Source organism: Drosophila miranda (assembly GCF_003369915.1).
Source record: "Drosophila miranda strain MSH22 chromosome Y unlocalized genomic scaffold, D.miranda_PacBio2.1 Contig_Y1_pilon, whole genome shotgun sequence".
Taxonomy (NCBI): Eukaryota; Metazoa; Arthropoda; class Insecta; order Diptera; family Drosophilidae; genus Drosophila; species Drosophila miranda.
This window is the reverse complement of record NW_022881603.1, coordinates 10186212-10474569: the sequence shown is the minus strand read 5'-3', so window position 1 is coordinate 10474569 and position 288358 is coordinate 10186212. Positions and strand designations below refer to the sequence as shown.

Sequence of the window (288358 nt, the reverse complement as noted above, 5' to 3'; positions counted from 1 at the left end):
GAAAGACGCGGCACGTATATACATATATGTATATATGTCCAGCCGAATGGGACCAGGTGAGGAACCACTGGAGATTGGCAGATGGGGAATCCGTACTTATCTTGGAGGTTGGGAATTGTCCGCCGGTGCTTGCTGGTGTGGACTTCTCCTTTTGTTTAGGCGAAGATCCGGCTCGAAGGACCAATGTTTGTAGGGGGGCGGACGAAGCTCAAAACTCCAACGACGATATGGATGATGAAGTGAAACCTCCTGTAGCCGTCGCAAGAAAAGAAAATGCCGTGTTGCTTTGTGGTAAATGTGTAGTATTTATTTCGGGGGTCGAGCGGTAGATCGTGCGTTTGAAACGGGGGTTGAAACGTCCCTAAACTAGGCCTTACGATCTATGCTCCATGATGGCTTGAGCGCCGGGTGGAGCGTGGGTCGTAAAATCTCCCGAGCGCCCCTCCGAGCGCGCGAGAGCGAGTTGGGACCGGAGCGCACGAAGTTGGCACAGTGCGCGGCACTCATCTGCTGCTGGCCTGAACAGAAAGTTTATAGCCGCCAGAAACATTATCTTCTATCTTGGCGGCGTCCGGGTCCTCCTCGTCATCATCTTCGCCGTAAAGATCTGTGAACAGGAATTGTAATTCTGCCAAATACTCTACGGTTCTCACATACCGGGCTCTTCATAGCCCTTGGACACTGAGCGGCCTTGTTTGTTGCCGCCATTCCACTTGTCGCCGCCGAAATCTACGTGTACTACATTAACGCGATAGCGGCGGTTCTGGCTCATGCCACTAACCATACAGTATATAGATGTGCCAGTTCATACAACGAAAGCGTCACACACTGGCTAGCGCGTTCCGTACACCAGAGTGACGTCATCATGAGAGAGAGAGCGCAGAGAGAACATCTTTGCATGTGTTAGTACACACGCAATATGTTTCGACAAAAATATGTGATTGTATTTCAGATTTTTTGAACTCTCTCAGGTCTGGTTCTGCTTTGCCACCAGCATGTTTTAGTGTATGGGTGCACATGCATTCTCACGTACTTTGCGTGTGTGTGTTTAGTATTGCTGGCCGCTAGAACTGAAATTTGAGTTTGGTTCTTGTTTTGGGTCTTTTGATGGACTGACCTACCGCCACAAAAAAAATGAAGAACGGGCAGGGGGTGGGGGTATGGTACACTAGGGCGCGGGCAATAAAATAAAAGCTGTTATTTGTTTGATTTATACCACAAAATATAAAATATTACAATAATATAATTGCACATTTATTTATTTATTTTAAACAGGTTGATTATAAATTATAAAAATTATGTAAACGCCGTCGGTTCTCGACTTTTTTGTTTATTATAACTAAAACAATGATGTATCTAAATATACAATATAAGAAAAAATATATATACATATGTATACTAAAAGTAATATGCATAAATATATATATTTCCTTCTATAAATAGAGGATATACCTTAAGCATGCTCATATGTATATGTAACTACATATATATACGTAAATACATACATACTATGTACTTAAAGTCGCCGCTCAAATTTGCTCCCGATTGAAGATCGGTACCCAGGGAACACCACGAGGAGGCCATTATATATTAAATGGGGTAAAAAATTAAACTGTCCTTTGAGTCGACTTGATATGACTTAATTTCAAGACTTTTAAGTAATTAAGTAATTTTACAAAATGAAACAAAAAATCTTACTGCCGCAAAATATTGAGCTTCTTCTCGTATGATTTTGCATTTTGATTCCCTATTATCCTATCTGTTAACCATTTACAATTTTTTCTAATCAAAATCAATACAAACTGATTGAGCAGATGATTGCGGGGTACAAAGCACGGATCGGAAAATTTAAACCAGTCTGCATATTTATCTATTTTTGACGTTAAAATTATACATTTTTGGACTATGCTTCTTTTTAAATTGAATCTGTGAGACTTTGTCTCGAAATGCCGATTAAATATATCAAAATAAATTTAAACTAATCTAAAAAAATCTTCAGAAGTAGCTTTAAGTTTCAAACTACTGCTGACATAGCCAAAATTTTTATTGAGTATTAAATACTCGGAAGAACATCGGACCTCATCGGACGATTTTAAAAGTTCAGAGCATTTATTGCAGTCATACTTTTTCAGCAGCTTATGCAATAAATACCCGGCATAATATCTTAATGCATTCTCATTAAATGCGGCTTGGATACTTAAATCTGTTGCTTCTATCGAAAGTTCTAACTCTGCATCTTCGTTAGTGGAAATCAAGATATCGTCATCAAAAGTTTTAGACTCTGATGCCGACTCACTTGACACATTATCTTTTATAATGTTAATTAACATCGTATCTTCATCGGGCGAACAGTTCCCAGATACTGTAGTGGAATTTAGAATTTTCATAGAAAGCATTTTACTAATAATTACATTGAATTCATACATAGTTGGATTATTGTTGGTAACACCGCGAGATCTGATTAAATAAAATACATTTTCTAATGGGTCTTGGTTTAATTTGGATGTAGCAATATAAAAAACTTCAGCACTTTCACTCCAAACATTTTGGGCCAATGAAAGTATGTAGTTGATTGTTCAAATCATACCCTTTATGCAGTAGACTTCCTGTGGATATTTAAATTCGTCAAAATATTTTCGCATATCCGACAGGATATGCGCATCTTGTCGCATCATTGACAAGAGTTTTGTCTTGCAGTGCACTCCTAAATGGGTTTTTATCGTAGAGGACAAGACTATTTAGACAGTCGAATAATCTATTAATTTTTTCAATAAATTTAGCCGTCGCTTCTGCATTTTCTTTGCACTTTAAGAAGCCTCCAGAACTAATCATTGTTCGAAGAGCAGCGGCCACACTATGGCTAAACACTTGAGTGGCATATTTGACCTTCATTATACCCGATACTCAAAATGAGTATTGGGGTATATTAGATTTGTGGTAAAAGTGGATGTGTGTAACGTCCAGAAGGAATCGTTTCCGACCCCATAAAGTATATATATTCTTGATCAGCATCAATAGCCGAGTCGATTGAGCCCTGTCTGTCTGTCCGTCCGTCCGTCTGTCCGTCCCCTTCAGCGCCTAGTGCTCGAAGACTATAAGAGCTAGAGCAACGTTGTTTTGGATCATGACTTCTGTGATATGTCACTGCTACACCTTTCCGGAGTGCTGGTGAGCCTCTTCTCAGGGCTCAGGCGCAGAAACACGTGGCAGGTCTGTAGCGGGTGTATTCCTGAGCAGACTCGGCAACGGTAGGTGCTTCTACCCCGTGGACGCCGGCTCTCCCCGGTGCGGATGGCGCGTGAGCGTGGGGCCATGTCTGGATACGATGAGCTAGGAGGAAGGAAAGTGGTCGAAGAAGTATTAGTAATGAAACTTGGAGCTTTGGAAGGTACATTCGCGTTATTGTTGGACGGAACTAGGGCGTTCTACTGGGAGGAGAACGACCTTTACAACAGGCCTTTTAAGGACACCGCGGGCAGTAAGGATATCTACCACATGGACTCTATCGTCAGGGCCGGGATACACGGACTGGACTCTCCCGAGCCGGTATTCATTGGAGGGCAGGTTGTCTTCTGTGACGACAACCATATCCCCAACCTGGAGGTTTGGCGTCGGCGTCTGCCACTTAGTGCGCTTGTGGAACTCTTTGAGGTATTCCTCTTTCCACCGCTGGCAAAACTGTTGGGTGAGGGCCTTTAAATGCTGCCATCGATTGATTATTGATTTAAGGTCACCCTTTATTTCGGGTTCGGCCGTAGACATCAAGGGTCCCCCGGTAAGGAAGTGCCCGGGAGTAAGGGCCAGCAACTCAGTTGGATCTTCGGACATCGGCGAGAGTGGCCTGAAATTAAGGCATGCTTCGATCTTTGCGAGAAGCGTGGAAAGCTCTTCGAAAGTGTACTTCCGAGTGGACGTGGCTTTGAAGAAGAGAGTTTTAAAACTCTTCACCCCGGCTTCCCACAGACCTCCCATGTGTGGAGCTCCTGGTGGGATAAAACGCCACGAAACCCGGTGATGGCTCTACGCATCAGTTATCGAGCCCTTGAATGCTTCTAGGAAGTCACGGGAAAGCACCTTGGCGGCACCAACGAAAGTTTTGCCATTGTCGGAGTGAATGCGCTGCGGACACCCTCGTCGTGCGACGAAACGAGCGAAGGCTGCAAGAAATTTCTCGGTCATGAGATCCGACGTGGGCTCCAAATGGATCGCCTTCGTGGAAAAACACACGAACACACACACATACCCCTTGGCTATCACGCTCTGCCTGTGTAATTCCGTATTTCGAAGGGACCCGCGTAGTCAATTCCGGAGTGCGTGAACGGTCTGGAAAAGGACGTTCGTTCCGTAGGAAGATCACCCATCATTTGGGCTTGCAACTTCTGTCTGTGGATGACGCATACCTTGCAGGAGTTTACCACCCCCTTCATGAGTTTATGAACCTTGGGAATCCAGAACTTGGATCGGATAAGTCGCACCATTAGTTGGTTCCCGCCATGAAGAGTTATCCGGTGGGTGAATTGCGCGAGAAGGCGGGATAGCCGGCAGCGGTGCGGCAGAATAATGGGATGCCGTTCGTCGTACTTCAGAAAGGTAGAAGTTGCGATATGTTGCTCTAGGAACGGGTTCAAATTCGGGATAGAACTTGACCTTGGCACTGGCCGCTTCTCGCTTAGGCAGTGATACTCTTGGGAGTATTCCCTGCGCTGAGTCTCTAGGATAAGAGTGCGCTCAGCTTCGGTAATGTCTTCGCTTGCAAGGTGGTCCTCTTGTCCGGTGACCAGCTTCCGGCAGCGTTTTGTGAAGCGAAGGACATAAGCACGGACTCGCAGGGCTCTCTCCAGATTGGAGAACCGATCGAGGAAGTCTTCGGATGGGCTCGGTGCAAAATGAACCTTCATAGCACGTTGCTCGAGGGTTATCACGGGATCGTCCCCGCCTTGGGCTGGCCATTGATGCCGCGGCCCTTGGAACCACGCTGGTCCGTGCCACCAGAGTTGGTTCTCGACGAGCTCCTGTAAGGATACGCCCCTGCTGGCGAGGTCGGCGGGATTTTGTGCGGACGGAACGTGACCCCAATTCTCGACCTCGGTGGCTTGGGAAATTCAGGTCACTCGGTTGGCCACGAAGGTAGTCCAGTGGCAAGCAGGCTTTTTCAGCCAGGACAGGACCATAGCGGAATCTGTCCAGAAGTAACAGGTTGTAGGTGCGCTTGGAATATTTGGCAGGATAGCCGTCGCCATTTCGGACAGTAGCACGGCGCCGCATAGCTCTAACCGGGGGAGCGATACAGTCTTAACGGGTGCGACTCGTGTTTTCGCGGTGAGCAACTGCACCTTGACCAGGTGGTCAGTCTCGATGCGTACGTAGATCGCCGCACCGTACGCCTTTTCGGACGCATCGTAAAATCCGTGATGCTCGACCCTTGGTTCGGAGCCAATCCACCTTGGAATGCGGATCTGGTCGAGAGCGGAGTAGCTCTGCAGAAAACTCTGCCAGCGCTGACGCATCTCGGTCGGAAGATCTTCGTCCCATCCCACTTCTTGCAACCAGATCTCTTGCATGAAGATCTTTGACCGGACAATGAAAGGAGCCAACCAGCCCGTAGGGTCGAACAACCTTGCTATCTGGGAAAGCACCGCTCGCTTGGTATAGGATGCCAGCTCTGGCGGAACGAAGAAGAAATCGTCTGTTGTCGCCTTCCAGCGAATTCCGAGAGTCTTGGCTGTGCTTTCTGCCTCAATTTCAAGGAAGTCGGTGTGAAGGAGATGGTCATTCGGAATGGTAGTCAGGATATCCTTGTGGTTGGACGTCCATTTTCTCAGTGGAAACCCGGCAGAACTCTGGGCGGCCTGTAACTCGCGGATAGCTAGTTGAGCCTCAGTGGGAGAGTCTGCACCCGCTTGGACGTCGTCGACATACATACAGGACCGAATGATGTGACTGGCTCTCGGGAATCGGGACTGGACATCGTCTGCAAGCCGTTGCAACACCCGGATGGCGAGAAAGGGAGCACAATTGACTCCAAAGGTAACAGTTTGCAACTCATAGTCGCGTATCTCGCCCTCCTTGTTGCGAAACAATATTCGCTGGAAGGGGGTGTGCTTCGGATCTACCCAAATCTGCCGATACATCTTGGTGATGTCAGCATTGAAGACGTACCGGTAGTAGCGCCACTTCAGGATCTGAAGGGTAAAGTCGGACTGGAGAACAGGGCCGGGGTGCAGAAGATCATTCAAGCTGATACCGTTAGTCGACGGGCTAGATGCGTTAAATACAACGCGGACTTTCGTGGTGGTGCTATCAGGCTTGAAGACAGCGTGGTGCGGCAGGTAGTAGGTTGAAGACCCATGAATCGGAGGAACTTCTGTCATGTGATCACGGAGTCGTATTGCGCTTGTAACGTAGAGTCTCTTTTTAAACGATTTTCGTTCCGCAGAAACTGAGTCAGGGCAATCGACCTTGAATGCCCCAGATCGGATCCGAGACGATCCGAGACGCGACAACGTACTTTCCGTTCGACGTTCTCGAAGTGGTTCGGAGGAAATTGCTTTCGCAGTAGGCATCCGACTCGCCTACGATTTTCACCGGTAGTGTCTCCACCTCCCAAAACTTGGTAAGAAGCTGGTCTAAGGGAGCCTCTAGCCCGTTCGAAACTTGCGTAGAGAAGGATGAAATACTGCTTTGTACAGTATTGGGCACTGGGCCGGAAAGTACCCACCCGAAAATGGTTTCCTGCCCGAGGAGAGAGCCACAGATGTTGGTCTGTGAGCCGCTTAACAGGATGGACGGAAGGATATCCGCTCGGGTCTGCCCATGCAAGGCCCGGCAGGTCTCGCAACGAAGTTTGCGGAATCGGATAGGATGGCAGGTGACCCGACAGTTCCGGCAGAACATAGGCCGTGGCGTTTAAGTCAAGTCCGGCCTCGTCGTGGAATGGATGGCAAAATTACAGATCTTCGTGGATTGAGCGGATACTGTCCGATTGAGGCCCGAGACTTGTGCCTGGATGAGTCGGAACGGCAACTTGATTATGTTAAAAAGACGTTCCGTGATAAACGTTGCCTCGGATCCCGGGTCGATTAGAGCGCGGGCGCGGAAATTTGTCCCCAGGTGGCAAATATTAATGATTGCTGTTCCCAGAAGGATAGCTCTTTGGCCGGAGGCGAAATAATTTTGAACGCTGGGTGGCGCGTCGGAAATACTTGGACTCGGTACGACTGGGGAAGTGGAATCACGGGCGATTGGAGTGCCACGGTGCAGCAGCGTGTGGTGTCGGTCCCCACAAGTACTGCAGTTATGGGCACTTTGGCATTCCCGGATCTGATGGCCTCTTGCGAAACAGTTGAGACAAAGCTGCTTTTGTTTGATGCAGCTGGAACGAGCATCAGCGTTCATTTGGAGAAAGTGCGGGCATAGCCGGATTGGGTGACTCTCTTTCCCGCAAAGATCACACGTTCTCCGGTTCGGATTTACGGTTGTCTCGAAGGAGTGAACCCTCCGAGGAACAGGACTCCCTTGGGAACGGAACGGGTTGCTTCGGGAAGGTGGCGGATTCGGATCACCTTTCGGACTGTGTGAAGCGGACGGGTTGCTCTCGATGGCTTCGAGCGTCAGGTATCTCTGGCTGAGGAAGGATTCCATCTCCTTCCACGAAGGCATCTCTTTCTTTGTGGTGACGGAATCTTCCCACAAAGCCCGGGTCAACTTCGGTAATTTGGAGGCACAAATAGTCACCAGCAAGCTGTCCCAGTTTTCGGTGGAGACCTTTGAGTGGGCCAGTGCGGTTAAAACCCCTTGGATGGTGCTGAGAAGCTCCTTTAGCGCACGACTGGACTCGGTACCAACGGAAGCCAATGAAAGGAGGATATTTATTTGGTTAGTCACCAGGAGCCTGTTATTTTCGTACCGGTCCCGAAGGGCATTCCAGGCAGCCTCGAAGCCGTCATTTGTGAGTGGGGACTTTTCCACTATGGCCTTCGGATCACCACTGGTCTTAGTGGTGAGGTGGTACAACTTCTCCACGGGAGACAGCCTGGGATTCTGTATGTAGATCGCAGTTAACAGGTCTCGGAACGTAGGCCAGCGTACGTAATCCCCAGCGAAAACTTCGATGTCGCATGGGGGGAGTCTGCAGCCGCCGTGGAAATCTGGCTGTGCGGCGGGACGGACTGCTGGTTGTTGGAGCTGATCAGTGAGATCAGCAAAGCACAATTCGTACACTGTAAAACAGTCATCGAACTTCGATTGAAGGTCCGCTTCAGCCTGCGCACCGTCTTCTGCCACAACCGCGAAACAATTTTTTTTTCTCTGCCTCAACCTCCGCCCACATGCTTCGGATTTGGTCACGGCGTACCGTGGCAAGAGAGGCAGATGGAGTGCGGGGATTCGGAAGGTTTATTCGCTCTCCGAAATGCATAAGTTTGCGTGAGGCTGCTTCAAATTTAGCCATTGCTGTAGTGGCGGCGGAATGAGCCATTGTGTGGGAGGGTCGAGAATGGCTTGGACTGCTTTGCGTACGCGCTGGCACCTTAAGCGTGACCGGCGACGGGAATAGGACCGATCTGGTCTTCGCACCCGCGGAGCTTGTGGTGGGCCCGGGAGTACTGGATGACTTAACTTTGCGAGTCACCGAGGTGGGTGTTTCTGGGGCGGACGAGCTGCGAGGTCTTCTGACACTTGGAGAGGTCACGTACAAAAGTTTTTTGTTCTCTTCACGCCCTGTTGGCATATTCGGAAATCACACGAAGAAAGGAGAACAAACTCCAACTCGGATGAGGAAGTGTGGGGCGAATTGCCACAACCCTGGTTGTATACGGAGATTAGGATGAAAATTGAGGATGAACAATAATATTGAGGCACGAGGTATCAATATATAGAGTCGGTTGCAAACGGCCGTCTAAAACAATATGCCCTCGAAATGCAGGGTAGCGCGTAACTTGACGCTCCGTTACGGTCAAGCGCGGCACCGAAAAATATTCTTCCACCAACAACAAAGCAAGCAAAACGGTGGAGAAGCGAAAGCGAAAGGAAAGACGAAAAGAATGCACCGCTGCTGTTGCTTGTATGTGTGTGTGTGTATGGATGTAAGTGCTAGGTACGGTGCCTTGAGTTAACGCAATTGAACAACGGGTACAAAACGGTAACCGTTTTAAATACAAGATGTGTGTATGTATGTATATAGATATGCAAGAATATTCTACTTTAAAAGGAATGCGTACTTATGTATGTATATGTAAATAAATATGTGCCGGGCGTATGAAATCGTGTATTAGGTTATGGACAATATAATTAGTTAAGAAAGGGGCGACGTAGTGACCCGTGTTGGTTTATATATGTGTGTAATTATAAAACCAAAAAACTGTGCAGAATATGTATGTGCATATGTACATACATACATATGTACGTTTGTCAGCCGCGAAACTCAGCTGGTAGCTGGGAGAGGAAGGCAGATGAGTTACCGACAGATATGCATACATATGTACATATGTGTATGAATGTAAGCGCTGGATCGGAGGCGGATAAAATTGGTCCCGCTGCAGGTGAATTCTTTTTATTTCACTGTGGCACAACTGATTGCACAGACAACGGAACTATAAGCACGACCGTTGTATTGGGTATGTAGATGTGGGTATATACGAGCACTCGAAGAAGCGGAGAGCGCCCGGAATTGCCAAGAATATGGCGCCGTCGATAGAACGGTGAAAGGAAAGACGCGGCACGTATATACATATATGTATATATGTCCAGCCGAATGGGACCAGGTGAGGAACCACTGGAGATTGGCAGATGGGGAATCCGTACTTATCTTGGAGGTTGGGAATTGTCCGCCGGTGCTTGCTGGTGTGGACTTCTCCTTTTGTTTAGGCGAAGATCCGGCTCGAAGGACCAATGTTTGTAGGGGGGCGGACGAAGCTCAAAACTCCAACGACGATATGGATGATGAAGTGAAACCTCCTGTAGCCGTCGCAAGAAAAGAAAATGCCGTGTTGCTTTGTGGTAAATGTGTAGTATTTATTTCGGGGGTCGAGCGGTAGATCGTGCGTTTGAAACGGGGGTTGAAACGTCCCTAAACTAGGCCTTACGATCTATGCTCCATGATGGCTTGAGCGCCGGGTGGAGCGTGGGTCGTAAAATCTCCCGAGCGCCCCTCCGAGCGCGCGAGAGCGAGTTGGGACCGGACTCATCTGCTGCTGGCCTGAACAGAAAGTTTATAGCCGCCAGAAACATTATCTTCTATCTTGGCGGCGTCCGGGTCCTCCTCGTCATCATCTTCGCCGTAAAGATCTGTGAACAGGAATTGTAATTCTGCCAAATACTCTACGGTTCTCACATACCGGGCTCTTCATAGCCCTTGGACACTGAGCGGCCTTGTTTGTTGCCGCCATTCCACTTGTCGCCGCCGAAATCTACGTGTACTACATTAACGCGATAGCGGCGGTTCTGGCTCATGCCACTAACCATACAGTATATAGATGTGCCAGTTCATACAACGAAAGCGTCACACACTGGCTAGCGCGTTCCGTACACCAGAGTGACGTCATCATGAGAGAGAGAGCGCAGAGAGAACATCTTTGCATGTGTTAGTACACACGCAATATGTTTCGACAAAAATATGTGATTGTATTTCAGATTTTTTGAACTCTCTCAGGTCTGGTTCTGCTTTGCCACCAGCATGTTTTAGTGTATGGGTGCACATGCATTCTCACGTACTTTGCGTGTGTGTGTTTAGTATTGCTGGCCGCTAGAACTGAAATTTGAGTTTGGTTCTTGTTTTGGGGCTTTTGATGGACTGACCTACCGCCACAAAAAAAATGAAGAAACGGGCAGGGGCTGGGGGTATGGTACACTAGGGCGCGGGAAATAAAATAAAAGCTGTTATTTGTTTGATTTATACCACAAAATATAAAATATTACAATAATATAATTGCACATTTATTTATTTATTTTAAACAGGTTGATTATAAATTATAAAAATTATGTAAACGCCGTCGGTTCTCGACTTTTTTGTTTATTATAACTAAAACAATGATGTATCTAAATATACAATATAAGAAAAAATATATATACATATGTATACTAAAAGTAATATGCATAAATATATATATTTCCTTCTATAAATAGAGGATATACCTTAAGCATGCTCATATGTATATGTAACTACATATATATACGTAAATACATACATACTATGTACTTAAAGTCGCCGCTCAAATTTGCTCCCGATTGAAGATCGGTACCCAGGGAACACCACGAGGAGGCCATTATATATTAAATGGGGTAAAAAATTAAACTGTCCTTTGAGTCGACTTGATATGACTTAATTTCAAGACTTTTAAGTAATTAAGTAATTTTACAAAATGAAACAAAAAATCTTACTGCCGCAAAATATTGAGCTTCTTCTCGTATGATTTTGCATTTTGATTCCCTATTATCCTATCTGTTAACCATTTACAATTTTTTCTAATCAAAATCAATACAAACTGATTGAGCAGATGATTGCGGTGTACAAAGCACGGATCGGAAAATTTAAACCAGTCTGCATATTTATCTATTTTTGACGTTAAAATTATACATTTTTGGACTATGCTTCTTTTTAAATTGAATCTGTGAGACTTTGTCTCGAAATGCCGATTAAATATATCAAAATAAATTTAAACTAATCTAAAAAAATCTTCAGAAGTAGCTTTAAGTTTCAAACTACTGCTGACATAGCCAACATTTTTATTGAGTATTAAATACTCGGAAGAACATCGAACCTCATCGGACGATTTTAAAAGTTCAGAGCATTTATTGCAGTCATACTTTTTCAGCAGCTTATGCAATAAATACCCGGCATAATATCTTAATGCATTCTCATTAAATGCGGCTTGGATACTTAAATCTGTTGCTTCTATCGAAAGTTCTAACTCTGCATCTTCGTTAGTGGAAATCAAGATATCGTCATCAAAAGTTTTAGACTCTGATGCCGACTCACTTGACACATTATCTTTTATAATGTTAATTAACATCGTATCTTCATCGGGCGAACAGTTCCCAGATACTGTAGTGGAATTTAGAATTTTCATAGAAAGCATTTTACTAATAATTACATTGAATTCATACATAGTTGGATTATTGTTGGTAACACCGCGAGATCTGATTAAATAAAATACATTTTCTAATGGGTCTTGGTTTAATTTGGATGTAGCAATATAAAAAACTTCAGCACTTTCACTCCAAACATTTTGGGCCAATGAAAGTATGTAGTTGATTGTTCAAATCATACCCTTTATGCAGTAGACTTCCTGTGGATATTTAAATTCGTCAAAATATTTTCGCATATCCGACAGGATATGCGCATCTTGTCGCATCATTGACAAGAGTTTTGTCTTGCAGTGCACTCCTAAATGGGTTTTTATCGTAGAGGACAAGACTATTTAGACAGTCGAATAATCTATTAATTTTTTCAATAAATTTAGCCGTCGCTTCTGCATTTTCTTTGCACTTTAAGAAGCCTCCAGAACTAATCATTGTTCGAAGAGCAGCGGCCACACTATGGCTAAACACTTGAGTGGCATATTTGACCTTCATTATACCCGATACTCAAAATGAGTATTGGGGTATATTAGATTTGTGGTAAAAGTGGATGTGTGTAACGTCCAGAAGGAATCGTTTCCGACCCCATAAAGTATATATATTCTTGATCAGCATCAATAGCCGAGTCGATTGAGCCCTGTCTGTCTGTCCGTCCGTCCGTCTGTCCGTCCCCTTCAGCGCGTAGTGCTCGACGACTATAAGAGCTAGAGCAACGTTGTTTTGGATCCAGACTTCTGTGATATGTCACTGCTACACCTTTCCGGAGTGCTGGTGAGCCTCTTCTCAGGGCTCAGGCGCAGAAACACGTGGCAGGTCTGTAGCGGGTGTATTCCTGAGCAGACTCGGCAACGGTAGGTGCTTCTACCCCGTGGACGCCGGCTCTCCCCGGTGCGGATGGCGCGTGAGCGTGGGGCCATGTCTGGATACGATGAGCTAGGAGGAAGGAAAGTGGTCGAAGAAGTATTAGTAATGAAACTTGGAGCTTTGGAAGGTACATTCGCGTTATTGTTGGACGGAACTAGGGCGTTCTACTGGGAGGAGAACGACCTTTACAACAGGCCTTTTAAGGACACCGCGGGCAGTAAGGATATCTACCACATGGACTCTATCGTCAGGGCCGGGATACACGGACTGGACTCTCCCGAGCCGGTATTCATTGGAGGGCAGGTTGTCTTCTGTGACGACAACCATATCCCCAACCTGGAGGTTTGGCGTCGGCGTCTGCCACTTAGTGCGCTTGTGGAACTCTTTGAGGTATTCCTCTTTCCACCGCTGGCAAAACTGTTGGGTGAGGGCCTTTAAATGCTGCCATCGATTGATTATTGATTTAAGGTCACCCTTTATTTCGGGTTCGGCCGTAGACATCAAGGGTCCCCCGGTAAGGAAGTGCCCGGGAGTAAGGGCCAGCAACTCAGTTGGATCTTCGGACATCGGCGAGAGTGGCCTGAAATTAAGGCATGCTTCGATCTTTGCGAGAAGCGTGGAAAGCTCTTCGAAAGTGTACTTCCGAGTGGACGTGGCTTTGAAGAAGAGAGTTTTAAAACTCTTCACCCCGGCTTCCCACAGACCTCCCATGTGTGGAGCTCCTGGTGGGATAAAACGCCACGAAACCCGGTGATGGCTCTACGCATCAGTTATCGAGCCCTTGAATGCTTCTAGGAAGTCACGGGAAAGCACCTTGGCGGCACCAACGAAAGTTTTGCCATTGTCGGAGTGAATGCGCTGCGGACACCCTCGTCGTGCGACGAAACGAGCGAAGGCTGCAAGAAATTTCTCGGTCATGAGATCCGACGTGGGCTCCAAATGGATCGCCTTCGTGGAAAAACACACGAACACACACACATACCCCTTGGCTATCACGCTCTGCCTGTGTAATTCCGTATTTCGAAGGGACCCGCGTAGTCAATTCCGGAGTGCGTGAACGGTCTGGAAAAGGACGTTCGTTCCGTAGGAAGATCACCCATCATTTGGGCTTGCAACTTCTGTCTGTGGATGACGCATACCTTGCAGGAGTTTACCACCCCCTTCATGAGTTTATGAACCTTGGGAATCCAGAACTTGGATCGGATAAGTCGCACCATTAGTTGGTTCCCGCCATGAAGAGTTATCCGGTGGGTGAATTGCGCGAGAAGGCGGGATAGCCGGCAGCGGTGCGGCAGAATAATGGGATGCCGTTCGTCGTACTTCAGAAAGGTAGAAGTTGCGATATGTTGCTCTAGGAACGGGTTCAAATTCGGGATAGAACTTGACCTTGGCACTGGCCGCTTCTCGCTTAGGCAGTGATACTCTTGGGAGTATTCCCTGCGCTGAGTCTCTAGGATAAGAGTGCGCTCAGCTTCGGTAATGTCTTCGCTTGCAAGGTGGTCCTCTTGTCCGGTGACCAGCTTCCGGCAGCGTTTTGTGAAGCGAAGGACATAAGCACGGACTCGCAGGGCTCTCTCCAGATTGGAGAACCGATCGAGGAAGTCTTCGGATGGGCTCGGTGCAAAATGAACCTTCATAGCACGTTGCTCGAGGGTTATCACGGGATCGTCCCCGCCTTGGGCTGGCCATTGATGCCGCGGCCCTTGCAACCACGCTGGTCCGTGCCACCAGAGTTGGTTCTCGACGAGCGCCTGTAAGGATACGCCCCTGCTGGCGAGGTCGGCGGGATTTTGTGCGGACGGAACGTGACCCCAATTCTCGACCTCGGTGGCTTGGGAAATTCAGGTCACTCGGTTGGCCACGAAGGTAGTCCAGTGGCAAGCAGGCTTTTTCAGCCAGGACAGGACCATAGCGGAATCTGTCCAGAAGTAACAGGTTGTAGGTGCGCTTGGAATATTTGGCAGGATAGCCGTCGCCATTTCGGACAGTAGCACGGCGCCGCATAGCTCTAACCGGGGGAGCGATACAGTCTTAACGGGTGCGACTCGTGTTTTCGCGGTGAGCAACTGCACCTTGACCAGGTGGTCAGTCTCGATGCGTACGTAGATCGCCGCACCGTACGCCTTTTCGGACGCATCGTAAAATCCGTGATGCTCGACCCTTGGTTCGGAGCCAATCCACCTTGGAATGCGGATCTGGTCGAGAGCGGAGTAGCTCTGCAGAAAACTCTGCCAGCGCTGACGCATCTCGGTCGGAAGATCTTCGTCCCATCCCACTTCTTGCAACCAGATCTCTTGCATGAAGATCTTTGACCGGACAATGAAAGGAGCCAACCAGCCCGTAGGGGCGAACAACCTTGCTCTCTGGGAAAGCACCGCTCGCTTGGTATAGGATGCCAGTTCTGGCGGAACGAAGAAGGAATCGTCTGTTGTCGCCTTCCAGCGAATTCCGAGAGTCTTGGCTGTGCTTTCTGCCTCAATTTCAAGGAAGTCGGTGTGAAGGAGATGGTCATTCGGAATGGTAGTCAGGATATCCTTGTGGTTGGACGTCCATTTTCTCAGTGGAAACCCGGCAGAACTCTGGGCGGCCTGTAACTCGCGGATAGCTAGTTGAGCCTCAGTGGGAGAGTCTGCACCCGCTTGGACGTCGTCGACATACATACAGGACCGAATGATGTGACTGGCTCTCGGGAATCGGGACTGGACATCGTCTGCAAGCCGTTGCAACACCCGGATGGCGAGAAAGGGAGCACAATTGACTCCAAAGGTAACAGTTTGCAACTCATAGTCGCGTATCTCGCCCTCCTTGTTGCGAAACAATATTCGCTGGAAGGGGGTGTGCTTCGGATCTACCCAAATCTGCCGATACATCTTGGTGATGTCAGCATTGAAGACGTACCGGTAGTAGCGCCACTTCAGGATCTGAAGGGTAAAGTCGGACTGGAGAACAGGGCCGGGGTGCAGAAGATCATTCAAGCTGATACCGTTAGTCGACGGGCTAGATGCGTTAAATACAACGCGGACTTTCGTGGTGGTGCTATCAGGCTTGAAGACAGCGTGGTGCGGCAGGTAGTAGGTTGAGGACCCATGAATCGGAGGAACTTCTGTCATGTGATCACGGAGTCGTATTGCGCTTGTAACGTAGAGTCTCTTTTTAAACGATTTTCGTTCCGCAGAAACTGAGTCAGGGCAATCGACCTTGAATGCCCCAGATCGGATCCGAGACGATCCGAGACGCGACAACGTACTTTCCGTTCGACGTTCTCGAAGTGGTTCGGAGGAAATTGCTTTCGCAGTAGGCATCCGACTCGCCTACGATTTTCACCGGTAGTGTCTCCACCTCCCAAAACTTGGTAAGAAGCTGGTCTAAGGGAGCCTCTAGCCCGTTCGAAACTTGCGTAGAGAAGGATGAAATACTGCTTTGTACAGTATTGGGCACTGGGCCGGAAAGTACCCACCCGAAAATGGTTTCCTGCCCGAGGAGAGAGCCACAGATGTTGGTCTGTGAGCCGCTTAACAGGATGGACGGAAGGATATCCGCTCGGGTCTGCCCATGCAAGGCCCGGCAGGTCTCGCAACGAAGTTTGCGGAATCGGATAGGATGGCAGGTGACCCGACAGTTCCGGCAGAACATAGGCCGTGGCGTTTAAGTCAAGTCCGGCCTCGTCGTGGAATGGATGGCAAAATTACAGATCTTCGTGGATTGAGCGGATACTGTCCGATTGAGGCCCGAGACTTGTGCCTGGATGAGTCGGAACGGCAACTTGATTATGTTAAAAAGACGTTCCGTGATAAACGTTGCCTCGGATCCCGGGTCGATTAGAGCGCGGGCGCGGAAATTTGTCCCCAGGTGGCAAATATTAATGATTGCTGTTCCCAGAAGGATAGCTCTTTGGCCGGAGGCGAAATAATTTTGAACGCTGGGTGGCGCGTCGGAAATACTTGGACTCGGTACGACTGGGGAAGTGGAATCACGGGCGATTGGAGTGCCACGGTGCAGCAGCGTGTGGTGTCGGTCCCCACAAGTACTGCAGTTATGGGCACTTTGGCATTCCCGGATCTGATGGCCTCTTGCGAAACAGTTGAGACAAAGCTGCTTTTGTTTGATGCAGCTGGAACGAGCATCAGCGTTCATTTGGAGAAAGTGCGGGCATAGCCGGATTGGGTGACTCTCTTTCCCGCAAAGATCACACGTTCTCCGGTTCGGATTTACGGTTGTCTCGAAGGAGTGAACCCTCCGAGGAACAGGACTCCCTTGGGAACGGAACGGGTTGCTTCGGGAAGGTGGCGGATTCGGATCACCTTTCGGACTGTGTGAAGCGGACGGGTTGCTCTCGATGGCTTCGAGCGTCAGGTATCTCTGGCTGAGGAAGGATTCCATCTCCTTCCACGAAGGCATCTCTTTCTTTGTGATGACGGAATCTTCCCACAAAGCCCGGGTCAACTTCGGTAATTTGGAGGCACAAATAGTCACCAGCAAGCTGTCCCAGTTTTCGGTGGAGACCTTTGAGTGGGCCAGTGCGGTTAAAACCCCTTGGATGGTGCTGAGAAGCTCCTTTAGCGCACGACTGGACTCGGTACCAACGGAAGCCAATGAAAGGAGGATATTTATTTGGTTAGTCACCAGGAGCCTGTTATTTTCGTACCGGTCCCGAAGGGCATTCCAGGCAGCCTCGAAGCCGTCATTTGTGAGTGGGGACTTTTCCACTATGGCCTTCGGATCACCACTGGTCTTAGTGGTGAGGTGGTACAGCTTCTCCACGGGAGACAGCCTGGGATTCTGTATGTAGATCGCAGTTAACAGGACTCGGAACGTAGGCCAGCGTACGTAATCCCCAGCGAAAACTTCGATGTCGCATGGGGGGAGTCTGCAGCCGCCGTGGAAATCTGGCTGTGCGGCGGGACGGACTGCTGGTTGTTGGAGCTGATCAGTGAGATCAGCAAAGCACAATTCGTACACTGTAAAACAGTCATCGAACTTCGATTGAAGGTCCGCTTCAGCCTGCGCACCGTCTTCAGCCACAACCGCGAAACAATTTTTTTTCTCTGCCTCAACCTCCGCCCACATGCTTCGGATTTGGTCACGGCGTACCGTGGCAAGAGAGGCAGATGGAGTGCGGGGATTCGGAAGGTTTATTCGCTCTCCGAAATGCATAAGTTTGCGTGAGGCTGCTTCAAATTTAGCCATTGCTGTAGTGGCGGCGGAATGAGCCATTGTGTGGGAGGGTCGAGAATGGCTTGGACTGCTTTGCGTACGCGCTGGCACCTTAAGCGTGACCGGCGACGGGAATAGGACCGATCTGGTCTTCGCACCCGCGGAGCTTGTGGTGGGCCCGGGAGTACTGGATGACTTAACTTTGCGAGTCACCGAGGTGGGTGTTTCTGGGGCGGACGAGCTGCGAGGTCTTCTGACACTTGGAGAGGTCACGTACAAAAGTTTTTTGTTCTCTTCACGCCCTGTTGGCATATTCGGAAATCACACGAAGAAAGGAGAACAAACTCCAACTCGGATGAGGAAGTGTGGGGCGAATTGCCACAACCCTGGTTGTATACGGAGATTAGGATGAAAATTGAGGATGAACAATAATATTGAGGCACGAGGTATCAATATATAGAGTCGGTTGCAAACGGCCGTCTAAAACAATATGCCCTCGAAATGCAGGGTAGCGCGTAACTTGACGCTCCGTTACGGTCAAGCGCGGCACCGAAAAATATTCTTCCACCAACAACAAAGCAAGCAAAACGGTGGAGAAGCGAAAGCGAAAGGAAAGACGAAAAGAATGCACCGCTGCTGTTGCTTGTATGTGTGTGTGTGTATGGATGTAAGTGCTAGGTACGGTGCCTTGAGTTAACGCAATTGAACAACGGGTACAAAACGGTAACCGTTTTAAATACAAGATGTGTGTATGTATGTATATAGATATGCAAGAATATTCTACTTTAAAAGGAATGCGTACTTATGTATGTATATGTAAATAAATATGTGCCGGGCGTATGAAATCGTGTATTAGGTTATGGGCAATAAATTTAGTTAAGAAAGGGGCGACGTAGTGACCCGTGTTGGTTTATATATGTGTGTAATTATAAAACCAAAAAACTGTGCAGAATATGTATGTGCATATGTACATACATACATATGTACGTTTGTCAGCCGCGAAACTCAGCTGGTAGCTGGGAGAGGAAGGCAGATGAGTTACCGACAGATATGCATACATATGTACATATGTGTATGAATGTAAGCGCTGGATCGGAGGCGGATAAAATTGGTCCCGCTGCAGGTGAATTCTTTTTATTTCACTGTGGCACAACTGATTGCACAGACAACGGAACTATAAGCACGACCGTTGTATTGGGTATGTAGATGTGGGTATATACGAGCACTCGAAGAAGCGGAGAGCGCCCGGAATTGCCAAGAATATGGCGCCGTCGATAGAACGGTGAAAGGAAAGACGCGGCACGTATATACATATATGTATATATGTCCAGCCGAATGGGACCAGGTGAGGAACCACTGGAGATTGGCAGATGGGGAATCCGTACTTATCTTGGAGGTTGGGAATTGTCCGCCGGTGCTTGCTGGTGTGGACTTCTCCTTTTGTTTAGGCGAAGATCCGGCTCGAAGGACCAATGTTTGTAGGGGGGCGGACGAAGCTCAAAACTCCAACGACGATATGGATGATGAAGTGAAACCTCCTGTAGCCGTCGCAAGAAAAGAAAATGCCGTGTTGCTTTGTGGTAAATGTGTAGTATTTATTTCGGGGGTCGAGCGGTAGATCGTGCGTTTGAAACGGGGGTTGAAACGTCCCTAAACTAGGCCTTACGATCTATGCTCCATGATGGCTTGAGCGCCGGGTGGAGCGTGGGTCGTAAAATCTCCCGAGCGCCCCTCCGAGCGCGCGAGAGCGAGTTGGGACCGGAGCGCACGAAGTTGGCACAGTGCGCGGCACTCATCTGCTGCTGGCCTGAACAGAAAGTTTATAGCCGCCAGAAACATTATCTTCTATCTTGGCGGCGTCCGGGTCCTCCTCGTCATCATCTTCGCCGTAAAGATCTGTGAACAGGAATTGTAATTCTGCCAAATACTCTACGGTTCTCACATACCGGGCTCTTCATAGCCCTTGGACACTGAGCGGCCTTGTTTGTTGCCGCCATTCCACTTGTCGCCGCCGAAATCTACGTGTACTACATTAACGCGATAGCGGCGGTTCTGGCTCATGCCACTAACCATACAGTATATAGATGTGCCAGTTCATACAACGAAAGCGTCACACACTGGCTAGCGCGTTCCGTACACCAGAGTGACGTCATCATGAGAGAGAGAGCGCAGAGAGAACATCTTTGCATGTGTTAGTACACACGCAATATGTTTCGACAAAAATATGTGATTGTATTTCAGATTTTTTGAACTCTCTCAGGTCTGGTTCTGCTTTGCCACCAGCATGTTTTAGTGTATGGGTGCACATGCATTCTCACGTACTTTGCGTGTGTGTGTTTAGTATTGCTGGCCGCTAGAACTGAAATTTGAGTTTGGTTCTTGTTTTGGGTCTTTTGATGGACTGACCTACCGCCACAAAAAAAAATGATGAACCGGCAGGGGGTGGGGGTATGGTACACTAGGGCGCGGGAAATAAAATAAAAGCTGTTATTTGTTTGATTTATACCACAAAATATAAAATATTACAATAATATAATTGCACATTTATTTCCTTATTTTAAACAGGTTGATTATAAATTATAAAAATTATGTAAACGCCGTCGGTTCTCGACTTTTTTGTTTATTATAACTAAAACAATGATGTATCTAAATATACAATATAAGAAAAAATATATATACATATGTATACTAAAATAAATATGCATAAATATATATATTTCCTTCTATAAATAGAGGATATACCTTAAGCATGCTCATATGTATATGTAACTACATATATATACGTAAATACATACATACTATGTACTTAAAGTCGCCGCTCAAATTGGCTCCCGATTGAAGATCGGTACCCAGGGAACGCCACGAGGAGGCCATTATATATTAAATGGGGTAAAAAATTAAACTGTCCTTTGAGTCGACTTGATATGACTTAATTTCAAGACTTTTAAGTAATTAAGTCACATCCATGCATAAATTTTACAAAATGAAACAAAAAATCCTACTGCCGCAAAATATTGAGCTTCTTCTCGTATGATTTTGCATTTTGATTTCCTATTATCCTATCTGTTAACCATTTACAATTTTTTCTAATCAAAATCAATACAAACTGATTGAGCAGATGATTTCGGTGTACAAAGCACGGATCGGAAAATTTAAACCAGTCTGCATATTTATCTATTTTTGACGTTAAAATTATACATTTTTGGACTATGCTTCTTTTTAAATTTAATCTGTGAGACTTTGTCTCGAAATGCCGATTAAATATATCAAAATAAATTTAAACTAATCAAAAAAAATCTTCAGAAGTAGCTTTAAGTTTCAAACTACTGCTGACATAGCCAAAATTTTTATTGAGTATTAAATACTCGGAAGAACATCGGACCTCATCGGACGATTTTAAGAGTTCAGAGCATTTATTGCAGTCATACTTTTTCAGCAGCTTATGCAATAAATACCCGGCATAATATCTTAATGCATTCTCATTAAATGCGGCTTGGATACTTAAATCTGTTGCTTCTATCGAAAGTTCTAACTCGTTAGTGGAAATCAAGATATCGTCATCAAAAGTTTTAGACTCTGATGCCGACTCACTTGACACATTATCTTTTATAATGTTAATTAACATCGTATCTTCATCGGGCGAACAGTTCCCAGATACTGTAGTGGAATTTAGAATTTTCATAGAAAGCATTTTACTAATAATTACATTAAATTCATACATAGTTGGATTATTGTTGGTAACACCGCGAGATCTGATTAAATAAAATACATTTTCTAATGGGTCTTGGTTTAATTTGGATGTAGCAATATAAAAAACTTCAGCACTTTCACTCCAAACATTTTGGGCCAATGAAAGTATGTAGTTGATTGTTCAAATCATACCCTTTATGCAGTAGACTTCCTGTGGATATTTAAATTCGTCAAAATATTTTCGCATATCCGACAGGGTCTCATTGACAAGAGTTTTGTCTTGCAGTGCACTCCTAAATGGGTTTTTATCGTAGAGGACAAGACTATTTAGACAGTCGAATAATCTATTAAATTTTTCAATAAATGTAGCCGTCGCTTCTGCATTTTCTTTGCACTTTAAGAAGCCTCCAGAACTAATCATTGTTCGAAGAGCAGCGGCCACACTATGTCTAAACACTTGAGTGGCATATTTGACCTTCATTATACCCGATACTCAAAATGAGTATTGGGGTATATTAGATTTGTGGTAAAAGTGGATGTGTGTAACGTCCAGAAGAAATCGTTTCCGACCCCATAAAGTATATATATTCTTGATCAGCATCAATAGCCGAGTCGATTGAGCCCTGTCTGTCTGTCCGTCCGTCCGTCTGTCCGTCTGTCCGTCCCCTTCAGCGCCTAGTGCTCAAAGACTATAAGAGCTAGAGCAACGTTGTTTTGGATCCAGACTTCTGTGATATGTCACTGCTACACCTTTCCGGAGTGCTGGTGAGCCTCTTCTCAGGGCTCAGGCGCAGAAACACGTGGCAGGTCTGTAGCGGGTGTATTCCTGAGCAGACTCGGCAACGGTAGGTGCTTCTACCCCGTGGACGCCGGCTCTCCCCGGTGCGGATGGCGCGTGAGCGTGGGGCCATGTCTGGATACGATGAGCTAGGAGGAAGGAAAGTGGTCGAAGAAGTATTAGTAATGAAACTTGGAGCTTTGGAAGGTACATTCGCGTTATTGTTGGACGGAACTAGGGCGTTCTACTGGGAGGAGAACGACCTTTACAACAGGCCTTTTAAGGAAACCGCGGGCAGTAAGGATATCTACCACACGGACTCTATCGTCAGGGCCGGGATACACGGACTGGACTCTCCCGAGCCGGTATTCATTGGAGGGCAGGTTGTCTTCTGTGACGACAACCATATCCCCAACCTGGAGGTTTGGCGTCGGCGTCTGCCACTTAGTGCGCTTGTGGAACTCTTTGAGGTATTCCTCTTTCCACCGCTGGCAAAACTGTTGGGTGAGGGCCTTTAAATGCTGCCATCGATTGATTATTGATTTAAGGTCACCCTTTATTTCGGGTTCGGCCGTAGACATCAAGGGTCCCCCGGTAAGGAAGTGCCCGGGAGTAAGGGCCAGCAACTCAGTTGGATCTTCGGACATCGGCGAGAGCGGCCTGAAATTAAGGCATGCTTCGATCTTTGCGAGAAGCGTGGAAAGCTCTTCGAAAGTGTACTTCCGAGTGGACGTGGCTTTGAAGAAGAGAGTTTTGAAACTCTTCACCCTGGCTTCCCACAGACCTCCCATGTGTGGAGCTCCTGGTGGGATAAAACGCCACGAAACCCGGTGATGGCTCTACGCATCAGTTATCGAGCCCTTGAATGCTTCTAGGAAGTCACGGGAAAGCACCTTGGCGGTGCTGTTGTCGTCTGTTGTCGCCTTCCAGCGAATTCCGAGAGTCTTGGCTGTGCTTTCTGCCTCAATTTCAAGGAAGTCGGTGTGAAGGAGATGGTCATTCGGAATGGTAGTCAGGATATCCTTGTGGTTGGACGTCCATTTTCTCAGTGGAAACCCGGCAGAACTCTGGGCGGCCTGTAACTCGCGGATAGCTAGTTGAGCCTCAGTGGGAGAGTCTACACCCGCTTGGACGTCGTCGACATACATACAGGACCGAATGATGTGACTGGCTCTCGGGAATCGGGACTGGACATCGTCTGCAAGCCGTTGCAACACCCGGATGGCGAGAAAGGGAGCACAATTGACTGGAGAACAGGGCCGGGGTGCAGAAGATCATTCAAGCTGATACCGTTAGTCGACGGGCTAGATGCGTTAAATACAACGCGGACTTTCGTGGTGGTGCTATCAGGCTTGAAGACAGCGTGGTGCGGCAGGTAGTAGGTTGAAGACCCATGAATCGGAGGAACTTCTGTCATGTGATCACGGAGTCGTATTGCGCTTGTAACGTAGAGTCTCTTTTTAAACGATTTTCGTTCCGCAGAAACTGAGTCAGGGCAATCGACCTTGAATGCCCCAGATCGGATCCGAGACGATCCGAGACGCGACAACGTACTTTCCGTTCGACGTTCTCGAAGTGGTTCGGAGGAAATTGCTTTCGCAGTAGGCATCCGACTCGCCTACGATTTTCACCGGTAGTGTCTCCACCTCCCAAAACTTGGTAAGAAGCTGGTCTAAGGGAGCCTCTAGCCCGTTCGAAACTTGCGTAGAGAAGGATGAAATACTGCTTTGTACAGTATTGGGCACTGGGCCGGAAAGTACCCACCCGAAAATGGTTTCCTGCCCGAGGAGAGAGCCACAGATGTTGGTCTGTGAGCCGCTTAACAGGATGGACGGAAGGATATCCGCTCGGGTCTGCCCATGCAAGGCCCGGCAGGTCTCGCAACGAAGTTTGCGGAATCGGATAGGATGGCAGGTGACCCGACAGTTCCGGCAGAACATAGGCCGTGGCGTTTAAGTCAAGTCCGGCCTCGTCGTGGAATGGATGGCAAAATTACAGATCTTCGTGGATTGAGCGGATACTGTCCGATTGAGGCCCGAGACTTGTGCCTGGATGAGTCGGAACGGCAACTTGATTATGTTAAAAAGACGTTCCGTGATAAACGTTGCCTCGGATCCCGGGTCGATTAGAGCGCGGGCGCGGAAATTTGTCCCCAGGTGGCAAATATTAATGATTGCTGTTCCCAGAAGGATAGCTCTTTGGCCGGAGGCGAAATAATTTTGAACGCTGGGTGGCGCGTCGGAAATACTTGGACTCGGTACGACTGGGGAAGTGGAATCACGGGCGATTGGAGTGCCACGGTGCTTGGACTGCTTTGCGTACGCGCTGGCACCTTAAGCGTGACCGGCGACGGGAATAGGACCGATCTGGTCTTCGCACCCGCAGAGCTTGTGGTGGGCCTGGGAGTACTGGATGACTTAACTTTGCGAGTCACCGAGGTGGGTGTTTCTGGGGCGGATGAGCTGCGAGGTCTTCTGACACTTGGAGAGGTCACGTACAAAAGTTTTTTGTTCTCTTCACGCCCTGTTGGCATATTCGGAAATCACACGAAGAAAGGAGAACAAACTCCAACTCGGATGAGGAAGTGTGGGCGAATTGCCACAACCCTGGAGATTAGGAGATTAGGAGATACGGAGATTAGGATGAAAATTGAGGATGAACAATAATATTGAGGCACGAGGTATCAATATATAGAGTCGGTTGCAAACGGCCGTCTAAAACAATATGCCCTCGAAATGCAGGGTAGCGCGTAACTTGACGCTCCGTTACGGTCAAGCGCGGCACCGAAAAATATTCTTCCACCAACAACAAAGCAAGCAAAACGGTGGAGAAGCGAAAGCGAAAGGAAAGACGAAAAGAATGCACCGCTGCTGTTGCTTGCATGTGTGTGTGTGTATGGATGTAAGTGCTAGGTACGGTGCCTTGAGTTAACGCAATTGAACAACGGGTACAAAACGGTAACCGTTTTAAATACAAGATGTGTGTATGTATGTATATAGATATGCAAGAATATTCTACTTTAAAAGGAATGCGTACTTATGTATGTATATGTAAATAAATATGTGCCGGGCGTATGAAATCGTGTATTAGGTTATGGACAATATAATTAGTTAAGAAAGGGGCGACGTAGTGACCCGTGTTGGTTTATATATGTGTGTAATTATAAAACCAAAAAACTGTGCAGAATATGTATGTGCATATGTACATACATACATATGTACGTTTGTCAGCCGCGAAACTCAGCTGGTAGCTGGGAGAGGAAGGCAGATGAGTTACCGACAGATATGCATACATATGTACATATGTGTATGAATGTAAGCGCTGGATCGGAGGCGGATAAAATTGGTCCCGCTGCAGGTGAATTCTTTTTATTTCACTGTGGCACAACTGATTGCACAGACAACGGAACTATAAGCACGACCGTTGTATTGGGTATGTAGATGTGGGTATATACGAGCACTCGAAGAAGCGGAGAGCGCCCGGAATTGCCAAGAATATGGCACCGTCGATAGAACGGTGAAAGGAAAGACGCGGCACGTATATACATATATGTATATATGTCCAGCCGAATGGGACCAGGTGAGGAACCACTGGAGATTGGCAGATGGGGAATCCGTACTTATCTTGGAGGTTGGGAATTGTCCGCCGGTGCTTGCTGGTGTGGACTTCTCCTTTTGTTTAGGCGAAGATCCGGCTCGAAGGACCAATGTTTGTAGGGGGGCGGACGAAGCTCAAAACTCCAACGACGATATGGATGATGAAGTGAAACCTCCTGTAGCCGTCGCAAGAAAAGAAAATGCCGTGTTGCTTTGTGGTAAATGTGTAGTATTTATTTCGGGGGTCGAGCGGTAGATCGTGCGTTTGAATCGGGGGTTGAAACGTCCCTAAACTAGGCCTTACGATCTATGCTCCATGATGGCTTGAGCGCCGGGTGGAGCGTGGGTCGTAAAATCTCCCGAGCGCCCCTCCGAGCGCGCGAGAGCGAGTTGGGACCGGAGCGCACGAAGTTGGCACAGTGCGCGGCACTTATGTATCTGCTGCTGGCCTGAACAGAAAGTTTATAGCCGCCAGAAACATTATCTTCTATCTTGGCGGCGTCCGGGTCCTCCTCGTCATCATCTTCGCCGTAAAGATCTGTGAACAGGAATTGTAATTCTGCCAAATACTCTACGGTTCTCACATACCGGGCTCTTCATAGCCCTTGGACACTGAGCGGCCTTGTTTGTTGCCGCCATTCCACTTGTCGCCGCCGAAATCTACGTGTACTACATTAACGCGATAGCGGCGGTTCTGGCTCATGCCACTAACCATACAGTATATAGATGTGCCAGTTCATACAACGAAAGCGTCACACACTGGCTAGCGCGTTCCGTACACCAGAGTGACGTCATCATGAGAGAGAGAGCGCAGAGAGAACATCTTTGCATGTGTTAGTACACACGCAATATGTTTCGACAAAAATATGTGATTGTATTTCAGATTTTTTGAACTCTCTCAGGTCTGGTTCTGTTTTGCCACCAGCATGTTTTAGTGTATGGGTGCACATGCATTCTCACGTACTTTGCGTGTGTGTGCTTAGTATTGCCCGCCGCTAGAACTGAAATTTGAGTTTGGTTCTTGTTTTGGGTCTTTTGATGGACTGACCTACCGCCACAAAAAAAATGAAGAACGGGCAGGGGGTGGGGGTATGGTACACTAGGGCGCGGGAAATAAAATAAAAGCTGTTATTTGTTTGATTTATACCACAAAATATAAAATATTACAATAATATAATTGCACATTTATTTCCTTATTTTAAACAGGTTGATTATAAATTATAACGAGGGGTAACGTTGTGAGTTGCTGCGGAGACCGCAACTCTACATTTATACCCGATACTTAGTCAGTGTGGCTCTCCTCCGGCAGACGCCGCTAATATTAAACGACACGACAATTAGTGCGTGCGAGAGAGACAGAAAATCAGTCTGAGCGTGTCGCCAGTCGCTGCGTAGCCACTGCAAATTGATTTGTTGCTTTTGGCTATAAAATAGATTCGATCTGATCAAGATTCAGCAATCTGATAGATATGGTCATTATCTATGATTCTGCGTTTTTAGTTTTCTCGAATGTGCAATATTGGGGAGGCAACAGATTTTCGTCCTTTGTGGGGGCGGAAAAGTGTGGGGCGAAATTCTGAGATATACGTTTTATAGTGAGATCTAACAGAAGTGCGGATACCAAATTTGGTTACTCTAGCCTTAATAGTCTCTGAGATTTGTGGATGCCCCAGATTTTCGTCCTTTGCGGGGGCGGAAGGGGTGTGACGAAATTTGGACACGCAACGGTCAAGGTCCGATATCACAGGAGTGTGGATACCAAATTTGGTTGCTCTGGCTCTAATAGGTTCTGAGATCCTTGAACTCATATTTTGCAATTGGCAAAGCCGACCATGAAACCTGTGTGTTAGAGAGAGACAGAGCGAGAAAGAATGAAATTGTTTTCTTGATTCTGGCTATAATAACTATACGATCTGGTTGAGATTTTACACTCTAGAACATATAGTCATCCTCTACGATTCTGCGTTTTTGGTTTTATCGTATATTTCAAAATGTGGATGCCACAGATTTTCGTCCTTTGTGGGGGCGGAAGTGGGCGGGGCGAAGTTCTGAAATATTTTTGTAGCAGTGACATATCACAGAAGTCTGGATCCAAAACATCGTTGCTCTAGCTCTTATAGTCTTTGAGCACTAGGCGCTGAAGGGGACGGACAGACGGACAGACGGACGGACGGACGGACGGACAGACGGACAGACAGACATGGCTCAATCGACTCGGCTATTGATGCTGATCAAGAATATATATACTTTATGGGGTCGGAAACGATTCCTTCTGGATGTTACACACATCCACTTTTACCACAAATCTAATATACCCCAATACTCAGTTTGAGTATCGGGTATAAAAATTATGTACACGCCGTCGGTTCTCGACATTTTTGTTTATTATAACAAAAACAATGATGTATCTAAATATACAATATAAGAAAAAATATATATACATATGTATACTAAAATAAATATGCATAAATATATATATTTCCTTCTATAAATAGAGGATATACCTTAAGCATGCTCATATGTATATGTAACTACATATATATACGTAAATACATACATACTATGTACTTAAAGTCGCCGCTCAAATTGGCTCCCGATTGAAGATCGGTACCCAGGCAACACCACGAGGAGGCCATTATATATTAAATGGGGTAAAAAATTAAACCGTTCTTTGAGTCGACTTGATATGACTTAATTTCAAGACTTTTAAGTAATTAAGTCACATCCATGCATAAATTTTACAAAATGAAACAAAAAATCCTACTGCCGCAAAATATTGAGCTTCTTCTCGTATGATTTTGCATTTTGATTCCCTATTATCCTATCTGTTAACCATTTACAATTTTTTCTAATCAAAATCAATACAAACTGATTGAGCAGATGATTTCGGTGTACAAAGCAAGGATCGGAAAATTTAAACCAGTCTGCATATTTATCTATTTTTATACCCGATACTCAAAATGAGTATTGGGGTATATTAGATTTGTGGTAAAAGTGGATGTGTGTAACGTCCAGAAGGAATCGTTTCCGACCCCATAAAGTATATATAATCTTGATCAGCATCAATAGCCGAGTCGATTGAGCCATGTCTGTCTGTCCGTCTGTCCGTCCGTCCGTCTGTCCGTCCCCTTCAGCGCCTAGTGCTCAAAGACTATAAGAGCGAGAGCAACGATGTTTTGGATCCAGACTTCTGTGATATGTCACTGCTACAAGAATATTTCAAAACTTTGCCCCGCCCACTTCCGCCCCCACAAAGGGCGAAAATCTGTGGCATCCACAATTTCGACGATACGAGAAAACTAAAAACGCAGAATCGTAGAAGATGACTATATCTTGTAGGGTGCAAAATCTGAACCAGATCGTATAATTATTATAGCCAGAATCAAGAAAACAATTTAATTTTTTCTCGCCCTGTCTCTCTCTAACACACACGTAGCATAGCCGGCTTTGCTTAGAGTAAAACATTAGCGCCTAGATCTCAGAGACTATAAAAGCTAGAGCAACCAAATTTGGTATCCACACTCCTAATATATCGGACCGAGACGAGTTTGTTTCAAAATTTCGCCACACCCCCTTCCATCCCCGCAAGGGACGAAAATCTGGGGATATTCACAAATCTCAGAGACTATTAAGGCTAGTGTAACCAAATTTGGTATCCGCACTCCTGTTAGATCTCACTATAAAACGGTTATCTCAAAATTTCGCCCCACCCCCTTTCGCCCCCACAAAGGACGAAAATCTGTTGCATCCACAATATTGAGGATACGAGAAAACTAAAAACGCAGAATCATAGATAATGATCATATATATGAGATTGCTGAATCTGGATCAGATCAGACCATTTTTATAGCCAATAGGAACAAATCAATTTGCAGTGGCCACGCAGCGCCCGACGTCACGCTCAGACTGATTTTCTGTCTCTCTCGCACGCACTCTTTGTCGTGTCGTTTAATATTAGCGGCATCTGCCGGAGGAGAGCCATACTGACTTAGTATCGGGTATAACTGTAGAGTTGCGGTGTCCGCAGCAACTCACAACGTTCCCCCTCGTTTTTAAATTGAATCTGTGAGACTTTGTCTCGAAATGCCGATTAAATATATCAAAATAAATTTAAACTAATCTAAAAAAATCTTCTGAAGTAGCTTTAAGTTTTAAACTACTGCTGACATAGCCAAAATTTTTATTGAGTATTAAATACTCGGAAGAACATCGGACCTCATCGGACGATTTTAAAAGTTCAGAGCATTTATTGCAGTCATACTTTTTCAGCAGCTTATGCAATAAATACCCGGCATAATATCTTAATGCATTCTCATTAAATGCGGCTTGGATACTTAAATCTGTTGCTTCTATCGAAAGTTCTAACTCGTTAGTGGAAATCAAGATATCGTCATCAAAAGTTTTAGACTCTGATGCCGACTCACTTGACACATTATCTTTTAAAATGTTAATTAACATCGTATCTTCATCGGGCGAACAGTTCCCAGATACTGTAGTGGAATTTAGAATTTTCATAGAAAGCATTTTACTAATAATTACATTAAATTCATACATAGTTGGATTATTGTTGGTAACACCGCGAGATCTGATTAAATAAAATACATTTTCTAATGGGTCTTGGTTTAATTTGGATGTAGCAATATAAAAAACTTCAGCACTTTCACTCCAAACATTTTGGGCCAATGAAAGTATGTAGTTGATTGTTCAAATCATACCCTTTATGCAGTAGACTTCCTGTGGATATTTAAATTCGTCAAAATATTTTCGCATATCCGACAGGGTCTCATTGACAAGAGTTTTGTCTTGCAGTGCACTCCTAAATGGGTTTTTATCGTAGAGGACAAGACTATTTAGACAGTCGAATAATCTATTAATTTTTTCAATAAATGTAGCCGTCGCTTCTGCATTTTCTTTGCACTTTAAGAAGCCTCCAGAACTAATCATTGTTCGAAGAGCAGCGGCCACACTATGTCTAAACACTTGAGTGGCATATTTGACCTTCATTATACCCGATACTCAAAATGAGTATTGGGGTATATTAGATTTGTGGTAAAAGTGGATGTGTGTAACGTCCAGAAGAAATCGTTTCCGACCCCATAAAGTATATATATTCTTGATCAGCATCAATAGCCGAGTCGATTGAGCCCTGTCTGTCTGTCCGTCCGTCCGTCTGTCCGTCTGTCCGTCCCCTTCAGCGCCTAGTGCTCAAAGACTATAAGAGCTAGAGCAACGTTGTTTTGGATCCAGACTTCTGTGATATGTCACTGCTACACCTTTCCGGAGTGCTGGTGAGCCTCTTCTCAGGGCTCAGGCGCAGAAACACGTGGCAGGTCTGTAGCGGGTGTATTCCTGAGCAGACTCGGCAACGGTAGGTGCTTCTACCCCGTGGACGCCGGCTCTCCCCGGTGCGGATGGCGCGTGAGCGTGGGGCCATGTCTGGATACGATGAGCTAGGAGGAAGGAAAGTGGTCGAAGAAGTATTAGTAATGAAACTTGGAGCTTTGGAAGGTACATTCGCGTTATTGTTGGACGGAACTAGGGCGTTCTACTGGGAGGAGAACGACCTTTACAACAGGCCTTTTAAGGAAACTGCGGGCAGTAAGGATATCTACCACACGGACTCTATCGTCAGGGCCGGGATACACGGACTGGACTCTCCCGAGCCGGTATTCATTGGAGGGCAGGTTGTCTTCTGTGACGACAACCATATCCCCAACCTGGAGGTTTGGCGTCGGCGTCTGCCACTTAGTGCGCTTGTGGAACTCTTTGAGGTATTCCTCTTTCCACCGCTGGCAAAACTGTTGGGTGAGGGCCTTTAAATGCTGCCATCGATTGATTATTGATTTAAGGTCACCCTTTATTTCGGGTTCGGCCGTAGACATCAAGGGTCCCCCGGTAAGGAAGTGCCCGGGAGTAAGGGCCAGCAACTCAGTTGGATCTTCGGACATCGGCGAGAGCGGCCTGAAATTAAGGCATGCTTCGATCTTTGCGAGAAGCGTGGAAAGCTCTTCGAAAGTGTACTTCCGAGTGGGCGTGGCTTTGAAGAAGAGAGTTTTGAAACTCTTCACCCCGGCTTCCCACAGACCTCCCATGTGTGGAGCTCCTGGTGGGATAAAACGCCACGAAACCCGGTGATGGCTCTACGCATCAGTTATCGAGCCCTTGAATGCTTCTAGGAAGTCACGGGAAAGCACCTTGGCGGCACCAACGAAAGTTTTGCCATTGTCGGAGTGAATGCGCTGCGGACACTCTCGTCGTGCGACGAAACGAGCGAAGGCTGCAAGAAATTTCTCGGTCATGAGATCCGACGTGGGCTCCAAATGGATCGCCTTCGTGGAAAAACACACGAACACACACACATACCCCTTGGTTATCACGCTCTGCCTGTGTAATTCCGTATTTCGAAGGGACCCGCGTAGTCAATTCCGGAGTGCGTGAACGGTCTGGAAAAGGACGTTCGTTCCGTAGGAAGATCACCCATCATTTGGGCTTGCAACTTCTGTCTGTGGATGAAGGTATGCGTCAGTTTACCATGAGTTTATGAGTTTACCACCCCCTTCATGAGTTTATGAACCTTGGGAATCCAGAACTTGGATCGGATAAGTCGCACCATTAGTTGGTTCCCGCCGGTGGGTGAATTGCGCGAGAAGGCGGGATAGCCGGCAGCGGTGCGGCAGAATAATGGGATGCCGTTCGTCGTACTTCAGAAAGGTAGAAGTTGCGATATGTTGCTCTAGGAACGGGTTCAAATTCGGGATAGAACTTGACCTTGGCACTGGCCGCTTCTCGCTTAGGCAGTGATACTCTTGGGAGTATTCCCTGCGCTGAGTCTCTAGGATAAGAGTGCGCTCAGCTTCGGTAATGTCTTCGCTTGCAAGGTGGTCCTCTTGTCCGGTGACCAGCTTCCGGCAGCGTTTTGTGAAGCGAAGGACATAAGCACGGACTCGCAGGGCTCTCTCCAGATTGGAGAACCGATCGAGGAAGTCTTCGGATGGGCTCGGTGCAAAATGAACCTTCATAGCACGTTGCTCGAGGGTTATCACGGGATCGTCCCCGCCTTGGGCTGGCCATTGATGCCGCGGCCCTTGCAACCACGCTGGTCCGTGCCACCAGAGTTGGTTCTCGACGGGCTCCTGTAAGGATACGCCCCTGCTGGCGAGGTCGGCGGGATTTTGTGCGGACGGAACGTGACCCCAATTCTCGACCTCGATGGCTTGGGAAATTCAGGTCACTCGGTTGGCCACGAAGGTAGTCCAGTGGCAAGCAGGCTTTTTCAGCCAGGACAGGACCATAGCGGAATCTGTCCAGAAGTAACAGGTTGTAGGTGCGCTTGGAATATTTGGCAGGATAGCCGTCGCCATTTCGGACAGTAGCACGGCGCCGCATAGCTCTAACCGGGGGAGCGATACAGTCTTAACGGGTGCGACTCGTGTTTTCGCGGTGAGCAACTGCACCTTGACCAGGTGGTCAGTCTCGATGCGTACGTAGATCGCCGCACCGTACGCCTTTTCGGACGCATCGTAAAATCCGTGATGCTCGACCCTTGGTTCGGAGCCAATCCACCTTGGAATGCGGATCTGGTCGAGAGCGGAGTAGCTCTGCAGAAAACTCTGCCAGCGCTGACGCATCTCGGTCGGAAGATCTTCGTCCCATCCCACTTCTTGCAACCAGATCTCTTGCATGAAGATCTTTGACCGGACAATGAAAGGAGCCAACCAGCCCGTAGGGTCGAACAACCTTGCTATCTGGGAAAGCACCGCTCGCTTGGTATAGGATGCCAGCTCTGGCGGAACGAAGAAGAAATCGTCTGTTGTCGCCTTCCAGCGAATTCCGAGAGTCTTGGCTGTGCTTTCTGCCTCAATTTCAAGGAAGTCGGTGTGAAGGAGATGGTCATTCGGAATGGTAGTCACGATATCCTTGTGGTTGGACGTCCATTTTCTCAGTGGAAACCCGGCAGAACTCTGGGCGGCCTGTAACTCGCGGATAGCTAGTTGAGCCTCAGTGGGAGAGTCTGCACCCGCTTGGACGTCGTCGACATACATACAGGACCGAATGATGTGACTGGCTCTCGGGAATCGGGACTGGGCATCGTCTGCAAGCCGTTGCAACACCCGGATGGCGAGAAAGGGAGCACAATTGACTCCAAAGGTAACAGTTTGCAACTCATAGTCGCGTATCTCGCCCTCCTTGTTGCGAAACAATATTCGCTGGAAGGGGGTGTGCTTCGGATCTACCCAAATCTGCCGATACATCTTGGTGATGTCAGCATTGAAGACGTACCGGTAGTAGCGCCACTTCAGGATCTGAAGGGTAAAGTCGGACTGGAGAACAGGGCCGGGGTGCAGAAGATCATTCAAGCTGATACCGTTAGTCGACGGGCTAGATGCGTTAAATACAACGCGGACTTTCGTGGTGGTGCTATCAGGCTTGAAGACAGCGTGGTGCGGCAGGTAGTAGGTTGAGGACCCATGAATCGGAGGAACTTCTGTCATGTGATCACGGAGTCGTATTGCGCTTGTAACGTAGAGTCTCTTTTTAAACGATTTTCGTTCCGCAGAAACTGAGTCAGGGCAATCGACCTTGAATGCCCCAGATCGGATCCGAGACGATCCGAGACGCGACAACGTACTTTCCGTTCGACGTTCTCGAAGTGGTTCGGAGGAAATTGCTTTCGCAGTAGGCATCCGACTCGCCTACGATTTTCACCGGTAGTGTCTCCACCTCCCAAAACTTGGTAAGAAGCTGGTCTAAGGGAGCCTCTAGCTCGTTCGAAACTTGCGTAGAGAAGGATGAAATACTGCTTTGTACAGTATTGGGCACTGGGCCGGAAAGTACCCACCCGAAAATGGTTTCCTGCCCGAGGAGAGAGCCACAGATGTTGGTCTGTGAGCCGCTTAACAGGATGGACGGAAGGATATCCGCTCGGGTCTGCCCATGCAAGGCCCGGCAGGTCTCGCAACGAAGTTTGCGGAATCGGATAGGATGGCAGGTGACCCGACAGTTCCGGCAGAACATAGGCCGTGGCGTTTAAGTCAAGTCCGGCCTCGTCGTGGAATGGATGGCAAAATGACAGATCTTCGTGGATTGAGCGGATACTGTCCGATTGAGGCCCGAGACTTGTGCCTGGATGAGTCGGAACGGCAACTTGATTATGTTAAAAAGACGTTCCGTGATAAACGTTGCCTCGGATCCCGGGTCGATTAGAGCGCGGGCGCGGAAATTTGTCCCCAGGTGGCAAATATTAATGATTGCTGTTCCCAGAAGGATAGCTCTTTGGCCGGAGGCGAAATAATTTTGAACGCTGGGTGGCGCGTCGGAAATACTTGGACTCGGTACGACTGGGGAAGTGGAATCACGGGCGATTGGAGTGCCACGGTGCAGCAGCGTGTGGTGTCGGTCCCCACAAGTACTGCAGTTATGGGCACTTTGGCATTCCCGGATCTGATGGCCTCGTGCGAAACAGTTGAGACAAAGCTGCTTTTGTTTGATGCAGCTGGAACGAGCATCAGCGTTCATTTGGATAAAGTGCGGGCATAGCCGGATTGGGTGACTCTCTTTCCCGCAAAGATCACACGTTCTCCGGTTCGGACTTACGGTTGTCTCGAAGGAGTGAACCCTCCGAGGAACAGGACTCCCTTGGGAACGGAACGGGTTGCTTCGGGAAGGTGGCGGATTCGGATCACCTTTCGGACTGTGTGAAGCGGACGGGTCGCTCTCGATGGCTTCGAGCGTCAGGTATCTCTGGCTGAGGAAGGATTCCATCTCCTTCCACGAAGGCATCTCTTTCTTTGTTGTGACGGAATCTTCCCACAAAGCCCGGGTCAACTTCGGTAATTTGGAGGCACAAATAGTCACCAGCAAGCTGTCCCAGTTTTCGGTGGAGACCTTTGAGTGGGCCAGTGCGGTTAAAACCCCTTGGATGGTGCTGAGAAGCTCCTTTAGCGCACGACTGGACTCGGTACCAACGGAAGCCAATGAAAGGAGGATATTTATTTGGTTAGTCACCAGGAGCCTGTTATTTTCGTACCGGTCCCGAAGGGCATTCCAGGCAGCCTCGAAGCCGTCATTTGTGAGTGGGGACTTTTCCACTATGGCCTTCGGATCACCACTGGTCTTAGTGGTGAGGTGGTACAGCTTCTCCACGGGAGACAGCCTGGGATTCTGTATGTAGATCGCAGTAAACAGGTCTCGGAACGTAGGCCAGCGTACGTAATCCCCAGCGAAAACTTCGATGTCGCATGGGGGGAGTCTGCAGCCGCCGTGGAAATCTGGCTGTGCGGCGGGACGGACTGCTGGTTGTTGGAGCTGATCAGTGAGATCAGCAAAGCACAATTCGTACACTGTAAAACAGTCATCGAACTTCGTTTGAAGGTCCGCTTCAGCCTGCGCACCGTCTTCAGCCACAACCGCGAAACAATTTTTTTTCTTTGCCTCAACCTCCGCCCACATGCTTCGGATTTGGTCACGGCGTACCGTGGCAAGAGAGGCAGATGGAGTGCGGGGATTCGGAAGGTTTATTCGCTCTCCGAAATGCATAAGTTTGCGTGAGGCTGCTTCAAATTTAGCCATTGCTGTAGTGGCGGCGGAATGAGCCATTGTGTGGGAGGGTCGAGAATGGCTTGGACTGCTTTGCGTACGCGCTGGCACCTTAAGCGTGACCGGCGACGGGAATAGGACCGATCTGGTCTTCGCACCCGCGGAGCTTGTGGTGGGCCCGGGAGTACTGGATGACTTAACTTTGCGAGTCACCGAGGTGGGTGTTTCTGGGGCGGACGAGCTGCGAGGTCTTCTGACAAAAGTTTTTTGTTCTCTTCACGCCCTGTTGGCATATTCGGAAATCACACGAAGAAAGGAGAACAAACTCCAACTCGGATGAGGAAGTGTGGGGCGAATTGCCACAACCCTGGAGATTAGGAGATTAGGAGATACGGAGATTAGGATGAAAATTGAGGATGAACAATAATATTGAGGCACGAGGTATCAATATATAGAGTCGGTTGCAAACGGCCGTCTAAAACAATATGCCCTCGAAATGCAGGGTAGCGCGTAACTTGACGCTCCGTTACGGTCAAGCGCGGCACCGAAAAATATTCTTCCACCAACAACAAAGCAAGCAAAACGGTGGAGAAGCGAAAGCGAAAGGAAAGACGAAAAGAATGCACCGCTGCTGTTGCTTGCATGTGTGTGTGTGTATGGATGTAAGTGCTAGGTACGGTGCCTTGAGTTAACGCAATTGAACAACGGGTACAAAACGGTAACCGTTTTAAATACAAGATGTGTGTATGTATGTATATAGATATGCAAGAATATTCTACTTTAAAAGGAATGCGTACTTATGTATGTATATGTAAATAAATATGTGCCGGGCGTATGAAATCGTGTATTAGGTTATGGACAATATAATTAGTTAAGAAAGGGGCGACGTAGTGACCCGTGTTGGTTTATATATGTGTGTAATTATAAAACCAAAAAACTGTGCAGAATATGTATGCGTATATATGTATGCGTATATATATGTATGTATAGTTGCGATATGTTGCTCTAGGAACGGGTTCAAATTCGGGATAGAACTTGACCTTGGCACTGGCCGCTTCTCGCTTAGGCAGTGATACTCTTGGGAGTATTCCCTGCGCTGAGTCTCTAGGATAAGAGTGCGCTCAGCTTCGGTAATGTCTTCGCTTGCAAGGTGGTCCTCTTGTCCGGTGACCAGCTTCCGGCAGCGTTTTGTGAAGCGAAGGACATAAGCACGGACTCGCAGGGCTCTCTCCAGATTGGAGAACCGATCGAGGAAGTCTTCGGATGGGCTCGGTGCAAAATGAACCTTCATAGCACGTTGCTCGAGGGTTATCACGGGATCGTCCCCGCCTTGGGCTGGCCATTGATGCCGCGGCCCTTGCAACCACGCTGGTCCGTGCCACCAGAGTTGGTTCTCGACGGGCTCCTGTAAGGATACGCCCCTGCTGGCGAGGTCGGCGGGATTTTGTGCGGACGGAACGTGACCCCAATTCTCGACCTCGATGGCTTGGGAAATTCAGGTCACTCGGTTGGCCACGAAGGTAGTCCAGTGGCAAGCAGGCTTTTTCAGCCAGGACAGGACCATAGCGGAATCTGTCCAGAAGTAACAGGTTGTAGGTGCGCTTGGAATATTTGGCAGGATAGCCGTCGCCATTTCGGACAGTAGCACGGCGCCGCATAGCTCTAACCGGGGGAGCGATACAGTCTTAACGGGTGCGACTCGTGTTTTCGCGGTGAGCAACTGCACCTTGACCAGGTGGTCAGTCTCGATGCGTACGTAGATCGCCGCACCGTACGCCTTTTCGGACGCATCGTAAAATCCGTGATGCTCGACCCTTGGTTCGGAGCCAATCCACCTTGGAATGCGGATCTGGTCGAGAGCGGAGTAGCTCTGCAGAAAACTCTGCCAGCGCTGACGCATCTCGGTCGGAAGATCTTCGTCCCATCCCACTTCTTGCAACCAGATCTCTTGCATGAAGATCTTTGACCGGACAATGAAAGGAGCCAACCAGCCCGTAGGGTCGAACAACCTTGCTATCTGGGAAAGCACCGCTCGCTTGGTATAGGATGCCAGCTCTGGCGGAACGAAGAAGAAATCGTCTGTTGTCGCCTTCCAGCGAATTCCGAGAGTCTTGGCTGTGCTTTCTGCCTCAATTTCAAGGAAGTCGGTGTGAAGGAGATGGTCATTCGGAATGGTAGTCACGATATCCTTGTGGTTGGACGTCCATTTTCTCAGTGGAAACCCGGCAGAACTCTGGGCGGCCTGTAACTCGCGGATAGCTAGTTGAGCCTCAGTGGGAGAGTCTGCACCCGCTTGGACGTCGTCGACATACATACAGGACCGAATGATGTGACTGGCTCTCGGGAATCGGGACTGGGCATCGTCTGCAAGCCGTTGCAACACCCGGATGGCGAGAAAGGGAGCACAATTGACTCCAAAGGTAACAGTTTGCAACTCATAGTCGCGTATCTCGCCCTCCTTGTTGCGAAACAATATTCGCTGGAAGGGGGTGTGCTTCGGATCTACCCAAATCTGCCGATACATCTTGGTGATGTCAGCATTGAAGACGTACCGGTAGTAGCGCCACTTCAGGATCTGAAGGGTAAAGTCGGACTGGAGAACAGGGCCGGGGTGCAGAAGATCATTCAAGCTGATACCGTTAGTCGACGGGCTAGATGCGTTAAATACAACGCGGACTTTCGTGGTGGTGCTATCAGGCTTGAAGACAGCGTGGTGCGGCAGGTAGTAGGTTGAGGACCCATGAATCGGAGGAACTTCTGTCATGTGATCACGGAGTCGTATTGCGCTTGTAACGTAGAGTCTCTTTTTAAACGATTTTCGTTCCGCAGAAACTGAGTCAGGGCAATCGACCTTGAATGCCCCAGATCGGATCCGAGACGATCCGAGACGCGACAACGTACTTTCCGTTCGACGTTCTCGAAGTGGTTCGGAGGAAATTGCTTTCGCAGTAGGCATCCGACTCGCCTACGATTTTCACCGGTAGTGTCTCCACCTCCCAAAACTTGGTAAGAAGCTGGTCTAAGGGAGCCTCTAGCTCGTTCGAAACTTGCGTAGAGAAGGATGAAATACTGCTTTGTACAGTATTGGGCACTGGGCCGGAAAGTACCCACCCGAAAATGGTTTCCTGCCCGAGGAGAGAGCCACAGATGTTGGTCTGTGAGCCGCTTAACAGGATGGACGGAAGGATATCCGCTCGGGTCTGCCCATGCAAGGCCCGGCAGGTCTCGCAACGAAGTTTGCGGAATCGGATAGGATGGCAGGTGACCCGACAGTTCCGGCAGAACATAGGCCGTGGCGTTTAAGTCAAGTCCGGCCTCGTCGTGGAATGGATGGCAAAATGACAGATCTTCGTGGATTGAGCGGATACTGTCCGATTGAGGCCCGCGACGTGTGCCTGGATGAGTCGGAACGGCAACTTGATTATGTTAAAAAGACGTTCCGTGATAAACGTTGCCTCGGATCCCGGGTCGATTAGAGCGCGGGCGCGGAAATTTGTCCCCAGGTGGCAAATATTAATGATTGCTGTTCCCAGAAGGATAGCTCTTTGGCCGGAGGCGAAATAATTTTGAACGCTGGGTGGCGCGTCGGAAATACTTGGACTCGGTACGACTGGGGAAGTGGAATCACGGGCGATTGGAGTGCCACGGTGCAGCAGCGTGTGGTGTCGGTCCCCACAAGTACTGCAGTTATGGGCACTTTGGCATTCCCGGATCTGATGGCCTCGTGCGAAACAGTTGAGACAAAGCTGCTTTTGTTTGATGCAGCTGGAACGAGCATCAGCGTTCATTTGGATAAAGTGCGGGCATAGCCGGATTGGGTGACTCTCTTTCCCGCAAAGATCACACGTTCTCCGGTTCGGACTTACGGTTGTCTCGAAGGAGTGAACCCTCCGAGGAACAGGACTCCCTTGGGAACGGAACGGGTTGCTTCGGGAAGGTGGCGGATTCGGATCACCTTTCGGACTGTGTGAAGCGGACGGGTCGCTCTCGAGGGCTTCGAGCGTCAGGTATCTCTTGCTGAGGAAGGATTCCATCTCCTTCCACGAAGGCATCTCTTTCTTTGTTGTGACGGAATCTTCCCACAAAGCCCGGGTCAACTTCGGTAATTTGGAGGCACAAATAGTCACCAGCAAGCTGTCCCAGTTTTCGGTGGAGACCTTTGAGTGGGCCAGTGCGGTTAAAACCCTTGGATGGTGCTGAGAAGCTCCTTTAGCGCACGACTGGACTCGGTACCAACGGAAGCCAATGAAAGGAGGATATTTATTTGGTTAGTCACCAGGAGCCTGTTATTTTCGTACCGGTCCCGAAGGGCATTCCAGGCAGCCTCGAAGCCGTCATTTGTGAGTGGGGACTTTTCCACTATGGCCTTCGGATCACCACTGGTCTTAGTGGTGAGGTGGTACAGCTTCTCCACGGGAGACAGCCTGGGATTCTGTATGTAGATCGCAGTAAACAGGTCTCGGAACGTAGGCCAGCGTACGTAATCCCCAGCGAAAACTTCGATGTCGCATGGGGGGAGTCTGCAGCCGCCGTGGAAATCTGGCTGTGCGGCGGGACGGACTGCTGGTTGTTGGAGCTGATCAGTGAGATCAGCAAAGCACAATTCGTACACTGTAAAACAGTCATCGAACTTCGATTGAAGGTCCGCTTCAGCCTGCGCCCCGTCTTCAGCCACAACCGCGAAACAATTTTTTTTCTTTGCCTCAACCTCCGCCCACATGCTTCGGATTTGGTCACGGCGTACCGTGGCAAGAGAGGCAGATGGAGTGCGGGGATTCGGAAGGTTTATTCGCTCTCCGAAATGCATAAGTTTGCGTGAGGCTGCTTCAAATTTAGCCATTGCTGTAGTGGCGGCGGAATGAGCCATTGTGTGGGAGGGTCGAGAATGGCTTGGACTGCTTTGCGTACGCGCTGGCACCTTAAGCGTGACCGGCGACGGGAATAGGACCGATCTGGTCTTCGCACCCGCGGAGCTTGTGGTGGGCCCGGGAGTACTGGATGACTTAACTTTGCGAGTCACCGAGGTGGGTGTTTCTGGGGCGGACGAGCTGCGAGGTCTTCTGACAAAAGTTTTTTGTTCTCTTCACGCCCTGTTGGCATATTCGGAAATCACACGAAGAAAGGAGAACAAACTCCAACTCGGATGAGGAAGTGTGGGGCGAATTGCCACAACCCTGGAGATTAGGAGATTAGGAGATACGGAGATTAGGATGAAAATTGAGGATGAACAATAATATTGAGGCACGAGGTATCAATATATAGAGTCGGTTGCAAACGGCCGTCTAAAACAATATGCCCTCGAAATGCAGGGTAGCGCGTAACTTGACGCTCCGTTACGGTCAAGCGCGGCACCGAAAAATATTCTTCCACCAACAACAAAGCAAGCAAAACGGTGGAGAAGCGAAAGCGAAAGGAAAGACGAAAAGAATGCACCGCTGCTGTTGCTTGCATGTGTGTGTGTGTATGGATGTAAGTGCTAGGTACGGTGCCTTGAGTTAACGCAATTGAACAACGGGTACAAAACGGTAACCGTTTTAAATACAAGATGTGTGTATGTATGTATATAGATATGCAAGAATATTCTACTTTAAAAGGAATGCGTACTTATGTATGTATATGTAAATAAATATGTGCCGGGCGTATGAAATCGTGTATTAGGTTATGGACAATATAATTAGTTAAGAAAGGGGCGACGTAGTGACCCGTGTTGGTTTATATATGTGTGTAATTATAAAACCAAAAAACTGTGCAGAATATGTATGTGCATATGTACATACATACATACATATGTACGTTTGTCAGCCGCGAAACTCAGCTGGTAGCTGGGAGAGGAAGGCAGATGAGTTACCGACAGATATGCATACATATGTACATATGTGTATGAATGTAAGCGCTGGATCGGAGGCGGATAAAATTGGACCCGCTGCAGGTGAATTCTTTTTATTTCACTGTGGCACAACTGATTGCACAGACAACGGAACTATAAGCACGACCGTTGTATTGGGTATGTAGATGTGGGTATATACGAGCACTCGAAGAAGCGGAGAGCGCCCGGAATTGCCAAGAATATGGCGCCGTCGATAGAACGGTGAAAGGAAAGACGCGGCACGTATATACATATATGTATATATGTCCAGCCGAATGGGACCAGGTGAGGAACCACTGGAGATTGGCAGATGGGGAATCCGTACTTATCTTGGAGGTTGGGAATTGTCCGCCGGTGCTTGCTGGTGTGGACTTCTCCTTTTGTTTAGGCGAAGATCCGGCTCGAAGGACCAATGTTTGTACGGGGGCGGACGAAGCTCAAAACTCCAACGACGATATGGATGATGAAGTGAAACCTCCTGTAGCCGTCGCAAGAAAAGAAAATGCCGGGTTGCTTTGTGGTAAATGTGTAGTATTTATTTCGGGGGTCGAGCGGTAGATCGTGCGTTTGAAACGGGGGTTGAAACGTCACTAAACTAGGCCTTACGATCTATGCTCCATGATGGCTTGAGCGCCGGGTGGAGCGTGGGTCGTAAAATCTCCCGAGCGCCCCTCCGAGCGCGCGAGAGCGAGTTGGGACCGGAGCGCACGAAGTTGGCACAGTGCGCGGCACTCATCTGCTGCTGGCCTGAACAGAAAGTTTATAGCCGCCAGAAACATTATCTTCTATCTTGGCGGCGTCCGGGTCCTCCTCGTCATCATCTTCGCCGTAAAGATCTGTGAACAGGAATTGTAATTCTGCCAAATACTCTACGGTTCTCACATACCGGGCTCTTCATAGCCCTTGGACACTGAGCGGCCTTGTTTGTTGCCGCCATTCCACTTGTCGCCGCCGAAATCTACGTGTACTACATTAACGCGATAGCGGCGGTTCTGGCTCCTGCCACTAACCATACAGTATATAGATGTGCCAGTTCATACAACGAAAGCGTCACACACTGGCTAGCGCGTTCCGTACACCAGAGTGACGTCATCATGAGAGAGAGAGCGCAGAGAGAACATCTTTGCATGTGTTAGTACACACGCAATATGTTTCGACAAAAATATGTGATTGTATTTCAGATTTTTTGAACTCTCTCAGGTCTGGTTCTGCTTTGCCACCAGCATGTTTTAGTGTATGGGTGCACATGCATTCTCACGTACTTTGCGTGTGTGTGTTTAGTATTGCTGGCCGCTAGAACTGAAATTTGAGTTTGGTTCTTGTTTTGGGTCTTTTGATGGACTGACCTACCGCCACAAAAAAAAAATGATGAACCGGCAGGGGGTGGGGGTATGGTACACTAGGGCGCGGGAAATAAAATAAAAGCTGTTATTTGTTTGATTTATACCACAAAATATAAAATATTACAATAATATAATTGCACATTTATTTCCTTATTTTAAACAGGTTGATTATAAATTAAAAAAATTATATAAACGCCGTCGGTTCTCGACTTTTTTGTTTATTATAACTAAAACAATGATGTATCTAAATATACAATATAAGAAAAAATATATATGTATACATATGTATACTAAAATAAATATGCATAAATATATATATTTCCTTCTATAAATAGAGGATATACCTTAAGCATGCTCATATGTATATGTAACTACATATATATACGTAAATACATACATACTATGTACTTAAAGTCGCCGCTCAAATTGGCTCCCGATTGAAGATCGGTACCCAGGGAACGCCACGAGGAGGCCATTATATATTAAATGGGGTAAAAAATTAAACTGTCCTTTGAGTCGACTTGATAGGACTTAATTTCAAGACTTTTAAGTAATTAAGTCACATCCATGCATAAATTTTACAAAATGAAAAAAAAAATCCTACTGCCGCAAAATATTGAGCTTCTTCTCGTATGATTTTGCATTTTGATTCCCTATTATCCTATCTGTTAACCATTTACAATTTTTTCTAATCAAAATCAATACAAACTGATCGAACAGATGATTTCGGTGTACAAAGCACGGATCGGAAAATTTAAACCAGTCTGCATATTTATCTATTTTTGACGTTAAAATTATACATTTTTGGACTATGCTTCTTTTTAAATTGAATCTGTGAGACTTTGTCTCGAAATGCCGATTAAATATATCAAAATAAATTTAAACTAATCAAAAAAAATCTTCAGAAGTAGCTTTAAGTTTCAAACTACTGCTGACATAGCCAAAATTTTTATTGAGTATTAAATACTCGGAAGAACATCGGACCTCATCGGACGATTTTAAGAGTTCAGAGCATTTATTGCAGTCATACTTTTTCAGCAGCTTATGCAATAAATACCCGGCATAATATCTTAATGCATTCTCATTAAATGCGGCTTGGATACTTAAATCTGTTGCTTCTATCGAAAGTTCTAACTCGTTAGTGGAAATCAAGATATCGTCATCAAAAGTTTTAGACTCTGATGCCGACTCACTTGACACATTATCTTTTATAATGTTAATTAACATCGTATCTTCATCGGGCGAACAGTTCACAGATACTGTAGTGGAATTTAGAATTTTCATAGAAAGCATTTTACTAATAATTACATTAAATTCATACATAGTTGGATTATTGTTGGTAACACCGCGAGATCTGATTAAATAAAATACATTTTCTAATGGGTCTTGGTTTAATTTGGATGTAGCAATATAAAAAACTTCAGCACTTTCACTCCAAACATTTTGGGCCAATGAAAGTATGTAGTTAATTGTTCAAATCATACCCTTTATGCAGTAGACTTCCTGTGGATATTTAAATTCGTCAAAATATTTTCGCATATCCGACAGGGTCTCATTGACAAGACTTTTGTCTTGCAGTGCACTCCTAAATGGGTTTTTGTCGTAGAGGACAAGACTATTTAGACAGTCGAATAATCTATTAATTTTTTCAATAAATGTAGCCGTCGCTTCTGCATTTTCTTTGCACTTTAAGAAGCCTCCAGAACTAATCATTGTTCAAAGAGCAGCGGCCACACTATGGCTAAACACTTGAGTGGCATATGTTCGGAGCAGAACCCAGCCGATTAGCTGCTTGCCAAATAGCACCTAATTCTTGGCCCTCAGCCGCTTATTTTGTTTGTTACTTATGTCTATGTCACTCATTTGTTTGTTAAAGCTCTGCGCTTGCTTGCCCTGCTAAACGCTCTCTGCCAGCTCGCTCTTCGCTATCTCCGCTTTGCGTCTGCCTACCGACGTCGGCCGAGCGAAGCTGCGCTTAGCGATCGGATCGGCAATGTAAAGGGCAGGCAAGCCACACTTGCAATTTGGATGTCACGCATTAAAGAACATATCGTAATTTTATTTCTGCGCCGAGTTTTATTTAATTCGAAATAATTAGTCGGCCGATTGGGGATAAAAAACATTATCTCCACATAAAATTTGGTGACCCCGACGTGATCGAAGAGTTGCAGTGTCAATTAATAATCATTCGCGATCGACATTCGTTAGCCCTAGCAAATTTTCGGCGGTTAAGCACAATTCGGTGCTAAAACACACTTACATACACCTACATACACGCATTGCTGGCTATTAATTTCTCTGTCGCGACAATTCGGTCAGTGCAGTGCGGTAGGCAGTGCAGCGAACTCACTAATACACACAAGCGGAGTACAAAGCGGAATCGGACAGCTCGCACAGCCGCACAGCTAAAGGCATTAGCTGTAATCCCTTTGCTTTCGGTTCCCACGTTTATACGTATACAGGGTGTCTTTTTCGGTCGTGCTGAGTGACTCTTTTAAAACCTCAACATGGCAGCACCTGAGCCTACCAATGTCGCGAACGCAGCAATGCCGAGTGATGTAGATTTCTACAAGCACAAGGCCGAGTCCATCGCGCGCCAACTAAAGGCCATGGATCGCTTTCTTACCAAGGAAGAGCTTGCCGAGTTAGATGAGGCAGAACTTCAAGCTCGCTTAGAGCAAATCGAGCGAATGAATGCGGATTTCGATGCCGCTCAAACGAGCCTTGAAAGGCTGGATTTCCTGCAGTTAGCCCATGATGCCCGGCTAGACTTTTCGAATGTTTATGTCAAGGTTAGGTCCAGGCTGTCGCGGGAGTTGATGGCTGCTCGCACGGTAAATGTTGCCAATTCAACGGCTCGGCATACTCTCGAGGGGAATTCGTCGTTGTTCGCCTATAATAGTACAGGCCGTTCTCGAATGCCCGAGTTGCAGCTTCCGCGATTCAGTGGGAGCTACATGGATTGGCCAGAATTCCACGCGATGTTTTCGACAATGGTGCACAAAGACCATCGTATACCAATCATCGAAAAATTCCAATATCTTCGTGGATGTCTAGATGGTGCTGCGCTGGATACGATTCGTTCCTTGGAACTTTCTGAGGAGAATTACGACAAGGCGTTGAATTTACTAATGTTGCGATTCGATAATAAACTGTTACATTTTCAGGCACACGTCAAGGCTATTTTCGGGCTGCAAGGGGTGGAGAAGGGCTCGGCTATCGGCTTGCGCGCGCTCAGCGATAAAATCAATTCGCACTTGCGTGCACTTCAGACCTTGGCGACCCCGCAGGAGATTTCCGATGGGTTGCTGATCTTCATCATAGGCACGAAATTGGACCACAAGACCAAGGAGAAATGGGAAGAGAACTTGCCGACGTCAGGATTGCCTCGGTGGTCAAGCATGGCCTCATTCTTGGAAGCAAGATGTCGGATGCTGGAAAATTTGGGATCGGCTATGGTAACAATTCCTAGCCAGCAGGTGGGAGAAAGTAAACCTAGCACCCTAATCACCTCCATTAACGATCATAATAGCTCAACATGCAAGTATTGCAAATCCTCCGATCACTACATATCCCGATGCCAGGCATTTATAGATCTCCCTGTTTTTTCTCGATACAAGGAGGTGAAGAAGCGCCATTTATGTCTAAACTGCCTCAACAAAGGCCATTCATTACAACGCTGCAAGTCAGGGGCATGTAGAAATTGCCAAGCCAAGCATCACACACTGCTCCACATGCAGTCGGGCGCTGACGCTGAGTTGCCGTCGCCGAGCACGGAATCGACCCAGCATGATCCTGCAAGTGCCCTAGTAGCAAGCAAATATATTAGCCCTCCCCCCTCGAGTCAAAAATCTCTGCCTAGCCAAAACGTGCTGCTAGCTACTGCAATCGTATATGTCAGGGGCCGTTTTGGATCGCTTATTCCATGTCGTGCCATTTTAGATTCCGCTTCTCAGGTTAACTTTATAACATCGAGACTCGCCAATCAGCTGCAGTTAGATCCTCACCCGTCTCACGTTAAAATCGCCGGTATTGGAGAGTCAATTCTACCATCCAGCAAGGCTGTGGACATCGTCCTGCAATCTCAAGACGAAAGCTATCGCGGTTTCCTCTCTGCAATTATCACTGCCTCAATCACAGGAATGCAGCCTAACTTCGGCCTAGACGCAAAGGATTGGCCAATGCCAAATAACCTAAAACTAGCTGATCCTAATTTCGCCAAGCCCCAGCGTGTCGATCTGTTGATAGGTGCTGGTTTGTTTTTCGAATTAATGTGCGTTGGACAGATTCGACTGTCAGACCAATTGCCAACATTGCAGAAGACGAAACTTGGCTGGATAGTGTCAGGAAGTATTAAAAACTCTGAGAAAGCCCGTGCGGCGCTAGCAGCCGTTGAAGATCCCCCTGTCATCTCCGCTTGCGAGACTAATTTGTGCGATATTGTAAGGCGGTTTTGGGAAGTCGATGGAGATTATTCGCCCTCATCAATTTCGGAGGAAGATGTTCATTGCGAACAGCATTTCGTCACAAACTGCATTCGCCTAGAGTCCGGAGCTTACTCCGTGCGTTTGCCAACCAAATTCAGTCTAGAGGAATTAGGAGAATCGTATCAGCAGGCGCTACGTAGATTTCTCAATTTGGAGAGGAAGCTAGCAAAAAATGCACAGCTTAAGGCAAAATATATGGAGTTTCTTCAGGAGTATCGTGATTTAGGACACATGTCGCCAGCTTCGCGGCAGTCAGACCTCCCGCAGTACTTCTTGCCTCACCATTGCGTCCACAAGCAGGATAGTACAACCACCAAATTACGCGTAGTGTTCGATGGATCTGCCAAAACAGCGTCTGGAGTATCACTGAATGATGCGCTTATGGCTGGACCCACCATCCAACCTAAAATTCTGATAACTCTGCTTCGTTTCCGCTTTTTTAAAGTCGCCTTGTGTGGCGATATCTGCAAAATGTACCGCTGTGTACGCGTTTCCCATCCCGATACGCACGTGCAGTGCATCCTATGGCGCAATGACCCGAAGGAGGAGATTCAGGTGTTCAAGTTGGAGACTGTTACTTACGGAACCAAACCTGCCGCTTTCTTAGCAATTCGTGCTATGCATCAATTGGCAAATGATGAAGAGTTGCGTTTTCCGCTTGGCGCTGATGTTGTTCGAAGAGATTTCTATGTCGATGATCTCATATCTGGAGGGGACAGCATTGATTCTGTCATCAAAATTCGTCAGCAGGTAAAGGAGCTACTTTCGAAAGGATGTTTTCCCATACGTAAATGGTGTTCCAATGAACCCGCTGCTTTGGAAGGCGTATCGGAGGCGGATCGCGAAAAGTTCCTTACCTTTCATGACGGGACTGAAGTAACCAAGGCGCTTGGTCTAGTTTGGGATCCCACCACGGACAATCTTCTGTTTAGCTTCGCTCACGTCGGAACCGCTGCAGGCCCAATATCGAAGCGTTCGGTCCTGTCTACACTAGCTAGGTTCTACGATCCTCTAGGGCTCATCTCTCCCATCATCACAAAAGCTAAAATATTTATGCAGTCGCTATGGAACGAAAGCCTAAAATTGAATTGGGACGAAAGCCTGCCCCAGGATCTACATACGACTTGGATTGAGCTGACTTCGCAGTTGTCGATGGTTAAAAACTTTAAGTTTCCACGTTACGTGCTTCGGCAGCAAGCCAGATTAGAAATGCACGCGTTTTGTGATGCGAGCCAAGCAGCATATGGCGCCTGTGTATACATGCGTTCGGAAGCTCTTGGCATTGTGCAAAGTCATCTCTTATGCTCTAAATCCAGAGTCGCGCCCTTGAAAAGTATGACTATCCCCAAGCTTGAGCTGTCCGCTGCCCTCGTATTAGCCGAACTAGTGTCCACCATAGTTAAGGGATTATCAGCTCCATGCCAAATACATTGCTGGTCGGATTCGTCCATAGCCCTTGCCTGGATTCGAGAATCACCATTGAATTTTAATATATTTGTTTCTAATCGAGTTCAGCGGATTCAGGAGCTCACCGCTGGAATGACTTGGCATCACGTGCCCACAAAGTTGAATCCTGCCGACATCATATCACGTGGAGCCACGCCCGCTGAACTAATGGATAGCAGCCTTTGGATCTCTGGACCACCATTCTTGCGTCTTGAGAGCTCAGAGTGGCCTGCAGGCTTGCAATTGCCGACCGATGTACCAGAACGTCGTCATGCAGCATTGGTTGTTTCAAACGAAAGGGATGTATCGTACGATTGCAAATTTCAAAACTCATTCGGATCCATGCAGCGCGTCTTTGCTTACATATATCGATTCTACATTCTCAAGGACAAAGGCATAGCGCGGTCGAAGGGTCAACTTACCGTAATCGACATCAAAAATGGTACGCATTTGCTCATAAGGGCAATACAGCAGCAACAATTTTCGGAAGAGATAAGGGCCCTCGCCAGCAAACAGGCCCTACCCCCAAAAAGCACGATGGCCTCACTGAATCCATTTCTGGATAGCTTTGGATTGCTGCGTGTTGGAGGCCGCCTCCAAAATGCCGAATTGGACTACGACGCGAAGCACCCGATCCTGCTTCCTAAGGGACATCCTGTCACTGTCTCTATTATTATCTTCTTTCACGAAAGGTTTCTCCACGCAGGAGCTCAAGGATTGCTCGGACTGCTTCGGCAAAAATTCTGGCCTATTGGCGGACGCAAATATGTTGCGGGAATCATTCGCAAATGTGTTAGATGCTTTCGTTTGAAGCCAGTGCTGAGGGAACATATCATGGGAAACTTGCCTGCGGATCGCGTAAGGACTAATCCAGCATTCCACACAACGGGCGTTGATTTTTGCGGACCCTTTTATCACAAGTCGGAAGTCAGAAGCAGGCCTCCTATCAAATGTTACATCGCTGTCTTCGTATGCTTTAGCACCAAAGCAACTCATTTGGAAGTCGTTCGGGATCTATCTACAGAATCCTTTCTGGCAGCATTAAGGCGTTTTATAAGTCTACGTCCCAAACCTCGAATCATCTGGTCAGACAACGCTACAAATTTTGTAGGAGCAAAAAATGAGCTTTTGGAGCTTCGGCAAATGTTCCTCAGCGATCCTCATACGTCGGCTGTGTCACATCTCTGCGTTTCTAGTGGAATCGACTGGAAATTCATCCCCCCTCGCTCACCTCATTTTGGGGGTTTGTGGGAGGCGGCTGTTAAAGCAGCTAAATATCATTTTCATCGCATCGTCGGGACCTACATTTTTACTCTTGATGAAATTCAGACCTTGGCTTGTGAAATCTCTGCTTTGTTAAATTCCCGTCCGCTTTATGCAATTACAGAAAGTCCCGATGATCTAGATGTGCTCACGCCAAACCACTTTCTCAATGGAGCCCCGAAAGCTGCATTCGACGAGCCAGATGTGGCGCATCTCCGGGTCAACCTACTTAGTCGATGGCAGCGGCTGTGTCAAATGAAGCAGGCGTTTTGGAGAAAATGGAGCACGGCGTATCTTTCGATTCTTCAGGAGCGGAGCAAGTGGCGGTCATCGTCTCCAAACATCAAGCTAGGAGCGCTCGTCATGATCAAGGAGGAAACGCTGCCACCATTAAGGTGGCCGCTTGGCCGCATTGAGAGCGTCATCCCAGATGGAACCATCAGAGTAGCCGTCATCCGCACTCAAAAAGGCCTTTTCAAGAGGGCCGTTGGAAAAATAGCGGTTCTGCCCCTTCAGGATGGATCTGTTGAAAGCCTTTGCCTTCCAACGGGGGGGGAATGTTCGGAGCAGAACCCAGCCGATTAGCTGCTTGCCAAATAGCACCTAATTCTTGGCCCTCAGCCGCTTATTTTGTTTGTTACTTATGTCTATGTCACTCATTTGTTTGTTAAAGCTCTGCGCTTGCTTGCCCTGCTAAACGCTCTCTGCCAGCTCGCTCTTCGCTATCTCCGCTTTGCGTCTGCCTACCGACGTCGGCCGAGCGAAGCTGCGCTTAGCGATCGGAGCGGCAATGTAAAGGGCAGGCAAGCCACACTTGCAATTTGGATGTCACGCATTAAAGAACATATCGTAATTTTATTTCTGCGCCGAGTTTTATTTAATTCGAAATAATTAGTCGGCCGATTGGGGATAAAAAACATTATCTCCACATAAAATTTGGTGACCCCGACGTGATCGAAGAGTTGCAGTGTCAATTAATAATCATTCGCGATCGACATTCGTTAGCCCTAGCAAATTTTCGGCGGTTAAGCACAATTCGGTGCTAAAACACACTTACATACACCTACATACACGCATTGCTGGCTATTAATTTATCTGTCGCGACAATTCGGTCAGTGCAGTGCGGTAGGCAGTGCAGCGAACTCACTAATACACACAAGCGGAGTACAAAGCGGAATCGGACAGCTCGCACAGCCGCACAGCTAAAGGCATTAGCTGTAATCCCTTTGCTTTCGGTTCCCACGTTTATACGTATACAGGGTGTCTTTTTCGGTCGTGCTGAGTGACTCTTTTAAAACCTCAACATGGCAGCACCTGAGCCTACCAATGTCGCGAACGCAGCAATGCCGAGTGATGTAGATTTCTACAAGCACAAGGCCGAGTCCATCGCGCGCCAACTAAAGGCCATGGATCGCTTTCTTACCAAGGAAGAGCTTGCCGAGTTAGATGAGGCAGAACTTCAAGCTCGCTTAGAGCAAATCGAGCGAATGAATGCGGATTTCGATGCCGCTCAAACGAGCCTTGAAAGGCTGGATTTCCTGCAGTTAGCCCATGATGCCCGGCTAGACTTTTCGAATGTTTATGTCAAGGTTAGGTCCAGGCTGTCGCGGGAGTTGATGGCTGCTCGCACGGTAAATGTTGCCAATTCAACGGCTCGGCATACTCTCGAGGGGAATTCGTCGTTGTTCGCCTATAATAGTACAGGCCGTTCTCGAATGCCCGAGTTGCAGCTTCCGCGATTCAGTGGGAGCTACATGGATTGGCCAGAATTCCACGCGATGTTTTCGACAATGGTGCACAAAGACCATCGTATACCAATCATCGAAAAATTCCAATATCTTCGTGGATGTCTAGATGGTGCTGCGCTGGATACGATTCGTTCCTTGGAACTTTCTGAGGAGAATTACGACAAGGCGTTGAATTTACTAATGTTGCGATTCGATAATAAACTGTTACATTTTCAGGCACACGTCAAGGCTATTTTCGGGCTGCAAGGGGTGGAGAAGGGCTCGGCTATCGGCTTGCGCGCGCTCAGCGATAAAATCAATTCGCACTTGCGTGCACTTCAGACCTTGGCGACCCCGCAGGAGATTTCCGATGGGTTGCTGATCTTCATCATAGGCACGAAATTGGACCACAAGACCAAGGAGAAATGGGAAGAGAACTTGCCGACGTCAGGATTGCCTCGGTGGTCAAGCATGGCCTCATTCTTGGAAGCAAGATGTCGGATGCTGGAAAATTTGGGATCGGCTATGGTAACAATTCCTAGCCAGCAGGTGGGAGAAAGTAAACCTAGCACCCTAATCACCTCCATTAACGATCATAATAGCTCAACATGCAAGTATTGCAAATCCTCCGATCACTACATATCCCGATGCCAGGCATTTATAGATCTCCCTGTTTTTTCTCGATACAAGGAGGTGAAGAAGCGCCATTTATGTCTAAACTGCCTCAACAAAGGCCATTCATTACAACGCTGCAAGTCAGGGGCATGTAGAAATTGCCAAGCCAAGCATCACACACTGCTCCACATGCAGTCGGGCGCTGACGCTGAGTTGCCGTCGCCGAGCACGGAATCGACCCAGCATGATCCTGCAAGTGCCCTAGTAGCAAGCAAATATATTAGCCCTCCCCCCTCGAGTCAAAAATCTCTGCCTAGCCAAAACGTGCTGCTAGCTACTGCAATCGTATATGTCAGGGGCCGTTTTGGATCGCTTATTCCATGTCGTGCCATTTTAGATTCCGCTTCTCAGGTTAACTTTATAACATCGAGACTCGCCAATCAGCTGCAGTTAGATCCTCACCCGTCTCACGTTAAAATCGCCGGTATTGGAGAGTCAATTCTACCATCCAGCAAGGCTGTGGACATCGTCCTGCAATCTCAAGACGAAAGCTATCGCGGTTTCCTCTCTGCAATTATCACTGCCTCAATCACAGGAATGCAGCCTAACTTCGGCCTAGACGCAAAGGATTGGCCAATGCCAAATAACCTAAAACTAGCTGATCCTAATTTCGCCAAGCCCAGCGTGTCGATCTGTTGATAGGTGCTGGTTTGTTTTTCGAATTAATGTGCGTTGGACAGATTCGACTGTCAGACCAATTGCCAACATTGCAGAAGACGAAACTTGGCTGGATAGTGTCAGGAAGTATTAAAAACTCTGAGAAAGCCCGTGCGGCGCTAGCAGCCGTTGAAGATCCCCCTGTCATCTCCGCTTGCGAGACTAATTTGTGCGATATTGTAAGGCGGTTTTGGGAAGTCGATGGAGATTATTCGCCCTCATCAATTTCGGAGGAAGATGTTCATTGCGAACAGCATTTCGTCACAAACTGCATTCGCCTAGAGTCCGGAGCTTACTCCGTGCGTTTGCCAACCAAATTCAGTCTAGAGGAATTAGGAGAATCGTATCAGCAGGCGCTACGTAGATTTCTCAATTTGGAGAGGAAGCTAGCAAAAAATGCACAGCTTAAGGCAAAATATATGGAGTTTCTTCAGGAGTATCGTGATTTAGGACACATGTCGCCAGCTTCGCGGCAGTCAGACCTCCCGCAGTACTTCTTGCCTCACCATTGCGTCCACAAGCAGGATAGTACAACCACCAAATTACGCGTAGTGTTCGATGGATCTGCCAAAACAGCGTCTGGAGTATCACTGAATGATGCGCTTATGGCTGGACCCACCATCCAACCTAAAATTCTGATAACTCTGCTTCGTTTCCGCTTTTTTAAAGTCGCCTTGTGTGGCGATATCTGCAAAATGTACCGCTGTGTACGCGTTTCCCATCCCGATACGCACGTGCAGTGCATCCTATGGCGCAATGACCCGAAGGAGGAGATTCAGGTGTTCAAGTTGGAGACTGTTACTTACGGAACCAAACCTGCCGCTTTCTTAGCAATTCGTGCTATGCATCAATTGGCAAATGATGAAGAGTTGCGTTGTCCGCTTGGCGCTGATGTTGTTCGAAGAGATTTCTATGTCGATGATCTCATATCTGGAGGGGACAGCATTGATTCTGTCATCAAAATTCGTCAGCAGGTAAAGGAGCTACTTTCGAAAGGATGTTTTCCCATACGTAAATGGTGTTCCAATGAACCCGCTGCTTTGGAAGGCGTATCGGAGGCGGATCGCGAAAAGTTCCTTACCTTTCATGACGGGACTGAAGTAACCAAGGCGCTTGGTCTAGTTTGGGATCCCACCACGGACAATCTTCTGTTTAGCTTCGCTCACGTCGGAACCGCTGCAGGCCCAATATCGAAGCGTTCGGTCCTGTCTACACTAGCTAGGTTCTACGATCCTCTAGGGCTCATCTCTCCCATCATCACAAAAGCTAAAATATTTATGCAGTCGCTATGGAACGAAAGCCTAAAATTGAATTGGGACGAAAGCCTGCCCCAGGATCTACATACGACTTGGATTGAGCTGACTTCGCAGTTGTCGATGGTTAAAAACTTTAAGTTTCCACGTTACGTGCTTCGGCAGCAAGCCAGATTAGAAATGCACGCGTTTTGTGATGCGAGCCAAGCAGCATATGGCGCCTGTGTATACATGCGTTCGGAAGCTCTTGGCATTGTGCAAAGTCATCTCTTATGCTCTAAATCCAGAGTCGCGCCCTTGAAAAGTATGACTATCCCCAAGCTTGAGCTGTCCGCTGCCCTCGTATTAGCCGAACTAGTGTCCACCATAGTTAAGGGATTATCAGCTCCATGCCAAATACATTGCTGGTCGGATTCGTCCATAGCCCTTGCCTGGATTCGAGAATCACCATTGAATTTTAATATATTTGTTTCTAATCGAGTTCAGCGGATTCAGGAGCTCACCGCTGGAATGACTTGGCATCACGTGCCCACAAAGTTGAATCCTGCCGACATCATATCACGTGGAGCCACGCCCGCTGAACTAATGGATAGCAGCCTTTGGATCTCTGGACCACCATTCTTGCGTCTTGAGAGCTCAGAGTGGCCTGCAGGCTTGCAATTGCCGACCGATGTACCAGAACGTCGTCATGCAGCATTGGTTGTTTCAAACGAAAGGGATGTATCGTACGATTGCAAATTTCAAAACTCATTCGGATCCATGCAGCGCGTCTTTGCTTACATATATCGATTCTACATTCTCAAGGACAAAGGCATAGCGCGGTCGAAGGGTCAACTTACCGTAATCGACATCAAAAATGGTACGCATTTGCTCATAAGGGCAATACAGCAGCAACAATTTTCGGAAGAGATAAGGGCCCTCGCCAGCAAACAGGCCCTACCCCCAAAAAGCACGATGGCCTCACTGAATCCATTTCTGGATAGCTTTGGATTGCTGCGTGTTGGAGGCCGCCTCCAAAATGCCGAATTGGACTACGACGCGAAGCACCCGATCCTGCTTCCTAAGGGACATCCTGTCACTGTCTCTATTATTATCTTCTTTCACGAAAGGTTTCTCCACGCAGGAGCTCAAGGATTGCTCGGACTGCTTCGGCAAAAATTCTGGCCTATTGGCGGACGCAAATATGTTGCGGGAATCATTCGCAAATGTGTTAGATGCTTTCGTTTGAAGCCAGTGCTGAGGGAACATATCATGGGAAACTTGCCTGCGGATCGCGTAAGGACTAATCCAGCATTCCACACAACGGGCGTTGATTTTTGCGGACCCTTTTATCACAAGTCGGAAGTCAGAAGCAGGCCTCCTATCAAATGTTACATCGCTGTCTTCGTATGCTTTAGCACCAAAGCAACTCATTTGGAAGTCGTTCGGGATCTATCTACAGAATCCTTTCTGGCAGCATTAAGGCGTTTTATAAGTCTACGTCCCAAACCTCGAATCATCTGGTCAGACAACGCTACAAATTTTGTAGGAGCAAAAAATGAGCTTTTGGAGCTTCGGCAAATGTTCCTCAGCGATCCTCATACGTCGGCTGTGTCACATCTCTGCGTTTCTAGTGGAATCGACTGGAAATTCATCCCCCTCGCTCACCTCATTTTGGGGGTTTGTGGGAGGCGGCTGTTAAAGCAGCTAAATATCATTTTCATCGCATCGTCGGGACCTACATTTTTACTCTTGATGAAATTCAGACCTTGGCTTGTGAAATCTCTGCTTTGTTAAATTCCCGTCCGCTTTATGCAATTACAGAAAGTCCCGATGATCTAGATGTGCTCACGCCAAACCACTTTCTCAATGGAGCCCCGAAAGCTGCATTCGACGAGCCAGATGTGGCGCATCTCCGGGTCAACCTACTTAGTCGATGGCAGCGGCTGTGTCAAATGAAGCAGGCGTTTTGGAGAAAATGGAGCACGGCGTATCTTTCGATTCTTCAGGAGCGGAGCAAGTGGCGGTCATCGTCTCCAAACATCAAGCTAGGAGCGCTCGTCATGATCAAGGAGGAAACGCTGCCACCATTAAGGTGGCCGCTTGGCCGCATTGAGAGCGTCATCCCAGGAAAAGATGGAACCATCAGAGTAGCCGTCATCCGCACTCAAAAAGGCCTTTTCAAGAGGGCCGTTGGAAAAATAGCGGTTCTGCCCCTTCAGGATGGATCTGTTGAAAGCCTTTGCCTTCCAACGGGGGGTGAATGTTCGGAGCAGAACCCAGCCGATTAGCTGCTTGCCAAATAGCACCTAATTCTTGGCCCTCAGCCGCTTATTTTGTTTGTTACTTATGTCTATGTCACTCATTTGTTTGTTAAAGCTCTGCGCTTGCTTGCCCTGCTAAACGCTCTCTGCCAGCTCGCTCTTCGCTATCTCCGCTTTGCGTCTGCCTACCGACGTCGGCCGAGCGAAGCTGCGCTTAGCGATCGGAGCGGCAATGTAAAGGGCAGGCAAGCCACACTTGCAATTTGGATGTCACGCATTAAAGAACATATCGTAATTTTATTTCTGCGCCGAGTTTTATTTAATTCGAAATAATTAGTCGGCCGATTGGGGATAAAAAACATTATCTCCACAGCATATTTGACCTTCATTATACCCGATACTCAAAATGAGTATTGGGATATATTAGATTTGTGGTAAAAGTGGATGTGTGTAACGTCCAGAAGGAATCGTTTCCGACCCCATAAAGTATATATATTCTTGATCAGCATCAATAGCCGAGTCGATTGAGCCCTGTCTGTCTGTCCGTCTGTCCGTCCCCTTCAGCGCCTAGTGCTCAAAGACTATAAGAGCTAGAGCAACGATGTTTTGGATCCAGACTTCTGTGATGTGTCACTGCTACAAAAATATTTCAAAAATTCGCCCCGCCCACTTCCGCCCCCACAAAGGACGAAAATCTGTGGCATCCACATTTTTAAAGATACGATAAAACCAAACACGCAGAATCGTAGAGGATGACTATATGTTCTAGAGTGTAAAATCTCAACCAGATCGTATAATTATTATAGCCAGAATCAAGAAAACAATTTCATTCTTTCTCGCTCTGTCTCTCTCTAACACACAGGTTTCATGGTCGGTTTTGCCAATTGCAAAATATGAGTTCAAGGATCTCAGAACCTATAAGAGCCAGAGCAACCAAATTTGGTATCCACACTCCTGTGATATCGGACCTTGACCGTTTCGTGTCCAAATTTCGCCACACCCCCTTCCGCCCCCGCAAAGGACGAAAATCTGGGGCATCCACAAATCTCAGAGTAATCTAGAGTAACCAAATTTGGTATCCGCACTTCTGTTAGATCTCACTATAAAACGTATATCTCAGAATTTCGCGCCACCCCCTTCCGCCCCCACAAAGGACGAAAATCTGTATTTATAGCCAAAAGGAACAAATCAATTTGCACTGGCTACGCAGCGCCCGACGTCACGCTCAGACTGATTTTCTGTCTCTCTCGCACGCACTCTTTGTCGTGTCGTTTATTATTAGCGGCGTCTGCCGCAGGAGAGCCATACTGACTTAGTATCGGGTATAACTGTAGAGTTGCGGTGTCCGCAGCAACTCACAACGTTCCCCTCGTTTTTTCTAGCAATTTCACATTTTGTTGACTTATCCACTCTTTTACCACTCTAGCAGTATGAATGGGTGCATTGTCGTGCTGGTATATCCATGGTTTCGATCCAAAAATATTAGAAAAATGTGGGAATGCCTTTTGTATGACAGTTTTGTACACATTTGCATTCATTTTCGATGAAAGAAACTGTAGCTCACAAGTCCCATAATAGGGAATCGCACCCCATACCATTATGCCTCCCCCTCAGCTGTGGTTTCGGCTCAAAACACATTCCTCCTTTCGTAGGTCATGGTAATAGTAGTTATAGCCATCCGGTCCATCCAGGTTAAAATTTTTTTCTTTGGAAAACACGACGTCGTGCCACTCCTTGTTCCATGTCATATGTTCCTTTCCAAAACGAAGTCGTGCAGCCTTACGCGCATCATTGAGAGGTGGTTTTTTATACCCGATACTCAAAATGAGTATTGGTGTATATTAGATTTGTGGTAAAAGTGGATGTGTGTAACGTCCAGAAGGAATCGTTTCCGACCCCATAAAGTATATATATTCTTGATCAGCATCAATAGCCGAGTCGATTGAGCCATGTCTGTCTGTCCGTCTGTCCGTCCGTCCGTCCGTCCGTCCGTCCGTCTGTCCGTCCCCTTCAGCGCCTAGTGCTCAAATACTATAAGAGCTAGAGCAACGATGTTTTGGATCCAGACTTCTGTGATATGTCACTGCTACAAAAATATTTCAAAACTTCGCCCCGCCCACTTCCGCCCCCACAAAGGACGAACATCTGTGGCATCCACATTTTTAAAGATACGATAAAACCAAAAACGCAGAATCGTAGAAGTTTACTATATCTTCTACAGTGCAAAATCTGAACCAGATCGTATAATGATTATAGCCAGAATCAAGAAAACAATTTCATTCTTTCTCGCTCTGTCTCTCTCTAACACACAGGTTTCATAGTCGGTTTTGCCAATTGCAAAATATGAGTTCAAGGATCTCAGAACCTATAAGAGCCAGAGCAACCAAATTTGGTATCCACACTCCTGTGATATCGGACCTTGACCGTTTCGTGTCCAAATTTCGCCACACCCCCTTCCGCCCCCGCAAAGGACGAAAATCTGGGGCATCCACAAATCTCAGAGACTATGAAGGCTAGAGTAACCAAATTTGGTATCCGTACTTCTGTTAGATCTCACTATAAAACGTATATCTCAGAATTTCGCCCCACCCCCTTCCGCCCGCACAAAGGACGAAAATCTGTTGCATCCACAATATTGCAGATTCGAGAAAACTAAAAACGCAGAATCATAGATAATGACCATATCTATCAGATTGCTGAATCTGGATCAGATCAGATCATTTTTGTAGCCAAAAGCAAGAAATCAATTTGCAGTGGCTACGCAGCGCCCGACGTCACGCTCAGACTGATTTCTGTCTCTCTCGCACGCACTCTTTGTCGTGTCGTTTAATATTAGCGGCGTCTGCCGGAGGAGAGCCATACTGACTAAGTATCGGGTATAAATGTAGAGTTGCGGTGTCCGCAGCAACTCACAACGTTCCCCCTCGTTTTTTCTAGCAATTTCACATTTTGTTGACTTATCCACTCTTTTACCACTCTAGCAGTATGAATGGGTGCATTGTCGTGCTGGTATATCCATGGTTTCGATCCAAAAATATTAGAAAAATGTGGGAATGCCTTTTGTATGACAGTTTTGTACACATTTGCATTCATTTTCGATGAAAGAAACTGTAGCTCACAAGTCCCATAATAGGGAATCGCACCCCATACCATTATGCCTCCCCCTCAGCTGTGGTTTCGGCTCAAAACACATTCCTCCTTTCGTAGGTCATGGTAATAGTAGTTATAGCCATCCGGTCCATCCAGGTTAAAATTTTTTTCTTTGGAAAACACGACGTCGTGCCACTCCTTGTTCCATGTCATATGTTCCTTTCCAAAACGAAGTCGTGCAGCCTTACGCGCATCATTGAGAGGTGGTTTTTTATACCCGATACTCAAAATGAGTATTGGGGTATATTAGATTTGTGGTAAAAGTGGTAAAGTATATATATTCTTGATCAGCATCAATAGCCGAGTCGATTGAGCCATGTCTGTCTGTCCGTCTGTCCGTCCGTCCGTCTGTCCGTCTGTCCGTCCCCTTCAGCGCCTAGTGCTCAAAGACTATAAGAGCTAGAGCAACGATGTTTTGGATCCAGACTTTTGTGATATGTCACTGCTACAAGAATATTTCAAAACTTTGGCCCGCCCACTTCCGCCCCCACAAAAGGCGAAAATCTGTGGCATCCACAATTTCGACGATACGAGAAAACTAAAAACGCAGAATCGTAGAAGATGACTATATCTTCTAGAGTGCAAAATCTGAACCAGATCGTATAATTATTATAGCCAGAATCAAGAAAACAATTTCATTTTTTCTCGCCCTGTCTCTCTCTAACACCCACGTAGCATAGCCGGCTTTGCTTAGAGTAAAACATTAGCGCCTAGATCTCAGAGACTATAAAAGCTAGAGCAACCAAATTTGGTATCCACACTCCTAATATATCGGACCGAGACGAGTTTGTTTCAAAATTTCGCCACACCCCCTTCCGCCCCCGCAAAGGATGAAAATCTGGGGATATTCACAAATCTCAGAGACTATTAAGGCTAGAGTAACCAAATTTGGTATCCGCACTCCTGTTAGATCTCACTATAAAACGTATATCTCAAAATTTCGCCCCACCCCCTTCCGCCCCCACAAAGGACGAAAATCTGTTGCATCCACAATATCTCAGATTCGAGAAAACTAAAAACGCAGAATCATAGATAATGACCATATCTATCAGACTGCTGAATCTGGATCAGATCGGATCATTTTTATAGCCAAAAGGAACAAATCAATTTGCACTGGCTACGCAGCGCCCGACGTCACGCTCAGACAGATTTTCTGTCTCTCTCGCACGCACTCTTTGTCGTGTCGTTCAATATTAGCGGCGTCTGCCGGAGAGAGCCATACTGACTTAGTATCGGGTATAACTGTAGAGTTGCGGTGTCCGCAGCAACTCACAACGTTCCACCTCGTTTTTTTTTAGTAAGGGTGTAAGCTCTTTTTATATCACTGGACATCTCGTTATTTACAAAATCACAAACCAGAGAGAATCGTGGGGAGGGGAAACGAGATGTTAATTTTGGATTTTTCTTACAATTAAATTACAAGAGGATAGGACAACATTCAATTGTTGCTTTTTATTCTCTATATTTTTAAGGTATAGAAGAGACATACAACGTTTTGTTTAGTCTACAATTTGTGTAAATTTCTTGTTAGGCAGATTTTGTCTTTTGCCTGTTGGTTGCTTTTGAACATTGAACACAGAACACACGTTTTAGATTCAGAATTGGGTTGGGTGTCAAGTGGTGGATTATCTACTTATGCATGAACTTGGGACTTGGAAATGGGGCATGCCTTTAATTTGCCAAATCAGATAAATCAAATAAAGCAAAAGCGCACAAAAACAACAACTAATGATTAAGCGAGTCAGATTTTTGAGATCTCGGGTGCAGCACAGTATTAGTAACGAGGGGGAACGTTGTGAGTTGCTGCGGACACCGCAACTCTACAGTTATACCCGATACTAAGTCAGTATGGCTCTCCTCCGGCAGACGCTGCTAATATTAAACGACACGACAAAGAGTGCGTGCGAGAGAGACAGAAAATCAGTCTGAGCGTGACGTCGGGCGCTGCGTAGCCAGTGCAAATTGATTTGTTCCTTTTGGCTATAAAAATTATCTGATCTGGTCCAGATTCAGCAATCTGATAGATATGGTCGTTATCTATGATTCTGCGTTTTTAGTTTTCTCGAATGTGCAATATTGTGGATGCAACAGATTTTCGTCCTTTGTGGGGGCGGAAGGGGGTGGGGCGAAATTCTGAGATATACGTTTTATAGTGAGATCTAACAGAAGTGCGGATACCAAATTTGGTTACTCTAGCCTTAATAGTCTCTGAGATTTGTGGATGCCCCAGATTTTCGTCCTTTGCGTGGGCGGAAGGGGGTGTGGCGAAATTTGGACACGAAACGGTCAAGGTTCGATATCACAGGAGTGTGGATACCAAATTTGGTTGCTCTGGCTCTTATAGGTTCTGAGATCCTTGAACTCATATTTTGCAATTGGCAAAACCGACCATGAAACCTGTGTGTTAGAGAGAGACAGAGCGAGAAAGAATGAAATTGTTTTCTTGATTCTGTTTTCTGGCTATAATAATTATACGATCTGGTTCAGATTTTGCACTCTAGAAGATACAGTCATCCTCTACGATTCTGAGTTTTTAGTTTTATACTATCTTTAAAAATGTAGATGCCACAGATTTTCGTCCTTTGTGGGGGCGGAAGTGGGCGGGGCGAAGTTTTGAAATATTTTTGTAGCAGTGACATATCACAGAAGTCTGGATCCAAAATATCGTTGCTCTAGCTCTTATAGTCTTTGAGCACTAGGCGCTGAAGGGGACGGACGGACGGACGGACGGACGGACAGACGGACAGACAGACAGGGCTCAATCGACTCGGCTATTGATGCTGATCAAGAATATATATACTTTATGAGGTCGGAAACGATTCCTTCTGGACGTTACACACATCCACTTTTACCACAAATCTAATATACCCCAATACTCATTTTGAGTATCGGGTATAAAAAATTAGATGCGAGTTCTTTGGAATAATAACTCATTTTAAATATCGCGCCTAATGCCATTAACGGCTGCTTGAAATTCTGACTACTGCTTGAGGGATTAGACTTTGCAAGCAGTGCTCTCACACACTAGTTGACTCTGTCTAGCTAATTGTATTCCCCTTCGATCAGTGGAATTTCAATTTCAAGCAGTTGTTTACAAAATGCTGAGCGCTCACCAAAGCTTACTAAAAAAGTCAGCCAAACGCCTCACAAAAATCAGACGAATTCGTTTTAACACATACACACACACACACCACCTGTGCAAAATTATAACTATATAATAAAACAACATCAGCAACAATTACAACAACAGCAACTGTACAAAAGCTAAACTGTAATCAACGCCAAACCAAACAACAACAAAAAAACTCACATTTCTGTTTGCAACTTTCGTTTAACAAATTACCAAAACCCTCTTCCAAACCCCAAATTATGGAAAACGCCCTTTACCAACTAGTCGTGGTGATGGCTTCAGCTATCCAACATCCACCGATCAAAGCGGCGAGGCGCCCCCCGCCCAGCGATACGCTGCCATGGGCGACACAACCACCAACAGGTTAGATGGCAATCCAACAGATAAGTTGATTGACGCTATACCCCTCGTCACCACACCCAATAACCATGTTCAACCACCTCAACAACAACATCCACATCAAGTAAGAAGCCAGAACCAGGCGCAGTCGCAGCGCCAGGCCCGTCCAAAGTCGTTAAATCTGCAACCCGCACTGGAACTGCCCTTGGCAAACGGCCAATCATCAAGCTGCAACACGGCAGCAGTCCCGTCTAGTGAGGTGGTCGTTGTCAATTTTAGCACCCTGCCAGAGGATGCCAATGGCGATGCGGTCATCATCGATATGGTGGGCGATCATAGTGGAGCTGCTGCTGTTGTTGCCGCTCCCAAGGATGCCTGCCGCCAGCCGAATGGTGATGTCCCTCTCAACTAGACCCTGTAACTTTCGCTACGAAACCTTTTTAGATACGTATCTCTATGTATGTTTGTTGTATATCTGTGTAAACTGCCAGAATGGTTGCACTTGTGCCCTGTCATCATTGCAGTGCTTTTCTTAAATGTATGTTATATACCACTAAGTTACCTCTATATACACAAATGTATGTGGCCTTTGTGGCTGCTGGGAAACACATTGGGGGCACCATATCACACAAAAAACAAGAAACAAAAAACATTACAACTATTACAAATAGACAACTAAGAAAATGTTTAAGCAATACGTTTAGTATGCATTTGTGTTTTACATTCATATGAGAGCCATCGCAGTTTTTATGGAAATGTACTGGATCAGAACGTATACTATTCCGAAGGGAATACCGGGCAATATAGTGTAGTGCAGGGATGAACGCGAGACCTGAATGTAGGCAAATTCCTAGAAAGGACCAATCAAGATTCACTTAATCGATGGTGACCCCGTTTAGAGTTAGTTTTATTATTGAAAGAACATTTATTTGAAGCACCCGCCACGCCACCACCACCCATGTAGAAGATATCAGCCAATCTCAAAGACTTAACCTGAGATTTCAGCGAGCCCAACCCAATCGAAACATGCACCACAAAGAGAATTTTATCTACGACTTAGGCATTTCTTATTGCTTTTAATTAATGTAGTTAGTTGGTAACTTATTGCAAGTTGATTTGGGTAGAGTTCTTTTTATACTTTTGATATGATGTTTAGTTTATTTTTGCTATAATTTTACCTAAATATGTTCGCTTTTATTGAATTTCTGTAAGAAGGGGTAAAACGAACTGAAGAAGTATGGAAAATATATTTAAAAGAGCCACAAAGAATTGTTTTTAATTTTCCAAAAATCTATAGTTCTCTCCCATGGCTTTGCTTCTGTTGCACGGCACCGAGTCAATCTATCAATCCATCATGCAATCAAATATTACACCAACGCACACACACACACACGCACAAACTACTACTAATCGTGCTCGAATATTTCCACCCACACCCACCCCCACATTTCCATTTTTATTTATTTATTAAAATTAACAAATTATCTGTTAATAATGGTACTTAGTTACTAAACGCGGAAAAAGATAAGTTAAAAGTTAGCTAAATTTAAATGATTATAAATATTGCATGCAATTAGTTTAAGAGATAGTTCAGGGGATAGGGTTTGACAGAGGGAGTTATAATTATGGCATAAAACCCTAAAAGGTTCATGATCAGCATAATTAGACCTACATATTCGTAGACGGATAGGCCTAAAAGTACGGGTAGGTCTGGATGGAACGGCCAAGTCAATCTGACCCAAGAGAGTTTGGGAGTCAACAGTCCCAAGAAGGAGCTTGTGCACGAACTTTACGCCATTGCATATTCTGCGATGGTGCAACGACGGCAGGTCAATAAGATTTAGCCTAGACCGGTAGGGTGGCAAGATTCTACCCGAGTCCCAGTTAAAGTTCCGAAGGGCAAAAATTAACGAGGGGGAACGTTGTGAGTTGCTGCGCACACCGCAACTCTACAGTTATACCCGATTCTAAGTCAGTATGGCTCTCCTCCGGCAGACGCCGCTAATATTAAACGACACGACAAAGAGTGCGTGCGAGAGAGACAGAAATCAGTCTGAGCGTGACGTCGGGCGCTGCGTAGCCACTGCAAATTGATTTCTTGCTTTTGGCTACAAAAATAATCCGATCTGATCCAGATTTAGCAATCTGATAGATATGGTCATTATCTATGATATTGCGTTTTTAGTTTTCTCGAATGTGCAATATTGTGGATGCAACAGATTTTCGTCGTTTGTGGGGGCGGAAGGGGGTGGGGCGAAATTCTGAGATATACGTTTTATAGTGAGATCTAACAGGAGTGCGGATACCAAATTTGGTTACTCTAGCCTTAATAGTCTCTGAGATTTGTGGATGCCCCAGATTTTCGTCCTTTGCGGGGGCGGAAGGGGGTGTGGCGAAATTTGGACACGAAACGGTCAAGGTCAGATATCACAGGAGTGTGGATACCAAATTTGGTTGCTCTGGCTCTTATAGGTTCTGAGATCCTTGAACTCATATTTTGCAATTGGCAAAGCCGACCATGAAACCTGTGTGTTAGAGAGAGACAGAGCGAGAAAGAATGAAATTGTTTTCTTGATTCTGGCTATAATAATTATACGATCTGGTTGAGATTTTACACTCTAGAACATATAGTCATCTTCTACGATTCTGCATTTTTGGTTTTATCGTATCTTTAAAAATGTGGATGCCACAGATTTTCGTCCTTTGTGGGGGCGGAAGTGGGCGGGGCGAAGTTTTGAAATATTTTTGTAGCAGTGACATATCACAGAAGTCTGGATCCAAAACATCGTTGCTCTAGCTCTTATAGTCTTTGAGCACTAGGCGCTGAAGGGTACGGACAGACGGACGGACGGACAGATAGACATGGCTCAATCGACTCGGCTATTGATGCTGATCAAGAATATATATACTTTATGGGGTCGGAAACGATTCCTTCTGGACGTTACACACATCCACTTTTACCACAAATCTAATATACCCCAATACTCATTTTGAGTATCGGGTATAAAAATTACATTGTTTACTAAGATATAGACGTCAAAATGCAATAATGCACTTGAACTTATTCAGTTGAGCTAAAAACGAGGGGGAACGTTGTGAGTTGCTGCGGACTCCACAACTCTACAGTTATACCCGATACTAAGTCAGTATGGCTCTCCTCCGGCAGACGCCGCTAATATTAAACGACACGACAAAGAGTGCGTGCGAGAGAGACAGAAAATCGGTCTGAGCGTGACGTCGGGCGCTGCGTAGCCACTGCAAATTGATTTGTTCCTTTTGGCTATAAAAATTATCTGATCTGATCCAGATTCAGCAATCTGATAGATATGGTCATTATCTATGATCCTGCGTTTTTAGTTTTCTCGAATCTGCAATATTGTGGATGCAATAGATTTTCGTCCTTTGTGGGGTCGGAAGGGGGTGGGCGAAATTTAGAGATATACGTTTTATCTCAGAAGGATCTCAGAACCTATAAGAGCCAGAGCAACCAAATTTGGTTTCCACACTCCTGTGATATCGGACCTTGACCGTTTCGTGTCCAAATTTCGCCACACCCCCTTCCGCCCCCGCAAAGGACGAAAATCTGGGGCATCCACAAATCTCAGAGACTATTAAGGCTAGAGTAACCAAATTTGGTATCCGCACTTCTGTTAGATCTCACTATAAAACGTATATCTCAGAATTTCGCCCCACCCCCTTCCGCCCCCACAAAGGACGAAAATCTGTTGCATCCACAATATTGCAGATTCGAGAAAACTAAAAACGCAGAATCATAGATAACGACCATATCTATCAGATTGCTGAATCTGGATCAGATCAGATAATTTTTATAGCCAAAAGGAACAAATCAATTTGCAGTGGCTACGCAGCGCCCGACGTCACGCTCAGACTGATTTTCTGTCTCTGTCGCACGCACTCTTTGTCGTGTCGTTTAATATTAGCGGCGTCTGCCGCAGGAGAGCCATACTGACTTAGTATCGGGTATATCTGTAGAGTTGCGGTGTCCGCAGCAACTCACAACGTTCCCCCTCGTTTTTTCTAGCAATTTCACATTTTGTTGACTTATCCACTGTTTTACCACTCTAGCAGTATGAATGGGTGCATTGTCGTGCTGGTATATCCATGGTTTCGATCCAAAAATATTAGAAAAATGTTGTATGACAGTTTTGTACACATTGGCATTCATTTTCGATGAAAGAAACTGTAGCTCACAAGTCCCATAATAGGAAATCGCACCCCATACCATTATGCCTCCCGCTCAGCTGTGGTTTCGGCTCAAAACACATTCCTCCTTTCGTAGGTCATGGTAATAGTAGTTATAGCCATCCGGTCCATCCAGGTTAAAATTTTTTTCATCGGAAAACACGACGTCGTGCCGCTCCTTGTTCCATGTCATATGTTCCTTTCCAAAACGAAGTCGTGCAGCCTTACGCGCATCATTGAGAGGTGGTTTTTTATACCCGATACTCAAAATGAGTATTGGGGTATATTATAATGAGAATATATCTCAGATTTTTCGCCCCACCCCCTTCCGCCCCCACAAAGGACGAAAATCTGTTGCATCCACAATATTGCAGATTCGAGAAAACTAAAAACGCAGAATCATAGATAACGACCATATCTATCAGATTGCTGAATCTGGATCAGATCAGATAATTTGTATAGCCAAAAGGAACAAATCAATTTGCAGTGGCTACGCAGCGCCCGACGTCACGCTCAGACTGATTTTCTGTCTCTCTCGCACGCACTCTTTGTCGTGTCGTTTAATATTAGCGGCGTCTGCCGCAGGAGAGCCATACTGACTTAGTATCGGGTATATCTGTAGAGTTGCGGTGTCCGCAGCAACTCACAACGTTCCCCCTCGTTTTTTCTAGCAATTTCACATTTTGTTGACTTATCCACTTTTTTACCACTCTAGCAGTATGAATGGGTGCATTGTCGTGCTGGTATATCCATGGTTTCGATCCAAAAATATTAGAAAAATGTTGTATGACAGTTTTGTACACATTGGCATTCATTTTCGATGAAAGAAACTGTAGCTCACAAGTCCCATAATAGGAAATCGCACCCCATACCATTATGCCTCCCGCTCAGCTGTGGTTTCGGCTCAAAACACATTCCTCCTTTCGTAGGTCATGGTAATAGTAGTTATAGCCATCCGGTCCATCCAGGTTAAAATTTTTTTCATCGGAAAACACGACGTCGTGCCACTCCTTGTTCCATGTCATATGTTCCTTTCCAAAACTAAGTCGTGCAGCCTTACGCGCATCATTGAGAGGTGGTTTTTTATACCCGATACTCAAAATGAGTATTGGGGTATATTAGATTTGTGGTAAAAGTGGATGTGTGTAACGTCCAGAAGGAATCGTTTCCGACCCCATAAAGTATATATATTCTTGATCAGCATCAATAGCCGAGTCGATTGAGCCATGTCTGTCTGTCCGTCTGTCCGTCCGTCCGTCCGTCCGTCTGTCCGTCTGTCCGTCCCCTTCAGCGCCTAGTGCTCAAAGACTATAAGAGCTAGAGCAACGATGTTTTGGATCCAGACTTCTGTGATATGTCACTGCTACAAAAATATTTCAGAACTTCGCCCCGCCCACTTCCGCACCCACAAAGGACGAAAATCTGTGGCATCCACATTTTTAAAAATACGATAAAACCAAAAACGCAGAATCGTAGAAGATGACTATATCTTCTACAGTGCAAAATCTGAGATTTGTGGATGCCTCAGATTTTCGTCCTTTGCGGTTGCGGAAGGGGGTGTGGCGAAATTTTGACACAAAATGGTCAAGGTCCGATATCCAAGGAGTGTGGATACCAAGTTTGGTTGCTCTGGCTGTTATAGGTTCTGAGATCCTTGAACTCATATTTTGCAATTGGCAAAACCGACCATGAAACCTGTGTGTTAGAGAGAGACAGAGCGAGAAAGAATGAAATGGTTTTTTTGATTCTGGCTATAATAATTATACGATCTGGTTCAGATTTTTCACTCTAGAAGATATAGTCATCTTCTACGATTCTGCGATTTAGTTTTCTCGTATCGTCGAAATTGTGGATGCCACAGATTTTCGACTTTTGTGGGGGCGGAAGTGGGCGGGGCAAAGTTTTGAAATATTCTTGTAGCAGTATATACAAGAATATTTCAAAACTTCGCCCCGCCCACTTCCGCCCCCAGCAAAGGACGAAAATCTGTGGCATCCACAATTTTAAAGATCCACAAATCTCAGAGACTATTAAGGCTAGAGTAACCAAATTTGGTATCCGCACTTCTGTTAGATCTCACTATAAAACGTATATCTCCGAATTTCGCCCCACCCCCTTCCGCCCCCACAAAGGACGAAAATCTGTTGCATCCACAATATTGCAGATTCGAGAAAACTAAAAACGCAGAATCATAGATAACGACCATATCTATCAGATTGCTGAATCTGGATCAGATCAGATCATTTTTATAGCCAAAAGGAACAAATAAATTTGCATTGGCTACGCAGCTCCCGACGTCACGCTCAGACTGATTTTCTGTCTCTCTCGCACGCACTCTTTGTCGTGTCGTTTAATATTAGCGGCGTCTGCCGCAGGAGAGCCATACTGACTTAGTATCGGGTATAACTGTAGAGTTGCGGTGTCCGCAGCAACTCACAACGTTCCCCCTCGTTTTTTCTAGCAATTTCACATTTTGTTGACTTATCCACTGTTTTACCACTCTAGCAGTATGAATGGGTGCATTGTCGTGCTGGTATATCCATGGTTTCGATCCAAAAATATTAGAAAAATGTGGGAATGCCTTTTGTATGACAGTTTTGTACACATTTGCATTCATTTTCGATGAAAGAAACTGTAGCTCACAAGTCCCATAATAGGAAATCGCACCCCATACCATAATGCCTCCCGCGCAGCTGTGGTTTCGGCTCAAAGCACATTCCTCCTTTCGTAGGTCATGGTAATAGTAGTTATAGCCATCCGGTCCATCCAGGTTAAAATTTTTTTCATCGGAAAACACGACGTCGTGCCACTCCTTGTTCCATGTCATATGTTCCTTTCCAAAACGAAGTCGTGCAGCCTTACGCGCATCATTGAGAGGTGGTTTTTTATACCCGATACTCAAAATGAGTATTGGGGTATATTAGATTTGTGGTAAAAGTGGATGTGTGTAACGTCCAGAAGGAATCGTTTCCGACCCCATAAAGTATATATATTCTTGATCAGCATCAATAGCCGAGTCGATTGAGCCATGTCTGTCTGTCCGTCCGTCCGTCCGTCTGTCCGTCCCCTTCAGCGCCTAGTGCTCAAAGACTATAAGAGCTAGAGCAACGATGTTTTGGATCCAGACTTCTGTGATATGTCACTGCTACAAAAATATTTCAAAACTTCGCCCCGCCCACTTCCGCCCCCACAAAGGACGAAAATCTGTGGCATCCACATTTTTAAAGATACGATAAAACCAAAAACGCAGAATCGTAGAAGATGACTATATCTTCTACAGTGCAAAATCTGAACCAGATCGTATAATGATTATAGCCAGAATCAAGAAAACAATTTCATTCTTTCTCGCTCTGTCTCTCTCTAACACACAGGTTTCATGGTAGGTTTTGCCAATTGCAAAATATGAGTTCAAGGATCTCAGAACCTATAAGAGCCAGAGCAACCAAATTTGGTATCCACACTCCTGTGATATCGGACCTTGACCGTTTCGTGTCAAAATTTCGCCACACCCCCTTCCGCCCCCGCAAAGGACGAAAATCTGGGGCATCCACAAATCTCAGAGACTATTAAGGCTAGAGTAACCAAATTTGGTATCCGCACTTCTGTTAGATCTCACTATAAAACGTATATCTCAGAATTTCGCCCCACCCCTTTCCGCCCCCACAAACGACGAAAATCTGTTGCATCCACAATATTGCACATTCGAGAAAACTAAAAACGCAATATCATAGATAATGACCATATCTATCAGATTGCTAAATCTGGATCAGATCGGATTATTTTTGTAGCCAAAAGCAAGAGATCAATTTGCAGTGGCTACGCAGCGCCCGACGTCACGCTCAGACTGATTTCTGTCTCTCTCGCACGCACTCTTTGTCGTGTCGTTTAATATTAGCGGCGTCTGCCGGAGGAGAGCCATACTGACTAAGTATCGGGTATAAATGTAGAGTTGCGGTGTCCGCAGCAACTCACAACGTTCCCCCTCGTTTTTGCTAGCAATTTCACATTTTGTTGACTTATCCACTCTTTTACCACTCTAGCAGTATGAATGGGTGCATTGTCGTGCTGGTATATCCATGGTTTCGATCCAAAAATATTAGAAAAATGTGGGAATGCCTTTTGTATGACAGTTTTGTACACATTTGCATTCATTTTCGATGAAAGAAACTGTAGCTCACAAGTCCCATAATAGGGAATCGCACCCCATACCATTATGCCTCCCCCTCAGCTGTGGTTTCGGCTCAAAACACATTCCTCCTTTCGTAGGTCATGGTAATAGTAGTTATAGCCATCCGGTCCATCCAGGTTAAAATTTTTTTCATCGGAAAACACGACGTCGTGCCACTCCTTGAGTTTTCTCGAATGTGCAATATTGTGGATGCAACAGATTTTCGTTCTTTGTGGGGGCGGAAGGGGGTGGGGCGAAATTCTGAGATATACGTTTTATAGTGAGATCTAACAGGAGTGCGGATACCAAATTTGGTTACTCTAGCCTTAATAGTCTCTGAGATTTGTGGATGCCCCAGATTTTCGTCCTTTGCGGGGGCGGAAGGGGGTGTGGCGAAATTTGGACACGAAACGGTCATGGTCAGATATCACAGGAGTGTGGATACCAAATTTGGTTGCTCTGGCTCTTATAGGTTCTGAGATCCTTGAACTCATATTTTGCAATTGGCAAAACCGACCATGAAACCTGTGTGTTAGAGAGAGACAGAGCGAGAAAGAATGAAATTGTTTTCTTGATTCTGGCTATAATAATTATACGATCTGGTTGAGATTTTACACTCTAGAACATATAGTCATCTTCTACGATTCTGCATTTTTGGTTTTATCGTATCTTTAAAAATGTGGATGCTACAGATTTTCGTCCTTTGTGGGGGCGGAAGTGGGCGGGGCGAAGTTTTGAAATATTTTTGTAGCAGTGACATATCACAGAAGTCTGGATCCAAAACATCGCTGCTCTAGCTCTTATAGTCTTTGAGCACTAGGCGCTGAAGGGGACGGACGGACGGACGGACGGACGGACGGACGGACAGACGGACAGACAGACATGGCTCAATCGACTCGGCTATTGATGCTGATCAAGAATATATATACTTTATGGGGTCGGAAACGATTCCTTCTGGACTTACACACATCCACTTTTACCAAAAATCTAATATACCCCAATACTCATTTTGAGTATCGGGTATAAAAACGCAAAATCATAGATAATGACCATATCTATCAGATTGCTGAATCTGGATTAGATCGGATCATTTTTGTAGCCAAAAGCAAGAAATCAATTTGCAGTGGCTACGCAGCGCCCGACGTCACGCTCAGACTGATTTCTGTCTCTCTCGCACGCACTCTTTGTCGTGTCGTTTAATATTAGCGGCGTCTGCCGGAGGAGAGCCATACTGACTTAGTATCGGGTATAACTGTAGAGTTGCGGTGTCCGCAGCAACTCACAACTCCGGCAGACGCCGCTAATATTAAACGACACGACAAAGAGTGCGTGCGAGAGAGACAGAAAATCGGTCTGAGCGTGACGTCGGGCGCTGCGTAGCCACTGCAAATTGATTTGTTCCTTTTGGCTATAAAAATTATCTGATCTGATCCAGATTCAGCAATCTGATAGATATGGTCATTATCTATGATTCTGCGTTTTTAGTTTTCTCGAATCTTCAATATTGTGGATGCAATAGATTTTCGTCCTTTGTGGGGGCGGAAGGGGGTGGGCGAAATTTTGAGATATACGTTTTATAGTGACATCTATGTGTGTACCTGTTCAAAGTGACCGCCACGATAATTAGATATTGATCTCTAACAACACTGCGCATGTGCCCTGCTGCATAACGATGTTCTCATATCGATATTCTTCTTTCGGCGTCTGTCTCTTGCGTATGTTACTCGGAAGCACATATAATTCTGTATACTGACCTTCTGCTGTCTTACAAATAAAATAACTTTAACAGGTTATGGGCCCAGACACCAATTCACCCAGAAACAGTATAAAACAGAGACAGTGAGAAACAATAAACATTGTTTGGTGCTTAGTGAAAAGCAGTGCTAAAAAAATGGCATAGACTCATTAGTGTATGTGTGTACATATTTTTTTTTTTTTTTTTTTTTTTCATTTGGAAAATTTGTATTTTATTGTAAACAAGTTTACTGCTACCTTTCGTGGCAACTTAATCTAGTTTTACATTTAAGGGGAAAAACAATTGATCACAGGAGATACATACTTAAACTTAATGTTACATATATGGAGTAGGTACATACATTATTTAGAATATTTACAAAAAGTTAATGAGATGTTATAGGAGGGATCTAGTAGGGAGATCCAGTGGATGACTCCTTTTGAGTCTTCTTTTCCTTGGCGGGTTAATTAGACGTCTGGCTAGCGCATTAGGGTGACCACCAAGTCGTTGCAAGTACCTTGCTGCATGTAATTGTATAACATCGCCCACTTTGGGAACCTTTAGGTCCCTCTCGATGTCGCTGTTTCGTATGTACCATGGAGCATTGCATATTCGTCGTAGAATTTTTGACTGAGCAACTCTAATTTTATTTAAGTTGGTTTTTGACGCGATGCCGTAAACTTGAAGTGCGTATTTCCATATGGGGCTGAGGATGGACTTGTATATCGTGACTTTGCTGTACAGCGATAGCTTATTTCTTGGTGCAAGTAGCCACGCCATCTTTCCCGCTTTCGCCATCACAGACTGTCGAACCATGGTATGGGTTTTGAAATTTAGTTACCTGTCGAGTACAACACCCAGGTATTTGTACGAGCTCTTGTGCGTAAGTGTGGAGCCCAGCATATTAATGCCTCCGCAAGAAAGTGTTCTCGTAGCAAAAGTAACATTAGCACATTTGCTGCTGTTGATGCCTATGTTCCATTTCTGAGCCCAGACCTCAAAGCTGCTCACATATTGTTGCAGAGCTTCCGTAGCTAGATTTATGCTTGGACTTCTGGTCAGCACTGCAGTGTCATCCGCGTAGGTTGCTATCAACACATCGTCCTCGTCCAACCCAGTTATTACCCTTGAGGAAGGCATATCGGCTGTATATAGGGTATATAACGTTGGTCCAAGAACGCTGCCTTGTGGGACGCCTGCACAGATTGGACGCTTCGATGATTTTGCTCCATTTACAACAACTCTAAAACTTCTGTCCATTAGAAAGCTACTCACCAGCTGGAATAGCTGCGGCGGCAATATGTTTCTCAGCTTAAAGAGGAGGCCATCATGCCACACCCTGTCAAACGCTTGTTGAATGTCCATAAACACAGCTACCGAATACATTTTTTGCTCCATTGCATCAAGCGCGAAGTTGACCACTCGATGAAGTTGTTCTGGCGTGCCGTGACCTTGTCTAAATCCAAACTGCCACTTTGGAATTCTTTTCTTTACAGGTTCAAGCTGCATGATGCGGTTCAGTATCATTCTTTCCGCCATCTTCCCTAGCGCTGAGAGCAGGCTAATTGGTCTGTAGCCATCGACTTCTGTGTGTTGTTTTTCTGGCTTAGGTACCATGGAGATTAGCGCCATCTTCCAGCAGGTAGGAAAGTGTCCTATCCTAAGAATGCTGTTGAGGAGCAGCACTATAAATAGCAGCGCTTTTTTAGGCAGAAGTTTTAAAGTCCTGTTGTCCAGCAGGTCCTCACCAGGGGATTTTTTGGCCTTCAGCTTCTTAATTTGCTGCACCACCTCTTGAAATGTGACTGGGCTTGCTGGCAAGGACATTTGAAATGGCATTTCCAATTGTAGCTCGACGGCCCTTCGTGTAACAGCAGACGTAAGATTAAATGGCTTAAATCTTTGCTCTAAACTGTCTGCGAAGATATCAGCCTTTTGCTGACTGGAGTAGCACCAACCGCCTGCTGGATTTTTAATTGGCGATTTAGGCATGACTACTCTTTTAAATCGGCTTGTAAGCTTCCAGAGAGTATAGTTGAAAGATGGGGGGCCAGCTTTTTCTAAAATGTTATCAATGCTCGTCTGCTTGACTTTTGCAAGTACCTTTTGCAAACGGTTTGATAGTCTCAAGTAGATTTGATGAACTCGAGTATCACCCGTTCTCGCATACTCTCTTCTTACTCTTCTTTTCAGGCGCAGGAGAGCTACGGCACTTGGGGGAAGAGTATCTTGTCGTCGTTGGCTTGGTGAACATTGGTTTACAGGCGCAGCAGAAGATGCAGCCAATATTACGTTTCTCATAAATATCGAGATTGCATCTTCTATATCATCGGGACTTTTTATTTCCGTGTTGAGGTTGATTCTACTATCTAGTTCGGCTTGAAATACTTCAACGCAAGAGCCTCGAGGGAGAATTTGTTGCTTCATAGTTTTGATTTGAGGAGAATGATGCACTGATGCTACAATTGGCAGGTGATCCGAGGAGAGTTCATATTTAGTTTCGACTGACAGCTTGTTTTGCGCAATCCCGTTGACAATGAAAAAGTCGAGAGCAGAAGGTGTAAGGCGAGTGTTGTATGAGAAGAAAGTTGCCTCGCCAGTGGCAAGGATTTCGCATGTGCTACTGACGATGGCCTCTTGCAATCGCTTCCCTCGACAGCATGATTTGACGTTACCCCACCATGGGTGCTTTGCGTTAAAGTCACCGCCTGCGATGAATCTGTTCCCCAGGCTAAGAAAAAGTTGCTCAAAATCAGTTGTACTCCAAGGTTGGTTGGGTGGCAGGTATATTGAGGAGATCTTGATGCATCCAACATTAGTCGGCACACTCACGCTGGCAACTTGTATGTTTATCCTGGACATAGGTTCGTTCTGAGTATGGGCAATGGACGATCGTTTGAACAGAGCAGAGCCACTTTTCGATGTTCCGCTGGGATGATCAGCGTAATATTGATCGTATCCTGGTACGAATGCTCTCCGACCAGGGCGCATATGTGTCTCTGTTATCAACATTACATCGATTTTATTAGCATTAAGGAAAAGTCTAAGTTCTTCAATGTTCTTGACTAGCCCTCGTGCATTCCATAATCCGATTTTTAATTGAAGCTTGTTCATTTTGAAATAAGCTTCTGTACCAGGTCGCGGAAGGCTTTGTTTGCCTCCATCGTATCCTGTATTAGTTTGAACATTTGATCCATTCTACTATTAAGGTCGTTTATAGCTTTTTCTAATATTTTGAATTTGCTACTAAAATGTTGATCTTCAGCACCATTAAACAACCGGGAGCTGTCATGTAATGTGTTCACGTTAATATTTTTCTCTGCACGCGGTCTTGTTATGTCTGCATAGGAGAACCCACTCCTCACATTGGCATTTGAGATGACTTGCGATCCGACTGGGTGATTTTTATTTTTGCTACTGGCAGGCATTCCATCTTCTGGTAGTCTGGCTGTCGGCTTGAGCTTCTTGCTGAGTTCAATTCGGACTGAACAACTTTTATAGCTAGATAGGTGATCTTCGCCGCAGTTTGCACAAATGGATTTGTTACTAAGACTTAGTTCGCACGATTTTGATCCAGTATAGTGGTCGCCAGAGCATTTTCCACAGACTGGCTTTTTAAGGCAGTAGTTTCGCGTATGTCCAAAATCTTGGCATCTAAAGCACTGCACCAATTCTTTACTGTGCTTTGCCTTAATTACTGTTACTCTGTGCCTTCCAATTTGAGTAATCTTAAGTGCCTCTGCAATATTTGGTGTTTTCTTTAGGTTCACGTAGAACATACTCTGTCTTGTTTTTAAGTTATTTATTTCATGATCATCCTCTTCATTTATTTCAATATTACGCCAGTTTGGCTTCCTGGGGCAGTAGATGTTCATGACTGTGAAACCCTTGTCGGTGAAAGTGTGCTCAATTAAGTGTTTTGGTACATTTGGATGGATATCTCGAATAATCAATCTGTACGGCGTATCCTCTCTCAACTGATGGTGCCAGAATTCACAGTTTTGCTTCGTCAGCATATCAAGAACTGTTCGAAAAGCTTGGGAATTTTTTGCATATATACGCGAAACTCCAAATCTGGATGTGCGAATGTCATACTCATCAGCTGGAATTACAGAATTGAGGGCGTCTTCGAGTTTGTCCATTTTATTCACTTGCGGCACGCAAATAGCTTGGCACTATGCTTGGCTGCTGCTCATTGCTAGCTTCGTTTGCTACTAGCCCATGTTGCTCTTCTTCGTCCAGTTCCATGACAGATTCAGCTTCTTCAGATAGCGCTGCATAGCGATTATTTAGAAGTGCTACTGAAGGGGTAGTAACAGGTGTAAAATTTTGGCGGCCCTTGAATGGGTGATTTTTTGGAATAGCTGGGTGTGTAGTTTTTTTAATTGTTTTTGAGACTTTATCAGCTCTTTTTTGCTTTTTACTAATAGAGACCATCGGCATCTGAAAGCTACAATCTTTTCCTTGGGATACTTTTTTGGCTAAGCTTGAAGTAGACGCCTCAGCTCTCGAAGTGCTCGGTACTGAACATATGCTGCCAGTTACGGTATTTGCCATTGAGTAATTCGCTGGACATTTCCCTGTTGAAAAAGATAGTGTGCTCGTGGTAATAGTGCTTGTAGTCGTTGCGATCAAGCTACTATTGTAGTTAGGCGTTCCAATTGCCTTATATAGGTCTTTAGCCAAGCTGGCACGGAATTCTGCAGGTGCACCAGCTATTTTCCTCATCTTATCAGTCGCTGAAAGCTTATCACTAAGCTGGGAATGATCAGGTGAGTCTACGTCCATTTTTTGGCACTTCACGAAATTTGCTTGTTACAAATTTGTGATTGCCTAGCATCAAGAATTCTTGCTACTAAGAAAAGTTGAGCTTTTGTTGCCCTTCGTTTGCGGCTGCGCGCAGGGCGAGGGCAAAAGCTTGCCCGCTGTACGACAGCTTACTTCGCTTACTGTTCTTTGTTGTTCTCGTGTTACCGACACCGCTACGCAGTGTCTAAAAATAGATTCTCGTGCGAGATAAGCACACAGAATGCTCTTTGCGATTATTTAGAAACTTCAATGCGCGACACGTCCGTCTTCGACGAATGTATGGAAAGAACTGTATGTGTGTACATAGAAAGGCAAAAGAACAAGTTGAACAAATTCAACGGAGATTCGCATTATGTTTTTTTGATTAGAATTTTGCAGCGAATCGGACCGTTGCCGTGGTTTAAAGTCCAAAATAAAGCAGTCCCAACGGATCAAGAAACACAAAAGCGAACAGAGACTCAAGTGTGTATACCAAAAAGTGCGTATGCCAAGCCGCACAAAACCGCGAGTGTGTATACCCAAAAGTGTGTATACCAAGACTTAGAAAATCCCGAGTGTGTGTGTGTAAATAGCAACTCGGAGGGATACTTAAGAGAAAACGAAAAAACAAAAGAAAGACACGGACAACAGTATTGTCGTCGTAGTTGCTTTGTGCATGAGACGATCGACAGTTACAAATTTTGCACTGTGGGACAATAAGTATAAAAAATGAGTGGAAATATGAATTTCAATATTAAGAAACTGGACGAAAACAATTATAGCACATGGGAAGTTTTGATGAGAAGTGTTCTCATACAAAATGATTTGTGGCCAATCGTCAGTGGTAAAATTGAGCTTAGTGAAAGTGCAACAAATGAGCAACGTGCAGCTTTTGAACTAAAGGATCAAAAGGCGTTGGCGTCAATTTTACTTTGTGTTAAATCGACCAAACTAAACAATATTAAAAATTGTGTATCGTCGTCAAAGGCATGGCAAAAGCTAAACAAAATCCACAGGCCAAGCGGACCAGCAAGGGTAGTGCTTTTAATTAAACAATTGTTGACGTTAAAAATGTCGGATGGTATAAGTGCACAGGAATATTTGCGGAAATTCCAGGTGGTACACGAGGCTTTAGCAGAGGTCAACATAAAGGTTGATGAAAAGATCTTATCAGTTGTGTTGCTAAATGGTTTGCCTAAGTCGTATGAAAGTTTTGTTGTTGCGATTGAGACGCGAGATGATTTGCCGAGCTTGAGCATGCTAAAAATAAAAATTTCTGAAGAAGCGAATATGCAGGAAGATAGCATTAGCAAGGAAATTACAAGTAGCGCGGAACTACACGTCAGTTATGACAACAACAATTTTAAGAAAAACTTTAAGAAGGGCAAAAAGTGTTTTAAGTGCGGAAAGGAAGGGCATTTTAAATCGGAATGCCGTGCTAAAAGCAAGCAGGAAGGAGCAAACAACAAGGGCACAAACAGTAAAAGCGGGGAAAGATTGGGTACAATGCTTTGCGTAACCGAATATGCCAAAGTTGAACCAGAAAAATATGTACCAATCCTAAGTTTAGCTAAGCCAAATGACCAGATGTTAAATGCATGGTGCATAGACAGTGGCGCAACGGCGCATCTATGTTGTGACAAGGAACGCTTTGTGTCGTTCACGGAAGATAATCAAAAAGTATTTTTAGCCGGCGGTAAATCACTTATTGCTGAAGGGCATGGAACTGTTCAAGTAAAGTTCGGTGATAGATCCGTTACGCTGGAAAAGGTTATCTTGGTACCAGATTTGCAGTACAATTTTATATCGGTCACAAAACTATTAAAACATGGAAAAAAAAGTTGTGTTTGAGAAAAATCAAGCGATGATTTTTGAAAACGGAAAAATAGTTATAAAGGCACATCTGGAAAATGGATTGTTTATGGTTCAGGACAATCAGGAAAAGTGTATGAACATTGTAAATGTTGAGGCAGATGCATTCAAATGGCACAATAGGTTCGGCCTTGTACATTTTGACGCATTAAAGGAAATGGTTAACAAGGAGATGGTAATAGGTCTCAAGGGCATATACAAGCCAAAACAAGTGTGTGCAACATGCGCAAAAAGTAAAATTTGCGTGCAACCATTTCAATCGAGCACAAACAGGTCAAAGGTCGTTCTAGACTTAATACATACTGATGTATGCGGTCCAATGCAAAAGCAGTCAATGGGAGGCAATAGATATTTCGCCACATTTATTGATGATTGTTCAAGATATGTATCAGTAAGTTTCCTAAAAACCAAAGATCAGGTTTTCGAGGCTTTTAAAGAATTTAAAAGTCAAGATGAGTGCCAAACTGGGAGAAAAGTCAAGGTTTTACGATGTGACATTGGTCGAGAATACATATCAAACGTTTTTGATAATTACCTAAACCAAAATGGAATAAAGCGAAACTTAACAGTGCCATATACACCTCAACAAAACGGAGTTGCAGAAAGGGCCAACAGAACATTGGTAGAAATGGCAAGAAGTATGCTGCTGCATGCTGGGTTAAGTGAATGCTATTGGGCAGAAGCGATTCGAACTGCCACGTATTTGCGAAATAGAGTGGCAAGCAGCTGCTTGAGCGGGGTGACACCTTTTGAAATATGGACAGGTAGAAAGCCAGTGGTATCGCATTTAAGAGTTTTTGGCTCAGTAGCGATAGCTCTAGATAAAACAAAGAAATCAAAGTTCGCACAGAAAGGCTTAGAGTATATAATGGTGGGCTACTCGGATACAGCCAAAGCATACCGTTTGGTCAGTAAAGAAACCAGGAAACTCGTAGAGAGTAGGGATGTAATTTTTGTAGAACCTGAAGGGGGCAAACTAGATGCATCATGTTCCAATGACATGGCATCAATTGAGGTTCAACAAAACCAGGACTCTGAACCCGAAATGGATAGCGAGCAATTTAAAGATCCAGAAAATGAGCCAGAAAATCAGGAGGAGATTAGGTCTAGTAATGACATTCTTGTATTTCCAGAACCAATAAGAGGACCAGGACGCCCAACCATAGTACGGACGGGCAAACCAGAACGACAAAGGAAGCAGTATCATATGCTCAATGCGATACTGGCAGCAGACGTACAAGTTCCACAAAACTACGCACAAGCTGAACGGTCTACTGAAGGCGAGATATGGAAAGCATCAATGAAGGACGAGTACGAATCTCTCGTGAAGAACGGCACGTGGTCGCTTAATAAATTGCCTAGCGGGAAAAAGTCCATTGGATGAAGATGGGTTTATGCAGTTTTGAAATATTCTTGTATATACTGCTACCCCCTTTCGCCCACGCAAAGGACGAAAATCTGGGGCATCCACAAATCTCAGAGACTATTAACGCTAGAGTAACCAAATTTGGTATCCGCACTTCTGTTAGATCTCACTATAAAACGTATATCTCAATATTTCGCCCCACCCCCTTCCGCCCCCACAAAGGACGAAAATCTGTGGCATCCACAATTTTAAAGATACGAGAAAACCAAAAACGCAGAATCGTAGAGGATGACTATATGTTCTAGAGTGCAAAATCTGAACCAGATCGTAGAATTATTATAGCCAGAATCAAGAAAACAATTTCATTCTTTCTCGCTCTGTCTCTCTCTAACACACAGGTTTCATGGTCGGTTTTGCCAATTGCAAAATATGAGTTCAAGGATCTCAGAACCCATAAGAGCTAGAGCAACCAAATTTGGTATCCACACTCCTGTGATATCGGACCTTGACCGTTTTGTGTCAAAATTTCGCCACACCCCCTTTCGCCCCCGCAAAGGACGAAAATCTGGGGCATCCACAAATCTCCGAGACTATTAACGCTAGAGTAACCAAATTTGGTATCCGCACTCCTGTTAGATCTCACTATAAAACGTATATCTCAAAATTTCGCCCCACCCCCTTCCGCTCACACAAAGGACGAAAATCTGTTGCATCCACAATATTGCAGATTCGAGAAAACTAAAAACGCAGAATCATAGATAACGACCATATCTATCCGATTGCTGAATCTGGATCAGATCATATAATTTTTATAGCCAAAAGGAATAAATCAATTTGCACTGGCTACGCAGCGCGCGACGTCACGCTCAGACTGATTTTCTGTCTCTCTCGCACGCACTCTTTGTCGTGTCGTTGAATATTAGCGGCGTCTGCCGGAGGAGAGCCATACTGACTTAGTATCGGGTATAACTGTAGAGTTGCGGTGTCCGCAGCAACTCACAACGTTCCCCCTCGTTTGTAATGTTTTTGAAAAAATTATTAAATAGCCTTTAAAAACGTGTTCTGGAAACTTTCTTGCTATATTAATAATGAATCAATCTATGCAAAAAAAATTATTTCATATAAATCGGTAAGTTGGTTAAAAAGATATAGCGGTTTAACATTTGAAAATTGTTGAACCTATTCAGTTGAGCGGCACTGTATGTATTTACGTATACATATGTAGTTACATATATGAACATTCTTAAGGTATATCCTCTACTTATAAAGTCGAGAACCGACGGCGTTTACATAATTTTTATAATTTATAATCAAGCTGTTTAAAATAAGGAAATAAATGTGTAATTATATTATTGTAATATTTTATATTTTGTGGTATAAATCAAACAAATAACAGCTTTTATTTTATTTCCCGCGCCCTAGTGTACCATACCCCCACCCCCTGCCCATTCTTCATTTATTTTGTGGCGGTGGGTCAGCTCATCAAAAGTCCCAAAACAAGAACCAAACTCAAATTTCAGTTCTTGCGGCCAGCAATCCTAAACACACACACGCAAAGTACGTGAGAATGCATGTGCACTCATACACTAAAACATGCTGGTGGCAAAACAGAACCAGACCTGAGAGAGTTCAAAAAAATCTGAAAAAGCATACAATCACATATTTTTGTCGAAATATATTGCGTGTGTACTAACACATGCAAAGATGTTCTCTCTGCGCTTTCTCTCTCATGATGACGTCACTCTGGTGTACGGAACGCGCTAGCCAGTGTGTGACGCTTTCGTTGTATGAACTGGCACATCTATGTATGTATGTTAGTTACTGTAAGTTGCTCATGCCTAGCACAGGAGGCTCCAGAGCTTCGCGGCTCATTTCGTTGGAAAATATTCTACAAGAACTGCGTCCTCTCAATTGCAGGGGAAAACCCGATGTCTTAGATGACATCTATCGTTTCTGAATGTACGATAAATTGTGAAAAATCTAGCTCAGAAAAAATCGATGCTATCGACAGTTCCTTCGATGGTTTCGCACGTGCAGAGTTTGTTGTTTAACTAATTTTAGCCAGACCTAAATGAAAGCCATGCCAGCCGCCCCAGCAGCCGTGAGAAATGGCAGGCCCACGGAGCCGCACAAGTCGTGGAAGAAAGTAAACAAAGAGCGAAAGGCACTGAAAAGAGAGCGTAAGCAGGAGAAGCTCCTCAAACAGATAACCCAGACCAAAGAGTCGGAAGCCAAGGCAGATGCTGCCGCAAGTGCAGCGCAAGCAAGGATGAACAAGCCCAATACATCCACTCTGAGCATAGCAGTGCCGGGATCTATTCTGGAGTACGCCCAGTCCGCGGAGCTGAGGGCCTATGTTGCGGGCCAGATTGCTCGGGCCGCCTGCATATTCCGTGTCAACGAGGTGATAGTCTTCGATGATGTGGGCGTGGCGACGGCCCGTGAGACCAAGCGCAGCTACGAGCAGGACGCGGAGGGAAATGCGACGGGCACAGTGCGCAGCAGCTCGCTCCAATTGGCCCGAATCTTGCAGTATCTGGAGTGCCCGCAGTATTTGCGAAAGTACTTCTTTCCGCTGCACAAGGACTTGAAGTACTCTGGTCTGCTCAATCCCCTGGACACTCCCCATCACCTCAGGCAGCAAAGCAAGTTTCGCTATCGCGAGGGCGTTATTAGCAACAAGAAGGCCAAGGACGGACAAAGTTACGCCAATGTGGGACTCCTGAACGATGTCCTCGTGGACAAGGCCATTGAGCCAGGGGTACGAGTGACGGTCAAAATGGATCCAGCTAGTGGTATGTTTCAGTTTTAACTATCAACAGGTAAAAGATACTAAATTTGTATTTTCCCTACCCCTACAGACACAAGCAGAAAGCAGCGCGGAACCCTGGTTAGTGCGGATGAGCCGCGTCGGGAGACGGGCGTCTACTGGGGCTACCAGGTACGCATCGCCCATTCGCTGTCGGACATATTCACGAAATCGCCATACGAGAGCAGCTACGATGTAACTCTTGGCACCTCTGATCGCGGCACCAACGTCCATAAGGTACCCAACCGTTCAATTCAGTACAAACACCTGCTCATCGTGTTTGGGGGCCTGCAAGGTCTCGAAGAAGCGCTGGCCAACGATGACAAATTGACTGTGGACGATCCCGAAATGCTGTTCGACCATTACGTGAATGTCCTGCCGCGCCAAGGCTCACGCACCATTCGCACCGAAGAGGCACTGCTGATTGCGTTGGCGTCACTGCAGGAGAAGCTGCAACCGGAACTGGCTGACGTGGAGACTGATATAAGTGATTTGCTGCCGCGCAGTGAAGACACCGGCATTCCAATGAGACGGGATGCATTGATTAGCAAAAAGCAAAAGAAGCGGAAGCTCCTAGAAGCGCCTGATGAAACGGTGGCAGATGAACCGGCTCCAAAGGAAGCGTCTCCATCTCCAAAGAAAATTGTTCCAGCTCCTCCCACACCAGCAAGGCTGTCGGCAAATCCGTTTGGCGATCCTTCGGCGACAAAAACCTCCGTGGAGGACGACTTTGAAGTGGTACCCACAACAACCGCAGGACCCGCATCCACCAGGAAAACAAACGCCAGCGACAGCGATGATGATTTAAGTCGTTTCGATTGAGTTAAATATTTGGAATTTTATATTTGTAAATATATTGAACCGTATTGCTTTTACTCCACACATATGAATATGTACTCGACTCGCATATGCATCCAAAGCCTAAATTTGCATTTGATTTTATTGTTTTTCCACTAAGTTGTTAACCATATTATGTACTCTAGATATGTATATATATATTTATGTATATATTCATGTACTCGTGTGTGTATACTGTTCAGGATATTGCAGTGCTTTGTTTTGTGTTGCATAACTAGTATGCCGACAGACATCGTCTTTGATCGAATGGTTATGTTCTAATAAGTTTCTACTTAAACACTAATTGAATACAGTTTAAAGTTTCCAATCTAATCCCTGGACATACTGTCGTGTCTGGCTCTCTGTCCATCTGCCACTCTTACTGCTCGTATTTACAAATAACAAAAACATAAGCGGTAAATTAAATCATTAAATATAATACGTGGCCACATTGTCGCTTGTCATGATTGGCTATGGAATCGAGTGCAGGAAACGCGACTCCGGCAGGCAGTCCTCGTCCAGCTCGATGCGTGTGTCGCTGTGGTAGCCCAACAGGGTTTCGGAGTCGTCCTCAAGATGTCGTATGGGATAGCTAATGCCATCGCCAAAGCTAAGAGATGTTGGCATTATATTTGAGCAGGCTTCCGGTACAGTATATACATACAATACAATACAAATAATGTTTAAGAGTGATGGGCTCTTGCTTAAGCCGGCTGTGTTTTTCTTGCTCCCGCATTCTCCGCCCTTTGCCTAAATATCAAACAACATTGTTGTGACTTTGTTTTGATATATTATCGCATCTCTTTAATTTGATTCTACTTTGTGTTAACCACCAGTGTTTTGTTTGTAAACAAGTGTTTAATATAAATTCAATATTGCAACGTAACGCATCGGACTCGTGCAGGCAATTTGTTATTGTTTTTTGCCCAGTCTGCTTTTCGTTATCGCTTCTTCGGTGTGCACTGTTCTCGCGCATCAGCGTTTGCATCGCCCACACTCTCTCGTGAGCATAAGCGGGGCTCGCATTGTTGCTCTCACTCTCTCTGGATTGCCTATACTCTCCCTCTCTGTGGACTTTTCTTTTGTGTCTCTGCTTTGGTGAGTTTACTGCTCGTTTTCTGCACTTCGTTAGATCATCTGCTTTGAATTATTGCCGCTGCAGCTGATTGTCTGGCTCGCTCTGCTGTCCGCTCTCCTACTTTACCTGCGATCTCACTCCGTTCTTTTTTTATTCGTGCACAGTGATTCTACGAATGTCCATAATGGCAATTGTTTGCAGTGCAACGAAATATGAATTCGGTGGTGTTATCATTGGTGATTCATTTCTTAGCTGCTGGCTGTGCGACAATTTTGCCCACATAAAATGTGCTGGTGGTGGAAATTTTGGCGGCTGAATTATCTGATCTCGAAACGCATGGGCCTGTCTTGGTCATGTCTGGCTTGTCGGGAGATTGAGGCCGAAATGCGCACATTTATGAGACAGACTCGAACTGGGTTTCTGGATGTCCGGAAACAATTTGTGGCTCTCAACGAGAAATTTCTTGCCCTTGAATCACAGTTTCTTGGGCTCAAACTCTGGAGCGAATCGCCTAGACGGAAAATGCCGCATAATGATACCAATCTCTTGCAACCTAATCCGATTGGTACGCCTGCCTCCCACCTTCATCCATCGGAAGCATTTCCGTGTAGTCAGGCCACGCCGTTGTCTGTAAATCCGCCAACGGTGGCTCCGGAGTTCTTTACACCGAGCAATGTGCTTCCTTCGAGCACCCAACTTCCCAACAGCATCAATCCCATCCCTGCAGTTTCTGTGGCCGTCACTTCTGACGCGGTGAGTGCTCCTAGTGCGGGTGTGCTGGTTGCTGACGACGTCTTGCCAATTCCTGCTCCAATTCCTGCTCCAATTCCTACTCCAATTCCTGCTACAGCCATTGCTTCCAATTCCTCTGCCCTTGGACCGAGATCTCTTTTAGGAGTGGCTCCACCATCTCGATCTCGCTCGGGACTTCAACTTAAAGCAGTGGTCCCTCGGAAAGCAATATTTGTTTCTCGTCTTATTCCTGAGGCTACAACGGAGGATGTTAAACAACATCTTTCCTCTAAACTTAACACTTCGCCTGTTGATATAGTTGTGACTAAATTTACATTTATAAATAAGCGCAACATATCATCCTTTAAAATTCTTCTCCCTGATTCTTTACTATCCAGTTCGCTAGAACCGTCAATATGGCCTGAGCATACAATTGTGCATGAGTTCCTTCTCAAAGATTCGAACTCGAATCCAAGAATTACCGAACATGCTCCAAAAAACTGATGTACTATTTTTAAATGCACTATCAGAACGTTCGCAGTTTTCTGGGAAAATTGCGTCAAATTCATACTAATAGCGCGTCCTTTAATTTCGATGCCATCGCGTTTGCCGAAACCTGGCTTAACTGCTCTGTCAATGATCATGAAATTTTCATTGATAGTTACACTATTTATAGAATGGACCGCCCATCTTTTGCAGGTGGGGTTCTGATTGCAGTTAAATCTGTTTTCTCATCTGAGTTATTCCCATTCAATAACATTCATGGAATTGAATTTGTTGCAGTCAAAGTTCGTGTTGGATCAGCATTTTTCTATTTAACCTGCTCTTACATTCCTCCCAGGTCTGATGCTGAGCTTTACTTACACCACCTCTCAGCAATTAATACTGTTGTTTCAACATTAGGGTGCAATGATCGAATTATTGTCATGGGGGACTTTAACCTCCCATTTCTTTCTTGGCTGCCTTGTGATGACGCTAACCTGTTGTTTCCCAATTGCCATAATGACTTTATCAATTAGGGACAGACTTCTTGACCTCGTTTTTGTTAACGATGGTTCTCTTGCTACGGTATCTAGAGCAAGCCCAATATCCCTCCCTGAAGATCCTTACCATCCAACTTTGTTGATATCACTGGACTGTACACAATCTGGAGGTGCTGACAGTTCCATGGCTCCTTGTCACATAAAGTGTTTTCGCAAAACAAACTTTATCGATTTAGATCTACATCTCTCGCGTGTTGATTGGTCGTTTCTTTATTCATTACCGAACATAGATGCAACTGTTAACTCGTTTTATAGTTCTATTTACTCCGCCCTTAATACGTTTGTTCCAGATATCACTGTACTTGTATCGTCCAAGCCTCCCTGGTTCTCCAAGTATTTGTCATACTTAAAAAACGAGGGGGAACGTTGTGAGTTGCTGCGGACACCGCAACTCTACAGTTATACCCGATACTAAGTCAGTATGGCTCTCCTCCGGCAGACGCCGCTAATATTAAACGACACGACAAGGAGTGCGTGTGAGAGAGACAGAAAATCAATCTGAGCGTGACGTCGGGTGCTGCGTAGCCAGTGCAAATTGATTTGTTCCTTTTGGCTATAAAAATGATCTGATCTGATCCAGATTCAGCAATCTGATATATATGATCATTATCTATGATTCTGCGTTTTTAGTTTTCTCGTATCCTCAATATTGTGGATGCAACAGATTTTCGTCCTTTGTGGGGGCGTTAGGGGGTGGGGCGAAATTTTGAGATATACGTTTTATAGTGAGATCTAACAGGAGTGCGGATACCAAATTTGGTTACTCTAGCCTTAATAGTCTCTGAGATTTGTGAATATCCCCAGATTTTCATCCTTTGCGGGGGCGGAAGGGGGTGTGGCGAAATTTTGAAACAAACTCGTCTCGGTCCGATATATTAGGAGTGTGGATACCAAATTTGGTTGCTCTAGCTTTTATAGTCTCTGAGATCTAGGCGCTAATGTTCTACTCTAAGCAAAGCCGGCTATGCTACGTGTGTGTTAGAGAGAGACAGGGCGAGAAAAAATTAAATTGTTTTCTTGATTCTGGCTATAATAATTATACGATCTGGTTGAGATCTGACATTCTAAAACATATAGTCATCTTCTACGATTCTGCGGAGTGGGCGGGGCAAAGTTTTGAAATATTCTTGTAGCAGTGACATATCACAGAAGTCTGGATCCAAAACATCGTTGCTCTCGCTCTTATAGTCTTTGAGCACTAGGCGCTGAAGGGGACGGACAGACGGACAGACGGACGGACGGACAGACGGACAGACAGACATGGCTCAATCGACTCGGCTATTGATGCTGATCAAGAATATATATACTTTATGGGGTCGGAAACGATTCCTTTTGGACGTTACACACATCCACTTTTACCACAAATCTAATATACCCCAATACTCATTTTGAGTATCGGGTATAATAATAAATCCCGGCTCTATAAAAAGTACCAGAAGTCGGGCTCCACGTTGGCCTTAGCTCTATACTCCTCCGCTCGCTCTCTGTTCCTTGCCGTCAATAGTCAGTGTTATAATCTTACCTTTCACAATGTAGTAGTAACTTTCGTAGTGATCCTAAAAAATTCTATTCGTTCGTTAACACTAAGCGCAAGTCAAACGTCTATGGACATATCGTTTTCTGCGGGTCCAGATAAGGTACCAAGTTGCATCTTAAAACACTGTGCCCAGTCCCTTTGCAAACCCTTGACCTTTCTCTTCAACCTCTCCTTGGAACAGTCTTGTCTCCCAGTAATTTGGAATGAGTCCTACATCATTCCGCTTCACAAAAAAGGTTCAAGATCAAGCATTGAAAACTATCGTGGTATCGCAAAGCTTTCCGCCATCCCGAAGCTTCTTGAGTTCCTGGTCACCCGGCAACTGCAACATCTTTGTTGTAGCTTGATATCTCCGTCGCAACACGGTTTTTTCAGACATCGTTCAACATCGACTAACCTTCTTGAGTTTTCTAACTTAATCCACCGTGGTTTTTAAATTGGTTTGCTGACGGATGTAGTTTTTACGGACTTCAGCAAGGGTTCCCAACGAATCTTCTAGATTGGATTTTGTCCTATCTCTCTAACCGTACTCAACGCGTTTTGTTTTCTAACGTGTTGTCAAATACTGTTAATGTTACTTCAGGTGTGCCACAGGGAAGTCATCTGGGCCCGCTTCTGTTTATTTTATTTGTGAATGACCTTCCTCAAGTTATAACATACTCTACTACACTAATGTATGCTGATGATGTCAAAATCTGTCTTTCTTACTCTGATTGGTATTTGCACACAAGCCTTCAACTTGATCTAAGTGAACTACTATTGTGGTGTTCAACTAATCTTCTTTTTCTGAACCTTTCCAAATGCAAACTTATGACATTTTACCGTCGCGCTCCTCATTTTGTCCCATATGTTCTAGGAAATCATGTCCTTGAGCGAATTTCGAGTTCAAATGACCTCGGAGTCCTTTTTGATCATAAGATGTGTTTTAACACCCATATAGCCGCAACTGTAAATAAAGCTAAGGGTGTTTTAGCGTTCATCAAGCGTTGGTCCAATGAGTTTGACGACCCGTACGTTACGAAACAACTGTACATCTCGTTAGTACGTCCTATATTGGAGTATTGTTCTTGTGTGTGGAGCCCGCAGTATAAAGAGCAGCAGGTTGTTATTGAATCCGTGCAAAAGCAATTTTTATACCCGATACTCAAAATGAGTATTGGGGTATATTAGATTTGTGGTAAAAGTGGATGTGTGTAACGTCCAGAAGGAATCGTTTCCGACCCCATAAAGTATATATATTCTTGATCAGCATCAATAGCCGAGTCGATTGAGCCATGTCTGTCTGTCCGTCCGTCCGTCTGTCCGTCCCCTTCAGCGCCTAGTGCTCAAAGACTATAAGAGCTAGAGTAACGATGTTTTGGATCCAGACTTCTGTGATATGTCACTGCTACAAAAATATTTCAAAACTTCGCCCCGCCCACTTCCGCTCCCACAAAGGACGAAAATCTGTGGCATCCACATTTTTAAAGATACGATAAAACCAAAAACGCAGAATCGTAGAGGATGACTATATGTTTTAGAATGTAAGATCTCAACCAGATCGTATAATTATTATAGCCAGAATCAAGAAAACAATTTCATTCTTTCTCGCTCTGTCTCTCTCTAACACACCGGTTTCATGGTCGGTTTTGCCAATTGCAAAATATGAGTTCAAGGATCTCAGAACCTATAAGAGCCAGAGCAACCAAATTTGGTATCCACACTCCTGTGATATCGGACCTTGACCGTTTCGTGTCCAAATTTCGCCACACCCCCTTCCGCCCACGCAAAGGACGAAAATCTGGGGCATCCACAAATCTCAGAGACTATTAAGGCTAGAGTAACCAAATTTGGTATCCGCACTTCTGTTAGATCTCACTATAAAACGTATATCTCAGAATTTCGCCCCACCCCCTTCCGCCCCACAAAGGACGAAAATCTGTTGCATCCACAATAATGCAGATTCGAGAAAACTAAAAACGCAGAATCATAGATAACGACCATATATATCAGATTGCTGAATCTGGACCAGATCAGATAATTTTTATAGCCAAAAGGAACAAATCAATTTGCAGTGGCTACGCAGCGCCCAACGTCACGCTCAGACTGATTTTCTGTCTCTCTCGCACGCACTCTTTGTCGTGTCGTTTAATATTAGCGGCGTCTGCCGGAGGAGAGCCATACTGACTTAGAATCGGGTATAACTGTAGAGTTGCGGTGTGCGCAGCAACTCACAACGTTCCCCTCGTTAATTTTTGCCCTTCGGAACTTTAACTGGGACTCGGGTAGAATCTTGCCACCCTACCGGTCTAGGCTAAATCTTATTGACCTGCCGTCGTTGCACCATCGCAGAATATGCAATGGCGTAAAGTTCGTGCACAAGCTCCTTCTTGGGACTGTTGACTCCCAAACTCTCTTGGGTCAGATTGACTTGGCCGTTCCATCCAGACCTACCCGTACTTTTAGGCCTATCCGTCTACGAATATGTAGGTCTAATTATGCTGATCATGAACCTTTTAGGGTTTTATGCCATAATTATAACTCCCTCTGTCAAACCCTATCCCCTGAACTATCTCTTAAACTAATTGCATGCAATATTTATAATCATTTAAATTTAGCTAACTTTTAACTTATCTTTTTCCGCGTTTAGTAACTAAGTACCATTATTAACAGATAATTTGTTAATTTTAATAAATAAATAAAAATGGAAATGTGGGGGTGGGTGTGGGTGGAAATATTCGAGCACGATTAGTAGTAGTTTGTGCGTGTGTGTGTGTGCGTTGGTGTAATATTTGATTGCATGATGGATTGATAGATTGACTCGGTGCCGTGCAACAGAAGCAAAGCCATGGGAGAGAACTATAGATTTTTGGAAAATTAAAAACAATTCTTTGTGGCTCTTTTAAATATAGTTTCCATACTTCTTCAGTTCGTTTTACCCCTTCTTACAGAAATTCAATAAAAGCGAACATATTTAGGTAAAATTATAGCAAAAATAAACTAAACATCATATCAAAAGTATAAAAAGAACTCTACCCAAATCAACTTGCAATAAGTTACCAACTAACTACATTAATTAAAAGCAATAAGAAATGCCTAAGTCGTAGATAAAATTCTCTTTGTGGTGCATGTTTCGATTGGGTTGGGCTCGCTGAAATCTCAGGTTAAGTCTTTGAGATTGGCTGATATCTTCTACATGGGTGGTGGTGGCGTGGCGGGTGCTTCAAATAAATGTTCTTTCAATAATAAAACTAACTCTAAACGGGGTCACCATCGATTAAGTGAATCTTGATTGGTCCTTTCTAGGAATTTGCCTACATTCAGGTCTCGCGTTCATCCCTGCACTACACTATATTGCCCGGTATTCCCTTCGGAATAGTATACGTTCTGATCCAGTACATTTCCATAAAAACTGCGATGGCTCTCATATGAATGTAAAACACAAATGCATACTAAACGTATTGCTTAAACATTTACTTAGTTGTCTATTTGTAATAGTTGTAATGTTTTTTGTTTCTAGTTTTTTGTGTGATATGGTGCCCCCAATGTGTTTCCCAGCAGCCACAAAGGCCACATACATTTGTGTATATAGAGGTAACTTAGTGGTATATAACATACATTTAAGAAAAGCACTGCAATGATGACAGGGCACAAGTGCAACCATTCTGGCAGTTTACACAGATATACAACAAACATACATAGAGATACGTATCTAAAAAGGTTTCGTAGCGAAAGTTACAGGGTCTAGTTGAGAGGGACATCACCATTCGGCTGGCGGCAGGCATCCTTGGGAGCGGCAACAACAGCAGCAGCTCCACTATGATCGCCCACCATATCGATGATGACCGCATCGCCATTGGCATCCTCTGGCAGGGTGCTAAAATTGACAACGACCACCTCACTAGACGGGACTGCTGCCGTGTTGCAGCTTGATGATTGGCCGTTTGCCAAGGGCAGTTCCAGTGCGGGTTGCAGATTTAACGACTTTGGACGGGCCTGGCGCTGCGACTGCGCCTGGTTCTGGCTTCTTACTTGATGTGGATGTTGTTGTTGAGGTGGTTGAACATGGTTATTGGGTGTGGTGACGAGGGGTATAGCGTCAATCAACTTATCTGTTGGATTGCCATCTAACCTGTTGGTGGTTGTGTCGCCCATGGCAGCGTATCGCTGGGCGGGGGGCGCCTCGCCGCTTTGATCGGTGGATGTTGGATAGCTGAAGCCATCACCACGACTAGTTCGTAAAAGTCGTTTTCCATAAATTGTGGATAAGTAGAAGGTTTTGGTAATTTGTTAAACGAAAGTTGCAAACAGAAATGTGAGTTTTTTTGTTGTTGTTTGGTTTGGCGTTGATTACAGTTTAGCTTTTGTACAGTTGCTGTTGTTGTAATTGTTGCTGATGTTGTTTTATTATATAGTTATAATTTTGCACAGGTGGTGTGTGTGTGTGTATGTGTTAAAACGAATTCGTCTGATTTTTGTGAGGCGTTTGGCTGACTTTTTTAGTAAGCTTTGTGGAGCGCTCAGCATTTTGTAAACAACTGCTTGAAATTGAAATTCCACTGATCGAAGGGGAATACAATTAGCTAGACAGAGTCAACTAGTGTGTGAGAGCACTGCTTGCAAAGTCTAATCCCTCAAGCAGTAGTCAGAATTTCAAGCAGCCGTTAATAGCATTAGGCGCGATATTTAAAATGAGTTATTATTCCAAAGAACTCGCATCTAATTTTTTATACCCGATACTCAAAATGAGTATTGGGGTATATTAGATTTGTGGTAAAAGTGAATGTGTGTAACGTCCAGAAGGAATCGTTTCCGACCTCATAAAGTATATATATTCTTGATCAGCATCAATAGCCGAGTCGATTGAGCCCTGTCTGTCTGTCCGTCTGTCCGTCCGTCCGTCCGTCCGTCCGTCCGTCCGTCCGTCCGTCCGTCCGTCCGTCCGTCCGTCCGTCCCCTTCAGCGCCTAGTGCTCAAAGACTATAAGAGCTAGAGCAACGATATTTTGGATCCAGACTTCTGTGATATGTCACTGCTACAAAAATATTTCAAAACTTCGCCCCGCCCACTTCCGCCCCCACAAAGGACGAAAATCTGTGGCATCTACATTTTTAAAGATAGTATAAAACTAAAAACTCAGAATCGTAGAGGATGACTGTATCTTCTAGAGTGCAAAATCTGATCCAGATCGTATAATTATTATAGCCAGAAAACAGAATCAAGAAAACAATTTCATTCTTTCCCGCTCTGTCTCTCTCTAACACACAGGTTTCATGGTCGGTTTTGCCAATTGCAAAATATGAGTTCAAGGATCTCAGAACCTATAAGAGCCAGAGCAACCAAATTTGGTATCCACACTCCTGTGATATCGAACCTTGACCGTTTCGTGTCCAAATTTCGCCACACCCCCTTCCGCCCACGCAAAGGACGAAAATCTGGGGCATCCACAAATCTCAGAGACTATTAAGGCTAGAGTAACCAAATTTGGTATCCGCACTTCTGTTAGATCTCACTATAAAACGTATATCTCAGAATTTCGCCCCACCCCTTCCGCCCCACAAAGGACGAAAATCTGTTGCATCCACAATATTGCACATTCGAGAAAACTAATAACGCAGAATCATAGATAACGACCATATCTATCAGATTGCTGAATCTGGACCAGATCAGATAATTTTTATAGCCAAAAGGAACAAATCAATTTGCACTGGCTACGCAGCGCCCGACGTCACGCTCAGACTGATTTTCTGTCTCTCTCCCACGCACTCTTTGTCGTGTCGTTTAATATTAGCAGCGTCTGCCGGAGGAGAGCCATACTGACTTAGTATCGGGTATAACTGTAGAGTTGCGGCGTCCGCAGCAACTCACAACGTTTTTAGTTTTCGCGAATCTGCAATATTGTGGATGCAACAGATTTTCGGCCTTTGTGGGGGCGGGAGGGGGTGGGGCGAAATTCTGAGATATACGTTTTATAGTGAGATCTAACAGAAGTGCGGATACCAAATTTGGTTACTCTAGCCTTAATAGTCTCTGAGATTTGTGGATGCCCCAGATTTTCGTCCTTTGCGTGGGCGGAAGGGGGTGTGGCGAAATTTGGACACGAAACGGTCAAGGTTCGATATCACAGGAGTGTGGATACTAAATTTGGTTGCTCTGGCTCTTATAGGTTCTGAGATGCTTGAACTCATATTTTGCAATTGGCAAAACCGACCATGAAACCTGTGTGTTAGAGAGAGACAGAGCGAGAAAGAATGAAATTGTTTTCTTGATTCTGGCTATAATAATTTTGCACTCTAGAAGATACAGTCATCCTCTACGATTCTGAGTTTTTAGTTTTATACTATCTTTAAAAATGTAGATGCCACAGATTTTCGTCCTTTGTGAGGGCGGAAGTGGGCGGGGCGAAGTTTTGAAATATTTTTGTAGCAGTGACATATCACAGAAGTCTGGATCCAAAACAACGTTGCTCTAGCTCTTATAGTCTTTGAGCACTAGGCGCTGAAGGGGACGGACAGACGGACAGACGGACGGACGGACAGACATGGCTCAATCGACTCGGCTATTGATGCTGATCAAGCATATATATACTTTATGGGGTCGGAAACGATTCCTTCTGGACGTTACACACATCCACTTTTACCACAAATCTAATATACCCCAATACTCATTTTGAGTATCGGGTATAAAAATGCAAATGAGAATGTGCGAGTGCCAGCCCGGAGACTAGTCTTAGATGGGAATAGAAAAAAATGGAGACTCGATGCGACGCCAACATACCTGGTGAAGATGGGCAAAGGCCAGTACTGCCAGTCGTCGCCAAACACCTCACAGAAGTTGGCATAGCGGCTCAAATTGAAGCCGTTCTTGTCGGGGCCGCCGACGCGAAAGACTGGTGCTCGAAAAGACTCTGTATAGAGGGATTAATGGGCAGTTATAGTCTTAGTTTAATCACTCCTGGTTCTCTACTCACCTAAAGTGGTGCGATTGACCAGAACCAAATAGATGTGATAGCCAAACAGACTCACCAAACTAATGGCAAACATGATGGATATGAAGAACAGGAACAAGATGTGAAAACGGCCCACAACACTGCCGTTCAATTGGCCCTGTTCCGAGTAACCATTATTTTCGTACTTTTTATCAGTAAGTACAGGTAATATGTAGACAGTACAGTACAGTAAAACGGAAAAATTCATTCATTAACTACGGGCTCTTCATGCAGTATGCACGGCACGGATGCATGCAAGGATAATAAAAAGTCTAAGAGGTCGAAACTTACGGCACCTACCTTCCAGAACTGAACGAAATCATGCAGAGTGGTGACTGCAACGTACAAGCAATAGATGAGCGCGTACCCCAGAAACAATACAAAGAATTTGTAATTGTAAAAGTTGACGCAATTGTTCACCCAGGGGCAGTGATGATCCATCTTGAGCACGCAGCTATTGCACACGCTGCAATGATGCGCTCTGTCCGGCTTAATGATCTTACACTTTTCACAAAACCGGACAGAGCCGTTCATTGTGCTACAAAATACAGATTTCGTCGTTAGTTCGCTTGTGATGATACGATTCCAAGTAGAAACCTCCTTCCTCACCGATTGGTTACTGGCAAACTGCGGGCAAAGCTGTTCAAAATGCGTTTCTGCGTCTCTGGGTTGTCGGCACGAAACAGGCGCGTCAGTTCCTCGTCTGGTATCCGCCACTAGAAACAATCAGACATCAATTTCTGGTCAAATTTATGATAAACTTGAACGGGGAAAACGGGTAAGCCCAGCCCTCCCCTCCCCAATGCACTATCGCAAAACAAAACTGCTTTTGGTAGGCTGCCGCCGATAAGAGCGGAGCGTGTGAATCACACATACAGAACTCACTTGATCTGGCACTCGACCAACCGATGTCATTATGGTTCTCCAGTAGGACCACATGAACAGTATCAGGGCAATGTGGTAGAAGAACAGCATTAAAATCATCCCAACGAGGTTCTCGGAGTTGCCTGAAAGAAGACCAATCCGATCCAATGCAATTAATGAATCAGGGACAATCCAATTAGATCGAGGCTACTCACGTATGCAGAGCTCCACCACATAGGCATAGTAGGACCAGGCAATGACGGCGGTTATGAATACAACCGGAATCCACTTGAACACAGCCATGCAGAATCCGCAAGGTGTCTTCCTCCGCCGGTGATCGTCGTTGCCCATTCTATTGATGCAACCAAATACGTTGGCTGCCACTACACTACCTCGATGGCCCAGTTGTCTTCGGTCGTGGGGACAACTTGTGGGGCTGCTCTACGCAATGGTCGCAAAGGTCTGCGGTTAGGCGGCGGCTGGTGCGGGGGCGGGAGCGGGGTGAAACGCACTCTTTCTTATCTTCGCTGAGTGTTGTTATTAACTTTTTTTGTGATTCACTGGGAAGCTAATTGCCAAACACAAAAACTCATAGATATGAGACGAAGGCCTTTACGAAAATCTGCTAAAGAACCACACTAATGCTTTCTTTCCCAGATGGGCGGGCAAGTGAAAGTGTTGGCCTTAGCACAACGCCATAGCCTTCTGTTTAATTTTAATTTTAAAACTCTCTCAAAAACCTTCGTCGCCTGCTCTGTGGACAGTGTGACCAAAAATACGTCACAATTTTCAAGATATACCGTAAGTATACTGACGAATTATTTGTAATCATAACTGTATCATTGAATCTACACATCTGCTACATATTAACTACATGTTTATGTAATTACCAAAAGCGACATCTCAAGGGGAAATGTGTTTGTTTCAAACATTTATTCCCGGTTTCTTTCATATAAGCCCCCTCGAAGCGCCAGTGTGCAAAATCTGCTTATACACTTTTATCCGACATTTTTGAAAAAATTGAGATTTGAATGCCAGGCGATCAGGAATAAATGGAAATTAGTATAAAATACTATCTAGACATGGAGCAAGAAAATCAGTGTGATAAAATATACCTCAGAAATATACCGTCTCATTTAAAATATATACCGATGATTAAACGAACTAGCTCACTCTAATTTAAGCAGATGATCCACAGATAATAGGCCTTTTTGTAAATTCTTCTTGAAGAGGTTTCTTTACCCCAAACAATTTTTTTCACGATATCTTTTACCTGAACTGCGCTAAAATTCTTCAAGTTTCATAAATTTCAGGGTCGACAATGGGTTAAGTTAATCAAACGGATAGCAAAAAAAACTACCATCGATACTATGGACTGAATAATCGCTACGGGTGCGCGCCAAAGTGGAATTGTTTGAAAGTGGATGAGGGACCGGGATATGAATGCTACCATGAATAATGTATATTAATAAAATGATTAAATATACTGACTTTTACCGATATGCTGTAAATATACCGCCACAGTTCTGTTTTATTTATTAATAGCTTTTGTATAATAGTTTTATATATATTTTATTTTTTATACTGATGATCGATTTCGGCAAGATGCTCCTCAGCAGAATTTGTCTGAGGAGCCCTGAGGCAGCGCTGTCACTCTCCGAACCGGTTAACTTCGCTCTCAATGAGAAAAATTGCATTTTCTTTGACCTTTTTTTGCTAAAACACTTTTTTAAACAAAATGCAACAAAAGCAATTATTTAAATTAAGCCAGTCAAGTAGAAAATAGATTCACCAATCGGACAAAATTATGTGGGCATGGCAAAATGTTCTATATAGCTCGTAATATTCGATGGAAGATCAAACTCGAGGAATTTGTCGAATTTTTTGAATCGGGAATAACCCGGTTGACAACAATGAGTCTCATTGCTATTTCACGCGAAATGTTTCTGCGCATACCCTGCGGGAAATAGGTGTTTCAGATTTGACAAAATGTTTGTGATCCCAGTCTCCAAAGATGGCAAAAACAACGTAGTCTCTGTTTTAAATATCATTTTTTGCAGTTTATTGTATTACAGAGACCAAGAATGGGTATCAGGATCGAGATATATACATGCAAGATACCAATCATATTCATAAATGTGTCTATAACATATAAATTTGAGAAACGGTCTTTATTAATTACTTTTTATCTTCATATATTCATATTAAATTAACGAAATAGGGTATACAAAGGCCTATACACGCATCATGTCCTTAAATACCAGCAACACTGCGACTCTTTTGTTGAACTATTTTGTTTAAGCCTTGTTTTAGCTCAAATACAATAAAAGCAAGGACTAAAAACTAGCCAATCTTGAAGAAAATTTATTCATCAACGGCCTAAAATTATGTTGGCAGAACTAAGGGTTTTAGTTAACCAGAATTATTCAACGGAATCTCTAAATTGATTGACTATCCTCTTTCGTTTGTTTTGTTTCACAATTTTCGCTAAAACCTCTATTTACGCAAAATGCATCAAAAGCAAGTGTGTAAAATAAACCAGTCAATTAGAAAATAGATTCCCTAATCGGCCAAAATGATGTGGGCATGGCTAAATGTTCTATATATCTAGTAATATTCCACGGAATATCACAAACGAGGTGTGGAGATAATGTTTTTTATCCCCAATCGGCCGAATAATTATTTCGAATTAAATAAAACTCGGCGCAGAAATAAAATTACGATATGTTCTTTAATGCGTGACATCCAAATTGCAAGTGTGGCTTGCCTGCCCTTTACATTGCCGCTCCGATCGCTGAGCGCAGCTTCGCTCGGCTGACGTCGGTAGGCAGACGCAAAGCGGAGATAGCGAAGAGCGAGCTGGCAGAGAGCGTTTAGCAGGGCAAGCACGCGCAAAGCTTTAACAAACAAATGAGTGACATAGACATAAGTAACAAACAAAATAAGCGGCTGAGGGCCAAGAATTAGGTGCTATTTGCCAAGCAGCTAATCGGCTGGGTTCTGCTCCGAACATTCACCCCCCCTATGGAAGGCAAAGGCTTTCAACAGATCCATCCTGAAGGGGCAGAACCGATATTTTTCCAACGGCCCTCTTGAAAAGGCCTCTTTGAGTGCGGATGACGGCTACTCTGATGGTTCCATCTTTTCCTGGGATGACGCTCTCAATGCGGCCAAGCGGCCACCTTAATGGTGGCAGCGTTTCCTCCTTGATCATGACGAGCGCTCCTAGCTTGATGTTTGAAAACGATGACCGCCACTTGCTCAGCTCCTGAAGAATCGAAAGATACGCCGTGCTCCATTTTCTCCAAAACGCCTGCCTCATTTGACACAGCCGCTGCCATCGACTAAGTAGGTTGACCCGGAGCATGATGCAATTATACAAGGTGGTCTCGTCGGGAGCCGAAGTTCCTTCGTGTTGTCCCTTATCGTCAGTGCATGCTTGCTTGTTGATGATGAAGGTTGTTCACGGACGAATTTTTTTTATATATTCTTAACCCTTATGTCCCGACAACAACAAAATTATAAAAAGCATATAAAAAAAATACCACAGAATGAGAAGTAATCTTTAAGGGTTTATCAACATCAACATATACCGTCTCACTCACACTCACTATACTATGTGCCCTTCACTCGCACTTATTGCTAGCATACGGAGATGCGTCACATCTGGCTCGTCGAATGCAGCTTTCGGGGCTCCATTGAGAAAGTGGTTTGGCGTGAGCACATCTAGATCATCGGGACTTTCTGTAATTGCATAAAGCGGACGGGAATTAAATAAGCTGAGATTTCACAAGCCAAGGTCTGAATTCCATCAAGAGTAAAAATGTAGGTCCCGACGATGCGATGAAAATGATATTGTACGAGCTAAGTTTCTCCAACAGTTTTCCAGTGGAATCCGTCTACACAATTAAGACCTTCCTTAATCCGCTCGATGTAGTTCCTTGCTCGTTCGTTTTATTTCGTATGTCTCTTAAATCTAGTGATCATAATTCAGATCGTTTTGGCTCGATACTATTGATACTATCGATTGCGCTTCTTTATATGTACATGATGTAACGCGCCAACTTCAAATTAATTCACAATTTTAGTAATATTTACATATTAATTCAAATATTCAAATTGTTAACCTTTATAAAGTAATTTAATCCTATATTCTATTAAGGGGCGTCAACAGATATTTAGCTGCTTTAACAGCCGCCTCCCACAAACCACCAAAATGAGGTGAGCGAGGGGGGATGAATTTCCAATCGATTCCACTAGAAACGCAGAGATGTGACACAGCCGACGTATGAGGATCGCTGAGGAACATTTGCCGAAGCTCCAAAAGCTCATTTTTTGCTCCTACTAAATTTGTAGCGTTGTCTGACCAGATGATTCGAGGTTTGGGACGTAGACTTATAAAACGCCTTAATGCTGCCAGAAAGGATTCTGTAGATAGATCCCGAACGACTTCCAAATGAGTTGCTTTGGTGCTAAAGCATACGAAGACAGCGATGTAACATTTGATAGGAGGCCTGCTTCTGACTTCCGACTTGTGATAAAAGGGCCCGCAAAAACCAACGCCCGTTGTGTGAAATGCCGGATTAGTCCTTACGCGATCCGCAGGCAAGTTTCCCATGATATGTTCATTCAGCACTGGCTTCAAACGAAAGAATCTAACACATTTGCGAATGATTCCCGCAACATATTTGCGTCCACCAATAGGCCAGAATTTTTGCCGAAGCAGTCCGAGCAATCCTTGAGCTCCTGCGTGGAGAAACCTTTCGTGAAAGAAGATAATAATAGAGACAGTGACAGGATGTCCCTTAGGAAGCAGGATCGGGAGCTTCGCGTCGTAGTCCAATTCGGCATTTTGGAGGCGGCCTCCAACCCGCAGCAATCCAAAGCTATCCAGAAATGTATTAAGTGAGGCCATCGTGCTTTTTGGCGGTAGGGCCTGTTTGCTGGCGAGGGCCCTTATCTCTTCCGAAAATTGTTGCTGCTGTATTGCCCTTATGAGCAAATGCGTACCATTTTTGATGTAGATTACGGTAAGTTGACCCTTCGACCGCGCTATGCCTTTGTCCTTGAGAATGTAGAATCGATATATGTAAGCAAAGACGCGCTGCATGGATCCGAATGAATGATCCGATACATCCCTTTCGTTTGAAACAACCAATGCTGCATGACGACGTTCTGGTACATCGGTCGGCAATTGCAAGCCTGCAGGCCACTCTGAGCTCTCAAGACGCAAGAATGGTGGTCCAGAGATCCAAAGGCTGCTATCCATTAGTTCAGCGGGCGTGGATCCACGTGATATGATGTCGGCAGGATTACACTTTGTGGGCACGTGATGCCAAGTCATTCCAGCGGGGAGCTCCTGAATCCGCTGAACTCGATTAGAAACAAATATATTAAAATTCAATGGTGATTCTCGAATCCAGGCAAGGGCTATGGACGAATCCGACCAGCAATGTATTTGGCATGGAGCTGATAATCCCTTAACTATGGTGGACACTAGTTCGGCTAATACGAGGGCAGCGGATAGCTCAAGCTTGGGGATAGTCATACTTTTCAAGGGCGCGACTCTGGATTTAGAGCATAAGAGATGACTTTGCACAATCCCAAGAACTTCCAAACGCATGTATACACAGGCGCCATATACTGCTTGGCTCACATCACAAAACGCGTGCATTTCTAATCTGGCTTGCTGCCGAAGCACGTAACGTGGAAACTTAAAGTTTTCAACCATCGACAACTGCGAAGTCAGCTCAATCCAAGTCGTATGTAGATCCTGGGGCAGGCTTTCGTCCCAATTCAACTTTAGTCTTTCGTTCCATAGCGACTGCATAAATATTTTAGCCTTTGTGATGATGGGAGAGATGAGCCCTAGAGGATCGTAGAACCTAGCTAGTGTAGACAGGACCGAACGCTTCGATATTGGGCCTGCAGCGGTTCCGACGTGAGCGAAGCTAAACAGAAGATTGTCCGTGGTGGGATCCCAAACTAGACCAAGCGCCTTGGTTACTTCAGTCCCGTCATGAAAGGTAAGGAACTTTTCGCGATCCGCCTCCGATACGCCTTCCAAAGCAGCGAGTTCATTGGAACACCATTAACGTATGGGAAAACATCCTTTCGAAAGTAGCTCCTTTACCTGCTGACGAATCTTGAAGACAGAATCAATGCTGTCCCCTCCAGATATGAGATCATCGACATAGAAATCTCTTCGAACAACATCAGCGCCAAGCGGAAAACGCAACTCTTCATCATTTGCCAATTGATGCATAGCACGAATTGCTAAGAAAGCGGCAGGTTTGGTTCCGTAAGTAACAGTCTCCAACTTGAACATCTGAATCTCCTCCTTCGGGTCATTGCGCCATAGGATGCACTGCACGTGCGTATCGGGATAGGAAACGCGTACACAGCGGTACATTTTGCAGATATCGCCACACAAGGCGACTTTAAACGAGGGGGAACGTTGTGAGTTGCTGCGGACACCGCAACTCTACGGTTATACCCGATACTAAGTCAGTATGGCTCTCCTACGGCAGACGCCGCTAATATTAAACGACACGACCAAGAGGGAGTGGGAGAGAGACAGAAAATCAGTCTGAGCGTGACGTCGGGCGCTGCGTAGCCACTGCAAATTGATTTGTTCCTTTTGGCTATAAAAATGATCTGATCTGATCCAGATTCAGCAATCTGATAGATATGGTCATTATCTATGATTCTGCGTTTTTAGTTTTCTCGAATGTGCAATATTGTGGATGCAACAGATTTTCGTTCTTTGTGTGAGCGGAAAGGGGTGGGGCGAAATTTTGAGATACACGTTTTATAGTAAGATCTAACAGGAGTGCGGATACCAAATTTGGTTACTCTAGCCTTAATAGTCTTTGAGATTTGTGAATATCCCCAGATTTTCGTTCTTTGTGGGGGCGGAAGTGGGCGGGGCGAAGTTTTGAAATATTTTTGTAGCAGTGACATATCACAGAAGTCTGGATCCAAAACATCGTTGCTCTAGCTCTTATAGTCTTTGAACACTAGGCGCTGAAGAGGACGGACAGACAGACAGACGGACGGACGGACAGACAGACATGGCTCAATCGACTCGGCTATTGATGCTGATCAAGCATATATATACTTTATGGGGTCGGAAACGATTCCTTCTGGACGTTACACACATCCACTTTTACCACAAATCTAATATACCCCAATACTCATTTTGAGTTTCGGGTATAAAAAGCGGAAACGAAGCAGAGTTATCAGAATTTTAGGTTGGATGGTGGGTCCAGCCATTAGCGCATCATTCAGTGATACTCCAGACGCTGTTTTGGCAGATCCATCGAACACTACGCGTAATTTGGTGGTTGTACTATCCTGCTTGTGGACTGCTTGTATCCTTAAGCTGTGCATTTTTTGCTAGCTTCCTCTCCAAATTGAGAAATCTACGTAGCGCCTGCTGATACGATTCTCCTAATTCCTCTAGACTGAATTTGGTTGGCAAACGCACGGAGTAAGCTCCGGAATCTAGGCGAATGCAGTTTGTGGCGAAATGCTGTTCGCAATGAACATCTTCCTCCGAAATTGATGAGGGCGAATAATCTCCATCGACTTCCCAAAACCGCCTTACAATATCGCACAAATTAGTCTCGCAAGCGGAGATGACAGGGGGATCTTCAACGGCTGCTAGCGCCGCACGGGCTTTCTCAGAGTTTTTAATACTTCCTGACACTATCCAGCCAAGTTTCGTCTTCTGCAATGTTGGCAATTGGTCTGACAGTCGAATCTGTCCAACGCACATTAATTCGAAGAACAAACCAGCACCTATCAACAGATCGACACGCTGGGGCTTGGCGAAATTAGGATCAGCCAGTTTTAGATTATTTGGCATAGGCCAATCCTTTGCGTCTAGGCCGAAGTTAGGCTGCATTCCTGTGATTGAGGCAGTGATAATTGCAGAGAGGAAACCGTGATAGCTTTCGTCTTGAGATTGCAGGACGATGTCTACAGCCTAGCTGGATGGTAGAATTGACTCTCCAATACCGGCGATTTGAACGTGAGACGGGTGAGGATCTAACTGCAGCTGATTGGCGAGTCTCGATGTTATAAAGTTAACCTGAGAAGCGGAATCTAAAATGGCACGACATGGAATAAGCGATCCAAAACGGCCCCTGACATATACGATTGCGGTAGCTAGCAGCACGTTTTGGCTTGGCAGAGATTTCTGACTCGAGGGGGGCGGGCTAGTATATTTGCTTGCTACTAGGTCACTTGCAGGATCATGCTGGGTCGATTCCGTGCTAGGCGACGGCAACTCAGCGTCAGCGCCCGACTGCATGTGGAGCAGTGTGTGCTTGGCTTGGCAATTTCTACATGCCCCTGACTTGCAGCGTTGCAATGAATGGCCTTTGTTGAGGCAGTTTAGACATAAATGCCGCTTCTTCACCTCCTTGTATCGAGAAAAAACAGGGAGATCTAGAAATGCCTGGCATCGGAGGATTTGCAATACTTGCATGTTGAGCTTTTATGATCGTTAATGGAGGTGATTAGGGGGCTAGGTTTACTTTCTCCCACCTGCTGGCTAGGAATTGTTACCATAGCCGATCCCAAATTTTCCAGCATCCGACATCTTGCTTCCAAGAATGAGGCCATGCTTGACCACCGAGGCAATCCTGACGTCGGCAAGCTCTCTTCCCATTTCTCCTTGGTCTTGTGGTCCAATTTCGTGCCTATGATGAAGATCAGCAACCCATCGGAAATCTTTGCGGGGTCGCCAAGGTCTGAAGTGCACGAAAGTGCGAATTGATTTTGTCGCTGAGCGCGCGCAAGCCGATAGCCGATCCCTTCTCCACCCCTTGCAGCCCGAAAATAGCCTTGACGTGTGCCTGAAAATGTAACAGTTTATTATTGAATCGCAACATTAGTAAATTTAACGCCTTGTCGTAATTCTCCTCAGAAAGTTCCAAGGAACAAATCGTATCCAGCGCAGCACCATCTAGACATCCACGAAGATATTGGAATTTTTCGATGATTGGTATACGATGGTCTTTGTGCACCATTGTCGAGAACATCGAGTGGAATTCTGGCCAATCCATGTAGTTCCCACCGAATCGCGGAAGCTGCAACTCGGGCATTCGAGAACGGCCTATACTATTATAGGCAAACAACGACGAATTCCCCTCGAGAGTATGCCGAGCCGTTGAATTGGCAACATTTACCGTGCGAGCAGCCATCAACTCCCGCGACAGCCTGGACCTAACCTTGACATAAACATTCGAAAAGTCCAGCCGGGCATCATGGGCTAACTGCAGGAAATCCAGCCTTTCAAGGCTCGTTTGAGCGGCATCGAAATCCGCATTCATTCGCTCGATTTGCTCTAAGCGAGCTTGAAGTTCTGCCTCATCTAACTCGGCAAGCTCTTCCTTGGTGAGAAAGCGATCCATGGCCTTTAGTTGTCGCGCGATGGACTCGGCCTTGTGCTTGTAGAAATCTACATCACTCGGCATTGCTGGGTTCGCGACATTGGTAGGCTCAGGTGCTGCCATGTTGAGGTTTTAAAAGAGTCACTCAGCACGACCGAAAAAGAAACCCTGTATACGTATAAACGTGGGAACCGAAAGCAAAGGGATTACAGCTAATGCCTTTAGCTTTGCGGCTGTGCGAGCTGTCCGATTCCGCTTTATACTCCGCTTGTGTGTATTAGTGAGTTCGCTGCACTGCACTGACCGAATTGTCGCGACAGAGAAATTAATAGCCAGCAATGCGTGTATGTAGGTGTATGTATGTAAGTATGTTTTAGCACCGAATTGTGCTTAACCGCCGAAAATTAGCTAAGGATAACGAATGTCGATCGCGAATGATTATTAATTGACACTGCAGCTCAGAGATCACGTCGGGGTCACCAAATTTTATCTGGAGATAATGTTTTTTATCCCCAATCGGCCGCCTAATTATTTCGAATTAAATAAAACTCACCGAGGACCGAAAACCAACGGCATCGACGCAGCAACGGCGTGAATACACCGAGAAAGCAGAAACCCAACGACAACGACGCAGCAGCAGCCAAAGAGGGAGAGGGATACACCAAGAATCGAAATCCAACGGCACCGACACAGCAACGGCGAGGAATACACCAAGAACCGAAACCTAACGGCACCGACGCCAAAACGGGGAGGAATACACCAAGAAACAAAACCCGCAAGCAACGACGCAGCAGCGGCCAAAGAAAGACGAGGAATACGCCGAGAACCAAACCCAACAACAACGACGCAGCAGCGGCCAAAGAGAGACGAGGAATACGCCGAGATCCAAACCATGATGCAATTATACAAGGTGGTCTCGTCGGCAAAAGTTAGTCCCGTAACGTATGCTAGCAATAAGTGCGAGTGAAGGGCACATAGTATAGTGAGTATGAGTGAGACGGTATATGTTGATGTTGATTAACCCTTAACAGGCCCGTGGGTTTTAAAATTTTAAAATAAAATGATTTTACTGATATATTAATATTTAAATTTTATGCAGCCATTAATAATTTTTCTTCAACATTTTTAGTTATATTAAAATGTTCTTTTACATAATATATAAAGATTACTTCTAATTCTGTGGTATTTTTTTTATATGCTTTTTATAATTTTGTTGTTGTCGGGACATAAGGGTTAAGAATATATCAAAAAATTCGTCCGTGAACAACCTTCATCATCAACAAGCAAGCATGCACTGACGATAAGGGACAACACGAACGAACTTCGCCTCCCGACGAGACCACCTTGTATAATTTCATCATGAAACAAACCCAACAAAAACGACGCAGCAGCGGCCAAAGAGAGACGAGGAAAACACCGGGATCCAGCGAGCCGCCGGCATCGACGCGGCAGCGGCAGAAGAGAAACGCCGAGAACAGCAAGCCGCCGGCATCGACGCAGCAACGGCAGAGGAGAAGCGCTGAAAATATAAGATAACAGCATCAACGCAGCAACGGCAGAAGAGGACCGCTGAGAACAGCAATCAAATCCAGCAACGACGCGCCAGTAGCGGAAAAGAGAGGCGAAAGTCACCGGCGCAGCTATAGACGCCGAACGACGGCGCCGGCCCTCTGCCACCGCGGAAGATGACGACGCCAGCCGCCCACGCTGACGCTGGATCGGAGAGCCAGCAGAACGCCGGCTCTGAGCTGGGAAAACGGGGAGGAAAAAGATTCGATTGGGAGCAGTCGTAGGAGTCGGACGTGTTCGCGGAAAAATTCGAGTGGCTTGGAAAAAGTAAAAACACGTGGCGGCCCGGATCCACGCCAACGCTATCAGTGACACGGGGAAGATCCGGCATCGACGCTGCGCTTACGGGGAGAAGACCCTGAGGGAAGAGGAGGCTTTCGACGAGTACAAGCGTGGGAGTTCAGGGGTAAGCTAGTCTCTAGACGTGTATACGGGCTGCTGAGCGGTGCGATAGGTAGGGAACCAAGAAAGAATAAAGTGAAATGTAACGAATATAACAGAAACATAGCACGACCTCCAACAATCTATACACTAGGGAACCTGGAGGCCCGGGGCTTCATCTTCTCATCTTTTCTTCCGCCTCTTGCCCGAGTCCGTGTGATTCCATCCAGTAGTTCGTAGCCCGACAGGGTCCTGAGGCCGCTGTCCGGCGATTGCCTAGGCGTTCTCGGTGATACCTGTCGTTGTTCCCTCCGCATGATTCCCTCCAGTAGTTTGTGACCCCGCAGGGTCCCGAGGCCGCTATCCGACGATCGTCTAAGCGCCCCCGGTGACTCCTGTTGGTGTCTCGCCTGATCCCCGTAGTTCCCTGGGTCCCGAAGGGGCTATCCGGCGATTGCCTAAGCGCTCTCGGCGATACGCGTCGGTATTCTCGTACTCGTAGTAATTCTTAGTTCGGCGGTGTCCCGTAAGTGCTATCCGGCGATTGCCTAGGCACTCTCGGCGATGCTTGCCGGTACCCCCGACCCTCGTAGTAATTCTTAGTTCGACAGCGTCCCGAAAGTGCTATCCGGCGATTGCCTAGGCACCCTCGGCGATGCTTGTCGATATCCCTGACCCCCCCCCCCCCCCCCCCCCCCCCCCCCCCCCCCCCCCCCCCCGTAGTAATTCTTAGTTCGACAGCGTCCCGTAAGTGCAATCCGGCGATTGTCTAGGCATTCTCGGCGATGCCTGTCGATATCCCCGACCCCCGTAGTAATTCTTAGTTCGGCGGTGTCCCGTAAGTGCTATCCGGCGATTGCCTAGGCACTCTCGGCGATGCCTGTCGATATCCCTGACCCCCGTAGTAATTCTTAGTTCGACAGTGTCCCGTAAGTGCTATCCGGCGAATGCCTAGGCACTCTCGGTGATGCTCGTCGATATCCCTGACCCTCGTAGTAATTCTTAGGCCGACAGGGTCCCGTAAGAACCGTCCGGCGATAGCCTAGGTACTCTCGGCGATACTTGTCGGTATTTCCGCATAGCAAAGTTCCCCTTTCCGCGTCGTAGTAATTCTTAGGCCGACAGGGTCCCGTAAGTACCGTCCGGCGATAGCCTAGGTACTCTCGGCGATACTTGTCGGTATTTCCGCATAGCAAAGTTCCCCTTTCCGCGTCGTAGTAATTCTTAGGCCGACAGGGTCCCGTAAGTACCGTCCGGCGATAGCCTAGGGACTCTCGGCGATACTTGTCGGTATTTCCGCATAGCAAACTTCCCCTTTCCGCGTCGTAGTAATTCTTAGGCCGACAGAGTCCCGTAAGTACCGTCCGGCGATAGCCTAGGTACTCTCGGCGATACTTGTCGGTATTTCCGCATAGCATAGTCCCCCTTTCCGCTTCGTAGTAACTCTCAGGCCGGCGGGGTCCCGTAAGTACTGTCCGGCGATAGCCTAGGTACTCTCGGCGACACCTGTCGGTATTATCGCATAGTAAAGACCTCCGTATTGATTCTGAGTTCGGTGGGGCCCTGAAGGCGCTATTCGGCGATAACCGGAGTGTTCTCGGTGAAACCAACTGCCCCGTCCCACGCTACGATCGCCCCCGTCCGCGGGACTGCGGCCCCGTCCCCCATCGTCGTTATAAATATTGCTGTAATTTCGACCCTGGAGTAGACTGAGATATGTACCCCAGCCCAGGATCGTTTCCTTACAGATGGCGCCCGAGCAGGGACTCCGGGATTCCGTTATGTTTTGGGGCGCTAAGTGGAACAGTCGATCAGAAGAAAGAGTAGCAGGGGGAATCGGGACTGTACCATGCGCAAGCACGGCCAGTCGGAATCATTAGGACAAGAATAGCTGTATATCTCTGAAAAAAAAAAACCGCACGTGAGGTCGCCCATTATTCACGTACAGCCGAGGCTGGCTTCCCTAACCTCCCTAGCAATAGCGTCAGCACGTGGCCGCTGCGCCCACATGAGGAGGAGAGCGCTGCGGCGAGGCGGCAGAGAAAGAGAACCGAGCCGAACCTGGGCAGAAATCGCTAGAGAGAGAGCGACACGTACGCTGCGAGCAGCGAGTCGTGAGCGGTAGAGGCCGGAATCCTCCCGAAGACCAACCAGCCCGGCTATATATTTCGTACTCAGACCCAGAAGAGGATAGTCAACGCCCGGCCCTCAGCGACGATAGTCAACGCCCGGCCCTCAGCGAGAATAGTCAACGCCCGGTCTTCAGAGCAGTCATTCAATGCACGGTCTTCAGCGTGATCATTCAAAGCCCAGCCTACAAAACTATAGCCGAAAGTAAACGCCCGGCCTTCAAAGTGATCAGTGAGCGTTCAGCCATCAACACGGGACGAGATCCAACGCTTAAATCAACGAACCCAGCACGACCAGGACCACAAGGACAATCCCCAGGACAACGACAGCAAGGACTATCGACCGGCCTAGCCAGGATCAACAGTCAGGACAATACCAAGGACAACGATAGCAAGGACTATCGACCAGGACCCCAAGCAGCAAGGACGCCAAGGACGCCTCCACTGGACAACCGTGTTAACCGTGCATACGCCGTGCTTCCGTGACTAGCCCCAAGGACTCCGGTACTCAGTGCGTGACCTAAGAAAAGATTCTACCGGAGGGTCAATACGTGATACTACCGTCGGAAACGCGAAAGACCTCGAAGTGCCAGTTCGACCACCGTGCTTCGTCATGGGGGTACAGTGGATTTCGTATCGGCGCAAGGACGAATTGCAGGCCATCGCCGCCGAATTCGGCCTCGGTGAAACCGGGACAGTGGACGAACTGCGCAGCCGGATCTCGGCCTTTATTTCGCGCGGTGAGCATCCGACTGCCATCGAAAAACGGATCAAAGAGCTCGGGATGGTCTTCGACAGCGCGCCCAGCCCGAGAAGCCCGAGGAACACGTCCCCGTCGCCGGGACCGAGTCAGCGAGAGCGGAAGGAAGGGATCTGTGCGGAGCAGCCTCTATCTATCATAATTCCCGAGTTCCCACGTGCAGCTCACGGCGACTCTGGCAGGCTTGAAACCACGACTGACCGGCGACATGGTGACAATCACCACCAGCACTGCTTCCCCGAGGAAGCCGGAACTTCGCGACCCGGAAGGGAAGAAATTTCCTTCGCCGCCCTGGCCGATAAACTGCGCAATTGGGGTCTGAAGTTCGACGGACACTCGGATGCGCTGGCTTTCATCGAACGGTTGGAAGAAAGGGCCGACTCGTATGGCGGAAGCCCAGCACAACTGCCGCGAGCCATCTCCGGGCTACTAACTGGCAAGGCAGAAGGATGGTTTAGGACGTTCCAGATGCAAGGCAAGCCATGGACCGAGTTCCGGAAGGAGTTCTTGGAGTTCTTCCTACCCCCGCGTTACTTTCAGCGCTTGGAAGATACGATCCGCTCCCGTCGCCAACGACCCCGAGAAGCCTTTCAGGACTACTTGATCGACCTCCGACTCATGATGCAACGAGCTCAGTATACTCCAGACAGGGAGCTGGACAGGATCTACGAGAACCTTCGGCCGGAATACCAACTGTTCACCCGTAGACATGAGTTCGAGACGTTGCGAGAACTGACCCAATTGATCGTAGCGTACGAGACAACGCGGGATCGCGAACAAACCCACCCAGCTAACGACCGCCCAAATACGAAAGCCAGAACGCCATCATACCAAGGACCCGGTTTATCCACCCCACAGCATGCTCCTCCAGACGACACCGGGCCCTCCCGGATCGTCGAGACGGCAAGCCGCGTAGTGACCCAGGATGGAGACCGGCCGGTGAACTCACGCCGGGCCTGCCGTAATTGCGGGGAGGAAGGTCATTTCAGCAGTTCATGCAGGAATCGGCGAGTGCTATTCTGTTGGGAGTGTGGCCGCCGCGGCATCCGAGTCTCCGCTCGTCAGGGATCCGATCGGAGACATACCTCCAGGGCCCCCAGGAGTAACTCATCCCTTAAGTTTGGAAGGATGCAGGATCGCCGCGCTAGTAACCATCGAAGGAGTACCGCTCACAGCTACCCTCGACACGGGAGCAACGCGGTCGTTCGTCAGTCAACGCATCGCTCATGAAGTAAGTACCGGAGGGAACGCACGGAATATAAGGACTACCGTCCGCCTGGCGGACGGTACAGCAAAGGAGGTGACGCAAGCAGTTTCGGTCAAGGTACGTCTGGATCAACAGGAAACGCGGGTGATTCTATTAGTCCTACCCATGGTAGTGGACGACATCATACTGGGGCTCGATTTCCTTTGCGGCGTCCAGGCCATAATACAATGCGGACGAGCGTACTTGCAGTTGACCCAGCGGGCGATCCGGGAAACCAACCCGATCCCCACATCATCCTCGACTCGGCCCCGCATAGTTACTTTTAGTGACGAAAGTCCCGCGACTGCATCCGCTGCCCCTACCTGCCCCTACTCGACCAATCCAACAGCGACCCACCGGACGAAGCCGACGCACCAGAATCTCAACCACGCCAGACCCATCAACGTAACCATGACAACGCACCGGAGTCTCGAACACGCCAGACCCATCAACGTACCAGTGACAACGCACCAGAATCCCGACCACGCCAGACCCAGCAATGTACCAGTGACAACGCACCAGAATCCCAACCACGCCAGACCCATCAACGTAACCATGACAACGCACCAGAATCTCGACCACGCCAGACCCAGCATCGTAACCATGACAACGCCCCAGGATATCGAACACGCCAGACCCAGCAACGCCACCCGAACCCAACCCACGATTCGATACGACCGCGCCAGAACCATCAACGAAGATTCGACGGAGCCGACTGCGACACCGCTGGACACACCCAGGGCCAGTCCGTCCACTTCGAAGAACACCCAAAGCAACGAAGATTCGACGGAGACGACTGCGACACCGCTGGACACACCCAGGGCCAGTCCGTCCACCTCGAAGAACACCCAAAGCAACGAAGATTCGACGGAGACGACTGCGACACCGCTGGACACACCCAGGGCCAGTCCGTCCGCCTCGAAGAACACCCAAAGCAACGAAGATTCGACGGAGACGACTGCGACACCGCTGGACACACCCAGGGCCAGTCCGTTTGCCTCGAAAACCACCCAGAGTATCCCTACCAAGACAACGGAGCTAAGCCACGACCACGCCAGACTCAGCAGCAATACAAGGACAACGAATCGAAGCCTCGACCACGCCAGACCCAGCAGCAATACAAGGACAACGCATCTAAGCCCCGACCGAGACGGACCCGGCGGCGCTAAAAATATAATACGATCGACGCGAGCCAAATCAGAAATGCCCAGCAGTGCGGCTCAATCAGAGCGAACGACCCCACGGGAAACCAGCATCGCGCTACACCACGACCCGCTACGCCTGGAAGACCTCGGCCCCGAAGGACATAGGCGAGTCAAGCCGATGCCGCGGCCGGTCGACAACGCAACCCTTTTCGAAGATCAGACTCGACTAACCCAGTTACCGTGAACCTCGACTACAGGTTCATCAAGGCAAACGAAGGAAAACTGCGAGTTTAGCCGACTTAAAGGCGTTCCACGGAGTGGACCACCCCGAGGGGAACCCAACGACGTTGGAGAGACCTGAATGACCTGCCGACTTCGCAAGGGCCACTTGCGGTAGCGCGCTACCGTCACGTCCTCCGCGACCCACGAAACCGTAAGCTACGTATACATCCCCTTATGGGATTAGATAAGTACTACACCCAATGTAAACATCTTCTTACTCGCACCGCTCAAGCAGGATAGGGGGAGGGTATTAATACTCCTAGTTAAGACAGGCAGGTTATAACCGACAGGCATTTTCTCCCTAGAATCGACTGAAGACATGAAGCGTCTAAGAGACGGAAGGCAAGCTCGGCCCCTAGGTGATACGACGGGACACCCTAGCGGAGACCAGCTGCCTGAATTCCCGGCACCTGCCGACGAACCAACGACAAACCGGGCTCGCGGCTGGATCGTCGACCCCAATGGGCCATCCGCCTCCCGCCAAGCCCAGCTGAGGCGGGTCGGAGAGGCGATACTTCGACAACCGGACAGGATGCCATGGGGCCAGCGCGCGGCAGCCATCCAAGGGTGGATCGACCGACAAACCCAGGACCCGGGGACCGACGCCGAAGAGGAAGTAGGGCCCGATGGCCGCTTCGCAACCGCAGGTGTCCGCTCGGCGCCTAATCGCGACGTCGCCGCCATGAATCGCCGTTGGTTCGGGAGTTATGGGGCTGCCATCGACGACGACAACGCGACAACGGACACCGACGAGCACGAGACGATAATACGCGACGCTCAAAGCCTGGCGTCCACGCTGCAGGACGAAGGGAACAGACACCCACTGGCTCGCGGGAACGAATGGGACTCGCCCGTTTGGGCCGAGTGGAACCTGGCCGGTCAAGGTCGGGCAGCCACCCCTCCAGCAGTACACCACGAGGACAAATCTGGGGACGGTGCCGGACCACACTACTCCGACGTGTCCCACGCAAGCGATACAGGGGGGGAAGTAGGACCCCAACGCGACGACGGAGGGTCCGATTCCAGGTCCCTCATGAGGCTGGGCTTCGCGCCCCAGGCGCACCAGCAGTGGGCACCAGCCAACCCATCGGTGTCAGATGACGTCCCGCCTCCCTTCGTAGCCGCCCACGCCGGACTACCCCCACAACGTCCCGATGAGGGAGTCGTTGACTTCGACTCCGAAGAGAGCCTCCCGCTGGAGTATGGCGAGATGGCCGACCTGCTGCAGATACTCCGACTCCACCCTACGGTAGCCGCGGTGCAGGACGACCCGGAATGGGCAGAGGCTCCCCCCGAATGGCGGACCAACGCGCCAGGTCGACAGTTGCCCCGGGACCTCATATCCAACATCACCGTATTCTTCCGCGATCGCGCCTACCGACTGGGAGTCCGGCGACTGGAGGTCCATGACGGCACTTGCTTTCGCATAAAGATTACCCGCAGCCGGGCCGTCACCGTCACTCTTCGGCACCCCCGAAGTATGGAGGGGGTGTGAGGGAGCGTACGCTCCACCCACATTTTTTCCGGTACATGACATTAATTTTATACATTATACGGCCCGAGGGGTCTCTAAGCCCCACGTAGCTTATTATCTTCTTTAAAGGGGGGAAAGTCGCGATCACGGTGGACGCCACTGGCTTTTCAGAACCAAAACCCAACAACAACGACGCAGCAGCAGCCAAAACGAGAGAGGAATACACCGAGGACCGAAAACCAACGGCATCGACGCAGCAACGGCGTGAATACACCGAGAGAGCAAAAACCCAACAACAACGACGCAGCAGCAGCCAAAACGAGAGAGGAATACACCGAGGACCGAAAACCAACGGCATCGACGCAGCAACGGCGTGAATACACCGAGAAAGCAGAAACCCAACGACAACGACGCAGCAGCGGCCAAAGAGAGACGAGGAATACGCCGAGAACCAAACCCAACAACAACGACGCAGCAGCGGCCAAAAAGAGACGAGGAATACTCCGAGAACCAAACCCAACAAAAACGACGCAGCAGCGGCCAAAGAGAGACGAGGAAAACACCGGGATCCAGCGAGCCGCCGGCATCGACGCGGCAGCGGCAGAAGAGAAACGCCGAGAACAGCGAGCCGCCGGCATCGACGCAGCAACGGCAGAGGAGAAGCGCTGAAAAGATAAGTTAACAGCATCAACGCAGCAACGGCAGAAGAGGACCGCTGAGAACAGCAATCAAATCCAGCAACGACGCGCCAGTAGCGGAAAAGAGAGGCGAAAGTCACCGGCGCAGCTATAGACGCCGAACGACGGCGCCGGCCCTCTGCCACCGCGGAAGATGACGACGCCAGCCGCCCACGCTGACGCTGGATCGGAGAGCCAGCAGAACGCCGGCTCTGAGCTGGGAAAACGGGGAGGAAAAAGATTCGATTGGGAGCAGTCGTAGGAGTCGGACGTGTTCGCGGAAAAATTCGAGTGGCTTGGAAAAAGTAAAAACACGTGGCGGCCCGGATCCACGCCAACGCTATCAGTGACACGGGGAAGATCCGGCATCGACGCTGCGCTTACGGGGAGAAGACCCTGAGGGAAGAGGAGGCTTTCGACGAGTACAAGCGTGGGAGTTCAGGGGTAAGCTAGTCTCTAGACGTGTATACGGGCTGCTGAGCGGTGCGATAGGTAGGGAACCAATAGAGAATAAAGTGAAATGTAACGAATATAACAGAAACATAGCACGACCTCCAACAATCTATACACTAGGGAACCTGGAGGCCCGGGGCTTCATCTTCTCATCTTTTCTTCCGCCTCTTGCCCGAGTCCGTGTGATTCCATCCAGTAGTTGGTAGCCCGACAGGGTCCTGAGGCCGCTGTCCGGCGATTGCCTAGGCGTTCTCGGTGATACCTGTCGTTGTTCCCTCCGCATGATTCCCTCCAGTAGTTTGTGACCCCGCAGGGTCCCGAGGCCGCTATCCGACGATCGTCTAAGCGCCCCCCGGTGACTCCTGTTGGTGTCTCGCCTGATCCCCGTAGTTCCCTGGGTCCCGAAGGGGCTGTCCGGCGATTGCCTAAGCCCTCTCGGCGATACCTGCCCTGTATGATAAAGATTTTCGCAGTAATGTTTAGCCCGATAGTGTCCCGTGAGTGCTATCTGGCGATTGCCTAAGCGCTCTCGGCGATACGCGTCGGTATTCTCGTACTCGTAGTAATTCTTAGTTCGGCGGTGTCCCGTAAGTGCTATCCGGCGATTGCCTAGGCATTCTCGGTGATGCTCGTCGATATCCCTGACCCTCGTAGTAATTCTTAGGCCGACAGGGTCCCGTAAGTACCGTCCGGCGATAGCCTAGGTACTCTCGGCGATACTTGTCGGTATTTCCGCATAGCAAAGTTCCCCTTTCCGCGTCGTAGTAATTCTTAGGCCGACAGGGTCCCGTAAGTAACGTCCGGCGATAGCCTAGGTACTCTCGGCGATACTTGTCGGTATTTCCGCATAGCAAAGTTCCCCTTTCCGCGTCGTAGTAATTCTTAGGCCGACAGGGTCCCGTAAGTACCGTCCGGCGATAGCCTAGGTACTCTCGGGGATACTTGTCGGTATTCCCGCATAGCAAAGTTCCCCTTTCCGCGTCGTAGTAATTCTTAGGCCGACAGGGTCCCGTGAGTACCGTCCGGCGATAGCCTAGGTACTCTCGGCGATACTTGCCGGTATTTCCGCATAGCAAAGTCCCCTTTCCGCGTCGTAGTAATTCTTAGGCCGACAGGGTCCCGTAAGTACCGTCCGGCGATAGCCTAGGTACTCTCGGCGATACTTGTCGGTATTCCCGCATAGCATAGTCCCCCTTTCCGCTTCGTAGTAACTCTCAGTCCGGCGGAGTCCCGTAAGTACTGTCCGGCGATAGCCTAGGTACTCTCGGCGACACCTGTCGGTATTATCGCATAGTAAAGACCTCCGTATTGATTCTGAGTTCGGTGGGGCCCTGAAGGCGCTATTCGACGATAACCGGAGTGTTCTCGGTGAAACCAACTGCCCCGTCCCACGCTACGATCGCCCCCGTCCGCGGGACTGCGGCCCCGTCCCCCATCGTCGGTCCGAAATACGGAGTCCCGGCAAATTATAAATATTGCTGTAATTTCGACCCTGGAGTAGACTGAGATATGTACCCCAGCCCAGGATCGCTTCCTTACATGTTCTTTAATGCGTGACATCCAAATTGCAAGTGTGGCTTGCCTGCCCTTTACCAAAGACTATACAATACCAAGATGTTGCATGAGCAACCAAAAAGCTGTTCTATGGCGGGTCCTAACATTAGGACCCAAAAGGCACGAGGGAGCGCGCGGGGTTTCAATTCCCTTTTCGCCTGTACTTCGTCTCTACCGCGACCCCGCTGCCCATCGGTTTCGTCTGTTCGGCAATGCCTTCACCAGCAACGAAATAATTCTGGACTCTCGAGCCTCAGCACCGTCGAAGCGGTGGTCGCGGATCGCCGATGTCTTTGGAGCGGCACAGTGGGACCTTTGACCGTCTCAGCTTGCTAAATTAGTTAGTGAATATGAGTTCAATAAATATTTGCACACTGAAAAAATGTTAAACTTTGAGTGCTTATATCTCCTAAACTAAAACTATCTTGAAAATTCGATTGGATTTTTCCAATCGGAAATCTCCTGCGGGGTCGCCAAGGTCTGAAGTGCATGCAAGTGCGAATTGATTTTGTCGCTGCTCAAAATGAGTATTGGGGTATATTAGATTTGTGGTAAAAGTGGATGTGTGTAACGTCCAGAAGGAATCGTTTCCAACCCCATAAAGTATATATATTCTTGATCAGCATCAATAGCCCAGTCGATTGGGCCCTGTCCGTCTGTCCGTCCGTCCGTCTGTCCGTCCCCTTCAGCGCCTAGTGCTCAAAGACTATAAGAGCTAGAGCAACGATGTTTTGGATCCAGACTTCTGTGATATGTCACTGCTACAAAAATATTTCAAAACTTCGCCTCGCCCACTTCCGCCCCCACAAAGGACGAAAATCTGTGGCATTCACAATTTTAAAGATATGAGAAAACCAAAAACGTAGAATTGTAGAGAATGACCATATCTTTAAGACTGCGGAATCTGAATTGGATCGTATTATTATTATAGCCAGCATCAAGAAAACAATTTCATTTTTTCTCGCCCTGTCTCTCTCTAACACACACGTAGCATAGGCGGCTTTGCTTAGAGTAAAACATTAGCGCCTAGATCTCAGAGACTACAAAAGCTAGAGCAACCAAATTTGGTATCCACACTCCTAATATATCGGACAGAGACGAGTTTGTTTCAAAATTTCGCCACACCCCCTTCCGCCCCCGCAAAGGCCGAAAATCTGGGGATATTCAAAAATCTCAGAGACTATTAAGGCTAGAGTAACCAAATTTGGTATCCGCACTTCTGTTAGATCTCACTATAAAACGTATATCTCAGAATTTCGCCCCAACCCCTTCCGCCCCCACAAAGGACGAAAATCTGTTGCATCTACAATATTGCAGATTCGAGAAAACTAAAAACGCAGAATCATAGATAATGACCATATCTATCAGACTGCGGAATCTGGATCAGATCGGATCATTTTTATACCCAAAAGGAACAAATCAATTTGCACTGGCTACGCAGCGCCCGACGTCACGCTCAGACTGATTTTCAGTCTCTCTCGCACGCACTCTTTGTCGAGTCGTTTAATATTAGCGGCGTCTGCCGGAGGAGAGCCATACTGACTAAGTATCGGGTATAACTGTAGAGTTGCGGTGTCCGCAGCAACTCACAACGTTCCCCCTCGTTTTACAATAAATACAATAAAAGCAAGGATTAAAAACTATCCCATCTTGTAGAAAATTTATTCATCAATGGGATAAAACTATGTGGGCATTGCTGAGAGATTTAGTTAGTCAGCATTATTCAATGGAATATCAAAATTGAGCAATTTCCTTTTTCGTTTGTTTTGATTGACCTATGTATTTCGCTAGTTGTTTTTTGTTTGACTTATTTCGCTAAAACCTCTTTTTACGCAAAATGCAATAAAAGCAAGTATTAAAAATACACCAGTTAAGTTGATTCGTCAATCGTATAAAATTATGATGGCATGGCTAAATGTTCTATATAGATGGTAATATTCTACGGAATATTAAAAACGAGGAATATGTATAACAGAACTTAACTTCGTCGGTATATTTATGGTATATTTTGAAAATGAGACGGTATATTTCGGTATATTTCTGAGGGTCATATATTTCGATAGGTTCCAATGGTTGGCGCACTTACATATGCTCTTTTGGTTCGGTCGGTAAACTGGCTCCACGGGCTCAAACCAACTAAATACTTTACGCGGACCGTTGTGGCGTCGTCGATTCTACGGTCATCGGATTATGAGTTCTGCGTGCGTTTAAAAATTAAAAAGTAATTACAGAAAACCAACACGAAATACCAAATGTGCCAAAAAAATTAACTTTAGCGTCCCCCACGCTTCCATTCCCCCCCGCTGCCGGTGCCCCACTCTGATTGTGCAAGTGAATGTATGTAAAAATGTGAGAGAAGGTAAAAAAAGTTACACTACGTGCGCGTAATAAAAAACGAGGCCGATATGCACGAGGAGGAGTGAATGGGGTGGTGGTGGGCTGCGGTCGGTGCTGAAGGTGGAGGTGGCAGTGGTAGTCGTCGGCAGACTCCACCCGTACCCCATCTCTCCACCACCGAAACATGTAATATACATACATATGTTGACGGCAAGTTTTTTGGTTCGGGTGGGGTGGAGAGTAGGAGGTCCGCCCGTTGGGCTTCCCTGCTTCAGTTTCGGTGAGGGGAAACAATCAATAAACACGCTTAGCCAGGCCCCAGCCCACAAGCCTGTTGGGTCGGCCGATGACGAGCTTAAGTGTAAAGAGTAGGATAGGGAGAGGGGGTGAGCTTTGCGGAGACTTGGCCCCCGTGCGCATATGATTCAAATGCCGGTTTTGAACGCAGGCCGTCGGCAATATTTCGGATTGGAGTGGTATGCATTACTCCAGCTATACACTATACACCAATCTCTGATTGGCATTGTGAGGTCTCTAATACAATTTTGCACACTCACACTCAACCATTCACGCAGCAGTTGAATGTGTAGATGGAAATTAATTAATTAACTGTTTGCGTAATTGAATGAATTGAAATTAAAAGTGAAAGGTTAACGGCATTCAGTGTGATTGTGGGCAGGGGTGAGGCAGCGCTCTCACGAAAGTAGCATATTCTCAGTGCGTGTGACCCGAAAAACGGCAGTGTGCCTCACCTTTTTATAATACACCTTAAACGTGTGTCTTAGGAGTGTGTGTATTGCTGCTATTGATGGCTATCGCTATCGAATTGCAACTCCGCAATTGGGTCAGGGGCGACAACTACTTAAATTGCCAATAGCCGGCGCAATTGATACCGAAACTCGAAAACCAAGTCTTTGTTGGCCTGTGTAGGAGTTGTCGGGCCAAAAACCCACACCCACGCCCACACAGTCGGCAAGTGCAAATAAACAGTACACACATACATACATGTGCACATAAAATTGCTATAGCAAAACGAAAATGCACAGAGAGGAAGATAAATATATGTACTCGAAATGTTTACTTAAGCGAAAAGTTATTTCGCACACACGAAATGGGGCAAATAATTAATTAAACAATTATATGGCAGAACATGTTCAAAAAAAACAAATGAGATGACGTGCAACAGCACAGCAAATAAATCATTGGGCACCGATACCACTCCAATCAACTTAATTACAGCACTCTCAAAGAGAGCACTTAAATTTACAGAGTTCGTCTCGTGGTTTTTTTCCTCCTCCAGCATCCAACAACAAAAGTAATAGCAAACACGATAACGGAACGGTAGACAAAAAAAAAAAGAGAAGCATTAAAATCCCAGCAAATACGAATTTTTCAATCAAATCTAATAACAAATTTCAGTTGTTGTTGGTTTTTTGTTGGTACATCAAAGTCAATTTCTCGAAACTCGAAAAAGCGATCCCCGCCCAGAATTGCCGAAGCAATAGCCTATCCACACCCACTGCCACCCACTCAAAAGCAACAACAACACTAAAAGCAACAAAGACAACAACCGCAACGAGAGAGTAACAAATTAAATTTGGTTTTAGCCATAAAAAAAAGCAGCAAACAAGAGGCCAGAGAGGCAGAGGAAGCCCAGAGACAAGAGACAAGAGTGGAGCAGCCGAGTAGCAGAAGAAGGAGCAGAAGAGCAGCAACAGCAGGAGCATCCATCAGCAAGTGGCAGCCCCGAACGAAGCCGTTTCAAGCAGCCCATCAAAATCTGTTACCGTTCCGTACGACGCGACGCGACGCTCGTTCCGTGGGGGAAACCAGCAACAAAGTCAGGTGAGTGCTCCGCCCTGCCGCCCCGTCGCACAGTACTCGAGTGAGGGGGTTCCGTGGAAAGGTTGAAGAATGGTGTGGGTAGGGGTTCCGTTCGGTGTTGCTTTTTGCTGTGTGTTCCCGTTTTCCACTTGGTTTGTCTTTCTCCCTCTCCCCCCCCCCTCTCTCTCTCTCTCACTGTCTATCTCTCTCCATTGTACGCGATTAAATATTTTACGCGCTTATCAATTGCTCAAGGGTTGGCATTGGTTGATAAACAAATACAAATGAAAAAGCAAGCAGCAATTAAATAAAGCAGCACTCACGGCAGAGCCGTCTGCTTGTGGTGCTTCAGATGCAAGGTGGAAAGGTGGAGCAGAGGAGCGAAGGCGATCCGTGGGGTAGAAGGAAAGACAATTCTAAAACCAAATAACATAGTTGTATAACAGATCGATGTACTTGTATAATAGATAAAGGCATTGAAAATATAATCTTATATGTATTAAGCTGTGTATAACATTTACCAGCTAAATGCCTGTATAGCAGAGTTATTCGTAAGAAGTATAACAGATATATTTTTGTTTCTTTAACTTTTCGTCGTATAACAGATATAAAAACAGGATACGTTTCAAAGCTTCCCTCTATTTTTTTGTGTACTTTTCCAACACTGTTTCTTCGCTACGTTCGCTGTAATTAATTCCATTTTGTATATATTCAGCATTTTCACGAACAGAACAACTTTTACAGCAGCTGGAGAACTGTCCCAACGGCAGACATCGCATCCATCAACAGAAAAAACATACAATTTCTAAGCCAAATTCAATTCAGAGTCAAAAGGAGGCCCAAAGAGACAGAGCGCGTGTGTGCAGGGTAGGGGGGTAGGGGAAATGGGTAACTTTTGGGGAGGACTAACTTCAATGCGTATCCGATTCAATGGCCTGGAGGCGAGGCTTGTCCTTCCATATCCATTCCCATGCCCATTGCTCTGCTCATCGAACGAGAGTGGAGGCCCCTCCCATTGTCACAGCAGATTCCTGTCATGTCCTCACGTTTCCTGGACCTGTTAAGCTTATGGGCCGGCTTACCATTGCGACTGCTCCTGGCGCTTCTCCTTCTCATTTGGCTGCGATGTTGGAGGGCTCTACAACGGGGCTTATATCTCCCCTTATTGATTGATTTTCCTATCATTTTCAGGAGGGGCTCCATTATGGGCCGTTGTTCAATGGGCAGAATCATAGATAATGACCATATCTATCAGATTGCTGAATCTGGATCAGATCAGATCATTTTTATAGCCAATAGGAACAAATCAATTTGCAGTGGCTACGCAGCGCCCGACGTCACGCTCAGACTGATTTTCTGTCTCTCTCGCACGCACTCTTTGTCGTGTCGTTTAATATTAGCGGCGTCTGCCGGAGGAGAGCCATACTGACTAAGTATCGGGTATAACTGTAGAGTTGCGGTGTCCGCAGCAACTCACAACGTTCCCCCTCGTTTTACAATAAATACAATAAAAGCAAGGATTAAAAACTATCCCATCTTGTAGAAAATTTATTCATCAATGGGATAAAACTATGTGGGCATTGCTGAGAGATTTAGTTAGTCAGCATTATTCAATGGAATATCAAAATTGAGCAATTTCCTTTTTCGTTTGTTTTGATTGACCTATGTATTTCGCTAGTTGTTTTTTGTTTGACTTATTTCGCTAAAACCTCTTTTTACGCAAAATGCAATAAAAGCAAGTATTAAAAATACACCAGTTAAGTTGATTCGTCAATCGTATAAAATTATGATGGCATGGCTAAATGTTCTATATAGATGGTAATATTCTACGGAATATTAAAAACGAGGAATATGTATAACAGAACTTAACTTCGTCGGTATATTTATGGTATATTTTTAAAATGAGACGGTATATTTCGGTATATTTCTGAGGGTCATATATTTCGATAGGTTCCAATGGTTGGCGCACTTACATATGCTCTTTTGGTTCGGTCGGTAAACTGGCTCCACGGGCTCAAACCAACTAAATACTTTACGCGGACCGTTGTGGCGTCGTCGATTCTACGGTCATCGGATTATGAGTTCTGCGTGCGTTTAAAAATTAAAAAGTAATTACAGAAAACCAACACGAAATACCAAATGTGCCAAAAAAATTAACTTTAGCGTCCCCCACGCTTCCATTCCCCCCCGCTGCCGGTGCCCCACTCTGATTGTGCAAGTGAATGTATGTAAAAATGTGAGAGAAGGTAAAAAAAGTTACACTACGTGCGCGTAATAAAAAACGAGGCCGATATGCACGAGGAGGAGTGAATGGGGTGGTGGTGGGCGGCGGTCGGTGCTGAAGGTGGAGGTGGCAGTGGCAGTCGTCGGCAGACTACACCCGTACCCCATCTCTCCACCACCGAAACATGTAATATACATACATATGTTGACGGCAAGGTTTTTGGTTCGGGTGGGGTGGAGAGTAGGAGGTCCGCCCGTTAGGCTTCCCTGCTTCAGTTTCGGTGAGGGGAAACAATCAATAAACACGCTTAGCCAGGCCCCAGCCCACAAGCCTGTTGGGTCGGCCGATGACGAGCTTAAGTGTAAAGAGTAGGATAGGGAGAGGGGGTGAGCTTTGCGGAGGCTTGGCCCCCGGGGGCAGATGATTCAAATGCCGGTTTTGAACGCAGGCCGTCGGCAATATTTCGGATTGGAGTGGTATGCATTACTCCAGCTATACACTATACACCAATCTCTGATTGGCATTGTGAGGTCTCTAATACAATTTTGCACACTCACACTCAACCATTCACGCAGCAGTTGAATGTGTAGATGGAAATTAATTAATTAACTGTTTGCGTAATTGAATGAATTGAAATTAAAAGTGAAAGGTTAACGGCATTCAGTGTGATTGTGGGCAGGGGTGAGGCAGCGCTCTCACGAAAGTAGCATATTCTCAGTGCGTGTGACCCGAAAAACGGCAGTGTGCCTCACCTTTTTATAATACACCTTAAACGTGTGTCTTAGGAGTGTGTGTATTGCTGCTATTGATGGCTATCGCTATCGAATTGCAACTCCGCAATTGGGTCAGGGGCGACAACTACTTAAATTGCCAATAGTCGGCGCAATTGATACCGAAACTCGAAAACCAAGTCTTTGTTGGCCTGTGTAGGAGTTGTCGGGCCAAAAACCCACACCCACGCCCACACAGTCGGCAAGTGCAAATAAACAGTACACACATACATAAATGTGCACATAAAATTGCTATAGCAAAACGAAAATGCACAGAGAGGAAGATAAATATATGTACTCGAAATGTTTACTTAAGCGAAAAGTTATTTCGCACACACGAAATGGGGCAAATAATTAATTAAACAATTATATGGCAGAACATGTTCAAAAAAAAACAAATGAGATGACGTGCAACAGCACAGCAAATAAATCATTGGGCACCGATACCACTCCAATCAACTTAATTACAGCACTCTCAAAGAGAGCACTTAAATTTACAGAGTTCGTCTCGTGGTTTTTTTCCTCCTCCAGCATCCAACAACAAAAGTAATAGCAAACACGATAACGGAACGGTAGACAAAAAAAAAGAGAAGCATTTAAATCCCAGCAAATACGAATTTTTCAATCAAATCTAATAACAAATTTCAGTTGTTGGTTTTTTGTTGGTACATCAAAGTCAATTTCTCGAAACTCGAAAAAGCGATCCCCGCCCAGAATTGCCGAAGCAATAGCCTATCCACACCCACTCAAAAGCAACAACAACACTAAAAGCAACAAAGACAACAACCGCAACGAGAGAGTAACAAATTAAATTTGGTTTTAGCCATAAAAAAAAGCAGCAAACAAGAGGCCAGAGAGGCAGAGGAAGCCCAGAGACAAGAGACAAGAGTGGAGCAGCCGAGTAGCAGAGGAGCGAAGAGCAGGGAGCAGAAGAGCAGCAACAGCAGGAGCATCCATCAGCAAGTGGCAGCCCCGAACGAAGCCGTTTCAAGCAGCCCATCAAAATCTGTTACCGTTCCGTACGACGCGACGCGACGCTCGTTCCGTGGGGGAAACCAGCAACAAAGTCAGGTGAGTGCTCCGCCCTGCCGCCCCGTCGCACAGTACTCGAGTGAGGGGGTTCCGTGGAAAGGTTGAAGAATGGTGTGGGTAGGGGTTCCGTTCGGTGTTGCTTTTTGCTGTGTGTTCCCGTTTTCCACTTGGTTTGTCTTTCTCCCTCTCCCCCCTCTCTCTCTCTCTCTCTCACTGTCTATCTCTCTCCATTGTACGCGATTAAATATTTTACGCGCTTATCAATTGCTCAAGGGTTGGCATTGGTTGATAAACAAATACAAATGAAAAAGCAAGCAGCAATTAAATAAAGCAGCACTCACGGCAGAGCCGTCTGCTTGTGGTGCTTCAGATGCAAGGTGGAAAGGTGGAGCAGAGGAGCGAAGGCGATCCGTGGGGTAGAAGGAAAGACAATTCTAAAACCAAATAACATAGTTGTATAACAGATCGATGTACTTGTATAATAGATAAAGGCATTGAAAATATAATCTTATATGTATTAAGCTGTGTATAACATTTACCAGCTAAATGCCTGTATAGCAGAGTTATTCGTAAGAAGTATAACAGATATATTTTTGTTTCTTTAACTTTTCGGCGTATAACAGATATAAAAACAGGATACGTTTCAAAGCTTCCCTCTATTTTTTTGTGTACTTTTCCAACACTGTTTCTTCGCTACGTTCGCTGTAATTAATTCCATTTTGTATATATTCAGCATTTTCACGAACAGAACAACTTTTACAGCAGCTGGAGAACTGTCCCAACGGCAGACATCGCATCCATCAACAGAAAAAACATACAATTTCTAAGCCAAATTCAATTCAGAGTCAAAAGGAGGCCCAAAGAGACAGAGCGCGTGTGTGCAGGGTAGGGGGGTAGGGGAAATGGGTAACTTTTGGGGAGGACTAACTTCAATGCGTATCCGATTCAATGGCCTGGAGGCGAGGCTTGTCCTTCCATATCCATTCCCATGCCCATTGCTCTGCTCATCGAACGAGAGTGGAGGCCCCTCCCATTGTCCCAGCAGATTCCTGTCATGTCCTCACGTTTCCTGGACCTGTTAAGCTTATGGGCCGGCTTACCATTGCGACTGCTCCTGGCGCTTCTCCTTCTCATTTGGCTGCGATGTTGGAGGGCTCTACAACGGGGCTTATATCTCCCCTTATTGATTGATTTTCCTATCATTTTCAGGAGGGGCTCCATTATGGGCCGTTGTTCAATGGGCAAAGCTGTTAAAATAAAAATTCATCAATAATATTTGCCCAGCAACCGCCGATTTGTATGCAATGGGAAATGATCTAAAAATAAAAACACAATTTTAGTTTGTTTGGCTTCCTTCCTTCTTGGGCTCTAATGAAAAACTTCCAACTTTTCCTACAAGCTGACTTAAAGGCATACACATTGACAGGAGGCACATGCTCCGTTTCGTAGGTATCCCTTTTATGTTCCTTTCAATGCTCCCTCCCCCTCCCCCCCCCCCCTCTCTCTCTCTTTCTCTGTGTCTCTGCCACTGACAAGGGTAAACACGTGAAAAACTCATCATGGAAAAAAAGGGAAAATCCGACAAAGAACCGGCAACAGAATTAAACGATTCTTTATGACATTCATCTTTTATTTTGTTTTATTTTATTATGGCCCAAGCAATTGCCAGCGCATAATTTTTCACCACCAAAAATAGAACAGAAAAGAATTACAGATCCATCGCGTAAATAAACAGAAAACAGAACTGGAATTCTGGCTGGAATTTGGGGCTTCCACCTGTCCAATGACATCAAGAAACTTAAGTTTATATTATTAATTAGCTCCGTGTCGTTACCGCCGCTGCTGCTGCATAACTTTTAAGTCTAATTAGACAGGAGACGGTGACAGGAGACGGGGACAGGAGACGGGGACAGGGACAAGAGATAATACCCTGCCGCGTGACGTCAACTAAACTTTTGACGGATGTTGATAAATTATGTGTAAATATTCGTATTTTGCGATTTTTGATTTGCGAACGTGAGTCAGTGGCGCACTCCCTGCCCCCGACAAAAGTTACGGCGCATAATTTGGCGTTTTCTTCATCGCAAAGTGGCCAACAAATTTCGGCCTAAATAAATAATCATAATTTTGCTCAGAATCGGCCCCGGCCCGGCACCGCCCGAAGCGAGAACGAAATGAAAAGAAATATTCACACAGTGAAAAATTTAATTGTTTGGCCAAAAGTAACGAAAAACCGAATGAAAAGAAACGTTGAATATACAATATATGTATATGTACATATATTTATGCATATTGAATGTGTGTGTGTTCGTGCGAGTACATCCAATAAAAGCAACGACCTTCGGCAGAGGAAAAAGAAAAAAACCAACCCTCAACAATGGTCTCGTTCTCCTCCTTTCTATAAATCGTATAAATTGTATGTATGCCAAGTGGGGGTACCAGATTTGCTCTTTCCTGGTCTTCAAATAATTCCACTTTTCCTCCAGTTGAACCCCCAAAAATTGCTGTGGCAATTAGCATGGAAAAATCGATGCGAGACAGCCCCCAAGAACAAGGCACATTATTAGCGGATAATTGCTGGGAGGATTGCTGCAGGCACCACTGGATTATCCCATAATATTCAGAGATATTCAGAGCCCATAGGCCACCATAGGAAATCCCTTATTTTGTATTTTGTATATCCCGATACCTTTGAATCCCCATCGAAATCCAATCTTTTTTCACATGATTTCAAATGCCAAGCCAAATGTCAATCTTGTTACGTTTTGTATGCCAAATGGGATTTACTTGCCATGTTTACAGCAGTCTTCAGAGCTCATTTGATTACAAACAAACTTGGAAAGTTTTCTTTTAGTTTGTTTTGATGCTGCTGCCGCTTTCGGTTAAGATCCTTTCCAACTAATTAAGAAGGGCAACCGCATATTTGACTCTGATGCCTTGGAGAAAAGTTTTCCCTTTTCTCTTTCTGTGTGGGAAACTTATCTTATTTCTCCACTTCATATAGTATATGGATGGGCGCGATAACTCCCTTGGCACGTGAGGGCGCGACCTATTATTAGTTGACAGTGAATCGAAAATAGATGAAGTGTCGGACAGGCACTGGCGCTGGTCAATATCGTTTGAGAACCAAAGCCAATTAACTTACAATACCATCAGGCAGACGGGCAGCCAGGCTATTTATCCCATTCGATTCGAGTTCTGTTTGCTTTCAGGGGGGGGGGGGGGGGGGGGGGGGGACGGTCTGTCGACTGTCAATATGCCAGAGATGTCACACAAAAAGTCACAAAAGTGAATAATTCTGCACCCATTTTCATTTTCTTTTTCATTTTCATTTCTACTCAGTTTATTAGTCGTAAATTGTGATTTTCTTGCAATTTTTGGGTGTCTTTTTCTTTGTGCGAAGCTCGTAAATTTCTTTGTCTTTTGTATGGAAAATTGAAAAGGCAGCCCACGCGCTAGGTACATATATACATACATATGTATGATCGACATCAAGGAGCGAGAGAGATTCATTAAAAGTGACCCAGTGAGTCGGTTCTTTCGGTTTCTATCGTCTGGTGACTGTCTCAATCTTAAATCTCCAGTGGGGCTGATAACCAGACTGACGCATTTGCCTGTTGACTTGGTTATATCTAAAGTCTTGGCTTATCATATACATATATGCAAAATGGGCTCCAGTTTGATTCGATGACATCCGATTCGAATCTACATCCAAGCGATGGTGGAAATGGCTTCCACTAATTAGAAAAACTTTTCTAGTATGATGGCAACTTTTAACTTTTTGTTGATTGCAAAACTTTGCTATTTATAGCAGGGACATTTTCGGGTCGAGGTGATAGGGTCTGAGTGGAGATTGTATCTGTCGTAAGAGAGAAGTGAATGGGGATGCGGATTTGGATGTTGTGGTTGATGTAGAGGTGCCATAATGGACTGACTAATGGCCAGAGAAACCTAATCTGGTGGTTGCTGTGGCTGTGTCTGTATCTGTGTCTGGGATTTGGATTCTGTCTCCCTCCACACACGCACTCCGGCACTCCCGGCACTCCGGCACAACGCATCGCTGACGAAACTTTGACTTTAATCGATTTAACAATTCTCACCCTCTCCCGGCCCCACCATCCTTCCTCCTGCCCCAAGGCCTAGTGGCTGAGCTTGTTGTGTGGCCCACAGGCAAACATCAAAAGTCAAGCAGCAGCAGTCGCAGCTGCGTGACGTCAATTGGAGCCACAATCGCAGGCGATGGCGAGTGAAGACGGTGGCGATGGTGTGGTGGGTGGTGCCTGTCTCCCTTGCTATTGTTTGCCCATGTCTTATTCGAAGTGTGGTCACAAGAGCGGCCCACACACAACCAGGGACACGGTCAAAGATACACGCACTCACCGACACACCATAATAAGAGTAAATTACTTCTAATAGCCCGCGTAGCGAGTGTGTAATCTATTTTGAGTCAACGTACACTTGGCTTCATACATATGTACTTATAAGGTTAACCTATGGTTTGTCTTTTCCAAAGTTGGTAAGTCTTTTTATACCCGATACTCAAAATGAGTATTGGGGTATATTAGATTTGTGGTAAAAGTGGATGTGTGTAACGTCCAGAAGGAATCGTTTCCGACCCCATAAAGTATATATATTCTTGATCAGCATCAATAGCCGAGTCGATTGAGCCATGTCTGTCTGTCCGTCTGTCCGTCCGTCCGTCTGTCCGTCTGTCCGTCTGTCCGTCCGTCCGTCCGTCCTTCTGTCCGTCCCCTTCAGCGCAGAATCATAGATAATGACCATATCTATCAGATTGCTGAATCTGGATCAGATCAGATCATTTTTATAGCCAAAAGGAACAAATCAATTTGCACTGGCTACGCAGCGCCCGACGTCACGATCAGACTGATTTTCTGTCTCTCTCGCACGCACTCTTTGTCGTGTCGTTCAATATTAGCGGCGACTGCCGGAGTAGAGCCATACTGACTTAGTATCGGGTATAACTGTAGAGTTGCGGTCTCCGCAGCAACTCAACGTTCCCCCTCGTTTTGTGTGTGTGTGGGCAAAATATGCAGGCAATTTAATTACGAAATACTCGTATTTATTCAGCAGAGATGCGAAATCTGTTTTTATACCCGATACTCAAAATGAGTATTGGGGTATATTAGATTTGTGGTAAAAGTGGATGTGTGTAACGTCCAGAAGGAATCGTTTCCGACCCCATAAAGTATGTATATTCTTGATCAGCATCAATAGCCGAGTCGATTGAGCCCTGTCTGTCTGTCCGTCCGTCCGTCTGTCCGTCTGTCCGTCCCCTTCAGCGCCTAGTGCTCAAAGACTATAAGAGCTAGAGCAACGATGTTTTGGATCCAGACTTCTGTGATATGTCACTGCTACAAAAATATTTCAAAACTTCGCCCCGCCCACTTCCGCCCCCACAAAGGACGAAAATCTGTGGCATCCACAATTTTAAAAATATGAGAAAACCAAAAACGTAGAATTGTAGAGAATGACCATATCTTTAAGACTGCGGAATCTGAATTGGATCGTATTATTATTATAGCCAGCATTAAGAAAACAATTTCATTTTTTCTCGCCCTGTCTCTCTCTAACACACACGTAGCATAGGCGGCTTTGCTTAGAGTAAAACATTAGCGCCTAGATCTCAGAGACTACAAAAGCTAGAGCAACCAAATTTGGTATCCACAATCCTAATATATCGGACCGAGACGAGTTTGTTTCAAAATGTCGCCACACCCCCTTCCGCCCCCGCAAAGGACGAAAATCTGGGGATATTCAAAAATCTCAGAGACTATTAAGGCTAGAGTAACCAAATTTGGTATCCGCACTCCTGTTAGATCTTAATATAAAACGCGTATCTCAAAATTTCGCCCTACCCCCTTCCGCCCACACAAAGGACGAAAATCTGTTGCATCCACAATATTGCACATTCGAGAAAACTAAAAACGCAGAATCATAGATAATGACCATATCTATCAGATTGCTGAATCTGGATCAGATCAGATCATTTTTATAGCCAATAGGAACAAATCAATTTGCAGTGGCTACGCAGCGCCCGACGTCACGCTCAGACTGATTTTCTGTCTCTCTCGCACGCACTCTTTGTCGTGTCGTTTAATATTAGCGGCGTCTGCCGGAGGAGAGCCATCCTGACTTAGTATCGGGTATAACCGTAGACTTGCGGTGTCCGCAGAAACTCACAACGTTCTCCCTCGTTATTATTTAATTCAATGCACATACACTCGTACTTGTGCTCTCTGCTCTCTGCTCTCTCCTGTCTCCTGTATGTATCCTTCGTGAATTCCTTTGATAATATTATTTTTATGCTTTTTGGTTCGGTTTTTGTAAGTAAATTATTTTTGTTTGTTTAAGTTTATTGTGGCATGTCCTGGCTCTCCTTCTTATATGATTTCCTTCTATTGTTGTGTCTGCTACCGCCCCCTATATAACCTCCTCCTGGATGTGTTTTTCTTTTTCTCAACTTTTTCGTATGTCCTTTCGGCTGGTTGTCCCTTTTTGAGAAAGTGTTCAAGAACTTTGATTCATTGTCGAGTGGCTTAAAATGTTGCGACATGCGACAGAACGTGCCTTAAAGTGAGTCTTAAATTCTCTAAGAGTCCAACTCTTGTCGGGATTTATGGTCTCCCTCCCCCTCTCTCTCTCTCCTGCCCCACTTCTACTTCATTGCGCAATGAAAAAGTTTCAGGGGTCGGGGCTTAGTGCTGGGTTTCTACCCGAAAAAAGTTGTCAAAAATTTGCCACGTGTAATGTGGCTTTAAAGCCAGCTGCCAACCTTATCGTGGCCCCCAAAGAGCCCAAGTAAATTTAATATTTTCCGGGCAGCAGAAGCGGGAGAAAGGTGGAAAAGTTTGTGGGTCCCTGTAACATGTTGCACACCTCCCATACAACGATACAGATGCAGATGCAGATGCTGATACAGATACAGATGCATGGCATATGCGACCCATAAATAAACATAATATGTCGCTTCTGCACCCATTTGGCGTTGTCTTTTATGAGACAGCGGCAGGCAAACAGTTTTTTTATGCATACACCAACATATATACATATTTGCATATTTACTCGGATATTTGTGTGCGATTTCTCTGGGCCATTGTTGGGGCGCGCGGGTTCGAAACGAACGATAAACTTTTCCGTTTCCCGATGGAACTTTGTTTAAAAAAGTTCTTCAACTATTTGTCTCTCTCCCTCTCTCTCTCACTCAAGATTATGTTAGCCAATTGTTACTCATTTTCATTGATTTCTTTCTTCATCTGTACACATATTTTATTCGATTATCCATCGGGATATATCCACAGCGAATTAATAGCATTTAATAGCGGCTTAATGCGATAATTTCCCAAAACTTACCCCCAATCTGTGGCCAATTAAATTATCAAAAATCATTTCAAATATTTTCCCACTACATTTTTCGGTGAAGAACCTTTCCGTTTGACATGAATGCTAATTATGCCATTAATTGAAGTCATTTTTCAATGTGCTCTGTGTGTGGGGCATGCCTCAAGTGGGGCCCCATAAATTTACAGTACTCGGCATTTAAGTGCGAGAATTTTTAGAACAATTTGAATATCTAAATATGCATTTACTTGTACGTTTTCGTATTCGTACTTGGAGCACACGTTGCTGTCGTTTCTGTTGTTGCCGTCGTCTAAATGGCCTCACATTTATTTATCGCACGACAAATGTCACTCGACCGTTTCGAATGGCTGGTCTGTCATACGTTTCCCGTACCCTGTAACCCGTAGACCTGATAGCTCCAAGGGTATGCTGGACTCAGGGGTTGTCTATCGCATTCGAATTGTCAATTAGAGCCTTCTTTTTGTAGTGGGTATCCCATTGCCTTTATCGGTTCTCTTCGGATTGGCATAGTGTTTTTTTTCCATCGTTTTGTGTTGTGGAATAATTTGTTTAGCTGTTTCGGCCACGGATCGTATCGGTAGTGCAAATCAAGCTTGTTTAAAGGACACTCCACTCGACGTCAGTGGCAGCCTTGGGGGCTCCTGCGGCTCCACAGCCACTTGGGCATACGGACATGAGTCCTTCGCACTCGTTAGTCGGTCCTCCACCGAGCTGGCTAAGTGATTTCCAATGCAGTTTGGGCTGGAGAAAGTAATTTGCATAAATGCCAAGTGAATGGTAGAATGTTGGCCATGTCGTTGTCGTCGTCGGTGCCGGTGGCGACAATGGCGGGACCCTCATGCTGTTTATCAAGTCCGTTGGCCAGGCCAAAAACTGAAGCACACAATTTGCATTTGTTTAGCACATTTTGCACATTAACCCACATGCGAAAGGTCACCGAAGGCACCAAAGGACGGGGCCCCTATTCTTTTTCACTTTTTCGCTGTTGTTGTCTGACACTTTTTTGTGTTGAAGGCACAAAACATTGCAGACAAGTATTTCATTAGATATATGTACGCACCATATACATGTTCTCATTGAGGTCGGTTTTTGGGGGGTAATTGCATTACTTATCCACATGTTTGCATATATTGTACATAACTTCATGCAATTGGCATTCGGCATGGTGTTGTCCCTGCGGGGAGTCCCTTTAATGTATGCTACCTTATATGCGGATGCCACAAACCACAGGCATCGATTGCCAGCCCTCACATGCAGGTTTAGGGGCCTATTGGGGGGCCTATCTTGCCTTTTCTGTTGCCGTGCTGTAACCAGCAAAGGTCATTACAATTCATTAGAACTGATGCCAGTGGCCATAATCCTCCTTGCAATGGAACTCATGGTATTTCCGCATCAATAAACGCTTCGATTAAGTCCTGTCTGCGGCCAAATCGACTGCTAATGGAAGCTAAGCAAACGAGTCGAGACTTTAGCACATTTCAAAGAGATTTGCTCGAGCAGTGGGTAGTAGGAGGTGGTATATCAAACACAATAAATTATACTCTGAACGAATCAATGGAAAAATTACTTGTGAAGGAAATCAACAAAACTAGTGGGAGTTTGAGGATAATCTTAATCGGAATATCTAGCCAGAATATCTAGCCAGATAGGAACCCCCGCCCCCCCATGCTCACTTGGACCTAGGTAGGGGAGGGTAATCGGGTTTAAAAATAAATGGAGAAAACGACAGGCACTGGCAGCAGCAACAAATGGAAGGATTTCCTGGAGGGAGGGGGGAAGGGGCCAACAAATGTAGATAAACGTTTTGTTACAACACATAATCGCTATTGCTGCAGATACACAGATACAAAGATACAAGCAGCGACAGTGGAGGTACACAAAGAAGCCCAACCCCCCCCCTCCTCGGAAGATGTTGCCACTGTACACCATTTTGCTTTTTATGTATCCGTGGGGGTGGCTGCTTCCACCTTTAAAGCCACAGCTGTATCTGTTTCTGAGCGAGAGAGCAGGCAACATAATTGCTCTGTAATTTAACGCTAATGGACAACAATTTAACCATCCGTCCAGCAGTTTATCATCCTGGCCATAATAATTGTAGGATTTGCTGCTATTGGGATTGTGCGTGGGCGCCTGCCTGAAGAATATCTTCTGGCCCTTAGCTATTTATAGCCAACAGTTAAGAGACGAGCGTCTGACGGCCTGAGAGCTTGAGAAGCGCCAGTCCTTGACAAGTCCTGTGGCTCTTGTCCCCCGCTCATCCTTCGCTTGGTTTTAATTGCAGGCAGGCAGGCAGCTGATAACCTTTTTACTAGAGCCAACAACACCTAACCCCCGCGAAAGGTCCTGTGGTACAGAAACTACACAGAATTTGTGCCATTAAAGTTGCGTGACGAAGTGAAATTTGCCTCAAAGACTCGCGGGACTGTGTATGTATGTGCTGTACATATAACTGGCATTTATAGGAAACGACCCAAAAGTCCTGAGCCTCGTTCTCTCTCTCTCTCTGTCGCTGTCCCTGTCGCTGTTGCTGCTCTTTGCCTCATCATGTGGCGCATTTTGAGCTCAAGTGCCGGCGGCGCCCTGAAGTATGCCTTGAAATTGCTTTGATGTGGATGCGATATTTTGTTGTCACAATAAGCAGACACATCCATACATATATGAACATATCCTTCGTAGCATACCACGCCTTCCCACGACTCCCCACTGGGGGTCTGGTGGGCTGATGGGCTAGCGGGTTCTGGGTGGCGCAGATAGGAACTGAAATGTCAACGAATATTAAGTGCCCTGTGCCCTCTCCGCCCCGTCATGATGCATTGACCGGAAGGAAGCCACATTTCAGGAGAGACCCCGCTGCCAGATGGAAGTTTCGAATTTGAAAATGTCAAGAAAGAAGTAAGAATATGGACAGCCCAGACACGACACCAGGGACACGTTGGAAACCTAAAAATTACTTGAGAGAAGAGCGAAATGGGTGGCAAACGAGATGAAACTGAGAAGTGGAGGTCTCGGAAGCGTAAGAAAAACTAGGGGCTGCTCTTTAAGTGATAATAAATGAAAGATTCAGGGGTTTCTGAAGATATTCACGGTGATATTTAGAGTATTTTCGACCCAAAAAGATATTAAAGATTAACCGAAAGGGAGAGAAGGGATAAGAGGGAGAGCGCAAATGGAAGGTTCTACTGCGTTACCGACAGGCGAAGAGCGAGAGAGAAAGGAAGAGATGCCGCGTTAGCGCCCCTCAGTCGGTATAGTAATGCCTTTCTGGCTGGTATTCTCGTGAAAGTTAGAGAAAAGATACAAAGAGAAATTATTGAATAATCGCGAAAGAGTGCATTAATGCAATTCTGTAGATACTTTAATCAATGCCACAGATACAATTTGCTCTCACAGTTTCACTTTGCTTTTGTGAAGAGTGGAGTGGTGCAAGGGGCAGGGGGGTGGTGGGGGGAGAGTGCTTTGTGCGGGAATTGCATCATAATTGGATTTTTATTTGCTCGCTTTGTGTGCTGGCCGCTTTTGTGCGTATAAACACTTTGCATATCATAACCAATATGCATACATACATACATATGTGTGTGTGGTGGGACACTCTTTCAGGGGCAGAGATAGAAACAACAGCAACCGCAACAGGGACAACCACAATGGCACTGCACTTGTGCCCTGTTCCAGGTCCCGGTCCTGGCCTTGTGTCGCTATTTATTTCTCAACCATTATTTCTTGGAAATCTTTTTCCCATGCAGAGTTCTGTTCTGTTCTGGCACTTAACCCCATTCCATGTGCTGTGTGCTCTTTGCTGTGTGGGAGGTCAAGTGAGGTTCGATTGTGTATGTGTGTCTGTGTAGAGCCTCTCTGTGGCTATGACAATGACCAACCCAACCAAACCCCTCCCCATGGTATGGACATGGGGCATACATAATACCGCACAGGTGTCCCATTTCCCCATTTCTGAACTGTTGACGTAATTTGATACCCCCCCCCCCCCCCCCCCCCCCCGCTCCATCCCCGGAGCAGATTCTGGCAGCAGTTGGTCCTACATTCTGGTCGTGTCATATGGTCATATCTCTCAAGGTTGCTGGGTTCTGTGCCTGCAAAGATGCTTTTGTCATTTGATATGCCAGCAAGCAGAGATACAGATACTTGGAGAGAGCGAAAGCTTACATTTATAGGGAGAGTTTGTAGGGCGGTTTCCATTGGCAATTAGTTCTGGGACTACTGAATTGGTATGGATATGAAATTCCAAAGTTTCCAAGCAAATAACTTGCCCTAAAGAATGTTCTGTGCACCGTGGGTGGTGCTGTACGTGATGGGCGACCCGTGGGGCGGGTCACCTGCAGAGCTGCACTAAAAATGACATTAAAATGGGAGTCATATATGCCAGCAAGCCACCCCACCCACCGAGCCACCGATGAAGCCATAATCATTTTCATAGCAGTCCATGGCAGGCTCCAGCCTGGGGCTCTGTTGCGGTGAGCTTTACGCTCGTGGCGGCAGGGAGGGAGGCCAGATATTAGTTGGGTTTAATCCCATGAATGCGTTGCACGGCTGCTGATGATCATGACGATGATGATAATGGCTGGCATAATAGTAGGTTATGGCCACGATGCGTGGATGGGAAGCCCGGACCGAAACTGAAACCAAATTACACTCGCTGTTAAGACCTTAAAAAAAAAGTCTAGACATTTGCGAGTTGAGTTGTAAATTCAAACTCAATTTTATTCTTAAAATCAGATCCTTATATGTGATTTGACAATCAGGTAGGAGGTACAATTTGGTAGTCTATAATTATCGTTAGACCTACGCAGAGGATACACTTTACTGAGGGTGTCTTTTTGAGTACATGCTTACATTAGTTTTATTTTAGGACCGCATTTGATAAGTGTTTTCTCCACTTGGGCTTTGTTGTCGTATTAATGGGTTACAGATCTCTGTTTACACCAGTGCAGTCATAACTTGTCTACTTTATGTTATTTCTTTAGAGATCGGTGTTGTTATATGAGTTTATGTGTACAATAATCTATTTATATTTAAACATTCTGCAAGGGGCCGAAAGTGGCATTGTATTGACGATAATATGTTCATGTTTGAACACTCGCACCCAGGAATTTTCATTAGGAAATGGAGACATGAATGTTAGGGAAAATTCTAGCGGAAACAGACGGCTGCAGTTACAGCAAAATATTTTCAAATGAATTCCAAGCTCCTGCATTTATTGAGGGGGAAATTCCATATCTGTGGAAATAATATGTGTACAAATATATTATATATGTACACGCTGCTCTTTTCAAATGTATATATTGCCGTGTGCATCCTTAAAGCAGAACTTCTGAGGAGTACTCTCTTCGGAAATGCAGATACACAGATATATCTGCAATTACTAAAGGAAATTTGCCACACAGAGAGAGTTCTCTATGTCTCTAGATATATACATATATATGCATATTCTTGAAGTGTCCTTTACATCTATGGATGGTGCATCGGTACCGCCGCTGGCTCCGGGCTCTCCGGCTGCTGCGGAAATTGTGAGGAAATGAAAATGAACTTTTTCTTACATTTTTTCCCCCATCATTTTTTACACTTTTTTCCACATTTTCTTTCTTTAGCTTTTTCTTTCCTGTCCTTGACGGGAAGCAGGGGCGTAGAAGGGGGGAGTAGAGGGGGGCATTCAGACAGACCAGACTCTCATTACTTGAGAGGCAAGGCGACTATTTAGAGCCGTTTGTGCAGTGGCGTTTGCGTTGCATTGCCGAGCATTGCGTTGAGTGACCCACCTTGACCCTTGTTTACACCAGTGCAGTCATAACTTGTCTACTTTATGTTATTTCTTTAGAGATCGGTGTTGTTACATGAGTTTATGTGTACAATAATCTATTTATATTTGACGATAATATGTTCATGTTTGATAATTCTGCAAAGGGCCGAAAGTGTCATTGTTTGTATTTGGATTCTTGTGAACCTTTTTGGGTACATTTTCTTTATAGCTATAATTACAAGTACAGATTACAGTGGGTAGGGAAGTGCTATCGTTTGCAGTTTTCGTGCTACTTTAATTCTTCTTATGGCATAGATTATTAATATTATCATTATTATGATTCCCATAATCAAGGCCGCATGACCAGATACATGATGGAACTTAAGTCCTTTTAAGTCATGATGACCTTCCTTTAACGATTTTATTTCGTTTCTTAACTTATCCATTTCTTCTGTATGGTTAATTAATGGTACTGTTAATGGATTCAAAACAATTTTTGGTATTTTGCTTATATTACTTATATAAAACGATGAAATTGGCTCGTAGCTTTCTGTTTGAATACTGTGATGAGGTACTAGTATTTTATCATCGGTTCGCACAGTACAACCATGTATTATTGTTAAAATTCCTTGTTGCGGAAGATCTATTAGTTCTTGATTTGAGGTACTACATTGAATTCTAGCATTAGTGTTTACTGGAACTTTGAAGATCCAACTACCCTGTCTTTCTAAATCGACCCAAAATGACCTTGTCTCTGTAATTTCCTATAAACGCAATTTGAATTACCCTTTGGTTTGAAAGGAGCTATCTCACAAGCATTATCATTGGCATTGCTCCAAGGCCAATTACCTTCGCATACTCTTCTATTCGTTTGCCATTTTTGGCATTTGTTCAAGGTAGCTTCAGTCATCGAATGATAGGAATCAATTTCGAAATTATATACTAAATACCTGGAGCTCAAATCTACCTTGACTAATTCTTGTTCATGCTCAACTGTCATTGGAATTATCCTAAACAAATGGGATGCGTGTCTACCAAACAGGGGAATCTTCACGTTCAGAACTAATTTGTTATCAACAAAAATTCCTTTCGCTGTTAATAGGCTGTAAATTTCCTTCCATTCTGTTCCTGTTCTTTTTCCTGGAAGCACCAATGTTTCTAATAAGTTATCTTTTATTTTTGCTATTTCTCCCTTTAATTGTCTAGGTTTTAAAATGTTTGGATTTAGTCTACCATGATTAATATCTTTCAGTAGATTAATAACTGCTGATTGAATTTTATCGCACTCTTCAATCAAAGAGCTTAGTTGCTTTGTTACCATAAAGAAATTTATGGATTCTTTGTACACATAGAAACTTTCCTTTAATGCTTCCGTTATGTTTTCTACTCTAGTGCTCATACTTCTAAAGTTCAAATTTATTTCCTCGGTAGTTCTTTTGAGAATATTTACCGTTGATTCTACCACCGATGTTTGTTTTTTAATTAAATCATCTAGGTTATGTTGGTTTTCTAATAAATTTTTCATATTTCCTTCCAACGTTTCCCTATCTTCGGCGTCCATTATCCCAAATAATATATGATAAAGTGAGCCCATAAACTCAAATGGTGCTCGCTTCTTTCATTTATTATCCTGAGTCATGAAAAGTTTATTATTTTCCTCCAGGTCTGAAATTTGTCTTTCCGTATTATCTAAGACATTATTGCATTGATCTTCAAAAGTATAAAGTTTACCACACACAACTCTCATTTTCCCAATAAATTCTTTCCCCTTTTTTAACATTTGGAAATACGGGTCCATGTTATAATAAACAATTAAATCCCAGGATGAGGCGACTATTTCAACATCCCCCATCGGGTCCAAATATATCGAAGTGGAACTGTTCATATTTTCAATTGACCACTTCGCCGTTCCTCTAGCAGCAATGTTTGCGTTTGAAACTTGGCAACATACACAAGCATTAACAATGCTGCCATCAGTCCTAGCTTGGACATTCGAGGTCTACTACGCGTACTTCTGGTCTATTTTGGAGTCATTCCTGAGTCTTGCTCTTCTGACTCAATTCCAGCTAATGGACAAATTTTAGTTATAGGTCGTTTTATCAACCCGTCTTGATGTTTTATGGTTACTACTCTGACTCTATCGTCCCTACCTTTATGTATTTCTTCTATTTTTCCCAAGGGCCATCTAGCTGGGTGACAGGTTTCATCTTTTATTAATACAATCTGTCCTGTTTTAATATTCTGCATTCCAATTTTCCATTTATTTCTTTGTTGCAGTGTGAGCAAATAATCTTCTTTCCATTTAATCCAAAATTCTCTTTTCATTTTCTGAATTAATCTCCATCTATCCAGATTCCCGATTTTTTCCTCTGAAATTGTCTCCATCGGGCCAAATATTGGCCTTCCAATTATAAAATGACCTGGTGTTAATACATCCAGATCGTCAATATCATTTGTAGCTGTATACAAAGGGCGTGAATTTAGTACCGCTTCAATTTGACATAATAGAGTTGCCATTTCCTCATAGGTTAAATTATTGTCCCCAATTACCCTTTTTAAGTGATATTTCACTGATTTTACCCCAGCTTCCCAAATACCTCCGAAGTGAGGTCCTGCCGGGGGAATAAAATGCCACTCGATCTGTTCATACTGACTTAGTATCGGGTATAACTGTAGAGTTGCGGTGTCCGCAGCAACTCACAACGTTCCCCCTCGTTCGTACTAAGTCTAATATTTGCGCAGCTTCTTCTGAAATTATGGTACATTGCGACCCACAATCAATGAGAGCTCTAAGGTTTTGATAGCCACCATTCCTTGCCCTTACTTTTATAAGTGCTGTGGCTAAGAACGCTTGTTCTTTTGTCAAGCAAGTGTTAACATTTTCCCTTTTTTCGTAGGGAATATGGAGCATCGTATGATGAGGTTTTTTACAAATCCCACATAAAATTTCAGAAAAGCATTTCTTATACATATCATGCCTACAGCATTTTGTGCAAAGGCGCTGTTTTTTTATAAACCGGCCTCTATCTATCGGACTCATTCCCTTAAACTTATAGCAGTGAATTATGGTATGTCCTGCCATTTTACATAACGGACAATTTTCTTTTATTTTACCATATTGCACTACTTTTTTCAACGGTTTCCACTCTTTATCCTGCGACGTGTAAAGAGAAGTGTACCGTTGTTCTAAAAATTCCATCACATCTGGCAATGCTTGGATCTCTTTTGTCCTTTTTATATGACTTTCATATAATTGTAAGGTATCTTTGTTGAATTTTTTTAACACAATGTGCGCGAAAATCACATTAACTTCTTCTGTTAAGTGTGACTTTAATTTAATTAAATGTATTGACTCGTTTATAGAATCAGAAAACCATTTAATATGTTTCGCTGAATCGTGATCTAGCATTGGTAAGTCTAGTAAACGATTCAGCTGATCCGAAAAAATTTTTCGCTTATTTTCATACCGCTTGGTCAGCAATTCCCAAGCGGCATTATAATTCTCCAGCGGCCCAGTTAAAAGGTGAGCTACCATACTCCGTGCCTCACCCTTTATCGCGATTTTCAAATAATTGAATTTTAGAGATGTACTCAGACTATCTCTGTTATGAATTAATTCACAAAATATTTGTGAAAAGCCGTCCCACTCTTTTTCTTCGCCCGAGAATGTGGGTACTTCCACTTTCGGAAGATCAGGCAAATCAATATCTTCTTTTTTTACCGTTGTCCCTTTAGTATCCATGCTGTTTTCTTCAGCTATAGTTTGCATCCTAACTTCTAGGTTGCTCAACATGCTTTGAATATCAAAGTCCAACTCGACGATCTGCTGTTGAAGCTGTCGTTTGTTTCATAGCTATGATTAAACTCCTCAATTTTTGAGCTCAGTTTTTTAATGAGGAACTCAATTTTTTCCTTTCTCATTCTACACTCTCCCATTTTAGCCTGATCAAACCTCTGCATGGTTTGCTCTAAATATGTCCTTAGGTTTTCCACTATTCTGTCGATTTCCTCAGATACTTTTTCTATGCTATTGTCAATTTTGGGCTCTATGTTTTCCTTCAAAGTTCCAGTCTCCACTGGTTGTAAGCTTGTTTTTTCTACCCTCCCTTTCGTTTCATTATTTTTTGACTCTACATACTTTTTATGTATGTCCTCTATATTTTTAATCATTTTTATACCCGATACTCAAAATGAGTATTGGGGTATATTAGATTTGTGGTAAAAGTGGATGTGTGTAACGTCCAGAAGGAATCGTTTCCGACCCCATAAAGTATATATATTCTTGATCAGCATCAATAGCCGAGTCGATTGAGCCCTGTCTGTCTGTCCGTCTGTCCGTCCGTCCGTCTGTCCGTCCCCTTCAGCGCCTAGTGCTCAAAGACTATAAGAGCTAGAGCAACGATGTTTTGGATCCAGACTTCTGTGATATGTCACTGCTACAAAAATATTTCAAAACTTCGCCCCGCCCACTTCCGCCCCACAAAGGACGAAAATCTGTGGCATCCACATTTTTAAAGATACGATAAAAACAAAAACGCAGAATCGTAGAGGATGACTATATGTTTTAGAATGTAAGATCTCAACCTTAGATCTCACTATGAAACGTATATCTCAGAATTTCGCCCCACCCCCTTCCGCCCCCACAAAGGACGAAAATCTGTTGCATCCACAATATTGCACATTTGAGAAAACTAAAAACGCAGAATCATAGATAATGACCATATCCATCAGATTGCTGAATCTTTTTTTTTTTTACTTTTACTTAATTAGGCTTAAAAACAATTTGAAATATGAGACTTAGCTGATGAATTCTGCTTCTGCTGTTGTTGTTACTGCTGCCTCTGAAGTCGCTGCTGCTGATACCGCTGTTGCTGCTGCTGGTGTTGCCTCTGCTTACGTCGCTGCTGCTGATATCGCTGTCGCTGCTGCTGGTGTTGCCTCTGCTTAAGTCGCTGTCGCTGATCTTTTTTTTCTCTTTCGATGTTCCGGCTTCGAAAACGCCACCGTCGCGAAAAATTTTTATTTTTCAATTACAATAGATATACATATTTCGTTATCTATTAAAATACAGCCTGTCCAGCTCGTATTTTCCAAATTATTAATTGAAACTTCCGTTTCATTTATTTTTATTTTTTTTTTTTTGTTTTATTCTCCGATCACAATAGATATACCCAGTTATCTATTAAAAATACAGCCTGTTTAGCTCGTATTTTTCCAAATTATTAATTGAAACTCTCGTTTCATTAATTTATTTTATACTCTGTTCCTTCCTATAGGAAGAAGATCAAAGTTTTTTATTTTGCTACCTTTAGCTGTCAGTGAACTAGACACTTGTTCAGTCTCAAGGAAGCTGGTTTAACTCCGTGCTCTTACCACAGGGGGGAAACAACGGAGAGTCTCGAAGGACCAAAATGTTAAGACCTTAAAAGAAAAGTCTAGACATTTGCGAGTTGAGTTGAAAATTCAAACTCAATTTTATTCTAAAAATCAGAGCCTTATATGTGATTTGACAATGAGGTAGGAGGTACAATTTGGTAGTCTATAATTATCGTTAGACCTACGCAGAGGATACACTTTACTGAGGGTGTATTTTTGAGTACATGCTTACATTAGTTTTATTTTAGGACCGCATTTGTTAAGTGTTTTCCCCACTTGTGTTTTGTTGTCGTATTAATGGGTTACAGATCTCTGTTTACACCAGTGCAGTCATAACTTGTCTACTTTATGTTATTTCTTTAGAGATCGGTGTTGTTATATGAGTTTATGTGTACAATAATCTATTTATATTTAAACATTCTGCAAGGGGCCGAAAGTGGCATTGTATTGACGATAATATGTTCATGTTTGAACACTCGCACCCAGGAATTTTCATTAGGAAATGGAGACATGAATGTTAGGGAAAATTCTAGCGGAAACAGACGGCTGCAGTTACAGCAAAATATTTTCAAATGAATTCCAAGCTCCTGCATTTATTGAGGGGGAAATTCCATATCTGTGGAAATAATATGTGTACAAATATATTATATATGTACACGCTGCTCTTTTCAAATGTATATATTGCCGTGTGCATCCTTAAAGCAGAACTTCTGAGGAGTACTCTCTTCGGAAATGCAGATACACAGATATATCTGCAATTACTAAAGGAAATTTGCCACACAGAGAGAGTTCTCTATGTCTCTAGATATATACATATATATTGTAGCAAGGTAATAATTAGTGAGGCATTCAACTAGTATTTAAAATAGCATACAGCGCGCATTGGTATTTACCGCACCATCGATACACTCGGTGGGAAATACCAATAGTGAGTTATCGGATAAGAAACATGGAGAAGAGAGTGAGAGCACTTTGTAAATGGCGATTGTGAGAGACGGACGCGCAGCTAATAAAAAAGAGTTACATTAAATCACCGGGTTTGTGTTTTTATACCTATACAGTTCACTCACGCACCGATATTGGTCACTACAATTCCCGGATTAGACGGCCTACAATTTCAAAAGTGGGATACGATCAATCGCCGCCAGTGAAAAATAGCGAAAATTTTTATCATCTCGTCCGTCGAAGACGCCATCGCTGAAAAAAAAACATGTCGGACTTGGTCGGCGCGGAGGAGTTCTCGGCCGCCCGGCTGCGCGAATGGCTGGAGTCCCTCAATCTACCAAAAGGTGGAAGCAAAGCTGCCATGGCAGCGAGACTTAACGAAATACCAGTAGAGCTGCGGGGACAGGGACCACCGGCAGCCGAAACATGCGAGAACGAGAGGGAAGATGAGGCGGCCGCAGATCAAGACTCGACGAAGAGCGAACGCAAAGAGAAGAACGAAAAAGCACCGCAAGCGCCTGGGCACAACAACAACCATGGCGAATATCGAGCAGAGGTTGAAATGTTAAAACTGCAAATCGTGCTGCTGAAGCTGCAGAGCGAGAGGGAGAAGGAAGGGAGAGGAGAGAACACAACACCAGCCGCCAGCAATGACGCTGGCGTCATGTTGCTAAATGCCGCCAAAGACATGTTGCCAACATATCATGGCAACATTTCTGGAAACAACGATGACGTCACAACTTGGATCGCGCAGTTTAAGGCCGTCGCAAAAGTGAACAAACTGAAGGATGAGAAGCTACTAATGCTGCTAATGTCGAAGCTTAAGGACAAAGCATTGGTGTGGCTGCATTCGAGTCCGGAGCACATGTCGCTGCCAATCGATCAATTGTTGAACGTCATGGAAGACACTTTCCATCCCAAGGAAAGCAAACTGTTGCTCCGTCGCAAGTTCGAGTCCCGTTCATGGGCACGTGGCGAGGAGTTCTCGATGTACTTCAACGCCAAAGTGTCGCTGGCATCCCGCATAGTCATTGACGACGAGGAGTTTATTGACGGAGTCATCGAAGGTATCCCAGATGTAGGCCTGCGTAGGCAAGCCCACATGCAGTGCTTTGGCGCTCCATATCAACTACTCAAGGCGTTCGAGAAGATCATGCTGCCAAAGAAGTACGGTTCAACTGAAGGGGCAAACACTGGAGCCTCGCCAACACCCATTCGCTGCTACAACTGCAACTCTTTGGGCCACGTGGCAGGGGAGTGCCGCAAGCCCAAGCGCGAAAGAGGAGCGTGCTACGGATGCGGCAGCATGAGTCACCAGGTGTCACACTGTGACGAAAAGAAGTACAAGGTACATAACGATTATATATACAAATTTAATATATACATTAGCAATTACAATAACAAATGCTTGTCCTTAAATTGCCTCATCGACTCAGGGAGCCCAATAAGTTTTATGAAGTTATCGTGTCTAGAGCACCAGTCGGAAAATAACCTAAATAAAGTGGAAGAGCGCTCACGATTAAGTTCGAACGAAATCAAAGAAGATGATTTAAGTTTATATAAGTTTAACAAAGACAAGAAAAACAGAGAAATTGAATTTATTTTGAATAAAAATGCGGATTACGCTTATGTTGGACTAAATAATAGCAAACTTAACATCTTTGGTAAAATACCCAGTTTTGTAATTATTAACAAAAATCGAATCAACTTTGAATTACTAGTAGTGGCAGACGAGTCGATGGGCTATGAGGCTGTGTTAGGTAGGGATTTTATGAATTTATGCAAATTTAAAATTGTAAGTGACATTTGCAAGGAGAAGGAGAGTGAGACAAAAAACGAGTGTGAAATAAAAAATGAGTGTTTAGAAAAAAATGAGTGTTTAGAAGAAAATGAGTGTTTAGGAGAAAATGAGTGTTTAGAAGAAAATGAGTGTTTAGGAGAAAATGAGTGTTTAGAAGAAAATGAGTGTTTAGGAGAAAATGAGTGTTTAGAAAAAAATGAGTGGAAAATAGAGAATGAGTGTTTAGGAGAATATGAATGTGAAGTTAAAGATGAGGGTGATAAAGAGAATAAGCATGAAGTAGAAAGTGGAGGCAAGGTAGAAAATGAGTGTTCTGCAATGGTTGAGTGTCTGGAAGACAGCGATACCTGCGAGAGCGTAAAAACCAATTTCAACGAACTACCAAGCCAGTATCCAGACAAAGAAAACGACTGGGAGTTGAAAGTAGGGACAGATTGTAGCCAAGAACTCGCAGGACGACTTAAATATATGTTTAGGACAGCGTATGTAAACGCAGAAAGACCAAACTTACCACAAACCAAGTGGGAAATGAAGTTGAATTTCGAACACGAAAAACCGTTTCATTGCCCACCTAGAAGACTGTCGTATAGCGAAAAAGCCCAAGTACAGAAAATGATAGACGAATACACAGAAAAAGGTTACATCAGAACCAGTGAGTCAGAATACGTTTCGCCTATAGTACTGGTAAAAAAGAATTCGGGAGAGTTGAGACTGTGCGTCGATTATCGCACACTTAATAAAGGTATGATAAAGGACAATTACCCAACACCTCTGATAGACGACCTACTAGATAAACTGTCAGGGAAAAGACTTTTCACCAAGTTAGACCTGAAGAATGGATACTTCCACGTATTTATGCATAAAGATTCAGTTAAATACACATCGTTCACGACCCCCATGGGACAATACGAATGGTTGAGGATGCCGTTCGGGTTACGAAATGCATCGGCGGTGTTTCAAAGATTCACAAACAACATTTTTGCAGATATGGTAAAGGAAGACAAAGTTATAATATACATGGACGATATTATGGTAGCAACAAAAGATAGTGATAGTCACATGGAAATTTTACAAGAAGTGATGAGACGATTGGTAGAGAATAAACTTGAATTAAGGATTGATAAATGCGAATTCTTACAGTCAGAAGTTAAGTACCTGGGCTATTCCATATCGGGTAACGGAATTAAACCAGATACGAAGGGATTACAGGCAGTAAAAGGGTTCCCAGTCCCCACGAAAACGAACGAAGTGCAGAGTTTCTTAGGGTTATGTTCTTACTTTAGACGGTTCGTAAAAGATTTTTCTACGAAAGCTAAGCCCCTTTATGATTTGGTCAAAAAAGACAGGAAGTTTGAATTCGGTATCGTAGAACTAGAATGTTTCGAACAACTCAAAAGTAATTTGTTGGAAGCACCGATCTTGGCACTTTACAATCCCAGAGATCCGACAGAAGTACATTGCGATGCAAGTTCGTTAGGTTTCGGGTCAATTCTAATGCAGAAGAAGGGTGATGGCAGAATGCACCCGGTGTTTTATTTCTCCAAGCGGACAACAATTACCGAAGCAAAATACCACAGCTTTGAACTGGAGACACTAGCGATAATTTATGCACTACAACGGTTTAGAGTATACGTGCAAGGCATACCCTTCAAAATAGTGACAGACTGCAACGCGCTAACTATGACTCTAAACAAGAAAGAACTCAATCCACGCATTGCCCGCTGGGCGTTAGAGTTACAAAATTATGACTACAAGTTAGAACACAGGTCAGGAAGTAGAATGCAACACGTAGATGCGCTAAGCAGAGCCGTTCAGATACTCACGGTAGACACAAACACCTTTGAAGAAAATTTAATTATATGCCAAAACAGAGATAACAAACTGATGGAGCTGAGAGAAACGTTACAGAAATCAGAACACAAACATTATGAGATGAGAAACGGAATAATATACAGGAAAAAAGATAACAATACTATCCTATTCTGCGTACCCGAGGAAATGGAAGGCCACGTACTCTATAAGTACCACGATGAACTAGGGCACGTCGGTATAGACAAGATGACCGACGCTATATCGAAAAGCTACTGGATCTCAAACGTAAGGTATAAAGCCAAGCGACACATTGAAAACTGTCTAAAATGCATAGCGTACTCAGCAAAACACGGAAAAGAGGAAGGGTTTTTACACAACATACCAAAAGGGTCAGGACCATTCGAGGTAGTACATATCGACCATTTCGGGCCAGTCGACAAAGGCAGGGCCAACAAACATGTTTTAGTAGTAATAGACGCGTTCACCAAATTCGTAAGACTTTATACGACCAAAACCACTAGCACAAAGGAAGCAGTAATTGCAATGAAAGATTATTTCCGAGCTTACAGTAGACCCAGATGCATTGTGTCAGACAGAGGAAGCTGTTTCACGTCAAAAGAGTTTGAAGAATTCTTAGAACAGAGCAATGTTAAACACGTAAAGATAGCAACAGGGTCGCCACAGGCCAACGGGCAGGTAGAAAGGGTGAACAGAAGTTTGGGACCCATGATTGCAAAGCTTGTTGACCCGGAAAAAGGATTACATTGGGATATGGTAGTGGAAACAGTAGAACACGCGATGAACAACACAATTCAAAGAACAATTAATGAACACCCGAGCAGAATGTTGTTTGGGGTCGTACAAAAAGGAAAGGTTTCAGATTTACTAAAAGATCATCTAGACGAACTAACCGAACAGCGGGCAACAAGGGATATAGAAAAGATTAGAGCAGTAGCAGGCACTCATCAGGAAAAAATACAGTCTTATAACAAACAAGCAACAAATTCAAAGCGAAGGGAGCCACACGTGTACGTAGATAATGATCTAGTTATGGTGAGAAATTTCGACACTCATACAGGGGTGTCTAAAAAGCTTATCCCGAAGTTCAAAGGACCTTATAAGATATCAAAGGTGTTAAAAAATGATAGGTATTTGCTAGAAGATGTAGAGGGGTTTCAACAATCAAGGATCCCGTATAAAGGAGTTTGGGCGGTGGCAAATATGAAGCCGTGGATTGAAAATGGTAATAATGCAAATGGCACAGGGAATCAAAATGAAGAAAATGATTGTAACACGTAAACTTAGAATATTAAGAGTAAATCACACCCAACTGTAATAAATCAACCTATCTAGAAACTAAATTAAATGTAAGGAGTTCAGGAGCACTCCGGTCAGGATGGCCGCATTGTAGCAAGGCAATAATTAGTAAGGCATTCAACTAGTATTTAAAATATCATACAGCGCGCATTGGTATTTACCGCACCATCGATACACTCGGTGGGAAATACCAATAGTGAGTTATCGGATAAGAAACATGGAGAAGAGAGGGAGAGCACTTTGTAAATGGCGATTGTGAGAGACGGACGCGCAGCTAATAAAAAAGAGTTACATTAAATCACCGGGTTTGTGTTTTTATACCTATACAGTTCACTCACGCACCGATATTGGTCACTACAATTCCCGGATTAGACGGCCTACAATATGCATATTCTTTAAGTGTCCTTTACATCTATGGATGGTGCATCGGTACCGCCGCTGGCTCCGGGCTCTCCGGCTGCTGCGGAAATTGTGAGGAAATGAAAATGAACTTTTTCTTACATTTTTTCCCCCCATCATTTTTTACACTTTTTTCCACATTTTCTTTCTTTAGCTTTTTCTTTCCTGTCCTTGACGGGAAGCAGGGCCGTAGAGGGGGGGGAGTAGAGGGGGGCATTCAGACAGACCAGACTCTCATTACTTGAGAGGCAAGGCGACTATTTAGAGCCGTTTGTGCAGTGGCGTTTGCGTTGCATTGCCGAGCATTGCGTTGAGTGACCCACCTTGACCCACTCTAATTGCACGTCTAAATGGCAGCCAGACAATGCCCAGAGCTATGACTACTCGACCGTTGACCAATCAGAGGCAGTGGCAGAGTGGCACAGAGCAAGAAGAGGGAGCCGAACCGCTTCTTACGGCCACCGATACGGTGCCAGAGAGCCAGGAAGATCTGCCAGAGCTTTATATTAGTTTTAAATATTTATTTATTCCGCCAGGCCTTGGGCTGTGGCCCAAAGTTGAATATTAATGAAGTTAATTGAAAAACTTTGCACACAACAACAATGTAACAATATCCCGGAGCCGTACACCCATCCTTTCCGCTGCCACGAAGGAACCACTTTTGCGTCTGCCGCGGAGGGCACAAATTATTTCACAAATTACAACAAATAAAATGTTTGCGGCCAATTATTGAGGGGGAAGCGACAGTCGTTGAGGAGGGGAGATCGAACCCCAGAGCCCCCTGGGGGCCAGGGCTCAATATGCAATTTACATAATTACGCATACTTGCAGGAAACTTATAAATATTTATGCTGTTTCTTCAAAAAATTCAGTTCTAAGTGAAAAATGAATAACAACGAGGTGGAACGTTGTGAGTTGCTGCGGACACCGCAACTCTACAGTTATACCCGATACTAAGTCAGTATGGCTCTCCTCCGGCAGACGCCGCTAATCTTAAGCGACACGACAAAGAGTGCGTGCGAGTGAGACAGAAAATCAGTCTGAGCGTGACGTCGGGCGCTGCGTAGCCACTCCAAATTGATTTGTTTCCTTTGGCTATAAAAATTATCTGATCTGATCCAGATTCAGCAATCAGATAGATATGGTTGTTATCTATGATTCTGCGTTTTTAGTTTTCTCGAATCTGCAATATTGTGGATGCAACAGATTTTCGTCCTTTGTGTAGGCGGAAGGGGGTGGGGCGAAATTTTGAGAAATACGTTTTATAGTGAGATCTAACAGGAGTGCGGATACCAAATTTGGTTACTCTAGCCTTAATAGTCTTTGAGATTTGTGAATATCCCCAGATTTTCGTCCTTTGCGGGGGCGGAAGGGGGTGTGGCGAAATTTTGAAACAAACTCGTCTCGGTACGATATATAAGGAGTCTGGATACCAAATTTGGTTGCTCTAGCTTTTATAGTCTTTGAGATCTAGGCGCTAATGTTTTACTCTAAGCCAAGCCGCCTATGCTACGTGTGTGTTAGAGAGAGACAGGGCGAGAAAAAATGAAATTGTTTTCTTGATGCTGGCTATAATAATAATACGATCCAATTCAGACAGTCTAAAAGATATGGTCATTCTCTACGATTCTGCGTTTTTGGTTTTATCATATCTTTAAAATTGTGGATGCCACAGATTTTCGTCCTTTGTGGGGGCGGAAGTGGGCGGGGCGAAGTTTTGAAATATTTTTGTAGCAGTGACATATCACAGAAGTCTGGATACAAAACATCGTTGCTCTAGCTCTTATAGTCTTTGAGCACTAGGCGCTGAAGGGGACGGTCAGACGGACAGACGGACGGACGGACAGACGGACAGACAGACATGGCTCAATCGACTCGGCTATTGATGCTGATCAAGAATATATATACTTTATGGGGTCGGAAACGATTCCTTCTGGACGTTACACACATCCATTTTCACCACAAATCTAATATACCCCAATACTCATTTTGAGTATCGGGTATAAAAACAGAATTAAAGTGAATTACTCGTAAATTATAGTGGTTGCAACTTGTTTTTTTGAGGGGCCCCGTGCAGCGACAAAAATTTAACATGAATCTCACGTCTGTCGCTTTTCGACGAACGACGAACAAGACCAAAATCTGAAATTGTGCAATGTTGAATCACGAGCTGACGTGGAGCGAAGGTGGCTATGGGGCGATGATGGGTAATGGCTGATGTCTGCGGTTGGTGTGGGGCTGGTGGGGAACAGAGGTGCACAGGGCCTACGGCTGGGGGGCAATTTCCATCTAAATGACCGACAGACATCAGCGGGTTGACCTTACCCCCTCCCGGATAGCCTCCACGAGTTTTCGGGGGGTGTTTGATTGCAGTTCGTTGGCGTTGTCGTTGCAGGTGGCAGGTGGCTGATGGCAGCAGGCAGGAGAAGTGGCAGAGTGGAGTGACCACAATCTCTGGGCATATTGTAATCATCGCTCCACACACGATGGATTACCGAAAAGCCCTGCTCAGCATTTACTGTACTTGGGGGGAGTGCTCGGCCTTCCACCGAAAAGAAACCGAATCTATATAAACCGAATCTTATAAATTCCAAAATTGTATTTCTTGTGCTCTCGTTCCCACAGAGACAACACAAATATGTCGAGCGATTCGAGTCGGCGCATCCAAGTGCCCGAGGAGCTGAAGGAGGTCCTCTTGCAGTTCTCCATTGCGTATCTGGTGGAGCAGCCCCCGGATGTGATCGACTATGCCGCCGACTATTTCAATAAGCTGCAGGCCAATCGTCCGGCTCCGATCAACCAGGATCACAGTCAGGATGATCAGCAGAGCATCAACTCCCAGGATGGAGAAGGTGAGTGTGGCCCGCTACATCGCCACACGCCCATCGATGGCGTGTCCTGTCATCCTTTTCTTTGCGTGTGCGTCGGCATGCTTTGGGGGGCTTGCAACATTCTTTCTTGGTTTATTATACCCGATACTTAAAATGAGTATTGGGGTATATTAGATTTGTGGTAAAAGTGGATGTGTGTAACGTCCAGAAGGAATCGTTTCCGACCCCATAAAGTATATATATTCTTGATCAGCATCAATAGCCGAGTCGATTGAGCCCTCTCTGTCTGTCCGTCCGTCCGTCTGTCCGTCCCCTTCAGCGCCTAGTGCTCAAAGACTATAAGAGCTAGAGCAACGTTGTTTTGGATCCAGACTTCTGTGATATGTCACTGCTACAAAAATATTTCAAAACTTCGTCCCGCCCACTTCCGCCCCCACAAAGGACGAAAATCTGTGGCATCCACATTTTTAAAGATACGATAAAACCAAAAACGCAGAATCGTAGAGGATGACTATATGTTCTAGAGTGTAAAATCCCAACCAGATCGTATAATTATTATAGCCAGAATCAAGAAAACAATTTCATTCTTTCTCGCTCTGTCTCTCTCTAACACACAGGTTACATGGTCGGCTTTGCCAATTGCAAAATATGAGTTCAAGGATCTCAGAACCTATAACAGCCAGAGCAACCAAATTTGGTATCCACACTCCTGTTATATCGGACCTTGACCGTTTCGTGTCCAAATTTCGCCCCACCCCCTTCCGCCCCCACAAAAGACGAAAATCTGTTGCATCCACAATATTGCAGATTCGAGAAAACTAAAAACGCAGAATCATAGATAATGACCATATCTATCAGACTGCTGAATCTGGATCAGATCGGATCATTTTTATACCCAAAAGGAACAAATCAATTTGCACTGGCTACGCAGCGCCCGACGTCACGCTCAGACTGATTTTCTGCCTCTCTCGCACGCACTCTGTGTCGTGTCGTTTAATATTAGCGGCGTCTGCCGGAGGAGAGCCATACTGACTAATTATCGGGTATAACAGTAGAGTTGCGGTGTCCGCAGCAAGTCACAACGTTCCCCCTCGTTTCTTATTAGGAACATGATTTATATGGTCTTCTTCTTCGGCAGCAAAAGAAATTGAAAAGTTTTTTCGTTTCCGTTCAGTGTAAAGTTTGGTGTCGTAGATCTTGTATCTTTTGGGGGTTCAGCACGTGTTCGGTGTACGGATAATTAAACGCAACCTCATCTGGTCATAAATCTTTGGCCACCACTGTAGCCCGTATGGTTTATCTTGAAAACAAATTAAATAATGATGCTTTGGCAGAGTTCAATTTGTTCCTGTCTCTGCCTCTCTCGCTGAGCCTTTTGTTCACAGCTTCCTTTTGCGTGTTTATCTTTCGGTTAATCAAACACGAAGCCCTCGAGGGATAGCAGCAGCACCACCACGAGGATGGGATGTCAAGTGGATCGAGGGAGGTGGCAGTGGCAGTGGCAGTGGCAGACAGAGGGATAGACCGAGGGCAGGAGTGGCAATGGCGGCTGCTGTTTCTGCCAATAAAAATCTATTAATTGCGCACACAGCCGCCGCCCCTAAAGAGCAGAGCCAACAGCATGGATGCAGCTCTCATTCCACAGATATACATACATATATATGGCTACACATACGTGTGTACGTGTGTATACGTATCCTAGTTTTGATATTCCATTGGAGCTCGCTCCGGGATTGCAGGAGGAGTTGGGGGGGCTTTCGTCTCACTATTAAACCGTCGACGTGCCCGTGGTCCGGGCCAAGGGCTCTTCTCGTGCTCACTGAAGCACTCAATATCTCTACGAGCTCTGCCTCAACTGGAGCGAAATTGACACGCAAATAGATTTCAATGGCTATGCCGTACCCCGTTACCTGCCCCTCCCTGCGGTCTCTTGCATCCGTAATCTATTTTCCGCTTCCCCTGCTGGAGCTCTCTATATCGATTTGTGTCTGTATTTTTACGCTTTGATGTCTATTTGGGGATCAAGCTTTTTGTTTAAATTTTTTAGCTTTAAAGACGGCGGGGGTGAACCAAACAAATGCGCCCCAAATAAAGGTGTAAGAGGTGTGTCCTTGTGTGTGTGTGTACTGCCAGGAAAGGTGTGCCTGAGAGGTGAGACCATGAGCTCGGACCATGCAACATTTTATTAACACTCACTACAGGTGGAGCAGCACCACCACCAGCACCAAAGGGACTCCACCATAGACAGGATCCTGGGATAAGCTTCTGGGAGGGGGGGTTCTGGAGCCTGAGCGCGACCATTGAGGCATACTGATGAACAGCTCAGCCAGGGGCCTCAAACCACGCTTCATTGGGCGCACAGGGCGCATGACATGCCCCTGGTATGATGGCCAGGGGGGCGACGGCTAACGGTGGGTGACGGGGGGGGGCATTCATTTCAACATTATTGACATGCCAACAGCGTTTTGTGGAAGGTCCCTGGGTATACACGTATCTCTGGCCAAAACCTAAACGGAAATTGCTGTGCCTCTCTCGCTGTCTCTCTCTCTCTAGCTGTCTCTCTCTCTCTCTCTAGCTGTCTCTCTCTCTCTCTCTGGAGTGGTGTGGACCTCCTGTTGCGCTTAATATTAATCTGTATGTTTGCCATATGAAAAGCCAGAGAGAGAAAATTACCATGTTAATCAAGACAAAGAGTGTGGCTGTGGCTGTGGCTGTGGCTGCTATTTATATCCCGAAACGACAAAACAGAGAAGGACAGAGGAGGCAGTTCCATAGATATGGACATAGAAATATGTATAAATAGATGAAAGGGGGGAGGAAACCTCTTGAGTGGCGTGCTCTGTGTTGCCTACTTGCAGGCACTATTTCCGCTTTGGTTTGACGGCCCGTTTGCCTGTCATCGTGCCACACAGTGGCTTCAGTGGCGTCTCCAGAGATGGCCCCGATGCTGCGGCTCTTGTGCCACAAACGGCACTTCCGCTGTCCATCAGTCACTCGGCAAACGTCAACAGGATAGCACCATACCCACTCCGGACAACTGTCATTCAGCACCGTTGGTAGTACCGTTGGTCATTCATTCGGTTATACCGTTAGATCAATGCTGTCATCGTTTGAGTTCTCGTACTCGTCCTTGTTCTTGTCCTTGTGCCTGTTGCTGTCCTTCCAGAGTTGTCGCTATCGTTCGGTCGATCGGTCGGGTGTCCTCTCATTTGACTAATGAAATTAATGCAACCCGTCTCTTTTTATACCCGATACTCAAAATGAGTATTGGGGTATATTAGATTTGTGGTAAAAGTGGATGTGTGCAACGTCCAGAAGGAATCGTTTCCGACCCCATAAAGTATATATATTCTTGATCAGCATCAATAGCCGAGTCGATTGAGCCCTGTCTGTCTGTCCGTCCGTCCGTCCGTCCGTCCGTCCGTCCGTCCGTCCGTCCGTCCGTCCGTGCGTCCCCTTCAGCGCCTAGTGCTCAAAGACTATAAGAGCTAGAGCAACGATGTTTTGGATCCAGACTTCTGTGATATGTCACTGCTACAAAAATATTTCAAAACTTCGCCCCGCCCACTTCCGCCCCCACAAAGGACGAAAATCTGTGGCATCCACATTTTTAAAGATACGATAAAACCAAAAACGCAGAATCGTAGAGGATGACTATATGTTCTAGAGTGTAAAATCTCAACCAGATCGTATAATTATTATAGCCAGAATCAAGAAAACAATTTAATTCTTTCTCGCTCTGTCTCTCTCTAACACACAGGTTTCATAGTCGGTTTTGCCAATTGCAAAATATGAGTTCAAGGATCTCAGAACCTATAAGAGCCAGAGCAACCAAATTTGGTATCCACACTCCTGTGATATCGGACCTTGACCGTTTCGTGTCCAAATTTCGCCACACCCCTTTCCGCCCCCGCAAAGGACGAAAATCTGGGGCATCCACAAATCTCAGAGACTATTAAGGCTAGAGTAACCAAATTTGGTATCCGCACTTCTGTTAGATCTCACTACAAAACGTATATCTCAGAATTTCGCCCCACCCCCTTCCGCCCCCACAAAGGACGAAAATCTGTTGCATCCACAATATTGCACATTCGAGAAAACTAAAAACGCAGAATCATAGATAATGACCATATCTATCAGATTGCCGAATCTGGATCAGATCGGATCATTTTTGTAGCCAAAAGGAACAAATCAATTTGCAGTGGCTACGCAGCCCCCGACGTCACGCTCAGACTGATTTTCTGTCTCTCTCGCACGCACTCTTTGTCGTGTCGTTCAATATTAGCGGCGTCTGCCGGAGAGAGCCATACTGACTTAGTATCGGGTATAACTGTAGAGTTGCGGTGTCCGCAGCAACTCACAACGTTCCACCTCGTTTCGTTTCCGTTCAGTGTAAAGTTTGGTGTCGTAGATCCGGTGTACGGATACACAGCTTCCTTTTGCGTGTTTATCTTTCGGTTAATCAAACACGCAGCCCTCGAGGGATAGCAGCAGCACCACCACGAGGATGGGATGTCAAGTGGATCGAGGGAGGTGGCAGTGGCAGTGGCAGACAGAGGGATAGACCGAGGGCAGGAGTGGCAATGGCGGCTGCTGTTTCTGCCAATAAAAATCTATTAATTGCGCACACAGCCGCCGCACCTAAAGAGCAGAGCCAACAGCATGGATGCAGCTCTCATTCCACAGATATACATTCATATATATGGCTACACATACGTGTGTACGTGTGTATACGTATCCTAGTTTTGATATTCCATTGGAGCTCGCTCCGGGATTGCAGGAGGAGTTGGGGGGGCTTTCGTCTCACTATTAAACCGTCGACGTGCCCGTGGTCCGGGCCAAGGGCTCTTCTCGTGCTCACTGAAGCACTCAATATCTCTACGAGCTCTGCCTCAACTGGAGCGAAATTGACACGCAAATAGATTTCAATGGCTATGCCGTACCCCGTTACCTGCCCCTCCCTGCGGTCTCTTGCATCCGTAATCTATTTTCCGCTTCCCCTGCTGGAGCTCTCTATATCGATTTGTGTCTGTATTTTTACGCTTTGATGTCTATTTGGGGATCAAGCTTTTTGTTTAAATTTTTTAGCTTTAAAGACGGCGGGGGTGAACCAAACAAATGCGCCCCAAATAAAGGTGTAAGAGGTGTGTCCTTGTGTGTGTGTGTACTGCCAGGAAAGGTGTGCCTGAGAGGTGAGACCATGAGCTCGGACCATGCAACATTTTATTAACACTCACTACAGGTGGAGCAGCACCACCACCAGCACCAAAGGGACTCCACCATAGACAGGATCCTGGGATAAGCTTCTGGGAGGGGGGTTCTGGAGCCTGAGCGCGACCATTGAGGCATACTGATGAACAGCTCAGCCAGGGGCCTCAAACCACGCTTCATTGGGCGCACAGGGCGCATGACATGCCCCTGGTATGATGGCCAGGGGGGCGACGGCTAACGGTGGGTGACGGGGGGGGGCATTCATTTCAACATTATTGACATGCCAACAGCGTTTTGTGGAAGTTCCCTGGGTATACACGTATCTCTGGCCAAAACCTAAACGGAAATTGCTGTGCCTCTCTCGCTGTCTCTCTCTCTCTAGCTGTCTCTCTCTCTCTCTCTAGCTGTCTCTCTCTCTCTCTCTGGAGTGGTGTGGACCTCCTGTTGCGCTTAATATTAATCTGTATGTTTGCCATATGAAAAGCCAGAGAGAGAAAATTACCATGTTAATCAAGACAAAGAGTGTGGCTGTGGCTGTGGCTGTGGCTGCTATTTATATCCCGAAACGACAAAACAGAGAAGGACAGAGGAGGCAGTTCCATAGATATGGACATAGAAATATGTATAAATAGATGAAAGGGGGGAGGAAACCTCTTGAGTGGCGTGCTCTGTGTTGCCTACTTGCAGGCACTATTTCCGCTTTGGTTTGACGGCCCGTTTGCCTGTCATCGTGCCACACAGTGGCTTCAGTGGCGTCTCCAGAGATGGCCCCGATGCTGCGGCTCTTGTGCCACAAACGGCACTGCCGCTGTCCATCAGTCACTCGGCAAACGTCAACAGGATAGCACCATACCCACTCCGGACAACTGTCATTCAGCACCGTTGGTAGTGCCGTTGGTCATTCATTCGGTTATACCGTTAGATCAATGCTGTCATCGTTTGAGTTCTCGTACTCGTCCTTGTTCTTGTCCTTGTGCCTGTTGCTGTCCTTCCAGAGTTGTCGCTATCGTTCGGTCGGTCGGTCGGGTGTCCTCTCATTTGACTAATGAAATTAATGCAACCCGTCTCTTTTTATACCCGATACTCAAAATGAGTATTGGGGTATATTAGATTTGTGGTAAAAGTGGATGTGTGCAACGTCCAGAAGGAATCGTTTCCGACCCCATAAAGTATATATATTCTTGATCAGCATCAATAGCCGAGTCGATTGAGCCCTGTCTGTCTGTCCGTCCGTCCGTCCGTCCGTCCGTCCGTCCGTCCGTGCGTCCCCTTCAGCGCCTAGTGCTCAAAGACTATAAGAGCTAGAGCAACGATGTTTTGGATCCAGACTTCTGTGATATGTCACTGCTACAAAAATATTTCAAAACTTCGCCCCGCCCACTTCCGCCCCCACAAAGGACGAAAATCTGTGGCATCCACATTTTTAAAGATACGATAAAACCAAAAACGCAGAATCGTAGAGGATGACTATATGTTCTAGAGTGTAAAATCTCAACCAGATCGTATAATTATTATAGCCAGAATCAAGAAAACAATTTAATTCTTTCTCGCTCTGTCTCTCTCTAACACACAGGTTTCATAGTCGGTTTTGCCAATTGCAAAATATGAGTTCAAGGATCTCAGAACCTATAAGAGCCAGAGCAACCAAATTTGGTATCCACACTCCTGTGATATCGGACCTTGACCGTTTCGTGTCCAAATTTCGCCACACCCCTTTCCGCCCCCGCAAAGGACGAAAATCTGGGGCATCCACAAATCTCAGAGACTATTAAGGCTAGAGTAACCAAATTTGGTATCCGCACTTCTGTTAGATCTCACTACAAAACGTATATCTCAGAATTTCGCCCCACCCCCTTCCGCCCCCACAAAGGACGAAAATCTGTTGCATCCACAATATTGCACATTCGAGAAAACTAAAAACGCAGAATCATAGATAATGACCATATCTATCAGATTGCTGAATCTGGATCAGATCGGATCATTTTTGTAGCCAAAAGGAACAAATCAATTTGCGGTGGCTACGCAGCCCCCGACGTCACGCTCAGACTGATTTTCTGTCTCTCTCGCACGCACTCTTTGTCGTGTCGTTCAATATTAGCGGCGTCTGCCGGAGAGAGCCATACTGACTTAGTATCGGGTATAACTGTAGAGTTGCGGTGTCCGCAGCAACTCACAACGTTCCACCTCGTTTCGTTTCCGTTCAGTGTAAAGTTTGGTGTCGTAGATCCGGTGTACGGATACACAGCTTCCTTTTGCGTGTTTATCTTTCGGTTAATCAAACACGCAGCCCTCGAGGGATAGCAGCACCACCACGAGGATGGGATGTCAAGTGGATCGAGGGAGGTGGCAGTGGCAGTGGCAGACAGAGGGATAGACCGAGGGCAGGAGTGGCAATGGCGGCTGCTGTTTCTGCCAATAAAAATCTATTAATTGCGCACACAGCCGCCGCACCTAAAGAGCAGAGCCAACAGCATGTATGCAGCGCTCATTCCACAGATATACATTCATATATATGGCTACACATACGTGTGTACGTGTGTATACGTATCCTAGTTTTGATATTCCATTGGAGCTCGCTCCGGGATTGCAGGAGGAGTTGGGGGGGCTTTCGTCTCACTATTAAACCGTCGACGTGCCCGTGGCCCGGGCCAAGGGCTCTTCTCGTGCTCACTGAAGCACTCAATATCTCTACGAGCTCTGCCTCAACTGGAGCGAAATTGACACGCAAATAGATTTCAATGGCTATGCCGTACCACGTTACCTGCCCCTCCCTGCGGTCTCTTGCATCCGTAATCTATTTTCCGCTTCCCCTGCTGGAGCTCTCTATATCGATTTGTGTCTGTATTTTTACGCTTTGATGTCTATTTGGGGATCAAGCTTTTTGTTTAAATTTTTTAGCTTTAAAGACGGCGGGGGGGACCCAAACAAATGCGCCCCCAATAAAGGTGTAAGAGGTGTGTCCTTGTGTGTGTGTGTACTGCCAGGAAAGGTGTGCCTGAGAGGTGAGACCATGAGCTCGGACCATGCAACATTTTATTAACACTCACTACAGGTGGAGCAGCACCACCACCAGCACCAAAGGGACTCCACCATAGACAGGATCCTGGGATAAGCTTCTGGGAGTGGGGGTTCTGGAGCCTGAGCGCGACCATTGAGGCATACTGATGAACAGCTCAGCCAGGGGCCTCAAACCACGCTTCATTGGGCGCACAGGGCGCATGACATGCCCCTGGTATGATGGCCAGGGGGGCGACGGCTAACGGTGGGTGACGGGGGGGGGGCATTCATTTTAACATTATTGACATGCCAACAGCGTTTTGTGGAAGGTCTCTGGGTATACACGTATCTCTGGCCAAAACCTAAACGGAAATTGCTGTGCCTCTCTCGCTGTCTCTCTCTCTAGCTGTCTCTCTCTCTCTCTCTCTAGCTGTCTCTCTCTCTCTCTGGAGTGGTGTGGACCTCCTGTTGCGCTTAATATTAATCTGTATGTTTGCCATATGAAAAGCCAGAGAGAGAAAATGACCATGTTAATCAAGACAAAGAGTGTGGCTGTGGCTGTGGCTGCTATTTATATCCCGAAACGACAAAACAGAGAAGGACAGAGGAGGCAGTTCCATAGATATGGACATAGAAATATGTATAAATAGATGAAAGGGGGGAGGAAACCACTTGAGTGGCGTGCTCTGTGTTGCCTACTTGCAGGCACTATTTCCGCTTTGGTTTGACGGCCCGTTTGCCTGTCATCGTGCCACACAGTGGCTTCAGTGGCGGCTCCAGAGATGGCCCCGATACTACCGTTGGTAGTACCGTTGGTCATTCATTCGGTTATACCGTTAGATCAATGCTGTCATCGTTTGAGTTCTCGTACTCGTCCTTGTTCTTGTCCTTGTGCCTGTTGCTGTCCTTCCAGAGTTGTCGCTATCGTTCGGTCGGTCGGTCGGGTGTCCTCTCATTTGACTAATGAAATTAATGCAACCCGTCTCTTTTTATACCCGATACTCAAAATGAGTATTGGGGTATATTAGATTTGTGGTAAAAGTGGATGTGCGCAACGTCCAGAAGGAATCGTTTCCGACCCCATAAAGTATATATATTCTTGATCAGCATCAATAGCCGAGTCGATTGAGCCCTGTCTGTCTGTCCGTCTGTCCGTCCGTCTGTCCGTCCGTCCCCTTCAGCGCCTAGTGCTCAAAGACTATAAGAGCTAGAGCAACGATGTTTTGGATCCAGACTTCTGTGATATGTCACTGCTACAAAAATATTTCAAAACTTCGCCCCGCCCACTTCCGCCCCCACAAACGACGAAAATCTGTGGCATCCACATTTTTAAAGATACGATAAAACCAAGAACGCAGAATCGTAGAGGATGACTATATGTTCTAGAAAGTAAAATTTCAACCAGATCGTATAGTTATTATAGCCAGAATCAAGAAAACAATTTCATTCTTTCCCGCTGTGTCTCTCTGTAACACACAGGTTTCATGGTCGGTTTTGCCAATTGCAAAATATGAGTTCAAGGATCTCAGAACCCTGTCTGTCTGTCCGTCCGTCCGTCTGTCCGTCTGTCCGTCCCCTTCAGCGCCTAGTGCTCAAAGACTATAAGAGCTAGAGCAACGTTGTTTTGGATCCAGACTTCTGTGATATGTCACTGCTACAAAAATATTTCAAAACTTCGCCCCGCCCACTTCCGCCCCCACAAAGGACGAAAATCTGTGGCATCCACATTTTTAAAGATACGATAAAACCAAAAACGCAGAATCGTAGAGGATGACTATATGTTCTAGAGTGTAAAATCTCAACCAGATCGTATAATTATTATAGCCAGAATCAAGAAAACAATTTCATTCTTTCTCGCTCTGTCTCTCTCTAACACACAGGTTTCATGGTCGGCTTTGCCAATTGCAAAATATGAGTTCAAGGATCTCAGAACCTATAAGAGCCAGAGTAACCAAATTTGGTATCCACACTCCTGTGATATCGGACCTTGACCGTTTCGTGTCCAAATTTCGCCCCACCCCCATCCGCCCCCACAAAGGACGAAAATCTGTTGCATCCACAATATTGCAGATTCGAGAAAACTAAAAACGCAGAATCATAGATAATGACCATATCTATCAGACTGCTTAATCTGGATCAGATCGGATCATTTTTATACCCAAAAGGAACAAATCAATTTGCACTGGCTACGCAGCGCCCGACGTCACGCTCAGACTGATTTTCTGCCTCTCTCGCACGCACTCTTTGTCGTGTCGTTTAATATTAGCGGCGTCTGCCGGAGGAGAGCCATACTGACTAATTATCGGGTATAACTGTAGAGTTGCGGTGTCCGCAGCAAGTCACAACGTTCCCCCTCGTTTCTTATTAGGAACATGATTTATATGGTCTTCTTCTTCGGCAGCAAAAGAAATTGAAAAGTTTTTTCGTTTCCGTTCAGTGTAAAGTTTGGTGTCGTGTATCTTGTATCTTTTGGGGGTTCAGCACGTGTTCGGTGTACGGATAATTAAACGCAACCTCATCTGGTCATAAATCTTTGGCCAGCACTGTAGCCCGTATGGTTTATCTTGAAAACAAATTAATTAATGATGCTTTGGCAGAGTTCAATTTGTTCCTGTCTCTGCCTCTCTCGCTGAGCCTTTTGTTCACAGCTTCCTTTTTCGTGTTTATCTTTCGGTTAATCAAACACGCAGCCCTCGAGGGATAGCAGCAGCACCACCACGAGGATGGGATGTCAAGTGGATCGAGGGAGGTGGCAGTGGCAGTGGCAGACAGAGGGATAGACCGAGGGCAGGAGTGGCAATGGCGGCTGCTGTTTCTGCCAATAAAAATCTATTAATTGCGCACACAGCCGCCGCACCTAAAGAGCAGAGCCAACAGCATGGATGCAGCTCTCATTCCACAGATATACATACATATATATGGCTACACATACATGTGTACGTGTGTATACGTATCCTAGTTTTGATATTCCATTGGAGCTCGCTCCGGGATTGCAGGAGGAGTTGGGGGGGCTTTCGTCTCACTATTAAACCGTCGACGTGCCCGTGGCCCGGGCCAAGGGCTCTTCTCGTGCTCACTGAAGAACTCAATATCTCTACGAGCTCTGCCTCAACTGGAGCGAAATTGACACGCAAATAGATTTCAATGGCTATGCCGTACCCCGTTACCTGCCCCTCCCTGCGGTCTCTTGCATCCGTAATCTATTTTCCGCTTCCCCTGCTGGAGCTCTCTATATCGATTTGTGTCTGTATTTTTACGCTTTGATGTCTATTTGGGGATCAACCTTTTTGTTTAAATTTTTTAGCTTTAAAGACGGCGGGGGGGACCCAAACAAATGCGTCCCCAATAAAGGTGTAAGAGGTGCGTCCTTGTGTGTGTGTGTACTGCCAGGAAAGGTGTGCCTGAGAGGTGAGACCATGAGCTCGGACCATGCAACATTTTATTAACACTCACTACAGGTGGAGCAGCACCACCACCAGCACCAAAGGGACTCCACCATAGACAGGATCCTGGGATAAGCTTCTGGGAGTGGGGGTTCTGGAGCCTGAGCGCGACCATTGAGGCATACTGATGAACAGCTCAGCCAGGGGCCTCAAACCACGCTTCATTGGGCGCACAGGGCGCATGACATGCCCCTGGTATGATGGCCAGGGGGGCGACGGCTAACGGTGGGTGACGGGGGGGGCATTCATTTCAACATTATTGACATGCCAGCAGCGTTTTGTGGAAGGTCCCTGGGTATACACGTATATCTGTCCAAAACCTAAACGGAAATTGCTGTGCCTCTCTCGCTGTCTCTCTCTCTCTAGCTGTCTCTCTCTCTCTCTAGCTGTCTCTCTCTCTCTCTAGCTGTCTCTCTCTCTCTCTCTCTCTGGAGTGGTGTGGACCTCCTGTTGCGCTGAATATTAATCTGTATGTTTGCCATATGAAAAGCCAGAGAGAGAAAATGACCATGTTAATCAAGAAAAATTTTGTGGCTGTGGCTGTGGCTGCTATTTATATCCCGAAACGACAAAACAGAGAAGGACAGAGGAGGCAGTTCCATAGATATGGACATAGAAATATGTATAAATAGATGAAAGGGGGGAGGAAACCACTTGAGTTGCGTGCTCTGTGTTGCCTACTTGCAGGCACTATTTCCGCTTTGGTTTGACGGCCCGTTTGCCTGTCATGGCCCCGATGCTGCGGCTCTTGTGCCACAAACGGCACTGCCGCTGTCCATCAGTCACTCGGCAAACGTCAACAGGATAGCACCATACACACTCCGGACAACTGTCATTCAGCACCGTTGGTAGTACGTTGGTCATTCATTCGGTTATACCGTTAGATCAATGCTGTCATCGTTTGAGTTCTCGTACTCGTCCTTGTTCTTGTCCTTGTGCCTGTTGCTGTCCTTCCAGAGTTGTCGCTATCGTTCGGTCGGTCGGTCGGGTGTCCTCTCATTTGACTAATGAAATTAATGCAACCCGTCTCTTTTTATACCCGATACTCAAAATGAGTATTGGGGTATATTAGATTTGTGGTAAAAGTGGATGTGTGCAACGTCCAGAAGGAATCGTTTCCGACCCCATAAAGTATATATATTCTTGATCAGCATCAATAGCCGAGTCGAGTTCAAGGATCTCAGAACCTATAAATACCAGAGCAACCAAATTTGGTATCCACACTCCTGTGATATCGGACCTTGACCGTTTCGTGACCAAATTTCGCCACACCCCCTTCCGCCCCCGCAAAGGACGAAAATCTGGGGCATCCACAAATCTCAGAGACTATTAAGGCTAGAGTAACCAAATTTGGTATCCGCACTTCTGTTAGATCTAACTATAAAACGTATATCTCAGAATCTCTCCACACCCTTCCGCCCCCACAAAGGACGAAAATCTGTTGCATCCACAATATTGCACAATCGAGAAAACTAAAAACGCAGAATCATAGATAATGACCATATCTATCAGATCGGGATTTATTATCAGATCGTCACGCTCAGACTGATTTTCTGTCTCTCTCGCACGCATTCTTTGTCGTGTCGTTCAATATTAGCGGCGTCTGCCGGAGGAGAGCCATACTGACTAAGTATCGGGTATAACTGTAGAATTGCGTTGTCCGCAGCAACTCACAACGTTCCCCATCGTTTATTTTCCATTCTTAATTAAATTCCAACAACTTGTCCAACAAGTGTGTGTGTGTGTGTGTGTGTGTGTGTGCGGAAATAGGGGGTGTGGTTGATGGGAAACTTACGTAATTGAAGTACTTTCATCAGTGCTTCCATTATCTAATTATATTTAAAGGATTTATTCCACTTCCACCAACAAACAGCAAAACACCTTTTCAATCCGAGACCCGAGATGAGCAGTGTCCCAGCAAACCTTCCATTTTGTCTTTGCATTCTCGGCGTCGATTCTGAAAGAATGAATCTGGAAGCAATGGAAGAAGTGGGCTCTTTTCTACCCTTTCCTTAGTCCAACCACAAAATTGTTGAGCATTAAATCAAATCAAAATTCCTCAAAAATCCACAACCATGGACTGAAGAGATGTCCAACCGAAGAGTGTTGCCTGACTGTCAGAGCTCTGCATTGTCTTGGTGCTTGATGTCTGATGCCTGAGGCCCGCACAATCCTGACAGACAAGACGCCACTCATGGTTTCCGCCTCCTCCTGCTGTAGCCCCTTCCCCACCAGCACTCCGTCATTCCTGGTTTACCCGTACAATTTTTGTGGCTCAGTCGCTCGCACTCTGTGCGTGTCTGTCTGTGTAATTGCATCATTAAACCGACACTCCAGTTGGCAACTTGACACAAGAACGAGAACGCGACCAAGAACGACAGCCGGATTGACTCTGAAGAGCTAAAGGATGGCAGTCAGTGGAAATCTGTAACTGAAATCGAATCAAGAGACAGAGAGACTCGAGACTGACTTGTTGACTGACTTGTTGAAGGCTCAACCGCCTCCGACGTCGCCGTCGCCGAAACATTCAAGTGCATAAATATTTATTACGCATTCGCCGCGTGTGACGGGAAAGCTAAAATAGTAGAACACACCGTGCATCTACTGCTCGGAAAACAGTCACCTTGGGCCCGCAAGCTGCACACACACATTATGTGTATATACAGATAGATACGTAGATAGATGTACATATATATTTTTTGTTACTTTTTTTTATATCATAGTTATACAATATTTAAACGTGTTCATGCCTAACTGGTTTCTGTTTCTGTGTGACTGACTGACTCGTCTCGTCGTTACAAGTGATTTGAAATCGTATCTAAATTCAGAGACACGCACAGCCCCAAGCAACAAAACTGCAATTGAAAATGTCTACTCAGGTGTCTGGCAATTTATTGGCTGGTAAGCAATGGCAAAATCCCCAATTTGGTTCACCGACAAAACAAAAAAACCCAACAAAAAACAAGCCCCAAGCGGACAGAGACACTTTTGGTGTTGTGTTGTGCTGCGTTGCTGCTGCGGCTCTACAGATCTCATGCATACTATATGTACTCTTATGTATATATAATTACTTGCACAGCAGTTTGGCCTAGTGGCTGGCTGGCTCTGGCTCTGGCCCTTCTAAGAAAAGGGGGAGAGAGCTACGACTGCAAATGAATGTTTGACAAGAATTCTTGTTGTCCTGAAAATCCCCAGATAGTAGAGGTTCCTCCAGCATTTATGCAGTTTTCTGTCCCTCTGTGGCCTGGAAATACGAAACACAATGAGCGCAATTAGAATTCCTGGAACTGGCACTGGCACTGGCACAAGCAACCAAATACCTTTTCCGAATCTGATGTTTGCTCTGTGAAATGTGAGGTCTTCCCCACAGCCACTGCCAGTTTCATTTGAAATTTCAATTCTGGACCCAACTGGAGCTGGAGCAGCACATTCCATGTCCATGTCCATCTCCATGTCCATTTTTACCATTGAGAGGCTGTCTATCTTTGCCACTAATTGGGGCAGCCATCATCATGGGATTGATTGAACTTTGGTACTCATTGATGCTCCAAGTCGACTAATATGGGATTATTTCTGAATTGAATTTTACAGAGCCACCCGTTATGCAAAACTCACGCCGCAAATCAGTCTTCGCCGAGGCCTACGATCCGGAGGCGGATGATGATGATGAGGGAGCCACTGCCATATTCCCAAAAACAGATGAACAGCGTTCCCGTCTAGTCGAGTCGGTGAAAAATGTTCTCCTCTTCCGTTCGCTCGAAAAGGAACAGGTTCGTCGACTGCCGCACATAAATCATAATCCCCGCGCAGAGCCACGGATGCTTAACCCGAATAAGTGTCTGCCTGCGGTTTCCCTTTGCGTGGGGATTATGCCACCCACAGACCCACTCTGTCTGTCCCACACTAATAGCAAACTTTCTTGTGCGTCCTTCCTTCCTGTCTTTCAGATGAACCAAGTGCTGGATGCGATGTTCGAGAGGAAGGTTCAGCCGGGCGATTATATCATACGCCAGGGCGACGATGGCGATAACTTTTATGTTATTGAATCGTAAGTAAAACAAAACAAAACCGAACCGAACAAATTTCCCATCTATCCTCATCAATGATGTGTGTGTGTGTGTGTGGCAGTCATCATATTTAATTCAGGACTAAAGTTAAACAGAGATAAATGTAATCACAAAATCCCCAAGCAATCCTCTATAGATGTGGGCTGTGTTTATACATAAAGTAATCTTAAAGTTACTTGAATCAGAAGAGGGAAGTGTAGAGATTCGATATACATACTTGAATACCATAGAAACAACATATTCTAAGAAAGATTGCAATACTTTTGCTATACGGAAAGATAAATGCTAGCCATCTGTGAGATATATTTTACTCTTGTGAAGGCTTCGAGAAATAGCTAAATAGTTTTCCAATAGATGTTAGATGATATATCTATAAATTTAAACCTATCAAGTAAGTTTCATTTACGCTAAATGGTTCGTAGAATCAAAATGTACGAGACTCCCACTATTTCCCCCAATTTCCCGCCCACTAAGCCAGCTATCATACACACTTAATTAATTTCTATTTGAATTGCAATTTGAATCTGCGTTCGATATGGATATGCCATTAATAGGCATTTGCATATTGATGAGTACTTAGTCACACACAGACGCACACGCACACAGCCAGAGACAGATACAGATACAGAGACAGAGACAGAGAAATTATAAATTGCATTAAATTTAAATGGATTTTTGCCCTTCAACCCCTTACTATATCTCCGCAGGGGCATCTACAAAGTCTATATTAATGACAAGCACATTAACACCTATAATCATACTGGACTTTTCGGCGAATTAGCGCTGCTCTACAATATGCCCAGGTACGTGTTTATCTGTTTGTACCTCTGATTATGGTAAATTTTCCTCGCTGTCTGGACGACATTTATAATGTGCTAATACGCGTGTCTATCTTTAGCTTATCTTAATATTGATTTACATTTTTTAGAGCGGCCACCGTGCAGGCGGAAACCAATGGTCTGCTCTGGGCCATGGACCGTCAGACCTTCCGACGCATTCTCCTGAAGTCCGCCTTCAAGAAGCGAAAAATGTATGAGGAGTTGTTGAACAACGTGCCCATGCTCAAGGCCTTGCAGGTGAGTGCTTGAGATTCATTCCTTCGAACAGATACACGTATAACCATTGTGATATCCGCAGAACTATGAACGCATGAATCTGGCTGATGCTTTGATCACAAAGAGCTTCGAATCCGGCGAACGGATCATCAAGCAGGGTATGAATTATGGTGTCGTTGCTTTGGCTTTTCTCATGCACTCTTTTCCACTTCTTAGGGGACGCTGCCGATGGCATGTACTTTATTGAGGAGGGCACCGTGTCCGTGCGCATGGATCAAGACGATGCCGAGGTGGAGATATCGCAGCTGGGCAAGGGCCAGTACTTTGGTGAACTGGCGCTGGTGACACATCGGCCACGTGCCGCTTCCGGTTACGCCACGGGTGGCCATGTCCGGCTTGCATGTGAGTGTTGCCGCGTGCACGGACGCCGCTTAAAGTTGATCCCCCAGCTATCCTCATCCTGCCTTGGCTAATCGTTAATGCTTTCGTTTGTTTGTTCTTTGTTTTCCTGTCGAAATCGCCTCGCCTTATGCCCGTGTTGAGCGTGTGTGTGTGTGTTTCGTAGCTTTGGATGTAGTTTGCTTTGAGCGCCTCATGGGCAACTGCAATCGGTTGCTCCAGCGTGGCATTAGCGACTATCGCTACCTGGAAGAGGATCTGCGGGACTACTTTGACAATCTGCAGCTCAATTAGGCAGTAGTTTTACCTGTAGCCTTGACCGTAGCGTAGACTGCTTTTAGTGCACCATCATTATATTATGTTTTAATTTAATCTGAAATCTCCGTCCAGTCCTTGACACGGAGGCCTTTGAACGCATCATGGGCTTCCTCACCGACGTGCTCAAGCGTAACATTGTGATCTATGAGCAGATGTTCACCGAAATGGCCCGCCGCAACACCAATCTATAAACGATTGGCTCCGTTGGGCTCAGTTCAGTTCAGTTCAGTGAAGAGTAATACTAGTCCAAATTTATTGTCTAGTTTATCGAATTACAAGAATTATAATTTCCCAGTTCAGTTGATATCGAATCGTTTTCATTTCAAACGCACACAAACACGCGCATTTCGCTTGATTTATCCACACCACACCGCACCACCCAACCCAACGCACTTTTCCATACAGAGCACAAGGGCATCATGTCAGTGTCCGATGCTGAAACAGATCCCAAATGATTATCGGATCGGTAAGAGACGGATATACGAGTATAGATAGAAGGGGCCTGTGGTGTTGAAGGGTACACGATATCCGATTTGGAGCGGGTTCTGTTTTAACACGTTCAAAATTAAGCACTCTCACTAATCCCTCCTCAGCCTCCCCCTTCCAGTATGCTCTAAGTGTTTTCCCATCGTGCCATGATCCAACAATCTTTAACTAATGTGTCCATCTTATTTACCATTTGCATTTAGTCCTAGATGTCAGGGCATTCGAGCGTTTGCTGGGACCGTGCATGGACATCATGAAGCGCAACATTGATGACTACGAGTCACAGCTGGTGAAGATATTTGGTAGCAAAAACAATATCACCGATACACGATAAAAAGTCTGAACCACCAATAAAGCAATCAAACAACCAGCCACCATTACCAACTATAGCTACGACTACAACAACAGCAACAACAACAACAAAACCTACGAAGAACAACACTAGCAGGCTTCTTAGGATTTTAATTAGGATGTCAATTGGAAAAAAAATATGAGCAATACCACTCCACAACACACCACAGGAACAGACAAAAAACGAGGGGGAACGTTGTGAGTTGCTGCGAACACCGCAACTCTACAGTTATACCCGATACTAAGTCAGTATGGCTCTCCTCCGGCAGACGCCGGACACGACAAAGAGTGCGTGCGAGAGACAGAAAATCAGTCTGGGCGTGACGTCGGGCGCTGCGTAGCCAGTGCAACTTGATTTTTTCCTTTTGGCTATAAAAATGATCTGATCTGATCCAGATTCAGCAATCTGATAGATATGGTCATTATCTATGATTCTGCGTTTTTAGTTTTCTCGAATCTGCAATATTGTGGATGCAACAGATTTTCGTCCTTTGTGGGGGCGGAAGGGGGTAAGGCGAAATTTTGAGATATACGTTTTATAGTGACATCTTAAAGGAGTCTGTGTACCAAATTTGGTTACTCTAGCCTTAATAGTCTCTGAGATTTGTGGATGCCTCAGATTTTCGTCCTTTTCGGGGGCGGAAGGGGGTGTGGCGAAATTTTGACACAAAATGGTCAAGATCCGATATCACAGGAGTGTGGATACCAAATTTGGTTGCTCTGGCTCTTATAGGTTCTGAGATCCTTGAACTCGTATTTTGCAATTGGCAAAACCGACCATGAAACCTGTGTGTTAGAGAGAGACAGAGCGAGAAAGAATGAAATTGTTTTCTTGATTCTGGCTATAATAATTATACGATCTGGTTCAGATTTTGCACTCTAAAAGATATAGTCATCTTCTACGATTTTGCGTTTTTAGTTTTCTCGTATCGTCGAAATTGTGGATGCCACAGATTTTCGCCCTTTGTGGGGGCGGAAGTGAGCGGGGCGAAGTTTTGAAATATTCTTGTAGCAGTGACATATCACAGAAGTCTGGATCCAAAACATCGTTGCTATCGCTCTTATAGTCTTTGAGCACTAGGCGCTGAAGGGGACGCACAGACGGACGGACGGACAGACGGACAGACAGACATGGCTCAATCGACTCGGCTATTGATGCTGATATATACTTTATATATACTTTATGGGGTCGGAAACGATTCCTTCTGGACGTTACACACATCCACTTTTACCACAAATCTAATATACCCCAATACTCATTTTGAGTATCGGGTATAAGAAGCAAGAAAACCCAATCAACAAACCACAAACAAAGCACAAATACCAAACAAACACCCACACGCAAGGACACAAAAATCATTAAATCTTAATCGTGAATATTTAATTGATAATTGAAATTAATCTATAATAATATGCTAAAGATAAAGATACAAGTCAATGATGATGATGATGATGATGGATACGATGTTGATCATGTTGAGATGCTTTGCAATGTTTCAAGATTATGAAATGAGATATCAAACAAGTTAAGAATTGTATTGTATGTACGAGTATTTAGCAATTGTAATTTGTAATGGCAGTAGTTTTACTTGAATACAAATTTCAAGCCACCACAAGAGACGACAGCATTAGCAAACGATTTGGGGCTGTTCTACGGAAGCAATCTACTGTTAAATCTACTTATTTAAGTTTTGTTTATTCATATCTTTTTATTTGTTATCCATTGATTTATACATTATTTAGTCATAGCGCACATATTCTTTCCTTGGCTGCTAACTAATTGATAAGCGAAAAGCAAATATATATCAACTATAAGAGCAAATTGAACACACACACATCAAGCAACAAGTTTATATCAGCCGATCGAAAGAGTATAAATGCTAAACACATATACATATGTACTGCATATAGAGGACAATGAAAATCTAACTTATTTAACTTTGAAAAATCAATCAATGTATGTACTAGTCTATACGTCGATCAGCTGAGTGTTTCAGACCCCGAGAGGAGCAAAATATAGAGCAACTGAGTAAAACACCCAATCAACTGGACGGAAAAAACGCAGAAATGTTTGATTTATTCATTTGCAAGCCACTACTATATCCTTCTATACTACCACTATCATTCGCAAGCGATCTCACTATAACGAATGAGGAGAGAATGTAACTGTTATGCAGTTCTCGGAGAGAAAAACCAAAATTAACCAGGCGTATAATGCTACAGGCACAATCAATATGTTGCATGGGATCAACTTAGAAAACTTTGAGAAAAACTAGCGAAACAAATACGAAATTTAGCAGAGTGAGAGATACAGATCGAGAGAGAGAGAGAGAGAGAGTGAAATGCTGTGTGCTAAAACTGCTTCAAATTTCGTTTCCAGTATGTTCGGGCTGTAGAGAGTGTAGAGAGCAAAAACAAAGCAATATAATATCGAGGGCCTAGCTAATGTGTACTTAGAGTGCATTTCTGTAATTCGTTCTGTTTTGTGTTTGCTGTTCACTACCTGTATTACTAACCTATGCCTACACCTATACCTATAACTCTATATGTATAACTGAATGAGCTTAAACTATGGTAAACCCTACGCCCCACACCCTAATCGACTCCAACTACTTATGTTCTTTACACGAAATGAATGTAACCTCATTGTTTGGAACAAAATGCGTAACTAAAACAAATCGTAGACGGATAATCAGTAACACATATACACTTAACAGCTGTATATGTATAGGTATACATACATATATAGTATATAGAAATTAACAAATTAAACTGGCATACCAGCAGTCGACAGGTGTTCAAAGCTAAAAGAAACTACATATAATAGAAACGGAAGAAATATCAAATTTGCTACAAATCGTTCAAATTGTCAGCAGATAGTAATAAATTATATAATATATATATACATAAATATAAATATAAACGAGTATGTTTTTAATCCTAATCGGTGTCTAGTCTATGTTCAAGACTTTAAAAGCAACAAATTCGTGAAAATTTTCAACAAAACAAAAATATAAAAAAATTAGAAGAAACGATTTAGAAAGAATACAAAATAATATATATCTAACGATTAAATTTCTAGAAATTAATTAAGATGCTGAAAGTGCTGGCCATTTTCTTCCACATACCAACTACACACACACCCACACACACACAAACACATAAGACACACATATAGACACGCCATATTTTGTAAACTAATATCAAGCAAAGCTCAAAGAAAGCCGTGGAAAGGGCAGATGAAAATTCTAAAAACGCGCAAATGCAAACAAACTTTAAATAAAATAATGAAAACCTATTCGTACTTTAACTGTTGTGTTGTAATTATGAATAAAGCGTATTTATATTATGTGTATGTGTAATAGAAATACTAAAAACGAAAAAAAAACAAAAATAAGAAGAACCGACAAAAGGAAAAAACAAATATAAACAAATGTAAAAAAAAAACATCAACAAAAATTTACAAGAAATTTCAAAGTGTAGACACTGGTAGCAAATTGAAGGAAAAAAACCTTGTTTCAATTAAGCGCCAAACAAGCTGCAAGGAATATAAAATCTTCAAGCAATTGTCTGCTTTAATTGTAATTCTGTTTGCCATTAACACAATTATTGCTTAACTCTGTTTTTTATTCTTTGTACCAATGCCAAATCATTGCGTTGAATAACCAGCAGCTACATAATCGGAAAGGCATAGCAATGGCGAGTTTATTTATAAGATCTAACGATTGGATAAATTAAAAAAGAAAAACTTTATGTTCAAAAGTCCTCGGTGGTCGCAAAGCATTAAAAAAAGAAAACCAAACAATTCAAATAGATGCAAAAAACAAAAGCGAAACAGGAATGGAAAAATCCAAAAGAAGCAAACATGACGAATGAATACAAGTTTAATAAAAGCGATAAAACAAAAGCACAAGTTTTTTTTTATTTAAACAGAACTACAAAAAAGTGGAAGGGCTTCAAGGATTCGATACACATATTTATGATTCGGTCCCTAATTTCGATTGAACTTATAAATATCATCCTTCTACCATACCAGGCTGAACCTATCAGCTATCGGAGTTGTAGAGGGAAGAGTTGTAGGGGGAAAACCTTTGAATTTATCATTTTTATTCACTTAAAAACGTAGCTCCAAATACACTTATAATTTTACGGTGTTTAATATATGTATTATCTTTAAATGTACGTGTGGATGTGTATCCTTTATAATTATGTTTATAAAAACTCATTTATCGGAGCCACTCGCTGACACTCTCCACCGACAACGCACGAATGGTAAGAGGTGGTGCGATTTGTTTCGCCAATTACAAGAGATTCGGATTCGGTTGGTTCAAGTGCACCAGCCTAGTCCCAAAATTTCAATGTGAATGGTATTTAGTATTACAATCCATGGCTAAAAGCGGTGATGGTATCGGTCATGTTTTTGAACTGCTATTGGATTTTGTATGTAGACTGAATGTATCTCTGAATTCCATGACGTTGTTTTTTGCCGCGAATGTAATTTGTTTGCTTTATCGGGGTTTTTCGGGGAAGAATTCATTTAAAAAATTGGGTTTTCTTTTTGTGTTTTTTTTTTGTTGTTGTTTAGCAGTGTAAAATCTATAAATCTAACTGTAAAGATCATCATCGCCATTGTCGCCTGGCGAATTTACTGGCATATTGGTGCCGGACCCTGAGGTGTTGCCAGTTTGACCGGGGAATCTGCCACAGAGAGAGGGAGGGTTTTCGAGTTGGAAATCGTTTCGGAAGGCAATGCGGTATGTCAGTTTTGGCACTCACCTGAAGTTCTGTCCGAATCCACGGGACTGCTGCAAGGTCTGAGCAAACATCTCGTATTTCCTGATGTCGTTGTCGGACACAGAGCGGCGAGCATACTTCATGGCCTCCTCAAAGTGGGCGCTGGTGATCTCCGGCACTGGATCCAACTGTGGAGCAACAATATACCGATATAGAACAGAATAGGGATGGATATTCATGGAGATGCTGGTCACTTACATCCATTGCCGCGTTCTGGTTCTCGGCGCGGTCCTTCTCGCGCCGAATCTCAGCCTCGATGGCCTGTCGAATGGCCAGCTTACAGGCCCGCTGGCAGATCTCGGTCAAATCGGCACCCGAGAAGCCCTGTGTCACCTTGGCAATGTAGGTGAGGTCGACCTCCTTGGCCAGCGGCGACTTGCGCAAGTTGGTCTTCAGAATGGCCTCGCGCGACTTGTCGTCGGGCAATGGAATATAGATGAGCTGATCGAGACGACCGGGACGCAGAATGGCCGGATCAATGATATCGGGTCGATTGGTGGCGCCAATGATAAAGACGTTCTTCTTGGCTCCCATGCCGTCCATTTCGGTGAGGATCTGATTAATCACACGATCGGCAGCGCCGCCAGCATCGCCCACATTACCGCCACGGGCCTTGGCAATCGAATCGAGCTCGTCGAAGAAGAGCACACAAGGGGCAGCCGAGCGGGCCTTGTCGAAGATGTCGCGCACGTTGGCTTCAGACTCGCCGAACCACATGGTCAGCAGCTCGGGCCCCTTGACGGAGATGAAGTTTGCCTGGCACTCGTTGGCGATGGCCTTGGCCAGCAGAGTCTTACCGCAACCGGGTGGGCCGTAGAAGAGGACGCCGCGGCTTGGCTGCATGCCAAACCTGAGGAACTTGTCGTGATGCTCGACTGGGTACTGGACCAGCTCCTGCAGCTCCTTCTTGACGCTCTCGAGGCCACCGATGTCGGTCCAGGTGGTGTTGGGCACCTCCACCACGGGCTCGCGCAGAGCCGATGGACTGGACTTGGTCATGGCGTAGCGGAAGTTCTCCATAGTCACAGCCAGAGATGCCAGCACTTCGGCATCAATCTTGTCATCCTCCAGGTCAATGAGATCCATCTTCTCGCGGATTTGCTGAAGAGCAGCCTCCGAGCACAGCGAAGCCAGATCGGCACCCACATGACCATGGGTCTCTGCCGCAATCTGCTCCAAATCGACATCCTCGTGCAGTTTCATGTTCTTGGTGTGGATACGTAGCACCTCTAGACGGCCGGTCGCGTCGGGAATACCAATGTCGATCTCACGATCGAAGCGTCCAAACCGACGCAGAGCGGGGTCAATGGAATTGGGCCTGTTGGTGGCGGCCATTACGATCAGGTGAGAGCTCTTCTTCATGCCGTCCATCAGGGTGAGCAACTGGGAGACGATGCGACGCTCCACCTCACCGTGGGTCTTGTCACGCTTCGGGGCAATGGCGTCGATCTCGTCAATGAAGATGATAGCCGGAGAGTTCTTCTCGGCCTCCTCGAATGCCTTGCGCAGATTCGACTCGGACTCACCGGCCAGCTTGGACATAATCTCCGGTCCGTTGATCAGGAAGAAGAAAGCACCCGTCTCGTTGGCTACGGCGCGGGCAATCAGAGTCTTGCCGGTACCGGGAGGGCCGTACATGAGGATGCCACGCGGCGGCTTCACACCGATAGCCTTGAAGAGCGACGGATGGCGCAGAGGCAGCTCCACCATCTCCTTAATCTGGGCCAACTGCTTGCGGCAACCGCCAATGTCGTCGTAGCCAACCGCATTGAGGGACTCCTCCTCCTCCTCACGCTTGATCGGGTCGCCATCGCAGAAGATGACCGTCTCGGGCGCCACAATGCAGTACGGCTCGGGATCGGTCAGCACCACCTTGAACTCAATGGGACGCATAGCAGCGCGAACAATGAAGTTATCTCCCATGTGGATGGGCCGATAGGCCTCCAAGAAGTACGGCTTCAAATAGATCTCGAAGAGATTGCCCGTGACGCCTTCGGTGGTGTCGTCAATGGGCAAGATGCGGACACGCTTTCCGTACTTGACATCCGGGCACGACTGCACCGAGACCACGTCCGACAGATGCACACACAGATTGTTTCGCACCACGCGATTCATGCGGATCTTCTCGTCGGGACAGGTGTCGTCAGAGAGCACAATGCTCACGGTCTCCTTGCGACGCTTACCCTTCAGGATCACGGTGTCGCCGCGGAAAAGCTGCAGCTCGTCCATTTTCGACTGTCAATGAAAGGGGGTGGCGGGGAAAGAGCCAGAGCATTGTAGTACAAAGGTCAAATGTTGAGGTTTCAGTTGATGAGACGTTGATGACGTGACCCAGGGATGACGACTTACCTGCGAAAGCGACACAACGGAGTTGTCGTCATTCTGAGCCTCCTCAACGATCAGGCGATTGGGCCGATCCTTTCGCTTTAAAATCGCCGTTGCGAGATCATCGCTGTGAGGGGAAAGAGTAAGGGAAACAAGAAATTGAGCAAACACGGTTTTCTCGAGCGTGGTAATTCTCTGCCGCACATTTTAGAATGAGATGTTTTCGGATTTGATATTGTGTTGCCCCCACTGCCCCCAGCCTCAGTCCACGGCGACTGCGACGATGACGGAGCATCTTTCCTAGTAGCATCCTCATCGGTATCCATGGAATTATTTGGGTTATTGCTACCCTCGTTTTTGCTATATTTTCCAGCGCCAAAGAGCGGACGAGGATCATTATTCCCTCCCGACATGAGCGCGCTTTTATTCGATCCCTTGGCTGATCTTTTAGTAGTAAACTCCAACGAATGATAAGAATGATTATGATGTCCTGGCATACTAGGATATCATTTTATTTCCTATAATACTTTGTGGAGCAAATCAGAAATTCGATAGGGTCAGATCAATTTTTTATTCGAGAACAGTCTTTTCCGTCTCCCCTCCCTCCCCACACGCATATGAGCACGCTGACGCACCATCATCCATAGGGACTCTGCAGCATTTGCAGAGTCCGGAATAACAAGGAAAACAAAGAAACCGCCCTTTGGTTTCTTTGTTTTCCATGCCCCCGACAACAACAACAATCGCAGCAGACAGCAAATGGCGATTTTCTTAGCATTGGCCTAGTTTCGCAACAGAGACCAAGACTAAATACATACATATGTAAGTACATACGTTTGTTTTAGCCATGATATGTCCGTTTGTTTGCAAGAAAACCCGTCACGGCTCGTGGGAGAAGTCTCCAATTGCATTTTGCAACTTTCCTTCGCATATGTACATACATATGTGGCCTTTGCGTACTTTTTTCCGTCAGGCCAATGACTGCGCGAAATTGAAGCGCTGTCTAAACGAATGGCCAGCCAGCGCTCTTTTGTCGGCAATCATTTTGAGCGCTGCAAATTTGCAGTTTATACACTTACCCCTTGGAGTCTGCCATGTTAAACTGTTTTTGGATTAACCGTGCAACTTAAATTAATAAAATTCGGGACTTCAACCTATTTAATTGCGCTTCAAATGACCAAAACTTTCTTAAAAAAACACCAAATTTTCGTGCAAGTGAGTTGCCTGCAGTGTGACCAGATGATGTATCGTTAAAATATATCGTCCGACCACTAACCATACAGTATATAGATGTGCCAGTTCATACAACGAAAGCGTCACACACTGGCTAGCGTGTTCAGTACCCCAGAGTGACGTCATCTTGAGAGAGAGAGAGTGCAGGGAGAACATCTTTGCATGGGTTAGTACACACGCAATATATTTCGACAAAAATATGTGATTGTATGCTTTTTCAGATTTTTTTGAACTCTCTCAGGTCTGGTTCTGTTTTGCCACCAGCATGTTTTAGTGTATGGGTGCACATGCATTCTCTCGTACTTTGCGTGTGTGTGTTTAGTATTGCTGGCCGCTAGAACTGAAATTTGAGTTTGGTTCTTGTTTTGGGTCTTTTGATGGACTGACCTACCGCCACAAAATAAACGAGGGGGAACGTTGTGAGTTGCTGCGGACACCGCAACTCTACGGTTATACCCGATACTAAGTCAGTATGGCTCTCCTCCGGCAGACGCCGCTAATATTAAACGACTCGACAAAGAGTGCGTGCGAGAGAGACTGAAAATCAGTCTGAGCGTGACGTCGGGCGCTGCGTAGCCAGTGCAAATTGATTTGTTCCTTTTGGCTATAAAAATGATCCGATCTGATCCAGATTCCGCAGTCTGATAGATATGGTCATTATCTATGATTCTGCGTTTTTAGTTTTCTCGAATCTGCAATATTGTAGATGCAACAGATTTTCGTCCTTTGTGGGGGCGGAAGGGGGTGGGGCGAAATTCTGAGATATACGTTTTATAGTGAGATCTAACAGAAGTGCGGATACCAAATTTGGTTACTCTAGCCTTAATAGTCTCTGAGATTTTTGAATATCCCCAGATTTTTTGCCTTTGCGGGGGTGGAAGGGGGTGTGGCGAAATTTTGAAACAAACTCGTCTCTGTCCGATATATTAGGAGTGTAAATACCAAATTTGGTTGCTCTAGCTTTTGTAGTCTCTGAGATCTAGGCGCTAATGTTTTACTCTAAGCAAAGCCGCCTATGCTACGTGTGTGTTAGAGAGAGACAGGGCGAGAAAAAATGAAATTGTTTTCTTGATGCTGGCTATAATAATAATACGATCCAATGCAGTCTAAAAGATATGGTCATTCTCTACGATTCTGCGTTTTTGGTTTTATCGTATCTTTAAAAATGTGGATGCCACAGATTTTCGTTCTTTGTGGGGGCGGAAGTGGGCGGGGCGAAGTTTTGAAATATTTTTGTAGCAGTGACATATCACAGAAGTCTGGATCCAAAACATCGTTACTCTAGCTCTTATATTCTTTGAGCACTAGGCGCTGAAGGGGACGGACAGACGGACGGACGGACAGACGGACAGACAGACATGGCTCAATCGACTCGGCTATTGATGCTGATCAAGAATATATATACTTTATGGGGTCGGAAACGATTCCTTCTGGACGTTACACACATCCACTTTTACCACAAATCTAATATACGCCAATACTCATTTTGAGTATCGGGTATAAAAATTGCTTTTGCACGGATTCAATAACAGCCTGCTGCTCTTTATACTGCGGGCTCCACACACAAGAACAATACTCCAATATAGGACGTACTAACGAGATGTACAGTTGTTTCGTAACGTACGGGTCGTCAAACTCCTTGGACCAACGCTTGATGAACGCTAAAACACCCTTAGCTTTATTTACAGTTGCGGCTATATGGGTGTTAAAACACATCTTATGATCAAAAAGGACTCCGAGGTCATTTGAATTCGAAATTCGCTCAAGGACATGATTTCCTAGAACATATGGGACAAAATGAGGAGCGCGACGGTAAAATGTCATAAGTTTGCATTTGGAAAGGTTCAGAAAAAGAAGATTAGTTGAACACCACAATAGTAGTTCACTTAGATCAAGTTGAAGGCGTGTGTGCAAATACCAATCAGAGTAAGAAAGACAGATTTTGACATCATCAGCATACATTAGTGTAGTAGAGTATGTTATAACTTGAGGAAGGTCATTCACAAATAAAATAAACACCTGAAGTAACATTAACAGTATTTGACAACACGTTAGAAAACAAAACACGTTGAGTACGGTTAGAGAGATAGGACAAAATCCAATCTAGAAGATTCGTTGGGAACCCTAATAAAGAGAGCTTGTGAATAAGCAGAGCATGGTTCACAGAATCGAATGCCTTGCTGAAGTCCGTAAAAACTACATCCGTCAGCAAACCAATTTGAAAACCACGGTGGATTAAGTTAGAAAACTCAAGAAGGTTAGTCGATGTTGAACGATGTCTGAAAAAACCGTGTTGCGACGGAGATATCAAGCTGCAACAAAGATGTTGCAGTGGCCGGGTGACCAGGAACTCAAGAAGCTTCGGGATGGCGGAAAGCTTTGCGATACCACGATAGTTTTCAATGTTTGATCTTGAACCTTTTTTGTGAAGCGGAATGATGTAGGACTCATTCCAAATTACTGGGAGACAAGACTGTTCCAAGGAGAGGTTGAAGAGAAAGGTCAAGGGTTTGCAAAGGGACTGGGCACAGTGTTTTAAGATGCAACTTGGTACCTTATCTGGACCCGCAGAAAACGATATGTCCATAGACGTTTGACTTGCGCTTAGTGTTAACGAACGAATAGAATTTTTTAGGATCACTACGAAAGTTACTACTACATTGTGAAAGGTAATGATTATAACACTGACTATTGACGGCAAGGAACAGAGAGCGAGCGGAGGAGTATAGAGCTAAGGCCAACGTGGAGCCCGACTTCTGGTACTTTTTATAGAGCCGGGATTTATTATTATACCCGATACTCAAAATGAGTATTGGGGTATATTAGATTTGTGGTAAAAGTGGATGTGTGTAACGTCCAAAAGGAATCGTTTCCGACCCCATAAAGTATATATATTCTTGATCAGCATCAATAGCCGAGTCGATTGAGCCATGTCTGTCTGTCCGTCTGTCCGTCCGTCCGTCTGTCCGTCTGTCCGTCCCCTTCAGCGCCTAGTGCTCAAAGACTATAAGAGCGAGAGCAACGATGTTTTGGATCCAGACTTCTGTGATATGTCACTGCTACAAGAATATTTCAAAACTTTGCCCCGCCCACTTCCGCCCCCACAAAGGGCGAAAATCTGTGGCATCCACAATTTCGACGATACGAGAAAACTAAAAACGCAGAATCGTAGAAGATGACTATATGTTTTAGAATGTAAGATCTCAACCAGATCGTATAATTATTATAGCCAGAATCAAGAAAACAATTTCATTTTTTCTCGCCCTGTCTCTCTCTAGCACACACGTAGCATAGCCGGCTTTGCTTAGAGTAGAACATTAGCGCCTAGATCTCAGAGACTATAAAAGCTAGAGCAACCAAATTTGGTATCCACACTCCTAACTCCGAGACGAGTTTGTTTCAAAATTTCGCCACACCCCCTTCCGCCCCCGCAAAGGATGAAAATCTGGGGATATTCACAAATCTCAGAGACTATTAAGACTAGAGTAACCAAATTTGGTATCCGCACTCCTGTTAGATCTCACTATAAAACGTATATCTCAAATATTGCGAAAACACTTTATGTGACAAGGAGCCATGGAACTGTCAGCACCTCCAGATTGTGTACAGTCCAGTGATATCAACAAAGTTGGATGGTAAGGATCTTCAGGGAGAGATATTGGGCTTGCTCTAGATACCGTAGCAAGAGAACCATCGTTAACAAAAACGAGGTCAAGAAGTCTGTCCCTAATGTTTTTAACGGCATTAGTTTGGACAAGGGAAATATCCGTTAGCCCATTGATAAAGTCATTATGGCAATTGGGAAACAACAGGTTAGCGTCATCACAAGGCAGCCAAGAAAGAAATGGGAGGTTAAAGTCCCCCATGACAATAATTCGATCATTGCACCCTAATGCTGAAACAACAGTATTAATTGCTGAGAGGTGGTGTAAGTAAAGCTCAGCATCAGACCTGGGAGGAATGTAAGAGCAGGTTAAATAGAAAAATGCGGATCCAACACGAACTTTGACTGCAACAAATTCAATTCCATGAATGTTATTGAATGGGAATAACTCAGATGAGAAAACAGATTTAACTGCAATCAGAACCCCACCTGCAAAAGATGGGCGGTCCATTCTATAAATAGTGTAACTATCAATGAAAATTTCATGATCATTGACAGAGCAGTTAAGCCAGGTTTCGGGAAACGCGATGGCATCGAAATCAAAGGACGCGCTATTAGTATGAATTTGACGCAATTTTCCCAGCAAACTGCGAACGTTCTGATAGTGCATGGAAAAATAGTACATCAGTTTTTTGGAGCATGTTCGGTAATTCTTGGATTCGAGTTCGAATCTTTGAGAAGGAACTCATGCACAATTGTATGCTCAGGCCATATTGACGGTTCTAGCGAACTGGATAGTAAAGAATCAGGGAGAAGAATTTTAAAGGATGATATGTTGCGCTTATTTATAAATGTAAATTTCGTCATAACTATATCAACAGGCGAAGTGTTAAGTTTAGAGGAAAGATGTTGTTTAACATCCTCCGTTGTAGCCTCAGGAATAAGACGAGAAACAAATATTGCTTTCCGAGGGACCACTGCTCTAAGTTGAAGTCCCGAGCGAGATCGGGATGGTGGAGCCACTCCTAAAAGAGATCTCGGTCCAAGGGCAGGATATTGGCAGCAATGGCTGTAGCAGGAATTGGAGTAGGAATTGGAGCAGGAATTGGCAAGACGTCGTCAGCAACCAGCACACCCGCACAAGGAGCACTCACCGCGTCAGAAGTGACGGCCACAGAAACTGCAGGGATGGGATTGATGCTGTTGGGAAGTTGGGTGCTCGAAGGGAGCACATTGCCCGGTGTAAAGAACCCCGGAGCCACCGTTGGCGGATTTACAGACAACGGCGTGGCCTGACTACACGGAAATGCTTCCGATGGATGAAGGTGGGAGGCAGGCGTACCAATCGGATTAGGTTGCAAGAGATTGGTATCATTATGCGGCATTTTCCGTCTAGGCGATTCGCTCCAGAGTTTGAGCCCAAGAAACTGTGATTCAAGGGCAAGAAATTTCTCGTTGAGAGCCACAAATTGTTTCCGGACATCCAGAAACCCAGTTCGAGTCTGTCTCATAAATGTGCGCATTTCGGCCTCAATCTCCCGACAAGCCAGACATGACCAAGACAGGCCCATGCGTTTCGAGATCAGATCATTCAGCCGCCAAAATTTCCACCACCAGCACATTTTATGTGGGCAAAATTGTCGCACAGCCAGCAGCTAAGAAATGAATCACCAATGATAACACCACCGAATTCATATTTCTTTGCACTGCAAACAATTGCCATTATGGACAGTAGTAGAATCACTGTGCACGAATAAAAAAAGAACGGAGTGAGATCGCAGGTAAAGTAGGAGAGCAGACAGCAGAGCGAGCCAGACAATCAGCTGCAGCGGCAATAATTCAAAGCAGATGATCCAACGAAGTGCAGAAAACGAGCAGTAAACTCACCAAAGCAGAGACACAAAAGAAAAGTCCACAGAGAGGGAGAGTATAGGCAATCCAGAGAGAGTGAGAGCAACAATGCGAGCCCCGCTTATGCTCACGAGAGAGTGTGGGCGATGCAAACGCTGATGCGGGAGAACAGTGCACACCGAAGAAGCGATAACGAAAAGCATACTGGGCAAAAAACAATAACAAATTGCCTGCACGAGTCCGATGCGTTACGTTGCAATATTGAATTTATATTATTTTGTTTACAAACAAAACACTGGTGGTTAACACAAAGTAGAATCAAATTAAAGAGATGCGATAATATATCAAAACAAAGTCACAACAATGTTGTTTGATATTTAGGCAAAGGGCGGAGAATGCGGGAGCAAGAAAAACACAACCGGCTTAAGCAAGAGCCCATCACTCTTAAACATTATTTGTATTGTATTGTATGTATATACTGTACCGGAAGCCTGCTCAAATATAATGCCAACATCTCTTAGCTTTGGCGATGGCATTAGCTATCCCATACGACATCTTGAGGACGACTCCGAAACCCTGTTGGGCTACCACAGCGACACACGCATCGAGCTGGACGAGGACTGCCTGCCGGAGTCGCGTTTCCTGCACTCGATTCCATAGCCAATCATGACAAGCGACAATGTATTATATTTAATGATTTCATTTACCGATTATGTTTTTGTTATTTGTAAATACGAGCAGTAAGAGTGGCAGATGGACAGAGAGCCAGACACGACAGTATGTCCAGGGATTAGCTAGGTAATAATCTTTAAGTTATCAAAGTGTGCATGGATGGAGCAGATCATGATGATGATGATATGTATGGATGTATGTGACAATGTTATTGTTGGGAGGGAGGGAATAAGCACTAGCACTTGCTTTGACATTTGCGTTGGAAACTTTAAACTGTATTCAATTAGTGTTTAAGTAGAAACTTATTAGAACATAACCATTCGATCAAAGACGATGTCTGTCGGCATACTAGTTATGCAACACAAAACAAAGCACTGCAATATCCTGAACAGTATACACACACGAGTACATGAATATATACATAAATATATATATACATATCTAGAGTACATAATATGGTTAACAACTTAGTGGAAAAACAATAAAATCAAATGCAAATTTAGGCTTTGGATGCATATGCGAGTCGAGTACATATTCATATGTGTGGAGTAAAAGCAATACGGTTCAATATATTTACAAATATAAAATTCCAAATATTTAACTCAATCGAAACGACTTAAATCATCATCGCTGTCGCTGGCATTTGTTTTCCTGGTGGATGCGGGTCCTGCGGTTGTTGTGGGTACCACTTCAAAGTCGTCCTCCACGGAGGTTTTTGTCGCCGAAGGATCGCCAAACGGATTTGCCGACAGCCTTGCTGGTGTGGGAGGAGCTGCCTTTGGAGCTGGAACAATTTTCTTTGGAGATGGAGCCGCTTCCTTTGGAGCCGGTTTATCTGCCACCGTTTCATCAGGCGCTTCTAGGAGCTTCCGCTTCTTTTGCTTTTTGCTAATCAATGCATCCCGTCTCATTGGAATGCCGGTGTCTTCACTGCGCGGCAGCAAATCACTTATATCGGTCTCCACGTCAGCCAGTTCCGGTTGCAGCTTCTCCTGCAGTGACGCCAACGCAATCAGCAGTGCCTCTTCGGTGCGAATGCTGCGTGAGCCTTGGCGCGGCAGGACATTCACGTAATGGTCGAACAGCATTTCGGGATCGTCCACAGTCAACTTGTCATCGTTGGCCAGCGCTTCTTCGAGACCTTGCAGGCCCCCAAACACGATGAGCAGGTGTTTGTACTGAATTGAACGGTTGGGTACCTCATGGACGTTGGTGCTGCGATCAGAGGTGCCAAGAGTTACATCGTAGCTGCTCTCGTATGGCGATTTCGTGAATATGTCCGACAGCGAATGGGCGATGCGTACCTGGTAGCCCCAGTAGACGCCCGTCTCCCGACGCGGCTCATCCGGACTAACCAGGGTTCCGCGCTGCTTTCTGCTTGTGTCTGTAGGGGTAGGGAAAATACAAATTTAGTATCTTTTACCTGTTGATAGTTAAAACTGAAACATACCACTAGCTGGATCCATTTTGACCGTCACTCGTACCCCTGGCTCAATGGCCTTGTCCACGAGGACATCGTTCAGGAGTCCCATATTGGCGTAACTTTGTCCGTCCTTGGCCTTCTTGTTGCTAATAACGGCCTCGCGATAGCGAAACTTGCTTTGCTGCCTGAGGTGATGGGGAGTGTCCAGGGGATTGAGCAGACCAGAGTACTTCAAGTCCTTGTGCAGCGGAAAGAAGTACTTTCGCAAATACTGCGGGCACTCCAGATACTGCAAGATTCGGGCCAATTGGAGCGAACTGCTGCGCACTGTGCCCGTCGCATTTCCCTCCGCGTCCTGCTCGTAGCTGCGCTTGGTCTCACGGGCCGTCGCCACGCCCACATCATCGAAGACTATCCCCTCGTTGACGCGGAATATGCAGGCGGCCCGAGCAATCTGGCCCGCAACATAGGCCCTCAGCTCCGCGGACTGCGCGTTCTCCAGAATAGATCCCGGCACTGCTATGCTCAGAGTGGATGTATTGGGCTTGTTCATCCTTGCTTGCGCTGCACTTGCGGCAGCATCTGCCTTGGCTTCCGACTCTTTGGTCTGGGTTATCTGTTTGAGGAGCTTCTCCTGCTTACGCTCTCTTTTCAGTGCCTTTCGCTCTTTGTTTTCTTTCTTCCACGACTTGTGCGGCTCCGTGGGCTTGCCATTTCTCACGGCTGCTGGGGCGGCAGGCATGGCTTTTATTTAGGTCTGGCTAAAATTAGTTAAACAACAAACTCTGCACGTGCGAAACCATCGAAGGAACTATCGATAGCATCGATTTTTTCTGAACTAGATTTTTCACAATCTATCGTACATTCAGAAACGATAGATGTCATCTAAGATTTTTCAGCCCTGCCGCTTGTTTTTTGTCGATCGAATTATTTTTGATTTCGGGTTTTCCCCTGCAATTGAGAGGACGCAGTTCTTGTAGAATATTTTCCAACGAAATGAGCCGCGAAGCTCTGGAGCCTCCTGTGCTGGGCATGAGCAACTTACAGTAACTAACCATACAGTATATACATACATAGATGTGCCAGTTCATACAACGAAAGCGTCACACACTGGCTAGCGCGTTCCGTACCCCAGAGTGACGTCATCATGAGAGAGAAAGCGCAGAGAGAACATCTTTGCATGTGTTAGTACACACGCAATATATTTCGACAAAAATATGTGATTGTATGCTTTTTCAGATTTTTTGAACTCTCTCAGGTCTGGTTCTGTTTTGCCACCAGCATGTTTTAGTGTATGGGTGCAGATGCATTCTCACGTACTTTGCGTGTGTGTGTTTAGTATTGCTGGCCGCTAGAACTGAAATTTGAGTTTGGTTCCTGTTTTGGGTCTTTTGATGGACTGACCTACCGCCACAAAATAAATGATGAATGGGCAGGGGGTGGGGTATGGTACACTAGGGCGCGGGAAATGAAATAAAAGCTGTTATTTGTTTGATTTATACCACAAAATATAAAATATGACAATAATATAATTACACATTTATTTCCTTATTTTAAACAGGTTTATTATAAATTATAAAAATTATGCAAACGCCGTCGGTTCTCGACTTTTTTGTTTATTATAACTAAAACAATGATGTAGCTAAATATACAATATAAGAAAAAATATATATATACTTAAATAAATTTGCATAAATATATATATTTCTTTCTATAAATAGAGGATATGCCTTAAGAATGTTCATATATGTAACTACATATATATACGTAAATACATATGTACTCATACGCCGCTCAAATTGGCTCCCGATTGAAGATCGGTATACTGTATGGTTAGTGGTCCGACCCTCAGAAAAATACCAAAATATACCGTCTCATTTAAAAAATATACCGTAAATATATCGTCTGCTCAATTTTTACCTTAAAAAATACCGAAAACTTTCTTAAAAACCACAGTATTTTCGTGCAAGTGAGTTGTCTGCAGTTTGACCAGAAGATGTATCGTTAAAATATACCTACCGACCCTCAGAAATATACCAAAATATACCGTCTCACTTAAAAAATATACCGTAAATATATCGTCGGCTCAATTTTGACCTAAAAAAGTACCGAAAACTTTCTTAAAAACCACCAAATTTTCGTGCAAATGTCTGGCGAGACCTGCCATTGTCGTGTCGGTGCTGCCCGTTATGATACAAGGCTGGCAGTCGACGAAAAAGTGCTGATTATAGGCTATTCTGACGACCATTGACCATCATAGGCTATTCACACTGACGACCATCCACCATCCATTTCGGGGATGGTCCGTAATAGGCTATTCACACTGACGACCATCCACCATCCACCATCCATTTCGGGGATGAGCGATATCGTGATATCGATAGATGTGTGTTTCGATTGGTACAAACACGCACAGCTAAAAATTTAAATTGAAAGTCTCGTTTTATATACGGAAATATTTTTATTCCACGTTTTGTGCCTTACACTTGTATAAATACATATACATTGAATAAAAAATATCTTTTGCTCCGCTGTGAGTGTGTGTGTGTAAAAATATTTTGCGAAAATTTGGTTAGCGCACAAAGATATAAAGTATGTGATATATATATGTTTGTGTGTGGAAGTGTAAATATGTAATTTATAAACAAACTTCAAATGCATTTATATATTCGATCATTGGCTCGACGTATTCGATCGTTAATGGTTTGCAGTAATTGTTTGGAGAGTACAGAATTGTGTAATTTGGATATCTTTTTGGTTTTGATTTGGATACTTAGCCAGCATGCACGGACTGAAATGAAGAGAAAACAAGTGGAAATTAAACGAAAATCAAACAGGAAACCGTATTTGACATAGTTCTTGTCTCCAGGCTGCCATTCGTTTGCTACATTTTCTCTACCAAGTCTTTTGATTGCCATTTGTATAAGGTTGCTTTCTGCCGGCCGTTGCTGTCGCCATGCCGCTCGTCTCCTGCTGCTGCCGCCGGCTGCCCTTAGATAAATTCAGAATTGGAACGTACCCTAGATATATCCACGCCGGTCATGCTCTCAACCAGCTCTGGCACTTTGTTAACAATGTGCAAGATCTCGCCGGTGAGCTTAGCGGCACCGATGTCGCCCTGGCCGCTCGAAATCATTGTGATCTTCTTGGCCTGCGAGAGCGGGGCAGCCACCTCGGCGGCCACCTGTTGGGAATTGATATTGATTAATGAATGCTTCTGAGAATTCATTATTTATAGTGCACTCCTTACCTTTGGCAGTGTGTCCAAGAGCATCTCCACCATGGCCGCCTCGCGGTACTCGCGGTAGGCCTCGGCCTTTTGTGCCATCTGCGCGGCCTCGGCCTTTGCTTTGGCTGCAATGGCGAATGCCTCGGCCTCCCCACGGATTTTGATCTACAGAGGAATGACAAATAAGGTTTGGTCTACTCGGGTGGAGTGCATCATGGATTGTGGTTTCACATTACCGATTCTGCCTCGGCTTCGGCTTCCATCACGACACGCTGTTTGTTGGCTTCGGCCAACTTCTCCATGCGGAACTTCTCGGCCTCGGCCGGGCGGCGAATGGTGGCCTCCAGCTCCCTCTCGCGACGCAGTATCTCCTGCTCCTGCACTGCAATCTCCTGTGTGCGCTCGATCACCTTGACCTGCATCTGCTCTTCCTTGATGCGCTGCTTGGTCTTGGCTGCCTGCAGCTCGTATGCCATCTCGGCTTCGGCCTTCTTGGTCTGCACCTCCACGTCGTAGTCGGCCTTCTTCAGCTCAAAGTCGCGCTGGGCCTTGGCGATGTCCGTGTCGTTCAGGAAGCGAGCAGCCATCCGCTGTTCCTCGGCAATGGCCTCCTTGATGTGGGCCTCGGCCCGTGCCTCAGCCTCGCCAATTCGAGCATCTCGCTTAACTTCGGCCGTGCGAGCCATGCCCAAAGAGCGCAAATAGCCCTGAAAAGGAACAAGAGCACAATGGTAAAAGGATTTGTCAAACTTCTACAAAGACACAGGGGCTGGCGTCCGGAAGTAGGGAGCAGAAATAGTCTACACAGCAGGCTATACGCACCTTTGAGTCGCCCTGTGTCGTGAACGTAATTCCAAATGGACATGCAAGAGATACACATATACAAAAGGTTAATCGGGAGACAAATGAGGTGACGTGTCTAAGTCTACTCTAATGGTTTGGTTAGTTCAACAAAGGATAAAGTGCGATTTAGCTAAGGTATTGTGTAACGCTAGGACCGCACCTCTTCGTCGCGCAGATCTTTGATGGTGTAGGAGACGACGGTGATGCCCATATTGGCCAAATCGCTAGAAGCCACCTCGAAAACCTGCTTGCTGAACTTCTTGCGGTCCTTGTAGATTTCCTCCACCGTCATGGAGCCCATGATGGCCCGCTGGTGTCCCTCCAATGTGACCAGGGCAATGTGGTTGATCTCCGCCTCTGTCTTGCCCAGGAACTGCTCGCAGGCAGTCAGCAGCATGTCCTCATTCTGGCCCTGCACCTTCACCTGGGCAATGCCCGTCACCGAAATGGGCACACCCTGGCTAGTGTATACGCAGGGACTCTCCACCTGGAGCGTCATCGTGTTGAGTGAGATTCTACAGTGGTTGAGGAGTTTCATCATGGTCGAATCAAGAGCGTTTATATTTTTGTGCGATTTACTTACCGTTGCACCTGCTGGATGGAGGGCCAGACAAAGGCACGGCCGCCGGGCACCAGGAGCGGCTTCATGTAGCAGCATCCTGCAAGAGATTATACAAAATTTGGGTTGTTTACAAACAAAAAGAATCAAATCGTCGGCAACGCCGTTCGCCAATGCGCGCGCACGGCATCGGAGTGTTCTTCTTCTTCTTGGCATCACAAGTAGTTGTACATACAAATCAATAAGCACTGACGTCATATGAGGGGTTGGGTGCGATTTATTTTTATTTTGAAATCTTTAATCATTCCCAATTTGGCACTTTGATTGTTCACCGATTGTTTCAATTGGTATATGTATGTTGTTATATTCACCCGAAACAACCAAAGCCTCGTTGGGGCCACAGGTCACAAATCCCCAGGTCATTTTATGGAGCTCTGTCAAACGGAGTCGTAGTCAGAGTTGTTTTCAGCCGCGCCTTCTATTTCCAGACAATTCTTAATAATTTTAGTTGTTTTCTCGTAGATTGTAGTGCACTGTCCACAGGTTTCTTTCAATGTTTATCAGAGGGGGAGGCCTTGTTCAAATATGTGCGTGAAAACTCCCCGTTATCGCGACCGGTTGGTTCCACTGAACCACTGACTCAAATAAACCCAGAACCTGAGTCAGTTCTTTATTTTTGTGATTGTTATCGGTGCGAGCAAAAAGGGGGGAAAATCTCAATCTCTGAGTAAGTGTATTTATTACGCTAGTAAACTTCAAATAAACTAGTGACAATACATTATAATTGGGAGCTTAAGATACTTGTAAATACGTGTAAATTAATTAAACTGAATGCACCCGGGGACATTACTTTGGTACGTTACACATACATATATGAACTGAAGAACTGAGGACATTATGCACATTTATAACTAGTACTAGTACGAGAGAAGAGTCTGTCTTAAGTTCTAATTAAAGTACGTTGAAACAGTCGCATGGAGAGAGTGGTTATATCATCAATGGCCAGACGAGGTGCTGTCCGTGAAGTACGGATGCTGCATGGCATCATCGGCACTGATCCGTTGATTGGGACGGCAGACGAGCAGCTTCTGCAGAAGATCGCGACCCTTTGAATTAAGTCTCGGCACCAGTTGGCTCCACGAAGTTATGGCTGGGAAGGCTGCGGACGGGAAAAGCGTCAGTTACTGCACAAAATGCTATGGAAGCCACACGGAATACTCACATGGAAGCGCAACGTAGTCGGAGAGATGCGACACACCGCGCCAAGAGTCCTCGTTGGGTGTGCCGAGCACACGGAATATCTTCATTAGCTGATCGAGCACATCGGAGCCAGGGAACAGCGGACGACCGGCATCGGCCAGCTCCGCCAGGATGCAGCCAGCCGACCACATGTCAATGCTCGTCGTGTAAAGTTTGGCCCCGAAAAGAACGTCCGGAGGACGATACCACAGCGTGACCACCTCGGCCGAGTAGCACTTCACGGGGACGCCGAAGGCGCGGGCCAGGCCAAAGTCGGCCAGTTTCAACTCGCCATTCTTGTTGATAAGCAGGTTCTGCGGCTTCAGATCGCGATGCAGGACGTTGTGGCTAAAATAAAGTGACGTGAGAACGACAGGACTGGGGGTATCCCTACACCTCCCACCTGTGACAAAAGGCCAGGCCACGCAACAACTGGAGCATAAAGCTGCGACATACAGCCATATCGATATCTCCGTTCAGGCTGTCGAAGTACTTCTTCAGATCCTGGTCGCAGTGCTCGAAAACGAGGGTCAGCTTCTTATCCGAGTGGAGGACATCTATCAGTCTGACGATGTTCTTGTGCTTTAGTTCCTGTGGGTGCAAAGAGCTTCAGTCTCGCAAGGCCACAGAGCAAACGAGGGGGAACGTTGTGAGTTGCTGCGGACACCGCAACTCTACAGTTTTACCCGATACTAAGTCAGTATGACTCTACTCCGGCAGACGCCGCTAATATTGAACGACACGACAAAGAGTGCGTGCGAGAGAGACAGAAAATCAGTCTGAGCGTGACGTCGGGCGCTGCGTAGCCACTGCAAATTGATTTGTTCCCTTTGGCTATAAAAATGATCTGATCTGATCCAAATTCAGCAACCTGATAGATATGATCATTATCTATGATTCTGCGTTTTTAGTTTTCTCGTATCTTCAAAATTGTGGATGCCACAAATTGTAGTCCTTTGGGGGGGCGGAAGGGGGTGAGGCGAAATTTTGAGATATACGTTTTATAGTGAGATCTAACAGGAGTGCGGATACCAAATTTGGTTACTCTAGCGTTAATAGTCTCTGAGATTTGTGAATATCCCCAGATTTTCGTCCTTTGCGAGGGCGGAAGGACGTGTGGCGAAATTTTGAAACAAACTCGTCTCGGTCCGATATCTTAGGAGTGTGGATACCAAATTTGGTTGCTCTAGCTTTTATAGTCTCTGAGATCTAGGCGCTAATGTTTTACTCTAAGCAAAGCCGCCTATGCTACGTGTGTGTTAGAGAGAGACAGGGCGAGAAAAAATGAAATTGTTTTCTTGATGCTGGCTATAATAATAATACGATCCAATGCAGTCTAAAAGATATGGTCATTCTCTACGATTCTGCGTACGGACGGACGGACAGACAGACAGGGCTCAATCGACTCGGCTATTGATGCTGATCAAGAATATATATACTTTATGGGGTCGGAAACGATTCCTTCTGGACGTTACACACATCCACTTTTACCACAAATCTAATATACCCCAATACTCATTTTGAGTATCGGGTATAAAAATACCTTCAGTAAGCAGATCTCTCTCAGGGCAGAGCTCGGCACACCCTCATCGTCCTCGTCCAAACGGACTCGTTTCAGGGCCACAATCTCCATTGTGTCGCGTTTGCGCCCCTTGAAGACGGTGCCGTAGGTGCCCTCCCCGATCTTCTCCATCTTGTCGTACTTCTGCATCTTGTGCGATTGAATATTTTCCAAAGCCGTTCAACTGGGAAAGAAATTTGCAAAACGGTGAGGATATCTGCAACTTTTTTGTTTTTCCTATCAATGAAACAGATGTTGGGGTTGCCACTTTGCTATTCTGCGCTTAACAGCACGCTCGTTGGTACCTAACGGAACTCTTGCCTGCGCCTTACAGCACTTTTTCACGGTTAACAGTGACATTGTTTAAATTTAAATACAAAAAATCATATTTTTAAATCGGATTCATGCAGTTTCCAAGGAGAATGTGAGTACTAAACTAAGCAGCATAAATCTTAGTCTTACATGGCAAACGTTATTTACTAATAAGAATTTCCTTCTTCGTTTACTTTCAGTGAAAAATGGAATTTCTACCCGACGCTGATCTGATTTCGATCTTTGGTCTTCTGGACTTGAAATCCCAGCTGAACATGGCTAAAGTGCACTCTCGTTTCTACTCGCTAATGCCTTTAGTTTGGGGATCTAAAGTTTCCCTGTCACTGTTTGAATTGGAAATATCCAGCGGAGATTTGCGTCACTATCTATCCATAATCCGCACGAAATTACAAGTTTTACGGCTCAATATGATTCAACCGGGAAAGCTTTGAAATACTTACCAGCTGCACACGACTTTCGATTCTCAACAGAGTCATTCCATTCAAAAGATCCGGACATTCTGATGATAATTAAAGCTTTTCCACAACTGAGGACATTCAGTCCCGTTGGGCATTTTACAGGAAAATACTTTGCCGACATTCCGCATCTGGAGAACCTCAGAATAACCTATTGTGGGGGATTCGAGGGTAACAATCTAGTGCATATAATGCAAGCAAAACAGTTAAAAACCCTCAATCTGGACCTATTTGGCTGTGACGAAGATATCCTCGATATAGAATTACCCACTGATGGTATGAAAAGTATAGAGGTTCTGATATGTGACGAGGAGGAATTCAGTATATGGTTTATGAACAATTTAAAGCATCTTAAAAACCTAAAACAGCTTACAATCCGCGGAAAAAATGATCCCAGTACGCTGCTCGATATCGCTGAAAAGTGGAAGGCTGTAGGTCGACACAGATTAAAACAACTGGAAGTACACAACGCTTGCAATTCATATTTTGATGCTGAACGCCTTCAGTTGGATGTTGAAACTTTCGTATTGAATTACGTTAAAAATCTATTTACTTCAAGGTGTAATATTACGCATCCCTTTCGTCACATCAAGCGTTTGATCTTCAATTCGTGCAATATAGGAGATGCGGACTGCTTTGGACATTTCCTTCAACTTTGCAGGCACGTTGAGGTGATTGCATTTGAAGACTGTATCTTCGGATTTCAGCACTACACATTCTCAGCACCGCGAATCGCCCGGCATCGTACAAAAGCCCTCAACATGTATCTAGAAGGAACTACGTTTGTGAAACACTTCGAGGACGGTGCCCCGATGACGTGGAGCGTCGAGGGCGAAGACAGATTGTTCAAGCTGCACCTAACTAAATCGAAAATCCACTGCGTTGGCCAGCGCAACATATCCATTAACTTTTATCCTGCTGAGACAGAAATATAAACCAGAAGTCTGTTCACATATCGCGCGCACTGTGCAAGTGGGCTGTTTCCACTCCACGACCCATCGAAGTGTTGTGTCATCTATTCACTCGCAGGGGAATTTGGCTCATTTTTGTTTGTTTTAGTTTTAGTTTTTACAATTGGGGCAATGCCTGATAGCGGTGTCGTCAGCGAGTGCTGATATATGTACATACATACCTTATCAAACGGCGATAGAAGCCGACTACCAACAAGTGGTTTACCTTAGCCCTATATAATACCATTAAAATGAATGAAACTTGTTTCTATTGACACATGTGGAATGTCATCAAAAGCTTGACGGTTTTCGATTTATGTTGCAATCTTTAATAATCTTAGCACTATAATTTTGGCAGTACTGATAGTATTAGTATTGCATATACATTCAGGATATACTTATACACTGATGTTTATAGACATAGCCTGAGCGTCATGGTCGATTCAAAAAGCTAAAGAAAATACATACATTGCGCACTTTAAGTTTTCAAAGCAATTTTCGTTTATAACTTGAAACTTAGAGCAACACGCCGAGTCGTAAAATTAGACAATACGATAGCTCTCTCAAGGAACGACTAGGTTCTGCCGTGAAATACTTGTGGGTTTTGCAGTATCTGACGAGGGGATGCATCAATACCGGTGGTCGGGGACTTCGTCTCCTGCCTTGGACACCTCCTCAGCAATTGGGTCTCGAGTCGAGCCACCGGCGCCTCAACGAACAGATATATCACTGTGGAGACGCACAATGTTATACCAAAGTCCGAACAGAAACGAAGGATCTGCAAGGGAGAATCCAATTGGAAATGCTCGAAAAACAATGGTGTATTACCCAGTGACTTACTGCGTCGTGGTTGGAAAAATGCAGACTTGTCTTACTGCGTGCCACGTTGACCGTCTCCACAATCAGGTGCCAGATGTACAGGCAGTAGGATAGCCTGGAAAGGGGCACCCAGAAGGACCAGCTGAGCAGGCTGTTAACGACGGGCGCCACCCCATTTTGGCACGCCCATATAAGCCAGCACAGACTCAGGGGCCAAGCGATTCGGCCGCAGCACAGATAGAAGGAGCCAGCCAGCGGTGAGATCTCGTTCGCACCGGACTGCGTGTACGGATAGACGGCAAAGATCACAGTCGCAAGCAGACTGAGAGCAAGTATCCATATCACCAATGCCAGCCACTTGGAGAGGCGATGCCGGCGAACGCCCTGGCTGTGCCGAAGTAGCCGAAGAGCAGACCGATCAGCCAGGGATCAGTAAATGAGCCGCATCTGTGGACTGTCCTCCCCCAGGTTGCTGTGGTTAAAAGGAAAGAAGAAGTGCTTTTGACCTCGGCCACTTCCCGACCAGAGCCCCAATGAGACTCACCCGTTGCGGCTAAAGACCTGCAGCTCGTTCAGCATGATAATGCTGAAGAGGCAGGCGAAAAGCAGAAGGATGAGCAGAATGATAACGCCGGCAGCCTTTCTACCGCACTTGTAGAGTGCGATCAGGAGGAGGGGCGAAATGACGTATAGCTGCATGTCGACGGCTAAATACCAGGAGTGGCCTAGGCACTGCAATGGAGGCGAAATAGTCAATACAGAAACGTTGGGGAGAGAGGGTGCCGGCTACCATCCGTCCAGGAGCGGCGTAGTTCTGCACGTAGAGCAAAGCGGCCCACCAGGTGTCACTGCAGAGCTGCGAGGAGGCAGTGAACTGTTTCCAGAGTGGTCCGCTGTCCAGTCGTGGAAAGAGCGTCATGAAGAAGAGGACTGCCAAAGCCAGGACGGGGGTCAGACGCACCACACGGTGGAGGTACATAAGCGGAACATGAAGCCGTCCTGAGGTTCTGAAAGGGCATTACCGAATATATATACTATTAAGTCTTAAAGTCTTCCCCAGCACGAGGAACACACCTCTCCAGCTCTCGTAAGGTGCTCATCAACAGCAGCAGGCTGCTGAGCAGAAAGAACGTGTCCACCGAGATGGTACCGCTCTGCAGCACCATGGAGTAGGGAGTCTGGGCCCAGGCAATGATTTCGTAGGCGTTCACATTGGGCGCCAGCAGCAGGAACATGTATCCATGGCCGAGTATAATCCAGATTATTGTCAGGCATGGTATCACATGCTGCGATACCGTGCTTGAGATCTTCCACAGCTGGGGTAAGTTCTGTCGCAGCGAAAAGGAGCTCAGCAGTTTGTTGGAAGCTGTTATGGGGAAAAAAAATGGAAGTAGCTACCATTATTATATGTGCCATATCGACAGATGCATTTTTCTAGATATATATGTTGATATTTATCAGCTTACCTTTAGCACGGTCTAGGAGGGTGGCTAGGAAAACCAGAGCGGCCAAGAGGACAAGAACAGCACTGCAATATTAAAAATTATGTTTAGAAATAATACATTATTGATTAACCAAAAATAGGTTAAAAGTCGAATGCAGTCACAAATATTATTAAACAGTATTAGAGGGTTTCAAAACCTGTTTCATTGTTCGAATGTTGTCATTGTTGTTCACATCATGCCGGGAGTATACTTCAAACTCAACCTGTTACTCAAAAGCGAATTGTGCAGTGTGATTCCCGCATCCAAGTCCGGATTTTGGCCGAACATATTCTGGAGGTAGCCTTTGATCCAGCGGTTGAGCTGGGCAGCGCTGCAGGCGGCTGGAATACATGTGCCAATACCCAATGTTAGGGTAGCCGACCCATCCACCGACTCCAGCAGCAGACTCTCGAACTGAACGCTCGTGAGGCAGTACTTGGTGATTCCGCTGCCGATTGGGCCCTTGCTCAGGCAGGACTCATAGTTGTCCATGTCCATAAAGTGGCCATACAGCAGGCCGTGCGGAAACTTTCCCCAAGAATCAAGGACTGCCAAACGGTGATATTGAGGACAGAAGAATGTGGGTTAGTAGCAGTGCAGGCAGTAGCGGTAGTATCAGAAGTCTTACCACGAAGAGCAGGAAGGGCCTTGGCCTCTGCCGCCAAAAGCAGGAGACGCACTTCCTCCAGGCAGGCTGCCTCGGAGCCGCTTGTGCTGTTCTCACTGATGGCTTCACGAAGGACTTGATAGCCAAAATTGCTCTGCTGCAACCAGGCTAGCAGGTCGCCCGAGCTGTAGGCGCCCACAGAGCCGAGGTCTGAGCCCGAGCGTAGAGGAGAGTGACGATCGTAGTTGGGTAAAGGCCATGGCCGTGTGCTCAGACCGTGACAATGTCGTCGGTATTTATACAGTTGACTAAGGCTGAGCTATTGCTTGTGATATTGCTCTGTAGCTGTTGCTGATACGGCTCCATCCAATCGAAGTGGCTAGTACTTGGGCCATTGGTGTTGCAACGCCTTACTGACTCTAGGGACTCTACTGGCTGGCCGTGCAGTTCGCTGATAACTGCCGGATTCTCTGGTTGTACTTTATCTTGGACCACTTAAGTTAACCAAAGAGCGGGCAGGCATCATCTCTTTATTATTTTGCTCAGTAACATATGTATGGTAGTATGCTTTCAGATAGTGGTTGTGACGATGGGCTTACCTCACGTAATCATTAATGAATTGGGTCGTTGACCGATATAAGTGCCCAATTAGATCCAATGCCATACCTGACGATTCAGGTGCTGATGACAAGCGATACTTAACTATGTTATGATCCGCCTCTTTGCCACCCTGGCCTATCGTTCCCAGCTAGCTCCCGGGGAAGTCAGGGGTGTTTCCGACCCGATAAGCCAGGGGACGGATTCAACAAAACAAAAACAAAAAAAATAAATCTAATTTATAGGACAGACTTGTCCTCGTTGGCACTTTCGTCAGCGGGGATAGTTGGTTTCGTTATCCCTAGCAGGGTCTCACCCTTCCATGAGCGCCACCTTTTGAATTCGCTCCCTTTTCATATTCAGGGTCCCGCTCTTCTTCTCGCTCTCGTCCCACCCAACTACCGTTTTCTATTCACTCATGACTCTTTTCAAATTTTCATTTTATATCCATTATATTTTCTTATTTATCTGGAACATTATTAATTAATAATCTAGGTTTATATAAAGGAAACAAATACTAACACAAAAATACTAACAAAAAAAATAAACCCTATTTCGGCCGAATTGGCAGCCCCCTTTGATAGAGGTTGTTGCTTCCTGATGCTTGCTGATGTTTACGTTTAATCGTGGTGTTTTATGATCGTGATATTTTGTTTAATTGTGGGTCGGACGGGTGTAGATGTGTGAAATGTGGTGATGTTATGTGATGTGCTATGAATGAGGGTATACATGTGTGAGTTGTGTGAGGAGGTGTGTGGATGAAGGTGGGTGTGTGTGAATCGTGTGTGTGTATTTCTGCTTTGAAGTCCGGATTCTTTCCCCTGGGGGGCTGGTGTGTGGGGACAGAAACGTGTCTCCAGTCGGTGCTCCGCTGACGGTTCCTTGGTGCCGGTGCTCCGCTGACGGTTCTCGCACCAGTTTTCCGGCCTGGCCAGTACCGGGCTGCTGCTGCCGATGTCCGCCGCTTCCGCTGATGTTGATGCCTGCCGCTGATGTCTTGGTGGGATCGTCGTCTCCACGATCACCAATTTTTTTTCTTCTTCGCCCCGTTTCCTTTTCTCCCACGCAACTCTGCCACTGCTTTCCAGGATCCACTATAGATGCCGCTGTCTTTCTTCTCCAGCCCTGATACCTATCGGCTCTCTCCAAAACCGCCCATAACACCACACTACCGTTTCCAGGATTACTCCGCCGAAACGGGAGTGCCAAGCAAGCGGGCTTTTTCAATTAAGAGGCCCCAAACGTAGGCCATCGCCCACACCCTGAGATTGAGAGTCTCTGGCTCCATCGACTGAGATGCCTGGGCTACTGCTTCAGATCCTTTGCGTGAAACACCCCAATACGTGAGCCTTGCAACGTCTCCAGCTCGTACAGACTGTTGCCCATACTCCGGATCACTCGGCACTTGACGTATTTTGGGCTGAACTTCGCGTTGATGTTGTTTTTAAATTTGCTCAACACGAAATTCCGCTTATATATCTCCTGACCCGGTGAGTACCTAATTTCTCGAGCTTTTCGATTATACCTGTTCTTCGCTCTGTTGTAGGCTTCATGAGAGTTTCCTCGGACCTCATCTCGGACTATTTCCATCTTGTCACTCCTCGCCAAGGGGGACATTTGTGCATCATTTAGGGCGCCCAGTCTGCGTGCCAATTTATAATCTCGGCCGCTAGTAAACATGTGCTGCCCAAACAACACAAAGTATGGCGACGTCCCGATACCCGTGTGTATAGCGCTCCTAGCCACACACTGGATCTCCGTCAGCTTCTCGTCCCAGCGCGTGTGATCCTCACTAGCGTATGTCCTTATTGCTGCCAGTACAGTCTGGTTCACTCGTTCGGCCGCGTTCGCCTGCGGTGCATAGTTCCCCGACTTCAGGTGCGTTATGCTTCTCCTATCCAGGAATTGAGAGAATTCTGCTGACACAAATTGCTTTCCATTATCGGTATGCACTATTTCAGGCACGCCAAACTGCGCGAAGACCTCGGCGTGCAAGAATCGGATCACGGCCGAAGACGTCGCCTTAGGCAAAGCCTTCAAACAGACATATCTGGACATGTGATCGAGGACTATTAGTATGACTACATTGCCACTTCGAGTCCTCGGATATGGACCCAGGAAATCCAGGTACAGTTTTTGAATCGGCCTCTCGGTTCTGGTTTCGGCCCCCATGAGTGGACGGTGAACCTGTGTTGAATGTTTTGTCTCTTTGCAGGTGTCACAATCAGCCACATATGCCTTCACCTGCACGGTCATCCGGGGCCAATAATAGAACTGTCGCAGCCGTCCCAGTGTCCTCGCGATTCCTCCATGCATTGCCACATCGCTGTCGTGAGCCTGTTGGATCAGTGTGCTCGTCAGGGCTTCCGGGATCCATAGCTTCCACGAAAACTCCTCTAATTCCGGCCGGCCAAATTGTGTGCGCTTAAACAGCAGTCCTTCCTCCACCTTCAGGTCTGGGAACTCATCCTCATCGCTCTGGACCGAAGGCTGTGGTGTCGAACTCCAGGAAGTCGATAGCGTCAACGTCAAAGGGACGTGACAGCATATCGGCGACGATATTTTCCTTTCCTTTGCGATGCTCGATTTCGAAGTCATAAGCCTGGAGAGCAAACGACCACCTGGCTAGCCTCCCATCCAGTGCTTTGAATCGCATGAGCCACTGCAAACTCGCGTGACCTGTTATCACCGTTAATGGCATCAGTTCTACGTATGCACGGAACTTCTCTATGGCTCTTACCGCCGCCAGACACTCCTTCTCTGGTACGCTATAGTTGAGCTGTGCCCCTCTTAGCTTCGCCGAAAAGAATGCGATCGGGTGCTCTGCTCCTTCATCATCCCTCTGGAAGAGAACTGCTCCAATCCCCACGTGACTCGCATCACACTGGATGAAGAAGTGCTTCTTAAAGTCTGGGTGATGTAGCGCTGGGGGCGCTGGTAAGTGCTTTTTTGAGCTCCTCGAACGATTTTCCTGCCTCCTCCGTCAGCTTAAATTGCCTTTTTCCTTTCAGACAGTCTGTCAGAGGAGCCGAGAGTGCCGAGAAATTTCGCCGATACCAGCCAGCTGTCCCCAAAAATCTCCGGATTTGTCTCACGTTCCTTGGCATTGGTATTTGGGTGATCGCCTGTACTTTCTCCGGATCTGTCCTAAGTGCGCCGTCGCCTACGATGTACCCTAAATACTTTAAATATTTATAGCCGAATTTCGATTTTTTTCATCCAATTGTCAGGATTGCCTCCTTGAGACACTTGGCCACTTCCTCTAACAGGTGTATATGCTCCTCAAACGTCCGGGAAATAACTAGTAGATAGTCTAAGTATACAAAGACATGGCTTCGGAGTCGTTGTGGAATTACTCGATCCATCAACCGACACAGCCGTTGGGCAGCATTGCACAACCCGAAGGGCATCGATTTAAATTGATAGAGTGGTCTGCCCGGCACCGTGAATGCTGTGTACGTCCGACTTTCAGGCTCCAGCTCTATCTGCCAAAATGCGTGCTTTAAATCGATGCTGCTGATGTACACCGTATCCTCTACGCGGCTCAGAATTGACTCGATGCTCTGCAGCGGGTAAGCATCCTTCACGGTTAATTTGTTTAGTTTCCGCGCATCCAGACACAATCGGTTTTTTCCCGGCTTCCGTACCAGCGTCACGCGGTTGCTCCACGGGCTCTCGCTGGTTTCGATGACTCCGAGGCGCAACATTACGTCCACCTCGGCAAACAACAGCTCTTGCACCGCGGGAGATACCGGGTAGAATCGCTCCTTTACGGGTACGGCTCCCTCGATTAATTGAATTTCGTGCCTTTCGAGCGTCGTTCTTCCCAAACCATGTGTGCCCGTATGCCCTGAAGTTGTTCTTCACCTGGTCCAGACGTGTCTGCTGCGTGTGCGTCAACTCGTGCGGTTCCGTTGGTCTACTCCTAGTCAGCACCTCAGCATCAATTTCGGCTAATTCCTTTTGTCGTTCTAGGCCTACTATATGCGGAGCCAGACCAAACTTCCGCCAGAAATCGACCCCTAGGTACAGCGGTTGCTTCAGCGAGGGACACAGGAACAACTCCATAGTCTGCTTCTGGCCTCCATACGACATTACCGTCGACACATGTCCCAGTATTTTATGAGGAGTGCCGCCCGCTGTTTGTACTGAGAATTTCTTTATGTCTTGAAGTTTCAGCTCCAATTCTCCTATCAGTTCCAGGCCAGCTTTCCCCAGAAGGCTCACCGATGCCCCTGTATCCAGTAGTCCCATCAGCGTCCTCGGGCCCAACTTCACTCGTGCGAATGGCCTGTCATCCTGACGAATTGCCGAGTGGACTGCAACACACCTGGAGCCGCCTCCTCTTGCGCCCCTGAAACCTGTCCCGAGCCCGCTGTGCTCTGACTGCTCCCGTTCGGATACTCTCATCGAGTTCGTCCCCCATTATCCGATTCCTGGCATGTTCGTACTGCCGCTGTCTTTCCTTTATCGGCTTGCGCTCGGACCATCTAGCTTCGGGTAATACCGCTTGGTTAACCTTATATATGGTAGTGTAAATATTCTTATTGCTACTTCTTTCCTTAGGGGTATCTAATTTAACGTTGGAGGGCCTATCTATTGGCTGCTTCGCGGCGACGTGGAACTCGACTCCTCCAATTGCGTCGTGCTCCTTTTCGCGTTTCCCGGCCGACATTTAGGGCATTTAGGGAGGATGACCCCGGCCAGCCCGCACTTGTAGCAGAACAGGTTACGCACGGCCGACTCACACTCAAAATAGGTGTGGCCCGGCTGAGCGCAATTCCAGCACTTCAGCTGGGTGCGGTCGCCTCCGGATTCCCTCGTCCTATGGACAGCATCCAATGCCTCGGTCTGTTCCTCCGGGTCGTGAGTGTTCGCATCCAATTCATTTGCTTTGTGATCTTCCCTGCGCCTACTACCCCCATGGTCTGGACCGCTCCTTGTCCATCGCGTCGCCAGCAGTTTCTCGGCGTCCGCACTCTCTTCTCGCAGCTTCTGGAGATTTGGTATCTGCATTGGATAAATCACCCTCGAAATTGCATCCCTAATATTGATCTTTATGATCTTTATTAGATCATAATCCGAGAATGGATTCAGCAATCTCGACCTCAACACCAACATCTCCTGGATGTACTGGTCAGCCGACTCCCCGTGGCGTTGTCGGCGTTCCCTGAGCTCTTGCTCTCGCTCGAACTCTGTCCGACGAACTTGAAACTGCTGCTGGAGACCATATCTCAGATTCGGCCAGTCCGGCATTCCTAACGTCCGAACATGCATCCAGTACCAATCCCTTGCGTGGCCACTGACCAATGTGTGAAAGGCTTTCAACACCTCCGCCCACGGTACCTGATACGACGTCTGTAGATGCTCCACCCGGAATATGAATTCCGCCACGGGCATCCCCTTTGGATCACCGTCGAAGCTAAGTCCCCATCTTCGTATCTGCACTTGCTCCGGCCTAGCCTCTCCGAAACTCGGTCGATTCCTGTTAGGGTTTGCTCCTGCGCCCATCCCGTTGAACAGCCACTCCTCCACGGGTCTCTGATCGGCTTGGGTCCTCTGATCGGCCTCCAATGTTCGGTTGTCCACGAACAAGTGCGTTGGATGTGCTTGCTGGTTCCCGGGTGCTTCCTGTTGACCTCCTCCCAGACTGGTTGCATTTGATCCCCGATTCCTTCCATTCGCATCACTCGCCGTTCGCTCCGCTTTTAACGAACCCATCACAGCGTTGATCTCTCGCATGAACTCTAGCATGTCTGCTTGCATTGACGATCTCAGCGCTTCCATTTGCTGCCCGAGCGACGCTCGGTAGGTCTCCTGTGCATGGGCTAAGGCTGCGTTCACGGCTGAGCTTAACTCGGACGGTAACACCAGGTCCTTACGGGTTGGACCTCTGTGTCCTCCTGGTACAACCCCGCATGTACGTTTTCCGCCACTTGCGACGGCCCTTCCGGCCTACTGCCGGCTTTACCGTCCTGGGACCGAGTCGTCGGCATGTTGTACGGCTGGTACCTGCGCTGTGCCTCTGGGCTACGCCTTGTCTTTCCCGACCCTTTAAAAATCGCCGGGTCACTCATCAACCAATTTTCCTAACGTACTCCTTTCCTTCGTCTATTCCCTATTTACTTAACTATCTTGGTGATAAATAAATTGGATTGTTTATTATCTGACTACCCTACTCCACTAAACACCTAGTTCCTGGCTACTTAATCCTCAATACCTTCAATCGTAACAAGAAAACAGATAAATAAATAGTGCAATAAATAAATAAGCGAATAATTAATTCCATGTTTAGATAACCAAATAAATAAATTTAAATACACAAATCGGTTAATTTAAATCAATAAATTGATAAATCTAAATATCCAAACTATTTCAATCAAATAAATAAACACCTACATCTACAATTAATCGCCTAATTAAATGAAACACTAAATAACTAAATACTTCCTCTCCCAAACAAAAACTCTTTTTCCGATGACTTGCCTAATGCCTACTTCTAAAATTGCGTCCAAACAATGCTAGCGAGGATCGTCAGTCCTAAAAAAAAAATGATTTCCCTTTGGGTTTTCTTGCTTCGGCTTTCCAATAGTCTGCTAAATCACTAACAAAAAAAACATATAATTCCCAAACTGCTTCAGACAAAAATTCACCTTTAATTTGTTTGGTGGGACGAGAGACAACTGCATTAATTGTTTTGCTGGTGAGCGGACCCCCTTCTTTTCCCCTTGCTATTTACCTTCGCTTACTTTTTCTGAGTGCCAACTCTCTTTGCTGTTTCCTCCCTCCGATCACCGTGGATCCCCCAGAATCGGACAACGACGTTAATGCCTCTGGACATAACCCGGACCACGACTCGACAGATCCTCCGGCACCTCTTCTTCTTTTCAGATCCAGACAGCGAGCTTCACGAGTCGGACAACGAGGCTACTACCACCTGGTAATACCTGGCCATAGAATCGGGACACACGCTTCCTTCCCTTCTACCTCCGATACATAACTACCATGTCCATTTTCCTCTCTTCTACTCCTCTCAGCGGCTACGACGGCTAGGATTTATTCCCGGCTCGCGGACCGGCTGAGTTTTGTTCTACCAGGGTTCCATTTTACACCGGGTCTTTAAGACTCGCGTTTAAAATCGATCCCTTCTATTACCCTTGGGCGCCATTTGTTATGATCCGCCTCTTTGCCACCCTGGCCTATCGTTCCCAGCTAGCTCCCGGGGAAGTCTGGGGTGTTTCCGACCAGATAAGCCAGGGGACGGATTGAACAAAACAAAAAAAAACATACAACAAAAACAAATCTAATTTATAGGACAGACTTGTCCTCGTTGGCACTTTCGTCAGCGGGATAGTTGGTTTCGTTATCCCTAGCAGGGTCCCACCCTTCCTTGAGCGCCACCTTTTGAATCCGCTCCCTTTTCATATTCAGGGTCCCGCTCTTCTTCTCGCTCTCGTCCCACCCAACTACCGTTTTCTATTCACTCATGACTCTTTTCAAATTTTCATTTTATATCCATTATATTTTCTTATTTATCTTGAACATTATTAATTAATAATCTAGGTTTATATACAGGAAACAAATACTAACACAAAAATACTAACAAAAAAAATAAACCCTATTTCGGCCGGTTTCGGACGGGTGTAGATGGTGGGGTGTGTGGGGACAGAAACGTGTCTCCAGTCGGTGCTCCGCTGACGGTTCCTTGGTGCCGGTGCTCCGCTGACGGTTCTTTGGTGCCGGTGCTCCGCTGACGGTTCTCGCACCAGTTTTCCGGCCTGGCCAGTACCGGGATGCTGCTGCCGATGTCCGCCGCTTCTGCTGATGTTGATGCCTGCCGCTGATGTCTTGGTGGGATCATTATTTCCACGATCACCAATTTTGTTTCCTTTTTTTCTTCCAGGGCACGTGCGGCCTCCACTATTCTCCACCGGAAACTTCCCTCCTTTTTTTCCTCCTCGCCCCGTTTCCTTTTCTCCCACGCAACTCTGCCACTGCTTCCCAGGATCCACTATAGATGCCGCTGTCTCTTTCTTCTCCAGCCCTGATACCTATCGGCTCTCTGCAAAACCGCCCATAAGACTGTCTGCCCGTCCGTCCGTCCGTCCGTCCGTCCGGTTTCATGGTTTCATGGTCGGTTTTGCCAATTGCAAAATATGAGTACAAGGATCTCAGAACCTATAAGAGCCAGAGCAACCAAATTTGGTATCCACACTCCTGTGATATCGGACCTTGACCGTTTTGTGTCAAAATTTCGCCACACCCCCTTCCACCCCCGCAAAGGACGAAAATCTGGGGCATCCACAAATCTCAGAGACTATTAAGGCTAGAGTAACCAAATTTGGTATCCACACTCCTTTTAGATTTCACTATAAAACGTATATCTCAAAATTTCCGCTAGCTCTTGTTTTCTTCTTTCTCTATAGAAGATGTTTCCTTCCTTTTTAAAACACTACGATACCGTGATGTGGCATTTAGAGGGGGACCACAGATTGGCTAAATCGGCAATCGGCTGCGTCGAGATCCCAACTAACATTACCTTTTTTTCTAGCTGAGACGGAAATAAATCTGGTAAAAGCAAATAACATTTGAATGAAATTTAATTTTTATTTAATTTGCAGCCAATTTAGTTTATAGTAATTTCGTTAGTACAATATAACTTATGCTGTTGGATGAGTGGTTCCAAGTCGCGATTGTCTCTCATGCCAAGCAATAGTTCTCTGCTAATGCGCGCCAATGTTTGAAATGAAGGATAAACATTTGAAATCAGTATAATCGAAATGAACAGGTGCCTTGGGCAGACTTTGATTGATAAGTGGTGTGGGTGTTGTTCAGAACTATCGTTTGGCATGGGACAAGTCGGACTTGATTTTCGTTCTATTGTTATCCGTATATAGACATGTATCTGTAAACACTTAGCGGCTAAGAAATGGTTTCTGCTTAAGGATTGATTTTGATTTCGAGTAGTTTGTAAAATATTGTGATATTCTCTTAATCTGAACTAGAATATGCCGCACTATATTTGTTGCGTGTCTGCTTGGTTTTGCTAATTATGTTTTACCCATTTTTCCCGAAAGTAGTTTGCTCTTCAAATATTACAAGTTTTCGCGGCCATCCTAGGCGAACGAACCTTCTGCTAACAATATGCGATCTTATTCAAAGAAATCCTTGCCCATAATAACCATAATAACTCGTCCTTAGTATTTAGTAATCGTACAACAGCTTTAAATGTACATACACTCGTATAATTTAAATATGTGTGTCTTTAACAATACGTTTAAATTTCATTTAAACTGGTTTCTGGTTTTTGGGTTCGACAATGCGAGTAATTTACTTTACAATAGAATCTATCGATATTACCTACAGTATAGTACGATGCTCAAATCGATCGCTCAGATCATTGCACACATTGAATGTCGCTAGATAGAGGCGCCATATAGCTATAATATACATATACAATATACATAATCGAGTACTCGCTTCAATGCCTTGGCTTCCCTTCACGTCATGACCCGTTCCCTCGAAGCAGAAGATTTAGAGAGAGAGAGAGAGAGAGAGAGAGAGGGGGAATGCTATCTATCATCTATAGAGCTATGTCTAAGTACATATACAATTCACATCAAGTTCAAAACACACATAAAAAGTTTAGGAATTAGAGATCTCTATGCATGTGTATATATATAGTATATAGGTACATATATTTACTCGTGTATGGGGGGTTAGCCGCTTAAAACTAATTATTTTGATTATATATAGGTGTTTTGTATCTCTTGGTGGCATTTCAATCAATTCAACGCTTCAGTTTGCTTCCAAAAACAGTCTCCACTTGGCATTTATATTTTTTTATTTGGCATTTTCGGCGACAAACTTTTATATACGATTATTCACAGAAAAGTTCATTCAAATGCACAGGCGCCAAACTTAGCAGAAATTTTTGAAATTAATGTTACTTAATTTAACTTTCGTGTTGCCTTTGGAAATTAATGGATGAATGGCAGGGATTTTGCTGCTGCCACATGCAGATGGGTCGGTTTCAGCTACAGTTCTGGGCCTCCACCCGCCTCTCTCCTCACCACCCAATGAAATGCAAATGGAACTATTCAGAGCTGTTGCTAGAAGAAGAACTTGTGCGCCCCCCCTTGCGTCTTTGTAGATAAGCCTCCACTAACAGTATGGGGCGGGCAGTCGTAGAGACTCTGGGGCTCTGGGAACGTGCGAATGTAATGCGCATTGTGGCATAATTCGGATGGCCGCTGGCGTCTGGCGTGGCTTGTGTTATCCCATCCAGTGGCTGCATTGACCGAATCCAAATCGTCCCATGCAGATGGCAGTACCGATAAAGGTTTGATAAAACTTTCATTTTAGCCACAGTTGAGTGGCCAGCCCAGCTCAGCCCATCCCAGCCGACCGTCGTCCTGCTGAAAGTTTAGCTCCGTCCCAACAGTTTACAATTTGTTTCAAGCCCTCCCCGTCCACACGCCATGGCAGCCGAATGGTGTTTGTCTGCTTGCCAAATCCGAATGTGGCTCGTTGTCGCTGTCATGCCAGCGAAAATTGAACGCCAAAAGCGCCAAATGCAAAACACTTTGCGCCCCAACGAGAAGCACCATCAGCCATGACCTCCAATTCGAATAAATACTCCACTCGAAGGGAGCAATATCAATATCGGGGCTCGTGGATTGAAAATTGAAACTGCAGACTAAAATTGGATACACATAGAAGGGAATGAAATTTTGTGTGCCTCGGATCAGCTCAATAGGTCAATCGCGATAATTTAAAAGCAGCAGCCATACTCGTATCTGTGCCAGGGAATCACCTTCGCCTCTTCGCATGCACTATCTAAAGCTTCCCACTGCGATAGTGCACTGGTCGGTGTCCGCCGAATAGAATGCGCTTGAAAGCTTGCCGGAACTCCGGGCTGAAGATGGTGTAGATAACCTGAAAGGTGAGAATAATAGTTAGTATTAATCTAGGTTAAATTGAAGTTGTGGTTGGGTTATAAAAGTTATCAAAAGAAACATACAACATACATTCGAATTTTCGACGAGCACAAGAAAATCGCAGAACAAATTCCCCTTTATTATAAAGTAAAAAACGCCCTCAACAATTGAACTTTCAAAGAAAGCTGAGCTAAGCTTAATCATATTTAAATCCAAGAGAAAGGTGATTAAAGGAACTAGTTCTAAGTTCGGTATTTTTTCTGATGTGCTCTAACGTGACGCCATCTTGTCTAGAAGTGTCAGAATTAAGCACCTTGACTTCTAGAAATTTCATTTTTCTTTTTCCTTCGAGACTCGGACTGCAACGCGTCAATTTGATTGCAGGCAATTTTAAAATTGGCGAATAAAAATATCAGACGAATGTAAAATGGAAGTCGTTGAGGGTGTGCCAATGAACAGCACAATGCCACGTTTTGTGGTGAAGAAGTGGAACGCCATGGCAACATGGCGATGGGACGTTGACGTCGAAATTTGTGCTATTTGCCGTAACAAAACTTACAACGTTTGCATCGAGTGCCAGGCCAGTGAAGAAGAGATCGAGCCCGAGCAGTGCAACGTTGTTACGGGTGTATGCCAGCATGTCTACCACTACCACTGCATCTCGCGCTGGCTGCGGGAACGTCAAGTGTGCCCCTTGGACAACAAGAAGTGGGATTACCTGCAATACGGACGCTAATTTCCACACCGCTGCTGCTGAGGACAAGTTATCCACGACCTAATTACAATAAAAACACTGTACCTAACCTAACCTATATATGTACATATGTGCTTATGTATATTTCTGGGTTATTTACCGGATTCAGGGTGGAGTTGAAGTAGCCCAGCCAGAGGAAGAGCGAGGCCACGCTGTCGCTGATCTGGCAGGCGTCGCACAGTGGCATCGTCAGGGCCATCACGAAGAAGGGCAGCCAGCAGACCACGAATGCGCCCGTGATGATGGCCAGTGTTTTGGCCGCCTTCCGTTCGCGCTTCGCCTTCAACGTCTCCTTGCGCTTGTTCACCTTCTGCATGGGATTGGCAATGCTCGACAGCTGCTGATGGGGAGCCGTCGGATGGGGTGCTCCGGCTGCGGCCGAGCCTGGGTGCTGCTTGGATCGTGGCTCGGGCGTCACGGGTATGGAGCTGGTAGAGACGCACAGCGGATGTTCCTGGTTGCAGCTTGTCAGCGTACTGGTTCTTGCCGTCATCAGACCGGCGGCCTGCGGTGCCACTGGGCCGCCCTCACCCCCTGTCGGCGAAGTGGGTGTCTGCGGGGAGATTGCCGATATCGATGTAATCGTTGTGGCATTCGAAGTGCTGGCCCCACCGCCACCGGATTTGGCAGTTTTTTGTATCTGCTGCACTTGTTCCAGCTGCTGTTGCAGTTGCGGATCCTCAAGCACCTCCACGGCAACCCCAGAGCCATTCGCCTTGCCCAGTGCGCTGTCCTCCCCATCCGCTGTGGGCGATGCTGCTGCTGACGCTGTGCCCGTGGCCACCGCCGGCGTTGCTGATGTTGCGGTTGTGGCTGATGCCTCCTGCTTTCCGTTGCCAATCTCTACAGCGCCATTGGTTGCCACCGACTTTGTTGCCGCCTGGCCCTGCTGCTTGGCCAGGGCCACCAGGTGGGAGACGGTGGCTATCTGGCTGCCCGATGTGCTGGGTGCCTGCAAGGGAAATTCAACATTTAAATCGTCTCTCACAGATCCACTTTACGACGGCCAAAATCAGATTTCATACGCCAAATTAGCATTTTAAATCAGCGCTGGCCACACGCGCGTACCAATCATTCGGATTTCATTCATAAATTTATTTAGCAGGGCTCTGCCGCCGCCTCTGCCGCCGCTTCTGCCCAGGCTCGCAGATGGTTGGATCGTCAATTTTCATGGCACTTTTACCGCCACCAGTTGAGGTTATAAATTTTGTAAATGAATAAAATCAGTGTGTAAATATTTGCTTTCGTTAAGCATGTTGGCCATTTTGGGGCGACCTCCCACAATCCCCAGCCCCAACGGCTATTTCTGCTTATCAGGCAGCGCCACACAGTAGAGTGCCTGCGGAAAGGGCTGACTACTCATGCCAATTTGTCGGATGTTACATATGTACATATTTGAGGTGCCGGTTGGAGTCCGGGGTCCGGGGCGCTTGCCTAGCACTAAAATTCACATAATCACCTGTAATTTGAGCCGGGCATAGGTGTGGGCAAGGCGGAAGTGGCCCAACGGCTTGTCTACATTATGTGCAGGAGCGTAAAGTGCTAAAATGAACTTTATGTGTTATAAATTGTGTCTGTGGCCATCTGGCGCCACGACCAGCGATTGGGGATGGTGGCCTGGCATCACGAGCAGCCGATAGTATTGCCACGAACGATCATTATTAATTTAAATATGCAGAATGATCGTGAATTGGAATGGAAAGGCATGTAGTTGATCTGTTAAACTACGCACTTGATTGAGATTTGACTAGTCTGAAGTACTAACCATACAGTATATATGTAGATGTGCCAGTTCATACAACGAAAGCGTCACACACTGGCTAGCGCGTTCAGTACCCCAGAGTGACGTCATCATGAAAGAGAGAGCGCAGAGAGAACATCTTTGCATGTGTTAGTACAGTATTTCAGATTTTTTGAACTCTCTCAGGTCTGGTTCTGTTTTGCCACCAGCATGTTTTAGTGTATGGGTGCAGATGCATTCTCACGTACTTTGCGTGTGTGTGTTTAGTATTGCTGGCCGCAAGAACTGAAATTTGAGTTTGGTTCTTGTTTTGGGTCTTTTGATGAGCCACAAAATAAATGAAGAATGGGCAAGGGGTGGGCGTATGGTACACTAGGGCGCGGGAAATAAAATAAAAGCTGTTATTTGTTTGATTTATACCACAAAATATAAAATATTACAATAATATAATTGCACATTTATTTCCTTATTTGAAACAGGTTGATTATAAATTATAAAAATTATGTAAACGCCGTCGGTTCTCGACTTTTTTGTTTATTATAACTAAAACAATGATGTATCTAAATATACAATATAAGAAAAAATATATATACATACAATGTATACTAAAATAAATATGCATAAATATATATATTTCCTTCTATAAATAGAGGATATACCTTAAGCATGCTCATATGTATATGTAACTACATACATATATATACGTAAATACATATGTACTTAAAGTCGCCGCTCAAATTGGCTCCCGATTGAAGATCGGTACCCAGGGAACACCACGAGGAGGCCATTATATATTAAATGGGGTCAAAAATTAATCTGTCCTTTGAGTCGACTTGATATGACTTAATTTCAAGACTTTTAAGTAATTAAGTCACATCCATGCATAAATTTTACAAAATGAAACAAAAAATCCTACTGCCGCAAAATATTGAGCTTCTTCTCGTATGATTTTGCATTTTGATTCCCTATTATCCCATCTGTTAACCATTTACAATTTTTTCTAATCAAAATCAATACAAACTGATTGAGCAGATGATTTCGGTGTACAAAGCAAGGATCGGAAAATTTAAACCAGTCTGCATATTTATCTATTTTTGACGTTAAAATTATACATTTTTGGACTATGCTTCTTTTTATACCCGATACTCAAAATGAGTATTGGGGTATATTAGATTTGTGGTAAAAGTGGATGTGTGTAACGTCCAGAAGGAATCGTTTCCGACCCCATAAAGTATATATATTCTTGATCAGCATCAATAGCCGAGTCGATTGAGCCCTGTCTGTCTGTCCGTCCGTCCGTCTGTCAGTCTGTCCGTCTGTCCGTCTGTTCAGCGCCTAGTGCTCAAAGACTATAAGAGCTAGAGCAACGATGTTTTGGATCCAGACTTCTGTGATATGTCACTGCTACAAAAATATTTCAAAACTTCGCCCCGCCCACTTCCGCCCCCACAAAGGACGAAAATCTGTGGCATCCACAATTTTAAAGATATGAGAAAACCAAAAACGTAGAATTGTAGAGAATGACCATATCTTTAAGACTGCGGAATCTGAATTGGATCGTATTATTATTATAGCCAGCATCAAGAATCCGTCCGTCCGTCTGTCAGTCTGTCCGTCTGTTCAGCGCCTAGTGCTCAAAGACTATAAGAGCTAGAGCAACGATGTTTTGGATCCAGACTTCTGTGATACGTCACTGCTACAAGAATATTTCAAAACTTTGCCCCGCCCACTTCCGCCCTCACAAAGGGCGAAAATCTGTGGCATCTACAATTTCGACGATACGATAAATCCAAAAACGCAGAATCGTAGAGGATGACTATATGTTTCAGAATGTAAGATCTCAACCAGATCGTATAATTATTATAGCCAGAATCAAGAAAACAATTTCATTCTTACTCGCTCTGTCTCTCTCTAACACACAGGTTTCATGGTCGGTTTTGCCAATGGCAAAATATGAGTTCAAGGATCTCAGAACCTATAAGAGCCAGAGCAACCAAATTTGGTATCCACACTCCTGTGATATCGGACCTTGACCGTTTCGTGTCCAAATTTCGCCACACCCCCTTCCGCCCCCGCAAAGGACGAAAATCTGGGCATCCACAAATCTCAGAGACTATTAAGGCTAGAGTAACCAAATTTGGTATCCGAACTTCTGTTAGATCTCACTATAAAACGTATATCTCAGAATTTCGCCCCACCCCCTTCCGCCCCCACAATTTTCATGGCACTTTTACCGCCACCAGTTGAGGTTATAAATTTTGTAAATGAATAAAATCAGTGTGTAAATATTTGCTTTCGTTAAGCATGTTGGCCATTTTGGGGCGACCTCCCACCATCCCCAGCCCCAACGGCTATTTCTGCTTATCAGGCAGCGCCACACAGTAGAGTGCCTGCGGAAAGGGCTGACTACTCATGCCAATTTGTCGGATGTTACATATGTACATATTTGAGGTGCCGGTTGGAGTCCGGGGTCCGGGGCGCTTGCCTAGCACTAAAATTCACATAATCACCTGTAATTTGAGCCGGGCATAGGTGTGGGCAAGGCGGAAGTGGCCCAACGGCTTGTCTACATTATGTGCAGGAGCGTAAAGTGCTAAAATGAACTTTATGTGTTATAAATTGTGTCTGTGGCCATCTGGCGCCACGACCAGCGATTGGGGATGGTGGCCTGGCATCACGAGCAGCCGATAGTATTGCCACGAACGATCATTATTAATTTAAATATGCAGAATGATCGTGAATTGGAATGGAAAGGCATGTAGTTGATCTGTTAAACTACGCACTTGATTGAGATTTGACTAGTCTGAAGTACTAACCATACAGTATATATGTAGATGTGCCAGTTCATACAACGAAAGCGTCACACACTGGCTAGCGCGTTCAGTACCCCAGAGTGACGTCATCATGAAAGAGAGAGCGCAGAGAGAACATCTTTGCATGTGTTAGTACAGTATTTCAGATTTTTTGAACTCTCTCAGGTCTGGTTCTGTTTTGCCACCAGCATGTTTTAGTGTATGGGTGCAGATGCATTCTCACGTACTTTGCGTGTGTGTGTTTAGTATTGCTGGCCGCAAGAACTGAAATTTGAGTTTGGTTCTTGTTTTGGGTCTTTTGATGAGCCACAAAATAAATGAAGAATGGGCAAGGGGTCGGGGTATGGTACACTAGGGCGCGGGAAATAAAATAAAAGCTGTTATTTGTTTGATTTATACCACAAAATATAAAATATTACAATAATATAATTGCACATTTATTTCCTTATTTTAAACAGGTTGATTATAAATTATAAAAATTATGTAAACGCCGTCGGTTCTCGACTTTTTTGTTTATTATAACTAAAACAATGATGTATCTAAATATACAATATAAGAAAAAATATATATACATACAATGTATACTAAAATAAATATGCATAAATATATATATTTCCTTCTATAAATAGAGGATATACCTTAAGCATGCTCATATGTATATGTAACTACATACATATATATACGTAAATACATATGTACTTAAAGTCGCCGCTCAAATTGGCTCCCGATTGAAGATCGGTACCCAGGGAACACCACGAGGAGGCCATTATATATTAAATGGGGTCAAAAATTAATCTGTCCTTTGAGTCGACTTGATATGACTTAATTTCAAGACTTTTAAGTAATTAAGTCACATCCATGCATAAATTTTACAAAATGAAACAAAAAATCCTACTGCCGCAAAATATTGAGCTTCTTCTCGTATGATTTTGCATTTTGATTCCCTATTATCCCATCTGTTAACCATTTACAATTTTTTCAAATCAAAATCAATACAAACTGATTGAGCAGATGATTTCGGTGTACAAAGCAAGGATCGGAAAATTTAAACCAGTCTGCATATTTATCTATTTTTGACGTTAAAATTATACATTTTTGGACTATGCTTCTTTTTATACCCGATACTCAATATGAGTATTGGGGTATATTAGATTTGTGGTAAAAGTGGATGTGTGTAACGTCCAGAAGGAATCGTTTCCGACCCCATAAAGTATATATATTCTTGATCAGCATCAATAGCCGAGTCGATTGAGCCCTGTCTGTCTGTCCGTCCGTCCGTCTGTCAGTCTGTCCGTCTGTCCGTCTGTTCAGCGCCTAGTGCTCAAAGACTATAAGAGCTAGAGCAACGATGTTTTGGATCCAGACTTCTGTGATATGTCACTGCTACAAAAATATTTCAAAACTTCGCCCCGCCCACTTCCGCCCCCACAAAGGACGAAAATCTGTGGCATCCACAATTTTAAAGATATGAGAAAACCAAAAACGTAGAATTGTAGAGAATGACCATATCTTTAAGACTGCGGAATCTGAATTGGATCGTATTATTATTATAGCCAGCATCAAGAATCCGTCCGTCCGTCTGTCAGTCTGTCCGTCTGTTCAGCGCCTAGTGCTCAAAGACTATAAGAGCTAGAGCAACGATGTTTTGGATCCAGACTTCTGTGATACGTCACTGCTACAAGAATATTTCAAAACTTTGCCCCGCCCACTTCCGCCCTCACAAAGGGCGAAAATCTGTGGCATCTACAATTTCGACGATACGATAAATCCAAAAACGCAGAATCGTAGAGGATGACTATATGTTTCAGAATGTAAGATCTCAACCAGATCGTATAATTATTATAGCCAGAATCAAGAAAACAATTTCATTCTTACTCGCTCTGTCTCTCTCTAACACACAGGTTTCATGGTCGGTTTTGCCAATGGCAAAATATGAGTTCAAGGATCTCAGAACCTATAAGAGCCAGAGCAACCAAATTTGGTATCCACACTCCTGTGATATCGGACCTTGACCGTTTCGTGTCCAAATTTCGCCACACCCCCTTCCGCCCCCGCAAAGGACGAAAATCTGGGGCATCCACAAATCTCAGAGACTATTAAGGCTAGAGTAACCAAATTTGGTATCCGAACTTCTGTTAGATCTCACTATAAAACGTATATCTCAGAATTTCGCCCCACCCCCTTCCGCCCCCACAAAAGACGAAAATCTGTTGCATCCACAAAATTGCACATTCGAGAAAACTAAAAACGCAGAATCATAGATAACGACCATATCTATCAGATTGCTGAATCTGGACCAGATCAGATAATTTTTATAGCCAAAAGGAACAAATCAATTTGCACTGGCTACGCAGCGCCCGACGTCACGCTCAGACTGATTTTCTGTCTCTCTCGCACGCACTCTTTGTCGTGTCGTTTAATATTAGCGGCGTCTGCCGAAGGAGAGCCATACTGACTTAGTATCGGGTATAACCGTAGAGTTGCGGTGTCCGCAGCAACTCACAACGTTCCCCCTCGTTTTAAATTGAATCTGTGAGACTTTGTCTCGAAATGCCGATTAAATATATCAAAATAAATTTTAACTAATCTAAAAAAATCTTCAGAAGGAGCTTTAAGTTTTAATCTGTGAGACTTTGTCTCGAAATGCCGATTAAATATATCAAAATAAATTTTAACTAATCTAAAAAAATCTTCAGAAGGAGCTTTAAGTTTCAAACTACTCACTTATCTTTTATAATGTTAATTAACATCGTATCTTCATCGGGCGATCAGTTCCCAGATACTGTAGTGGAAGTTAGAATTTTCGTAGAAAGCATTTTACTAATAATTACATTAAATTCATACATAGTTGGACTATTGTTGGTAACACCGCGAGATCTGATTAAATAAAAAACATTTTCTAATGGGTCTTGGTTTAATTTGGATGTAGCAATATAAAAAACTTCAGCACTTTCACTCCAAACATTTTGGGCCAATGAAAGTATGGAGTTGGTTGTTCAAATCATACCCTTTATGCAGTAGACTTCCTGTGGATATTTAAATTCGTCAAAATATTTGCACATATGCGACAGGGTCTCATTGACAAGAGTTTTGTCTTGCAGTGCACTCCTAAATGGGTTTTTATCGTAGAGGACATGACTATTTAGACAGTCGAATAATCTATTAATTTTTTCAATAAATGTAGCCGTCGCTTCTGCATTTTCTTTGCACTTTAAGAAGGCTCCAGAACTAATCATTGTTCGAAGAGCAGCGGCCAAACTATGGCTAAACACTTGAGGGGAGGATTTGACCTTCATTTTTTCTAGCAATTTCACATTTTGTTGACTTATCCACTATTTTACCACTCTAGCAGTATGAATGGGTGCATTGTCGTGCTGGTATATCCATGGTTTCGATCCAAAAATATTAGATAAATGTGGGAATGCCTTTTGTATGACAGTTTTGTACACATTTGCATTCATTTTCGATGAAAGAAACTGTAGCTCACAAGTCCCATAATAGGAAATCGCACCCCATACCATTATGCCTCCCGCGCAGCTGTGGTTTCGGCTCAAAACACATTCCTCCTTTCGTAGGTCATGGTGATAGTAGTTATAGCCATCCGGTCCATCCAGGTTAAAATTTTTTTCATCGGAAAACACGACGTCGTGCCACTCCTTGTTCCATGTCATATGTTCCTTTAAAAAACGAAGTCGTGCAGCCTTACGCGCATCATTGAGAGGTGGTTTTTTAAACCCGATACTCAAAATGAGTATTGGGGTATATTAGATTTGTGGTAAAAGTGGATGTGTGTAACGTCCAGAAGGAATTGTTTCCGACCCCATAAAGTATATATATTCTTGATCAGCATCAATAGCCGAGTCGATTGGGCCCTGTCTGTCTGTCTGTCTGTCCGTCTGTCCGTCCGTCCGTCTGTCCGTCCCCTTCAGCGCCTAGTGCTCAAAGACTATAAGAGCTAGAGCAACGATGTTTTGGACCCAGACTTCTGTGATATGTCACTGCTACAAAAATATTTCAAATCTAATATACCCCAATACTCATTTTGAGTATCGGGTATAACGAGGGGGAACGTTGTGAGTTGCTGCGGACCCCGCAACTCTACGGTTATACCCGATACTAAGTCAGTACGGCTCTCCTCCGGCAGACGCCGCTAATATTAAACGACACGACAAAGAGTGCGTGCGAGAGAGACAGAAAATCAGTCTGAGCGTGACGTCGGGCGCTGCGTAGCCACTGCAAATTGATTTGTTCCTATTGGCTATAAAAATGATCTGATCTGATCCAGATTCTGCAATCTGATAGATACGGTCATTATCTATGATTCTGCGTTTCTAGTTTTCTCGAATGTGCAATATTGTGGATGCAACAGATTTTCGTCCCTTGTGTGGGCGGAAGGGGGTGGGGTGAAATTTTGAGATACACGTTTTTTAGTAAGATCTAACAGGAGTGCGGATACCAAATTTGGTTACTCTAGCCTTAATAGTCTCTGAGATTTTTGAATATCCCCAGATTTTCGTCCTTTGCGGGGGCGGAAGGGGGTGTGGCGAAATTTTGAAACAAACTCGTCTCGGTCCGATATATTAGGAGTGTGGATACCAAATTTGGTTGCTCTAGCTTTTGTAGTCTCTGAGATCTAGGCGCTAATGTTTTACTCTAAGCAAAGCCGCCTATGCTACGTGTGTGTTAGAGAGAGACAGGGCGAGAAAAAATGAAATTGTTTTCTTGATGCTGGCTATAATAATAATACGATCCAATTCAGATTCCGCAGTCTTAAAGATATGGTCATTCTCTACAATTCTACGTTTTTGGTTTTCTCATATCTTTAAAATTGTGGATGCCACAGATTTTCGTCCTTTGTGGGGGCGGAAGTGGGCGGGGCGAAGTTTTGAAATGTTTTTGTAGCAGTGACATACCACAGAAGTCTGGATCCAAAACATCGTTGCTCTAGCTCTTATAGTCTTTGAGCACTAGGCGCTGAAGGGGACGGACAGACGGACAGACGGACAGACAGACAGGGCTCAATCGACTCGGCTGTTGATGCTGATCAAGAATATATATACTTTATGGGGTCGGAAACAATTCCTTCTGGACGTTACACACATCCACTTTTACCACAAATCTAATATACCCCAATACTCATTTTGAGTATCGGGTTTAAAAAACCACCTCTCAATGATGCGCGTAAGGCTGCACGACTTCGTTTTGGAAAGGAACATATGACATGGAACAAGGAGTGGCACGACGTCGTGTTTTCCGATGAAAAAAATTTTAACCTGGATGGACCGGATGGCTATAACTACTATTACCATGACCTACGAAAGGAGGAATGTGTTTTGAGCCGAAACCACAGCTGCGCGGGAGGCATAATGGTATGGGGTGCGATTTCCTATTATGGGACTTGTGAGCTACAGTTTCTTTCATCGAAAATGAATGCAAATGTGTACAAAACTGTCATACAAAAGGCATTCCCACATTTATCTAATATTTTTGGATCGAAACCATGGATATACCAGCACGACAATGCACCCATTCATACTGCTAGAGTGGTAAAATAGTGGATAAGTCAACAAAATGTGAAATTGCTAGAAAAAATGAAGGTCAAATATGCCACTCAAGTGTTTAGCCATAGTTTGGCCGCTGCTCTTCGAACAATGATTAGTTCTGGAGGCTTCTTAAAGTGCAAAGAAAATGCAGAAGCGACGGCTACATTTATTGAAAAAATTAATAGATTATTCGACTGTCTAAATAGTCATGTCCTCTACGATAAAAACCCATTTAGGAGTGCACTGCAAGACAAAACTCTTGTCAATGAGACCCTGTCGCATATGTGCAAATATTTTGACGAATTTAAATATCCACAGGAAGTCTACTGCATAAAGGGTATGATTTGAACAACCAACTCCATACTTTCATTGGCCCAAAATGTTTGGAGTGAAAGTGCTGAAGTTTTTTATATTGATACATCCAAATTAAACCAAGACCCATTAGAAAATGTTTTTTATTTAATCAGATCTCGCGGTGTTACCAACAATAATCCAACTATGTATGAATTTAATGTAATTATTAGTAAAATGCTTTCTACGAAAATTCTAACTTCCACTACAGTATCTGGGAACTGTTCGCCCGATGAAGATACGATGTTAATTAACATTATAAAAGATAAGTGAGTAGTTTGAAACTTAAAGCGCCTGCTGAAGATTTTTTTAGATTAGTTAAAATTTATTTTGATATATTTAATCGGCATTTCGAGACAAAGTCTCACAGATTAAAACTTAAAGCTCCTTCTGAAGATTTTTTTAGATTAGTTAAAATTTATTTTGATATATTTAATCGGCATTTCGAGACAAAGTCTCACAGATTCAATTTAAAACGAGGGGGAACGTTGTGAGTTGATGCGGACACCGCAACTCTACGGTTATACCCGATACTAAATCAGTATGGCTCTCCTCCGGCAGACGCCGCTAATATTAAACGACACGACAAAGAGTGCGTGCGAGAGAGACAGAAAATCAGTCTGAGCGTGACGTCGCGCGCTGCGTAGCCAGTGCAAATTGATTTGTGCCTTTTGGCTATAAAAATTATATGATCTGATCCAGATTCAGCAATCGGATAGATATGGTCGTTATCTATGATTCTGCGTTTTTGGTTTTCTCGTATCTTTAAAATTGTGGATGCCACAGATTTTCGTCCTTTGTGTGGGCGGAAGTGGGCGGGGCGAAGTTTTGAAATATTCTTGTATATACTGTATATATAAAATATCTTATGTACATACATATGTACATAAATATTAAAGTTTATTACATTCGTATATTGCATGAGGGTTTTCAAAATTACTGTTGTCTTAATGTTGTCTTTATAATTGAATTAGAAAATTTATGGGTATTGTCCATGAGAGTATTCAAGGTGCGACCGGCATCTAAATTTTTGCTTTGCAGATTCCCGTCGGAAAGAGCGCGATTGACAATTGATTTGAAATATATGTAAAACCAATTCCATTTTTATTTATGCATATTTATTTAAGTATATATTTATATATTTTTTCTTATATTGTATATTTAGATACATCATTGTTTTAGTTATAATAAACAAAAAAAGTCGAGAACCGACGGCGTTTGCATAATTGCAAAACAGAACCAGACCTGAGAGAGTTCAAAAAATCTGAAAAAGCATCAATCACATATTTTTTTCGAAACATATTGCGTGTGTACTAACACATGCAAAGATGTTCTCTCTGCGCTCTCTCTCTCATGATGACGTCACTCTGGGGTACTGAACGCGCTAGCCAGTGTGTGACGCTTTCGTTGTATGAACTGGCACATCTATATAGTTAAATATCCGCAACTCGAAATTTAGTTTTTAAAAAAGATTTTATTTTTAGTACTTAATTTCTTTATGTCACAAGATTGGTTGAATTCCCCGACTTAACTTTACGTCTGCTTGTCTCAAACGGAACTGATCTCTCTGCTGCTGGCTAGTTTCCATGAGCCCTTCTCTTGGAACTCCCGACTCTGGCTTCGGGCGTTGCTTTCCTCGGCTGCATCTTCGTGTCGGTGGCGTACGTGCCTGGATCGATATTTGGGGATGCGTCGGCTTTGATGAAAGGCATCCACTGCTGGCGATCGGTGTTGCATTACATGACGGAGCTAGGAATGTGATACTCCTTGGTTTTATGTCTAGCTTTGATTGGTCCTCATGAGTGGCGTGATTCTAAAGAATCGATTTCTCGAGAGTGGCGTGATTCTAATGTTGATGAAACAATGTGGTCCATTGTTTATATTATGGGGGGCCCTAGCTTGGAGTATGGGAAGAAACAGTTATTGATTCTTGGGTGGGGTCCTGTTACTTGTGTGGATGGGGTGGATGAACTGTACATAAACATAATGTGTATGGGATGTGGGGAATTATGGATATGTCACTCCCCCAACGTTTGTTATTAGGATGTCCCTAGGTGATTACCCTCGGGTATAGTGACGGGGTGTCAAGTGCGGTGTCTGAGGTTGGTTCCTGTTCTGCTTCTATTATAGGGTTAATACATTTAACCGTGACTCTTTTAAAAGTTTTCTTAAATTTAACAGCTACATAACTTAGTAGTACTAATATAATTATGACAAATGAAATTAGTAGACTTATTTGTAATAGGTTACTATATTTGGTGTATTGCATAATTATTTCATTAGTTTGGACATACGACAGTGGTTTTATTTTAGTTATGTTGTTGTTGACATAAACATTCTGGGCAAAATCTAACATTGTGTTTGATATTGTAAATTCATTTAATTGGATTGAACAGTTGTAGATTTTTATAATGGTATTTCCTTCCGCTATGATTTCTTGGTTTACTCAATTCTGGTTTAGCGTTGTTTTTGGAAGATTCCATGTGATTAGTATATTGGGTTCAATAAAGTTTATTTGAAAGTTTTGAAAAGTTTTGGAATATGGACATTTAGTGGGAATTTGCATTAAAATTCCTTTTATACAATTGTCATTGGTTTTCAATCTAGTTTCTTTAACAAATACTTCTTCATTTTTTATGTAGTACTTGTCGTATGTCATATCTGTTAACATGTTATTTAATTCGTCTGGATACGGAACGATTTTATAGATTGGTACTTTTGTAATGTCTTTGGGAATGTTGGAAATTATTAGAATTTCGTTGGTATCGGATTTTAGCCATGTGGAGGTTTTTATATTTAGTATTTTCTCAGAATTTATTTGTTCCAGGTAGTCTTGTTTTAATAATTTTGGATTAAATATACCGAGCCTAGTTAATTGCATACCTAGTTCTATATCTTCGATATATTCTGTGAAATGTTGTAGATTGAATATCAAAATTTCTATTTGTTGATTCCTGTCTTTTTCTTCATTTAGTTTGTTTATAACGTTTATTCCGCTATTAACTGCATCTATTACCAAATTTAGTTCATTCATTTGAATGCTATGGCTGGCTAAATTTTCTATTTTCTGTTCCAAATCGACTTTATCTTCCTGATCTAGTGTTCCAAAGAGATATTTGTAGGCTGTTCCTACTATATTGATTAGGCCTCTTTTATTTCTTTTGGTTATTTTTAGCCCGTTCATTTCTTTTTGCAATTTGTCTACTAGATATTTTATTTGGATTATGTCCTGGAATTTAGTGGCTTTGATTAATACATTTTGGTATAGTTCTTCGGTTTTAGTTACATTAACAGTTAGATAATGGTATTCGTAATTGATAGGTATGTTAATCGATCCAGTTTTGATTATCATATATCCGTTTTGTGATTTTATAGTATTTATTTCTATGTTTTGGCCCTGTGCCATTACGATGGTAATTATGAGGAAGATGAGGATTTTAATTGTGTTGAAGTTCGCCGATTCCATTAACTTCCTCGGTTTCTCTGGAATTATTATATTTGCTTCTCTTAGATTTCTTCTTTTTCTTGAATTTTGATTTATAATGAGTTATTTTCCTACCCTTATTCTTTTCTTCATAATGTTTTTCGTCTACCTGTCTAATTTCGTCCGTCCTTTTGAAAGGATTTGTTACCTTAGACTTAACTAGAGGTGATAGTTTATAGCGGGTATCTACTTCATACTCTATGCGGTTTTTATTTAATTGAGTGATTTTATTCACTTTATTTAGTTGGGTGTCATAATCAGGTGAGCCTGCATTAATGAATATATCAGCTGGTGTCCTATTTGTGGTATTATGTTTGGTTTTATGATTATAAGTGTGGAGATAATGTTTTTTATCCCCAATCGGCCGACTAATTATTTCGAATTAAATAAAACTCGGCGCAGAAATAAAATTACGATATGTTCTTTAATGCGTGACATCCAAATTGCAAGTGTGGCTTGCCTGCCCTTTACATTGCCGCTCCGATCGCTAAGCGCAGCTTCGCTCGGCCGACGTCGGTAGGCAGACGCAAAGCGGAGATAGCGAAGAGCGAGCTGGCAGAGAGCGTTTAGCAGGGCAAGCAAGCGCAAAGCTTTAACAAACAAATGAGTGACATAGACATAAGTAACAAACAAAATAAGCGGCTGAGGGCCATCAATTAGGTGCTATTTGGCAAGCAGCTAATCGGCTGGGTTCTGCTCCGAACATTCACCCCCCGTTGGAAGGCAAAGGCTTTCAACAGATCCATCCTGAAGAGCAGAACCGCTATTTTTCCAACGGCCCTCTTGAAGATGCTTGCTTGGGCGCAGCTGGCGGCTACGCTGGGATGATCGTCGAACGCAGCAATCGGCGCTTCATTACGAAGGCGGCTTGTCGTGATTACGTCTTGATCATCGGGAACCTCTGTAATTGCATAGAATGGCAGGAAATTTGGCAATGTAGAAATTGTTGAAAGTTGAATTTCATTTAGCGTGGATATGTAGGTTTTTAATATATGGAAAAGTTCGCGCTGCAGTTCCTGATTCTCCGATCGCAGTTTTTCCACTTGCACCTGGCACTCGAGCAGCTGCTTCCTGCATTTCTGCTCTAAGTTTTGGTACTCCAGCGTTGTGGGTCGAAAATCGTCAATAGAGATGCACGAGGAATTTTCAAAAGCGGCTAAAGCTGCACACTTATTCTCCGAGCTATCAATGCTTCCTGATACTATCCAACCAAGTTTAGTCTCCTGCAATGTTGGCAATTGGGCTGATAGTCGAATCTGTCCGACGCACATTAAATCGAAGAACAAACCAGAACCTATCAACAGATCGATACGTTGGGGCTTGGAGAAATTAGGATCAGCTAGTTTTAGATTATTCGGCATTGGCCAATACTTTGCGTCTACGCCGAAGTTAGGCTGCATTTCCGTAATTGAGTTGGTGACAATTGCAGCGAAGGAAGCTCGATAGCTTGCGTCCTGGGATTGTACAACTATATGTACAGACTTGCTCGAAGGTAGAATGGAATCTCCGATTCCAGAGATGTGAACATAAGACGAGCGATGATCCAACTGCAACTGATCAGCAAGTCTAGATGTTACAAAGTTTGCCTGTGATGCAGAATCCAAAATGGCACGACATGGGATAAGTGCTCCATAACGATCTGTTACATGGACGAGGGCAGTAGGTAGCAACACGTTCTGGCTAGGCTGAGATTTCTGGATCGAGGGGGAAGGGCTAGAACACCCGCTTGCTAGAAGCACAGTCGCGGCCTCTTGCTGGATCGATTCCTCGGCCGGTGAAGAGGAAGATTCAGCACCAGTTCCCGATGGAATATGGAGTAGCGTGTGATGTTTGGCCTGGCAATGCCTGCAAAGTCCTGACCTGCACCTCTGCAATTCATGGCCTTTGTTGAGGCAGTTCAAACACAAGCGGCTCTTCTTTGCTTCTTTGTATCGTTCAAACGCAGAGAGATTCAGGAATGCCTGACATCTAGATATGTAATGCTCGGAGGAATTGCAATGGTTACATATGGGGTTAGGATGGTCGTTACTGGAGGTGATAAGGGTGACAGGATTGTCTTCTCCCACCTGTTGACTAGGACTTGTTGCCATGGCTGATCCGAAATTCTCCAGCATCCGACATCTCGCTTCCAAAAATGAGGCCATGCTTGACCACCGAGGCAATCCTGACGTCGGCAAGTTCTCTTCCCATTTCTCCTTTGTTTTGTGGTCCAGTTTCGTGCCTATGATGAAGATCAGCAACCCATCCGAAATCTCCTGCGGGGTCGCCAAGGTCTGAAGTGCACGCAAGTGCGAATTGATTTTGTAGCTGAGCGCGCCCAAGCCGATAGCTGAGCCCTTCTCCACCCCTTGCAGCCCGAAAATAGCTTTGACGTGTGCCTGAAAATGTAACAGTTTATTATCGAATCGCAACATTAGCAAATTCAACGCCTTGTCGTAATTCTCCTCAGAAAGTTCCAAGGAACGAATCGTATCCAGCGCAGCACCATCTAGACATCCACGAAGATATTGGAATTTTTCGATGATTGGTATACGATGGTCTTTGTGCACCATTGTCGAGAACATCGAGTGGAATTCTGGCCAATCCATGTAGTTCCCCCCGAATCGCGGAAGCTGCAACTCAGGCATTCGAGAACGGCCTATACTATTATAGGCGAACAACGACGAATTCCCCTCGAGAGTATGCCGAGCCGTTGAATTGGCAACATTTACCGTGCGAGCAGCCATCAACTCCCGCGACAGCCTGGACCTAACCTTGACATAAACATTCGAAAAGTCCAGCCGGGCATCATGGGCTAACTGCAGGAAATCCAGCCTTTCAAGGCTCGTTTGAGCGGCATCGAAATCCGCATTCATTCGCTCGATTTGCTCTAAGCGAGCTTGAAGCTCTGCCTCATCTAACTCGGCAAGCTCTTCCTTGGTGAGAAAGCGATCCATGGCCTTTAGTTGGCGCGCGATGGACTCGGCCTTGTGCTTGTAGAAATCTACATCACTCGGCATTGCTGCGTTCGCGACATTGGTAGGCTCAGGTGCTGCCATTTTGAGGTTTTAAAAGAGTCACTCAGCACGACCGAAAAAGACACCCTGTATACGTATAAACGTGGGAACCGAAAGCAAAGTGATTACAGCTAATGCCTTTAGCTGTGCGGCTGTGCGAGCTGTCCGATTCCGCTTTGTACTCCGCTTGTGTGTATTAGTGAGTTCGCTGCACTGCCTACCGCACTGCACTGACCGAATTGTCGCGACAGAGAAATTAATAGCCAGCAATGCGTGTATGTAGGTGTATGTAAGTGTGTTTTAGCACCGAATTGTGCTTAACCGCCGAAAATTTGCTAGGGCTAACGAATGTCGATCGCGAATGATTATTAATTGTCACTGCAACTCAGAGATCACGTCGGGGTCACCAAATTTTATGTGGAGATAATGTTTTTAAACCCCAATCGGCCGACTAATTATTTCGAAATAAATAAAACTCGGCGCAGAAATAAAATTACGATATGTTCTTTAATGCGTGACATCCAAATTGCAAGTGTGGCTTGCCTGCCCTTTACATTGACGCTCCGATCGCTAAGCGCAGCTTCGCTCGGCCGACGTCGGTAGGCAGACGAAAAGCGGAGATAGCGAAGAGCGAGCTGGCAGAGAGCGTTTAGCAGGGCAAGCAAGCGCAAAGCTTTAACAAACAAATGAGTGACATAGACATAAGTAACAAACAAAATAAGCGGCTGAGGGCCAAGAATTAGGTGCTATTTGGCAAGCAGCTAATCGGCTGGGTTCTGTTCCGAACAATAAGTATAAAGAATTAATTCAAACTTCGTGAATCTATCTTCTGGGTTATCCTCGCTAGATATTATTCTTAATTTTTCATTTACTGTTTTATGAAATCTTTCTACGTCAGATATTCCATTTTTGCTGGAAGTGATCTCTATTTTGACGTTTTCCGCATTCAGCCATGCTTGCAATCTTTATCGGCTTTGATTTCAATTGGTTTGCCCATCTCGTTAAAAACTTTCATGATGGCTCTTTTTGCTTCTTACCAGTCACGACTTTTTACTTCTACAAGAGTGGCAAACTTCGAGTATACGTCAATACATGATAGGAACTGTTGGTTACCAACCATATAGAAATCTATGACGTATTTCTCTCTGGTGTTCAGTATTTCCGGTGTAGTTTCGAATGCCAACTTCGTATTTCTATGCTCTGTTTTGCTACAAGAGTGGCAAACTTCGAGTATACGTCAATACATGATAGGAACTGTTGGTTACCAACCATATAGAAATCTATGACGTATTTCTCTCTGGTGTTCAGTATTTCCGGTGTAGTTTCGAATGCCAACTTCGTATTTCTATGCTCTGTTTTGGCAATATTCCAAATAGGTCATTCATTTATGATTTTTAGGATTAGTTTTTGATAATCCGGGTAATAGTATTTTCCCCTAAACCAATTGACGGTTTTCTCTATCCCTGGATGGAGTAAGCCTTTATGATTCTTTAAAATGGTTTCTTTAAATTCAGCGTAATTCTGAATATCTAGGAGTTTCGTGCTTGATTTAATAGCTTTGGTTATATTGTTAGAATTAATGATTTCTAAATAGGCTTTTTGGAATGGAGGAAAATCTATTTCGTTATGGAAATGTAATGCGCTCTTTTTGGTGCATAGATATTCCTTTATTATATCTGTGGAGATAATGTTTTTTATCCCCAATTGGCCGACTAATTATTTCGAATTAAACAAAACTCGGCGCAGAAATAAAATTACGATATGTTCTTTAATGCGTGACATCCAAATTGCAAGTGTGGCTTGCCTGCCCTTTACATTGCCGCTCCGATCGCTAAGCGCAGCTTCGCTCGGCCGACGTCGGTAGGCAGACGCAAAGCGGAGATAGCGAAGAGCGAGCTGGCAGAGAGCGTTTAGCAGGGCAAGCAAGCGCAGAGCTTTAACAAACAAATGAGTGACATAGACATAAGTAACAAACAAAATAAGCGGCTTAGGGCCAAGAATTAGGTGTTATTTGGCAAGCAGCTAATCGGCTGGGTTCTGCTCCTACCATTCCCCCCCCGTTGGAAGGCAAAGGCTTTCAACAGATCCATCCTGAAGGGGCAGAACCGCTATTTTTCCAACGGCCCTCTTGAAAAGGCCTTTTTGAGTGCGGATGACGGCTACTCTGATGGTTCCATCTTTTCCTGGGATGACGCTCTCAATGCGGCCAAGCGGCCACCTTAATGGTGGCAGCGTTTCCTCCTTGATCATGACGAGCGCTCCTAGCTTGATGTTTGGAGACGATGACCGCCACTTGCTCCGCTCCTGAAGAATCGAAAGATACGCCGTGCTCCATTTTCTCCAAAACGCCTGCTTCATTTGACACAGCCGCTGCCATCGACTAAGTAGGTTGACCCGGAGATGCGCCACATCTGGCTCGTCGAATGCAGCTTTCGGGGCTCCATTGAGAAAGTGGTTTGGCGTGAGCACATCTAGATCATCGGGACTTTCTGTAATTGCATAAAGCGGACGGGAATTTAACAAAGCAGAGATTTCACAAGCCAAGGTCTGAATTTCATCAAGAGTAAAAATGTAGGTCCCGACGATGCGATGAAAATGATATTTAGCTGCTTTAACAGCCGCCTCCCACAAACCCCCAAAATGAGGTGAGCGAGGGGGGATGAATTTCCAGTCGATTCCACTAGAAACGCAGAGATGTGACACAGCCGACGTATGAGGATCGCTGAGGAACATTTGCCGAAGCTCCAAAAGCTCATTTTTTGCTCCTACAAAATTTGTAGCGTTGTCTGACCAGATGATTCGAGGTTTGGGACGTAGACTTATAAAACGCCTTAATGCTGCCAGAAAGGATTCTGTAGATAGATCCCGAACGACTTCCAAATGAGTTGCTTTGGTACTAAAGCATACGAAGACAGCGATGTAACATTTGATAGGAGGCCTGCTTCTGACTTCCGACTTGTGATAAAAGGGTCCGCAAAAATCAACGCCCGTTGTGTGGAATGCTGGATTAGTCCTTACGCGATCCGCAGGCAAGTTTCCCATGATATGTTCCCTCAGCACTGGCTTCAAACGAAAGCATCTAACACATTTGCGAATGATTCCCGCAACATATTTGCGTCCGCCAATAGGCCAGAATTTTTGCCGAAGCAGTCCGAGCAATCCTTGAGCTCCTGCGTGGAGAAACCTTTCGTGAAAGAAGATAATAATAGAGACAGTGACAGGATGTCCCTTAGGAAGCAGGATCGGGTGCTTCGCGTCGTAGTCCAATTCGGCATTTTGGAGGCGGCCTCCAACACGCAGCAATCCAAAGCTATCCAGAAATGGATTCAGTGAGGCCATCGTGCTTTTTGGGGTAGGGCCTGTTTGCTGGCGAGGGCCCTTATCTCTTCCGAAAATTGTTGCTGCTGTATTGCCCTTATGAGCAAATGCGTACCATTTTTGATGTCGATTACGGTAAGTTGACCCTTCGACCGCGCTATGCCTTTGTCCTTGAGAATGTAGAATCGATATATGTAAGCAAAGACGCGCTGCATGGATCCGAATGAGTTTTGAAATTTGCAATCGTACGATACATCCCTTTCGTTTGAAACAACCAATGCTGCATGACGACGTTCTGGTACATCGGTCGGCAATTGCAAGCCTGCAGGCCACTCTGAGCTCTCAAGACGCAAGAATGGTGGTCCAGAGATCCAAAGGCTGCTATCCATTAGTTCAGCGGGCGTGGCTCCACGTGATATGATGTCGGCAGGATTCAACTTTGTGGGCACGTGATGCCAAGTCATTCCAGCGGTGAGCTCCTGAATCCGCTGAACTCGATTAGAAACAAATATATTAAAATTCAATGGTGATTCTCGAATCCAGGCAAGGGCTATGGACGAATCCGACCAGCAATGTATTTGGCATGGAGCTGATAATCCCTTAACTATGGTGGACACTAGTTCGGCTAATACGAGGGCAGCGGACAGCTCAAGCTTGGGGATAGTCATACTTTTCATACTTTTAGAGCATAAGAGATGACTTTGCACAATGCCAAGAGCTTCCGAACGCATGTATACACAGGCGCCATATGCTGCTTGGCTCGCATCACAAAACGCGTGCATTTCTAATCTGGCTTGCTGCCGAAGCACGTAACGTGGAAACTTAAAGTTTTTAACCATCGACAACTGCGAAGTCAGCTCAATCCAAGTCGTATGTAGATCCTGGGGCAGGCTTTCGTCCCAATTCAATTTTAGGCTTTCGTTCCATAGCGACTGCATAAATATTTTAGCCTTTGTGATGATGGGAGAGATGAGCCCTAGAGGATCGTAGAACCTAGCTAGTGTAGACAGGACCGAACGCTTCGATATTGGGCCTGCAGCGGTTCCGACGTGAGCGAAGCTAAACAGAAGATTGTCCGTGGTGGGATCCCAAACTAGACCAAGCGCCTTGGTTACTTCAGTCCCGTCATGAAAGGTAAGGAACTTTTCGCGATCCGCCTCCGATACGCCTTCCAAAGCAGCGGGTTCATTGGAACACCATTTACGTATGGGAAAACATCCTTTCGAAAGTAGCTCCTTTACCTGCTGACGAATTTTGATGACAGAATCAATGCTGTCCCCTCCAGATATGAGATCATCGACATAGAAATCTCTTCGAACAACATCAGCGCCAAGCGGAAAACGCAACTCTTCATCATTTGCCAATTGATGCATAGCACGAATTGCTAAGAAAGCGGCAGGTTTGGTTCCGTAAGTAACAGTCTCCAACTTGAACACCTGAATCTCCTCCTTCGGGTCATTGCGCCATAGGATGCACTGCACGTGCGTATCGGGATGGGAAACGCGTACACAGCGGTACATTTTGCAGATATCGCCACACAAGGCGACTTTAAAAAAGCGGAAACGAAGCAGAGTTATCAGAATTTTAGGTTGGATGGTGGGTCCAGCCATAAGCGCATCATTCAGTGATACTCCAGACGCTGTTTTGGCAGATCCATCGAACACTACGCGTAATTTGGTGGTTGTACTATCCTGCTTGTGGACGCAATGGTGAGGCAAGAAGTACTGCGGGAGGTCTGACTGCCGCGAAGCTGGCGACATGTGTCCTAAATCACGATACTCCTGACGAAACTCCATATATTTTTCCTTAAGCTGTGCATTTTTTGCTAGCTTCCTCTCCAAATTGAGAAATCTACGTAGCGCCTGCTGATACGATTCTCCTAATTCCTCTAGACTGAATTTGGTTGGCAAACGCACGGAGTAAGCTCCGGACTCTAGGCGAATGCAGTTTGTGACGAAATGCTGTTCGCAATGAACATCTTCCTCCGAAATTGATGAGGGCGAATAATCTCCATCGACTTCCCAAAACCGCCTTACAATATCGCACAAATTAGTCTCGCAAGCGGAGATGACAGGGGGATCTTCAACGGCTGCTAGCGCCGCACGGGCTTTCTCAGAGTTTTTAATACTTCCTGACACTATCCAGCCAAGTTTCGTCTTCTGCAATGTTGGCAATTGGTCTGACAGTCGAATCTGTCCAACGCACATTAATTCGAAAAACAAACCAGCACCTATCAACAGATCGACACGCTGGGGCTTGGCGAAATTAGGATCAGCTAGTTTTAGGTTATTTGGCATTGGCCAATCCTTTGCGTCTAGGCCGAAGTTAGGCTGCATTCCTGTGATTGAGGCAGTGATAATTGCAGAGAGGAAACCGCGATAGCTTTCGTCTTGAGATTGCAGGACGATGTCCACAGCCTTGCTGGATGGTAGAATTGACTCTCCAATACCGGCGATTTTAACGTGAGACGGGTGAGGATCTAACTGCAGCTGATTGGCGAGTCTCGATGTTATAAAGTTAACCTGAGAAGCGGAATCTAAAATGGCACGACATGGAATAAGCGATCCAAAACGGCCCCTGACATATACGATTGCAGTAGCTAGCAGCACGTTTTGGCTAGGCAGAGATTTTTGACTCGAGGGGGGAGGGCTAATATATTTGCTTGCTACTAGGGCACTTGCAGGATCATGCTGGGTCGATTCCGTGCTCGGCGACGGCAACTCAGCGTCAGCGCCCGACTGCATGTGGAGCAGTGTGTGATGCTTGGCTTGGCAATTTCTACATGCCCCTGACTTGCAGCGTTGCAATGAATGGCCTTTGTTGAGGCAGTTTAGACATAAATGGCGCTTCTTCACCTCCTTGTATCGAGAAAAAACAGGGAGATCTATAAATGCCTGGCATCGGGATATGTAGTGATCGGAGGATTTGCAATACTTGCATGTTGAGCTATTATGATCGTTAATGGAGGTGATTAGGGTGCTAGGTTTACTTTCTCCCACCTGCTGGCTAGGAATTGTTACCATAGCCGATCCCAAATTTTCCAGCATCCGACATCTTGCTTCCAAGAATGAGGCCATGCTTGACCACCGAGGCAATCCTGACGTCGGCAAGTTCTCTTCCCATTTCTCCTTGGTCTTGTGGTCCAATTTCGTGCCTATGATGAAGATCAGCAACCCATCGGAAATCTCCTGCGGGGTCGCCAAGGTCTGAAGTGCACGCAAGTGCGAATTGATTTTATCGCTGAGCGCGCGCAAACCGATAGCCGAGCCCTTCTCCACCCCTTGCAGCCCGAAAATAGCCTTGACGTGTGCCTGAAAATGTAACAGTTTATTATCGAATCGCAACATTAGTAAATTCAACGCCTTGTCGTAATTCTCCTCAGAAAGTTCCAAGGAACGAATCGTATCCAGCGCAGCACCATCTAGACATCCACGAAGATATTGGAATTTTTCGATGATTGGTATACGATGGTCTTTGTGCACCATTGTCGAAAACATCGCGTGGAATTCTGGCCAATCCATGTAGCTCCCACTGAATCGCGGAAGCTGCAACTCGGGCATTCGAGAACGGCCTGTACTATTATAGGCGAACAACGACGAATTCCCCTCGAGAGTATGCCGAGCCGTTGAATTGGCAACATTTACCGTGCGAGCAGCCATCAACTCCCGCGACAGCCTGGACCTAACCTTGACATAAACATTCGAAAAGTCCAGCCGGGCATCATGGGCTAACTGCAGGAAATCCAGCCTTTCAAGGCTCGTTTGAGCGGCATCGAAATCCGCATTCATTCGCTCGATTTGCTCTAAGCGAGCTTGAAGTTCTGCCTCATCTAACTCGGCAAGCTCTTCCTTGGTAAGAAAGCGATCCATGGCCTTTAGTTGGCGCGCGATGGACTCGGCCTTGTGCTTGTAGAAATCTACATCACTCGGCATTGCTGCGTTCGCGACATTGGTAGGCTCAGGTGCTGCCATGTTGAGGTTTTAAAAGAGTCACTCAGCACGACCGAAAAAGACACCCTGTATACGTATAAACGTGGGAACCGAAAGCAAAGGGATTACAGCTAATGCCTTTAGCTGTGCGGCTGTGCGAGCTGTCCGATTCCGCTTTGTACTCCGCTTGTGTGTATTAGTGAGTTCGCTGCACTGCCTACCGCACTGCACTGACCGAATTGTCGCGACAGAGAAATTAATAGCCAGCAATGCGTGTATGTAGGTGTATGTAAGTGTGTTTTAGCACCGAATTGTGCTTAACCGCCGAAAATTTGCTAGGGCTAACGAATGTCGATCGCGAATGATTATTAATTGACACTGCAACTCTTCGATCACGTCGGGGTCACCAAATTTTATGTGGAGATAATGTTTTTTATCCCCAATTGGCCGACTAATTATTTCGAATTAAACAAAACTCGGCGCAGAAATAAAATTACGATATGTTCTTTAATGCGTGACATCCAAATTGCAAGTGTGGCTTGCCTGCCCTTTACATTTCCGCTCCGATCGCTAAGCGCAGCTTCGCTCGGCCGACGTCGGTAGGCAGACGCAAAGCGGAGATAGCGAAGAGCGAGCTGGCAGAGAGCGTTTAGCAGGGCAAGCAAGCGCAGAGCTTTAACAAACAAATGAGTGACATAGACATAAGTAACAAACAAAATAAGCGGCTGAGGGCCAAGAATTAGGTGCTATTTGGCAAGCAGCTAATCGGCTGGGTTCTGCTCCGAACAATATCCTTCGCTAAGGTGTTAGTCATTTCCTTATACGTGATCTTGATGATTAGCTTGTGAAAATAACGAATAGTTTCTACCTTATCTTCATTGCCTTTTATTAGCTCAATTTGCCGATTGTAATAGTTAATTGGTCTTTCCGTGATAGCAATGTGATTTAGATTGTCTTCCTGTGCGCTATGTACAGTTGCACCAACGCTATTGGAAGCTTCTCCAAGGAGATTTTCATTAATCTTTACCCTTGATAAGGCATCAGCTACATGATTTTCTTTGCCTGGTAGATATTTCATTTTAAAATCAAACTCATTCAGTTTTATTTTCCACGTTTGTAATTTCATATTTGGCTCCTTGAGGTTGTTCAACCAAATCAAGAGTTTATGATCGCTTTGTATCTCGAATGTTCTACCGAACAGGTATGAACGGAAATACTTGGTTGCCCATACGATCGCTAATAATTCCTTTTCGATGGCTGAATAGTTTATTTCATGTTCATTTAGGGTTCTGCTAGCGTAGCAGATCGGTTTGTGTTCTTGTGACAAAACCGCTCCCAATGCTATGTTACTAGCGTCGGTTGTTACCGTGAACATTTTGTCAAAGTTTGGGAACGCAAGGATAGGGTCTGAGGTGATGAGTACTTTTAGTCTCTCAAATGCCTCGACGTACTTTTCTTCCTTGGGGTCTATGACAGCTCCTTTCTTTAGTTTGAGTGTCATGGGTTTTGCTATGTTTGCAAAATTAGGAATGAATTTCCTGTAGAACCCGCACAGACCTAAGAATGACTTTATTTGTTTAGTCGTTTCTGGTATTGGAAATTTGGCAATGGCAGAGATTTTGCCTGGATTTGGTACTATTCCTTCAGTAGTGACTACATGACCTAGGAATTCAGTTTCCTTTTTCATGAATTCACATTTATCCATTTGTAGCTTCAAGTTGGCGTCTCTCAACTTTCCAAATACTCTCCTTAGTGACAACAAGTGTTCTTCCAATGAAGTGGAAAATATAATGATGTCATCTAAGTATACAAAGCAATCTTTGAAGATTAACTCTTCTAGCAGATTGTTCATACATCTTTGGAAAGTAGCTGGGGCAGTGGTTAGCCCAAAGGGCATACGAGTGAACTCGTAATGTCCATGCTTAGTGGAGAACGCAATTTTGGGGATTGAGCTAGGTTCCATGGGTATTTGATGGAAACCTTTTGCTAAATCGATTGTCGTAAAATACTGACATTTACCTAGTTTGTCTAGGATTTCATCCATTCGTGGAGTTGGGTATTTGTCCTTAACTGTTATTTCATTTAGACTTCTATAGTCTACTACCATTCGATATTTTTGCTTTCCTGAAGCATCTATCTTCTTCGGAATCATAGATATGGGCGAGCAGTAAGGAGAATTCGACTTTCGAATTATTCCCTTCCTGATCATATCTTTGATTTGCTGGTTTACCTCCTGATCATGTATCTGGGCATATTTGTATGGTCGTCTGTAGACCGGGTCTTCATGTTGAGTTTTGATCTCGTGCTTGATTGTACTTGTGAAAGTCAAATTGTCACCTTCTCTGTACTGCACATCCTTAAACTCATATAAGACCTTCTTTAACTCTTCCCTCTCTTCGTCGTTTAAGTGTTCCAATCTTAATTGATTACATTCCCTTAATTCACTGTCTAGAGCGGAAGCGAAGTATTGATCTCCCTCTGGAGATGGGTCAAGGCACTTAGGTGCGATCTTCTCTTCTTTTGTAGAGGGATCAGTGCACTTCTGTGCGGTCTTGCCGGCTTCAATAGCTTCTCCACTCTGAATGATTGGGTACGACCTAGCTCCTAGTGTTACAGTGTCATTTCTGTAATCGATGACGGCTTTACTTGCCATCAAGTATTCTCTTCCTAATAAAATATCATAATTTTCGGAAAAGTTATGTATGTAGAACTTTTGTTCGGACGGACATGTTTTGTTCGCATTCCTCATTATACTCTTAGTTAAACGGACAGGTCCATTGATGGTATGGACCGTAAGGTTATCGTCTTTTATCTCGGAATCTGTATAATTTTCTTTCATGATGTTGATCGATGATCCCGAGTCAGCGATACACCTTAATATTCTTTTATTAATGGTAATGTTTATATAGGGTCCTCCTCGGTTTCTTCCGAGGCGGCTTGATGAAAATTTACGTCCATCTTCGTTTGGCCAGTCTGGCTCTCCCTCCCTCTTTTAGTAGGTTGGTTGGGTCCACTCCCACTAGCTTGGTTTTGAGATATTTGCTGATTGAATGGATTCTGAGCCCTACCTTGATTCAAGGAATTTTTGAACTCATTGTATAATCCAGGATTTTGGGAATTTTGATTTTAATTTGTTCGATTAGTCTGACCTGTTCCAGATGAACTCTGAGTTTGATTGTGATAGTTAGTAGTATTATAATTTGGATAATAGTTTCCAACATTCTTTCGATTTTATTGAGACGATTTCGATTGATCTTTATTTGTACCTGAATCTGTTGTACTAGCTTCGTACAATCCTTCTTCTTGTGCTGCCTTCTTAAGATTAGACAATGTGGTAATATCTTTTCTTGCTAAGGTCATGAACATTCTGTCAGGAAGTTTTCGAGTAATGACATCATTAATTGTGTTGTTCAAAGCGTTTTTATAAATGACATTATTTTCTGGTATGTTTTCTAAGTTTAGCTTATTGTTTATTAATAATGCTTTTATCTCTAATTCTTCTATAAACTTACGAAGACTGCCGTTGAATCTGGTGGTGTATAGTTGTCGTAAGAGTTCTTCATATAGTGTGTGATTTTTGAACTCGTTGATCAGCGCCGTCTTCAGTTCGAGCCACGTGTTGGGTTGTATCATTTGCGATATGCGTTGTGCCTCTTCTGACAGTTGGATCTCGGTCGCTCCAAATAGGATCCTTTGTTGGCGAAGATCTTCAGTTGGATATAATCCGCATACATATTCGATTCGTTTGATAAATGAGCTTAGCTGTCCAGATGAACCGTCATAGGCAGGTATTTTTCTGATCGACAGCAGTGCCTGGTTCAAGTGGATTTCGCTCAATGATAGTGGTGGTAACGCCATGTTGTTGGTGTTGATTGGGTTTTGTTTTGTTTTCAGTAGTTTTTAACTTTATTTTGGTTCACTTGTAAGTTTTTTGATTTTGTATTTAGTGTTTCACTGTTCTTGGTGGATCACTTTCTCCGCTTTCTTCAGTTCACTTAATTTTAGTTTTGCAAATCGTATGTGCTCGTAACACATAGGTTCTTTGGCGGATTTCACAATTTTATTAACGATTTCGGGATTACGTGATCACAGTAATTAGAAATTACACAAGCTGACCATTACCGAAATATAGGAGTTAATTTTAAACGAAATCCTACCGACTGCGCCAGTTAAATATTTGCAACTCGAAATTTAGTTTTTAAAAAAGATTTTATTTTTAGTACTTAATTTCTTTATGTCACAAGATTGGTTGAATTCCCCGACTTAACTTTACGTCTGCTTGTCTCAAACGGAACTGATCTCTCTGCTGCTGGCTAGTTTCCATGAGCCCTTCTCTTGGAATTCCCGACTCTGGCTTCGGGCGTTGCTTTCCTCGGCTGCATCTTCGTGTCGGTGGCGGACGTGCCTGGATCGATATTTGGGGATGCGTCGGCTTTGATGAAAGGCATCCACTGCTGGCGATCGGTGTTGCATTACATGACGGAGCTAGGAATGTGATACTCCTTGGTTTTATGTCTAGCTTTGATAGGTCCTCATGAGTGGCGTGATTCTAAAGAATCGATTTCTCGAGAGTGGCGTGATTCTAATGTTGATGAAACAATGTGGTCCATTGTTTATATTATGGGGGGCCCTAGCTTGGAGTATGGGAAGAAACAGTTATTGATTCTTGGGTGGGGTCCTGTTACTTGTGTGGATGGGGTGGATGAATTGTACATAAACATAATGTGTATGGGATGTGGGGAATTATGGATATGTCACTATATACTGTATGGTTAGTGTCTGAAGTAAAACTGGACTTATCGATAGCGCTGTATCGATTATATCGTTATCGGTGGTATATTTTTAATCAGAACACACCAAATGTGGAACAAGTGATCATTAAGTAATTAATTTTCTCCGATTAATAGCATCAGCATGTTGCCGACCAAAAGTAAATACACTAGTATATAGAGAAGAATAGGCCACGTTCCATTAATGGCCTGTTGGTGCCTGAACCAAATGAATTTAACGACTTTGATACCATAATATATTGCGAAACATATTGTTATAAGCCGATGTTATTGTCGATCTGCCTCGCCGGGGACTACATACAACAGGAAGACATTCAAATTCGCCAATAAGTAAAAAATGCACTTGTCAACAATGGGCGTGCTTAGGACTAGACATTAAATTCAATGGCTATTGGCAAATTGTCCATGACAAAAGCGACATAAGGAGCATATGGGACTGTGTGTGTTGGTTACCTTTTGTTACTGCCATTGTAATGCTGTGATGCGAATGCCAACAAATACTAGTTGCGACCATATTCAATTTTCAATTTCGTTTCGCAAAGTTCTCTTTTCCAACGACGCCATAGAATCGTATGATGTTTGTGAGAACGGTTCGTGGCAAAAAGAAGCAGAAGCCAGGAGAAAGCAAAGCCGAAGGTAAAGACAAATCAAAGCAGAAGCCAACGAAGCTTCAAATCGTGAAGACAGAATCTAGTATTACGGAGGCATGGAACAAAGGCTAACAATGGCGAGTTTGAAGAATTTTAAATTTTTGCACCTCAAATAGATGGTGATTGTTGCGGGGACAGGGATGCATTAACTATGCAGTGCAGTGAGTAACAAAAAGTTTCTTTTGTTGCATTTTTTTCCATTTATTTGAAAACTATTTTGCCTTCGTTTTCCATTATTTACTTTGTGTGTGTGTTTTGTTTGAACAAGCTCATGCACGGAGTTTGTTTGGACTTTTTTCTCATATTTAACACACACACAACTATAATAATAAATTTATATATTTGCTTGTGGGCCTGCGTGTGTGTTTGCTTATTTATTCGGCTGTCCACTTATTTGCAAACGGGTAGGAAGGCAGGGGGGCAGAAAGAGAGTGTGAGAGGTGTGCAGAAGCCATTCCCAAGTAAATATTTAATCTTATGGGCAAGACTGTGTGCGTGTGGGAGGGACCGTGGACGGGGACAGAAGGAAAGCAATGCAAAGGCAAATACCAAATACAGTTGGCGTTGTTATTTTGGCCAAGCGAATGGAAACGAAAGCTGTTAGCCATAAGCCATCAACATATTTTCTTCAATTACTCAAGCGTATTGAGTGCCTTGTTAGGCGCCCCAGAATCCAAGGGTTTGGGATTTAAGAAGCCAACAGTCTAACCACTTCCAGTTCCAAGGTATATTCCGCGGAAGGTGAGGCCTACTACGAAAGTGTTTTTTATTATATACACGAGAGAGAGAGAGAGAGAGAGAGAGAGAGAGAGGGAGCTTCAATCAAATAAGTGAAGCCTGAGGCTGCGACTGTCTGACCTTTTGTTTAATATACCTTTAAGTGACTTTGGCTCCTGTTGCTGTTTTGTTTTCTTTGGACTCGCTCGTTCTCTTTCTATCCACCCCCTCTGTCAGGCTGTGTGGGGAAGGAAGCGTATCCTTGTGACAGCTTATATTTGACTTTGCTATTACTTAACCGGCACGAACCTGGCGATTTGGCTCCTGCTCTGTCCTGCCGTGCTCCCTGCTCCCTGACCTTTGACCACTCGACTTTACTCTGCCACCTCGTCTCCAGCAGCACAGGAGCCTGCTGCCTGCCTTGTGGCAATGCAAACAAAACGTTCAAGCAATTTATTTTGGCTCTGCTCTTTTATGGTTTTTTTCCGTCTCTGCTTTAATGTGTGTTATTATTGAATGTGTGGTCCTGGTTGGATTATTTTTTAGCCATAAAATCGCTGCCCCCAAAATTGAAGTACATTAAATGCGGCTAAATACAAATTTGGTATCCGGCAATCCCCACCCAACGTACCCGAACCCTGCCCAAACCCCCCAACCAATAAACAGAAAGCTTTGCCTGCATTTTATCGCTGACATTTCTGTCGACTGGCGGGTAATTTGCCTGGCTTTGCGATTCAAGTGGCCGGGACATCGCCCCCGAGCCGGATTCCTTATCCGTGCACTTAAGACTATGCCCACCCATCAAAATACAATCAACATTTCGGCTACATTAGCCAGATTCCCTTAATTATACCCGATACTCAAAATGAGTATTGGGGTATATTAGATTTGTGGTAAAAGTGGATGTGTGTAACGTCCAGAAGGAATCGTTTCCGACCCCATAAAGTATATATATTCTTGATCAGCATCAATAGCCGAGTCGATTGAGCCATGTCTGTCTGTCCGTCTGGCCGTCTGTCCGTCCGTCCGTCTGTCCATCTGTCCGTCCCTATTAGCGCCTAGTGCTCAAAGACTATAGGAGCTAGAGCAACGATGTTTTGGATCCAGACTTCTGTGATATGTCACTGCTACAAAAATATTTCAAAACTTCGCCCCGCCCACTTCCGCCCCCACAAAGGACGAAAATCTGTGGCTCGTATTATTATTATTATAGCCACCATCAAGAAAACAATTTCATTTTTTCTCGCCCTGTCTCTCTCTAACACACACGTAGCATAGGCGGCTTTGCTTAGAGTAAAACATTAGCGCCTAGATCTCAGAGACTATAAAAGCTAGAGCAACCAAATTTGGTATCCACACTCCTAATATATCGGACCGAGACGAGTTTGTTTCAAAATTTTGCCACACCCCCTTCCGCCCCCGCAAAGGATGAAAATCTGGGGATATTCACAAATCTCAGAGACTATTAAGGCTAGAGTAACCAAATTTGGTAACCGCACTCCTGTTAGATCTCACTATAAAACGTATATCTCAAAATTTCGGAAGTGGGCGGGGCGAAGTTTTGAAATATTTTTGTTGCAGTGACATATCACAGAAGTCTGGATCCAAAACATCGTTGCTCTAGCTCTTATAGTCTTTGAGCACTAGGCGCTGAAGGGGACGGACAGACGGACAGACGGACGGACGGACAGACAGACAGGGCTCAATCGACTCGGCTATTGATGCTGATCAAGAATATATATACTTTATGGGGTTGGAAACGATTCCTTCTGGACGTTACACACATCCACTTTTACCACAAATCTAATATACTCCAATACTCATTTTGAGTATCGGGTATAAAAACTTCCCGAAAAGGTAGCCAAGAGGAAAAATCATTTGAATCCCCCGAAGGTAGGCGAAAGAGGGGGCCGCGAATATGGTAGTTGGATAATAAAGTGAGAAATGAGCTGGAGATGGAATGGAGATGTTAGTGTGTGGTAGTCTTCTCCCATCTCCCATCACCCATCTATCCATCCCATCCGTTTGCTTGGTGTTGGTGGGTTTATTTTTGGTCATCCCATCTCTGTGTGTGTGTCTGTACGTGTGCGTGCCTGAACTCTGGAAAACAGGAAGCAAGGCCTCAGCTCAGATCGTTGGGCACATGTCAGGCGTTATGAAATTTGCTTTAAACCCAAAAAAGTGTATGTTCTGCTGCTCATATCGTCATACTCGTGTGTACATACCTCGACGCCAGCACGACTCTTGCTATCCACATTCGAGCTACTGAACTCGGTGTCCTCCACAGTGTTGACAGTATTTGTTGAGTTGCCTTCGACCAGGCACAGGGCCGTGACAGTGGAGCCCCCACCACCGCCTCCTGCCGCTGCTGCTGCTGCTGCCGCCCCTCCTCCAGCTCCTCCGGCTAGAATTCCGCCCTTGGTCTTGCCCGTTGATAATCCTCCAAGGCGTAGACGCAGTCGATTAAGTTTTGTATCGTTTGCCGCACCTCCATCCGGCTGTAAGAGAGGCAACATAAAGATAGAATGAGTGAGTGACTGAAGGAGGAGTTTGGGAGATGGGAATCCTGAGAACTTTGTTTCTATAGTTTCAATCTGCATTGATTTTTGCACTCCGCCTTTGACCTGTACATGACTTCAAATTAAATTCATACTTCTTCGCACAGCATTATTAAGGGGGTGCGGTGGGGTGGGGTTGGTAAATTTGCATTTTCTTTTCTGCTTTCTAGGGCTCACGCTTCAATAAACCGCAATTTGTACGCATATCAAACGCCAATGCCTGAGCCTTAAGATCCCATCCGATCCGGGGCCCGTTCTTCGCCCTTCAGCCCCGCTCCCGATGCTGCCATATGCATATGTAAGTCGGTTTCCTCCCGTAAATAAATTGTGTGTATTTGTTACAGTCACCCAGGAGCATCCAGGAGAAATAAATTTCACGTTCGACTGCTCCCAGCGCTTGAACTCTTTGATTTTTTTTTCTTCTTGCCAACAGCCGCGTATCCTTTTCTTATTTTTGGCAGGGTATTTAGAATGAACTACGGAACCCAAGGAAAGAAGCTCGAGGACAGTATGAAGTGTTTTAATATTGAAGGATTAATAATTCATATAATTCAAGTTCCCTTCTTAGCCATGAACTGTGCCTTAGAACCCTAGAAGTTGTAGGAATATCAAGAATATCAAGATATATATCAATGGTAGCTACGGAACTCTCTGAAGACAGTGTAATCAAAGTTCTGCTTTACTTTCGGGTAAGAATCTTTGCAGGGCTTCTTTGTTGCCTTCAATCCCACCAAATTAAAGTAATTGAGTAGTCGAACCTTTTGGTTCGGCCCAGCATCGTCATCGTCATCTTTGTCGTCATCGCCTTCGTCGTGGTGGCTGTTGACCCTTTCGAAAGTCGATATTGCTTTAAATAAATAAAATTATGCTGATTTTGCTTTCGTGTGCGGAAATTTGAGGAGCCTTCCCCGAAAAGGGTTCGAGTGTGTGCTGGATAAATGGATTTACAGCTCCTCTATGCATGTGACCTTTATTTTGTGGGTGAAATTGCTTCTCGGCCAAGGGCACAAACTTTTCCTCAAGTGTCTTGTGGGTTGCTTTTCCTCGGGCGGAACAGCCAGAGATGGGCTACGGGCGGTCAGATAGCTTATTAAATATTAAAGAGTTTAAGCTTAATTAGGCGCAGGGCCTGCCCTTGGGGGAATTAATAAATAACAGGCGAAGAGGGGGTTCATCATTCGGGTTAAATTTTAGCTAGATCCAACGCCAAGATATCTCCGCTTGATTCTTTATTCGGTTGAACATTCAAAAAATTATTGTTTTGCCATGAAATGAGCGCAGGAAAAGCCCTCTGGCGGGGAAGTTTCTCCGCCCCCTCTCGCACTCTCTCTGGGGAAATGCTGTCACTGGAAGATCGCAAAACTTAAGTACTGAGGCACTTGCGTGTTACTTAAATACCAAAGCAAATAACGCCACACACAGATGCAGACACGTGCGTGTATTGGGAGATGAGAGCGATAAGCGCCATCCACATTTGTGTAGCATACTTTTCAGCAGGCCGGCAATAACGATAGCGATAAGGATAACCTCACAAGCCCCAATGTGTATTTTATGTAGATGTGCTTTCTATTCCATTCTTTCACTTCTACCCCGCTTCCCCGCCTCCTTTCTGCCTTCTTTGATTCCGTTTGTTTTTGTATTTAAGCGTTCGCATAAACGATACACTTCTGTCTTCCTGTCTTCGTGTCTTCGTGTCTTCCTGTCTGTCTCTCTGTCTTTGTCCTTAGCCATTTTTGGCACTTTGGCTATTTTACGTTAATTGTTTTCTTATTTAATTGTTTTTCTTGCCGGGACATGTGTTCAGCTTTCGAAATATACACAGACGTATATGTATGTATACGTATATACATATGTATATGTATATGGAAACACATTTGTGTGTGCCGTATTCAATAATGTGCCTTTCATGCGATTTATGTCGGCCCTGTCTGTGACAAGAATGCCCTGGTATTAACTACACTGGCCAACGGAATTTATGACTTGAGCAGGACCACGGCACCAGCAGGACAGCCAGTAGGGCAGCCTGCTAGAATTTTAAAACAAATCTCCAATAAATAAAATCAAAATAAAATGCAAAAGGCAATATGTGATGGAAATAATAGGAACACACATTTCTTGGAATAAAAAATACATTCGAAACATATTTTATAATTAACTTTTCTCTTTCCTTTTTGTGTACTCATTTAAAAAACATTTTCGTACAGTTTCCATGAAAGTTTCCATTTGTATTAGTATTTCCTTTTTACTTCATTTATTGTATCAAAACAATAGCCCTTTCACTCAAATTTTGTACGTAATTAAATTGTGTACATTTATTTTAATAATTTGCTTCCTTCCCAGAATTTCCCTCCTTGTATTTTCTGCCTAGATTCGTTTTTCTATTACATCATGTTCCGAATTTCCACTTATTCTTCCACTTTTAAAGCGCTTATAAAATGTTACATTCAAAAGACTTTTCTCCGATTTCCTAGAGAGCTTTTCTTGGAAAATATCCATTGTTTTTGTTGAACAGTTTTTTTTCCGTTGGTTTATATAAATATTTTTCCTCTCTGGCGCTAGACACAAACACGTCGTCGTCGTCGTCGTCGTCGTCGTCGTGTGTCGGAGATGGCGCATTGGGCAAATATGCTTTTCACCCATGTGTCTGCCGGCTCCTTGACGGCCTTTGTCACATGTTTGTTTGGGTATGAAAATAATGTCAATATCGGGAGCAATCAGTTCGAGATGCTGTTGCAAATGTAATTGTGTTGATGGCGACGATGATGGACAAGAGTGGGTGTGTCTCGGACACGCATCGGCCATGTACAATATGGATATTGTTCCTGCGCACTTGGGCGGCCTCTGACTCTGTTGGTGTATTATTAATAACATTTACTGGTTCGATGCCGGCTCTCACATAGTGCCAATAGCCGAATTACAGATAATACCTGTTTGATCGAATTTACCCCTAATTGCCATTTGCCGCCCCCCTGCCCCCTGCCCCCTGCCATTGCTAATTGCAAAATCAAAGTGTGTGTGATGCTGATCCAACAGCTTCCAAAACTGCATTTCAATTAAAATTACAACACACACAGCGAGGGCGAGAGCGAGAGAGACTGAGACCCATAGAAAGGGACATTAGAGCTAAATTATTCAGGATTGGCCACTTTTGATAGTTTTGGGAATTCGATTATGCCACAACTGCAGTTTAAATCATTTTGTTTTATTATTTAGCAATTTGCCCAATAAACAGACGGAATTAACTGCAATTAACTGAAAATGCATGTCCTGTCCCACAGGAATCGTTATATAGTTAGGCACCACCTTCCTTTGTGTGTGATGCTGCCGGCCCCGCCATGTAAGGGACCCTCGTCAAGTAGCAGGAAAGCAATTTTCAATTTGAAAGCATTTAGTTGGCATAGAACGAAGAAAAAGTAACCCAATGAATAACAAGAGAGTTTAACAGGGAAATCAGGAGGGTCGTACCACAGATGCTCTTTCTATTGAATCTCGGCTGTGTTTCGCCTAACCGCAAGAACTTTGCTGGAAAACCTTTCAAAATTAATCACATAGTCAACGCACTCCCCACTGTAAGGGATTCCCAATGCGAGTGTGTGTAGGGTAAATATATTGTAAAATCAACAAGCATGCCGTGGCATGGGCGATAGGACAGGAGGATGGCAAGGACTAGAGTGAGTGGCACTAAATGGATGCGTATGGGTGTACGTGGCGAATGGACAACTGGACGGGTAAGTGTGTTGACATGTAACTAAGGCACGCATGTGGCGCTGGATTGTAGAAGGACAAGGCCAGCACGTGGGTCAGGACACGCGGCAGGACATGGGGCAGGACATGTGTACGATTGGCAAATAGTGGACAACTTGTCTTGTTTGCGCATTGAATTTGCGATTCCAATGAGTTTTTGCCAGTCCTCTCTCCCACTCTCTCTTCCACTCTCTCTTCCACTCTCTCTTCCACTCTCTTGGATAGCTTTTCTATGTATGTATGTATGCATGTGCACGTGTATAGGTAAGTGCTGGCAAACATTTCAACTTAAAATGGTCATTTTCAATTTAGTTAGCACTAAGCTTAAGCTAAGTAGCAGCCCCATCCTCAGCCTTAGCCTTAAAATACTTGGACAAAAAAAACGAAAAACGAAGGGCTGTAAGCAGCCTAAAATAATAGAAACCAATTGCCGGATACCCTAACCTGAATCTTAATTTTCTTTGGGCTCAAGTTGAGGCGGTTCCATTCCCTAGACCAAAGATAACTTTTACGTTGCTTGAAAATTGTTGAAACTTCGGGATGCTGGACGAAAAACAAAATTGCAATTTATCTAGAGTTTTTCCTGTGTGTGCGTCTGTGTGTGAGCATGACCAGCTGCCGCATTAAGCCAGAAACTTCTGGCCAAAAAAACATTGTTAAGACCTTAAAAGAAAAGTCTAGACATTTGCGAGTTGAGTTGTAAGTTCAAACTGAATTTTATTCTTAAAATCAGAGCCTTATATGTGATTTGACAATGAGGTAGGAGGTACAATTTGGTAGTCTATAATTATCGTTAGACCTACGCAGAGGATTCACTTTACTGAGGGTGTCTTTTTGAGTACATGCTTACATTAGTTTTATTTTAGGACCGCATTTGTTAAGTGTTTTCTCCACTTGTGTTTTGTTGTCGTATTAATGGGTTACAGATCTCTGTTTACACCAGTGCAGTCATAACTTGTCTACTTTATGTTATTTCTTTAGAGATCGGTGTTGTTACATGAGTTTATGTGTACAATAATCTATTTATATTTAAACATTCTGCAAGGGGCCGAAAGTGGCATTGTATTGACGATAATATGTTCATGTTTGAACATTCTGCAAAGGGCCGAAAGTGGCATTGTTTGTATTTTGATTCTTGTGAACATTTTTGTTTACATTTTCTTTATAGCTATAATTACAAGTACAGATAATCATTTACAGTCAATTACAGTGGGTAGGGAAGTGCTATCGTTTGCAGTCTTCGTGCTACTTTAATTCTTCTTATGGCATAGATTATTAATATTATCATTATTATGATTCCGATAATCAGGGCCGCATGTCCAGATACATGATGGAACATAAGTCCTTTTAAGTCATGATGACCTTCCTTTAAGAATTTTATTTCGTTTCTTAACTTATCCATTTCTTCTGTATGGTTAATTAATGGTACTGTTAATGGATTCCAAACAATTTTTGGTATTTTGCTTATATTACTTATATAAAACGATGAAATTGGCTCTTAGCTTTCTGTTTGAATACTGTGATGAGGTACTAGTATTTTATCATCGGTTCGCACAGTACAACCATGTATTATTGTTAAAATTCCTTGTTGCGGAAGATCCATTAGTTCTTGATTTGAGTTACTACATTGAATTCTAGCATTAGTGTTTACTGGAACTTTGAAGATCCAACTACCCTGTCTTTCTAATTCGACCCAAAATTACCTTGTCTCTGCTATATTCCTATAAACGCAATTTGAATTACCCTTTGGTTTGAAAGGAGCTATCTCACAAGCATTAGCATTGGCATTGCTCCAAGGCCAATTACCTTCGCATACTCTTCTATTCGTTTGCCATTTTTGGCATTTGTTCAAGGTAGCTTCAGTCATCGAATGATAGGAATCAATTTCGAAATTATATACTAAATACCTGGAGCTCAAATCTACCTTGACTAATTCTTGTTCATGCTCAACTGGCATTGGAATTATCCTAAACAAATGGGATGCGTGTCTACCAAACAGGGGAATCTTCACGTTCAGAATTAATTTGTTATCAACTAAAATTCCTTTCGCTGTTAATAGGCTGTAAATTTCCTTCAATTCTGTTCCTGTTCTTTTTCCTGGAAGCACCAATGTTTCTAATAAGTTATCTTTTATTTTTGCTATTTCTCCCTTTAATTGTATAGGTTTTAAAATGTTTGGATTTAGTCGACCATGATTAATATCTATCAGTAGATTAATAACTGCTGATTGAATTTTATCGCACTCTTCAATCAAGGAGCTTAGTTGCTTTGTTACAATAAAAAAAATTTATGGATTCTTTGTACACATAGAAACTTTCCTTTAATGCTTCCGTTATGTTTTCTACTCTAGTGCTCATACTTCTAAAGTTCAAATTTATTTCCTCGGTAGTTCTTTTGAGAATATTTACCGTTGATTCTACCACCGATGTTTGTTTTTTAATTAAATCATCTAGGTTATGTTGGTTTTCTAATAAATTTTTCATATTTCCTTCCAACGTTTCCCTATCTTCGGCGTCCATTATCCCAAATAATATATGATAAAGTGAGCCCATAAACTCAAATGGTGCTCGCTTCTTTCTTTTATTATCCTGAGTCATGAAAAGTTTATTATTTTCCTCCAGGTCTGCAATTTGTCTTTTCGTATTATCTAAAACATTATTGCATTGATCTTCAAAAGTATAAAGTTTACCACACACAACTCTCATTTTCCCAATCAATTCTTTCTCCTTTTTTAACATTTGGAAATACGGGTCCATGTTATAATAAACAATTAAATCCCAGGATGAGGCGACTATTTCAACATCCCCCATCGGGTCCAAATATATCGAAGTGGAACTGTTCATTTTTTCAATTGACCACTTCGACGTTCCTCTAGCAGCAATGTTTGCATTTGAAACTTGGCAACATAACACAAGCATTAACAATGCTGCCATCAGTCCTAGCTTGGACATTCGAGGTCTACTACGCGTACTTCTGGTCTCTTTTGGAGTCATTCCTGAGTCTTGCTCTTCTGACTCAATTCCAGCTAATGGACAAATTTTAGTTATAGGTTGTTTTATCAACCCGTCTTGATGTTTTATAGTTACTACTCTGACTCTATCGTCCATACCTTTATGTATTTCTTCTATTTTTCCCAAGGGCCATCTAGCTGGGTGACAGGTTTCATCTTTTATTAATACAATCTGTCCTGTTTTAATATTCTGCATTCCTATTTTCCATTTATTTCTTTGTTGCAGTGTGTGCAAATAATCTTCTTTCCATTTAATCCAAAATTCTCTTTTCATTTTCTGAATTAATCTCCATCTATCCAGATTCCCGATTTTTTCCTCTGAAATTGTCTCCATCGGGCCAAATATTGGCCTTCCAATTATAAAATGACCTGGTGTTAATACATCCAGATCGTCAATATCTTTTGTAGCTGTGTACAAAGGGCGTGAATTTAGTACCGCTTCAATTTGACATAATAGAGTTGCCATTTCCTCATAGGTTAAATTATTGTCCCCAATTACCCTTTTTAAGTGATATTTCACTGATTTTACCCCAGCTTCCCAAATACCTCCGAAGTGAGGTCCTGCCGGGGGAATAAAATGCCACTCGATCTGTTCTCTTTCTAATATTGGAACCACTTTTATGTTGTCTTTGAGGGCTTTTTGGTATTCCTCGTCTAATTTGCGCGAAGCTCCCACAAAGTTAGTTCCATTATCGGAAAAATTTTTTGCACATTTTCCTCTTCTTGAAAAAAATCTAGAAATGCATCTGAAGTAAGATCGCTGACTACTTCCAAATGAAAAGCTTTTGTCGCCATGCATACGAATACGGCAATATATCCCTTATAGGATTTCTGCCCCCGGTTTTTAGAGCATCGGATATGGTAAGGCCCGGCGAAGTCTACCCCTGTATTTGAAAACCGGTGCGACATTGTAGCTCTGTGTTTCGGCAGATTTCCCATAATTTGTTCTGCAGTATTCTGTCGATACCTAGCACAGGTGACACACTCTTTAAATTTTTTCTTTAAGAAATTTCTTAGCCCGAATATCCAAAACTTTCGCTGGATATAGTTTCGCATCAAATTAATTCCACCGTGCAATGTTTCTTTATGTGCATTCTTGATAATTAAAGTCGTCAAGTGACACTTATCTAAAATCAAGGGATGTTTAACCTAAAATTCCGCGTTGGAGTTTTGCAATCTACCTCCAACTCGTAACAATCCGTCTTTATCTAGGAACGGTTTTAAGCTTAATAGTTAATTTTTTGTTTCTATTTCCTTTTTATTAATTAGGCTAGCTATTTCGGAACCGAATTGGATAGCTTGTTGTTGTTTTACTATTAATACTTTGGGCTCTTAATCTCCTTCACTGTCAAAAATGAAGGAAATTCTTTCTTTTTGGTTTTGATTTGAATAAACCTCAATACATATGCAATGACTCTTTCTAGTTTATGCATACACGAATATTTTTGTAATAATTTAAAAAAAATGTTATTTTTTGCTATTACCATTGTTGTGCTCACAACTAATTTTTCTTCATTTTCCTCTTTTGGCCAATGTTCCTTAGATTTCGCCAACCATTGAGGCCCTTTCCACCAAATCTTAAAATCTTTTAGCTTATCTGCACTAATGCCCCTTGATGCTACATCTGATGGATTGTCTTCAGTTCTAACGTGTCCCCATTTAATTTCCTTAATCTTTCTTACTTCGTCAGTTCGACGCCTGATAAAATTGTCTTTATTGTCTCCATTCTTTATCCAGGCTAGAGTAATAGTAGAATCACTCCAGGCATAACACTCTACATTACTTCCAACCGCTACTTTCCCCCGTTGAATTAATTTTGCCAGAAGATGTGCTGCACAAAGTTCTAATTTTGGAATAGTTTTCCGATTCTTCTTTGGATTAGCTTTGCTTTTACTGGCTATTATAATTGTAGAACTATCTACCTTGGCATACACTACGGCAGCATAAGCCTTTTCGGATGCATCGGCAAACCCATGAATTTGCATCGACTTATTGTGCTGAGAATTTAGCCATCTCGGTATCCGAATGCTCTCTAACTCTGTTAAACTATTTTTAAACGAATTCCATTCCCGAGTATCCTGTTCTAATAATTCTTCATCCCAGTTTTTGTCTGCTAGCCAAAGTTTTTGAATAAACAATTTTCCGACAAGTGTCACTGGAGACAACCAGCCTAAGGGGTCATATATCTTGGCTAAGGTAGATAATACTATTCTTTTGTTATTTTTCTTAATTGGTTCATAGTGGAAACTGAACCTAAACTCGTCTTTAACCGGTTCCCATTGTAGTCCTAATGTTTTGACGGATTCATTCTCCTCAATGGTTAATACTTTATTTTCTTGGTCATCTCTAATGCCTTCTATAATTTCTGGGATAACAAAATCCACTTTCTTAAGTTAAACCCAACCTTATTAAACTCCCGGGTAACTTCCTTTACATGCTTTTTAGCATCCAGTATCGTGTCGGCACCTGTCATCAGGTGGTCCATATAAAAATCATTCCTTATGATTTCCCTAATTGCTTGATTTTTGCAATTATCTGCTATTGCAACAAGCACCCTGGTTGCTAAGTAGGGTGCTGAAGGTGTACCGTACGTAACGGTTGTAAGTTTATAATCTTTTAACTTTTCGTCTTTATCAACGTTAATTTGCCGGTACATTTTTTCAATGTCCGCAGATATTACAAATGGCCATTTACGCCATTTCACCATAATATCGAAGATATCTTTTTGGACCCTTGGTCCAACCCACATGATATCATTTGTAGTAGCCAGCACAAAAATATAGGGAATTGGTTATCTTTTTTCGTCTCGTGAGACCCCATAGTGATCTTTCAAATGATCAAGCTTTAGCCGCTCTTAAGGTTGGGTCAAAGCTTTAGCCGCTCTTAAGGTTGGATCAAAGCTTTAGTCGCTCTTAAGTCCGAACGCCCACGCACACATGCAAGCGACGGACAGTGGGAAGCATAGACGGCAATCGTACGATTGCACAGTTAAGCTATGTTGCAGGGAAGTGTACCTAAGCTGCCCCATCGCGGTATAGTCTCGAGAAGACTACCCTGGGAGCTGGCTTAGGCGTACAGTTGTCGAGGTCTCTCCAACTCCAACCATAATGCATCCTTTCTGGACCTTATATTACCACCGAGTTCGGAATCTCCAAAGATCCAAGTGAACCAGATCAGCCTCAATCGCGAAGAATATTTAGTGCTGCTCAGTCATATTTAGCTAAATATAGGCTTGGCGGAAGATTCGTCAGTACGGCCAGGAACCATATACATCGCACCTGTTGACCTTTAACCAACTTCAGGCGGACAAGAGTCTACAAGCAGCCGCACGGGATCGAGTTTTGTCCAATTTACATTTAATTCATTATCAAGTTCCAACGCATAACATCAGCAGTTTAACGTAATGTAACTGAAACTTTATTAACACCCCTCTTTGATGTTACGCGCGTACATATCTACATACATATGTGCATATGCACACTAAATTGTCTTTCGTTTGTTACTTTTTGGTTCAATTTTCGCGATAGAGCATAACAATTATATTTATGAAAACCAAAACAACTGGCTGATGACTATGCGACGGTGTTTGTAGCGTAATTGTATTGTATGCATTATATATTTATGATTTCCATATTTTAAACAGCTGCGGTCAACATCTACGACATCATTAGGCCCAACGATCAGCGTAAGACAATAACGCCGGAGTGAGTAATTATGTACAGCGAAAAGTAGTTTGGTCAAAAGAGCCATTGGCTTGAGAGTGTAGATATGCATACAACGTATAATGATTTAAACCCGTCTGCTCAGTGTGTATAATGCACCCCAGTCTGATCTAGCTTTTGTTTACGATTTCGATTCTTATTCTCTCGTTTTTATATATATAGTTAAATATCCGCAACTCGAAATTTAGTTTTTAAAAAAGATTTTATTTTTAGTACTTAATTTCTTTATGTCACAAGATTGGTTGAATTCCCCGACTTAACTTTACGTCTGCTTGTCTCAAACGGAACTGATCTCTCTGCTGCTGTCTAGTTTCCATGAGCCCTTCTCTTGGAACTCCCGACTCTGGCTTCGGGCGTTGCTTTCCTCGGCTGCATCTTCGTGTCGGTGGCGTACGTGCCTGGAGCGATATTTGGGGATGCGTCGACTTTGATGAAAGGCATCCACTGCTGGCGATCGGTGTTGCATTACATGACGGAGCTAGGAATGTGATACTCCTTGGTTTTATGTCTAGCTTTGATTGGTCCTCATGAGTGGCGTGATTCTAAAGAATCGATTTCTCGAGAGTGGCGTGATTCTAATGTTGATGAAACAATGTGGTCCATTGTTTATATTATGGGGGGCCCTAGCTTGGAGTATGGGAAGAAACAGTTATTGATTCTTGAGTGGGGTCCTGTTACTTGTGTGGATGGGGTGGATGAATTGTACATAAACATAATGTGTATGGGATGTGGGGAATTATGGATATGTCACTCCCCCAACGTTTGTTATTAGCCTGTCCCTAGGCGATTACCCTCGGGTATAGTGACGGGGTGTCAAGTGCGGTGGCTGAGGTTGGTTCCTCTTCTGCTTCTATTATAGGGTTAATACATTTAACCGTGACTCTTTTAGAAGTTTTCTTGAATTTAAGAGCTACATAACTTAGTAGTACTAATATAATTATGACAAAGGAAATTAGTAGACTTATTTGTAATAGGTTACTATATTTGGTGTATTGCATAATTATTTCATTAGTTTGGACATACGACAGTGGTTTTATTTTAGTTATGTTGTTGTTGACATAAAAATTCTGGGCAAAATCTAACATTCTGTTTGATATTGTAAATTCATTTAATTGGATTGAACAGTTGTAGATTTTTATAATGGTATTTCCTTCCGCTATGATTTCTTGGTTTACTCAATTCTGGTTTAGCGTTGTTTTTGGAAGATTCCATGTGATTAGTATATTGGGTTCAATAAAGTTTATTTGAAAGTTTTGAAAAGTTTTGGAATATGGACATTTAGTGGGAATTTGCATTAAAATTCCTTTTATACAATTGTCATTGGTTTTCAATCTAGTTTCTTTAACAAATACTTCTTCATTTTTTATGTAGTACTTGTCGTATGTCATATCTGTTAACATGTTATTTAATTCGTCTGGATACGGAACGATTTTATAGATTGGTACTTTTGTAATGTCTTTGGGAATGTTGGAAATTATTAGAATTTCGTTGGTATCGGATTTTAGCCATGTGGAGGGTTTTATATTTAGTATTTTCTCAGAATTTATTTGTTCCAGGTAGTCTTGTTTTAATAATTTTGGATTAAATATACCGAGCCTAGTTAATTGCATACCTAGTTCTATATCTTCGATATATTCTGTGAAATGTTGTAGATTGAATATCAAAATTTCTATTTGTTGATTCCTGTCTTTTTCTTCATTTAGTTTGTTTATAACGTTTATTCCGCTATTAACTGCATCTATTACCAAATTTAGTTCGTTCATTTGAATGCTATGGCTGGCTAAATTTTCTATTTTTTGTTCCAATCGACTTTATCTTCCTGATCTAGTGTTCCAAAGAGATATTTGTAGGCTGTTCCTACTATATTGATAAGGCCTCTTTTATTTCTTTTGGTTATTTTAAGCCCGTTCATTTCTCTTTGCAATTTGTCTACTAGATATTTTATTTGGATTATGTCCTGGAATTTAGTGGCTTGCATTAATAAATTTTTAGGTGAGCCTGCATAAATGAATATATCAGCTGGTGTCCTATTTGTGGTATTATGTTTGGTTTTATGATTATAAGTATAAAGAATTAATTCAAACTTCGTGAATCTATCTTCTGGGTTATCATCGCTAGATATTATTCTTAATTTTTCATTTACTGTTTTATGAAATCTTTCTACGTCAGATAATCCATTTTTGCTGGAAGTGATCTCGTATTTCCGGTGTAGTTTCGAATGCCAACTTCGTATTTCTATGCTCTGTTTTGGCAATATTACAAGTAGGACATTCGTTTGTGATGTTTTGGATTAGTTTTTGATAATCCGGGTAATAGTATTTTCCCCTAAACCAATTGACGGTTTTCTCTATCCCTGGATGGAGTAAGCCTTTATGATTCTTTAATATGGTTTCTTTAAATTCAGCGTAATTCTGAATATCTAGGAGTTTCGTGCTTGATTTAATAGCTTTGGTTATATTGTTAGAATTAATGATTTCTAAATAGGCTTTTTGGAATGGAGGAAAATCTATTTCGTTATGGAAATATAATGCGCTCTTTTTGGTGCATAGATATTCCTTTATTATATCCTTCGCTAAGGTGTAAGTCATTTCCTTATACTTGATCTTGATGATTAGCTTGTGAAAATAACGAATTGTTTCTACCTTATCTTCATTGCCTTTTATTAGCTCTATTTGCCGATTGCAATAGTTAATTGGTCTTTCCCTGATAGCAATGTAATTTAGATTGTCTTACTGTGCGCTATGTACAGTTGCACCAACGCTATTGGAAGCTTCTCCAAGGAGATTTTCATTAATCTTTACCCTTGATAAGGCATCAGTTACATGATTTTCTTTGCCTGGTAGATATTTCATTTTAAAATCAAACTCATTCAGTTTTATTTTCCACCTTTGTAATTTCATATTTGGCTCCTTGAGGTTGTTCAATCAAATCAAGGGTTTATGATCGCTTTGTATCTCGAATGTTCTACCGAACAGGTATGAACGGAAATACTTGGTTGCCCATACAATCGCTAATAATTCCTTTTCGATGGCTGAATAGTTTATTTCATGTTCATTTAGGGTTCTGCTACCGTAGCAGATCGGTTTGTGTTCTTGTGACAAAACCGCTCCCAATGCTATGTTACTAGCGTCCGTTGTTACCATGAACATTTTGTCAAAGTCTGGGAACGCAAGGATAGGGTCTGAGGTGATGAGTACTTTTAGTCTCTCAAATGCCTCGACGTACTTGTCTTCCTTGGGGTCTATGACAGCTCCTTTCTTTAGTTTGAGTGTCATGGGTTTTGCTATGTTTGCAAAATTAGGAATGAATTTCCTGTAGAACCCGCACAGACCTAAGAATGACTTTATTTGTTTAGTCGTTTCTGGTATTGGAAATTTGACAATGGCATAGAGTTTGCCTGGATTTGGTACTATTCCTTCAGTAGTGACTACATGACCTAGGAATTCAGTTTCCTTTCTCATGAATTCACATTTATCCATTTGTAGCTTCAAGTTGGCGTCTCTCAACTTTTCAAATACTCTCCTTAGTGACAACAAGTGTTCTTCCAATGAAGTGGTAAATATAATGATGTCATCTAAGTATACAAAGCAATCATTGAAAATTAACTCTTCTAGCAGATTGTTCATACATCTTTGGAAGGTAGCTGGGGCAGTGGTTAGCCCAAAGGGCATACGAGTGAACTCGTAATGTCCATGCTTAGTGGAGAACGCAGTTTTGGGGATTGAGCTAGGTTCCATGGGTATTTGATGGAAACCTTTTGCTAAATCGATTGTCGTAAAATACTGACATTTACCTAGTTTGTCTAGGATTTCATCCATTCGTGGAGTTGGGAATTTGTCCTTAACTGTTATTTCATTTAGACTTCTATAGTCTACTACCATTCGATATTTTTGCTTTCCTGAAGCATCTATCTTCTTCGGAAACATAGATATGGGCGAGCAGTAAGGAGAATTCGACTTTCGAATTATTCCCTGCCTGATCATATCGTTGATTTGCTGGTTTACCTCCTGATCATGTATCTGGGCATATTTGTATGGTCGTCTGTAGACCGGGTCTTCATGTTGAGTTTTGATCTCGTGCTTGATTGTACTTGTGAAAGTCAAATTGTCACCTTCTCTGTACTGCACATCCTTAAACTCATATAAGACCTTCTTTAGCTCTTCCCTCTCATCGTCGTTTAAGTGTTCCAATCTTAATTGATTACATTCCCTTAATTCACTGTCTAGAGCGGAAGCGAAGTATTGATCTCCCTCTGGAGATGGGTCAAGGCACTTAGGTGCGATCTTCTCTTCTTTTGTAGAGGGATCAGTGCACTTCTGTGCGGTCTTGCCGGCTTCAATAGCTTCTCCACTCTGAATGATTGGGTACGACCTAGCTCCTAGTGTTACAGTGTCATTTCTGTAATCGATGACGGCTTTACTTGCCATCAAGTATTCTCTTCCTAATAAAATATCATAATTTTCGGAAAAGTTATGTATGTAGAACTTTTGTTCGGACGGACATGTTTTGTTCGCATTCCTCATTATACTCTTAGTTAAACGGACAGGTCCATTGATGGTATGGACCGTAAGGTTTATCGTCTTTTATCTCGGAATCTGTATAATTTTCTTTCATGATGTTGATCGATGATCCCGAGTCAGCGATACACCTTAATATTCTTTTATGGTAATGTTTATATAGGGTCCTCCTCGGTTTCTTCCGAGGCGGCTTGATGAAAATTTACGTCCATCTTCGTTTGGCCACTCTGGCTCTCCCTCCCTCTTTTAGTAGGTTGGTTGGGTCCACTCCCACTAGCTTGGTTTTGAGATATTTGCTGATTGAATGGATTCTGAGCCCTACCTTGATTCAAGGAATTTTTGAACTCATTGTATAATCCAGGATTTTGGGAATTTTGATTTTGATTTGTTCGATTAGTCTGACCTGTTCCAGATGAACTCTGAGTTTGATTGTGATAGTTAGTAGTATTATAATTTGGATAATAGTTTCCAACATTCTTTCGATTTGATTGAGACGATTTCGATTGATCTTTATTTGTACCTGAATCTGTTGTACTAGCTTCGTACAATCCTTCTTCTTGTGCTGCCTTCTTAAGATTAGACAATGTGGTAATATCTTTTCTTGCTAAGGTCATGAACATTCTGTCAGGAAGTTTTCGAGTAATGACATCTTTAATTGTGTTGTTCAAAGCGTTTTTATAAATGACATTATTTTCTGGTATGTTTTCTAAGTTTAGCTTATTGTTTATTAATAATGCTTTTATCTCTAATTCTTCTATAAACTTACGAAGACTGCCGTTGAATCTGGTGGTGTATAGTTGTCGTAAGAGTTCTTCATATGGTGTGTGATTTTTGAACTCGTTGATCAGCGCCGTCTTCAGTTCGAGCCACGTGTTGGGTTGTATCATTTGCGATATGCGTTGTGCCTCTCCTGACAGTTGGATCTCGGTCGCTCCAAATAGGATCCTTTGTTGGCGAAGATCTTCAGTTGGATATAATCCGCATACATATTCGATTCGTTTGATAAATGAGCTTAGCTGTCCAGATGAACCGTCATAGGCAGGTATTTTTCTGATCGACAGCAGTGCCTGGTTCAAGTGGATTTCGCTCAATGATAGTGGTGGTAACGCCATGTTGTTGGTGTTGATTGGGTTTTGTTTTGTTTTCAGTATTTTGGTTCACTTGTAAGTTTTTTGATTTTGTATTTAGTGTTTCACTGTTCTTGGTGGATCACTATCTCCGCTTACTTCAGTTCACTTAATTTTAGTTTTGCAAATCGTATGTGCTCGTAACACATAGGTTCTTTGGCGGATTTCACAATTTTATTAACGATTCCGGGATTACGTGATCACAGTAATTAGAAATTACACAAGCTGACCATTACCGAAATATAGGAGTTAATTTTAAACGAAATCCTACCGACTGCGCCAGTTAAATATCCGCAACTCGAAATTTAGTTTTTAAAAAAGAGTTTATTTTTAGTACTTAATTTCTTTATGTCACAAGATTGGTTGAATTCCCCGACTTAACTTTACGTCTGCTTGTCTCAAACGGAACTGATCTCTCTGCTGCTGTCTAGTTTCCATGAGCCCTTCTCTTGGAACTCCCGACTCTGGCTTCGGGTGTTGCTTTCCTCGGCTGCATCTTCGTGTCGGTGGCGTACGTGCCTGGATCGATATTTGGGGATGCGTCGGCTTTGATGAAAGGCATCCACTGCTGGCGATCGGTGTTGCATTACATGACGGAGCTAGGAATGTGATACTCCTTGGTTTTATGTCTAGCTTTGATTGGTCCTCATGAGTGGCGTGATTCTAAAGAATCGATTTCTCGAGAGTGGCGTGATTCTAATGTTGATGAAACAATGTGGTCCATTGTTTATATTATGGGGGGCCCTAGCTTGGAGTATGGGAAGAAACAGTTATTGGTTCTTGAGTGGGGTCCTGTTACTTGTGTGGATGGGGTGGATGAATTATACATAAACATAATGTGTATGGGATGTGGGGAATTATGGATATGTCACTATATATATTTAAACTCTGGTACACTACACATTTATGGCGCCCAACGTGGGGCCAGGCAACTTGCCTTAGAATCTAGAACCAATTTAGAGCCGATATTAAAATTTGGATTTATAGTGTCTTACTATATAGGCCGTTTATTTTAATAAGACAAGCAATCTTGCCTTGGTTCTACAAGCTCAACCGGTAATACATCAAAATTTCAGCGACACATTTTCTTTTGCAAAATATTGCATAAAGGTTAAAGATTTCAAAATTTATACTTAGACTCGGTTTTCGGATTTAGCAACTGCAATTCATTTGATCCGGATTGGTTGACCAAAACAGACCTATGGTATCGAATTGTGAGTATCAGAGACACTTATGCAATACCATACAGTGATCAGAATAAACAGGAATTGTTTTAGGATTTTGCGGTTCCAGCTCATTTCATTTTGGATTGACCGACCAAAGCAAACCTGCTTTTTCACTTTAGGCATCTTGAGTTATTCGGATTTACAATTTTATATTGCCAAATCGCGATAGTTGTCCAATGATTCAGTGCACGAGGTCATTAACCTATAAATAGTCCATATTAACGAAAATAGAAAGCCTACTGAAACCAAATAGATATTTTGTAAGTATTCTGGCATGTGGGAAAGACAGACCTTATTATTACAATTAATACCTTCTTATATAATTTTTATACCCGATACTCAAAATGAGTATTGGGGTATATTAGATTTGTGGTAAAAGTGGATGTGTGTAACGTCCAGAAGGAATCGTTTCCGACCGTTTCTTGATCAGCATCAATAGCCGAGTCGATTGAGCCCTGTCTGTCTGTCCGTCCGTCCGTCTGTCCGTCTGTCCGTCCCCTTCAGAGCCTAGTGCCCAAAGACTATAAGAGCTAGAGCAACGATGTTTTGGATCCAGACTTCTGTGATATGTCACTGCTACAAAAATATTTCAAAACTTCGCCCCGCCCACTTCCGCCCCCACAAAGGACGAAAATCTGTGGCATCCACAATATTGCACATTCGAGAAAACTAGAAACGCAGAATCATAGATAATGACCATATCTATCAGATTGCTGAATCTGGATCAGATCAGATCATTTTTATAGCCAATAGGAACAAATCAATTTGCAGTGGCTACGCAGCGCCCGACGTCACGCTCAGACTGATTTTCTGTCTCTCTCGCACGCACTCTTTGTCGTGTCGTTTAATATTAGCGGCGTCTGCCGGAGGAAAGCCATACTGACTTAGTATCGGGTATAACCGTAGAGTTGCGGTGTCCGCAGCAACTCACAACGTTCCCCCTGGTTTTTTTTATTAGTTTTTCTTTAATTCCTTAAATATTGTCTGATATACAATGGCTGTAAGGCGAAGTACAGATGATATAACAACTGCTTTGCAGGAAGCAGAACCATTTTGTGGAATTTGCAACGAAGTATTGGGAACTAGTGAGATTATAGCCAACACCCCGTGTAGACACAAATTCCATAAACTTTGTATTTTGGAACAGATTAGGACAAACCCAAAATGTCCCACTTGTTCATTAGATTGTTCTGCTCTGGCACTAACATTCTCTAACAACACGTTGTTAGCCGAGCTTAACGCCGAAGAAACACGTCCAACTAATGCTAACGAATCTTTTAGCACAATAGACGGAACGTCTAATCGACCTAAAAAGGGCCAAAAGTTTATTAGAAGGGGTATGAATACGAGATCAACTCAACGATCCCGGTTAGATCGCTCACCAACAGAAACTGAAACCAACAACACAACCCTTCCAATAACCACTCAAGTGGAAACCGCTAACTACGTCCAGTCTGCTGTAAGCATTCAACAGGCTCAGTTAATGGAACAACTAACTTAATTTTTAAGCAAAACAATTGAATCTTCGATTCAAAATCAATTAGCGTCCCTCCAGTTGACACAACCAGAACATATCACACCCGATGTTTCCGGTGACAATAACATTAACCAAACGAATAACGTGGGTATCGGTCAAGCACGAGATAGTCACGCAGAAGTAATTCGAGCTCACACGTAGCACCAGCAAAAGCTTCCAGTATAATGCAGAATTGGCGCATTAAATTCGATGGTTCAAAAACATGTATGAGGATGGATGAGTTCATTTATCGAGTACGTTCGCTAACGCAACAAAATCTTTATAACAATTATCAATTGCTTTGTGATCACTTGTATCTTTTATTCGCGGGAAAAGCTAGTGATTGGTACTGGAAATTCCATCGAACTTACCCAAACTTTAATTGGGATACGTTTTGTATAGAGTTTAGACGAAGATTTAAAGATGTTAAGACCGACTATGATATCTGGGAAAAGATTAGGAAACGTCGTCAGGGCGAAAACGAATCCTTCGATGACTTTCAATATGCTATCGAAGATCTCGTGGGTAGGCTTCAAAATTCGGTTACAGAAGAAGATGTTGTGAATCTACTTATTAGAAATTCCAAGCCCACTCTTCACCACGAGCTTCTTCACTTAAAGATTGCCAACAGATCGCTATTACGACGAGAGGTACGTAAGCACGAGCAGTTTTATAACGATATAAAATCGGTCAGGCAAGGGACTCTTCGCTCATACGTATTGGAATTGTCAGGTCCAGACGATAGCGAGCAGCTATTCGATGACTTGGTCGAGCATAATGAAGTGTGTCAAATACAACGTCGTACTTCACAGAGAGTTCCAACTTACTAGAACTGTGACAACAAAGGTCATAAATTTGACGATTGTGTAGGTCCTCGTAAGATATTTTGCTACGGGTGTGGAACAAAAGATACTTACAAGCCGGTATGTCCCAAATGTAACCCTCCGGGAAACCTGCAGAAGGATGTGTTAAACCACAACAAGCAGACACATCCTTAGAAAAAAGTTTGCAAGAATCACCTACTAAGTTAAGGAAGCCTAAGATCAGCATATCATATCATTATTCATTTACTCCTTTACCTGAAAGAGAAGCAAATTATAGTACAACGCGTAAGAAAATTTTTGATAAGATAGATAGTTTTAAATTTGTAAGAAAGCCCAAACGTTCAACTAAACGTTTAAGACAATTTTGAAAGATGCATCGCAAGAATAAGAACATGTTTGTTTCAGCTATATTTCTTAGTTCGGATAACAGGCTGTATACCAATGTCACCATTGAAGGCAGTGATTACGTAGCTTTGTTGGATTCGGGGGCCACAATCAGTTGTATTGGAGGCTCAGCCGCGAAAGAAATGTTGGCGCATTGCAAGATTAAAAAGTGTTCAGGAGCAATACGAACGGCTAACGATACTGAAAGTAAGGTTATAGGCAAGCTGGTAACACAAATTAATTACCGTGGATGCACGGCAGACCTAGAAATGTTTCTTATTCCTGAACTCAAGAAAGACGTCTATTTGGGGATAGACTTCTGGCAAAAATTTGGACTTTTAGATAAAATCACACACACTGCAGAGGTATCTGAATTAGATGTTGGAGGTACGGATAACGTCGAAGAACCACCGAACCTACATAAATTGACAGCAGACGAGAGAATTCGCTTAGATAAAGTGATAGGTTGTTTTCCATCTTTCGCTACTGAAGGATTAGGCCGTACCAGTTTAGTCACACACTCTATAGATGTTGGAGCAGCTATTCCCGTAAAGCAACGACATTGGCCGGTATCACCAGACATTGAGAAATTGATGTTTGCCGAGGAGTCGACTAGTCCCTGGAGCAGTAATTGCGTTTTGGTATAGAAAGGCGAAAAATATAGACTGTGTCTCGATTCAGGAGAGGTGAACAAGGTTACAAGACGGGATGCATATCCGTTACCACATATTGATGGTATTCTAAGTCGGTTACCACCCGCTCGTTAAGGTGGAAGGTGACGCAACACCGGCCCCGTTGAACTCCTGCATCGGCTTCAACACATTGGGAGCGGCGCTAATTTGTGTATGGGCCGCCGAAAAACCGCTCCAGTGCTAGTCCTTATTTCGACGACCCTGACCATGCCGTCCTCTCCTGCGTGCGTGGCGATGACCATCCCCACGAGCCACTCCTGAGGCGGCAGATTGTCCTCGGTCACGATGACGAGGTCTCCTTCCTCGAGGTTCGGTTGCTGCTGGTGCCATTTGCCCCGAATTTGCAGCCCCAGGACATATTCGCGGGACCATCGCTGCCAAAACGCTTGCCTGACTGACGAGACAAGCAACTGAGACTCTCCTGGTCCGGAGTCCGCAGTGCTGGGGGGGCGATGAGCGACCCGCCTGTCAGCAGGTGCCCGGGTGTTAGGGCCTCGCCGTCGCTTGGATCTTGGCTGATGGCTCCCAGCGGCCTCGAGTTCATTATGGCCTCGATGCCGACGAGGACTGTGGCGCGTTCTTCGCCGGTGAGGAGCGCGCTGCCTACTGCCCGTAGGAGTAGGCTCTTGGCAGTTTTTACACCTGCCTCCCATAGCCCTCCCATGTGAGGAGCTCGCGGCGGTATGAACGCAAATTCGCATCCGTTCTTTGACGCGAAGTCGCGAATTGCGTCTCCATGCTCCTTGAGCCTGATCCGCAGAGCGCTGAGATAGCGGCTCGCTCCGACGAAGTTCGTCCCGTTGTCGCAATGAACGACTTGGGGATATCCTCGGCGCCCGACGAACCTTTGAAAAGCCAACAAAAAACAATCAGTGGTTAGATCGGAAACTATTTCTAGGTGAACCGCCTTGGACGCAAAACAAACAAAAAGCGCAATGTATGACTTGTATGGGGGCCTTCAATGTCGTGTGCACTGGTCCACAAAAATCAACGCCGCAAATTGAAAATGGGCGGAGAGCACGGAGTCGATCTGCGGGTAAATTCCCCATGAGTTGCGTCAGCAATCGAGGCTTGCATTTAAAACAGCGCATACACGATCGAACTGTCTGACGGCAGACCTCCTGAGCGTTCACTATCCACACGCTCTGTCGAAGGATGCTCACAAGTGCTCGTGGGCCGACATGAAAATTCGAATGGTGCAGATGACGAATATAGCTTCGCACGAATTGCGAGCGCTTAGTCAAAAGCAGAGGAAACTTGGCATCGTATGATATAGGAGCTTTGGCTAGTCGCCCCCCCACTCGCAACAACGAAAAGTTGCACCAAGTCCCTGTGTCTTCATGGATGAATGGGTTCAACCGCTGAAGACTAGGACCAATTGTAGATCCTTTCCTAACCTTTTCAATTTCTTCTTGATACTCGTGATGCTGGATGATTTCGATAATTTTATAAAAAGCTTCATTGTATTCGGTCGGTGAGATAGTTTTTTCGAAATTTAGGCTTGGGTCTTTACATTTTCTTATAAAGCGGAACACATACACGAACACTCTAAGCAGTTTGAGGTGTGACGAGAATCCCTCGATGACATCTAACAGCTCCGAACTTCGCACAGCCGCGGTCAACCCGACCGCAGTCTTCCTCTTTTCCAGCTGAAGATCATCGGAGTGTTCGAAATGAGCGTTCTTGGGCCAGTTTTCTTCTTCCTCTTTCAGAAATGATGGTCCTTCGAACCAAATTGACTGAACGATTTCGTCGACGTCACAACCTCTTGAGACAATATCTGCTGGGTTCTGTTTCGTGAGTACATGCCGCCACGTAGCATCATCTGACCACTCTTGAATCTCAGCCACTCTATTTGAAACGAAAGTCGACAACGACGATGGATGAGACCGGATCCAATGGAGAGTTACCTCTGAATCCGACCAATAAACGACTCGTTCAATGGGCACGTTTAATAGCGGCTTGATTCTGTGACAGAGATCTGCGAGAAGGTGAGCGGCACATAACTCAAGCCTTGGGAGCGTTTTGGTCTTGAGCGGCGCTACTTTGGATTTCGAAGTCAACAATGATATTTTTAAACCTTCTGCAGTTCTGCTACGTATATAGACGCACGCTCCATACGCTCTCATGGAGTCGTCAGCAAAGGCATGTATTTGAACCGGTGACATCGGATCGGAATACACAAACCGAGATATGGATATGTCTTCCAATTGAGATAGTGTATTTTTCAACCTATTCCACGCTGTTTCCAAATGCAGCGGGATCGACTCATCCTAATCTAGTTTGTTAAGCCAAAGCTCCTGCAATAGGATCTTGCCTTTTATAACGATAGGACTTAATAAACCAAGGGGGTCAAACAACTTTGATGTCACCGATAGTATGTTCCGTTTTGTCGCTCGGAGACTCATAACTGAATTGTCAATTTTGAACTTAAAGGCATCGTCAGTAGGTAACCATGAGATTCCTAACGCCTTTATCGACTCTGAATCCGAGATTGTTATGGGTTTGGCTGTGCTCTCAGATGCGGTGATCTCGGGTGAGTTTGAAAACCACTTAGTCAACTCAAACCCTGCGGTCTGAAGAACCTGAGACACTTCGGACTTAATTGCCCTTAGCTCCTCTACGCATGCAGCACCAGTCAACAAGTCATCGACGTAAAAGTCGGACCCAATAACGTTAGCAGCTCTAGGGAATGAGAGCTTCGCAGACTCACTCAACCTTTTCAAACACCGGATAGCTAAGAATGGGGCTGGTCCAGTCCCATAGGTTACAGTGTTGAGCTTGTATAATCTCAAGGATTCAGAAGGGTCTCTTCTCCACACTATGAGCTGAAACTGCCGATCCGCTTCGTTCACCATCACTTGGCGATACATCTTTTTAACATCAGCAGTCAGGGCAAACCTGTGCAGATGAAAACGGAGCAGTGTCGAGTATAATTCCTCTTGAATGGTAGGTCCCACCATCAGAATGTCATTTAAGGCCACCTGTGAGGACGTCTTGGACGAAGCATCGAACACGACTCGGAGCTTGGTAGACGTACTTTGTGGCCTCAGAACACACTGATGAGGGATTACGTAGTGTGGAGTAGAAGGAATCGTATTGTCAGTAGGAGACATATGACCTAAGGAGAGGTACTCTTCCATGAATTCCAAGTACATTTTCTTCAACTCAGGGTCACGATGCAATCGTCTTTCAAGCGACAAAAACCGCCGTTTCGCAACCTCAAAGGAGTTGCCTAAACAATTTGGATCTGATTTAAACGGGAGCCTTACTTCGAACCGACCTGATGATAGTACCTGAGTCGTCTTACGATAGTGTTCTTCACATAGCTTGTGCTCAGGTGTGGCAATTTTCTTGGTAGATGGCATTTCTTCCAGTGACCAAAACTTTTTCAAGGTCCTATCGATGGATGCTAGCAACTCTTCACTGCAACTCAAACTGTTTGTAATTTGAGGAGCAGAACTCCTGGAAACATATTTTCCCGACACAACCCAACCAAGAAGGGTTTTCTGAAGAGTTGGAAAGTCAGGACCTTGTTTAATTTGACCAACAGCTAATAATTCAAAGAACGATTCTGCTCCAATTAACATATCTTTTCTTTGTGGCTTGTAGAAATAAGGGTCTGCCAGTGGTAGGTTCTCTGGGATTCGCCAGTCAGTCACATTCACTGACTGGTCAGGGTGATAACCTGAAATTGATTTCAGGATCCAAAAATCAAAGGAGAACTCACTACCATTTATTCGCGACTTCACCACTGTGTGTATTTTATCCTTTACTTGAGAATTAGATTCACCAATTCCAAGCAAGCTAATACAGGACTCCTCTCTACGGATCTGTAAGCGATTAGCGATTTGTTTGTGATCCAGAGTCGAGCAGAGCTCTGGCCAGAATGTGTTGACCGCTCTTAGTTCGGACGCTTACGATCGACGTAGCCAGAATTACCCTGTTATCGACGATTCAAGACTTTCTCAAAGTCGGACCAAAGCGGCAACTTCTCATAAGTAAGCTGTTCATCCCACTTTTGTTTCGTCACTGGGTCGACTCTGTTTAAAACGAGATGAATGAGCATTGCATTCGAAATTTTTGTATCATCTCCGATCGACAGTAATGATCCGTAAATCGACGAAACAGTATCGATTAGAGTTCTTAGAGATGATGCAGATTGATGCGACATTCTCGGCAGATTGAACAATGTGGAAATATTATTCGTGAAAATCAAATAATCGTTGTCATATACTCGTTTTAGGCCAGCCATGGCCTTTTCATAATTTGCCTCGGTGACTTGGAACGCCTTTATTGTTCCTAATGCTTCATCAGAGAGGCACGAAATCAAATGATGAAATTTTTCGATCACCGGTATGCTGTTGTCGCTATGGACTAGTCTCTCAAAAAGGCTAATGAAATTTTTGAATTCCGAGTGTTTACCTCTAAATTTGGGTAATGCCAATTTCGGAAGTCTAGCATGAGTTGGGGCTGAAGAAGACACTGGCTTCGTCTCGCTTTCTGCATCAAAGGCGGCGATAAGCGACATTATCTTTCCTTTGGTGACAATTATCAGCTCTTCCAACTCGGCTGCATTTGCATCATCACCTGTTATGTCTTCGATTTGCTCCTGCAAATGGTTAGCCTTTTCAATTGAAGCATTCAAACAATCTAATCTACATTGTAATTCCGGTAATTGCAAAGGAATCGATCCTTGATGTAATCGATCCTCTAAGCGGCGAATGCTTTTTACTCGACTTTTGAGCTTAATCTTTAAGTCTTCAAGAGTGGATTTACTTTTTTCTGCCATAATGATTGTGTATGAAGATTTTACACAACAAACCACTATTATTTCTGTTTATTTATTTATTATTATTATTATTTTTTTTTTTATATGTTTGAACGAGAACGATAATCGAAAACGAATTTGAATTGAATGTCGAGGCACGAGGTATCAAGGAAAAGATTCGTTGCAAGTAACAGCCGAAAACAATATACCCGTTAGATACAGGGTAGCGCGTCACTTGGCAAGTAACAGCGGAAAACAATATACCCGTTAGATACAGGGTAGCGCGTCACTTGGAGCACCGTTAAGCTCAAGAGCGGCAACGAAAATTCTCCCAACAAATACAACGCAAGCAGCAGTGGAAAAGCGAAAGCGAAAACGAAATAATGCACCGGTGCTGCTGCTTGTATGTGTGTGTGGATACTTTCTATACGCCGTGGCTTGGGGGAACGAACGAACAAACTTTGTGAGGTTCTAACGACAAGAACAAAATAAAAAGGGGTGGGGGGGGGGGGGGGGGCGACAGTGATTGCTGTAAACGAAAGATGTATGTATGTACCTATAACTGTTGCGTCCAAATAGAGGTTCACATATATGTCTGTATGTGTCGATATGTATGTATTTATGTGTTTTTAGTTATATTTATGCAATTACTAATAAAATGCATGCAATCAAGCTCTACTATATGTATATCATACGTCTGTGCCCAACTCCAACCATAATTCATCCTTTCTGGACCTTATATTACCACCGAGTTCGGAATCTCCAAAGATCCAAGTGAACCAGATCAGCCTCAATCGCGAAGAATATTTAGTGCTGCTCAGTCATATTTAACTAAATATAGGCTTGGCGGAAGATTCGTCAGTACGGCCAGGAACCATATACATCGCACCTGTTGACCTCTAACCAACTTCATGCGGACAAGAGTCTACAAAGCAGCCGCACGGGATCGAGTTTTGTCCAATTTACATTTAATTCATTATCAAGTTCCAACGCATAACATCAGCAGTTTAACGTAATGTAACTGAAACTTTATTAACACCCCTCTTTGATGTTACGCGCGTACATATCTACATACATATGTGCATATGCACACTAAATTGTCTTTCGTTTGTTACTTTTTAGTTCAATTTTCGCGATAGAGCATAACAATTATATTTATGAAAACCAAAACAACTGTATGATGACTATGCGACGGTGTTTGTAGCGTAATTGTATTGGATGCATTATATATTTATGATTTCCATATTTTAAACAGCTGCGGTCAACATCTACGACACCAACGATCAGCGTAAGACAATAACGCCGGAGTGAGTAATTATGTACAGCGAAAAGTAGTTTGGTCAAAAGAGCCATTGGCTTGAGAGTGTAGATATGCATACAACGTATAATGATTCAAACCCGTCTGCTCAGTGTGTATAATGCACCCCAGTCTGATCTAGCTTTTGTTTACGATTTCGATTCTTATTCTCTCGTTTTTATACCCGATACTCAAAAAGAGTATTGGGGTATATTAGATTTGTGGTAAAAGTGGATGTGTGTAACGTCCAGAAGGAATCGTTTCCGACCCCATAAAGTATATATATTCTTGATCAGCATCAATAGCCGAGTCGATTGAGCCATGTCTGTCTGTCCGTCTGTCCGTCCGTCCGTCTGTCCGTCTGTCCGTCCCCTTCAGCGCCTAGTGCTCAAAGACTATAAGAGCTAGAGCAACGATGTTTCGTATCCAGACTTCTGTGATATGTCACTGCTACAAAAACATTTCAAAACTTCGCCCGCCCACTTCCGCCCCACAAAGGACGAAAATCTGTGGCATCCACATTTTTAAAGATACGATAAATCCCAAAACGCAGAATCGTAGAGGATGACTATATGTTTCAGAATGTAAGATCTCAACCAGATCGTATAATTATTATAGCCAGAATCAAGAAAACAATTTCATTCTTACTCGCTCTGTCTCTCTCTAACACACAGGTTTCATGGTCGGTTTTGCCAATGGCAAAATATGAGTTCAAGGATCTCAGAACCTATAAGAGCCAGAGCAACCAAATTTGGTATCCACACTCCTGTGATATCGGACCTTGACCGTTTCGTGTCCAAATTTCGCCACACCCCCTTCCGCCCCCGCAAAGGACGAAAATCTGGGGCATCCACAAATCTCAGAGACTATTAAGGCTAGAGTAACCAAATTTGGTATCCGAACTTCTGTTAGATCTCACTATAAAACGTATATCTCAGAATTTCGCCCCACCCCCTTCCGCCCACACAAAAAACGAAAATCTGTTGCATCCACAAAATTGCACATTCGAGAAAACTAAAAACGCAGAATCATAGATAACGACCATATCTATCAGATTGCTGAATCTGGACCAGATCAGATAATTTTTATAGCCAAAAGGAACAAATCAATTTGCAGTGGCTACGCAGCGCCCGACGTCACGCTCAGACTGATTTTCTGTCTCTCTCGCACGCACTCTTTGTCGTGTCGTTTAATATTAGCAGCGTCTGCCGGAGGAGAGCCATACTGACTTAGTATCGGGTATAACTGTAGAGTTGCGGTGTCCGCAGCAACTCACAACGTTCCCCCTCGTTATATATATATAGTTAAATATCCGCAACTCGAAATTTAGTTTTTAAAAAAGATTTTATTTTTAGTACTTAATTTCTTTATGTCACAAGATTGGTTGAATTCCACGACTTAACTTTACGTCTGCTTGTCTCAAACGGAACTGATCTCTCTGCTGCTGGCTAGTTTCCATGAGCCCTTCTCTTGGAACTCCCGAATCTGGCTTCGGGCGTTGCTTTCCTCGGCTGCATCTTCGTGTCGGTGGCGTACGTGCCTGGATCGATATTTGGGGATGCGTCGGCTTTGATGAAAGGCATCCACTGCTGGCGATCGGTGTTGCATTACATGATGGAGCTAGGAATGTGATACTCCTTGGTTTTATGTCTAGCTTTGATTGGTCCTCATGAGTGGCGTGATTCTAATGAATCGATTTCTCGAGAGTGGCGTGATTCTAATGTTGATGAAACAATGTGGTCCATTGTTTATATTATGGGGGGCCCTAGCTTAGAGTATGGGAAGAAACAGTTATTGATTCTTGAGTGGGGTCCTGTTACTTGTGTGGATGGGGTGGATGAATTGTACATAAATATAATGTTTATGGGATGTGGGGAATTATGGATATGTCACTCCCCCAACGTTTGTTATTAGCCTGTCCCTAGGCGATTACCCTCGGTTATAGTGACGGGGTGTCAAGTGCGGTGGCTGAGGTTGGTTCCTCTTCTGCTTCTATTATAGGGTTAATACATTTAACCGTGACTCTTTTAGAAGTTTTCTTAAATTTAACAGCTACATATCTTAGTAGTACTAATATAACTATGACGAATGAAATTAGTAGACTTATTTGGTGTATTGCATAATTATTTCATTAGTTTGGACATACGACAGTGGTTTTATTTTAGTTATGTTGTTGTTTACATAAACATTCTTGGCAAAATCTAACATTGTGTTTGATATTGTAAATTCATTTAATTGGATTGAACAGTTGTAGATTTTTATAATGGTATATCCTTCCGCTATGATTTCTTGGTTTACACAATTCTGGTTTAGCGTTGTTTTTGGAAGATTCCATGTGATTTGTATATTGGGTTCACTAAAGTTTATTTAAAAGTTTTGAAAAGTTTTGGAATATGGACATTTAGTGGGAATTTGCATTAAAATTCCTTTTATACAATTGTCATTGGTTTTCAATCTAGTTTCTTTAACAAATACTTCTTCATTTTTTATGTGGTACTTGTCGTATGTCATATCTGTTAACATGTTATTTAATTCGTCTGGATACGGAACGATTTTATAGATTGGTACTTTTGTAATGTCTTTGGGAATGTTGGAAATTATTAGAATTTCGTTGGTATCGGATTTTAGCCATGTGGAGGTTTTTATATTTAGTATCTTCTCAGAATTTATTTGTTCCAGGTAGTCTTGTTTTAATAATTTTGGATTAAATATACCGAGCCTAGTTAATTGCATACCTAGTTCTATATCTTCGATATATTCTGTGAAATGTTGTAGATTGAATATCAAAATTTCTATTTGTTGATTCCTGTCTTTTTCTTCATTTAGTTTGTTTATAACGTTTATTCCGCTATTAACTGCATCTATTACCAAATTTAGTTCATTCAGTTTTGTTCCAAATCGACTTTATCTTCCTGATCTAGTGTTCCAAAGAGATATTTGTAGGCTGTTCCTACCATATTGATTAGGCCTCTTTTATTTCTTTTGGTTATTTTTAGCCCGTACATTTCAATTTGCAATTTGTCTACTAGATATTTTATTTGGATTATGTCCTGGAATTTAACGGCTTGCATTAATAAATTTTGGTATAGTTCTTCGGTTTTAGTTACATTAACAGTTAGATAATGGTATTCGTAATTGATAGGTATGTTAATTGATCCAGTTTTGAATATCATATATCCGTTTTGGGATTTTATAGGATTTATTTCTATGTTTTGGCCCTGTGCCATTACGATGGTAATTATGAGGAAGATGAGGATTTTAATTGTGTTGAAGTTCGCCGATTCCATTAACTTCCTCGGTTTCTCTGGAATTATTATATTTGCTTTTATTAGATTTCTTCTTTTTCTTGAATTTTGATTTATAATGAGTTATTTTCCTACCCCTATTCTTTTCCTCATAATGTTTTTCGTCTACCTGTCTAATTTCGCCCGTCCTTTTGAAAGGATTTGTTACCTTAGGCTTAACTAGAGGTGATAGTTTATAGCGGGTATCTACTTCATACTCTATGCGGTTTTTATTTAATTGAGTGATTTTATTTACTTTATTTAGTTGGGTGTCATAATCAGGTGAGCCTGCATAAATGAATATATCAGCTGGTGTCCTATTTGTGATATTATGTTTGGTTTTATGATTATAAGTATAAAGAATTAATTCAAACTTCGTGAATCTATCTTCTGGGCTATCATCGCTAGATATTATTCTTAATTTTTCATTTACTGTTTTATGAAATCTTTCTACGTCAGATATTCCATTTTTGCTGGAAGTGATCTCTATTTTGACGTTTTCCGCATTCAGCCATGCTTGCAATGCTGTGCACATAAAAGCTGAATCTTTATCGGCTTTGATTTCAATTGGTTTGCCCATCTCGTTAAAAACTTTCATGATGGCTCTTTTTGCTTCTAACCAGTCACGACTTTTTACTTCTACAAGAGTGGCAAACTTCGAGTATACGTCAATACATGATAGGAACTGTTGGTTACCAACCATATAGAAATCTATGACGTATTTCTCTCTGATGTTCAGTATTTCCGGTGTAGTTTCGAATGCCAACTTCGTATTTCTATGCTCTGTTTTGGCAATATTACAAGTAGGACATTCGTTTATGATGTTTTGGATTAGTTTTTGATAATCCGGGTAATAGTATTTTCCCCTAAACCAATTGACGGTTTTCTCTATCCCTGGATGGAGTAAGCCTTTATGATTCTTTAATATGGTTTCTTTAAATTCATCGTAATTCTGAATATCTAGGAGTTTCGTGCTTGATTTAATAGCTTTGGTTATATTGTTAGAATTTATGATTTCTAAATAGGCTTTTTGGAATGGAGGAAAATCTATTTCGTTATGGAAATATAATGCGCTCTTTTTGGTGCATAGATATTCCTTTATTATATCCTTCGCTAAGGTGTTAGTCATTTCCTTATACGTGATCTTGATGATTAGCTTGTGAAAATAACGAATTGTTTCTACCTTATCTTCATTGCCTTTTATTAGCTCAATTTGCCGATTGTAATAGTTAATTGGTCTTTCCGTGATAGCAATGTGATTTAGATTGTCTTCCTGTGCGCTATGTACAGTTGCACCAACGCTATTGGAAGCTTCTCCAAGGAGATTTTCATTAATCTTTACCCTTGATAAGGCATCAGCTACATGATTTTCTTTGCCTGGTAGATATTTCATTTTAAAATCAAACTCATTCAGTTTTATTTTCCGCCTTTGTAATTTCATATTTGGCTCCTTGAGGTTGTTCAACCAAATCAAGGGTTTATGATCGCTTTGTATCTCGAATGTTCTACCGAACAGGTATGAACGGAAATACTTGGTTGCCCAAACGATCGCTTATAATTCCTTTTCGATGGCTGAATAGTTTATTTCATGTTCATTTAGGGTTCTGCTAGCGTAGCAGATCGGTTTGTGTTCTTGTGACAAAACCGCTCCCAATGCTATGTTACTAGCGTCGGTTGTTACCGTGAACAATTTGGCAAAGTCTGGGAACGCAAGGATAGGGTCTGAGGTGATGAGTACTTTTAGTCTCTCAAATGCCTCGACGTACTTGTCTTCCTTGGGGTCTATGACAGCTCCTTTCTTTGGTTTGAGGGTCATGGGTTTTGCTATGTTTGCAAAATTAGGAATGAATTTCCTGGGGAACCCGCACAGACCTAAGAATGACTTTATTTGTTTAGTCGTTTCTGGTATTGGAAATTTGACAATGGCAGAGATTTTACCTGGATTTGGTACTATTCCTTCAGTAGTGACTACATGACCTAGGAATTCGGTTTCCTTTTTCATGAATTCACATTTATCCATTTGTAGCTTCAAGTTGGCGTCTCTCAACTTTCCAAATACTCTCCTTAGTGACAACAAGTGTTCTTCCAATGAAGTGGAAAATATAATGATGTCATCTAAGTATACAAAGCAATCTTTGAAGATTTGATGGAAACCTTTTGCTAAATCGATTGTCGTAAAATACTGACATTTACCTAGTTTGTCTAGGATTTCATCCATTCGTGGAGTTGGGAATTTGTCCTTAACTGTTATTTCATTTAGACTTCTATAGTCTACTACCATTCGATATTTTTGCTTTCCTGAAGCATCTATCTTCTTCGGAATCATAGATATGGGCGAGCAGTAAGGAGAATTCGACTTTCGAATTATTCCCTGCCTGATCATATCTTTGATTTGCTGGTTTACCTCCTGCTCATGTATCTGGGTATATTTGTATGGTCGTCTGTAGACCGGGTCTTCATGTTGAGTTTTGATCTCGTGCTTGATTGTACTTATGAAAGTCAAATTGTCACCTTCTCTGTACTGCACATCCTTAAACTCATATAAGACCTTCTTTAACTCTTCCCTCTCTTCGTCGTTTAAGTGTTCCAATCTTAATTGATTACATTCCCTTAATTCACTGTCTAGAGCGGAAGCGAAGTATTGATCTCCCTCTGGAGATGGGTCAAGGCACTTAGGTGCGATCTTCTCTTCTTTTGTAGAGGGATCAGTGCACTTCTGTGCGGTCTTGCCGGCTTCAATAGCTTCTACACTCTGAATGATTGGGTACGACCTAGCTCCTAGTGTTACAGTGTCATTTCTGTAATCGATGACGGCTTTACTTGCCATCAAGTATTCTCTTCCTAATAAAATATCATAATTTTCGGAAAAGTTATGTATGTAGAACTTTTGTTCGGACGGACATGTTTTGTTCGCATTCCTCATTATACTCTTAGTTAAACGGACAGGTCCATTGATGGTATGGACCGTAAGGTTATCGTTTTTTATCTCGGAATCTGTATAATTTTCTTTCATGATGATACACCTTAATATTCTTTTATTAATGGTAATGTTTATATAGGGTCCTCCTCGGTTTCTTCCGAGGCGGCTTGATGAAAATTTACGTATAAATTCGTTTGGCCACTCTGGCTCTCCCTCCCTCTTTTAGTAGGTTGGTTGGGTCCACTCCCACTAGCTTGGATTTGAGATATTTGCTGATTGAATGGATTCTGAGCCCTACCTTGATTCAAGGAATTTTTGAACTCATTGTATAATCCAGGATTTTGGGAATTTTGATTTTGATTTGTTCGATTAGTCTGACCTGTTCCAGATGAACTCTGAGTTTGATTGTGATAGTTAGTAGTATTATAATTTGGATAATAGTTTCCAACATTCTTTCGATTTTATTGAGACGATTTCGATTGATCTTTATTTGTACCTGAATCTGTTGTACTAGCTTCGTACAATCCTTCTTCTTGTGCTGCCTTCTTAAGATTAGACAATGTGGTAATATCTTTTCTTGCTAAGGTCATGAACATTCTGTCAGGAAGTTTTCGAGTAATGACATCTTTAATTGTGTTGTTCAAAGCGTTTTTATAAATGACATTATTTTCTGGTATGTTTTCTAAGTTTAGCTTATTGTTTATTAATAATGCTTTTATCTCTAATTCTTCTATAAACTTACGAAGACTGCCGTTGAATCTGGTGGTGTATAGTTGTCGTAAGAGTTCTTCATATGGTGTGTGATTTTTGAACTCGTTGATTAGCGTCGTCTTCAGTTCGAGCCACTTGTTGGGTTGTATCATTTGCGATATGCGTTGTGCCTCTCCTGACAGTTGGATCTCGGTCGCTCCAAATAGGATCCTTTGTTGGCGAAGATCTTCAGTTGGATATAATCCGCATACATATTCGATTCGTTTGATAAATGAGCTTAGCTGTCCAGATGAACCGTCATAGGCAGGTATTTGTCTGATCGACAGCAGTGCCTGGTTCAAGTGGATTTCGCTCAATGATAGTGGTGGTAACGCCATGTTGTTGGTGTTGATTGGGTTTTGCTTTGTTTTCAGTAGTTTTTAACTTTATTTTGGTTCACTTGTAAGTTTTTTGATTTTGTATTTAGTGTTTCACTGTTCTTGGTGGATCACCATCTCCGCTTACTTCAGTTCACTTAATTTTAGTTTTGCAAATCGTATGTGCTCGTAACACATAGGTTCTTTGGCGGATTTCACAATTTTATTAACGATTCCGGGATTACGTGATCACAGTAATTAGAAATTACACAAGCTGACCATTACCGAAATATAGGAGTTAATTTTAAACGAAATCCTACCGACTGCGCCAGTTAAATATCCGCAACTCGAAATTTAGTTTTTAAAAAAGATTTTATTTTTAGTACTTAATTTCTTTATGTCACAAGATTGGTTGAATTCCCCGACTTAACTTTACGTCTGCTTGTCTCAAACGGAACTGATCTCTCTGCTGCTGGCTAGTTTCCATGAGCCCTTCTCTTGGAACTCCCGACTCTGGCTTCGGGCGTTGCTTTCCTCGGCTGCATCTTCGTGTCGGTGGCGTAAGTGCCTGGATCGATATTTGGGGATGCGTCGGCTTTGATGAAAGGCATCCACTGCTGGCGATCGGTGTTGCATTACATGACGGAGCTAGGAATGTGATACTCCTTGGTTTTATGTCTAGCTTTGATTGGTCCTCATGAGTGGCGTGATTCTAATGAATCGATTTCTCGAGAGTGGCGTGATTCTAATGTTGATGAAACAATGTGGTCCATTTTTTATATAATGGGGGGCCCTAGCTTAGAGTATGGGAAGAAACAGTTATTGATTCTTGAGTGGGGTCCTGTTACTGGTGTGGATGGGGTGGATGAATTGTACATAAACATAATGTGTATGGGATGTGGGGAATTATGGATATGTCACTATATATATCTATACCCTAATAATTTTCATGCTTTAAAATAATGAATTTATAACTAAACTTATATGATAATTAGGATTAAGGGAATATTACCCACAAATTAGAACCTAAGTCAATTGTTGTGTTTCTACAACTGCAACGTAATGAATTTTGAAATTGAAGTCTCCCATTATATTAAGATATGAATCGTTTTGAATTGAAATGAATCTTTAAAATCATAAAAATGGTCTGTCGAGTATCCGTGCCAGGATCTTATAAAATGTGGTAAATCTTAGTAAAGGATTCATCAAGGGACAATGCAAGAACTCGAACGAATTGTCATGGTAGGTTGGGTACAGAAGAGAGGGGCAATCAACACCTAGGTTCTCTCTAAATAGAAATGGTTCAGTAGGGCTTTTATTTGGCGTGTCGGCGCTATCAGTATTTCAGTTTACTTTGTTTTTGTATAATCACTTATAGTTTCCCGTAAAGTGCACTATTTAAATGTAGTGGAGTACGATAGTACAATTAGGTGAGGAAGAACCCCGACCATCCGGCGAGCTAGACCCGAGCCTAGCAAGAGTGCAAACGACCAACCCTATTTGTACGCCGTCCTTAAGTTCAGTCATAGTCATCTGCTGATATCAAGGGCCTATATATCTGTTTACATATATATAGTTAAATATCCGCAACTCGAAATTTAGTTTATAAAAAAGATTTTATTTTTAGTACTGTAAGATATGAATATTAGTTTATAAGATTTGAATATTAGTTTAAGATTTACTCATCGATAGTATTATAAGAAATACCAATGTACTCGATATATCGATACTTGTCGAGGACAATTGTCCTCGACAAGTATCGATATGCCAACACACATTCATTCGAATACGCCGACCAAGAAAGAAGAACATATAATAAAACCGTGCTATTTAAAGTTTACATATCAGGTGTGGGGTTTGCCCAAAAAAAAAAAAAACTGCGATGAACAATGCAGACATAAGAGCGAAAACCAAAAGTGAACTTAGCGACATATTGCGTAGCGACATAACATATATTTTGATCAAGATGGCAACATACACCAATTACGTACAGCAGTGAAAAAAATCATGGAAAACACGCATGAGCTAGGAAAGACGGCGCCAAGCGCAGACGAGACTATGCAGGCAGACATTTTTGCAGTCCCGGTTGAGCGCGAGATAGTAAAGCGGCGCCATAAGAATATGGTGAAAATGTGCAGAAGGCTCGAGAAGCATTCATGCCGCGACAAGACAACGCTTGTTCGAAATTGACCATGCGATCAGATGAATACGAAGAAGAATCGCGCCGTTTGCAGCAGTTGAAACAATTGTACGTTTCTCGCAAGCGCTTAGCTGATCTCAAATTAAGCATATTGAAAACGGAGAAAGAGGCTATGGAGTTGAAAACGCCGAGAGATTGCATCGACTTGACACACATTGATGCGTCCATTTTCTGGAGATGACGACCAGGCTGTAACCAGTTGGATAAGTAACTTTGAGGACATTATGAATTTCCATGGTGTATCCGAGTCCAAATGATGGATATTAGCGAAGCGGCTGCTAGGTGGATCGGCGAAGGCGTACATCGACCATGTGGCGCCTTTGACTTGGCAATTGATGCGAGCAGAATTGCTCAACGTCTTTGAGCAGAAAGTGACAGCGTGGGACATTGGAAAGCGACTGGAGGCACGGAAAATTGCAAATAATGAAAGCGCATTGCAATATTTCGTCGCAATGTGCAGCATAGCGCCGCAAGCAGACATGGCCACGAGCGATGTGGTCAAATTCATCGTAGAGGGACTGCAGGACAAGACGGGCATGGCAGCATCCATGCTATATTGCAGCACACTCAACGAGTTGCGTGACAAGATGGTCACCTATGATAAGGTCAGAAGAGCTCCTGGCGTCGTAGCAATTCGTAGCGAAGGTATGACAAAGGGAAAACTAAATGTGAGTATGGCAGTTGGGCAGCAGCAAGGTGGTGGCGCAATGCGTTGCTACAACTGTCGGCAATTTGAGCACGTTATGAAGGAATGCAGTCAGCCAAAGAGACCGGATGGGGCATGTTTTAACTGTTGGAGTACCAGCCACCTATATTCGCAGTGCCCGAAACGAAAGATGGCCACTAGGGTAGCTGCAGTTCAAGATGAGGAGCGACCAGGAGAAAAAAACAACGACGATTTAGCGGCTGTCCAGTTAATCACTTTATGACTTCCGTTTGGTGAACAAAGAGGCGTCAGTATTTTTAGTCTATTTGATACAGGAAGCCCTGTAAGTTTTATTCATAAGTCTTTGATACCGAAGTCGGCTATAGTTGAAGCCTATAATGAAGTTAGGAAATACTATGGACTAGGAGGACAACCAATTCCCATATGGGGAAAATTTAAGTGCCATATTGAATTTTGCACAAAGAAATATATCGTTTTATTAAACATCGTAGATGATAACATGCTGCCTTTGCCGGTATTGTTGGGACGCGATGCCCTTAAAGTTATTGAAGTAAAATTAGTTCATAAGAAAAATATCAATGCGAAGCAACACACATCATTAAGTTCGTTAAAGCAAAAAGCTATTAGTTTAACCTGCGCGTCTTTATTCACCGAACGTAAAAATAATATTAACATAAGACTATATGATAAGTTAGATGGTAATCAATCAGAAAGAAGCGAGCTAATCAAACGTTCTAATCCATTTAAAAATCAGACACAAGAAAACTCAAGGAATGACAAAATGGCCATCGAGAATATGAATCAAGGCGACGAATTCAGTAACTTTTGTGCGTCGGTAGAGATTGATGAAGAGGAACATATTAACGTAGGTTTCGAATTTGGCCTCACTCTTGCAGAAAAGTGTAGGGAAGTTATTAAGACATACTATTTACACAAAGAATTTGACTTTAAAGCACCACCAAAGTATCAGATGCAGATTCGTGTAACAGAAACAACACCATTTCATTGTACTCCGCGTCGTTTATCCTACCATGAGAGAGAGAAAGTAGCTGAAATAGTAGATGATCTGTTAGAAAAGAAAGTAATCCGTCATAGTGAGTCTCCTTATGCTTCCCCGTTGGTCCTAGTAAAAAAAAAATCAGGAGAACTTCGAATGTGTGTCGATTACCGTGGTCTGAACAAACGAATTGTTAAAGATAATTTCCCATTGCCCCTTATTGAGGACTGTCTTGAGTTTTTAGAAAACAAGTGCTGTTTTTCCATTATAGATTTGAAAAGTGGGTATCATCAAATAGGCGTACAAGAAAAATCAGTTCCGTATACATCGTTTGTGACACCGCAAGGACAGTATGAGTACTTGAGAATGCCATTTGGGTTAAAAAATGGATCCGCTATTTTTCAGAGATTTATTTCGGAGCTCTTGAGAGACTTTATTAGGAACAAAAGCATTGTAGTGTATATGGATGATATATTAGTAGCGACTAAAACAGTTGAAGAACACATGGATATATTAAAAAGACTATGCATTCGGTTTAGCGAGCAAAATTTAGAGATAAATCTAAAAAAGTGTAGGTTTGTAAATCGAAACATCGATTTCCTGGGGTATAAAGTTAATCAAAACGGAATAGTTCCTAGTGATACCCATATTGAGGCCTTGAAAAAATACCCAGTCCCTCAAAATGTAAAAGCACTGCACTCATGCTTGGGATTCTTTTCGTATTTTCGACGTTTCATGTTGTTATTTGCGACGACAGCTAAGCCCTTGGTGCAGTTGTTAAAAGAAGGTGGTCCGTTTCCCATGAATAGAGAACAGGTGAAGACGTTTGAAACTCTTAAGAATGCGTTGGCAAATCCTCCGGTATTAGCCATTTTTAGCCCAAATAGAGAAACGGAATTACATACAGACGCAAGTTCATACGGTTATGGCGCAATACTGATGCAAAGACAAGATGATGGGAAGATGCACCCTGTGTCCTATTATTCCGGCAAAACAACAGAAAGAGAATCACGTTATCATAGTTTCGAACTAGAGACATTGGCTATAATTTATGCATTGAGGCGTTCTAGAGCATATTTGGAGCATAGGTCCTTCAAAATAATCACGGATTGTAATTCGTTAGTACAGACGTTAACCAGAAAGTCAATTAGTCCTAAGATAGCACGGTGGTCCCTAGAGTTAGAGAACTATGATTACTCCATTATGCACAGACCTGGGGCCAGTATGACGCACGTTGATGCGCTGAGCAGACAAGATCAAGTGACGAATATGTTAGAGGATGGTTATAGAGTCAAATACGGTTTAGAAAAGTCTAATTTAGAAAAAGATGAGAGTAGAAAGCAATATACAAGGAATAGTGTAAGTAGAGACAACACTGGTAGTGAGCATAGAGGTACCGTAGAGAACCCTGTGATTAAGTGTAGAGAATTAAATATCAATAGAGAGCGTAGTAGTACCGTACAGAACCCTGCGATTGAGTGTGGAGAATCAAGTGCAGTAGGAAGTAGATTGGGAAATAGGTGGAAGTCTGATGATAGAGAGAACCTTGGTGGTGATTGTAGAGATAACATAGAGAATAGTGAATATAGGGAAAAGGATGGATGGAAGATTGAAATTAGAGATTTGAGCCAATGTAGAGGAAGCGTTAGCAATGTGGTGGGGGGAGTAAAGTACATTAGTAGTAGGAATTCAGATAAAGAGAAAAAATGTGTTGAGGATACAGTAGAGAGGGACAAGTTAGAGTTTCAGGAGGAAAGATTACTAAAATCATTGATAGTTGGGGTAGTAGGTGCAACGCCAGAAGATGTTGATTTGATATTGCAAACAGAACAGATGCGAGACAAGGAAGTAGTTAGGATTCGAAAAATGCTAGAGGATGGAATTGAAGTAGATTTTGAAATGATAGATGGTATTGTTTACAAGATGAGTTGTGAAAACAAACTATGTTTCTATGGCAGCGGATTGTAGCGCGTCAGCATGCCCACGTTGCGGATGTCCAGGTGGGCCCAGTCGACGCACGGCACTAGCTCGTGCAGAACGGCGGCAGCGATGCAGCTGGAGGCGGGGCCACGTCCGCGGTTGCTGATGTCAAAGGTGTCGTTCGGCATGATCAGCTCCTTGAAGTAGCGCCACAGGGGCAGACGCCAAACGCGATCCCCCGTAAGGGCACCGGCCTTCTCGAACTGCTTGTAGACGAAGTTCGAATTGCTGCTCCGCCCAGCGCTGGGCAGACGGCGTAGCCCACTGGAGCAATGTCCACGACCATGCGCGGCTTGTAGATCGTCTGGGCGTAGAGCAAGGGATCGGCCATGGCCATCACACCAGCCTTGCTGACGTCCACGAAGCTCAGCGGCTCGCAGCTGCCCTTGGCCACCATCAAGAAGCTGTTCAAGCTCTTGGACTCGATCCAGTCCACGCTGCGTACCTCCACGGATACCCCGCAGGGGCACAGGGCATCCACCGTTGACTGGGCGAAGATTGTGGGCGTCATCTGATTGGCCGGCGTATCGGCCAGGCGACGGGCCAGGTTCTGCGATTCGGCCTTGAACAGGCCCCGCATCCAGGCATCCGAGTCGGGAGAGTCGTACAGCTCCAGTTTGGAAATGAGTGTGCGGTCCCGACGGCGCTTGTTGGTGTTGTAGCGCCAGACGGCCAAGGCGCTCCCCTCGGCCGCCTGCTCCATCGACTCCATCGACTCCACGAAGACATCTGTGCAGCCCTGCAGTTGAAGGGCACGAGCCCCCACGCCAGCAGCGACGCGAGCGTTCTCCATTCCCTCGTCGATCATCTCCAGGTCGTTGAAGCCGGCCCCCTCCTGTCCCACGCCGACCACGGCCACCGCACGGAACTCCGCATCCACGTTCATAAAGACACGGCCTTTTCCCAGCTGGCCACTCAGGCCCGTCTCGCGTATGAGATCAGTGATCTTACCCTGGACGCGATCGTCAAACTTCTCGCCGGATTGTGTCATCTTTGGCTGGCGGTCGCCCTCCTTTGCGTACACGCCCACCACAACGCCTTTGATCACCGAGTCACATTTCTATGTACCAATGTGTATGGAAGAGCAGTTGATAAGGCGGTCACACGAAAAACTAGGACATCTGGCCGCAGAGAAGTGCGTGAGTGACCTTTTGAGGACCTACTGGTTTCCGTCAATGAGAAGTAAAGTGACAAGGTTCATCGGAAGTGTCTACCGTGTATACTACACTCGATGCCTAAAACAATCCATAACAGAACGCTCCATAGTATCCCAAAGTCGTGTGTTCCTTTTCATACCCTACATGTTGATCATTTGGGTCCGTTGCCGAGTATTAGACCTAAGCGAAAACACCTCCTTGTGGTAATAGATGCATTCAAATTGTTCCCGGTTAATAGTACCAGCACGCCGGAAGCGAAGGATGCCTTAAGTAAATATTTTGATTTCTATAGTCGCCCTACTAGGATAATATCAGATCGTGGGACCTGTTTCACCTCGTTAGAGTTCTCTAGTTTTCTGCAGGAGAGAGGGATAGAGCACATTAAGGTAGCTACAGGTGCACCGCAGGCGAATGGCCAAGTGGAGCGGGTGAATCGTGTTCTTACTCCTATGTTAGGAAAACTGTCAGAGCCCCTTGAGCAAGCCGATTGGTATAGGTTGATGAGCAAGGTAGAGCACGCCATTAATAACTCCGTTAACAGCAGTCCGAAAAAGACACCTAGCACAATGTTATTTGGAATACCCCAGAAAGGACCCGTTGTAGATGAATTAACCGAATACCTAGAGGA

The 288358-nt window shown here is 44.5% G+C and overlaps 14 protein-coding genes, 1 long non-coding RNA gene and 1 pseudogene across 27 annotated transcripts; 6 read left to right on the top strand and 10 right to left on the bottom strand.

The window, feature by feature from the left end:
- Positions 1-26435: 26435 nt before the first annotated feature.
- LOC117191889 lies at positions 26436-26897 on the bottom strand. The gene is made up of 2 exons (XM_033396649.1): positions 26746-26897; positions 26436-26695 (listed from the first exon to the last, which is right to left on the bottom strand). The coding sequence occupies exons 1-2, from the start codon at positions 26870-26872 to the stop codon at positions 26451-26453; spliced, it is 372 nt and encodes a 123-aa protein (XP_033252540.1). The 5' UTR covers positions 26873-26897; the 3' UTR covers positions 26436-26450.
- Positions 26898-43351: 16454 nt separating this feature from the next.
- Positions 43352-43556, bottom strand: LOC117191999. The gene is made up of 2 exons (XR_004474139.1): positions 43446-43556; positions 43352-43395 (listed from the first exon to the last, which is right to left on the bottom strand). It is a non-coding gene; the product is annotated as an uncharacterized LOC117191999 (long non-coding RNA).
- Positions 43557-64198: 20642 nt separating this feature from the next.
- LOC117191407 lies at positions 64199-65549 on the top strand. The gene is made up of 2 exons (XM_033396284.1): positions 64199-64296; positions 64402-65549. Exons 1-2 carry the CDS (start codon positions 64274-64276, stop codon positions 64682-64684), a joined length of 306 nt encoding a protein of 101 aa, XP_033252175.1. The 5' UTR covers positions 64199-64273; the 3' UTR covers positions 64685-65549.
- Positions 65550-84367: 18818 nt separating this feature from the next.
- LOC117190663 (putative methyltransferase C9orf114) lies at positions 84368-86099 on the top strand. Its single transcript, XM_033395718.1, has 2 exons — positions 84368-85199; positions 85266-86099. Exons 1-2 carry the CDS (start codon positions 84476-84478, stop codon positions 86033-86035), a joined length of 1494 nt encoding a protein of 497 aa, XP_033251609.1. The 5' UTR covers positions 84368-84475; the 3' UTR covers positions 86036-86099.
- Positions 86100-86506: 407 nt separating this feature from the next.
- Positions 86507-99034, bottom strand: LOC117190664 (palmitoyltransferase ZDHHC15B). 9 transcript variants are annotated; one of them, XM_033395723.1, is made up of 8 exons: positions 98487-99034; positions 98293-98414; positions 98017-98123; positions 97699-97945; positions 97390-97552; positions 97197-97326; positions 94552-94650; positions 93310-94446 (listed from the first exon to the last, which is right to left on the bottom strand). In XM_033395723.1, exons 1-8 carry the CDS (start codon positions 98620-98622, stop codon positions 94164-94166), a joined length of 1287 nt encoding a protein of 428 aa, XP_033251614.1. In that variant the 5' UTR covers positions 98623-99034; the 3' UTR covers positions 93310-94163. The 9 variants fall into 9 exon arrangements, with proteins under 9 accessions (XP_033251616.1, XP_033251617.1, XP_033251618.1 ...); XM_033395724.1 differs by having other exon boundaries at positions 94227-94450; positions 98487-99033; XM_033395725.1 differs by lacking the exons at positions 93310-94446; positions 94552-94650 and adding an exon at positions 86507-86660.
- A 10580-nt stretch (positions 99035-109614) lies between these two features.
- Positions 109615-116809, top strand: LOC117191329. The gene is made up of 2 exons (XM_033396232.1): positions 109615-109647; positions 115490-116809. Exon 2 carries the CDS (start codon positions 115504-115506, stop codon positions 116677-116679), a length of 1176 nt encoding a protein of 391 aa, XP_033252123.1. The 5' UTR covers positions 109615-109647; positions 115490-115503; the 3' UTR covers positions 116680-116809.
- Positions 116810-123097: 6288 nt separating this feature from the next.
- Positions 123098-173538, top strand: LOC117189940 (cAMP-dependent protein kinase type II regulatory subunit-like). 3 transcript variants are annotated; one of them, XM_033395022.1, is made up of 10 exons: positions 123098-123524; positions 127321-127568; positions 154934-155160; positions 170382-170560; positions 170738-170838; positions 171565-171660; positions 171786-171933; positions 171995-172070; positions 172129-172314; positions 172478-172620. In XM_033395022.1, exons 3-10 carry the CDS (start codon positions 154947-154949, stop codon positions 172603-172605), a joined length of 1128 nt encoding a protein of 375 aa, XP_033250913.1. In that variant the 5' UTR covers positions 123098-123524; positions 127321-127568; positions 154934-154946; the 3' UTR covers positions 172606-172620. The 3 variants fall into 3 exon arrangements, with proteins under 3 accessions (XP_033250913.1, XP_033250914.1, XP_033250912.1); XM_033395023.1 differs by lacking the exon at positions 172478-172620 and adding an exon at positions 172702-172935 and having other exon boundaries at positions 123100-123524; XM_033395021.1 differs by lacking the exon at positions 172478-172620 and adding an exon at positions 173319-173538 and having other exon boundaries at positions 123102-123524.
- LOC117189941 lies at positions 147181-148630 on the top strand. Its single transcript, XM_033395024.1, has 2 exons — positions 147181-148327; positions 148398-148630. Exons 1-2 carry the CDS (start codon positions 147245-147247, stop codon positions 148425-148427), a joined length of 1113 nt encoding a protein of 370 aa, XP_033250915.1. The 5' UTR covers positions 147181-147244; the 3' UTR covers positions 148428-148630.
- A 4018-nt stretch (positions 173539-177556) lies between the features above and the next one.
- On the bottom strand, positions 177557-181823 carry LOC117190209 (transitional endoplasmic reticulum ATPase TER94-like). 2 transcript variants are annotated; one of them, XM_033395265.1, is made up of 5 exons: positions 181665-181823; positions 180610-180712; positions 178459-180495; positions 178243-178388; positions 177557-178164 (listed from the first exon to the last, which is right to left on the bottom strand). In XM_033395265.1, exons 1-5 carry the CDS (start codon positions 181679-181681, stop codon positions 178071-178073), a joined length of 2397 nt encoding a protein of 798 aa, XP_033251156.1. In that variant the 5' UTR covers positions 181682-181823; the 3' UTR covers positions 177557-178070. The 2 variants fall into 2 exon arrangements, with proteins under 2 accessions (XP_033251156.1, XP_033251155.1); XM_033395264.1 differs by lacking the exon at positions 181665-181823 and adding an exon at positions 180790-181013.
- A 6627-nt stretch (positions 181824-188450) lies between these two features.
- On the bottom strand, positions 188451-190200 carry LOC117190990 (putative methyltransferase C9orf114). Its single transcript, XM_033395970.1, has 2 exons — positions 189396-190200; positions 188451-189329 (listed from the first exon to the last, which is right to left on the bottom strand). Exons 1-2 carry the CDS (start codon positions 190108-190110, stop codon positions 188548-188550), a joined length of 1497 nt encoding a protein of 498 aa, XP_033251861.1. The 5' UTR covers positions 190111-190200; the 3' UTR covers positions 188451-188547.
- Positions 190201-192125: 1925 nt separating this feature from the next.
- Positions 192126-194618, bottom strand: LOC117190704 (flotillin-1-like). 2 transcript variants are annotated; one of them, XM_033395765.1, is made up of 8 exons: positions 194371-194618; positions 194024-194099; positions 193601-193955; positions 193420-193431; positions 192834-193304; positions 192619-192762; positions 192388-192552; positions 192126-192159 (listed from the first exon to the last, which is right to left on the bottom strand). In XM_033395765.1, the coding sequence occupies exons 1-8, from the start codon at positions 194420-194422 to the stop codon at positions 192142-192144; spliced, it is 1293 nt and encodes a 430-aa protein (XP_033251656.1). In that variant the 5' UTR covers positions 194423-194618; the 3' UTR covers positions 192126-192141. The 2 variants fall into 2 exon arrangements, with proteins under 2 accessions (XP_033251656.1, XP_033251657.1); XM_033395766.1 differs by lacking the exon at positions 193420-193431.
- A 101-nt stretch (positions 194619-194719) lies between these two features.
- On the bottom strand, positions 194720-197047 carry LOC108158740 (cyclin-dependent kinase 5 homolog). The gene is made up of 4 exons (XM_017291348.2): positions 196782-197047; positions 195642-195829; positions 195222-195586; positions 194720-195158 (listed from the first exon to the last, which is right to left on the bottom strand). The coding sequence occupies exons 1-4, from the start codon at positions 196947-196949 to the stop codon at positions 194995-194997; spliced, it is 885 nt and encodes a 294-aa protein (XP_017146837.2). The 5' UTR covers positions 196950-197047; the 3' UTR covers positions 194720-194994.
- Positions 197048-198851: 1804 nt separating this feature from the next.
- Positions 198852-201842, bottom strand: LOC117190430 (annotated as a pseudogene).
- Positions 201843-211341: 9499 nt separating this feature from the next.
- On the bottom strand, positions 211342-246738 carry LOC117190429 (5-hydroxytryptamine receptor 2A-like). The gene is made up of 4 exons (XM_033395510.1): positions 246724-246738; positions 246296-246568; positions 213839-214690; positions 211342-212982 (listed from the first exon to the last, which is right to left on the bottom strand). Exons 1-4 carry the CDS (start codon positions 246736-246738, stop codon positions 212884-212886), a joined length of 1239 nt encoding a protein of 412 aa, XP_033251401.1. The 3' UTR covers positions 211342-212883.
- Positions 213280-213798, top strand: LOC108158743 (RING-box protein 1A-like). The gene has a single exon (XM_033396752.1). It carries the CDS (start codon positions 213412-213414, stop codon positions 213718-213720), a length of 309 nt encoding a protein of 102 aa, XP_033252643.1. The 5' UTR covers positions 213280-213411; the 3' UTR covers positions 213721-213798.
- Positions 246739-286542: 39804 nt separating the features above from the next.
- On the bottom strand, positions 286543-287564 carry LOC117190428 (cytosol aminopeptidase-like). The gene is made up of 2 exons (XM_033395508.1): positions 286839-287564; positions 286543-286776 (listed from the first exon to the last, which is right to left on the bottom strand). The coding sequence occupies exons 1-2, from the start codon at positions 287562-287564 to the stop codon at positions 286543-286545; spliced, it is 960 nt and encodes a 319-aa protein (XP_033251399.1).
- Between the last annotated feature and the right edge of the window lie 794 nt (positions 287565-288358).

Excerpts from the sequence above, each read along its gene's own strand:
- LOC117190209 (XM_033395264.1), bottom strand. The coding sequence starts at position 180,998 with ATGTCGGGAGGGAATAATGATCCTCGTCCGCTCTTTGGCGCTGGAAAA. Across the intron at positions 180,713-180,789 it reads AAAACATCTCATTCTAAAAT|CGATGATCTCGCAACGGCGA; the intron begins GTGCGGCAGAGA and ends TTCCCCTCACAG. Across the intron at positions 180,496-180,609 it reads CCGTTGTGTCGCTTTCGCAG|TCGAAAATGGACGAGCTGCA; the intron begins GTAAGTCGTCAT and ends TTTCATTGACAG.
- LOC117190663 (XM_033395718.1), top strand. The coding sequence starts at position 84,476 with ATGAAAGCCATGCCAGCCGCCCCAGCAGCCGTGAGAAATGGCAGGCCC. Across the intron at positions 85,200-85,265 it reads CAAAATGGATCCAGCTAGTG|ACACAAGCAGAAAGCAGCGC; the intron begins GTATGTTTCAGT and ends CTACCCCTACAG.
- LOC117190429 (XM_033395510.1), bottom strand. Across the intron at positions 214,691-246,295 it reads AGAGTCGTGCTGGCGTCGAG|GCACCCAGCACATCGGGCAG; the intron begins GTATGTACACAC and ends TTTCCCTTGCAG. Across the intron at positions 212,983-213,838 it reads TCAACTCCACCCTGAATCCG|GTTATCTACACCATCTTCAG; the intron begins GTAAATAACCCA and ends CTCACCTTTCAG.
- LOC117190664 (XM_033395719.1), bottom strand. The coding sequence starts at position 98,622 with ATGGGCAACGACGATCACCGGCGGAGGAAGACACCTTGCGGATTCTGC. Across the intron at positions 98,415-98,486 it reads TGTGGTGGAGCTCTGCATAC|GCAACTCCGAGAACCTCGTT; the intron begins GTGAGTAGCCTC and ends GTCTTCTTTCAG. Across the intron at positions 97,553-97,698 it reads AGTTCTGGAAGGTAGGTGCC|TACGAAAATAATGGTTACTC; the intron begins GTAAGTTTCGAC and ends ACTGATAAAAAG.
- LOC117189940 (XM_033395021.1), top strand. The coding sequence starts at position 154,947 with ATGTCGAGCGATTCGAGTCGGCGCATCCAAGTGCCCGAGGAGCTGAAG. Across the intron at positions 155,161-170,381 it reads CAACTCCCAGGATGGAGAAG|AGCCACCCGTTATGCAAAAC; the intron begins GTGAGTGTGGCC and ends TGAATTTTACAG. Across the intron at positions 172,071-172,128 it reads CGAACGGATCATCAAGCAGG|GGGACGCTGCCGATGGCATG; the intron begins GTATGAATTATG and ends TCCACTTCTTAG.
- LOC117191889 (XM_033396649.1), bottom strand. The coding sequence starts at position 26,872 with ATGGTTAGTGGCATGAGCCAGAACCGCCGCTATCGCGTTAATGTAGTA. Across the intron at positions 26,696-26,745 it reads CAAGGGCTATGAAGAGCCCG|ATCTTTACGGCGAAGATGAT; the intron begins GTATGTGAGAAC and ends TCCTGTTCACAG.
- LOC108158740 (XM_017291348.2), bottom strand. The coding sequence starts at position 196,949 with ATGCAGAAGTACGACAAGATGGAGAAGATCGGGGAGGGCACCTACGGC. Across the intron at positions 195,587-195,641 it reads GGCCTGGCCTTTTGTCACAG|CCACAACGTCCTGCATCGCG; the intron begins GTGGGAGGTGTA and ends ACTTTATTTTAG. Across the intron at positions 195,159-195,221 it reads CGACTACGTTGCGCTTCCAT|CCTTCCCAGCCATAACTTCG; the intron begins GTGAGTATTCCG and ends TCCCGTCCGCAG.
- LOC117189941 (XM_033395024.1), top strand. The coding sequence starts at position 147,245 with ATGTCGGACTTGGTCGGCGCGGAGGAGTTCTCGGCCGCCCGGCTGCGC. Across the intron at positions 148,328-148,397 it reads GTGACGAAAAGAAGTACAAG|ATTGCCTCATCGACTCAGGG; the intron begins GTACATAACGAT and ends GCTTGTCCTTAA.
- LOC117190428 (XM_033395508.1), bottom strand. The coding sequence starts at position 287,564 with ATGACACAATCCGGCGAGAAGTTTGACGATCGCGTCCAGGGTAAGATC. Across the intron at positions 286,777-286,838 it reads TGGTCGTGGACATTGCTCCA|TTCGAGAAGGCCGGTGCCCT; the intron begins GTGGGCTACGCC and ends GTCTACAAGCAG.
- LOC117190990 (XM_033395970.1), bottom strand. The coding sequence starts at position 190,110 with ATGCCTGCCGCCCCAGCAGCCGTGAGAAATGGCAAGCCCACGGAGCCG. Across the intron at positions 189,330-189,395 it reads CAAAATGGATCCAGCTAGTG|ACACAAGCAGAAAGCAGCGC; the intron begins GTATGTTTCAGT and ends CTACCCCTACAG.
- LOC117190704 (XM_033395765.1), bottom strand. The coding sequence starts at position 194,422 with ATGACCTGGGGATTTGTGACCTGTGGCCCCAACGAGGCTTTGGTTGTT. Across the intron at positions 194,100-194,370 it reads CGAGGCTTTGGTTGTTTCGG|GATGCTGCTACATGAAGCCG; the intron begins GTGAATATAACA and ends AATCTCTTGCAG. Across the intron at positions 192,553-192,618 it reads TCTTGGACACACTGCCAAAG|GTGGCCGCCGAGGTGGCTGC; the intron begins GTAAGGAGTGCA and ends AATTCCCAACAG.
- LOC117191407 (XM_033396284.1), top strand. The coding sequence starts at position 64,274 with ATGGGCGACACAACCACCAACAG. Across the intron at positions 64,297-64,401 it reads GGCGACACAACCACCAACAG|AAGCCAGAACCAGGCGCAGT; the intron begins GTTAGATGGCAA and ends ACATCAAGTAAG.
- LOC117191329 (XM_033396232.1), top strand. The coding sequence starts at position 115,504 with ATGAAGCGTCTAAGAGACGGAAGGCAAGCTCGGCCCCTAGGTGATACG.
- LOC108158743 (XM_033396752.1), top strand. The coding sequence starts at position 213,412 with ATGGAAGTCGTTGAGGGTGTGCCAATGAACAGCACAATGCCACGTTTT.